This window comes from Capra hircus, chromosome 7, assembly GCF_001704415.2.
Source record: "Capra hircus breed San Clemente chromosome 7, ASM170441v1, whole genome shotgun sequence".
Lineage (NCBI taxonomy): Eukaryota > Metazoa > Chordata > Mammalia > Artiodactyla > Bovidae > Capra > Capra hircus.
The window spans coordinates 96,889,420-97,146,947 of NC_030814.1; the positions used below are offsets into that span (position 1 = coordinate 96,889,420).

Genomic DNA, 257,528 nt, shown 5'->3' on the forward strand with positions numbered 1-257,528 from the left:
AAGATCCTGCGTGACACAGTGAAGGTCCTGTGACCCACAGCTGAGACCTGAGGCAGCTAAATAAATTAAAAAAAAAAAAAAAAAACAAAACAGAGCAAAACCAAACCAGAAAACCTATGGAAATTTGTTGTCTCACAGTTCTGGAGGTCAGAAATTCATAAGCAGTATCATCAGGCCAAAGTCAAGGTAGCCCTTGGGGAGAGTCCATTCTTGGCCTCGCCCAGCGTCTGGTGTTTCCAGGTGCGCCTTGCTGTGTGACTGCATCACTCCCAACTTCTGCCTCCATCTTCATGTGGCCTTTTCCACTGTCCTGTCCTCTTCTCTTCTAAGGATGCTGGTCAGGAATTCCCTGGTGTTCTGGTGGTTAATGCTCCATGTTTCTGATGCAGGGGACATGGGTTCAGGGAAGTTCTGCATGCTGTGAGGTGTGGTCAAAAAAGGAAACAAACAAACAAAATGTAGGGACTCTGGTCAATAATTTAGAGCTCATTCTAATCCAGTTTGATCTCATCTCAAGATTCTTTTTTTTCCCCCAATATGGTCGGTCCTTGTTGGTTACCTATTTTAAATATAGCAGTGTGTACATGTCAATCCCAGACTCCCAATCTATTCCCTCTCTCCATGCCCTCTTCTCCTCTGATAACCATAGTTTGTTCTCTAAGTCTGTGAGTCTGTTTTGTAAATAAATTCATTTGTATAATTTTTTGACTCTGCATATAAGTGATATCATATGATATTTGTCTTTCTCTTCACTTAGGCTTCCCTGGTGGCTCAGATAGCAGAGAATCCACCTGCAATGCAGGAGACCCGGGTCCGATCCCTGGGTTGGCGAGATCCCCTGGAGAAGCCAAGATTCTTAATTTAGTGATATCCGCTATGACTCTCTTTCCAATTAAGGTCACATCTACAGGTTCTGGCAGTAGGGATGCGGACATATCTTTAGGAGAGGGGCCACCATTCAACCCACTACGGGGAGGAAAGGAACAGAGTTGGGGATGGGGAAGATGAGGCAGTGACCTTGACAATCCACATGGCCTCTGAGAGCTGCTCTTTCCAAATAGGCAAAACAAGGACTGGTCTTGGGACTAAAGGTTGAGTATGCACAAGACTGGCATGGCTCCATCTCATGGAGAAACCCTCTCTACCCAGAAACAGGGAGAAAGTCCCCAAGTCTCTGTCCACTGATACACACCACTCCTCATCACCCACTTAGCCCTTGCCTACACTGGACCCATGACTTTTCTCCTGGATCTGAGCCTGCACCATATTCTTTCAAGCTTTAAGATGCTTGCCCAGGAAGTCTCCCCCTACCTGGATGGCATTCCCTCTTGCAACTCTATCCTCCAAGTTTCAGCTTAAGGGTCTCTTCTTTCATGGATAGGGTTGTAGTGATGCCCAAAGTCCCTATAGTGGATGCTATCCACTCCATCACACCACAAACTCTCTCTCCTGAAGAGCTTCCATGATTGTAATTACATAGTTTCACACAGTTATTATTTTTTATTTATTTTTGGCTGTGCTGGGTCTTCATTGCTATGCTCGGGCTTTTCCTAGTTGTGCCAAGCCAGGGCTACCCTCCAGTTGCGGTGCACAGGCTTCTCACTGCGGTGGCTTCTCTTGTTGCAGAGCATGAGCTCTAGGGTGTGCCAACGTCAGTGGTTGCCGCTCCCGGGCTCTAGTAGGTGTGTGCGCGTTAGTCACTCAGTCATTTCCGACTCTTTGCAACACCATAGACTGTAGCCCACCAGGTTCCTCTGTCCATGGGATTCTCCAGGCAAGAATACTGGAGTGGCTTACCATTCCCTTCTCCAGGGAATCGTCCCACCCAGGGATCGAACCTGGGTCTCCTGCATTGCAGGTGGATTCTTTAGTCTCTGAGCCACCAGGGAAGCACAGGCTTAACAGCTGCTGTGATTGGGCTTAGTTGCTTTGCATGTGGGATCTTCCTGGACCAGGGATCAAACCCAATCCCCTGCATTGGCAGGAGGATTCTTATCCACTGTGCCACCAGGGAAGTCCAATTACTTTAAAATTATTACAATTTTTTACAATAATTTACAATTATTTTAAAATGTCAATCTCCCCCCTTCCAGAATGCTGGCCTAGGGAGGCCAAGCCTGACAGACCACTGTGACCCTTGCATCTAGCTCAGGTATAGCTCACACACAGCAGGTGATCAGTAAACATGCCCAGGTTTCTGAAGGAATTCCTTTGTCCAGGTGAGGGGGATGTGCTGGGAATCAACCACTTAGACAGGTGACTTGGTGTCTCAGTGATATTCTGGAATCTTCTTTGAGATAAGGGGACGCTAGGCACAAGTGTGTGCATGTGCACACACACATACAGACACAATGAGCCCCCAGCTCCCAAATTCTCCACGGAATATTTTTCCCCCGGGGCAGAAAATGAACCATTATTAAAACAACACAGCAACTGGCTGGGAAAACCCATTTTCAGCGATTTATATCATATCACGTGGCTGCCGAGAGGAAATGGGAGAAGCGCGGGGTTTTAAGCACTGGGTGAAGAATCGCGTTCCATCAGAGGAGAACAGATGGGTGTTTTTTCTCCCCTCTCTCCCCCTGCTCGGGCTCCAAGTCAGGAATCCACGTCAGCCCTGGGTTTGTTCTCAGGTGTGACGGGGGCAACTCTGGGAGGAGGCGGCCAGGCTGCTGGGCCCCAGGGGACCCACCCAGGATGCCCTGTCTCCCTGCCCACTGTCTGCCCTGCCACCTGGGCTGGTGGGCTGCCTTCCCTGATCACCTTCTGCTGTTTTACATTTTCTTATCACCACCTGAAATTTTCCTTTCCCTTTATTTCCTCCCTCATCCACCGCCTCTTTCTTCGAAGGCAGTACCACATCCTGTCCCTTCATCGCCGGCGCGGAACACACAGCAGTTGATCAAATATCCACAGACATGGGCTAACTCATTACCCCCGCGCATCATGTTCTGAGGTTATCATTTATGCATCTGCCCTCCTCGCCAGGCTGTAAGCGCACTCAAAGGAGGGGGCTCTTTCATTTCTTTCACTCATCTGTGGAGCCACGGTCCTTCCACCCCCAAAGAAAGCCTGATCCACAGCCAGCCTCAGGGTGGAGAGACTCAAGGCTGAGTGAGTCATCAGGCTGTTTAAAAACCATCCGCCGCTTCTCGTCTTCAAAGCTGAAACCTGTTAGTGTGACTCCAATGGCCCCTCCCAATCTAGACCCCCAAAACACCTATTCAGTTTCATCCTAACATCCTGCACCTGCGCACCTGCCCTGGGCTCCAGGCCCTTTCTAGTCAAACCAGCTGGCTGATCCGCGGTCCCCATCTCACCCATGGCGCTTTGGGCGGCTGCCTCTCTGAAGCTCCCAGTTTCCACAGCTGGGTGTGCTGCGCGGTCCGCTTCCACCTTCTGACACCCAGAGCCCAATCCAGCCCACATCTGCGATTTGTTTTGCCCATGCAGGGTTTGTAAAATGGTAATAAGGTACCAGCTCTTAAATACCTGGTGACTGTTGCATAAAAATCTGTATTCCTGGCTTTCCGTCAAAAGACATAGCCTCTGCGAATCTCAGAGGCAGTGCTCAGTAAGGCCGGCCCCCACCCCCAGGACCCACGCCCAGGAGACAGTGCAGGTCTGCCAGTTCTCACATGGTGAGTAGTTTACGGGAACTCTGGACCCAGGCAGAGTCACTCTTAGGGAATCTTCCGCTTTCCTCTCAGAACAAATCTCCTGGCTTCTCCACCTAGCTTAGTGTCTCGGGAGTCTGGGCTGTGTGGACCACACTGACGGGCTCCTGGGTCCTCTGGGTCAGGTTGGATTCAGCCAGTGAGGGGAGGGGGAGTGAGGGAGATATTTGTTCCCCAGTTCAGCCCCTGTGGCTTCTGAGGGCCGCTCGCGTCCCTGTTGGAGGTCACAGGTCTCCCCCATCCACACGGCCTGTAGTGTTTCCAGGTCATAGCAACGGCCCACTCCCCTCGCCCCTGAGACCTAGGGGTGCTAATAGCTCCCACTTGTCCTAGCCCAAGGCGTGGCGTTATTCCTTGTGGTTCCTGTGGTACATCTGTCCATGCTCTGTAATGTTGTCCCATCATTTAGCTCTGCTCAGATTACCCAGTTTGAATGTACCATTGGTTTTCAGCCCTACGGCCTCTCTGCCTCAATTAAGCCCTCTGGTAAATGGGGATAACACCTGACTGTAGAGTTGATGAGAAAATAAATGAGTTAATACTGTGTAAGGAAAGAACGTAGCAAGTGCTAATAAACGTTAGCAGTTATTATTATTCTGTGGCACAGTCCTCACCACTCCTTATTGCCCCTTGATGCTGAAGGTCACCTGTGCCATTGCTCATGCAGATGCTCACGCAGATCAGTGTGTTTGTATTACCTGCTGTCCCCGATAGGTAGTGGCGTGTGTTGTCACCAGCTGTGTGATGTCACCCCTGCTATAGAGTTCCTAGGCAGTCCTCCACCCCACGGGATATCCATCCCTCTACCCTGACCCCAGGAATTCGCTGGCAGTCCAGTGGTTAGGATTTAGCACGCTCACTGCCATAGCCCAAGTTCAATCCTTGGTCCAGGGAAGTAAGATCCCGAAAGCCTCATGGCATGGCCTGTATCTGTATCTATCTATGCACGTGTGCCCAGTCATGTCCAACTCTTTGTGACTCCGTGGACTAGAGCCCACCAGGCTCCTCTTATCCACTGAATTTTCTAGGTAAGAATACTGGACTGAGTTGCCATTTCCTTGGGGATAGAACCTGGGGATAGAGCCAGCACCTCCTGCGTTGGCACACAGATCCTTTACCACCGCGCCATCTGGGAAGCCCTGTTGTCGTTGTTCAGTCACTCAGTCGTGTCCGACTCTTTGCGACCCTATGGACTGCAGCACGCCAGGCTTCCCTGTCCTTTACCGTCTCCTGGAGTTTGCTCAAACTTATGTCCATTGAGTTGGGGAAACTCTTATATATACAGGAGTGATCCATTCATGTGTTTGCTTTCTCCACTGTACCATGATCCTTTCCAGGGACTTTGTAAATGTTCAGAGAATTGACTGTCAGGGCCTCTATTCTTATAGTTCCCTGAAGAGGAACTAAAAAGCCTCTTGATGAAAGTGAAAGAGGAGAGTGAAAAAGTTGGCCTAAAGCTCAACATTCAGAAAACGAAGATCATGGCATCCGGTCCCATCACTTCATGGGAAATAGATGGGGAAACAGTGGAAACAGTGGCTGACTTTATTTTGGGGGGCTCCAAAATCACTGCAGATGGTGACTGCAGCCAGGAAATTAAAAGACGCTTACTCCTTGGAAGAAAATTTATGACCAACCTAGATAGTATATTCAAAAGCAGAGACATTACTTTGCCGACTAAGGTCCATCTAGTCAAGGCTATGGTTTTTCCTGTGGTCATGTATGGATGTGAGAGTTGGACTGTGAAGAAGGCTGAGCGCTGAAGAATTGATGCGTTTGAACTGTGGTGTTGGAGAAGACTCTTGAGAGTCCCTTGGACTACAAGGAGATCCAACCAGTCCATTCTGAAGGAGATCAGCCCTGGGATTTCTTTGGAAGGAATGATGCTAAAGCTGAAACGCCAGTACTTTGGCCACCTCATGTGAAGAGTTGACTCATTGGAAAAGACTCTGATGCTGGGAGGGATTGGGGGCAGGAGGAGAAGGGGACGACAGAGGATGAGATGGCTGGATGGCATCACTGACTCGATGGACGTTGAGTCTGAGTGAACTCTGGGAGTTGGTGATGGACAGGGAGGCCTGGTGTGCTGCGATTCATGGGGCCGCAAAGAGTCAGGCTGAGCGACTGAACTGAACTGACTGAGGGCTGCTATTGGAGAAGGCAATGGCACCCCACTCCAGTACTCCTGCCTGGACAATCCCATGGATGGGGGAGCCTGGTGGGCTGCCATCTGTGGGGTTGCACAGAGTCAGACACGACTGAAGCGACTTAGCAGCAGGGCTGGTATAACAAAGGACCATAAACTGGGTGACTTAAAACAAGGGATTTATTCCCTCACTGTTCTGAAGTCCAAAGTTGACATCAAGGTGTCAGCTGGGTGGTGCTCCCTCTAAAGGTTCTAAGGGGGGATCCTTCCTGGCCTCTTCCAGCTTCTGGGGGCTCTGGGCTTGTGGCCACATCACTCCAACCTCTGCCTCTGTTTTCACATGGCATGTTTTCTCCTCTGTCTTCATCCCTTCTCTTCTCTTCTAAGGACACTTGTCATTGGATTTAGGACTCACCCTAATCCAGGATGACCTCATCCATTGAAAGAGTCTTAATTACATCTGCAAGGGCACTGTTTCCAAATAAGGTGACAATCCCAGGTTCCAGGTGTTCATATTTTGTGGGAGTCACCATTGGCCCCTACCAGCCAGGACCCCCAGCTTCCTGGAGCCCTTAGCTTGCTTTCTCTCTTCACTCATTCAAATTTTTAAATATATTTTTATTTATTTATTTGGCTGCTTTGGGTCTTAGTTGAGGCATATGAACTCTTTTTAGCTGTGGCATGTGGGATCTAGTTCCCTGAGCAGGGTGTGAACCCGGGCCCCCTGCACTGGAAGCATGGAGTCTTAGCCACTGGACCACCAGGGAAGTCCCTCGTTCAATTTTTTGAAGCCAGTATAGACTCAAGATCCTGGAACCCCATCCCCTGGTCCCTGGTCTCTGGCTGCTCACAGTGGGTGGTTCTCCCCTTCCCATCCCCCCACATGGCAGGGGGTGGGGTGGGAGGGAATCATATAGGTCCAAATGTCCCCCATGGTTTTCTGTTTCCAGTGCAGGCCAAGCTCTCAGGAAGCCTGCTCCTCTGTGAGCCCCCATTGCCCCCTTTCAGCTCTCAGAGAACATCCCCACAACCCCCCTGCAAGCACTGTGGGGGTGTTGATCATCCCTTGGTGGCGTCAGGCTGGGCAGAGCGGTTGTCATTTCTCTTCTACCCGTCAGAACTCTGTATTCCCTTCAACAGCTCGCAGGCTGGCCTCTGACCTGCCTGCGATTTCTTTCTAGGGCTGACAGGTTGGGTTAAGAGAGAGCACTCCCCTGAGCCAAGACATACTTTTTGCTTCAGCCCTCCCTTTTCCAAGAAGGCCCACAGTTCCCGCTTTGCTTCTCACTTTCTCTGGACTTTCTCTGGACAGAGCTGTCTATCACCTCACTTTCCCACCATCCCCTCCCTCCATTGCAAAGTGGCCAAGCTGGCCCAGGCACCGGTCCTGTTCAGCTTATTTGGGTTGACTCTATTTAAAAAAAAAAAAAAAATTCTGGGACTTCTTTGGCAGTCCAGTGGTTAAGACTTCACCTTCCAATGCAGGGGGTGTGGGTTCGATCCCTGGTTGGGGAGTTAAGGTCCCACATGCCTTGGGGCCAAAAAACCAAAACGTAAAACAGAAACAATGTTGTAACCGATTCAATAGAGACTTTAAAAATGGTTCACATCAAAACCTTTTTTTAAAAAATAATTTGCTTTTAAGGTAAAATTCACACAAGATAAACCATTTTCAAGTGAACAACTAAGTGTATTTTTTTATAGTGTTGTGCGACTAATTCCAGAACATTCCCATCACCCCAAAGGAAACCCCAGACCCATTAGCAGCCACTCTTCCTTACCCACTCCCTTCACCCCTGCCCCCAGCAACCACTCATCTGCCTTCTGTCTCTCTGGATTTGCTTCTTCTGGACTTTTTGTATAAATGGAGTCACGTAACCTGTGGCCTTTTGTGTCTGGCTTTTCTCACTCAGCATCATGTTTTGGAGGGTCATCCATGTCGTAGGGTTCACTCTTTTATCGTGAAGCACATGCTTCCTAAAATACAGCACTGTGTCTTTTAAAAATATACTCCACCTTGATCATCACCATAGCTCAAGATAGAGAATATTCCAGTCCCTTGGGAGCTTTCCAATGCCAATTTCTAATCATTGTCTTACCTCAAAAGATCACTTTCCCAGGCTTCCCTGGTGGTCCAGTGCTTAAGAATCTGCCTCGCAATGCAAAGGACAGTGGTTAAGAATCTGCCTCGCAATGCAAAGGACACTGGTTCGATCTCTGGGCTGGGAAGATCCCACATGCCGAGGAGCCACCAAGCCTGTGCGCCACAACTACTGAGACCACTCGCTGTGGCTACTGAAGCCTGCATGCCTAGAGCTCACGCTCCGCCACAGGAGAAGCCACTGCAATGAGAAGCCCGCACACGGCAACGAAGAGTAGCTGCTCCTCCCGCCGCAACTAGAAAAAGCTCATGAGCAGCAGCAAAGAGCCACCACAGCCAAAAAAATAAATAAATAAAAATAAATCTTTACAAAATATATCACTTTCCCAGTGATCCTCACCTGAAACCGACTGTGCCCCCCCCCCCACAACAAGGGAGGGCACAACTAGGCAAATGCTATTGGCATCTGGTAGGGGAGAGGACGGGGATACTTTTCAACATCCTCCAATGCACAGGATAGACCCCATGCAGCAAAGAATCAGCCAGCCTCAAATGTCAGTGGTCCATGGTAAGGAAGCTCTGGGCTCCCCAGCTCCACAGATTACTTCTCTCTGTCCTTGAGTGATAGGAATGTCGTCATGCATTGCATCCTGTTTGTGTCCTGTAGGCAACACGCACAGGGCTGTGTATGTGTTCATACATTGTTCTTTTTCATCACTGTATTGTATTCCATTGAATTTACTCCCAATATATATTCCAAACAAATTTACTCCAATTAATTTCCCATTTGCCAGTCGACGGTCACATGGCCAGTGGCCAGTATCTGGTGATGGTGAATGAAGCTGCTGTGAACATCCATATATGTATGTATGTATGTCTTTTGGTGGCAGAAGCTCCCATTCCCATTGGGAATAAACCCAGGAAAGGAATTGCTGGGTCACAGCTATTGATAGCAATTAGTAGATCGGTCTGAGAGAATTAAAGCTCAGGGAATTTTACACAAAACACCTGACTTCTAGCTTCTCTTGAATCCGTACCAGCAATTCCAAGAGCCTGGCTTCCCACGTGGTAGATCTCAGCTGAAGTTGAGGAGCAGCAAGTGGCTGCTGGCTTAAAAGGGGGTGCATCTCCAGCTCCCCACAGCTGTCACCCTCCCTCCTCACTGCCTCACACCTGCCCCGTTTCTGTTTTTTCATCCCGTGTCAGCATCTGGCATTGAGGGCCCTGTCCCTGGCACGTGCAAGGTCAGGCATCACTTTTTCCCCCTTTCTATGGCTCTACTGCGGAGAAGGCAATGGCACCCCACTCCAGTACTCTTGCCTGGAAAATCCCATGGACGGAGGGGCCTGGTAGGCTACAGCCCATGGGGTCGCGAAGAGTCAGACATGACTGAGCGACTTCACTTTCACTTTTCACTTTCATGCATTGGAGAAGGAAATGGCAACCCACTCCAGTGTTCTTGCCTGGAGAACCCCAGGGATGGTGGAGCCTGGTGGGTTGCCGTCTATGGGGTCGCACAGAGTTGGACACAACTGAAGCGACTTGGCAGCAGCAGCAGCAGCAGCATGGCTTTACTGCAGCCTAGTCTCTCCTGGCATTTTTCTTGGCAACATTCTCAGAATCTCCTCTCTGCCCAGACCATCAGGGTCTTCTATGTTCAGCTGATGGATTCTTGCTGTCTGCTTACAAGTCACTTCCCCAGGGCAACCTTCTCTGAGCCCCCTGGCTGGGGAGGGCCTCTGGCCTGAACTCTCCCACAGACCCCGTCTTCCAACCCATACATCCGTGGACATCGTGCTGGTTTCCAATCAACTGGGACTGCCTCTGTCTCATTCATCTGCTTACCACCCAGGCTCAATGAACCGTGAACCCCAGCCATGGGGGTACAGGGTATGAAGGAGGGCCCTAGTGCCAGATTGCAGAAGCAAACTGGGCTCCTGCGTGGAGCCTGGCCTGCACACCTCCTCCTCAGAAGCTTTTCCCCCATCTCTGACCCATGGGGTCAAGATCTGAGAAACTATCCTCCTCCCCCCTCCCCCACAGTCTGTACCAGCCACGACTGGCAAAGTGCCAGGCACCTTCTCTGGGGTCCCTCATTTCCCACAGACCAGGCCCACCCCTCAACCATCCCAGCGGTCCCGACGCACTGTCCAAATGTTCCCCAGTCACGTCCACCTCACCTCCAGGACCATCCCTGACTCCTCACCTGCTGACCTATCTTCCCTCCCTCAACTTTGCTCTATGCCCTCAGTTTCCCCCCTCCCCAACTCCTCTCTCCTCCAGACACCTCAACTCCCCCTCCTCGCCCCTCCTTTCTCCCAAGCACTCAGTCAGCCAGCTCCGGCTCCTTACCTGATTCCTCCAACCTCGCCGTGGCATTTTTTCCCTCCCCTCTTTCAGCATCCTCCACGAGGGACTCGCTCAGCTCTCCCCCTTCACCCCCATTTCGTCCCCCCAACTCCTCCCCCAGTCCTGCGCTCTTTACCCCGGTCCCCTGCCCTCTCGACCAACCAGAGCACCTGCTGGGGAAGAGGCGGGGCCTCCTCCTCACCTGGCGGCCGCAGAGCAGCGGGGCAGCGGCCCCTAGCGGTCGGGGTGGGAAGTGCAACCCAACTGGCCTCCCCTCCCAGTTGGTGCCTTACTGGGAATGGACCACCATTGCTGCCCGCCAGCTGTTGCTCAGACTGGACCTGGGTGGCTTCCTGGACTCTTGCTTCTTGGGCGTGAGGAAGGTGAAGCGTCCGCAGTGTGACCCAGAGGTGACATTTGAGAAGTTCTGCTGGGGGAGGGGGATGCAAAGACTAAGGTGTCCGGCTGTATCCCTAGGCTGTGCCTCAAATCTGACCCTTTCTCCCCAGCACCCTGTTCAGGCCTCCATCACCTCTCCCCTGGATTGACTGTGAAATCCATCTCCCCAGTCTCCTGGCTCCCTCTCAAATCTTACCACAGCCAGAGGGTTCCTGTGAACATATAAGTCGGGGAGAACCCTCCTCTGCCTAGAACCTTCCATTGCTCCCAGGTGACTCCAATTAAAAACCAAATCTCCCCGAAGCACATCAGGCCAGCACGATCCAGGATCTGGCCCATTACCTCCCTACCCTCACCTCCCTCTCTTTTTGCCCTCACCCCCTCCCTCCAGCCACACAGGCCACCTCATTGATCCTTTAACAACCAGCATGTTTCCACCTCAGGAACCCCCTCTGCCTGGAACCCTTTCTGCCTGGAACCCCCTTCCCCCCAACCCCCGATCTCCTCAGGACTCCTTTTAAGTCTTTATCCAAATACCACCTTCTTAGTGAGCTCTTCCCTGACCTCCTCTATCTAAAACTGCAGTCATCACCATGTTCTGTGTCTTCCTTAATTTTCTTGCATAGCACTGATCATCCTCTAACATCCTGTACCTTTTAATTGTCTGATTTCTCGTCTGTCCTTCTGATTGGAATGTCAGCCCCAAGAACAGAGAAGCTTGTCTGCCTTATTCACTGCTGTGTTCCCAGAAGCTAGCACAATGCCGGGTGCACAGTAGGTGCTCAACACATGCTTGTTGACTGAATGCATTGCCTTGCCCCCACCAATGACAGCAGTTGGAATTAATCCCCACCCACACAATATCCTCCCAGCTCAATTCTGAGACCTGTTTACCTGCCCTTTTCACTTGAGCCAAGGCGCACAGGACAGGATGGGGCTCCGGCAGTGCCCAAGGTGGGGGTACAGGAAGCCTCCAGGAGAGCCAGGGGCACACAGAACTCCACCCCACCCACTCCTCAAGGCTTGGACAGTTCACCACCCACTCCCCTAGCATCCTGCTCATTTTCCCGGGCCATTTCCATCATGCTTTCTGTGCCTGCCTTACCCACTGAACAGGGATGCCCCTGAGAGGAACTCCAGTCTTACTGGCAAGACACTAGGGCATTCTCAACATCTAGCCCCCAGCCACTAAAGGCTGTAAGGGGTCCTCTGTGTTTGAGGAATAAATGGAAGGGATGAATACACTGACTGAATGAGAAGCCCCTCAGGGTCACACATGCTGGCCGAGTGGGCTCTAGGTGTATCTGGGCTGGGGGTGCCTGGTGGGCAGTGGAAGGCTGAGCATTTTTCTTGAGACCAGAAATGTGTTTCATTACCAACCCCAACCCCTGCACCGCCCTCGCATGGGTTCCTGCACCTCCGGCACAGGGACCTATGGAATACGAAGAAACAGGACACCCACGACTGAGGGCGCCAGCCCTGAGGTGGAGGACTCAGAAGATCGGGGACAGAGGAAGGTGGAGGAACGCAGCACCCAGGTCGGTCAGCACTGGAGCTCTACACACGTGGACACAGGAGGAGGGCAGAGGGCACAGGTGAGTAGAGCTATCCACGTCTGAGGTCAGGGTGCGCCAAGTGCTAGATGAGCAGAGTGTAGGGTCTCCACGACGCCGGGGGATCCGTACGTGGGGTGTCGTAGGCGCGGGCCACCTGGGTGTGAGGGTTTTCTGGCGCAGGGTAAAGAGAAAAGTGAATGTCCAGTTGCCGGATGGACAGGACGTTGGGTATCCAAGACGCGGGTCACGCTGAGCGTGAGAATCCCGAGGTACAGGTAGGATGCGCAGAGAGAAGCGCCTTGGGAGTAGGGCGTCCGGGCCGCGGGTACGGACACGCGCGGTGCTGGGCGCCGGGAGCTGGGGCGAGACTGCGCGCGCGCGGGGACGCGTTAGTTTTAGGAGCCCGGCTGCTGGCGCGGCCTCCACTGCGGCTGCGCAGCCGGGCGTCTTCGGGGAGAAGCGCTGGGGCTCTTTCGTGCCCCCAGCCTCTACTCATCCTTCGCCTTTTGAGCCCCTCGCCCGCGAGACCTAAAAACTGCAATAGAATGGAGGCTACTGAAACCGATCCCGGCCACAACACGGGGTGCTCTGCTGACCACAGGCTTTGGGGAAAAAGAGGAGGGTTTGGGGGAAGGAAGTCCTAGCCAGGATTTTTCCAAACTGAGTCGGGGGTTCCTTAAAGCATGGCACGCCTTTCCCTCGTATAAATTAAAGACACCGCTTCTCGCAGCCCCTGAAGAACGCAAGTTAGTACCGTCCCCCAGGCACATTCATTGGTTCCGAGGGTCTCTCCATAGAGCAGGTGGGTGGGCTACTCAGGGCTGGACAGCGGGATGGTGGGAGGACTAGGAGCCAGGGGGCTCTGGTGATGCTCAGCCTTCCTTGAGCTGCACGTTCTTCCCCCTTTCAATCCCGCCAGGTTTATAGAAAGCTGGCTGTGTGGATGTGGGGGGAGGGTTCCTGGTTGCCCCCTGCGGTACCGCCAAAGCCTTTCATGGATCCTACCAGGTGCTGCGGAGATATTTCAAAGAGGGAAACTGACGCGTGGAGAAGCCAAACCTCCCCCATTCTCCCATCCTGGTACTGCACCAACCATAGATGGATAGGACACCCTCCGCAGCCACCAACCTCCACTTCATACATATTTGGCCCCTTAGATCCAGCCGATGGGCCTGGCCATCCATATTTAAGGCCCAAGGTCTACAGACACGGAACCCTGGGTGTGAAGGAGGAATGAAGTTAACTGCCTACTGTCTCCACCCTTGAAGTCTGCGGGCTCTATTTGGCCCCAGTTCCAGGCTATAAGAATCCCTGCCCAGTCCTGAAATGATGGTTGCCCACAGAAGCAGGTGGAGGGTGGTGGGTGCCATAGAGGTAGCCCCTGGTTACCAGGTCAGCCTGGAAGTCTGGAGTCTCTGAGCATGCTCAGTCCTGTTCGAGTCTTTGCAACCCCATGGACTGTAGACTGTGTCCGTGGAATTTTCCAGGCAAGAATACTGGAGTGGGTTGTCATTCCCTTCTTCAGGGTATCTTCCCGAGCCAGGGATCCAACTCACATCTCTAGCATCTCCTGCACTGGCAGGTGGATTCTTTACCACTGTACCACCAGGGGAGTCTCTGCTTTTCCCTAAATTCAGGCTTCTGGGAAGGGATTTTTAGAGGATGGGTTCATTCACTTGCAGATGTTCCTCTTAGGGTTTCTTAGATTTTTATAGTGCCCCTCTAAGCCTGCCCCAAGTTTTATCTATTTATTACCCCAACCCTTTCCATTGCTACTTCCATGCTGTTTCCCAATTCCTCACCCACTCTGCAGAGCCAAGTTGGAATGGCAATGCATTCTCTTCCCTGGAGATAGAGAACAGGGTTTGCCATCTTCCTCATCCTCAGCACATCCCCTTCCTCTATAATCCAGGTCAGACTTGGCTGCCCCACTCTCCCCACTATTGCCTGCTCTGTGTCTACCTGAGATTCGGCCTGGACTTTGTATGCTCTGGCCGTGTGCTAATTAGCCTGCCACTGGATGGTTCCCTTCCCTGAGGATCCAAACCAGGGATTTGCTCCTTCCCATCCATCAGTCTTCCCCTTGCACCCATCCTTCATAAAACGCCAGGCTTCCAGGGCCAGGCTTCCACGTCCACTCTCCCGAGATCCTCACCGGATCTTACCTCTCAGGACCTTCTAGTACCTGCCCCCCTCTAGTTTTACCTCAGCCCCCACCCTGCACTGAGCTGTCTATTCTGCCAAAGTGCCTATTTTTGGCCTGGGGCCCGGTTTTATAGCCCCCACTGTGGGTCTTGGCAGTCACAGCTCTGGCTCTGGGAATCCACGCCAAGTCGGACTGCCTTCCCCAACCAGGGAGATGGGGTGCGGGGCTCCCTTCTGCAGCTTCAGCATGAAGCCGGCCCCAGGCCTCACTCGGCCAGATGCCTAGGAACCCGCTGGTTCCTCGTCCTACTTCAAGTCCACCAGCTGCAGTATAGTTGCTCGGCTGCGGAAATCCATACCGAGTTTTTGCTCTTGCCGAAAACCTAAAATGCAATTTTTTCTCTCGCCCCCCACCCCCCAACCCAAAGCAAGACCTTTGAGGCGTTTATAGATACTAACCTCCCCCGAACACCCACCCTCTCCGCTCCTGCAACCCGGTCAGTTCCCAGTCCTTGACCAGTTGCCACAGATCTTTAGCTAGGGTCTTGTCCCATCCCGCACACTCCAGTCCTGGCTTTGCGGTCTTCCCTTGCCTTATATTGTAGGTCTGGTCTCCCAGGGTAGCAGCCTCCTCATTGCATTCCCTTCGCATCGCCCTGGATCCTGAAACCGCTTTTACCTGCCTGCTTCGGTGCAGCCGGCGCTCCAGATCCTTTCGTGCCCGAGTCCAGCCCTCCTCTTGCCCCTCCTTCTTGCACGTCGCTGCCAGGAAGACGAGGGCAGCCCACGCCGCCTCAGCCACTAAATAGCCCCCTCCCGGAGCCCCCTGCGAGCCCAGGTCTGGAAACTCTAGGCCAGGTCTTGCTTGTTTCCACTGCATTAGGCATGACGCATTACTCCGTCTCCCGAGGAAGAATCCGGCCCGAAATTTGCGTGCCCGGGGTGCATTTGGCCCTGTCGCAGCTGCCTTCGTTCCTCCCATCTCTGTCTAATCCAACCCGGGTTTTGCAGACCCCTTCCAGATCGCTCCCATTTCTCCCCTCACCGGGCAAAGCGCCTTTTACTCCACTACCTGCAAAATCCGCTCCGGGTCTTCCTCGAGCCTGTCTCCCCTCCCCCACTTCCCGTTCCAACGCTGGGATCCAGCACATCTCCTTCCCTCTCCTGGTTTTTCCATAGGGACTAGAGGGGGGGCGAAGGGGAGGAAAGTCCATCTCGGGTTTTCGGGCCGGCCTCCGGTGCGCTTGGGCAGGTTGCGGCGGCCGGTCCCGGGCGGCGGTTCCGGGCCGGGTTTTGTGCGTGCCCGCCGTCCCCCTCCCGGAGCGGGTGCGCCGGGGAGAGGGGCGAGCAGGCGGCTTGTCATTGCTGGTGCCCGGCGCCCGCTCGGTCCGCGCGTCCTGCGGTGCCCACGGGCCCGGCCCGGCGCCCCCCCATCTGGCCACCCCGGGGGCGCGACGCCGCCGCGCCCGCCTACAACTGCGCCCCCCCGCAACAAGCTCCGCGCCGCCCGCCCCCTACCCGAGCCCCCCGTGGCCACTGCGGGGAGCCCGAGCCGTCGGCGCGGGAGTTGTCGGCGCTGCGGCGCCCCCGCCCCGCCGTCTGCCGAGGAGGCCCCGGCGAATGGGGCCGCGTGGGCCCCGGAGCGGCGCCGCCGGGCGGCGGGGGGCTACAGGGGCTCCCTAGCTGCTCCGTTAACCCCTCGGCTGCCGCCGTCGGAGGGGGCTGGGAAGTCGCCTGGGCGCACACGTGCCGCCTCCGTCGGGGCCGCGGAGCTGCGGGGAAGATGCGGGCAGCTGTTGGCGCCGCCTCGGGGGGCTCCGCCTCGCCCCAGCCCCCGGAGCTCTGACACCGCCCCCGCCCCGCCGCCTCCCTCCCCGGGAGGGGCGCGGACGCTCGCCCCCAGCCCCGAGTCTCTGCCGCCGCGAGGGGGCCGCCTTTGGAGCTGTGTAATCCGCTTCTTCTTCTTTTTTTTTTTTTTAATTTTTGGTTGGTGACAGCGGTTCTGGGCCCCGCTACCCCTCGCCCGATTTCCCCCCTGTCCCGGTTCCGGGAGATGTGCCGGGCAGGGGTCGTGGGTTCGCGGAGCCGCAGGAGAGACGCGCAAGGCCGACCCCGGAGCAGCGCTGGACAGGTGAGTGTCTAAGGACCCCGGGCGAGGGAGACGCCGTACCTGGGCCAGGTGTGGGGGCCGAGGTAGGGAGGATGGGAGCCCGGGCCAGGAAGGGGGAGGGGATGCTGGAACCGCGGGTCACAGCACCTGAGCGCGAGGGGGATGGAGGGCGGCCTGCACCTCACCCCACCGGTGAGGGGGCCGGGAGGGGCAGCCCCCGTGGACTGTCGGGGGTGTGCGGATGCGCGGCCGCGGGGTGCCCGTGGGGGGAGGGAGCCGCGAGTGTGCCCGCGCGTGGCTGCGTGTGCCCGCGCGCGCGCCAGCCTTTGTGGGGAAGCGGCGCGGCAGTGCCTGCGTGTCCCCGGTGCGTGTGCGCGCGGGTGCTTGGCGCCCTGTTTGTGTAGGTGTCTGGGTGTGAGCGGAGAGGGTGCGTGTGCGCGCCGCGCGCCGGCCCCAGCCCCCGGAGGAGCCGTGTCGGGGGCTGGCACCCCACGAAGCCGGGCTGGGGGTTGTTTTTCTCTGGGAGGCAGAGGCGCGGGGGATGGGGAGGGGTCTGACTGGGTGTCTGGCCGGCCGTAGCCGTCGACAGCATCTTCCCTCCGCGGTACCGGGTTAAGCCTGGGAAGCTGTTGGGGTTCGTCCACCCGGATTCGGGCTTTGAGGGCCAGCCCTCCCACTCTCCCAGGTGTTCGCCGAGGAGAGCTTGGGGTTTCAATTGTCATCTTTCCATCTGTCTGGGACGGGAGTCCGTGCCAGAAGAGCCTGGGCAGCGCTGTGTGTGTGCTCCCGCCGTGGCCAAAAAGTGGCCCCACAGGCGCACCGCCCCCGCCCGCACACAGCCCTCACACGCATCCCTGGCCCTAACCTTCCAGTCTCGGTCAGCGCCCAGCCCCATCCCTGCCCGGCCCCTCGCTGGACCTTCCTCGCGGTCCGCTCCTCCCTCCCCCTCCCCCGCCCCCCGCGCGCGCACAGTCATGGCAGCCGAGTGGGTGTCCCTCCGTCGCAGCCTTGAGACAGGGCCCCCTTTCCTCCTGGTTCCTGCAGGACCCGGGGCCTGGGTTCCTCTGCCCACATCCACACATGTGGTGAGCTGGGGGAGCAGGGGGAGGGGTTCAAGATGGCTGCCAAGATGGCTGGTTGCCTTTCCGCCTCTCTTTCTCTGCCTCTCTCTCCCTCTCTCGGCTTGCCCTGTTCTCTTCGCTGCTGCAGGAGTCACCGATGAGAGGGGTTTGCACAGTCTGGGAGACAGATACGGAGGACACCTGAGAGCAGATGTCTGCTCAGGGCTGGTGGATCTCAGTTCTGCTTGGGGAGAGGCGGGTGATCCCTGCTCCCGTCTCCAAGCACCCAAGGGCCGGGGCGGGAACCTGTAACCTGACCCCAGACCCCAACTCCCCCTCCCCAAGGCCTAACGGCCTGGGAGCTGCCCCCAGGCCCGCCCCTCCACCTGGTCTCCTAGGCCTGGCACCCTGAATGGGTCATCAGGGTGTCCCACGCAGGGTCCCCGTCTCTCATTCTCTCCATCTGCCTGATGGCCAGGGGCTGAGCACTCCCCGCCGGTGGGTCAGGCCCTGGCTGTGGGGGCAGGTGGCGTCTCCTTCCTCCCCATTCCCCCACCCCCAAATTCTAATGCCGGTTTTATTACTTAAAAGTAGGATGAAAACAGGGAGAATGAGAGAAGGAATACAACCTTCATTATCATATCGAGAAAATTATCCGTGATTTTCCTAACTAGTAATTTGCCTGCCATGCTGTTCAGAACTGACTTGCCCATTAATTACAGAGATGAAAAATCATCTGGAAAGCGGAAAAGGGAACTAATTCGATCCCTGGCTGGCAGCAAGGGCCCCCGTGCACCAAGCCACATACGTGTGTGCTCACATGTGAGTGCCCGGCCTTCCAATGGCATTGCCACCTTCTTCCTCCTCTCTCTCAGGGAACTCCCTCGGGGCCTCAGCTCACCCCATGCTTGTCACTCCTGCTCTCCATGGGATGCCCACCCCAACCCCCTCTCCTGGGGAGCTGGCCGATCCATGCTGATTGCTGCCCTTGGGCGTGGAGAGGATGCCCAGGGTTGAGGGAGGGCAGGGAACTGGGGACCAGCCGCACCTGGGCGCCGTGGGGCCTGCAGGGAGGAGGTGGAAGGCAGGAGACTCGAAGCCTGGTTTCTATTCCCAGCCTGCCCTTCTCCTGGGAGGTGGGCCATAGGGGAGGAGCCGGGGGGCCCCTGGCCCCTCTGGAGTCTGTTTGCATCAAGCAGTCTGGTCCTGGCTCGGGCACCACCGCATGTGGGGGGCTGACAGGAGAGAGCATGGTGCTTCAGCCCCAGCCTGGGCATCAGGGGGTAGGGGTGCCAAGCCCAGGAGGCTGTGCTGCCTGGCCCCAGAGGGGGTGCCCCTGATGGAGAACAGGAGGAGCAGTCTCCCCCCGCTGTCCCCGTCCCAGCCCCTGTTGGCCACAGGGAGCTGAAGTTGTCAGTCACTGCCCTCTCCTATCTCTCCAGCCAGACCCAGACGTGTGACCAAGGACACACAGAAGGCTCTGATTTCTGTGTGGGCTCCTCTCAAGGATTCAATTTCCAGACGCCAGACAGTTCCCCTCCTCCAGACCCTCCAGGGAGGTGAGGAGGGGGGTGATGCTCCTGAGATGGGGGTTCCCTGGGTCTGGAACTGTACCTGACTGCACCAGCACCCCTCCCAGCCCTGGGCTCAGCCACCCTGATGAAAGAGGGAGCGGGGTCCCAGATGGCAGGGGAGCTGCAGAACAGAGGCCTGGGAGCGGGTCCCACCGTCCTGAGAGTCCAGGCTGCTGTGACCTGTGGGTACCTGTGCTGTGATTAGGATGGTAACCTGGATGAGCCTGTGTGTGGCCACGTGTCCAACAGGCTGGTCCTGTGTTCATAAGGGTCTCCTGGGTGCTGGTATTGTTAGTTTTGCGGAGGGGATGTGTGTGTGTTTCCACGTGTCAGGAGCTGTCTGCGTCTTGTGTGCACCTGCTGTGTGCGCATGTGTGGCTCCTGGGAGCAAGGCTGAGCAGACCTTCATGAAACCTGTGGATGTTTGCCAAGTGTCTTTTCCACTCGGCACTGTGCTGGGGGCGCCAGGGGGACAGTACCCCAGTCCTGTCCTCAGGGAGCTCACAGTCTAAGTGACACGAGCAATTTCAGTCAAGGGGCTCCTATCATAGGAGTTGGGAAGAAGGCATATATCTCCCCATCCAGAGCCGCCGGAGCCCCAGCTGGGGTGGGGCAGCCCATTCATCTTGGCACGCCAAGCATGGGGTGTCCCAGGGTCCAGACCTTCATGATCTTCCCAGTCACCCCTTCCACCTCGCCCCCTCTCTCCTCACTGCTCCTAAGCACGCAGTTTGACCACAGGCCCTTTGCACTGGCGGCTCCTTCGCCCGGGCCCCTCCCCCTGACTCGTACAAAGCTTTTGCTCCCTCACCCAGTGATGAGGGATGTCCCCTCCTCAGTAACCTTTATTTACCCCATGCAACCTGTTTAAAATTTCAGCCTCCCACCCGCCTCCTGACTTTCCCTAGCAAGGATGACTTTTCGCACATTCTGTAATTTACTCATTTATTGTGCCTGTTTGTTTATTGTATGTCTTCCCCGACCAGGACATGAGCTCTTGGGGAGTTTGTTCCCTGGTTTGCTTTTGGATGCCAGGTGCCTAGACTCAGGCCGGGCCCATAGTAGGCGCTTGAGAACTCTTAGCTAAGTGAATGGAGGCGGGGAGCCTCTCAAAGGACGGAGACCCCAAGGGACTCTCCCTCCCCAGCTTTGCACATTGAGGGGTCCCTATGAACCCTGGTCCTCTTAGGGGAGCCGGGGCTACCCACCAGGGGCCAGACCAGGCCAGCTCGGCAGCTGTCCTATGCACACACTTGTAAGGCAGCTCCCTGAGAGGGCCTCATGGGTACCCCAGTGGGTGAAGGTGTCCCTCTGGGCAGGCGTGGGGCAGTGTGCATATAGGGTTTAGAGCCCAGAGGGTTACGTGGGGGCCTCCACCCTTGCTGGGGGTAGGAATGTCACGGTCAAGGCCTGAGCAGCTTTGATCCAGGGAGACACTGACTCAGACTCTCATAGGATGATGGGAACCGCCCCCCCACCCTTGTTTCAGATCCGAGGAAATCAGCCAAGCAAAAGCCCCCCGCCCCACCTCAGCTCAGCTCAGCACTCAGTCATGTCTGACTCTTCACAACCATGGACTGTAGCCTGCCAGGCTCCTCTGTCCATGGGATTTTGCAGGCAGGGATACTGGAGGGGGTTGTCAGGCCCTCCTCCAGGGGATCTTCCTGACCCAGGAATCGAACCGCGTCTCTTGCATCTCCTGCACAGGCAGCCTGGTTCTTTACTACTGCGCCACCCCCTCCCACACCATCCTCCCCCAAATCCAAAATTTGGGGAAGATAAAAATTGCAATAATTAGATGCTCAGGCTAAAAATACCCTTGATCCCCCTCTCCCCAAAACTATAAATAGCCAGGGCTTTGCCCTCTGAGGCTAAAAATACCAGGCAGACCGGGAAGCCAGGTGGGTGCTCCTATCTGGTGTCAGGGAGGTGAGGCAGACAGGCGAGGGGCCCAGGGCAGGGTCTCCCAGCCGTGGCGTTCCTGACATTGGGGCTGTGTCATTCATTCTTTGGGAGGAGGCCTGGACTTTTCAGCATCCTTTGCCTCTACCCTCTAGATACCAGGAGCAATCCCCCCACCCCTGAGTTATGACACCTAAATAGGCCTCCAGATTTTGCCGAACAGCCTGGGGCAGGTAGGGCAAAATCATGGGCCCTCCCAGGTGAGTACCACTGCTCTAGATCAAGGGTCTGGAGACTCCCTCTGTGAAGACCCAGACAGCAAGTGTTGGAGACATTGGCGGGCTTACCAGCCCTGTTGCATAAACTTCCTCCGCCTCTTCTTCTTAATCCTTTGAAAGCGGCCAAGCTCATTGGCTGAGGGCAGTGCCCAGTCCATAGGTGGTCAACTCCCACCCTGGCAGACCCACCCACCCTTTTTTGCCCCTGGTGATGGAGGTCAGGGTGCCCTTGCATGCACCCTCATCAACAGAGGGGCGAGTCTGGTGGTGTTTGTCCCTTTCACCTCCCTGCCCACAGCCCCTGCCATTCCCCTGTGCCCACTCTCTGACTTTTTTTAGTGTTCTTTATGTCTGGCTCATTCACAGCTGTCTCTCCACACCTCGATCAGTGCCTCACACATAGTAGGTGCCCTAAAAGAGACGTGTAGGGACTTCCCTTGTGGTCCAGTGGTTAAGATTCAGGCTTTCACTGCCTTGTTCCCAGATTCGATCCCTGGTCAGGGAAACTACGGTCTCACAGGCTGTGCAAGTGTGGCAAATAAATAAGATAAAAGAGTCATGTAGAATTGCTAAATATTATTTCTAAGCCCCACAACCACCATTGTGAGACTTTCGTCCCATTTCCCCAGGGAAGAGACAGAAGGCAGAGGAGGGACTGTGGTGGGGGCAGGGGGAGTTGCATCATCACACAGCCTAAAGTGGGCACAGCTGGGATTTAAACCTAGGACCCTGAGACCTGGGGCCTCTTCCCTGTTGCCCCGCTGAGCACCATCTCCCCCGCCCTCTGGTCTCTGCCCCTTCACTGCCAGCTTGGTGGTAGCAGAGGGCCCCAGAGCCGTCTTCCATGTCTTCTGCCACAGGCCCTGGCTCCCGTGACCATTTTCAGCACTGCTCTGCAGTACCTGGGGGTTTCCCAGGTGGCTCAGCAGTAAAGAATCCGCCTGCATTGCAGGAGACCAGGGTTCGATCCCCGGGTTGGGAAGATGCCTTGGAGGAGGGCATGGCAACCCACTCCAGGATTCTGACCTGGAGAATTCCAGGAACAGAGGAGCCTGGTGGGCTACAGTCCATGGGGTCACAAAGACTTAGGCACAGCTGAGTGACTAGATAGCAGCTACGGGACCTGGAATATATGTGAGGCTTGTGACTGGTCAGGGAGCACCTGGGGGTGGAAATGGGTCTCGGACCGCTGTGGTTCCAACCCGCTGTGGAGAGGAGCATCGGAGAGGTGGCCAGATGGCCTGTAAGGGAGAGCTTCCTGGCGGAGGGGGCTTCCCAGCCGAGGCCTGGAAGGGAAGGAGGGATAAAGTGGAGGGGAGTCAGGAAGAGTTGGTGAAAGGAAGGGACCCGCCCTGAGGTCAGAAAGAAGTGGGCAGCTCAGACAGGAAAAGGAAAGACATTCCCTGGGAGACAGGACGCAAGTCCTGGGGGCTGAAGGACTGTTTGGATTTGTGTTTCTACTTGTGCACAGGGCTGAGGAGGCCTGGGAAGGGGTCAAGGCCCACGAAACAGGGTTAGAATGTTTAGTATGGGCTCCTTCTGGCCGCTTTGTAGGTGGGAACTGTGGAGGGCCAGGCAGAAAGGGAGCCCAGGCCAGGGGGGAGGTGGAGGCGAGGCCAGTGTGGGTCAGAGGGCACCACAGCTGTCAACATGAAGGCTTGGGTGGGGGCTTTGAGATCTTAGAGAGGGACCCGTGCCGGGCTTTCAAGACAGAGTTGACGTGATTCAGTGGGTGACCAATTGGAAGGCAGAAGGAAAGGAGAGGGGCGGGGAAACTGCAGGCTTCTGGTTCAGACAGCAGGGTGGACCTAGAGAAACGAAGAGGGTGGGGGCGGGGAGCACCTTCTGCTCTCATCATCACCCCCCCCCACACACAGAGTCTCATCTCCGCTCGCCCGCCCGAGTCAGGGCACGTCTTGTCCCCACTCCGTCTCAGGGTGGGCCTTCCCTGGTGGTCCAGTGGCTAGGACTCCACACTCCCAATGCTGGAGGCCTGGGTTCGATCCCTGGTCAGGGAACTAGACCTCATATGCCACAACTCAACGTTCATATCCTCAACTAGAGATCCCACGTGTCGCGACTAAGACCTGGCCTAGCCAAATAAATAAATATTTTAAAAATGAAGCTCCACCGCTCCCAGCTCACTGCCACAGGCCTGCTCGCTCTGCCCGCTGCATCTGCCCTCACCCCTTCCCACTCTTCCCTATCTCTGGACCAGAGCCATGCTCTAGCACACTCCTGCCTCAGAGCTTTTGCGTGCACTCTTCCCATGGCCTGGATGCTCTTTCTCCAGTGCCTCGGCAGCTCACCTCCTGTGACCTTTGCTAAATTGTTACCTACTTAGCCAGGTGTTCCCTCACCCCATCATGTTTGCATTGACACATAATCCCCACCCCACCCCCATTCTTTCTCTGCTACGAGCCTGTTTTCCTCCAAAGCACTTGTGACCAGGTGGGAACTAGGTAACTACCCCCTGACTGGACGACCTCTTCCAAGGGTCTGTTTCATCTTTGTTCATTAAACGAATTAATGAGAACGCTCTCCTCACCAGAACTGGGCATGCAACAGAGAGCCAGGCCAACCCATGATGGAATGTTCCCTGATGGGATAGATAGACGTTCAGCCGCAGAGCCCAAGTCCAATTAGGGGAGCAAAGTGTGGAGGCCCAGTCTACCGCTAGTGTGGGTTCCAGTGCAGTCCTAGGGGCAGAGCCTTTTGGAGGAAGAGAGCACAGAGGGCAGGAGTCCTCTGGGTATGTGGGTGAGAGATGTGGGGGGTGAGGAAAGAATAGGCCAGAGCAGAGAAGGTGATGAAAATACCAGGAAATCCAGGCCTGAAATGCCAAGTCGCAGCCTCTGAGGCAATAGGGAGCCATGGAGTGTTGTAGGCAGGCAGTGATGTGGAGTTTTCATTTTGCCAAGAGCACTCTGGGTGCAGGATGGAGATCAGAAGGGGTGGAAATGACAGATAGATGTGGAGGAGACCAGGGAGGAGGCATCCATGGAGAAGGGGAGGCTTTGAATGGTCCCACCCCTGCCACTCGGCTGCCAGAGTGACCTTTTAAAATTTATAGGCAGACAGACCCCACCCTGTGGCGCCGACATCTAGTGGCAGAGAGATAATAAGCAAATAAGTAAAACGCATGGAGAAGGCGATGGCTCCCCACTCCAGCACTCCTGCCTGGAGAATCTCATGGACGGAGGAGCCTGGTGCACTGCAGTCCATGGGGTCACTAAGAGTTGGACACGACTGAGCGACTTCACTTTCACTTTTCACTTTCATGTATTGGAGAAGGAAATGGCAACCTACTCCAGTGTTCTTGCCTGGAGAATCCAGGGACGGCGGAGCCTGGTGGGCTGCTTAGTCCAGTCTATGGGGTTGCACAGAGTCGGACACGACTGAAGCGACTTAGCAGCAGCAGCAGCATGGCAGGCATGATAGGGATGAGTGCCGGGGAGAGCAGGATGCAGGAGTGTTGGGGCGAGCAGGACCTCCCAGAGCTGGCAGCGTCTGGGTAAAGGCCTGAAGAAGGCAAGGGAGGAGCTTTGCAGGTCTCTGGGGAGGGGAGCCTGTGCAAAGGCCCTGGGAGGGTACTGTGCCTGGTGTTAGTGAGTGAGGAGGAAAAGGTGGAAGGAGGTGAGGGTAGGGACGGGATGGGGCCGAGTGCACAGGGCCTTGTGGGCCGAAAAAGGACTTTGACCTTTGCTCCAAGTGTGGTGGGAGCCACGGAGGGTTCTGAGCTGGAGAGGGACAGTGTGGCGACTCAGGTGCTCACCGGCGCCCTCTGGCAGCTGTAGGGGGAATAGGCTGGGCCGTGAGGGTAGAGAGCAGGAGAGAACGGAGGAGGCGGCAGGGCTGGACCAGGAAGGGGACCAAGGCCCGAGGAGAGAGTGAGCAGATGCTGAAGGAGGAGACGCAGGAGCCGCTGCGGGGATGGGAGGAGGAGAGGTTCTTGAGCACCTCGGAGGACTCAGGGTGCTCTCTGCTGAGATGTTGGAAGATGAGGGGGTGGAGCTAAGGGTTTAGTGGGGACCCTGGCCTGACCCCACCCCCAGAGCCCACAGCCCCCTTCCTGAAGGAGGTTATGTGCCAGACACACTCTGGCACTTGCTCCACCTCTCTGACGGCAGTCTGTCAGTCCCAGAGTTGGGATGGGGAGATGCGCTCAGAGAGGCCAGGAGTCTGGCCTGAGAGCCAAGTCCCTGGCCTTAGCCCAGGGCCTGCCGCGTACCCACTCGGCCATGCCTGAGGGTTCCCTGGAGGAGGCGGGCTGGTGGAGCTGGGCTTTCTGGCTACTGGGATTGGGGAGGACTCAAGGCTGCTGAGGAGGGAGCAAGAGCACCTTGTTCTTGCTCAAGACTTTTTCTTAGGGGCCCAGAATCCTGCTGGTGGTATCCCAACCCCCCCCACCCCAGGCATTCAGACTCCCACCCACTTGAGCACAGAGGGTTGCCATGGCAACCACACTCTAGGGCAAGCTCATGGCACCCCCTCTCCACTAGCAGCCGGTTCTCCTCCTGTTGCCCTCCCCTGCCCCATCCCAGGGCACCTGAGGACAGAGCCTGGGCCGTATCACCTGCCCCCAGGACGCCCCTGCTTTTGCCCCTTGACTTGAGACTGACGTGGGGCTCAGGCAAAAACAGAGGCAGGTATGGGGTCAGTGGGCAGCCTGTACGACCTAGGGGTCTAACACACCTGGGGCCCAGTCTCCCTTCTCAACGTGAGGGTGGCGAGCCCTGTTTCCCATGGGTTAAATTGGGAAACTCAAGTTTCCCAAACACTCAAGTTCCCTGAGGCTCGAAGTGGGGACAGACACAGGTGTGGGCTCACCTGACCCCTGTGGGCATGTCCACTTCGGAGGCTGCTCAGGCCTACAGAAGCAGTGGGGGCCCAGACGAGGGGCCTCTTGAGGGCCCCCAGGTCTCCCCAGCTCACTGTGATCAGCCTGGGGTTCCAAGCCCCCTTGCCACTCGGGTGTCCTTGGGATCTCACTTTCCTCTCCTATAAAATGTGGGTATGTACCCCCCCATCCTTACTAAGTCCTTATGAGGATTATATGAAATACAGGCATACAGTGCTCAGAATGGGGCACGGCGCTGTCAGCCGCTGCCCCTGGCCATCGTGGGTGGTTCTGGCAAATGGGAGGTCCCAGCCGACCCCCCACACCCCCGTAGCAGAAAGGTTTTCCAGAAGTCGTGAGGCTCAAGGCCCATCTCCCATCTCTGCCTACATACCACTACCCCTCCTGCCCTGTCTGCCCTGACCCCCTGTGTGAGTTCACTGGGGCTGCTGTTAAAGCCAGGCTGGGCAGCTTAAACAGAAATGTATTGTCTCCCAGTTATAGATACCAGAAGCCCAAGATGGAAGCATTGGGTTGATTGCTTCCAGGGGCACAGAGAAAGAACCTCTGCCCCAGCTTCTGGAGGTTGGCCAGCAACCCTTAGCTAGAAGGCGCGTCACACCAATCTCTGCCTCGTCTTCACGTGGTGTTCTCCTTGGGTGTGTGTGGGTCTGTGTCCATCTCCTTTTTATAAGGACAGCAGTCTGATTGGATCAGGGTCCACCCTACTGGGGCTTCCTAGGTGGCTCAGTGGTAAACAATCCACCTGCCAAAGCAGGAAAAGCAAGAGATGAGGGTTTAGCCCTGGTCTGGGAAATGGCAACCCGCTCTAGCATTCTTGCCTGGGAAATTCCATGGACAGAGGAATCTGGCATGCTGCAGCCCATGGGGTCGCAAAGAGTCAGACATGGCTGAGCACACACACACACACACACACACACACACACACACACACCCCACCCTAATGATCTCACTCATTTTAACTTGATTACATCTTTATCTCCAAATAAGGTTCCATTCTGAGGTGCCGGGGGATAGGGCGCCAGCGTATCTTTTCTTGGAGGAATACAGTTCCATCCAGCCCAAGGCCTCAGGGCTGGTCAGGCCTGGATCTCCCAGGCAGTTCCCACCTCACCACTTCTGACCTCACTTCCTCACTTCAGTGAGCACCAGGTGCCAGGAGAAACTCCCCAGGGCCGAGTGCGTGTGCAGTCAGGCCAGGAAGAGAGGGGACAGAACTGCCGTGTCCAGCTCCCCCAGCTCCAACCCCGAGCTGGGGACAGCTCTGGGGATGCCTGGGGCTTTGTGGGGGAACTGCTCCAGGAATGGGGGTTCCAGGAGCAGCAGCAGCCCATGGGGAACACTTTCTGTGCCCCTGAGGCAATGGTACCCAGCCCGTGTGGGTCAGGCTTGGCGCCTAGGTCACAGGGCAGATGCCCCATCCAGCCGTCCCTACCACCATTCCTGTGTTCATTTGGTAAATATTTGTTTGTGGACCTGTTATACATCTGAGCTTCCTTGATAGCTCAGTGGTAAAGAGTCCACCTACCAATGCAGGAGATGTGGGTTCGATCCCTGGTCCAGGAAGATCCCCTGGAGAAGGAAATGGCAACCCGCTCCAGAATTCTTGCCTGGAGAATCCCATGGACAGAGAAGCCTGGCAGGCTGCAGTCCATGGGGTCACAAAGAGTCGTAGACAACTGAGCAACTGAACAACAGCTAGTACTGCACATCTGAGTGCCAGGGGACGGCCTCGGCAGCCTCCCTTCTTGGGGGCAGGGGAGGAGTACGAAGGGCATCCACCAGTGGACCAGTCAAGTCACGTGGCGGTGGCATGACCGTGGGGCGGGGGCGACAGCGCAGCAAGGGACACCGTGTGCTCACCGCACACCAGGCAGGGCCCTGCGTGCTCCCCGGGTGTGAATTCCCTGGCCGTGGGAGGTTACGGGGCGGTGTGGGTGGGCCAGGCGGGCACTGGCTGCCAGCGGCTGTGGTGCAGGGTGGTGGAGGCCCCCTCGCATCTCTGAGGCGGGGCATGAGCTGAGATCTAAGGGCGCAGGCCAGGACTGCATGGCCAGAGCAGCGGGGAAGGGGCAGGAGCCGGGCGTGTGTGGTCTCACAGGATGTGAAGTGGGAGCCCTGGCAAGGATTTAAGCAGGGGCACAGTGTGTTGAGATTCTTTTTTTTCTTTTGGCTGCGCCACATAACTTGTGAGATCCTGGTTCCCCAACCAGGGATTGAACTCGGGCCACGGCAGTGAAAGCACCAAGTCCTAACCACTGGACCACCAGGGAGGTCCCAAGATTGTCTTTAAGAAGTCCCCTCTGTGGAAGAGACTTATGGACGTGGGGGCGGGAGGGGTGGAAGGAGAGGGTGGAGGGTGGGATGAATGAAGACAGGAGCATAGAAACGTATACACTGCTGTATGTAAACTGGACAGCCAGTGGGGATTCGCTGTATGACTCAGGGGGCTCAGGTCAGCGCTCCATGACAACCTAGAGGGGTGGGACGGCGCGGGAGGTGGGAGGGAAGCTGAAGAGGGAGGGGATGTATGTGTACCTATGGCTGATCCGTGTTGATGTCTGGCAGAAACCAACACAGTATTATAAAGCAATTATCTTTCAATTAAAAATAAATAAATTGAAAGAAAAGGTTCTCTCTGTGGAAACAGCCCAAGTATCCATCAGTGATGAATGGATAGGAAATTCCCTGGTCATCCAGTGGTTAGGACTTCACACTTTCACTGCTTAGGTGTTATTAGCTGCTCAGTCTTGTCCAACTGTTCGCCATCCTATGGACTGTAACCCACCAGGCTCCTCTGTCCATGGGATTTTCCAGGCAAGAGTACTGGAGTGGGGTGCCATTGCCTTCTCTGATATACAGACTACTCTGTTAAAATAGATAACCAATAAGGACCTGACTCAGACGGTAAAGCGTCTGCCTACAATGTGGGAGACCCAGGTTTGATCCCTGGGTCAGGAAGATCCTCTGGAGAAGGAAATGGCAACCCACCCCAGTACTCTTGCCTGGAAAATCCCATGGACGGAGGAGCCTGGTAGGCTACAGTCCATGGGGTCACACAGAGTCAGACACAACTGAGCGACTTCACTCTCTTCACTCAATAAGGACCTACTATATAGCACAGGAAACTCTATCAGTACTCTGTAGCGGTGTATACACGAAAAGAATCTTTTTAAAAAGTGGATATATGTATATGTTAATGGATTCACTTTGCTGTATACCCAAAACTAACATAACCTTGTAAATCAACTATATTCCAATTAAAAAAAATTTTCATCCAAATGGATGAAGAAATGTGGTCCATTCATACAGTGGAATATTACTCAGCCAGAAAGAGGAACTCAACTGGCACACTTTTCCACATGGGTGAACCTCAGAAACATCTTGCTGAGTGAAAGAAACCACACACAAAAGGCCACTGATTATCTGATTCCACGTGTGTGCAATGCTCAAAACAGGCAGATCCATAGACACAGAAAGCAGATGAGTGGTTGCCAGGACCTGAGGGGAGCGGGGAGACAGAGTTCTTGATTAGCAGGTACCAAGTTTCTGGTGGCTCAGATGGGAAAGAATCGGCCTGCAGTGCAGGAGACCCAGTTTCCATCCCTGAGTCAGAAAGATCCCCTGGAGAAGGGAATGGCAGCCCACTCCAGTATTCTTGCCTGGAGAATCCCACGGACAGAGGAGCCTGGTGGGCTACAGTCTGTGAGGTCACAAAGAGAGTCGGAAACAACTGAGCGACTAACACACACACGTTTCTCTTCGGGGCGATAGACAAGTTTTGGAAATAGATAGAGACGCTGGTGGCACAGCATTGAGAATGTAATTAATGCCACTGAATTATATACTTGAACATGGTTAAAATCCCAAGTTTTACATCATATATATATATATATATATATATATATATATATATATATATATATATATATATATGGGGCTTCCCTAGTAAAGAACCTGCTTGCCAAGGCAGGAGATGTGAGTTCGATTCCTGGGTGGGGAAGATCCCCTGGAGAAGGCAATGGCAGCCCACTCCAGTATTCTTGCCTGGAGAATCCCATGGACAGAGGAGCCTGGTGGGCTACAGTCCGTGTAGTCGCAAAGAGTCGGACACAACTTAGCAACTAAACAACGGTGTGTGTGTGTGTGTGTGTGTGAGATACCACAATCTTTTAAAAAGCCCCTCTGGCTGCCAGGGGAGCCTGGGATGTGGGAGTGGAGGTGCTGGGGGGCAGCGGGGAAGGGATCAGGGCTCTTTGGTGACGATGGGGATGCCCAGGTCTGGAGGACAGATGCTGGGCTGCTCTGGAGGTGCAGACCCTGGGCTTACTCCTGCTGGCTGTGGGGGTGAGGGAAGGGGGAAGTCCCAGATTTTGACTGCTAGGATTCCAACCCAAGGCTCTGGGAGGATGGTGCCAGGGGGGACCATGCCCTGAAACGGGGAATTTGGTCGGGTCTGGTGAGGCTCAAGGTGCGTTGGAGATCCAGACAGAAGTGTAGCTGTGAGGAGAGAAACGAGGCTGGGACTCAGAGGCTGCAGTTGTCCCAGGTACACATGGTGTCTAAAGCCATGAGGCCGGTGGAATCCCTGAGCAGGGTGTGAACAGGGAAGAGGGCTGGGGTCCTGGGGTTCTGGGGAGCAGGGCCAGCCTGGAGAAAGAGAAGAGCCAGCTCCTTCATGGATGTTTCCTGGGTCCTGACCCTCCTTACTCTGGGACAGCATCCTCTGACGGGCCTTGCTGGCTTACTGTGTATGTAGGCTGTGGTCCTTACGAGAACCCTGCAGAAACAAGGTGTCAGGGAACTAGGGGTGGTGGGTGGTGGGGGGTCCCACTCAGGGCCTTGAGGCATGAAATGACAGAGTTGAACCCCAGACCCATGTTGGCCGGCTGCACCGAGAGCCTGGCATCCGGCGGCCTCTTCGGCATTAACCAGACGTTAACCGGTTTAACTCCCTAAGGGAGCCAGAGGGAGAATGCTAACCAGTTACACTCCCTAGGGGAGAGTCAGGGAGGGGAGCATCCAGCAGCCTAGCGCCAGTTCCCCGCTCCACCCCAAGTCTGGAAGGTAGAAGATGCGGGTGGGAATGAGGTGATGCCCCTCCCCCACCCCAGCCCCAGACCACGCAAAATTGTAGAATGCTGCAAAATGCAAGGAAACCATCCAAGGCCACATCTGGACAGGGTTGGGGGATGAGAGAGATGTTTGTGGGCTGAGGAAGTAGAGGGGAGAGTTTGCTGCAGGCTGGGAGCTGGGGAGGGTCCTGGGGGTCGGGGTGGGGAGCTGCGCCGGGAAATTACTTTCCATTTCTCATGAGAGGAGACAGGCCTGGAGGGACGTCCTGCCCCATGAGTGAGCAACCCAAATCTTTATTCCCTGAGAAGCTGTGCTGAGTCCCTGCCCTCAACTGGCTCATGGTCTAGTGGGGAAGGCTGACAATAGACCTGCTTATACAAGAAGGTGATTTCAGGGCCTTCCCTGGTAGTCCAGTGGTTAAGACTCTGGGCTCCCAATGCAGGGGGCCCAGGTTCTATCCCTGGTCAGGGAACTAGAGCCCACATGCTGAAACTAAGTTAGTGCAGCCAGATAAATAATTTCTTTAAAAAAGCAAAATGCTTAAAAGAAAAAAGAAGGTGATTTCAGGTGCTGTGAATTAAACATGGGGCTAGGGACTCCCCTGGCGGTTCAGGGGTTAAGACTGCGCTTCCACTGCAGGAGTCAAGGGTTCGGTCCCTGGTCAGGGAACTAAGATCTCACAAGCTGCACAGTGTGACCAAAATAAATTAAAATAAAAACAGGGCTAAAGGATGGCAAGCGAGGGTACAGGTGTGGTGGGGGCGGTCAGGGTAGGTTGCTCTGCTGGGGTGACCTTGAGGTTGAACCCTGAATGATGAGAAGCTGCAGCACGCGATGGGGCTGCTGGGAGAGTGTTCCAGGCAGAGGGGCAGCCCAGGCAAGGGCTCAGGCCGGAAGGAAGCTGGAGCTTCTAGGACTGGGAGGAGGGTTGCACTGGAGAACGTGGTGACACCAGGTCACCAGCAGCCTCTGGGTCCTGGTGAGGAACGGAGACCCCAGGGGAGAGCAGAGGGGGAGGTTGATGCTCAAATTTACATAATTGAATGATGGCCTTAGCACTGAGTGGAGGCAGCGAGGCTGGGAAGAGGAGGAGGCCAGGACAAGCCTCTGGGGGCTGCAGGGTGGTGGCTTGGGCCTGGTGGTGTCCCTGGGGAGTGGGCAGATTGACAGGGTACTTTGGAGGGAGGCACAGCCCGTGGGACTTGCTGGTGGAGCTTATGAAGGGGAGGGGAGCAGAGGAGTTGGTAATTGAGGAGGATTCCTAGGTTCGGGTTCTGAGACTGATTCAGCGTGGAGAAGGGAATGGCAACCTACTCCAGTATTCTTGCCTGGGAAATCCCATGGACAGAGGAGCCTGGCAGGCTGTAGTCCATGGGGTCGCAAAAGAGTTGGACATGACCGAGCAACTGAACAACAGCTGTTCAACAAACACTCAGGCCTGTTGTGGAAGCAGGACCAAAACAATGCAATGATCCCTGCCTGTGGAGGGGCACATCCATTAGAGAAGAGAAACAGATACATTTGAACCAAGGTCTGAAGGAGGCCAGGGAGCAGAGGAAGAGGCCATGTGAATAACTGGCAGGCAGAAGATTCACCCAGAGGAAGGGACAAGTGCCGAGGCCCTGGGGCAGGGTCTGGGCTGCTTGAAGAAGAGCAGGAGGCACGAGTGGGGTCAGGGAGCTTACTGGGCTGGTCGATAGGCTTTCAATTGTAGGGGGAAAAGGACCAGTCGTCAGGGCTCTTTTGTGATATTCCAAACTGTAAATAAGAGGCTTGGAAAGTATGAGCTTGTCCCTGGTGGTGAGACCATAGGACAGACGGCGGGGAGGGGGGGAGGGGTTGCAAGTAGAGGACAGACCAAGGGTTTGCACACTAGAAGTGAAGCGAAAGTCACTCAGTCATGTCCCACTCTTTGCGATCCCGTGGACTCTGCAGTCCGTGGAATTCTCCAGGCCAGAATACTGGAGTGGGTAGCCTTTCCCTTCTCCAGCGGATCTTCCCAAGCCAGGGATCAAATGCAGGTCTCCCGCATTGCAGGCGGATTCTTTACCAACTGAGCTATCAGGGAATGAGAGCCGGTTAAAACATGGGGTGCTGGAACTTGCCTGGTGGCCTAGTGATTAATAATCAGCCTTGCAATGCAGGGGGTGCAGATTCGATCCCTGGCCGGGGAACTAAGATCCCATATGCCACAAAGCAACTATACCCACGCTGCACAACTACTGAGCTGGTGAACCACAACCAAGAATGCAACCAAATAAATAAAAGAGAAGCTGTTTTTAAAAAAAGAAACATGGGTGCTGACCCTCCTCAGAGAAGGTACATGTCTAGCAAGTTCCTGTCCAGGCTGGTGCCCCTGGGCCAGAGTCATACTTGAAGAACCGGCTTGTAGATGAAGCAAAGGACCAAGCATGGAGATCTGGGTGTCCCATCTTGGGAGTATCCCAGGGGAGACAGAAGCAGTGAGAAGAGGAGAGGCTGGGAGGGAGAAAATGTGGTCAGAACCCGGCTCTGTGCCCTCGAAGCCGCTGTGCCCGGGAAGGACAGACTGGGGAAGGGGAGGGCTAGCCTGGAAGGACACACAACTCCCACCCCTCCTCCAGCTTCCCCAGCCCCCCTAAGGGGCTGCACCCACCCCCACCCCGCCTGCCTGTCTCCAGCTCACCCTGAGGGTCCCCCCGAGAGGAAAGAGGGGACTTAGTTGTCCCTGGTCCCTGATCTGTGGCGCCAGCCAGCTGGATTCTAATTAGCTTCCAGAGCCAGAGAGACAGGAAGCCAAGGGGCTGGGGGTGGGGCCCTGGACTCCTGCCCAAGCCCGGGAGGCTGCAGGCCGGGGCCAAGACGCCTGGGTCCCCCACCCTGGACGCCGTGCTGGATGACAAAGCTGGGGTAGGGGAGACGAACTGGAAGGGTCTCGATTTTAAGAGGCTTCCAGAGGGTCTGGGACCTGCCCTGGTGCAGGTGGGCCCTTCTTAGCTGGTACTGCCTGAAGAATTACCCCAGCCACCTGGGGAAGGGGGTGCTGGCAGACCCCAGGAGGTGCTTCTGGGAGATCCAAGGCGCCCAAATGGGTGGGTCCACCTGTTGGGGTGGGGTGGGGGTGCAGCGTGAGCCAGAGGCCTTGGAGGGGTCAGCCTCTGGCCCAGGGGTGCTGCTTCTGTCAGATACGGCCAGCTTGGTCCGCCCCTCTCGGGGCAGCAGGCTAGAGGCCCTCGGGCACCTGCAGAAAGAGAGGAGACCTGCCCTCCTCCTCGGCCCGCCCTGCCCCCCACCTCACTCTCCCTGTCCTCCACAGGCTGGTGGACCAGGCCGTGGTGCCCACCTGGTGATGCGGGCCAAGGCCCCCTGCACAGCCCACTGAGCCGAGAACGCACCGCTGGCCGCCGCCATGGCCCGCCTGGCCGCCGCGCTCTGGAGTCTCTGCGTCACAGCCATCCTTGTCACCTCAGCCACCCAAGGTAGGTGTTGAGGGGGCCGAGGCAGGGGAGGGGCATGAAACCCCGAAATACCCCCGACCAGGGCTCCCCTGGTGGCTCAGCAGCAAAGAACCTGCCTGCCAATGCAGGAGACCTGGGTTCAATCCCTGGGTTGCGAAGATTCCCCTGGAGGAGGGCATGGGAACCCACTTTTTGCCTGGAGAATCCCATAGACAGGGGAGCCTGGTAGGCTACGCTCCGGAGGGTTGCAGAAGAGTCAACCACCACAACCTCCTGATCCCTTGTTAAGAGAATCAGGCCCCCACCCAGCCTCAGTCTGGCAGACCCAGAGCAGAGAAATACTTGGTGATCACACACCCTGATTCAAGGGGTCCCCGAATCAGCCCCTCACCCCAAACCCAGAGCTCCAGGGCTCATCCCACCAGGGGTCCTAGGGCCTGGGATTTGGGCTGTGGCTTCCAGGACCGGGACAGGCCTTCCTGGTGAGGCTCTTCATCTCCTGTGTGTGTGTCTCTCTCTGTGATTACATCTCCGAGGCTCTCGCTGGGAAGAAGGCTTAATTAAAGCATGCCCGCTGACGTTTATTTAAAAACAACTAATTATCCGGCTCGGCCCTATGCCGGCCCCGGGATCCTGCACACGCCACAATTAGTGCCCGGAGCCTGCCCGCCCACCCTCACCCGATTACTCAATTACTGTCCCCATGGTGGGCCCAGGCAGGGGCAAGGGCAGCGCGGGATGAGAGGCAGAGAGAGGAGGCCCGCCAGCCTCACCCTCGCCCTAGGGGTGCACCCTGCCCCGCCCTTCCCAGCCCCGTCTGGAGGCCGCTGGTGGTAGGCCCTGCTCCCCAGTGCTCCCTCTCACAGAGAGCCTCAAAGGTGGAGGGGCCGTCGTTCAGCCGTGCCACCAGGCCTTGGCACTGCTCCGGCCAGCTGGCAACCTCCGCTCCCGCAGCACCTGTGTTCTCTGCCCATCCAGGTCCTGCCCCACAGCCCCAGCGGGGCCGGGCGGGGCTGCTGCCACCCCCAGACCCATCTGAGCCAGCTCTCCACCCCCAGCCTCCTTCCCAGACCCAGGAAGGACTAAAATTAGACGTGGGAGCAGATGGCGCTGGAGAAACACATGGAAAACTTTTCCCCAAGTGGGACTCAACTCACCCCAAAAAACCCCGAGGGCCTGGCTGCCAACCCCATTGGGCCCGCAGCTGGCATCAGAGGGACTGGATCGCACCGCGGGGCCCGTCTGTCTCTGCTGTCAGTGTGCACTGGGACTTTCTATCCGCCAGTGACAGCCCACTGGCGACTCAGGACCCCTGGGTGCATCCCTGCTTTCCTTGGACCCCCGGCACAGGCCTGGCTGGGACTAGTGTGCAAAAAGGTGGCTGCCCTGGCGGGCGTGGATGATGCTGAGCCTGCTCTGTCCCACAGAGACGAGCTGCCTTCATCATCCTCCTGACAGTAGTAATCAGGGGCCTGCCTGCTCACCGCGGACCAGTTCGGCTGCACCCCTCAGCAGAGGCCCGTGAGGTAGGCGTTGTCGGCTCCCTAGAGAAGGAAGTAAGGGCACAGGGGTGGTCAGTGACTACATCAAGCCACCAGCCAGGGAGTGGCTGCACTGGGATTTAAACCCTGACTACTGGGCTCCTGAGTCCCAGCTTGCAGTCCCTGAAAGGCACAGGAAGGGAGCTGACATGTGACAATGTAACCCCTCCAAGAGCCAGGCCCATGGCAAGTTCTTGCACTGTCATGGCAACCCTAGGAAGTTTGCCAAGTGAAAGCCAGGGGCCCTCTCCCTGGGATGCCCTCGCTGTCCGCAGCACCTCCTTCCAGAACATCTAGCGCAGAAGCCTCCCAGTACAGCCCTGGGCTGTGGTTTGCTCATTTTACAGATCCGGAAACTGAGGCCTGGTGAGGCGCCAGCAGCAGCTGTCCAGACGAGAGTGTGCATGAGAACCATGGGGTGGGGTGTACCCATTTAGGGGTTCCTGGCTTCACCCCCGAGATTTGGGATCAGCAGGCCTGGGTCTGGGGGCACTCAGAATCTGCATTCCGAACATAATGCGGATATGCCCAGGGCCACACTGGGAGAAACTCTGGCCCAAAGGACCCACTTGGCCTGTCAGCTGGGAAGTAGCAAAGCCAGGCTCTGTGGTTTCTTCCAGAATGTGAGGACATTCCCTTCTATACCCTCCCTGCTCTGCGCATGGGGGTGGTGTGAAGTTAGAGAAGTGCCCCAGGCCACTCTCAGCTCTGATGATTTGCCTGAAGGATTCATGAAATTCACAAACAACATTATTGTTGTTTACTCGCCCAGTTGTGTCTGGCTCTTGGGGACCCCATGGACTGTAGCCCGCCAGACTTTGCCACTGAGCCACAAGGGAAGACCGTCCCTTGCGGTTGATTACTGGTGGCTCAGGTGGTAAAGATTCCTCCTGCCAATGCAGGAGACCCAGGTTCAATTCCTTGGTTGGGAAGATCCCCTGCAGAAGAAAATGGCAGCCCACTCCAGGATTCTTGCCTGGGAAATCCCACAGACAGAGGCGTTTGGCAGGCTACAGTCCATGGGGGTCAGAAAAGATTCAGACCTGACGTAGTGACTAAACAACATCGTTGACTACAGTGAACTGACACAGATGAAAACCAGCCAGGAGAAGAGGGGCCTGGGGCAACATCGGGAAGGTTCTGTGCACGGTGGCTTCTGGGGGTTCTCTCCCAGTGCAGTCGCAGACAGCGGGAACTCTAGGCAACGATGAGCCACACCACGCATGTTATATGCTAACTGGGGAAGCTCTTCTGAGCCTTGGTGTCCAGAGTCTTTACTGAGGCTCAGTCCCATAGACATGGCTGGCCTCAATCTCCAGCCCCTCTAGAGGTCAACTGCTACATGACCCAAAACCCCTGCCTGAAACCGCATTGTTAGTGAGCTATTCATAGTTTGCTAGGCCCGCCGTGACCAAGTGCCACAGACTAGGGGCTTAAGCAACAGAAAGGTATTCCCTCCCACTTGTAGAGGCCAGACGTCCAAGATCAAGGTGTCGGCAAGACCGGTTCCTTCTGAAGGCCGCCGGGGAAGGGTCTATTCCAGGCCCTCCTCCTTGGCTCACAGAGGGCCATCATCTTCCTCCCTGCGTCTCCACGTCATCTTCCTGCTTTGTGCGCCTCTGGGTGCAAACTTCCTCTTTATATAAGAACACCATTCATATTGGATTTGCTGTTGTTCAGTCGTTCAGTCACATCCGACTCTTCACAACCCTATGGCTTGAAGCACACCAAGCTCCCCTGTCCTTTACCATCTCCCGGAGTTTGCTCAGACTCATGTCCGTCGAGTCGGTGATGCCGTCCAACCGTGGCACCCTCTGTCAACCCCTTGTCCTCCTGCCTTCAGTCTTTCCCAACGTCAGGGTCTTTTCCAGTGAGTCAGTTCTTCGCATCAGGTGGCCAAAGTATTGGAGCTGCAGCTTCAGCATCAGTCCTTCCAATGATCATTCAGGGTTGATTTCCTTTAGGATTGACTGGTTTGATCTCCTTGCTGTCCAAGGGACTCGCGAGAGTCTTCTCCAACACCAGTTTGAAAGCTTCAATTCTTCGGCACTCATATTGGATTAGGACCCACCTTAGTGGCCTCGTTTTAACTTGAGTACCTCTGTAAAGATGCTGTCTCTAAATGTGCTTGTATTCTAAGGCAGGGGTCCCTAGCTCCTGGGCCACAGACCAGTAGTGGTCCATGGTCTATTTGGAATCAGGCTGCAGAGCAGGAGATGAGTGGCGGGCCAGCAAGTGAAGCTTTATCTGTATTTACAGCTGCTTTTCATCATTTGCATTACCGCCTGAGCTCCGCCTCCTGTCAGATCAGCGGTGGCATTAATATTCTCATAGGAGCGTGAACCCTACTGTGAACTGTGCATTCAAGGGGTCTAGATTGCACGCTGCTTATGAGAAACATCCCAAAACAATCGTCGCCATACCCCTGTCCATGGAAAAAAATTGTCTTCCATGAAACCAGTCCCTGGTACCAAAAAGGTTGGGGACCGCTGTTCTAAGATACTGGGGGTTAGAGCTTGATTTCAGCTTATGAATTGGTGGAGGGGGGAAGACCTGATTTAACCCATTAACAGTTCACACAGGCTACCCTGGCATGGCTCTGGGCCCCCAAGTAAAGACAGTCATCTCAAAAAGGACACTACAAGGGCTCACAAGGCACCTCCCAGGATCCAGACTCTTCTTGGGCCGGGCTAATGGCCTTACTACACAAGTGGGCACACCGAGAAGCCCATTTCACAGATGAGTAAACTGAGGTTCACACAGCCCACAGGCCGATACAGTCAAGCTGGAGGTGGAGCCTCTTCAGTGGGGTTCTGTCCCACCCCTCCTGGGCCTGGTGGTGACCAACTCCCTCCCCCTTCTCCCTGCAGGCCTGAGCCGGGCTGGGCTCCCATTTGGGCTGATGCGCCGGGAGCTGGCATGTGAAGGCTACCCCATCGAGCTGCGGTGCCCGGGCAGTGACGTCATCATGGTGGAGAACGCCAACTATGGGCGTACAGACGACAAGATCTGCGACGCCGACCCTTTCCAGATGGAGAACGTGCAGTGCTACCTGCCGGACGCCTTCAAGATCATGTCCCAGAGGTGAGGGGCTCCAGGAGGAAGGGGCGGCAGCAGTCCCGAGGGGCCCCAAATAAGGTGCCTGTCCTCTGCGTGCCCCACGGCCAGCGCACCCTGTTCCCCTTCACCCTTCCTTGTGGGCATTCGACATATGTTTCCCAAGCAGCTACTAGGGGCCAGGTGCCACGCAAACAGCCAGTAAGACCCAGCCCACCCCCCGCCAGCCTGTCACCTCCCCAGTCCATACCCTTCGCCAAAAGCCTGCTGCCTCCAGACGCTCATCCCAAGATTAGCAGGGGCTTGCGGGGTAAGAGCCATGGCACTGGGGGCCGTGTCAGAGGAGCTGAGGGGCAGCCCAGAGGGCTTCCCTGAGGAGGTGACACCTGAACACAGACGGCAGAAGGCTATGTGCTTGTGTCGGAGGGAGGTGTGTGAGAATGTGAGGAAGTGAGTGAGTGTGAAGACTCTTCCTTTCTGTAAGTGTGTGTGAGTGGGGGTGGGAGGTGTACAAAGCTACACACGCAAGCCAGACCACCTAGAGCTAGTCAGCTCTTCTGTCAGATTTTACCCAGATTTAGGACTTCCCTGCTAGTCCAGTGGTTAAGAGTCCGCCTGCCAATGCAGGGGATACAGGTTCGATCCCTGGTCCGGGAAGATCCCACATGCCACAGGGCAACTAATGCCGTGTGCCACAACTGCTGAAGCCTGTGGGCCTAGAGACTGTGCTCTGGAACAAGAGAAGCCACCGCAATGAGAAGCCCGAGCCCCACAGCTAGAGAGTGGCACCCGTCGCCGCAACGAGGGAAAGCTGGCACACAGCAATGAAGACCCAGTGCAGCCAAATTAAAAAAAAAAAAATTTTTTTTAACCCAGAACTGATTGCTGTTTCCATGCCAAACCCGCCACGGCTGCTTACAGCATCCTCTGCCCCCTCTCCTTGCCTTCTCTTGCTTGTCTGCTATCGTCTGTTCCTGCCATAGCAGCCAGAGAGCGCTTGTGAGCACTTCAGTCAGGTTCTGCCCGCCTCCTATCAGATCCCTCCTTGGTGCCCACCTCACTCAGAGCAGAAGCCTAAGTCCTGCTCAGGTCCACAAGGCCCTGGACCCTCTGCAGCATCCTCTCTAGTCCTCACCTTCTCCATGCCCGTCCTCACTGGGTTTCAGTTACCTGGCCACTCCTTAGACTCATCACCCATCTTCTGCTAGGGGCTCCCTCAGGACCTTTGTGCTGGCTGTTCCCCCTGTCTGGAATCCTCTTCCCCAAAACCCACGTGACTCCTCCCTCCCCTTACTCAGGTTCTTTCATTTGAGTTATGTTTTTCTGCTGCACCCTGCTACCAGCACATGGGATCTTATTTCCTCGACCAGGAATTGAACACATGCCCCACCCCCACCCCCCCACTGCACTAAAAGCACAGAGTCTTAACCGCTGGACCGCCAGAGAAGTCCCCCATTCAGGGATTTTTTTTTTTTTTTTTGCCTGACTAGCCTCTTAATGAGGTCTACCTGACCACACTCTAAAATCACAGTGCCCCCGCCCCACTTCCCAGCCCCTTCTCCATCTCTCTCTCCTAGTCCTGACTTCTGCCCACAGTTCATTGGCTGTATTGCCTCTTTATCGTGTCTCTTTCACGTCTTCCCTCCCTGGGCTGTCAGCCACAGGGAAAAGGAGTGCTGTCTGTCTCCACCATGTCCGCAGCCAGCTCCACCACAAGCGCTCACTGAATTTTTGCCAAATGCCTGAGAGAGAGCAGGGTTCACTCCAGGACCCTGAGCAGAAAACTAGAAAAGCGAAGGAGGCCTGGGGCCAGCTCCACCGCTCCTCGGGGATCCTAGAATCCCTCACTGGATGGGGTCACCAGAAGCCTTCTGAGAGCTTGGGGCAGGGAGTGGGCATGGTCGAGTGGCTCAGGTAGGTGGGCCGGGCGGGAACCACGCCACCCTCTCCCTTCCACCATTGCTTTCTCACACATCTACCCTCGGGACTTTCCTGGTGGTCCAGTGGTTAAGGCTCTGAGCATCCACCGCAGGGGGCATGGGTTTGATCCCTGGTCAGGGGCTTCCCACGTGGTGCTAGTGGTAAAGAACCCACCAGTCAGTGCAGGAGACATGAGACACGGGTTCAATCCCTGGGTTGGGAAGATCCCCTGGAGGAGGGCACGGCAACTCACTCCAGTATTCTTTGGGGACTTCCCTGGTAGCTCAGACGGTAAAGAATCTGCCTGCAATGCAGGAGACCTGGGTTCAATCTCTGGGTCGGGAAGATCCCTGGAGAGGGGAATGGCAACCCACTCCAGTATTCTTGCCTGGAGAATCCTCATGGACAGAGGAGCCCGATGGGCTATAGTACATAGGGTCACATAGAGTAAGACACAACTGAAGCAACTTAGCACAGAGAAATAAGGTCCACGTGCTGTGACGTGTGGCAAAAAAAAACACATAAAACAATAAATTGTTCTCCTGCAGCAATCTTCTCCCTCTTCCCTAATTTCCATCTGCCAACACCCCTGCGTGGAGCATCCCAGTCCAGCCCCCCTTTTCTCCTACCCACTGCCTCTCCAGATCCTCCCTGCCCACTTCACTCAGACCAGCCTCAGGGTCTGTGGTGCTGATGGTTTTTCGCTGTCTCACCAAGTTGCTTGCGCAGAAACTCGCCTAGTTTCCGATGCTCATGGGGTCTCAGTTCTGGGGCAGAGGGGTGGGGGACAGAGTAGTGCGGTCACTGGGGCTGAGCGAACATGATGAGGCCGCTGCCCCCGCTGTCTTCGCACGTGGAGACGCTACGTTAGTTCAGGGTCCAGCTCTGTGACTCTGACAGAGACACCTCGGAGTAAGTACAGTGACCTAAACAGGATCGGCTTCCCAGGTGAGGCTAGTGGTAACGAACTTGCCTGCCAGTGCAACAGATGTAAGAGACGCAGGTTCTGTCCCTGGGTTGGGAAAATCCCCTGGAGGAGGGCATGGCTACCCACTCCAGTATTCTTGCCTGGAGAGGCCCATGGACAGGGGAGCCTGCTGGGTTACAGTCCATAGCATTGTAAGGAGTCGAACACGACTAAAGCGACTTAGCTCACAAACAGGATCAGAATTGAAAAGACCCTCAGCACCTGCCTCTATCTTAGTACTGAAACCCCGCCCCCCACTTCCACCCTGGGGCCACTCCCTTAAAGGCTACATCATACCCACTCTCACCTCCTGGGTTAGAACTCAAGTCACAGGCACTTCCCAGCAGGGGAGGCTCCAGGAAGGCCACCATTTCTGTGTTTTTCTTTTTGTTTTCATAGAGGCGAAATCCACATAACAAAAGATTCACCATTTTAAAGTGAACAGTTCAGCGGCGTTAATTACATTCATGATACTGTGCAATCTCTGTCGAGTTCCAGAACATTTTCATCACCTCGAAAGGAGACTCCGTCACCCTGAGCAGTCACTCCTCACCCCTCTCTGAGTCCCTGGCAACCAGTGATCTACTTTCTGTCTCTGGGTGTGCCTGTTTTGGACATTGCATATAAACAGAACTGTGAAACACGTGGCCTCTGGGGCTGGCTTCTCTCACTGAGCCTGATGCTTTCAGGGCTCACGCATGGTGTAGTATTAGCGCTTCTTTCCTTTTTTATGGCTGAAGAGTGCTCCGCTGTGTGCGTAAGCTGTGTTCCATTCATCCACTCTTTCGCCAGTGGGTTGTCTCTACCGCTTGGTGATTGTGTGAGTGCTGCTGCTGTGAGCATTCATGTACAAGCAGTTGTACACAAATACGCCTTCAGCGTTGCAGGAGATGAGTGCACCTGCTTTCAGTTCTTTGGGGAATGGAACTAGCTCTTTGGGTCACAGGTGACGAAGTCTCTGTTTAACCATCTGAGCTCAGTGTTATATATATATATATATATATATATTGTTTATTTCTAACTGAAGGATAATTGCTTTACAATATTGTGTTAGTTTCTGCCATACATCAACATGCATCAGCCACACGTATACATATGTCCTCTCCCTCTTGAACCTGCCTCCTACCTCCCATCAGTGTTATATTTTTGAAAAGGGGAATTGAGGGGTGTGGGTATGAGCAGATGCTCATGAGTTAAGCAGTCATTGGTTAAGAGCAGGATTGAAATGAAGATGCAGGAGCCCCCTCTGCCTCATACCTGTCAGGAAGCCCCCCCCGCCCCACCAAACCACTTCTTACACGGCCACAGTCAAGGTGCTGTCCTGCCCAGCCAAGACTCGGACTGTCCAGGAAATAGAGACCTTGACCGTGGGTATAGACAGCAGAGAAGAAACATCTTTTTGTTGTCACTAATTAGACTTCGCATTACACGGTAACCAGACTCCTGAGAAGTTGACAGGGACTTGGGGGAGCTCCGCATGGGGAACCGAGGATGGTTTCAGCCTGAAGGGATGACTCTGCCCATCTCTGGCTACAGCTCTGTCCAAAAGGTGGGACGTGTCAAGACGTGCTTTGAGGTGGCAAACGGAGCATTTCATCAATGTTCACAAGGATACCACCTTATATGTATGGCTTCACATCTTATTGAACAAAGGACAGGTTTTATGGTCAATTTATGGGGGCAGAAAGACATAATGGCACAGGTGACACTCAGGACGAAAGTGATGAAGGGTGACTGGAAAACCAGTTTATGGAGTGACCCCTCTGGCATAGCCCTGAGCTGCCTGCTGTGCCAGGCCTGAGAACAGAAGACTCCTGTCTGGAAGGAGAGAGCAGACAGGAAGCAGAGAACAACACTCACATGCGCCCCGGCCATGGTCGCCACCGTTCCTTCCTGGAGTGGAGATGTCCCTTCCGCTCCTGAGCCTGGGCCTCCGCCACCCAGTTCCAGGCTCGTCTTTTCCCAGCCCCCCATCTCTCCTCCACAGGTGTAACAACCGCACCCAGTGTGTGGTGGTCGCTGGCTCGGACGCCTTTCCGGACCCCTGCCCTGGGACCTACAAGTACCTGGAGGTGCAGTACGACTGTGTCCCCTACAGTGAGTCATCTTGTTCCTCATGCGACACGGGCCCTTCCCCCTCCCAGAAGCAAGTGAGGAGGAGACACCTTGAACACACACACACACAAGGCCCCGCTGGGCCAGGGACACAGGGATGGCTGGACCCGCTCCCCCTCACAGGTTCTCTTTGCTCTGACTCCCTTGTCCACTGTCCCACGCCCACCCCCACCCTTGACTCTGTCCCCATCCACTGGGCACCTTCAGCTCTTGTTACTCTGGCCTGCTCACCCTGCTTCTTCACCTGCCCTTGGCTTATTTATACACTTCAAGGCCACACCCACGTGCTCCACTTGGGACACTTATTATCTCTCTTCTCCCCAGACCTTGCCGTCTAATTCCTCTTCCCCCGCTCTTCCCACGGCCCTTCCCTTCCTGACCACCTCTTACACACATGCTCTTCCCTCTAACCCCACTTCCTCTCAGCTCCCTCCCCTTTCTCTTATCCTCACTCCTCACAGGCCCCCACTCCTGCCCCTTCCCAATCCTGGAAGCTGAACATTATACCCATAGAGAAGCAGGTCCCCCTCTGAGGCCTGGCAGCAGATCTCATGTGAAGGGCTAGGGGCAGCTTCCACAGATGCCTAACTCTTGGTTGGTTTGCCTATTAGCATACTAGTACTTCCTGTCTGCACAGGAAGTGCTGCCATGTTGGACTGAGGGTGGCACCCAGGCATCCTGAGGAAGGTGATCTGGGGAGCCAGGGGCCTGCCATTCTTGAACCCGACCAAAGGAAGCAAACTATTGACAGGGTCTCTCCTCCTCAGTACCCTACCCTTAACATGACCCTCTTTCCAGCCCTCATGCTTCCCCACCCTTCACCGTCATCCGTTCCCTCCTCTCCACCCCCAGCTTCACATAGCCAACCTGGAGGTAGGGCCCTCTGGGCAGAGGCGGGAGGAGGCAGGGCCACCAGGGTGTCTTGAGTGTGGGGGCAGGGGCGGGGGAGCAGGAGACCCTGTGACTCTCCCTCCTCTCCCCTCCCACGCCAGCCTTCCCCCCAACCCCCAACCTTTGATTTCTCCTCGCAGGTGGCTGCAGACGTGCTGGGGGAGATAGGAGCCTCATGTGCTTCCATAGCTCTCTTCTTTTACTCCTTGCCCTTTCCTTTCAGCGACCGAGGCCTCCAGTCACCGCCTGAGGGGGACGCCCGTCTGATCCTTGAAGCCTCCCCACAGCACTGGGGACACTGCCCACCCCCTGTGGGCTGGGGCAGCAGGGGAAGGGGGACAGGAGTTGGGGAGCACAGCACAGTGGGGAAATCTAGACAGGGTTCGAGGTTCAGCCCTGGCCCTTGGGTTTTCTGGCTCGGAAACTGGAGCAAATGACTTAAATTTCTCTGGGCTGCTGCAGGAGGCAAGAGTCCGGGAGGTCATGTGTGCAAGGCACTCAGCCCAGGGCCCGCCACAGAGCCCACTCGTGGTGGCAAAGCGCTGGGTGTAAACTCCGCCCACAGGGCAGAGACCTCATCTTCAACCCCCTCCCCAGCGCCCAGACCCAAGCCTGGTTCCGGATGTGCTCAGTAATGGTTTGGGTGTCCTTTCAATCCAGCTGAGCCTACACCTTCCTCTGTGATGCTGGGAGGGGATCAAACACCTCTGAGATGCTGCCAGGACTCCGGAGAACGCGGGTGAAAGCTCTGTGTGCACCCCCAGCGGGAGATGCGAAGGAAACTGCTCCCGTTCTGTTGTGTTGCTTCACTTCATTGAACCTGTTTCCTCATTTATAGACAGGATTCTCGAAACGCGGCCAGAGGGGTGCTTAGCTCGGGTCCTGGCGCCTAATAAGCGCTGAGCAGTTAGTAGTCGTTGCGTTTCTTCTGACCACTCACCATGACTTTTACCGATTATTATTGCTATTGGTAATCAAAAATAAAACTAACACCAGATGACAAACCCAGTTTCTCCTGAGACCAGGAAGATAAAAGGCAACGGGGAAAAATATCTCCTGGTCTAAGTGGCGTCCAAAAGCAAGTGGGGGAAAAAAAAAAAAAGAGTGGATACCATGCAGGTAAAGAAGCAGGGAAGAGGTGTAGAGACTTCCTAGAGCTGAACCTCTGAGTGTGGGCGGGAGGGCATGACCCACGCAGACCAGGAGGGCTCAGGGAATGGGCAGCCCCCAGTCTGATGGGAGAGAGCTACCTTGAGCCCTGGGAGAGGCAGCAGCACATGTGCTTGGGTGTGCACGCACACACACACACACACTCTCACACTCACAGTCACTCACATGGAGGATGTATCTGGGGGGCTGGGCTAACTCCTGGTCCCAGAAGAAGAGGGCTGGCATTCCAAGGGTGATGGAAGCCAGGCCACCCAACAGGGAGGCCTGGCACTCACTTAGCCCCAGACCTTTCTTTCTCTGAGCACCTCCTGTGTACCAGGCTCTGGGAGAGGCGCTGGGAAGGGAGTCAGACACTGCCCCTCCCAACAGACAGGTGACAGGAGAGCGAGGCCCAGGTCAGAGGTTCCTAAGGGGCCGGGGGGCCCAGACCCTGGAGGGAGCACAGCCTGGGCAGCCCCACTTGCCATGGGCTTCAGGGGCTGGGGTGACCCCAGTGCTGGTCGGGGGTGGGTGTGGGGCTACTGTGGGAAGGGGGCAGTGGGTGTGTGGGGCACCCCCCCCTCCCCTGGCACACATACCTGACAGGCCCAACTAACGCTGGATTTGCCTTGCAGCTGAGCACAGTCTAACCCGTGCCCCCTTCCTCCCCAGGTGCTGCCCGCCTGCCCATCCAGCTGCGGGCTGGGGAGCTCCCAGCTCCTGGGCCCCCAGGGGGGAGCTGGGCAGAGAGACTAAGCCTCGGGCTTGCCCCCGGGGGAGCGGGGGAGCGTGTCTGTGCCCCCTTCTGCTGTCCTGCCCCATCTGTGATGTTGCCCCCAGCCCAGCCTCTTCCCTCTCTGCCTCCTCTCCCCCGCGGGGCTCTTGGAGGCCCCAGGCTCCGCCTGTCTGCCTCTCCATCATTCTGTGTCCGACGCCACCCTCTCTCTGTGTTGGCTTCCGGGTGGGGGTGGGGTTCCGAGGGTTTGGGGAAACGCAGCTGGACTCTTTTTAAGGCCAGCACAGAAGGGGAGGGCGTTCTGCGTGTTTTTTCTGTGGTGCTCCCAGGCTGAGGGAGGTACTGAATCCCCTCCTGGGCCCCCGGTTCTAGCACGAGGGCAGCAGGCAGGGCTGGAGGGGACCAAGGGGTTCCTCCACCCCCACCATCCCTTCCTGGTGCCCCCTGAGCGGAGCTGCCTCCCGGCTGGGGCTCGCCCTCCCCAGCCTTGCTGCACTGAGGGTGCCCCCTCCGGGCTGAGGGCTCTGTCCGTCTGCCTACCTGTATCTCTCCCCACCCCGACCCATGTCTCTCTCAGTCTCTGTCCTCCCGTGTGTCTCCCTCCTCCCTGTGACTGTCTCCCCGACATCCTCCCTAGGAGGAAAGGACGTGGGGGCGGGGGCTGACGCTACCTTCGGGGTTGGGGAACCAGGAGTGAGGAAAAGAAAGGAAAAGGGGGCGTGTTGCCAGAAAAGAAACGAAAGCAATTTAATCTTTTTTTTTTCTCTTTTTTTCTTGCACATTTTTTTTTCAATTTGTTTTCTCTCTCTCTTCCGATGCTTAAAGTAGAAGTGGAGCAGAAAGGTAAACGCACTGTTACCAATGCTAACCCCTAACTCAGACTTTGTTTTACCTGTGCCACACTTATGTGACCTGCCCTCCCCTCCGGCCCCTTCTTCTACCCCCCACCCCCAACTTGGTCCAGTCGCTCCCCACCCCACCCCGGTGTCCCCCCCTGGTGGGGCCAGCCCTGGTGCGACCAGGCAACTCCACCCTCCAGACACCCAAGGGCGCTTCTCTGAGCTCGGGCAGGACCTTCTGCTGTCTGCCTCTGTCTCTCTCTCTCTCCTCTCACTCTCTCTCTCTCCCTGGCCCTCCTTTCTAGTCCCTGGCCCTTGCAGGGGTTGGGGGGGAACCTGACCTTCTCTCATACTTCTTTTGCCTCCTTCAGGAGAAGTCTATAAGCATCCAGGGTGGGTGGGGAGGGAGGGACCCTCTTCCCTGGCTCCCGACTCGGGGCAGAGGGCACCGGGGGAGCCGTCTGTCTTCTCTTTTCTTCCTGCCCCAACTTTTGTGTCTGGTTCAGGGGAGGCGGGAGGGAAGGGCACCTTTGTTTTCCTTTTGGGGAGCAGATTACCTCCTTCTCCTCCTCCTCCTCTCTCTCTCTCTTTCTCTCTCTCTGTCTCTCTCTCTCTCTGGCTCCTGGTGGTTTAAGTTCCTTCTGGTTTGGCGTTTCCAAGGCCCAGAGCTGTTTCGGAGCACGGAGCACCAGTTTTCCCCACCCCCACCCCATCCTCCACCAGCGGGGGGTGGTGGGGGGCAGCCCCTGGGGAGAGGGGTGTGAGTTGCCCCCAGCCCGGGGAGGGTGCCTACCAGATCACTGGGGGGCCGAGGGGGCGGGGGTGGGCCTCATGGTTGGGGGAGTGAGGGGCGGGGGAGTGTTTGGTTTTTTTTCTTTGGTTCTGAAATACTTGCGAAGCTGCAGTCAGGGTTTCTTCTGGGCTGTTGTGGTTAGAGGACCAGAGAGAGGGGGGCGGGGGAGGCACAGGCTGGGTCTGGGGGCTTCCGTGAGCACCGTAATTTCCACGGCGGGTAGGGAGGGTGGCCCGGCTGGGCTTGGCTGTCGCGGAGGGCCGCTGCCTCCCCTGGAAGTCGTGGGAAATGGACAGTGCTGAGGTGGGGATGGGAGAGATGACCTTTTGGGATCACGTTGGCCTTGAAATTACGGTGGTCAGTGGAGGGTCCCCTTTGAGGGAGGCAGGGCGGGGTCCCTCCGAGCTGCTCCCCTCCCCATTGTCCCTCCCCCATCTCATAGAGGCCTGGGCCACCAGCCCACCGCCCTGCCCCTCACTGCACCCCACCACTCTCTCCCTCTCTCTTTCCTGGAGTCTCTCCGCCCAGCACCAGACACTCTTCTTGCAGGCCCGGTGGTGGTCGGATACGCAGCCTGGGATCTTTTCTCTTCAAAGGACGGGTGGGAGGAGGCTGGAGGGCAGAGAAGGCTTTGGGAGCTTGGCGCTGGGGCAGGGTCCTTGCTGGCAAAGGCCCTGAACAGGCCCTTCCTCATCTTCTCCCCATTCCCCCATAACCTCTAACCACGTTTTCCTTCTCCATGCCCTGCCCACCAAGCCGGGCTCTGAGACCTCCCACTGCCCACCCCCACCCCCCACACACACAAACACATCTGTCAGGCGTCACAATGCTGGCTGGGGGGCCCGGCTTGGGGAGAGGGAAGACCCAGGCACAGGAGAAAAGGGCAGAGGCCAGTGGGCTGGACAGAAGGTGCAGGCTAACCCCTCGGCACGGGGAACACAGCCCTGGGGCCCCAGGCTTCCCTCCCCCTCCTAAAGCAGGGCATGCACCTGGCTGCTTTGTGACCCAAGACCCCTGGATCAGAAAGTCCCTGATGCTGTGGAGGGCGGGCTGGAATCCCCAGCCACCCACCTAAGCCTGCTGAAGAATGGGGCTGGAATTAGGGGAATGAGGAATGGTTCCTGGCCAAGCCCCTCTGGCCACTGGGGCCACGCCCCGCCCCAAGCCAGCACCAAGTCCCAGCCCTCTCTTGTCCCCTCGGGCCGGCTGCTTTGGTGACAGGCCAAGCAGGAGCAGAGAATTCACTACAAACTCTCACCCTGGCTGGTCCTCGGGTTCTGCTAGTTGGGCGCTGAGAGGGAGGCCCCCAGCCATCCTGGTTGGAGGGGCCTTGCCACTATGGGAGGAGAAGGAGGGGAGGCCACACTGTTTGTGCAAGCCCAGACTCCCACCGGGTCAGTAAGGGGAGTCCAGGAGTCGGTGGCACTGGGTCGTGACTGGGCAAGGGTGGGCAGGCCGTTGGTGGCCAATGAGATGCAGTTGAGGTTTTCCTCCTTTTCAGGGAATGGGGGGGTGGGGCGGGGCCCCCCACCTTTCTGACATCAGCGCTGCCTTGGTCCCTCCTCCCGAGCCGGGGATGGTTGCAGGTAAATCGGGTCGGGGAAGGGGAGGTGGGGGGCCTGTCGGGGGCGGGCTGGGTCTTTATCCTAGCACCTGGTTCCCTCCCTGGCCCCCTCTGAGCTGGACCTGGGACTGCCCCCCCAAGGGACCCTCAGTCGGGCCTGGGCCTTGGAGTGAATTCTCTGCTCACCCCCCTCTCTCCTCGCCAGCACTAACTCTTTCTTCCCAGGTGCTCTCCGGCGTGCCTCCCTTGGAGCCAGGACCTCGCCGAGCGCCCCCACACCACCACTTGTCTCTCTTCCCTCCACACAGCTCTCCTCCCCGCTACCCAACTCTCCCCGGAGTCCCCTCCCTCTCTGCCCTCGCCCCACCACCCCTGTGCACCAGTATCAGTGTCTGCTGCTCAATAAACCCTATGAGACCCTGCCGGCTGGGGGCAGGGCTGGGCACCCCTCAGGAGGGGCTGGACTTTTCCGAAAACCCTTCCTCAGCTCCTGATTTCCTGGGTGCTGGGTGGGGGGTTGTCACAGGCTGCATCAGGAACCTTGGGTGCCTCTTTCACCCTGGAATAGGAGTGCGCTCCTGACACCCACCCACAGTGGGTATGGAAACATCACTCTACCTTGCAGTTTTTGCAGGAGGAAGAAAATGGAGTTAAAAAAAAAACAAACATATATATATTATCTGTGTCCTGGTGTGGTTGGTGAAAGAAGGGACCCTTGACCCTAGCTCTTCCATAGGGGCGCAAATGATGGCAAAGGGACAGGGCGCAAAGTCCCTGGAACGTCAAAGCCACCAGTGGCTGCAATGAGAAAATCTCTCCATCCCCCACTAAAGGCACTCGAGACTGACTATGGGATGGTTCTTGCCAAACCCCTTATCCCCAGCCTGTGGGGTCTCTAGCAGCCAGGGAAGGAAAGAGGGGCACCTCCTCCCTCCCCCCCACCACTAACCCTGCTCTTAATGGCCTCCAGGGTTGACATCTCCAGGGAGAGGGGCAGCTGGGCGGGGCAGGGGTCCCAGCCCAGAAACCCCCTTCCCATCACCAGCCCTACCAAGCAACCGTGACTGCAGCAGCAGGAGGGGACAGCCTGGTTCCCCCCGCTGGCCACGTGACCAACTCGCCTCTCTTTCTCCCTCCCTCGCCACCCCCGTACCCCCCCCACCCCGCTCCTCCTCTCCCTGTGTCCTCCCTGCACCTCCCCGCCCGACCCAGTCTTCGTGTGCCCAGGGACCCTGCAGAAGGTGCTGGAGCCCACCTCAACCCACGAGTCGGAGCACCAGTCTGGTGCGTGGTGCAAGGACCCACTGCAGGCGGGTGACCGCATCTACGTCATGCCGTGGATCCCCTACCGCACGGACACGCTGACCGAGTACGCCTCGTGGGAAGACTACGTGGCAGCGCGCCACACCACCACCTATCGCCTGCCCAACCGCGTAGACGGCACGGGCTTCGTGGTCTACGACGGCGCCGTCTTCTACAACAAGGAGCGCACGCGCAACATCGTCAAGTACGACCTGCGCACGCGCATTAAGAGCGGGGAGACTGTCATCAACACGGCCAATTACCACGACACCTCGCCCTACCGCTGGGGGGGCAAGACCGACATCGACCTGGCAGTGGACGAGAACGGGCTGTGGGTCATCTACGCCACCGAGGGCAACAACGGGCGGCTGGTGGTGAGCCAGCTCAACCCCTACACGCTGCGCTTCGAGGGCACGTGGGAGACCGGCTACGACAAGCGCTCCGCGTCCAACGCCTTCATGGTGTGCGGCGTCCTGTATGTGCTGCGCTCGGTGTACGTGGATGACGACAGCGAGGCGGCCGGCAACCGCGTGGACTACGCCTTCAACACCAACGCCAACCGTGAGGAGCCCGTGAGCCTGGCCTTTCCCAACCCCTATCAGTTCGTCTCCTCTGTCGACTATAACCCTCGCGACAACCAGCTCTATGTCTGGAACAACTACTTTGTGGTGCGCTATAGCCTGGAGTTTGGGCCGCCCGACCCTAGTGCGGGTGAGGACAGCTCGAGTTCACTCCCCAACAGCCCCTGACCCTGGGTCTCCAGCGGAGGGGGGTGCACTCTGAGCTCCTAGAGGACCTGGAGGTGCTCGGAGGAACCCTGGAGGTCACAGACGTAGCAACGGGACAGGCTGTTTTCAGCACTTTCCAATTAACTCCTCTGATCCTTGCACTCTGAGAGCCAGGGCTTACTGTTGCCTCACTTACAGATGAGGAAACCCAAGCACTGGGTGGGCTTCCTTGCTGGTTCAGATGGTAGAGAATCTGCCTGCAATGTGGGAGACCTGGGTTTGATCCCTGGGTCAGGAAGGTCCCCTGGAGAAGGGAATGGCTACCCGCTCCAATATCCTGGCCTGGAGAATTCCATGGACAGAGGAGCCTGGCAGGCTACAGTCCATGGGGGTCTCAAAGAGTTGGACACAATTGAGCGACTTTCATTTACACAAGCACTGGGTGGACGTGAGATTAGCTAACTTGCTTATTTGAGAAGCTAGACCAAGGACTCTGGGCTTTTAGCCAAGCTGCACTGAGTCTCCTAAGAGCGTTTTGAGCCCTGGAGCCCCTTCAACCCTAGTCTTGGGTGGGAGTACCAGTAAAACAGCAAAGCTGAACTGCTGATATTGACTAGGATTGGGAACCCCTCAGCAGTCTCATTCTAACCCCTCAGCCACCCTGAACCAGCTCTCCACAGCCCCACAGCTCCAGAAGAGTCCCCTTGAATCAAAAAGGGGGAACTGAGGTCCCCAGAGGGAAGGGATGTGGCCAGGCCAGAGAGCCCAGAGTAAGAGGAGCATGAGGGTGGGAGCCTTCAACACCACCTTCCTGGCTTGTCCTCTGCAGTTGCTCTCAGACCTCAGAGTACAAATGAGTGGATTTCTGCCACCTTCTGACACTGTATAGTCCCAGGGGTGCATGGGGCCTCTGGGCAGAGAGGGGCTAGGGGAGATCGCCCAGACCTAGTGGGAGACCAACCCTGGGGGTAACCGCATCTCGTATCCCCTCTCCCTTCCAGGCCCAGCCACTTCCCCACCCCTCAGCACAACCACCACAGCCCGGCCCACACCCCTGACCAGCACGGCCTCGCCCGCAGCCACTACTCCGCTCCGCCGGGCACCCCTCACCACGCACCCCGTGGGTGCCATCAACCAGCTTGGACCTGACCTACCTCCAGCCACTGCCCCGGCCCCCAGCACCCGGCGGCCCCCTGCCCCCAATCTGCACGTGTCCCCAGAACTCTTTTGTGAACCTCGAGAGGTGCGGCGGGTCCAATGGCCAGCCACCCAGCAGGGCATGCTGGTGGAGAGGCCCTGCCCCAAGGGGACTCGAGGTGAGTGCCAAGCCCAGGTGACCTCTGCTGCAGCTGGCTTGGGGAATGACCACTGCTGGCCTGTCCAGGGAAGGGACAGGGGACATGCCCCTAACTCAGCTTGGATGCACTTACCTGTCCACCTTCCCTGCCAGAGTGGGCTGTATGCAAGGGTCATGCTTCATGTCTGCAGCTGTGTCCCCAGGGCACAGTCACAGCTCAGTTAGTGCCCCCTGCTCCACCCCTGTCCCCTCCTGCAATTCTAAGCACCTGCCAAGCAAAGCCCTGGATGGACCCTGCAGGGAGCCCCTGGGAGGTAACCTGAGTCCTGGCCTCAGACCGAAATGGACACAGGCTCAGGAGCAGCTGGGGGCCAGCACACAGCAGCTGACGCACCAGAGAAGGCAGGGCTGGGACCACAGGCTCTGGGGATCCGAGGGAAGGGCCAGAGAGGCTCTGTGAGAGGCGTGGTGGGGACCGGAAGCCTCTGACTGTGGCAGGCCAAGCTGGAAGAGGAGCCGAGAGGGAGGGTTTAGGGGAAGTGGGTGGCTCATGTCATTTCAGAGTGACACCTCTCTTTGACTGTCTGGCCTGTTTCATGTCCGGTCTTCCGTGCCCCCTCACCTCTCCCCTCACCTGCTCGTCCCCCTCTCTCTGCCATCTCCTTTCTCCCTGCTCTGGCCCATCCTCCTCTCCCTCCCCGTGGCTCCCTTCTCTGTTCCTGTGTGTCTGTCCCTACAGGAATTGCCTCCTTCCAGTGTCTACCAGCCCTGGGGCTCTGGAATCCCCGGGGCCCTGACCTCAGCAACTGCACCTCCCCCTGGGTCAACCAGGTGGCCCAGAAGGTACCAGCAGCCACCCTGCCCCCAGACAGGCACACGTGCTTACCCTGCTGGCCCTGGGTGCCCAGGCACAGGGCACAGCAGGGGTGGTGGAACTCCTGGGGAGACAGGCCAGGGTCCACCCCTAGTCTCCAGAGGGAACAGACAGATGGGGAGGGCCAGGGCAGGCAGGGAGAAGGGGCCACAGAGAGGGATGAGAGGGGCTGAGCCAAGGCCGGGTGTGTGGAGAGAGAAGCAGGATGGTCCCTGATGAGACCGGGGGCTCCCCCTCCTGCCTCCTGCAGATCAAGAGTGGGGAGAATGCGGCCAACATTGCAAGCGAACTGGCCCGCCACACCCGGGGCTCCATCTACGCGGGTGACGTGTCCTCCTCTGTGAAGCTGATGGAGCAACTGCTGGACATTCTGGATGCCCAGCTGCAGGCGCTGCGGCCCATTGAGCGCGAGTCGGCTGGCAAGAACTACAACAAGGTGGGCCCGGCAGCAGGGGCCGTGTGGCAGGGGCACCGCCCTGGGAACCTGGGAGATACCCAGCCTGGCACTGCGGAGCTGGGCGGCCACCCATGGCCAGGAGAGAAGGCGGGACAGAGCCCAGGCCGGCCAGGACTCCCTCCTGGATGGTCCTGGGGATGCGGGGGCTTCCTTAGGAATAACTCTTGCTCATGGGCTAGCCCCAGGTCACTGGCAGAGACAGAAGAAGAAGCTCTCTGGTGCCCAGATGTGAGTGTCAGGGTTCGAGGAGAGAGGGGCTGGGAGACCAGGCCTCACCCCACCTCCTTCTTTCCCCAGATGCACAAGCGGGAGAGAACTTGCAAGGACTACATCAAGGTGAGGCCCAGGGGCTCCTGTCTGCGGAGTGAGTGGGGCGGGCCCCAGGTGGCACTGGGGATAGAGGCTCGGAGAAGGGGGTGCGGAGCCCAGCTGGAGGGACTGAGGGACACGGGGAGTCGCAGCATTGCCCCGCCACACTTGCAGGCTGTGGTGGAGACAGTGGACAACCTGCTGCGGCCGGAGGCCCTCGAGTCCTGGAAGGACATGAACGCCACTGAGCAGGCGCACACGGCCACCATGCTGCTGGATGTCCTGGAAGAGGGCGCCTTCCTGCTGGCGGACAACGTCAGGGAGCCGGCCCGCTTCCTGGCCGCCAAGCAGAACGTGGGTGAGTGCTGCTGTCGGGGGGGGCAAGTCGGGGGTGGGGGGGGGTCCCTGCTCCTCCTGGACACCCAGGGCTACCCTGGCCCTCAACCTTGCCTGGGCCTCTGGACTGTGGACAGGCCTCAACCCTGTGTGCCCTGCCACCCCCTGTCCCCACAGTCCTCGAGGTCACAGTCCTGAACACTGAGGGCCAAGTGCAGGAGCTGGTGTTCCCCCAGGAGTACCCGAGTGAGAACTCAATCCAGCTGTCTGCCAACACCATCAAGCAGAACAGCCGCAACGGTCAGTGTCCGAACCCTGAGCCGGCACCCCAGCTCCTCTCGTGGGGAAGTCCTTAACTCTGATCAGGCTGACGACTCTGATGAGGTCAGAGCCCATAAGCCTACACACAGAGGTGTCCTTCATCCAAGCGAGTGTAACATTTCAGGGGATTCAGGGGGACCCCACAAAGCCCCACAGAACCTCAGACAGTTTGGAGGGGTCACTCCTGTGCGACAGCAGCCTGATCCTCAGAGTTTAGGGCAGGTTGTACCATTTGAGATTAAGGCCCGGAGAAGTTAGGGATTTGCTCAAGGTCACACAGAAAGTGCGAGGTGGGTGAGGTGTGTCATGGATCGCTACCCTGCCATTGGGAACTGCCTGCAACTGAGCAGCGGTCCCACGGAAGGGCTCCCAGAGCCCCGCTTGCCTGGGCGGCAGCCTGACTTCAAAGGTCCCAGCGGCCAGTGTAACTGGAGGGCGGCGCCAGCCAGGGGCTGACAACACGCCTGCTGGGCCTGTCCTACCTAGGAGTGGTCAAGGTTGTCTTCATTCTCTACAACAACCTGGGCCTCTTCCTGTCCACCGAGAACGCCACGGTGAAGCTGGCGGGTGAAGCAGGCTCGGGGGGCCCAGGGGGCGCCTCCCTGGTGGTGAACTCACAGGTCATCGCAGCGTCCATCAACAAGGAGTCCAGCCGAGTCTTCCTGATGGACCCTGTCATCTTCACCGTGGCCCACCTGGAGGTGAGCTGAGATGTCCACTCCTTCCGTGAGTGTCCCAGTACCCTCCACTTGCCCAGGCTGCAGATCCATACTCCCCGCCGTGTTCACCCACCCTGAGAGCAAGTTACAGCCCTCCCTGGAGAAGCAGCCCCCCAGCTCCCACTTTAGCAGCTCAGGCCACCTGTCCCAGAGATCTCAGGCTGTGACCTGGAGCCGGAAGCCCCAGGCGTGTTTCTCCTGCTTGTCCCCATGGTGGGGTGTTGGGGCTGGGGCTGGACTCCCAGCTCTGACCCCCCGGCCCCAACCCCGCAACAGGCCAAGAACCACTTCAACGCTAACTGCTCCTTCTGGAACTACTCAGAGCGCTCCATGCTGGGCTACTGGTCAACCCAGGGCTGCCGCCTGGTGGAGTCCAACAAGACCCATACCACATGTGCCTGCAGCCACCTCACCAACTTTGCTGTGCTCATGGCGCACCGCGAGATCGTAAGCTGGCCGGAGCCCCGCTCCTCCTGGCGGGCCTGCTTGCTGGCTCAGCCTTGCATGGCCTCTTAGCACTGCTTGGGTGGTGCCAGGGAAGGCCACCTTCATGGGCGTAGGGGGGCCTGAGTCTTGCCCAGGGCAGGAGGCCACATGTCTGGCTCTCCCTAGTCTGAGTTCCACCTTCTCCCAAGGCCCACTGGAGAATCAAGTTGGTGTCCACCTTTGCCATCTCTCCACAAGCCTGCCAGAGCATGGGAAGTGAGCGTGCCACTTGTAGAGGGGTGGGGGCCTGGCTAGTTGACCAAGGTGGGACGGAAGGCCAGGTAGGTGGCAGAAGGCCCAGTGGGCTGCAGCTCGTGGCCCCCGGCCTAGCCCTTGTGTGTGTGCAAGGCCAGAGGTGCTCAGCATGCCCCCTGCTCCTTCCCCAGTACCAGGGCCGCATCAATGAGCTGCTGCTGTCAGTCATCACGTGGGTGGGCATCGTCATCTCCCTGGTCTGCCTGGCCATCTGTATCTCCACCTTCTGCTTCCTGCGGGGCCTGCAGACCGACCGCAACACCATCCACAAGAACCTCTGCATCAACCTCTTCCTGGCGGAGCTGCTCTTCCTTGTCGGGATAGACAAGACTCAGTATGAGGTGGGCGGGACTCTGGGGCAGGAGCGGAAGGGACGGGGAGGAGAGGTGTGGCGCCCACGGGCCGGTCGGCGGCCAGGGCAGCACCTCACCGGCGTTGCTCCCCGACCCCTGCCCCCAGATCGCCTGCCCCATCTTTGCGGGCTTGCTGCACTACTTCTTCCTGGCCGCCTTCTCCTGGCTGTGCCTGGAGGGCGTGCATCTCTACCTGCTGCTGGTGGAGGTGTTTGAGAGCGAGTACTCCCGCACCAAGTACTACTACCTGGGCGGGTACTGCTTCCCTGCGCTGGTGGTGGGCATTGCGGCCGCCATCGACTACCGCAGCTATGGCACCGAGAAGGCGTGAGTGTCCCCCCCGCCCCACCCCGTTTCTCTTCCTCCTGGTTCCCTGCTCAGCAGCCTCCCTTGGGCCAGGAGCCTCAGGGCACTGGTCTCCCTTCTCCTGAGCTCTGGGGGCCCAGCCATTAGAGTCCCTGGGCCCTGGGAGTCAGAGGGAGGGAAGGGGGCACCCCTTCTCCCCTGCCCGCCTCACTTCTCCCCCCCTCTCCCGGGCCCTGGTTCCTTCACAGTTGTTGGCTCCGCGTGGACAATTACTTCATCTGGAGCTTCATTGGGCCCGTCTCCTTTGTTATTGTGGTGAGTTGGAAGGCAGTATCCCCAGCATTGAGTCTGTCTTTCATCCAGACCAGCTCTGACCCCTAGACCCCCATCCTCTCCAAGCCCTTGAAAACTGAGCAGCCAACTGAGGCAAAAAGAGCAGCTTGCGTCTGTAAAGCTCCAGCACTGAGGTCTGTCTGTCTAGGAGCTGTGGTGTGAGCTCCTGCTCTGTGTCAGGCCCCGGGCTCTGTCCCCCCAGCCCCGAGAGCCACATTAACAGGCACCTAGGGGCAGGAAATGGCAACCGACTGCAGTATTCTTTCTTGGGAAATCCCACGAACAGAGGAGCCTGGGGGGTATAGTCCATGGGGTCGCAAAAAAGTTGGACATGGCTGAGCACACACACCAGCAGAGGGGACCCTGAAGCAGGGGGTGGTGGCTGGGATTCGGTCAGGAGCCGCTGCGCAGAGGCAGAGGGGCCGCGAGCCAGCCCTCCCCTTGCCCACCCGCAGGTGAACCTGGTGTTCCTCATGGTGACTCTGCACAAGATGGTCCGGAGCTCGTCCGTGCTCAAGCCTGACTCCAGTCGCCTCGACAACATTAAGTGAGCACCCCTCCCCACACCCCTGCCCTGGCACCTCTGAGCTGGGCCCAGCCTCTCCCAGGCTTTTCTGAAAGGTGGTGTTCTCATCTCTGGGTTGCTTTTTAAGGACGAAGGTGGTGTTTTACTATGTTCTTTCTGTGTCTGTTTAACGAGTATTAGAAAACATGGTGTTAGCACATCCAATGAAGGTTTCAGGCACATCGCCGCTTCGGGTGAGACTGAGTTCACAGAGCAAGCACAGGGAGTGCCCTGGAGGTCCGGTGGTCAGGATTCGGTGCTTTCACTGCCAAGGGTGTGGGTTCAGTCCCCGATTGGGGAACTAAAGATCCCTCAAGCTGTGCAAGGTGGCTGAAAAAAATATGTGAGTCCATTTCAGGGTACTTAAAGACACATAGGCAGCAGAAGATAGATTAAAGGGTTGGAAGTGTGGCCAAGAGGATGAAGGATGCTGGAGAATGACCAGCTATTCCGAGAACCCTGAGCCCCCGACCTCCACGTGCCCCCCAGGCCTAGCTGGGCTGAAGAGTGTCGCTGGGCAGGCCTGCTCATGCCAGGGCACCGTCCAGACTTGCTGAAATAGGGATGCGCAGCAGGGCCCTGGGGGTGGTGTCCCCGACGGTGGGGACTCTGACGTCCTGTCTTCTCCCCATCCCACCCCCAGATCCTGGGCCCTGGGGGCCATTGCGCTGCTCTTCCTGCTGGGCCTCACGTGGGCTTTCGGCCTCCTCTTCATCAACAAGGAGTCAGTGGTCATGGCGTATCTCTTCACCACCTTCAACGCCTTCCAGGGGGTCTTCATCTTCGTCTTTCACTGCGCCTTACAGAAGAAGGTGAGTTCCGGGGAAGGGGGCCAGGGGCCTGCCGTCTGCAGCGGGGCCTGTGTCTGTCTGGAGGGAAGCTCAGGCTCAGGCAGGTTCTAGCCCGTGGTGAGGAGGGTTCTGGAAGAGAGCTAGACACAGGAGCCCAGAGGAATGGGAAAGCAAGACAGATGTGGGGAGTCAGGAGAGCTCAGGGCAGGGACACAGCTTAGGGTGTAGATCAAGCCTGTGGAGGAATACGGCTCTGGGTGCCACCCAGACAGAACATTTCCTACTTTAATAGTTGCAGGGTAAACCATGAGTTTTGTGGTGACAGGAAGTTTCCTTTTTAAATAAAGGGTGTTAAAGTCTGAATCTTAAAAATAAAATAAAGAGAACAGAAGCAGAGGAATGTGGAGAAGAGCGTACAGGCTGTAGACTCAAGACGGAAGCCAGGGAAACGGAGCCAAGGAGTGTTAGACTTCATCTGGAAGGCAGTGGGGAGCCCCAGTCAGGCCGTTGTTGGTCTCAGAGGACAGTGCGGTGGGTGACGGCTGCACAGGGAATGAAGCAGGCAGGGGTCACTGATCTTGGCTGCAAGGTCAGCTGTGTTCCTGTTCTGATGACAGGTCCTCACTGGACGCACAGCGACAGTGGCATCCTTACAGGGCTCCCCCGCCGGCCCGCGGGGTCCGCCCTGGGCTCCCCCATTTCTCTCTGTTCCTCCAGCCACGCTCTGTCTTCTGTCTGCAGACACTCAGGCGTGGGCCTCCCTCGGGGCTTGTCCCCTGCCCCTCCCCAGATATCTGCGGGGCCCGCTGCCTTGTTTCTTTCAGGTCTTTGCCAAAATGTCTCCTTAGTGAATGCCCCCGCTCCCCCATCTGTTGGAAATCACCACCCACCACCCCTGCTGCCAGCCCTGCCTAACCCCCAGCCATGCCTCTCTGGGCAAACAGCCCACACTGAACCTGTAGATGTGTTCAGTCTCTATCTGCTGGAAGATGCCAGCTCTGAGAAGGAGGGCTTTGTTTCTGATTTGCATCTGTCCTTGGGGCCTAAACCACACTTGGCGCATAGAAGATGCTCCCTGAAGGCCTGCTGAGTGAATGAACAGATGAGAACGTAATGGGGAAGGTGGAGAGAGGAAGATGGGCCTGAGTGAGAAGAGAGCGGCAGGCGGGGATGGCGGGGTTTCTGCTGCCCACGAGCAGCCTGGCCCCGGGCCTGCTGAGGCGGGGCTCCTGCTGCCAGCTGCCCGCCCCCCGCCCGCAGGTGCACAAGGAGTACAGCAAGTGCCTGCGGCACTCCTACTGCTGCGTCCGCTCGCCGCCCGGGGGCGCGCACGGCTCACTCAAGACCTCGGCCATGCGGAGCAACGCCCGCTACTACACAGGGACCCAGGTACAGGCAGGGCCCTGCCCCGGGCTGAGGGCCGGACCGAGCGCCCCAGGCGCAGGGCAGCTCTCTGCCCGGGTCCCTGGTGGTGCCCGTCGGGCACGGGGAGGATGGGCGGCCCGAGGGCCCCTCATGTCTGGGTTACGTCCCCAGAGCCGAATCCGGAGGATGTGGAACGACACCGTGAGGAAGCAGACGGAATCCTCCTTCATGGCTGGAGACATCAACAGCACTCCTACCCTGAACCGAGGTGAGGGGGCACTCCTGAGCCTCACCTGCGCTCCCTTTGAGGTTCTCCCAGCTGCCTTGTGACTGCTTCCCTCCTGGGCAGGTACCATGGGAAACCACCTGCTGACCAACCCTGTGCTGCAGCCCCGTGGGGGCACCAGCCCCTACAACACCCTCATTGCTGAGTCAGTGGGCTTCAACCCCTCCTCACCCCCAGTCTTCAACTCCCCAGGTGAGAGCACGCTGGTGCCGGCAGAGGGTGCCAGGTCTGGGGGTGGGGAGGGTCTCTACGGGGGGCACCCTCTCGCCTCCCAATCTGGACGGAGCCTAGACCTGGCATTCTGAGCCTGCTCTCACCTTCTCTCTCTTCCCTCCTGGCTGGCACCTGCAGGGAGCTACCGGGAACCCAGTAAGTGTGACTTTTCCTGGTGACATTTCAAAGGGTGGGACAAGAGGGGAATGCGACAGCGGCCCCCTCAGGTGACCACACCTTAGAGAGAAGAACTGGGGTGCCCCCCACACACAGACAGGAGTCTCTGGCTTGGCAGCCGGCTGGATGACATTGCATTAGGTGGGGAGTCACGGTGATGGAGATCACGGGAAAGGGACCTGGCCACCCAGGCTCCTCATACTGCTGAGTCTCCAAGTCCCCAGGTGGGAGGGGACCCTGGGGAAATCGGTCCCCACCCCCACTAACCATCTGCTGAGCTGGTTCCCCACTGCCAGTGAGGAAGAGAGGGAATAGAAGACCCCAGACCCCAGGGACGGGGTGAACCCAGGGAAAGCCAGGTGAAGGCAGACACCCACCTCCCACGTGGCCCACATCCCTTCCACTGCCCAGCTCTCCTCCTGAGCCGCTCCCTTCTGCCTGCAGAGCACCCCTTGGGAGGCCGGGAAGCCTGCGGCATGGACACGCTACCCCTCAACGGCAACTTCAACAACAGCTACTCCTTGCGAAGCGGGGATTTCCCTCCCGGGGACGGGGCCCCTGAGCCCCCTCGAGGCCGGAATCTGGCCGACGCCGCTGCCTTCGAGAAGATGATCATCTCGGAGCTGGTGCACAATAACCTGCGGGGGGGCAGCAGCGGAGCCAAGGGCCCTCCACCGCCAGAGCCCCCTGTGCCACCAGTGCCAGGGGGCAGCGGGGAGGAAGAGGCCGGCGGGCCCGGGGGCGCTGACCGGGCAGAGATCGAACTTCTCTACAAGGCCCTGGAGGAGCCACTGCTGCTGCCCCGGGCCCAGTCGGTGCTGTACCAGAGCGATCTGGACGAGTCGGAGAGCTGCACGGCGGAGGATGGAGCCACCAGCCGGCCCCTCTCCTCGCCTCCAGGCCGGGACTCCCTCTACGCCAGTGGGGCCAACCTGCGGGACTCGCCCTCCTACCCGGACAGCAGCCCCGAGGGGCCCAGTGAGGCCCTGCCCCCACCCCCACCCGCACCCCCTGGTCCCCCGGAAATCTACTACACCTCGCGCCCGCCGGCCCTGGTGGCCCGGAACCCCCTGCAGGGCTACTACCAGGTCCGGCGGCCCAGCCACGAGGGCTACCTGGCGGCCCCGGGCCTTGAGGGGCCAGGCCCCGACGGGGACGGGCAGATGCAACTGGTTACCAGTCTCTGAGGGACCTCATGGACCGGGGGCTGGTGGCCCGGGCCAGGGAGGGGCCCCTGGGTGGGGCTCGTGGGAGAGGGAGACGGATGGAGACAGTGGCCGATGGGCCACTCTCTCCAGGCGCCCCTTGGCCGTGGGCCCTCCAGGCCCCTTGGGGGCTGCGCTGTGGGGGCCCGAGGTGCAGGGTTCACAGACAGGGTTTCCCACCAGCCATGTGCACCAGCTCAATTCGGGGGAAGTGCAGTGAGGAGCCAGGAGGCCCCCAGGGGAGTGAGGAAGGAGACATTGGAAGGGTGCAGCCCACCCTTGACTTCCCCCCCCCCCACTTCCTGTTCCCTGGAGGGAAATGAGGATTCTGCTTGCCCTGGGCCAAAGGCCCTGCTGGATGAAGCCTGTCAGCTGCTCCTCTCTTTGCAGCCGAAAGTGCTGCCGGCTGCACCCAGATGGAGCAGCGGGCGCAGGACAGATGGACAGGTTCCTCTGCACTCCAGTTCCCTGCTCCTCGGAGACTGGGGCCGCTGGCCTGGGAGAGCGCCCTCAGGGGGAGAAAGCCCCAGGGCGAGAGGAACGGGTGGTTGTGGCTGGTGGTTTACAGGTGGAACTTTCTTTGAAGCTCCTTCTCTCTGCTCTTCGTCCCTGCTTTCCCCGGCAAGCCTGCCCCCTCAGCCCTCCCTGAGTGCACCCAATGACCCCCTCCCTTGGGGCGACTCCTGATGAAGCACAACTCCCCGCAGGGCCCCCAGCCCACAGGGGTGGCCGGACTTGAGCAGTTCCCAGTCCTGTGGGCTCGGCTATCGGGGGAGCAGATTTTGGGTCTGGAGCTCCCTGGGGAGTGGGTCCTGGGCTTGGATCTTTCCCTAGGGGGCCCTCTTACCCCCCCTCCTCTCTCTTCCTCCTCCTCCTCTTCCCCCATTGCTGTAAATATTTCAATGAAATGGAAAAGAAAAAAAAAAAGACAAAAAAGAAAGAAAGAAAATCTCATCACTTGAAGCCACCAGGAGCCTGCGGCCCGGCCAGCCCGGGGTTTGTCCGGAGCAGAGCTGCGCTGCTGGGCCCTGGCAGCCAGGACTTCTCCATGTACGTGTGCATCCCCCAGCCGGGGTGGGCGGGCCACCAGAGCAGCTTTTTACAATCCAGAGACAACAAAATCTAGAAGCAACATCGAAACAAAGAACCTGGTTCTGTCGCCCCCCCCAATCCTCCCAGTTCCGCGCCTCTCCCTGGCATCAGTCAGCCCTCCTGGGGCGTGTACCTCACTGCCTGCCCCAGGGCTCGGCCCGTCTCCCCTGCCCCTCCCCGTGGCCCGGGGAGGCACCCTCACGCCCAAAGATGCTTCTGCCGAGATGGCTGCGCTGTCCCTTTGAGTTCCTGCTTCTTGTATATTGCTTCTGGGACTGAGGGCCTGGGAAGAAGGGGCTGATTTCCTGCCTAGAGAAGTTGATGGGAAGGAAAATGAGGGCAGCGGTGTTTGCTGGGGGCAGGTAGGACTGGGAAGGAAGGAATGGGAGTGGTGAGGTGGTCTTTCACCAGGTGGGGAGGCTGAAACTGAGAGGTCGCCTTGGCTCCCCTCCACCCTCCCGCAGGAGAGGCAAAGCCAGGTACTAGGGCCTGGCTGGGGTGTCTCCTGAGGACCTCCCCGCCCCCTCTCCAGTCTGCCTCCCTGGCCTTCCCAGCAACCCTCCCCCCCCCTCTTTGGAGGTAGCATAGTCCCACTGCCATAGCCCAGCCTGTCATTGCCATTTCCCCAGGGGTAGCCCTCCACCTTTGCTCTGACCCCTCATCTCTTTTGTCCCTCTTTTCTCACAAGTGCCATGAGTTTTCAAACATCTTCGGGTCTCAGCCTGCTGCTGCCATGAACTTCTTTGGGTTCAGGGGGAGGGACTCTAGGGAGGAACTGGGGAAAGGGGTGGAGGGGTGGCTGGAGGGACCCTTTTTGCTGCTAGAAAGCCCCTCCCTTCTCCTGAGGAGCTGGGGCTGGCTGGTCCCCATCAGTTAGGGGAGAAGGGGCCAGACCAAAGAAGCTGGTTTGTCCCATGCCGGGGGACAGGAGTGGGGAGAAGGTAAGGCTGGGTTCCATCTGTTTTCTGGAAGGGAGGGTTAACCCCTTTGACCAGACCATGGGCAGGTCTGAGCGGAGGGGAAGGAAGGATGGGAACGGTCTCGCCCAGGTGGCTCCGTGAGGAAGGTATGGGGCAGCTCCACCGCTTCCCTTGACTTCATTAGGCCAGAACTCCTCTGTGGGGACTAGAGAGCTGCTGGGAGACGAGGGTAGGTGGAAGGGTGGGCCTGGCCCAGGCATCAGCCAGGCTATAGAGTCAGGCCTTCTCTGGCACCAGCAGAGAGGTCTGGAAGAGCTGGGGGCGGCGGGGGTAGAGGTCCCGGGGACTGGAGGCAAGCAAGGCACCCCGCTTCCTCTTCCCTGCCCAGTCCTTTTCTCTCTCCAGACTCTGACAAGGGGAGAGAGAGGGTGCAGCGGGTCCCGGGGCTCCCACTCCAGGCAGAATCCCCAAGGTGGGCTCCCAGGCCTCAGAGCTATGTGGCAGGGCCCCCTGGTCGGTAGGCCTGGACATGCCGCAGTCCAGCACGAGGCTACCCTGAGCGCCCAGGTGTCCCCCCACCCCCGCCAGACCTGGTGCCTTGATGCCCCCACCCCAGCTGGGACAGTGTAGAGAAGGAAGGGTCTTGGTTTCCTCTCCTACTCCCTTCCTTGGGCTCCTGAATTCATTTGCTTTGAAATCTTGTTAATTATTTTTCTTTGGGTTTGGTGTGTTTTTTTTTTGGGGGGGGGGGTTGATTTTCCTTGCCTTCCTTTCTCTCAGTGTCTCCACCTCTTCCCCTGTGTCTTTCTCACTGTCTCTGTGTTCCTCTTCTCTCACCCTCAGTTTCTCTCTGTCCATTCGGGCCTCCTCCCCTCTTCTCCCATGACCCCAGTCCCTCCTTGGTCTCCTTTTCGATATGCCAAACCAATTTTGGGTCGAGTGCATTTAACGAGAACAAAACAAAAGGCTCATAACAACAAGAACGTTTCAGAAAAAAACAAAAAGTTTAAAAAAAATTGTTGAGTCAAAAATCAATAAAGAAATTAAGATTTCTTGGAATGACAAGAGTGGCATGACTCATTGAGGTGGGGGGCGGCTGGGGGTGTGGTGAGTGAGCGGCTCTTTACAGAGCATCCCTGTGAGGCTGTGACACAGTGAGGAGCCTGCACGGCTGTTCAGAACCCACGGCAGAGGCCTGGTGCGCCAGCCAGCCATGTTCACAGCACTTGGTGGGCTCAAGGGCCTAGCTGGGCAATTCAGGTGCAATTTCTCTCTCAAGCCTCATAAATGCTTTGGGTGGAGGGTGCTTGTGCTCCATGTGACAGGTGGGGAAACAGGCCTACAGCACCTGGATGCACGTCCCAGTCTCTGGGCTAGGCCACCGCGCCACATGGCGTCTCAGCCAAGCCCTTCTCGGCCCGGACATCTGTCCACAGGCTGTTAAGAGCCAAACCCAGGAACCATACGCTGCGCCTTGTGTGATTCCAACTGCCATTCCTGGACTCCCACGTGTTATTGGAGTGGTGCATTTTTGATCGTGACAGCACAGTGGAATGGCACCATGTCTATCTCACTTTCTCAAATACAGCAGCCAGTATTCAGAGAGAGAGGAAAGACCAAACAGTCCTAGAACCTCTCTCTCTGTCCGTCTGCCCTCAACACAGGCATCTGGGGTACCACCCTCTGCCATTCCTCTCCCCAGCTACTCCTCCCCAGTCTCCATGCTGGTTCCCTCTCATCTCCTGACCTCTTAATGTTGACAGGCCCAAGGGTTCGCCTTGGACCTTTACCTACACTCACTCCCTGGAAGATCTCATCCCATTTCATGGTTTTAAATAAAGTTGACCCTTCAGCAACATATCACCACACAGGTCCACTCAGATGAAGATTTTTTTTTTTTTAATAATTATATTGGAAACATTTTTGGAGATTTGCAACAATTGGTAAAAACTCAGGTATAGCCTAGAAATATAAAAAAAATTAAGAAAGGTATATCATGAATGCATAAAATATATATAGATACTATTTTATCATTTATTACTATAAAATGTGGGCTTTCCAGGTGGCTCAGTAGTAAAGAAACCATCTGCCAATGCAGGAGACCCTGGGTCGATCCTTGGGTGGGGAAGATCCCCTGGAGAAGAAAATGGTAACCCACTCCAGTACTCTTGCCTGGGAAACTGCCTGGACAGAGGAGCATGGCGGGCTATAGTCCATGGGGTCACAAAAGAGCTGGACATGATTTAGTGACTAAACAACAATCATAAAATAGATACACATCGATTATAAAAAGTTGAAGTTAAAACTTATCAAAACTTTCGGACTTACAGACCCTACATGGCGCCACTGACCACACAAGGCTCCCATAAAGCAATCGTTGCTGCTGCTTCATTACCAATGAGTGAAGCATTATACCTGTAAATAAAAATGAATTTCTTTTTCACAGTTATCTAATTTCATTTCTGATGTCCACTGTTAGGAATATGTGTAACATCTACAGTGTTTTTTTCTTTTTTATCATATAAGAAAACACTGATGTAGGTACTGAGAGACAATTCATCTTGTAGACAGATAAGGTAAACTTATGGTATTGATAACTATAGTACTGTAAATGTATTTTCTCTTCCTTATTATTTTCTTAATAGTTTCTTTTCTATAGCTTATTTTACTTTAAGAATACAGGATATAATACATATAACATACAAAATATGTATTAATTTACTTTATGTTATTGGTAAGGCTTCCAGTCAACAGTAGGCTATTAGTAGTTAAGTTCTGGGGGAGACAAAAGTTATACATGGAGGGACTTCTTTGGCAGTCCAGTGGTTAAGACTCTGTGTTTCCACTGCAGGGGACTCAGGTTCAACCCCTGGTTGGGGAACATGCTGTGTAGTGCAGTCAGAAAAAAGAAAAGTTACATATGGATTTTTGATTGCACCAGGGTCAGCACCCCAAACTCCTGCATTGCTCAAGGTCAGCTGTACCATCTATTCTACTGATGACTTCCAAATGTAGAGCTCCAGCCTGAACTTCCATCTCGAGCTCTAGATTCATTTACATCTAATGAACCACTCCACATCTTCCCCCGGGTGTCCGGTAAGATCTCAAATGTAATGTGGCCTGAAGCCAGCTACACACACAGACACACAGACCTGCTCCAGTTCCTCCTAATGTAACGTGGCCTGAAGCCAGCTATACACACACACACACACACACACACACACACACACACACACCTGCTCCAGTCCCTCCTACCAGCCAGCTTCACACACACACACACACACCTGCTCCAGTCCCTACCAGCCAGCTACACACACACACACACACACACACACACACACACACACACACCTGCTCCAGTCCCTCCTACCAGCCAGCTACACACACACACACACACACACACACACACACCCTGCTCCAGTCCCTCCTACCAGCTTCACCTTGGGTAACAGCAAGTCTACCCTGAGATTCAAGATAAGACCCTTGGAGCCTCCCTTGAACTCACTAGCTGTCTCATACCCCACGTCTAATCTGAAGCAGATGCAGTGGTGGCTCTAACTTTAAAATACCCAATTAACTAGTTCTTACTACCTTGGTTCAAGCCCCCACTGTCTCTCATCAGGACCATGGTTAACAGTCCACAAACTAGCTCCCTTGTCCCTCTTCAGGCTTTTCTCAACACAGAAACCAAAGTGATCTCAATAAGCATACTTTTGTCCCTCCTCAGCTTAAAGCCCGGAAGGCCTCCTCCTGGCCCAGACAAAAGAGCCAGGACAACAAAATGGCCCACAGGCTCTCCAGCATCAGATCTCATCCCCATGGCTCTCCTCCTTCCCTCCACTCCAGTCACACTGGGGTCCTCACCATCCACGAACACACAGGCACTCTCCTGTCTGCCTCAGGACCTTTGCACCGGCTGTTCCTACGGTTCACATATTCTCCTGGCAGGGCATATGAAAATCAGAGCTTCCCACCAGGCCTTACCAGGCTACTCCATTTAAATGGCAATTGCTGCTCCAGAATTTCCCAACCCCTGTCTTGCTTTGTCTCCCATCTCACAAACTAACTTTTTTGCTTGTTTATTGTCTGCCTCCCAAACTAGAATATAATGCACAAGTCACGTCCAATTCTTTGCGACCCCAAGGACTATACAGTCCATGGAATTCTCCAGGCCAGAATACTGGAGTTGGTAGTCTTTCTCTTCTCCAGGGATCTTCCCAAACCAGGGAAGATTGCAGGCGGATTCTTTACCAGCTGAGCCACAAGATAAGCCCAAGAATATAATGCATAAGGGTCTTTTTCTTTCCACTGCTGTTTCCTACTGTCTAGCACAGTGTCTGACACACTGTAGGTGATCAATGAATATTTGTTAAAAGACATAAAGCTGAACTGAGCATCAGACACAGAGTAGGCCTGAGATGAGTTAAAACCCTTCCCTCAGCAGCTCTCAGCTCCCACACACTGTTCTGTGTGATGCTGATGTTAGTTCAGCAAGGTCCTGAAACCTAAGTTCAACAGTTTAGCTAATGCCCAACGATATCCTACGCTGATGAGGAACTAGTTCTACTGGACTTACTGAAAGATGCTCTGTGAGCAAATTCGGGAGATTTAAGCATAGTTAAACTTAACTGTATATGATTCTGACCTCACGCTCTTTGAGATTTAATCCTGGCATGAGATGAGATTCTACAACAAGGCCAGTTCTTCCTCCTTGCTGCCCTTTACTCTCCCAGCACTGCACACACGACTCCTTCCTCCGCACACACAGCGAGGCCTGCTGTGCCTGACAACCTGTGAGCCTCAGGGCTTGTCAGGCATCCGTCCACACTGGGGGCAACCATATGCACATGCCCAGGAACAATAACACTTATGTTGAGACTCCTTTCAAAGCTCTTTGCTACATTTCATCTTAATTATCATAACATGTTATTATCCCCACATATCAGATGAGGAAACTGAAGTTAAGAAAGATTAAATGACTTACTCAAGTAAGATTACTAAGCAATTCAAAGTGCCCACACCCTGTAGATACCTTACGTATACTGTCCAATTTAATCCTTCCAACCACCCAACGAGACAGGTTTTACTTAGTTCCATTTTACACCTACAGAAGCTGAAACACACTGACATTCACCTGGCTGAGAGAAAGTTGGACCAGGCCTCCATCTTGGTCTTCTGACCTCAGGGGCTGCATCTAGGGTTGTCTGCACTCAGCTGCAGTTTCCCAGCACCGCCCCCCACTTTCTGCCAAGCCTACTAGGCACACACTAAGGGGGGCTGACTATATGGGCTCCCCACATCAGAGGAATGCCCACAAACTGTGCCACACCCTCATGGTCCCTACATAGCTAGTATGTTAGAGGACTATCCAGAGTGGACTCATGTGAGTTAAGCTAGAGGGAAGGCCCTGATGCAGAGCAATGGAGGATTCTCTCAGATACCCAAAGGACTGAAAGCACTGGAGCCTCTGCTGTTGAGAAAACCTATCTCCCACGAACTCTTGGGAAGATCTAGAGGTGCTAGGCTGAGGCTACCCCTTTATCCCCACAATATCCTCAAGCTTATTCTTTTTTTAAAATTTATTTCGTAATTGAAGGATAAATGCTTTACAGAATTTTGTTTTCTGTCAAACCTCAACATGAATCAGCCATGTGTGTGTGTTAGTCGCTCAGTCATGTCTGACTCTTTGCAACCCCATAGACTGTAGCCTGCAGGCTTCTCTGTCCATGGGATTCTCTAGGCAAGAATACTGCAGTGGATTGCCGTTCCCTTCTCCAGAGGATCTTCCCGACCCAGAGATCGAACCCTGGTCTCCTGCATTGCAGGCACTCTTTACTATTTGAGCTATAGGCAATCAGCCATAGGTATACATACGTCCCCTCCCTCTTGAACCTCCCTCCCATGCTCCCCCTCTAGGTTGATATAGAGCCCCTGTTTGAGTTCCCTGAGATACATTATTCTTTTTTCTTATTTTTGGCTGCACTGGGTCTTCGTTACTGCACATGGGCCTTCTCTAGTTGTGGTGAGCGGGGGCTGCGCTCGAGCTGCGATACACAGGATTTCTCGTGGCTTCTATTGCGGAGCATGGGCTCTAGAGCACATGGGCTTCAGCAGTTGCAGTGCCTGGGCTTAGCTGCCCTGTGGCATGTGGAATCTTCCTGGACCAGATACTAAACCTGTGTCCTGTGCATTGGCAGATGGGTTCCTAACACCAGGGTCACCAGAGAAGTCCCTCCTCAGGCTTATTCTGCTCCTCTCTCACCTTTTCAAACATCTCAGTCATGGCAACAAGCTGCGATGACAGGACCCGCTCCACCTGTATCCCTTCCTAGGTCACTGGACCGCTCCTTGATGAAAACCCTTGTAACCACGTCTCTTCCATCTGTCCTGCCCCACTGTTTTCCACCACCCAGCTTCTCACAACTGAAGCCCTCATTTTAAGCCAACCAGTCCTCTCCTGGGAATTGATCCTAAGGAAACACCCATGTGCATGAAGACTGCAACAAGAAGGTTCACTGCAACAAGGCTTCTAAGAGTGAAACGCTAGATAATCTAAAATTTCAGCACAGAGAACTGTTATGTGAATAATGCACATCCATTTGCGGCCACTCAAAATGATAATGTGGAAGAACACTAAATGACGTGAAAATATATTCATAACAATCCTAAGGATAAAAACCTATATATAAAAACAAGGTAAAGTATGACTTTACTTTTGTTGTGATGGCATGTAGATACAAACAGTGTGTATATACAAACATGAAACTGTATGTGTGTGTATAAATATAAAATATATGCAGAATATAAAGCTAAACATCAGAATATTAACAGGGGTAACTATAACTTTCTTGAAACTCTGCATTTTAAAAATTGTTTGCATTACACATATATTACTTTTGCAACAGGAAAAAGTATTTGTGTGTCCTACTTTCTATGGAGGAACAAAGGCCAAGGATAACCAACACAGATGGAAGAAGAAAGAACAAGGTGGGGAATTAGCCTTGCCAAGACTGGTTATAGTGTGTTAATATTTCACACAATGGGGTGTTGGCAGGGGAAGAGACAAAAAGTCTGAGGGAAGAGACCTGTAGCTAGATGGAAACTTGCTCTAGGCAGAGATTACAAATCACTAGGAGAAAGGATGGGAGAAGGCGATGGCAGCCCATTCCAGTACTCTTGCCTGGAAAATCCTGTGGAAGGAGGAGCCTTGGTGGGCTGCAGTCCATGGGGCTGCGACTAGTCGGACACAACTGAGGGACTTCACTTTCACTTTTCACTTTCATGCATTGGAGAAGGAAATGACAACCCACTCCAGTATTCTTGCCTGGAGAATCTCAGGGACGGCGGAGCCTGGTGGCCTGCCGTCTATGGGGTCGCACAGAGTTGGACACGACTGAAGCGACTCAGCAGCAGCAGCAGCAGGAAAAGGATGGATTAATCCAGAGGATCTGACATTTTCTGGTCTTGAGCTCCCTTCACTCTTTTAAAAACTTATCTTAAAAATAATGGTAGGGAGGGGGTTGTCTGGGAGGAGCACAGAGGATTTTATAATGAATATGTCACACATTTGTTGAAGTCCACAGAATGTACACCAAGGGTGAACCTTTCTGTAAGTTGTGGATTTTAGGTGATAATGATGTGTCGGTATAGGTTCATCAATTGTAACAAATTCACCACTTCAGTGGTGGATGTTAACAGTAGGGGATACTATGCATGCGCGAGGCAGAAGCGGATGTGAGAACTCTGTCATGAACCTAAAACTGCTCTAAAAAATTAATTTTAAAAAAATTAACGAGGACCCTAATGAGCTGTTCTTTATAGGACTAGAGGTTATATCTATTTATATTTACTAAATTGGAAATTAAAACTGAGAAAAATTTAAAATATTTAAATTAGGTAATAAATCTTTTAAATGTTAAAATAACCTATTTTATTAAAAATAACTGTATATTTTTAAAAAACAGGTAGTGAAAAGAATGGCATTGTTTTACATTTTTGTAAAGCTCCTACCTTCTAGCATAATGAAAGAGCTGGATTCTCACATAGGTTTCTGCAATCAACCTGTTGCACTATGCTGTCTTGGTTGAAGTATATGAAGAAAAGCCAGCCTAACAAAGACATATAGTTGGAAAAGGGAGGAGTGTTATAGACTTTTCAACTAATTTGGGATATTTTACTTGGTTACTATACCAAAACTCAACAAGTGGTGGTGTATTTAGTTACAATGTAGAGTATGAAACTGTATCAATAAACTTTTCTTACTGTTACACTGGAACTCATTGGTCTATTTTACAAATTTTGACCTTATATGACTGATTTTATAACATCATGCATTGGTCTTTAGGAAAACATTAATATGCTGAGTTATTATATTTCACTATATAGTATTTTTTTTAATGTATGTTAATTGTATCACCACTGATCTCATCAGGAAACCCTTCAAATATTGAAAAGTTGGGGACTTCCCTGGTGCTCCAAATAGAGAGCCTGGGTTCAATCTCTGGTCAGGGAACTAGATCCCACATGCCGCAACTAAAGATCCTATATGCCACAATGAAGACTGAATATCCCACGTGCCCCAACTAAGACCCAGAGCAGCCATATATATATATGTTATCAGGCTCGCGGTGATGAATAAAAGCTTCCCAAATGTCTGTTTTGCTTCAAAGCTCAAATATTATCACTGACAACACACTGTCAATGTTCCTCCTAGAGACAACTCACTTCATTCATTTCTGAGAAAATACATGGCCAATATCCTAATCTGAATAGTTAATAATTAGTGATTATTCAGTAAAAATGGTGTTCATGAAAAAGGTAGGCTGTTCCACCTCCACTGACACTGGGCAAGTGCATTACCTCCTTACCGTCATTCTCCAGCATGCAACAGAAGTGCGCTCCGCAAATGTCCCATTTCCCCACCCAGAATATTAGGAAGACCTGCTGTAGGGCTAAGCTTTAACACAATTACTACTTTCACTGCTCCTTCAAGGACATTCTTCAGTGAAATTGTTTCAGCACTGAGCGTGTGTGAGGTGGTGAGGAATACAATGACGACCACGACATGATGCATAATACAGTGACCCTGCACGGATTCCGCAAGTGGCCAGCAGGTTTACTGTCGCTCTTGTACCAACAGTACACAAACAACACAGCACAAATGAAAAAGGCAAATAATGCTTTAGAATATTATGAAAAGTTTATCTCATGGACTCCCTAAAAGGTTCTTAGGGACCCCCAAGGGGCTGTATTTTGAGAACCACTGGTCTGCTCAATAAATGGAGCTGAAGCTGGAACAACTGGTTATCCATTTGAAAAAAATTAAACCTACCTCACATCATAAACAAAAATAAATTCCAGTTTGATTTTTTTAACCTAAATATGAAAAATATAACTTTCAGAAGAAATACAGTAAGATATTTTATTGACCTCAGTGTAAGATTTCTTAAGCAAGACACAAAAAACACCAACTGTAAGTAGATTTATAATTCTGATGACATTAAAATAATGATGATGGTGACAGTAATAATAATAAATTCTGAACATCAGTAGACACTACAGTGCAACTTCTCTGGCAGTCCAGGGGTTAATAATCTGCCTTGCAATGCAGGGGATTTGGGTTTGATCCCCAGTTGGGGAACTAATTGGAAAAGGAAATGGCAACGCACTCCAGTACTCTTGCCTGGAAAATTCCATGGACTGAGGAGCCTGGTAGGCTACAGTCCATGGGGTCGCAGAGAGTCAGACACGACTGAGAGACTTCACTCACTGCTGGGGAACTAATATTCCACATGCCTCAGAGCAACTAAGCCTACACACCACAACTAGAGAGAACTAAGACCCAGTGCAGCCAAATAAACATTTTAAAAAGAAATGAAAAAGACACCATACAAACAAAAACACACACCTCACTTATAAGAAGTCCTGCACTCAGTAAAATGAAGACAATCCAGCAGGAAAATGGACAAAGATATGAATAGGCAATTCACGAAAGCAAATAGTCAAACAAACATGAAAAAAGTTCAGTTTCCTTTGTTAATCAGGGTAATGCAAACTGAAACCAGTAATTCACACCCATCATAAGGACAAGTATGTAAAAGTCTGACAACAGCAAGTGTAATAAGGACAGAGCAAGAGCAACTTTGTTGGCAGGAGTGATAACTGGCTCCATCATTTTGAAGAACACACTAGCAATATCTAGTCAAGGTGAATATTCCCAAACCTCAGCAAACCATCACCTAAGTATGCATCCCAGGGAGACCGCTGCAAGTGTACACCAAGAGCCATGCACAACAATGAACACTACAGTGCTGTTTGGAAGACAGAAGACTGGAAACTGGGCTTCCCCGGCGGCTCTGTGGTAAAGAATCCACCTGCCAATGGAGGAGACATGGGTTAGATCCCTGGTCCGGGAAGGTCCCACATGAAGAGGAGCAACTAAGTCTGTGTGCCACAAATATTGAGCCTGTGCTTCAGAGCCCAGGAGCCAAAACTACTGAAGCCTGTGAACCCTAGAGCCTGTGCTCTGCAATAAGAGAAGCCACTGAGGAAAGAAGCCCATGCATCGCAACCAGAGGGTAGCCCCTGCTTGTCACAGCTACAGAAAAGCCAGCACAGCAATGTGACCCAGCACAGCCAAACCTAAGTAAATTTTTTAAATTTAAGGAAAAAACAGAAGAGTAGAAACAACTTAAATAACAAGCAAGAGGTGGATGGATAAGCAAATTCTGTCCAACAAAACTTTCAGTGATCACGCAAGCATTCTTTATTGGAGTTGTCTAATGTGGCAGCCACAAGCCATGGTGTCTATTAAACATATGAAGTGTGGCTAAGTAACCAGGGAGTTAAGTTTTCATTTAATTTGGATTAACTGCAAAAATATATATATATATAGCCACCCACGGCTAATGGCTACCGCATCACACAGCACAGCTATGCAGGAGGGAAAACAAACGGCTGGAGCTACACATGTGTCACAAACACATCTTTAAAGTATTATGTGTGACCAAAAAAAGGCAAGTTTCAGAAGGCGGGGCTGGCACCAGAGGCAAGCTAGGTGTCTCGACAAAATTGTAGGAGGTACTTGCCTTCAGAGTTATGCAAGTACAGGTTGGCACTTGTGTGACTTGGAGGGTATGTGTCTCCTTAAATGTTGTGCCCTTGCTTTTCCTCCCCTTAATGCCAGCCCTGATGGGGTATGTCTGGTATGACACTGCATTGGGAATCTCAGATAACCCCTAGCTTCTATGATTCATGAAGAGGATTCATAGAATTTAGCATCTAGCCTACTCAAGGTATGATTTTGTTTGGGTTTTTGTTTTTGGTTCCCTGACCAGGAACTGAAACCATGCCCTCTGCCATGGAACCACGGAGTCCTAATGACTGGACTGCCAGGGAATTTCCCATGGTATGATTTCTTACTGTGAAAGGACACAAAGCAAAATCAGCCAAGAGAAAAGGAGCATGGGGCAAAGTCTGGAGAAAACCAGGCACAAGCTTCCACAAGTTCTTTCCTGGTGAAGTCACATGGGACTTCCTGAGTTCCGAGTGTTGACATACAATACTATATATAGTTTGAAGACACCTATTAAAGATGTACAAGCATGTACAGAAAGATAAACACTAAATCCAAGATTGTAGTTACATCTGAAAAAAGGGGAGGAATAGGTTTGAGGCAGGGATATATACGGCCTTTCAATTGCATCACTAATGTTTTACTTCTTAAGCTGGGTAAGGAGTAAAAATGTACTTTGTTATAGCATTTCTTCTTCTGAGTACACCTGAAATACTACGTAAGAAAAATGATGACTATGCACTGCTAATGTTTCTTGTTTATGAAGTAGTTTTCACATTCCAGGTACCATGTAAGCCCTTTATAAGGATTTATTCTTTTTTAAAAACAATCTACTGAAAACTTTCTGCATGTGAGGTCCTAACTGAGAGGTCTGTATGAGACAGGTGGGATCACTGTCCTCAACCAGCTTTCAGTCTATTGAGGGACGACAAGAGTTCCCTGGTGTTCTAGCGGTTAGCATTTGAGGCTTTCACTGCTGTGGCCCAGGTTCAATCCCCAGTCAGGGAACTGAGATTCCGCAAGCCATGCAGCGGAGCCAAAAAAAAACAAACATATCTACAGATTCTAATAAGTGCTCCTAATAAGCAGGCTTTTGTGATAAATGAAGGTCTACTTTAACTAGGGTGGTCCAAGAAGGCTTCTTCTGGAGAGACATCTGGGGTGAACCATAAATGATGAGAATGAGACAGACAAGCAATTAGCTAAAGGAAGCACGTTCCAGGCAGAGGGAAGAGCAACTGCAAAGCCAGGCAGCAGGAATCAAGTTTGGTGTGTTGAAAGACAGGAAATAAAGCCAGCAGGGCTTGGGAGTGGTGACAAGAGGGAGACTGGCAGATGAGGTCAGTTGAGGCCACTGTGCAGGGCCTCCTAAGCCACAGTGAAGATCTTAAGTTTCATCCTAAGTATGATAAGCCTTTGAAGGTTTTAAGCAGAGTAATGACATGATCTAGTTTACAACTGAAGATTATTCAGCCAGCTGTAGGGAGAAGGCATTATAGACAGAGACATAATAATTGTGACTGATGAACTTTTCAGGGGCTATGAAAAGGTTGGGGCTGAGAATAAAGGAAAAAAAAGTTCCACAATGCAGAAAGAAAACTACAAAGTTGTAATGAATAAAATGTTTAATATCTAGAAAACAAAATATAACAACTTCATCAAAGTTCATATGCATAAGCAATTGAATTACATTTGGAAATAATTTGAAAATTTGACCTTCTCAACTCACAAAAATTCCTAAGGATGCCCAATGACTGCCAAGAACCCAGAGCCAATCATAATGGGAATTTTCTTGCAGCCAAATCGTTTCAATGAGGGGAAGAAACCTTTCAATCCTACTTGAGATGGAGATACAAAAAAAAAAAAGAGAATATTCTGAGCATCACGAGGCCACAGAGGAGGATGGATAAGAAATACTAGTGGCTTGAAATGTACCGTTCAGGCTTATGTTCCACGAATTTGAATGTTGTTCAGGGGGCTCTTGGATTCTCCGAAGAAATTTGAGCAGAGACTTGAATAACAAGGAGGCACCAGAAAAGAGGTGGGGGGTGTCATATCAGATTTTATGAAACAAAAAGGTCAGTTTGGCTGAAGTTGGTTTTGGCTATCCAATATCGGAAGCCACGGGATGACAAGCACCTCAGTGTGGCTAGTGCCACTGTGAAACAGAACATTCCACGTCGCTTAACTTTCATTAATTAATATTTCAATTTATCACCGACTTGAGATTGAGTTCATGGGAAATTTTAACGTATGTTGGGAAACACTTGGGCATGTGAATCTCCATTTCAACTGTAAATTTTATGAAACCTCAACTATTTCCGGTGAAAACCTAGCGTCCGGATCACAGATGTGGTGTAACGTGTAAAACATACAGGTTTTCAAACCGTTAGTACTAGGTAACAAAATAAAAGATACCTCAGGTTCGTGTTTTTTTTTAATACCGATCACATGTTGAAATGATATTGTGGCTATACTACATTAAATTTAATATATTTATATATATATATTTAACGTGGTTACTATAGAAAAGTTTAAGATTAGGTTTGTTGCCGCCCGTGGAAGCGGACTAAAGGAATGCGGCGGCCCCTCGAGTCTTCCAGACAGGGGGTGACGGTGGTCCCGCCTACGCCTGGGAGTGGAAAGAAGTTTCTAGATGTATTATGTAGTCATAAGTCAGGCCAGTAAATCTTCATCACCCCGCTCAATGAGCAGGGAAATGAGGCCTCGGGTGGTGCGTGGCAGAGGCCGGATTCGAAATCCTATTCAGCGCCGTCCACCTGAAACCTCCCCAGAGGCTCTCAAGTCCTAAGAACCTGATTCGAACCAGGCCCGACTACCGGGTCCCGGGCCCCAGAGCGCCGCGTTAGCGCGGCACCGTCTGCGCTCAAGGGTGAGTTAAACGTTCACAACGTTCACAACGGACGCCCAGCCTGCGGGGTCTGCGGGGCCAGGAGCCCCTTAGAGAAACTTCCGGCAACGCTCACCTGCTGACAGACGCCGATGCCGCAAACGCTGCTCCTTTCTCTTCACACTCTGCTCAACCGCGTCAGCTGCCGACTTCCGCTCCACTTCCACGAATCCCCGGCCGCGTCTTCTCTTCTCCCGCCCCCGCAGCCAACTCAGCCAATCACCTCTCAGAAAACCTGCTTTATCTCCGCCCCATTTCTGCCTGCCAATCACTGCAAGTCCAGCACCTCCCTTCCTTCCCGCTTAAGCGAGCGCTGTGCGCCACCACTCGGCGGTTGACTGCGCTCCCCCCAGCTGGAAGAGTCTCCCGGAAAGGCGGGGCTAATCGCGGACCACGCTGGTGCGGGGACCCTAGGGATTGGCCAAGAAGAGCCAGGCGCTCTGACCCCGCCCACCCCCCCCTGGACATCCGAGTCGGAGACTCTGGGGATTGGTTCCCCGCGGACACCAAAGAAGCCTAGAGACGGTCCCGCCTCCCTCGCTCATCCCTGAGATGGAGCTCCACGGATTGGTCTCGGGAGTCTCGGCGCGCGCCGACCGGCGCTCCAGGATTGGCTGAGGAAGCACTCGCGCAGTCGTGGAGCGTTGACGGTGATTGGCCGTAGGGTGAGAGCCGGCTATTTGAAGGAGGCGCGCGGACTAGATACGCATTTCAGATCGCGGTCAGAGGAGGCGGGAGCGGGTTTGGGCAGAGCTTCGCCGCTGACCCGACAGGACCCAGCCGCGGGCTCGGCCCCAGCTCTGGCCTCAGCCGTGACCCGACGAGGCGATGGCTAAAGTGTCAGTATTGAACGTGGCGGTGCTGGAGAATCCGAGCCCTTTCCACAGCCCTTTCCGGTTCGAGATCAGCTTTGAGTGCAATGAGGCCCTGGCAGACGGTGAGATTGGGCCCTTGTGGAGACCCCACTCCCCTGAGCTAACCCCGACCTCCCTTTGCAGACAACCCCGAGGCCAACCCTGCCAAACACACTCCCTCTCCCTCTCCCCCTCCCCCAACCGCGATCTCCCTTGAACCAAAGCCCGCCCACCAGCCCCAACCCCGCCCCTTGGAGACGACCCATCGCACCCCACCCCCATGGTTACTCCTCTTCTCTGATGGAGACCACTTCATCCTCCTCTTTCTCCTGGGCGTTCCTCCTGAGCACCTGTTTTCTGTGTAGAGACCTCAGCCTCAGTTCTTTAACCTGCAGAGACCCTCAGCCTTCCCATCTTCCTTGTAGCAAGAAACCCCCCATCTTCTATTTCTGTATGGACAGACTACCATTCCAGCCACCCAGCCTCCCCCACCAATCCCCTCTCCCCTGTGGTGAGACACTTCCACCTCACTCTTTTCCTGTGGAGATGTAAGCTCTAGCCCCCTCCCATGTCCCATATGAAAACCGCAGCCTCCTCCCTCATTTTTCCTGTGAAGATCCTCCCCCTCTGGCAAGACCTCACACATCCTTATCTCCCCATTTGTCTCCCCATAATATCCCCTACCTGCTGATACTTAACCCCACCCCACCCCCCTTCTGCTTGTTTCCTACCTCAAAGCACATACCCTAGAACCTGGCTTCCCTCTTTAGTCTGGCCCCAACCCTCTACTTCCTCAAGAGAGGCATGACCTGGCTTCCTGCTCCAGTGTTTGAGGATGATCTGGTCTCCCCAACTCCTCTTCCTTCCTCTTCCCTGACTGTGGGCTTCAATGAACACACTCAGATCTAAGGAGTGGCATGGCCACACGTTAGCTGGTTCCTGCTGTTGGCCTGCTGGATTCCTGCTGACCCGCTGCAGCAAAGCTCGCAACACTTTTGATGGCCTGACCTCGACTTGCGCGGTGTGGGGTGGGTGTGCCAGGCCGAGCCATGGTGATGTTTGGCTTCAATCTGGGAGGTCACAGCCTTTTGTGCACCTTTTCCAAGGTGCTTTCACAGATGTGCTTATTCATCCCTGTGACAAAAGGCGGACATGGCTCTCATCTCACAGATGAGAAGGCGGGAGACAGAGTAAAAGACCTTTCAAGTAAAAGTCTATAAAAACCAGAGAAGCTAAGGTTGTTCAGCGAGTCTTGGCACCACTTTCAGGAGGAAAGATATCTTCTCTACTTGGTGGTTAAAAGAGAAGAGGCAGCCTCTAAGGAGGTAGAGATCTGGAAGGCAAGGGTGTGCTAAACTAGTAATTCTCAGTGGTTGGTGGGTGGTTTGCCTACAAATGGGCTTCTCCAACTAACATGGGGTTGAAGAGTTTTGATGTGTGCTTGGGTGGGGCCATTGGATCACTCCCTGCTTTCTCTCGTTTTTAAATCAAGGAGTCATTCTACTTATGACTAACTATAGAATATGCCCAGTTAAATCCTTTCTGGAACAAGGCGGGGTGTAAATAAATAAATAAAGTGTAGAATGACCCTGTGGAATAAGATTTAATTTTAAAGCCAAGAGATGTAAGGAGCTAATAGTTCAAGGGATTCATAGTTCCCAGATGGCAGGAGATCGGGTTTCAATCAGCCTGTTTGAGCTCCTGGCATTTAAAAATGGTTGCATGGTCATTATCTAGTACTTTCATTCCTGCAAAGCTACTGCCCTGTTACTTTACTAATCTGTTTATAGAATCAGGAGAGTCTAAAGTCAACCTGCTGGTCATTGTTTTTTATTTGTGTTATATTTTGTTTAAGATTTATTTATTTTTGGCTGAGCTAGATCTTCGGTGCTTTGCTCAGGCTTTCTCTAGTTGAGGTGAGCAGTGACTACTCTTCGTTGTGGTGCATTGGACTTCTTGCTGCGGTGGCTTCTCTTGTTGAGGGGCACAGGCTCTAGGTGAGCAGGCTTCAGTAATTGTAGCGCTCGGGAGTAGTTGCTCCACAGCATGTAAGGTCTTCCCGGACCAGGGATCAAACCCATATCCCCTGCTTTGGCAGGTGGATTCTTAACCACTGGACCACCAGGGAAATCCCTAAAGACAGTTCTTTCTTTCCCCAAGGTCATTTTTTTTTTTTAATGGAAACAAAATGATTTTTCCAAGGTCACACAGCTGGTGTGTAGAATTATTCACACTAGGTCTTGTCTCTGAGTTCTGAGTCCAGGGTTCTTTATCTTTGCTATAAACTGGAAAAGAATGCACCCACTATTTTAGAAGTGAGACATAAACAGGACAGAAGAGGGCAACAGGGTCTTATTATTAATTATACCTGGACAATAAAGCTTTTGCTCAGAAGAATTCCAGTTGGAAAACCAACTCTGGCCTGGAAGTCTAGACTCCTTGGTTGTACCTGTAGGGCCGCGCTTCACTCTGACCTGTCAACATGCTTTCTGCCTCTTCCCACAGAGCAGAAAGGATTTGTCTCCTGCCTCCCAAACAAATGGAGTAGGCCTGGCTTTAGAAGTCTCTTAGATTCTGGAGAAATTCTCAGTCAGCCTTATTACCTGGCAACTGAAGATCTGAACACCCAGCCCCAACTCTGAGCCATTTCTCAAGGGCTCTGAACTGCTTTTACTCTCTCTCTCTCTCTCCCCTCAGCAGCATGTGGAAATAGATGCGTCCAAGGCCTGGGTCTGTATTCAATACATTGGGTGTGTTTCCCCCCAGTTTAGTTGAGAGATTCATGAGATACTGCCTGAACAAGTCTTAGAGCCAGATTTTCTGACCTACACCGAACGCACTGTGGTCAGGCCAAGGTTCAACTGTATTATGAACAAAGGGAAAGTGATAAACAGAAAAAGGCATACTAGATAAGTTGTTGGGGTTGGGGTTGTTTTGTTGTGTTTTGATTGTTTGGGATTTGTGTGTGTGTGGCTATGATGGGTCTTCATTGCTGCACTTGGGCTTTCTCTAGTTGGGAGCAGGAGCTACTCTTCGTCATGGTGCTTGGGTGTCTCATTGCAGGAGGCTTCTCTTGTTGTGGAGCCTGGGCCCTAGGATGAGCAGACTTCAGTAGCTGTGGCACACGGGCTCAGTGGTTGCGGCGCATGGAGTTGGTTACCCTGAGACCTGTTGGGATCATCCTGGACCAGGGATGGAGCCTGTGTCTCCTGCATTGCAGGTGGAGTCTTATCTACTGTGCCACCAGGGTAGTCCTGTTTGTGTTTTGGGGGGGAAAGGAAACAGGTTCTCCAGCTAGTTCAACTACCATAATTTTTTTTATGTTTTTCATCATACTGTTGGTCTGGATTTTGTTTTCATACATAGTGGAGGAGCATTTTGTGCAGTGGTTAGATGATAAAGTTAAGGCATAAAGTCAAAACAATGGAATCCATTTACCCTTGGAATTACTTAGAAGGCTAGGCATATGTTACACATGTGCGACCTTAATTCATATTCAGCAGGAATGAATTTGTGCTGTTTGTGATTGACGTCCTCACAGCTCATTCAAAAAAGTGGAGTCATTTCAGGATGCCTCTGCTTAAGAGTCCTTGTTTCAGTCATCTTCTGTCTTCCATAGATGATTTTATAAACTCTTCAACTTATTGTTTTTTAATATTTATTTACTTATTTGACTGCCCCGAGTCTTAGTCACAGCATGCGGAGTCTGTTTAGTTGTGACATGCGAACTCTTATTAGCAGCATGTGGGGTCTAGTTCCCCAACCAGGGATTGAACCTGGGCCCGCTGCATTGGGAGCTCGGAATCTTAGCCACTGGACCACCAGGGAAGTCCCTCAGCTCCTTAATTCCTGAGTGAGTATTGTCGGCCTTGGTTAATTCTCTGGTTTCTTTCTGACCTGAGTACTGGGAACCACTTCAACCCATTCGCCTGACCACCTGGATTTCTCTCTTCCAGTCTGCACCCACACAGGCTTGTTTAGGTTTTGCCAACAGGTGTTTTTGGGTTTGGGCCATTCTGTGCCAAATTTGGGATCTCAGTTCCCTGGCAACCAGGCCACAGCAGTGGAAGACGGAAATCCTAACCACTAGGCAACCAGGGAACTCCGTTGCCAACAGCATTGAAAGCTGAGTGCCAGTCGCAGACACTAGGCCCTATTCTATTAAAATTTCCCTTTTGTATCCACCCTCAGCACGTTAGTCATGCTTCCCAAGTGGCTCAGTGGTAAAGGAATCTGCCTGCCAATGCAGGAGACTCGGGTTTGATCCTGGGTTGGGAAAATCCCCTGGAGGAGGAAATGGCAACCCACTCCAGTATTCTTGCCTGGAGAATTCCACAGACAGAGGAGCCTGGAGGGCTACAGTCCATGGGGTCACAAGAGTCGGACACAGCTTAGCCACTGAGCACATATGCAACACGTTAGTTAAGTGCACACGTATGTGACTCCACTGATGATGGGGAAGGCGGCCAGAAGGAAAGACACCAGATGATAGAACTGTGTCAGAAAGGTGAGAACAGGGCTAGCTTGTTTTCTGTTCATCCAAAAACATGTTATTTCCGGTTGTGTCACTACTTGTAGCAAAAATAAATCAGTAAGCTTAACTCCTTCCTGCAAGTAAGAGAATGGGCTTTGACTGAAGCCCAGTTCAGTCCAGTGGCCACCCACATCCTGTAGACCTGATATGGTCCCTGAGTAGAAGGCCGGGTGTCAGCTGTGAAAGGGCAGGAAACCAGCGTATCGAGGAAGGGCGTGGAGCTCAGGTGACAGGCCCCCATAGTTGTGGCCCGGCATTGCTGTGCTTCCGAAGTTGGGTGCTCTGGGGCTTCCCCGGCGGTCCAGTGGCTGAGATGCCGAGCTTCCAATGTGGGGGGCTCAGGGTTCAATCCTCGGTTGGGGAACTAAGATCCCACGTGCTGTATGGCAAAGCCAAAAATAAAAGTTAAAAAAGAGACTGCCACGGTTTAGGACATGATAAGATTAATAAGGAACAGGGGTCTAAGGATTATGAGAGGCCATTCCCTGCCTCCACAAACACCTCAGGGAAAATTGAAATAACAGTCGGGGGGAGATTTCTCAGGCCCTTGTAGACAAGTGCTCAGTTGCTCATGTCTGACTCTTTGCAGCCCTCCAGGCTTCTCTGCCCATGGAATTTTCAGGCAAGAATCCTGGAGTGGAGTGTCATTTCCTTCTCCAGGGGATATTCCTGACCCAGGTCTCTTTCGTCTCCTGCCCTGGCAGACAGATTCTTTACCAGTAGCACCACTTATAGACATGGGGGTGACCTTATCCACTCTCAGCCCTACCCTCATTCACTGCCCTCTCCCTCAGAGTAAACAGTCAATTCAAACGACAGGTGTTTCTAATTCACCTGTGCGTTTTAAAAGCAGAAACAATAACATTTCAGTCAGGAACTGTCTCAGGAAGACGTGTTCCTTTGGCAAAATGCACTCCAATTCATTTCCTAGAATGAGCCCTCTTAGACGCATGTGATGTCCATACTGCCTGAAGGGCCAAGTGATTTTAGAAGGACTTCCCTGGTGGTCCAGTGGCTAAGACTCCGAGCTCCCAATGCAGGGGGCCCAGGTTCAATCCCTGGTCAGGGAACTAGATTCCACATGCCACAACAAAGAGTTCGCAGGCCTCAACTAAGACCCGGTGCAGCCAAATAAATATTTTCTTAAAAAGGCACCAAAGTTGGGTGCTCTCGTGGGACACTAGACCAAGGAACAGGGCAACGTATAAGACAGTGTGCTTCCTGCGAAAATCACAGCTTGTGAAACTTCTCCCCGGGCTGCTGGAGCCCGTAGGTTGTGTAATTTCAAAGAACCTAAAATAAGTGTCAGGTCTCCGGCCAGATTTCCCTGTACTAGCGTGACCTTGCCCCTGATACACTTGGCCCCCCTGCCAGAGCCCTCAGTGACTGGGAATTTCCTTTGTTTGACGGGCGGGGTCTCACGGAGTGCTTTTCCTTTTATCTGGCCAGAAGAGAGCCAGAAATGGGGGTCCCCCAACTGGAGGGGATGCCAGAGAGTTGGGGTTCAGGATGGCCTTAGGGTGCCACGGTTGTGGACTGAGTCGCTGTCGCCCAAAGGTCCGAGAGCAGGTGTGACTTGGTGTTGGATCTGGAGGACCCAGGGAATGGCCAGCTCCCCCAGCGACCTCATGTCCCCCTCCTGCCGGCTGGCTCTCCAACCAGATTGCTACCCGCTGCCCTGCCCCAGTTGTCGAGGGATCTACTCAGTTAGGTGGCACCAGTCCCTGTATGTGAAAGAGGATGCTGCCTCCTGTCCCAGCTCCCTGCTCTTCCCTCAGCATGTCTCCGAGCCTCTGTCACGTGGCCCTTAATTCAGCCTCTGCCATACGGTTCACCCTCAGGCTCTGAGAGGCCTGAGTTGCCGTGGAGGTGCAGAGTCAAGGTCACCTGGCCAAGCTAGGCCCACAGGAGAAATTTCCCCACTGGAAATAGAGCTTCGCGCCTGCCCTGGTGCCCAGCGACGCAGTGCCTGGCACTGGGTACCCAGTGGATGTCAGGTTTCTTTATTAAAATTAAAAAAAAAATTTTTTTAATAGACTTTATTATTCACAGCAACCCTCCCAGGTTTTCCCCATTTTACAGATGCAGAAACTGAGGTATGGCGAGGTTAAAGAATTTCTCAAGGTCACAGGACAAAATGGGAATTCAGACCTTGGCAGGTTACCTCCAGTGGATGTCAGGTGTCCTTGAGAATTAAAATCTACCAATGTATTAAGGTGGAAAAAGCAATGGCACCCCACTCCAGTACTCATGGAAAATTCCATGGACAGAGGAGCCTGGTAGGCTGCAGTCCATGGGGTCGCTGAGAGTTGGACACGACTCAATGACTTTACTTTCACTTTTCACTTTCATGCATTGGAGAAGGAAATGGCAACCCACTCCAGTGTTCTTGCCTGGAGAATCCCAGGGACAGGGGAGCCTGATGGGCTGCTGTCTATGGGGTCGCACAGAGTCGGACGCGACTGAAGTGCCTTAGCCGCAGCAATGTATTAAGGACCGATGCAAAACCACCACGAGAAGGCCCTTTCCCAGCTTTCTTGCTGTTGAATTATTTCCATTCCTAACACCTCGTATCCTTGCAGACCTGGAGTGGAAGATCATTTACGTTGGCTCAGCTGAGAGCGAGGAGTTTGATCAAATCCTAGACTCAGTGCTGGTTGGCCCTGTCCCGGCAGGGAGACACATGTTCGTCTTTCAGGTAAGAAAGACTCGGCCTTGGACCCTGACACCTAGAAACGTCCTCTCTGACACAAAAGCACACAGATGGTTCACTGGTCCAAGTTCAGGTTCAGATCCTCTCAAGCACTGTCTGACCTCTCAAAGGCAGTTCAGACATCTCCCATCTCTATTACGTCATAGCTGTTACCGAGAGCCACCAATTTATAGCTGATTCTTGTTACTCACGGGAGTTCTGCAAAGTTGCTGTGGACACTGAATTTAATGAATCCCAAACCATTGCCCGTAGAGCAGCTGTCGCCAACCTTTTTGGCACCAGGCACTGATTTCCGGGAAGACAATTTTCCCATGGACCCAAGCACGTTACATTTATTGTGCCCTTTATTTCTATTATCAGCTCCACCTCAGATATCATCAGGCATTAGATCCGGGAGGTTGGGAATCCCTGCCCTAGAGGAAATACAGTGTTAGGTTTCTGCAAGTCAACATTTTTGTCAGCCAGTCAATACATAATCTTGTTTTATGTGTTTTTCTGTTTAAAGACACCTTATTTTGGATTTATTCACAGTGAACACATGGCCCACAGGACTATAACTCATGCCTGAGCAGAGCTTACCTAACATATGTGTTTTCTCTATAAGGTACATCCCTCCTTGCTCTTAGGAACACGGCAGCCCTCACTCGGCACCACGTTTAGGGCCCTTTTAAAGAGCAAAATTAACAACAAAAACGAAGAAACTGTGGCTTAGAGACGGCAAAAAAAAAAAAACACGTTTAGTCTGAGATTGCCTGGTTCTGCCTCAAGTAGGAGCATGCACACTGAACTACTCAGATCCCATCTGTGCTCTGTCCTTAGCAACACCCCCCGAAATCTGTCCACTTCTGTCCTTCTCTAAGGCCTGGTCTAAGCCACTGCCCTCTCTCCAGGATGACTTCTGTAGCCCCCTGCCTGGTCTCCCACCTCCCACTTAGCTCTTTTCCTATTGCAGCTGCACTGACCTCCAGAGTCGAATTTTCAGATGGAATGAGCAATGCCACACCTATCTCCTGCTAAACATCCTCAACCTTTCCCAAGCCTTTATTTAATTCACTGATACCTACCTGCTCACCTCTTCAGCCTCATTTTATCCCGCTCTCCACCTTGCTTCTCAGGTGGCTCAGTGGTAAAGAACCCCTCTACCAATGCAAGAGATGCGAGTTTGATCCCTGGGTTGGGAAGATCCCCTGGAAAAGGAAACAGCATCCCACTCCAGCATTCTTGCCTGGGAAATCCCATGGACAGAGGAGCCAGGCGGGCTAACAGTCCAGGGGGTTGCAGAAGAGTCGGACACAACTAAGCACCTAAGCAACAACAACCCTCTTGCTTATTGCAACCTCCTCGGTGCCATGTACGTCTCCTTGGTGGCATCTGCCCCATTCGGCACTTTGTGGGCATGGGCGTGATGGATTCTGTCTTCCTCCCTCAACTGAAACCTCAGAGCAGGGACCACCCTTTTGAATCTGTAAATACACATTGCTTGAGAATCATATTACCAGGGAAGATGGTCCTGTCAGTACTCAAGCCCAGCATGTGTTTCCCCAGGCGGATGCCCCCAACCCATCCCTCATCCCGGAGACCGATGCCGTGGGAGTGACCGTGGTCCTCATCACCTGCACATACCATGGACAGGAGTTCATCCGAGTCGGCTACTATGTCAACAATGAGTACCTCAGCCCCGAGCTGCGCGAGAACCCGCCCCTGAAACCAGACTTCTCTCAGGTAGGGCTCTTCTCCACACTTCCTGCTTCAGACAGGCTGGCTCCTTTGCACCTGGGGGTAGCTGAGTCCCTGGAATTGGGAGCCAAGGTCACTTATTAAGGTTTTCAAGTGGTGCTCAGCTCTCACAGCACCTGGAACAAGAGAGAGAAAGGTCTTCGTTTCTCAGAACTTTGCCTCAGAGTCAAGATTAGATAGGCCCCAGGACTTCCCTGACGGTCCAGTGGTTAAGACTCTGCACTTCCAATGCAGGGGCCATGGGTTTGATCCCTAGTTGGGGAACTAAGACCCTGCATGCCATGCGGTATAGCCAAATAAAAACAATAATATATTCTTTCTCAAGCCTTTATCAAATGTAGTAGAAAAGCTTTTGTGTATATATACACACACAAAAGCTTTTTTTGTATATAATACATGTATATATTTTAGAAAACTTATGAATTTTTGCTTAACTAAAAAATTTATGACATTTTGATTCCACTTGTTTGACTTAGTATGAATAGAATACTAGATTTCCAACTTAAAAAAAATAGATATGCTACAAACAACAAAGGTTTATATAGCACAGGGAACTATAGTCAATATCTTGCAATCACCTATAATGGAAAATAATCTGAAAAATAATATAACAATCACCTTGCTGTGCACCTGAAACATTGTAAGTCAACTATACTTCAATAAAATATATATATTAAGAAAAAAAAATGATAAAATTAAGATTAGATAGGCCCCAGCCCTAAGTCATGGCACACAGGCCTTCCCTGGAGTTGCACGCATATTGTTGATGGTAATGGAATAAGCAAAGTCCGTTCTTCCTGGGCTTCGGGAGGGGGTCTGAGAGTGCACTGTTTTGTGGGAGAACACGAGGGCATGCTAACGAGGGTTGGTGTTCCTTTTCCTACCCCAGCTCCAGCGGAACATCTTGGCCTCAAACCCCCGGGTGACCCGCTTCCACATCAACTGGGACAACAACATGGACAGGCTGGAGGCCATAGAGAACCAGGACTCTGCCCTGGGCTGCGGTCTCCCCCTCAGCTGCACCCCCATCAAGGGCTTGGGTCTCCCTGGCTGCATCCCGGGCCTCCTCCCTGAGAACTCCATGGACTGCATTTAACTGTGGGACTCCAGGCCCTACTTGGGCCCAGCTGGGACCACGGCCAGTCTCTCCTGGCACATCTGGAAGGGGCAGCCAGGCCTCCCGGAGAGCATTGGGAAGGCCACATGGAGGACTTTGGGGCCATCAGCTATATCCAGGCCAGACTCGGCCCCCAGGAAGGAAGGGGCTTCTGGTCTTTCCTAGCCCTGGCCCAGAGGGTCATCTCCCCTCTACTGCCCAGGCCTGAAAGAACCTGGTACTTCAGTTCTTAATTCTTTCTGTCTTGTGTCCTTTCTCTCTTCACACACTATATATTCCACCTGCAGGCCATTGTGCCACCGTCGTCCCAGGAGTGCCACTGACCCAAAACTTTTCCCACAGACCTCCCTGGCCTGCCTTGAGGCTTTCTTGGTCAATGCCTGGCAAGGCTCCAACCCTGCTGGGCCAAAGGCTCTGCCATTCATTTCCCTTCCCAACCATCTGAGCAGAGCCACCCAGCTGCCTGGAGTCCCAGGCCAGGAGTCTTGGTAGAAGATAGACTCGGACACAATTTCTGTCCTTTTGCCAGGATGATTTTTTAAGACTTTTCAATTCAACAGCCCTCTGGAAAACTCTGTTCCCAAAAAGGTGATCAGCAGGATGCTGAGGTAAGATGGCTGACTCTCCTTTGGGTCACAGCCACCTTCCTCTTGCCTCCCAACTGGATCTGGCTTTCCCTGGAGGCTGCCCCTTGGAGACAATGGTGCGTTGGAGGGGCCTGCTGTTCCGTCTGTCTCAATATTGGTGTCAGGACTCCTCTGCTTCTGGCTGCCTTGGTCTGCACTCTGCCAAGACCTCATGTTCTCAGGCCACAGTGCAGACCAGGGAAGCAGTAGGGACCCTGAAAGCCCTCCTTCCCCTGCCATGCTCCTCACCCTCACCCCTGTTCCCGCGCTGCTACGTGGATGCTGTTTGTGATTGCAGTTTGTGTATTAAAGGGTTTTTATATTAAATGTTTGGTTGATCTGAAAATAAAAAGCACTTCATCTAGATTCTTTCTGCTTTTGTCTCCAGTAGGCTGAGGCGGTTTTGTCTCTCTCTCCTCATGATGGGGGCAGTGGGGGGGCCCTCTTGCCTCAACCAGTAGGTTGACTGCCCCTTTCTCCCTTACTCACTTCTTTTTATTGTCTTGTCATAGTTTTATTCCAGACTGAGGTCCAGGAAGATTCTTTTGTCAAAACTTAAGCAACCCAGCTGTTCTGTAGATAGAGCATAACCAGTGATTGTTCAGACGTCATGACCTTGACCCACCAGAAGAAATTAGCATTGCTCTCTGAGGACCCACATATCAATACTTATATTAAATTTTACTTAAACTTACTTTGTAACTCCACATCCCCAGGTGAAGTGGTGAGCCATTTCCCCATAATTCACAGGAAAACCCAGACTTCTCTCCTTGAAACGAAGGTGGACTTAGGAACATGGGTCTAGATGGCTCCTGGGTGGGGTGTACAGGTCATACCAGTCCAGGCTCAGAGCAGCCAGCTGGCTTGTAGAACTGAGACCAGTCAGCCTCCCCAAGCTGAGGGAGGCTAGCTCATCCAGTTCCCTGCCCCTGGCATCACTTCCTGTTTGGGCTTTCCTCTACCTCAGTGGTTTCAACTGGGCAGCAGTTTTGCACCCAGCCAGGGCACATTTAACAATGTCTAGAGATGGTTTTGGTGGCAGGTGGCACTAGTGGTAAAAGAACCCGCCTGCCAATGCAGGAGACTTAAGAGATGAGGGTTCAATCTCTCCCTTAGGAAGATCCCCTGGAGAAGGAAATGGCAACACACTCCAATATTCTTGCCTGGAGGATCCCATGGACAGAGGAGCCTGAAGGGCTCCAGTCGATGAGGTTGCACAGAGATGGACACGACTGAAGTGGCTCAGCATGGCAGAGATGGTTTTAGCTGTCACAAGTAGCAGAAGAAAAGGAGGCTCTACTGGCATGGTGAGGGGGGTGGGGGGCGGCGGGATACTGCTGAACACTACAATGTACAAGGCAGCACCCCACCCCCAGCCCAGCATAGACTGAGCCAGACCCGAATGTCACAAACGTGGCGGTGGGAAACTGACCGTCCTCACGCTGTCTGTATTTAAAGAGGACCCTGAAGGAAGAGGGGCTTTCCAGGTGGTAAAGGATCTGCCTGCCTTTGGAGGACACATAAAAGACGCAGGTTCAGTCCCTGGGTTGGGAAGATTCCCCTGGCAGAGGAAATGGCAACCCACTCCAGTATTCTTACCTGGATAATCGCATGAACAGAGGAGCCTGATGGGCTACATTCCATGGGGTCACAAAGTCGGACACGACTAATTATGCACGCACGCACGCTGAAGGAAGAGGCATCTTGCTACTCTGTTTCAGGAGATAAGGTTCCTTTTGCACTGCCCAGAGGGAATCCTCAACCTGGCTGTGCCCCAGATTCCTCATCTGTAAAATGGGAATGATGATAATAATACCTACGTGAAAGGAGTGTGGTGCGAAGTAATGTATTTAACAAGTGCCAGCTCTTACTGGCATGAGGCCAGGGTAGGCACCCAGAAAAGAGGTGTCTACTGAGCGCCCCACTCCCAGAGCCCAGCATCCTCCTGAAGCTCCTCCAGCAGGGTCCCATCCTGGACCCGACCCTGCTGCTGCTATCCTGCGCCAGGCCTTATGAATGACGACGGCCGGCAGCCCGGCGACCTATGACCCGCGGCGCCTGCCGCGCCCCTCCCCCGCTTGGCAGGTGGACAGCGGCTGCGCCGGGGCTGGGGTTGGGGGGGCCGAGGCGCCAACCTTGGCTGGCCCGCAGCCGCTGCCGCACTGAACGGGGGCGGGGGACTGCGGCGCGCACGGGGCCGGGCGAACGCCTGCCTGGACCGCCTCCTGGGCCTCGGAGCGCTGCGCGGCCGCCGGCCAGCGGCCGCCGGCGCGCCGGGGCAGCAGACTGCGCCTCCGCCCCGCCCTCTCACCCAGGGATTGACACTGAACGTTCTGCCGGGGCTTGCCGGACAGCGCGCCTCCACCAATTGGTATCCTCACTGGGCGGACCCCGGACCCTGTCGGAAGCCTCCGCCAATCAGACGTGTTGGCCCGCCCGGTTGGGGTCTCGCAAGCGCTCGAGTGGCCAAGCGTCCTAGGAGCGCGTCATGAGGCCGAGAGCCTATGGCAGCGCGGGAGGGTCGCGAAGAGCCAATGAATGGCGGCGCAGCGCCGTCAGTCAGGGCGGCCTAGGCCAATGAGCTGCGGGCTGCGGGGGCGTCACGGACAGCAGCAGCGGACTTGGGCTGAGGTTCCCGGGCGGGCGGGCGCGGAGAGACGCGGGAAGCAGGGGCTGGGCGGGGGTCGCGGCGCCTCAGCCAGCGCAGCCAACCCGAGGGGCCGCCGCCGCCGCCGCCCAGCGTGCTCCGGGGCCGCGGGCCGCCTCCAGCACCCGCCGCGCCGCAGCTCCGGGACCGGCCCCGGCCGCCGCCGCCGCCGCGATGGGCAACGCCGCCGCCGCCAAGAAGGGCAGTGAGCAAGAGAGCGGTGAGTGCCCGGGCCGTGACCCCGATCCCGGCCTCGCGCTGCCAGCCTCCTCCCTGTCCATCACTGCTTGGCCCCTCCCCCCACGCGCCCCCCCCCATTTCTCTCTGCTTACCCCCAGGCGCCCCTTCCCCCTGCCTGTCCAAGGTTGGGGCCCGGGGCCCGCAGAAGACCTCGTAGGAACCCCGTTGCCAAAAACCGCCCCTCCACTGCAAAGACTGTGCTCCCCCCTCAGCTGTCACTGCCAACCATGGCACGTATGACCGCTGGGCCCCCACATGGGGCCCTATCACCACCCCACTCCCTACTTTCCTGGCCCCTCTCCTTAGGTTCTAATCCCCCCACTTCCTCACTCACCTCTTCCACAGATGAGACTCACTGCCAAACCCCGACCCAGGCTTCTGCCAGCCTGGGAGTGCTATGGGGTCTGCCTCCGCCCAACAGGGACCTTGGCCACTTGGTGACCACACCCCTACCCCCTCCAGCCCCCGCCATCTTTCTCCTGCCCTTCCCCTCTTCACCTTATCACAGCCCCTCTTCAAACCCACCCTTGAGCATTTCCCAGAGCCACTTCCAGCATTGTTTTTCCCTTCTGTGTCACTTGGCATGGGGGACAGGATCTTTCTGGGTCCCTCTGCCCCTCTCTCATCCTATCACTGTCACTGCTTCTCTGCTTGTGCTTCCTTCTCCAAGCAAGCGTCTGTCCCTGGCTGGGGTCGCACACTGTTTGTGAACCTAGAGAACTGCTTCTGTGCTTGCGAAGCCAGGTTTGAGCCAATCGTGCTGGAACTCCATGCGTCCTCTTCCTTGGCTTTGGGGGTGAGGGGTTTCAGCAGAGAGCCCCTTCCCATCTCCTGCTGTGCAGTGAGCTCTAGGCTCTTTGGAGGGCCCCTCAATAAATGGTTGTGTCACAACTGAGGCTCGATCATTCACCCAGTCCCTCAGGCTTCTTTACCTGCTCCTGGCTTGGGATGAAAAGTAGGGGATTAAGAGTGAGTTTACCAGGGCTCATTCAGCTAGAGCTGGGATGGTGAGAAAGAGGACTCAAGGGATGACAGTTAGGAAGAGTAGTGGGTGACATCTAATGACTCGCTTTGCCAAGAGACAGATTCTGATCATCCCCAGGGTTCACCCAGAGGTGGCCCTGTTTCCACCTTCAGCCCCCAAATCATATAGGCCTTTTCCAGCCAGCCAGGGAAAGAGATTCTGTACCTGGAAATGCCTTCAGAAATGGTCTTGAGCTCCTTCCTCAAGTCATCCAGCTCTCAAATTGTCATCACTCCAGCCCTAGAGTTGGGCCTCAACAAGGATCCCCTTCCAGTTACCCAGAAATAGAGTTGAAAAGGAATGGCCACATCCAAATATGCCTTTCCCAGTTATTTGTCTCAGATCCCAGCGTCTGAGTTCCCTGAATGCTCCCTCCCAGAAAGACCCAAGAGTGGAAGCCAGGGAACTTTATTTCCACCCAGATTCAAATAGCAGAACTTATAGCTGCTGAGCAGCCATGGAGAAGCCTGACATGTCACTGATGGGCGGGGGAAAGGGAGGCAAGTGCCTGTAGCTGAGCACTTGATGACAGAGGAGCAGGTGGGTAGTGACCAAAAATGGTCTGGGCATGAGCTTGGAGGGGACTAGACAGAAGGGGAGGGGCTGGGCCCCCAGCAGGTGAGGCCGGCCCAGAGGTGGAAGGTAGAGGCAGGCAGTTGTATATTTCAGTGACTCAGTTGAAAGTTGGGGAGATGACATAGTCCTGGAAAACTTTCAAGGCGTATCAAACACATGCAGTGGAGAGAGGTGGGGTGGCAAAGCCACACAGGGAAAAGGATTCCCAAGAAAAAGATCAGAAGCTCCAGAAGGAACCGCTAATTCAGAATACAGGCTGGACACCCAGGAAGGGACTATCAGGATAAAATAGAGCCACTATTTACTGGGCAGCTAGGATGTGCCAGGCTAAATGGTCTCCATAGATCTTTCTGCTCAAGTGATTTTTCATAACAGGCTGTTACCTGAATTTTACAAATGAGCTCTCTGAGTTTGACATAGATGATGCCACAGAAGCAGGATTCACATCCATTTCCATCTACCAGCCAAATTCCTGGACCCCAGAATTTCCCAACTCAAAGCTGCCCCCCTGATTTTTCACTATATTCACTTCTATTTTGTTAACGGAAATAAAAATTTTAACTCACTTTTGTTCAGATGTAAGTTTTGATCCGTCCTGAGAAATAATATAAATGAAATCATGGGATTGCTATACCAGTTATATTCTCTCTGGTACACCTTAAGATACAGTGTAACTAGAAAGGCAAAATATCCTTAACATCAGTTCGTCCCCAGCCAGTGGGACCTGGTTACACTTTGGGAAACACCCTAAGCTGTACTTCCTTCCAGAGATTTGCAGGGGCTCTTGGAGAAGGAGACAGGATGAGGAAAGAAGCCCCTCTTTGCTTCAAAGCTCCTATTCTAAAGGATGGAGTTAGGCAAAATTTGCCCTCTCCCGCAACTAGGATGGGGTGGGGGTGGGGATAGTAGCCAGGCCAGCCTTCAGGGGGCACCTGAATTTCATCTGCCAGACATCAGCCCAACTAGAGTAAGGAAAGTGCCAAACCTTAGTAGGCACCATTTGGCATCCTGGAGCCCCCTGTGCTGCCGTCTCCATGCTGGGGCAGGACAGCCTTGGCCTCCTCTCAAGAGGGCAGGGATTTAGAACCAGCCCGGGGATGGGGTGGGGGAAAGTGTTAGTCACTTATGTCAGACTCTTTGCCGTCCCATCGACTGTAGCCCGCCAGGTTCCTCTGTCCATGGGATTCTCCAGGCAAGAATATGGGAGTGGGTAGCCATTCCCTTCTCCAGGAGATCTTCCCGACCCAGGGATCGAACCCGGGTCTCCTGCATTGCATGCAGATTCTTTATCATCTGTGCCACTAAGGAAGGGGGAAATCTGTACTCAAAGATGCCAGAGCCACTGGCAGTAGCCTGGGTATGATGCTAAGAGGGCAGAGGAAAAACAAGATCAAGCCCAGGGCTCTAAACAAGCTAGAGGAATTGAGAGAGGGCAGTGGCCCCAAGAGGCCCTGGGGACGGGTGTCAACTGGGGGTCCAGCCTTGGCTGCCCTGGCCAAAAAGGTACTCCTAAGAGCTGGTCCATGGAAGAAGGTACAGGACTGGTAAGAGGAAGCCCTCCAGACCTCCCCCAACCCCTACCCCAGGTCCCAGAGACCAGAAGATTCATGCCCTGAGAATGAGAATTGCCCCCAAGAGGTCCATGCTGCTGCTGCTAAGTCGCTGCAGTGCGACCCCATAGACGGCAGCCCACGAGGCTCCCCCCATTCCTGGGATTCTCCAGGCAAGAACACGGGAGTGGGTTGCCATTTCCTTCAATGTATGAAAGTGAAAAGTGAAAGTGAAGTCACTCAGTCGTATCCGACTCTTAGCAACCCCATGGACTGCGGCCCACTAGGCTCCTCCGTCCATGGGATTTTCCAGGCAAGAGTGCTGGAGTGGGGTGCCATTGCCTTCTCCGCAAGAGGTCCATAGATGGGAAGAATTGTGGCCTTCATGACATACTACAGAAGCCTGAGAGGGCCAAACACCGTCTGTGCGTTGGCAGTTGTACAGGTGCCCAAGAGGGTCCTGCCAAGACAGTTTTTCCTTTAAGTCCACCTGGGCTTAAAGAAGCTTGAGGGTTCTCTCTGCCCCTCCCCTGCACCTACTGGCCCCCAGGTTGGGTTTCTCTTCCTGCCACCACCCCAATACTCCCTGGCTCCCCCTATAGGCAGGGCTCTGGTGATGAGCAGCTAAGCTGGTGCAGCAGGTCTCATGAACCTTCCCAGCCACCGTAGTCCGGGTGCTTTGAGGGGAAGACTGAGTGATGGCTTCCAACCCCAACGATGGTGAGGCTGAGCCCTGTTGCTATAGCAACTTCCCAGGCACACTCTGACCCTCAAGTCAAGGAGGGATTACAGTAGAGTTTAGGGAGCAAGTGGAGAGGAAAAGGCTGTGGACCCCTGACTGGCCCTGGAAACCCTTCCTAACCACCCTGAGTGGAGATGGGTGGTTTAGTTCAGACAAGGGGGTGGGGGGTGGGGTGGATGATCCACCCAGAGTTGGGATCTGACCCAGACCCAGGCAATGGGGTAGACCAGCTCAGTGATGGCGTTCAGCTCAGAGTGGGGGTTGGTCCAGCTCAGTGATGGAGTCCAGGTGGTACTAGGCAGTGGTCCAGTCCACTGTTGAGGTGCAACTCAGACTAGGGGGTGGCTCAGCCTAGGGCTTGGCCTTCCTGTCGCAGACTTTCCAGGAGGAGCCGGTTTCAGGGAACAGGGGGTCCTGAGATTTTTTTTGGGGGGGAGGAGGTCTGAGCCTGGGATCCTGCCTCCTGCTGGGGCCCTGGGGGCTGTTTTCCCTGTGAGCCCAAATGGAATCTAGACCAGGGTGGAAGCTGGTACCCCTCCTGTGGGAAACAGGAGCAGGCCAGGCCTACCGTCTCCAAAGACAGCAACTAGCTGGGTTTCCCTTCTCTGCCACTTCCTGTTGTCAGCAGGGGCCGAGGTTGCCGGGCACTCCCGGGAATAAGTAGCTGCCACTGACCCTGCACTTACTTTTGGGGATCTGGAAAGAAGGAGGAAGATGGTCAAAGCTGCCTCCCCCTCCCCCACCCCTGGGTTTAGCGTTTCGTTTCCGGTTTGGACTTTCAGGGCTGAGAGCAGAGCCAAGCACAGGGCAAGGTTTGACAGAGGCCAAGGACATCCCGGGATGCCATGCCCCTCTCCGCCCCTGCACAGGAGCAGGGCTGAGTTAGTGTTACCCATTCCTCTCTCAAAGTAGCCAAATTTGAGGGCTCTAGCTTCAAAGAGCACTTGGGGGAGGAGATAGGGTGTTTCTCACTGCCCCCCCTCCTCCGCCTTTCTCTCCAGCTGCTCTTTCAGCTAATTAATGGAGTTCTGGGGCCTCCTTGACCCCCAGGGAGGCCCCGGCTGCTGCCTGGGCCTGAGCCTTAACTCCTTCCCCTCCCCAGTGGGCACTGCCCTGGGCACATTGGATGCCATCCTCTGGGCAGTCTAGCACCCACTGAGAAAGGCAGGGCCTGGCAGTGGGGAGCAGTGAAGTCCCTGGAACGGGAAGTTAGCTTTAGCACCCCGCCCCCAGGGCAGGCAGGCCAGCCAGGAGGGACACCCTCAGGAGACTCTTCCCACCACCTGTTGCCAAGGAGGGCCTTTACCAACCTTGGCCAGCCGGGAGCAGGTACCTTTAAATGCTTCCCTAGCAACCAGCTCCTCCTCCCCTGTCCACCCCCACCCCGAGGCCCTCCCAAGGAAGTCAGCTCAGAGACTCTGCTGTATTCCTGGTTTCCCTGCAAAGGGAACGTTCCTGGGAGAGTCAGGGCGGCCTGAGATGGATCCGGGGTCAGGCAGAGGCTGGGATGGGGACTCAGAGACCACCTTCCAGCTGTGGCTGCAGCTGCTTCTCTGGGGCCATCTGATTGTCCGCTTCCTGGGTTACCTGCGCCATACCCTCTGGGCACCTAAGCCGCAACCAGCACCTTGAGCCTCCCTGGCCACGGGCAGATGGGCCCCTGAGCACCCCATCCCACTCCACTCCCCGCCCTTGTACCCTCTGCTGGAAGAGGCAGGAAGCAGAGGTGAGTATGGGGACTCCTGGCTGGGTTTTCCCCCCATCATTATTCCTCTTTATCTGCCCTCTCTTCCTGCCACTGCCACACCCTGTCCCTCACCCCCAAATCTGGCAAGCTGATGAGAGCGCGCACAGCCTGGTCCCTCCCGCACTTTGGAAAGGCCGGAGCAGGGCTGTGTCAGGATCAAGGCATCCTTGTGGAGCCTCTTAGGGGGGTAACAACAGACAGAGACGCCGACCCACCACGTTGGGAAAAAAACAGGATGTGGCATTTCTCAGGGACAACTGAGAGGAAAAGAAGAAGCAGGACCTGCTTTTCTCCTGGATTCCTCTCAAATGCACTCCTCTCTGCCTTCTTGGGTGGGTGACGGTAGAGTCCCAAGAGGGTACTTCACCCCCCTGCCCCCCTGCCCACCTTCATCCAGAATTCAGCGTGTACGTTTGGAGGTTTCCAAGGAAGGTGTCGTATGTCAAGAAAGATTCCGCTAGTGAAATCCTTGCAAGTGGTGCAGCCCCCAGGCTCAGAGAGTTCTCAGACAAGTTGGTGGCTCAGCCAGGCATACCAAGCGAGGACCCTCGGCCATTCCTGACTGCCCCCTCTCTGCCCGGTGATTCTTCATAGGGCTTTCCTGGCCAACTGTTTCTCCTCCATCTGCCACTCTTGTGGCCCCCCCACAGAAGGCTCTTCTCTTGGAACACGGAGGGAGAGTCTTAGGATTGATGGGGGGAGGGGTGTGGCTACCCACAAGGCTGTGGGCATTCCTGGCACTGCCTACAGGTGAGATAGGCAAATGACAGGCAAAGCCAAAGTGCAAGTGTGCAGGACCCTCTCAGGGTGGCGCCCGTCCCAGGGACATCAGGGTTGAGGATAGCTCTGTCCATGGGCCACCCTGGTGCCCTGTGACCCGTCAGAAACAAAGCACTTAATCTCGTGGGTGTGAGAGACTGTCTGGAAAGTGATCAGAAGCCAGTCTTCTCATCTGTCCAATGAGAGTAATAGCAGCTCTGAGCCATCAGTGTAGGAATTAAGCGTGGAAAGCATTGAGTGTGTCACAGAGCTGACACACAGAGAGGGTCCCTGAACAGCAGCACGGCTGGCCCCAGGTGGGCCATTGCAAGGACAGGTCCATACCGCAAGAGTCCGTCAGGCCGTGCATTCAAGATCTGAGCATTCAGTGCTCTACCTGTATTTTATACCTCTGTTTTAAAATATACTTGAACCTCCCTGAAGACTCCACACTTCCACTGCAGGTAGGGGGCGCAGGTCCCATCCTTCATCAGGGAAGTTCTGCCTGCCATGCCGTGAGGCCCCAAAAACTTAAAAAATACTTCACAGCAAAATTAATAGCTGACATTTACATAGCTCTAACACCCTGTGCCAGCCACCATCCAAACCCCCTTTGCCAAGATTAACTCCTTCAGTCCCCACAACTACCCTACTGGGTCATTACTATTATTAGCCCCAGTTTACAGATGAAGAAAGCTGAGGCCCAGAGGTCAGTTGCCTAAGGTCACACAGCTCTTTAGGGACCAGGCCAGGAGCTAAACTTGATCGGATCCCAGAGTCCTGGCCCCTACCTACTTTGTTGGGGTGGTGCTCCACACTGGTGGGAATGCGTTTTCAGGCTTCAGTTGCGGGAGGGGGGGAGGGGGAAGGGGGGGGAGGTGGTGAATAGGGAAAACAGATAAAAGGAATCTGGGGGGGGTGGCGGGGGCGGGCAAGTGAAACAAAGGAGGGAGTGGACACAAAGTAACAAGCCCAGGGTCTGCAGGGAAATCTTCAGTGCTAGCTGGACGGTGGTATTCACCTGGGGCTGCTGAGGGGCCTGCAGGGGGCAGGCATCAGGCGAGGCTTTCTTTGAAGCGGCTCAGGAGCCAGGGGCCCTCCATTGGCAAAGGCAGGAATGGAGCCAGCTGGGGGCCAAGGCAACAGCTGAACCCCCCAAGGGCGCCTGCTACCCGAGCCCCAGAGGCCTCCACCCGGGCCAGCCTCCCCAGAGAAGGGACCAGAGGAGCCGCCAAATCCAGAGGCTATAAATACCTCGGCTGGCGTCGTCCCTGGCCCTGGAATGTCGGTCAGAACTGGGGCGAGTGGGGGTGGGCTGGCCCAGGCACTGTTCTCTGTCCCCCAACGAGTGACCCCCCAAGTCGCCCTGTCCCCCATTGTGGACAGAGTTGAGACTGGACCCCACCTCTCTGTAGTAAAGGGGACCCACGCCCCAGCCCAGATCAGGTGCCCCCACCCACCCAGGGTTACCGTCAGACTCAGCCGGGAGACCCGAAGGCAGAGAGAGAAGGTCAGGCTCTAGGTTAAGGTGACTGCACCCCACTTTCCACAAATTGGCATCTCCCCAGGAATAGCCTGGGCCCACGCCAGCAACATGGGGTCTTCACCTCACTGTCTTCCTGTCTTTCTTTCAGTGAAAGAGTTCTTAGCCAAAGCCAAAGAAGATTTTCTTAAAAAATGGGAAAATCCTGCTCAGGTAAGCCCCCTGGGTACAGAGTCCCGGGAGGGGTGACTGACGGCCCCCTCACCCCCAACCACATCCAAGTGACATGGCTAGAATTTGGGGGCCCTGTAGAGCCGCCTCACCTGCCCTCATTCGACCCATCGATGCTCATGGGGGCGCCTGATCACACATTGCCAGGCTCCTCCACCCCACTACCCCCTTCCAACGGGTGGCCCCTGCCCCTCCAGGCAGCTGCCAGAAGCTCCTGGGCCCCTGGCCAGGGCTGGATCCAGACCCTGCCACCAGCCTTGAGGAATGCGCCCCCTGCCATCTTGTTTTTCCGCCGCCGTCCCCACCGGCTTCGTTCCACCCGGTGCCCACGGCCCCCTCTGCTGGTGGCAGAAGGGATGCCCCAAACTCGGGCTGCGCAGGCTGCAGGGGTTGGGGTGGTCCCTGACCCTCCAGAGCCCTTTGCCCACAGAACACAGCCCACTTGGATCAGTTTGAACGAATTAAGACCCTGGGCACGGGCTCCTTCGGGCGGGTGATGCTGGTGAAGCACACGGAGACCGGGAACCACTACGCCATGAAGATCCTCGACAAACAGAAGGTGAGTCTGGCCCTGCGACACGGCCCAGGTCCCGGCTACCAGGGCTCTGCCCGGGCAGTGGTCACCGCCTGGAGCACCTCCATAACGTGCCAGACCCAGGGGCAAGAAGGATACCATGCTGCCTTCAGAAAGCTTCCTCTCCCGGAGAGCCACCAGTGCCAATCCCAGTATGAATGCGGCATCAGACACCTAGCCTGTCTCGAGAAAGCCAAGCATTTTCCAGCGTGAGAGGAGTGATGTCTACGCAGACCTCCTTTCTGTAAATATTTTTGCCAGGCAAAATGCTCTAGAGCAGCACTGTCCAGGAAAAATATCACATATGGTTTTACATTTTCTAGACTCCTCGTTTTATTTTTATTTATTTGGCCAAATGGCTTGTGGGATTTTAGTTCCCTGACTAGGGATGGAACCCGGACCCTCAGCCATAAGAGCATGGAGTCCTAACCACTGGACCACTAGGGAATTCCCTAGAACCCTCATTTTAAGAGCTTTAAAAAAAATACAAGTGGAATTCATTTTAACAATGTGTTGTAATTAAGTCAGTATATCTCCAATATTATCATTTCAACACATGCATCCAGTGTAGAAATATCATTAATGAGACACTTTACATTCTTTTTTTTTCCGTACTAAGTCTTAGAAATCCAGAATGTACTTTACACTTAGAACACATCTTCGTCTGGATGTTCATTTTCACTGGAAAGAAAAGAAAAAGACAAGTTGAAAAGGCAGATTCACACAGCCCAAGTTGTTCCAAACAGGCTTGAAAGTTGCATTGAGTATCAGTTTTTAAATTTTCATTGTAAATACGCTGAGTTTTATTGTTTAAAGCATCTTTTGGGGGCTGTGCTGAGTCTTTGTTGCTGCTCAGGCTTTTCTCTAGTTGTCGCAAGCAGGGGCTGCTCTCCAGTTGGGGTGCACAGGCTTCTCATCGCAGGGGCTTCTCTTGTTGTGGAGCACAGGCTCAGTAGTTGTGGCACGTGAGCTTAGTTGCTCTGAGGCGGGTGAGATCTTCCCGGATCAGGGATCAAACCCACATCTCCTACACTGGCAGGCATATTCTTTACCACTGAGCCACCAAGGAAGCCCCAAGATACTTTCCATTCTAAACTCGATCCGTCAGTCAACCAGCCATGTTTCAAGTCCTCAGCAGCCATACGTGGCTAGTGTGGACTGCCCTGGACAGTGCAGGTGTAGACCCAGAGGATGTCGTTGTGAACAAAGCAGAGGAAGCCCCATTGCAGTGGGGCTCAGAGCTGACCGAGGGGCCAGACTGCGTATGTGTGACAAGCTGGTCTGAGGTTGACTAGCTGCATGTGACCTTGGGCACCACACTTCCCTTCTCGGCATCTGGGCTTCCAGACATGCATGTTCCCAGTGCATCCTCCTCAGGACTCCCGTCAGTATGTGAGGCGGCTGCTGGGGATGGCTGAGGGCCGAGGAGGGATTAGCCCCGGGTTCAGCTGGATTGTGGGGAGGGGCACGCTCTAGTTGCAAGGAAGGTATTTCTAAACCCCCCGCCCTTTGAGTGCCCCTTCTGCCTGTATGTTCTGTTTCAGCTCAGCTGCCCCTTCCTCCAGGAAGCCTTCTCTGACTCCTCAGACTTACCCGGGTGCCTTATGTGGGCGTCCACAGGCCCCCAGCATCCCCCACCACGACTCTGACCCCTGTGGCCTGGTGACTCATGTGTTCTTGCCCTGAATTGCATGCCTGCATGCCATGTGGGGACAGGCACCTGGCCCAGGGCTTGACAGTCCCCAGCCACTCAAACAGTGTGTGTTGTTTTTTTTTTTTAGGTCAGAGCTTATTTATTTATTTATGACTGCATTGGTCTTTGTTGTGCAGTGCGCACAGGCTTTCTCCAGTTGCGGCGAGTGGGGGCTACTCTATAGTTGCTATGTGGTGTACGGGCTTCTCATTGCCATGGCTTCTCTTGTTGCGGAGCATGGGCTCTAGGGCATGCGAGCTTCAGTAGTTGGGACTCGCAGGCTCGCTGGTTGTGACGCGTGGGTAGCTGCCCCATGGCATGTGGCATTGTCCCAGACCAGGGATCGAACCCGAGTCCCCTGCATTGGCAGGTGGATTCTTCACCACTGGACCACCAGGGCAGTCCCCACTCGTACAATTGTAGATGAAGGACCTGGCCCGGCCCTGGCACCTCTCCTATTTTTTTTGGGTGGTCAGGAGGAAAAGGACTCGCTCACACCCCATCCTCTCCACTCTCCCGTCCCACTCCTGCAGGTGGTGAAGCTGAAACAGATTGAGCACACCCTGAACGAGAAGCGCATCCTGCAGGCGGTCAACTTTCCGTTCCTTGTCAAACTCGAGTTCTCCTTCAAGGTGGGGTTCCAGTGGCGGCAGACCGGGGCCGCTGCCAGGCAGTGCAGCCTCTGGGTTCCCAGAGCTGGGGCCGGGCCGATCACCACCAGTGGGTGTCCACTGTTGGGGCGGGGGCGTGCAGATCAGCCTGGGGCTCTGATAGCCCCAAGTTCAACTGGGCCTGCCAGCCTCTAGCTTGATAACCTGGGGTTAGTCCCTCAATCTGGATAATGTCCCTCAAAATCCTCATTCTGTTTATAGCAAGAACCTGACACACGGCCACAAGCCATGCCACTCAGCCTGGGTTCCAATGCCGGCCCTATACTTCCTGGCCGTGTGACTCTGGCCCGGGACTTTATTCCCCTGAGCCTTGGTTTCTTCATCTGTAAAATGGGTATCATGGCAGTCCCACCTGGGGCTGCCATAACAGTTCAAAGCGCAGCATGAGCGCCCTGTGTGAGCGGTTTTGGGCATCATCCTAAGCCTTGACTGCGAGAGCTGGGAAAGGCCACTCAGGGTCTGTGAACCCTGCAGTCACAAGGGCCCTGCACTTAGTTTAAGCTTCTGCTGCCACCTTCTTGAAATTGATAATCATGTTTTTTAGCAAGGGGCCTCACACTTTTATTTGGGGGGGCCCCACAAATTCTGTAGCCCATCCTGGTCCCAGTTGACATGATAAAACCGTGGCCCCAAGAGCCTTGCTCAAGACAGTCACAGACATGAGCCACCACAGAGTTCTGACTGCAGCCCAAACACGCTGGCCAGTTCCCTCATGTACCCCTATCCAGCCCTCACTTTGGGCCCCCGTGAGCAGGATGACGGCTTCCCCTAGTTTCTTGCAGGCAGAAGGAAATGAGACAGGTAATTGGTGAGCACAGCACCTGGCACTTGGAACGTGCTCTGCTTGGGAGCCAAGATGGTTGTTGTCACTTTCTGAACACCTGCCGGGTCAGGGCGCTAGGCCTGCAGATGGGGCCCAGGGCTTGGGGAGCAGAGCCCTGATCACTTGCTGCTTCCCACAGGACAACTCAAATTTATACATGGTCATGGAGTACGTGCCCGGTGGGGAGATGTTCTCACACCTGCGACGGATCGGGAGGTTCAGGTGAGCCCGACATCCCACCCCGCCACCTTGGGGCTGTCCATGGGCATCATCCGTGGAAGTGGTCTCTCAGGGTCCCAGTGGGTTCTTGTTCCCCCTGAGCTGAGGAATCTGAATCTACAATGTCTCAACTACCACGAAACAAAACAAACACAGTGACTTAGGTGTCACCCCGTGAGTGGGTGATTTTATGTCCTTTAAATTTATGCTCTCGTTTTATTTTACTTATTTATATAGCGATACATTTTATGTACAATAAAGTGCACAGGTTTTCAATACCCGGTCCCATGAGTTCTGACAGATGCATACATGTGTGTAGCCATCATCCTGGAAAATTACCTCCAGTGCCTTTCTTGGCAAATCACCGGCCCAACAAAGGCAAACATCCTTTCTGGCTTTCAAACACCATAAGTGCATTTGGTCTGGGTCTGGATTTGATATAAATGGACTCACACAGTTCATATCCTTTTGTCCCTTTCTTTTCTTGCTTCACATAATCATTTTGAGACCCAGCCACATTGTTGGGTATATTCCTCATATGTCCTGGTGGTGGTGTTGGGTCCGATCCCATTGTATGAATCTGTTGCAACCTGTGATTCCATTCCTCTGCTGATGGACACATGGGCTGTCTCCAGCCTGGGGCTGTAGATGAAGAAGGTTGTTCTGTGGGTGCTTTTTTTTTTTTCTTCTTTAATCACAAAATAAGGCTTTTCATTATTTAGCTTCTTACAGTACTCACACAAGAGAAACTGGCAAATCCACCTCCTTGTTGTTTGGTCGCTTCAGTCGTGTCTGACTCTTTGCAACCCCCTGGGCTGCAGCCCTGCCAGGAATCCCCTGTCCATGGGATTTCCCAGGCAAGAATATTGGAGTGTGTTGTCGTTCCCCTCCTCCATCTCCTGATGCATCATGATCACCTAGGCTGGAGACAGCTCCTCAGGCCCACCTGCTGGACTGCTCCGGGGCGGGCGGGCGCTGCGGGTATGGCCGCTCCCACTCACCCATCCCCTCCTCTATTGTCTCCATCAGTGAGCCCCACGCGCGCTTCTACGCCGCCCAGATTGTCCTGACCTTTGAGTACCTGCACTCGCTTGATCTCATCTACCGGGACCTGAAGCCGGAGAACCTCCTCATCGACCAGCAGGGCTACATTCAGGTGCCCACTGGGCCGGGCGAGGGGGCAGCCCCAGGCGGCTCCGGCCTGAACCCTCCCGCCCTCCCAGCCAACCGCCCATCCTGTGCCCGCAGGTGACAGACTTCGGTTTTGCCAAGCGTGTGAAAGGCCGCACCTGGACCTTGTGTGGGACCCCCGAGTACCTGGCCCCCGAGATCATCCTGAGTAAAGTAGGCGCCTCTCGACCCCTCCCACCGCCCGGAGGCCTGTTCCGCCTGCGCCCCCTCCTCACCCTTCTCCCCACACCTGCACCTCACCCTTCTCCCTCCAGGGCTACAACAAAGCTGTGGACTGGTGGGCCCTGGGGGTCCTCATCTATGAAATGGCCGCAGGCTACCCCCCCTTCTTCGCCGACCAGCCCATCCAGATCTACGAGAAGATTGTCTCTGGGAAGGTGAGGCCCGGATGTAGGGGGCTCAGCCCTAAGACCGTCCTGCCCACTTCCCCGTCCACCCTGCCCACCGTGGAGCCCCGCTCATCACTGTCAGAACAATCTCGGGAATTCCCTGATGGCCCAGCAGTTAGGACTCCGTGCTTGTTTCCACTGCAGGGGGCTTGGGTTTGATCCCTGGGTCGGGGAACTAAGTCCCACATGCCTCAAGGGACAGCCAAAGAAAAACCAAAAGAACAATCTAGAAGTTCATGAAGTCAGGCCAGGTGGTGATACCAGACAGACCCACCACACTGAGGCCACCACTTCACACAGCCTCACTCATCTCTGGACCTTCAGTGCCGAAACCCCACGGGTTTCCAAAAACCCCAGGCTTCGCTCAAACTCCTGCCCTGCCTGACATGAGCCTCATCTCACTTCTACATGACCCCCTTAGCCTAAGTTTCCATAAGTTTGGCAGCAGAAAAACAAGTGTGTTCAGTTCCCAGGCGCTACCCTAGGGCCCTACAGGGAGTCACCCAGGACACATAGCCCCACCTCCTTTCCCAAATGCAGACTTTCTAGCTTGGTGTGGGTAAGGGGTGGGTGGACTGTTAGAGCCCTGGAGTGCATTAAGTGCCTACTCCCCATGCACCCCCTGGGTCGTACAGCACTGTGAGGGAGGAGGAAGCTGAGGCTCAGAGACTGGACATGTCTGGTTCAAGATCACACAGCACCGCTGTCCCGAAAGAGGCTGGGGGCCCCAAGTCTGCCTTCGGTTATCCCCCCTCCCCTGGAGGACCAGCCATCCCTCCACCTGGCTCAGAAAGTGGTGGAAGTGGCTCCCAGCTCAGCCTTGGTGGGCTGACCTGGTTCTAAGTCCCAGCTCTGCCATCCATCAACTTTGAAACCTCAAGCCAATATCTTTGCTTCTCTGAGTCTCATCCATCTCAGAACTGGGGAACAAGCCACTTGCCTCTCAGGGAGGTTTAAGAGAGTCACCAACTACAAAGTGGAGTTGTTAAAAAAGGGAAAGATGAGGTATCTGCCACAAGGCAGAATAGAGGTTGCCAAGAAAATGGCCCAGAGTGGGGAGAAAAAGTCATAGAAGTTTCTGAGGGGGAGAGGAGAAGATGAGCTTGACTCCCTTCTTTGTAGCATTTTACAGTTCCCTCAGCGGGATTATCTCCCTCATGCAGCCTTGGGATATCTGCCCCGTGCCAGAGAGGCAGGCACAGGTCCAGAGAGGTTAAGGCGGTGGCCAAGGTTACACAGCATGTAAGAAGCAGAGCGGTGCTGGAAGTCAGTTCTTGTAGCTGTAAATCCACTGGCTACTTATATACAAGGCTATGGCCTCAAAGCATTTGGGGGAAGTTGCTGCAAGAGTTATACTGAGCCTTAAAAAAATGGAAGAGCCTTAGCTATGCCGAGAGAGAGAAATAGAAACACAATTATTTCTCTCTGAAACATGAATATTTCTGAAGTCCCCCAACCCCAGCAGAGCTGCCTTAAGACGCAGTGGCTAAGGATGCAAGTTTTGGAGTCCCATCAGACCCCACATATGGAACCAACCTGTCCTGCTCCTCAGTGTGACCTTGGGCAAGCTGTTTAACCCTGCCAAGCCTCAGTTTCCTCTTCTGTAAAATGGGAACCTCGGGAATTCCCTAGCAGTCCAGTAGGTAGGAGTCTCTGCTTTCACTACCAAGGACCCAGGTTCAGTCCCTGGTCGGGGAACTAAGATCCCACAAGCCTCATGGTGAGGCCAGAAAAATAAAAAATCAAATGGGAACATCATAGCTCTTACCTTGCTGCAGCGGTTCTCAAAGTGGTCCCCTCTCCAGCAGCATCAGCCTAGCCCAGGCACTGGCTAGAAATATAAGCTCTCAGGCCCTACCCAGATCTCCTAAATCAGAAACTCCAGTGGGCCCAACAAGCTGTTTTAAATGGGATTCCAACACACCATCCAGTTTGGGGTCCTCCACCCAGTAAGACTGTTGGGTGAGGAAGGCAGTGTTTTGGGCTCCCCAAGCTCCAGAGGGGTTTCCCAGTCTTTCTGTGTTATCTGCTCTCCAGGTGCGGTTTCCATCCCACTTCAGCTCTGACTTGAAGGATCTGCTGCGCAACCTCCTACAAGTGGATCTCACCAAGCGCTTTGGGAACCTCAAGAATGGGGTCAATGATATAAAGAACCACAAGTGGTTTGCCACAACTGACTGGATTGCCATCTACCAGAGAAAGGTAGGGCACCCCCTTCCTTCCTCAGGTGCTCTGGGGGGTTGGGGAGAAGTATTACCAATGGAGAGATGAAAAGGGAAGGGGAATCTTAAAATAGCCTTCAGGCTCTGGGTGAATCTAGATGTGGCAACTTAGAGCCGGGGGGTCTAGAAACAGAATTGCAGAATCATTTGGCCACTCTGACCTTGGGCAGGAGACTACTGTCTCTGGAAAGTATTAATAATTTGCCCATCAATGTGTTGGCTATAAAATTCTTTTTAAAAAAAAATGTATTCCTATGCACTGGGTCTTAGTTGCAGCATGTGAGCTGTTAGTTGCAGCATGTAGGCTCTAGTTCCTCCACTAGGGATCAAACCTGGACCCCTTGCCTTGGGAGCACAGGGTCATAGCCACTGGACCACTAGGGAAGTCTCTATAAGATTCTTAAGATGAGTCCACACTCTAATGCTAAGCTCAGGCCTGGGTCAGAGTAAGTTATCTTATGTATGTTAGCCCATTCACATTTATTGTTGTAATGATGATTATGTTGACTGCTGAGGTCTGAGTGGTTCTTGACCCCTCTCCAGGTGGAAGCTCCCTTCATACCAAAGTTTAAAGGCCCTGGGGACACAAGTAACTTTGACGACTATGAGGAGGAAGAGATCCGAGTCTCCATCAATGAGAAGTGTGGCAAGGAGTTTTCTGAGTTCTAGGGGTGTGACTGTGCCCCCATGGGTTTTCTTTCTTTCCTTATTTTTTCTTTTTTGGTGGGGGGGTGGGAGGGTTGGATTGAACAGCCAGAGGGCCCCAGAGTTCCTTGCATCTAATTTAACCTGCCCAGCCCCACCCTCCAGGGTAGGGGGAGCAGGAAGTCCAGGTATTTGGGGCAAAACACCAGCTGCTCCCCCTCACCCCCTTTGCCCTCCTGCCCACCCCTACCCACTGCTTTTGCCTTCCTTCCACAGCCCCCAACCCCAGCCCACTTCTGCCTGTTTTAAACGAATTTCTTGGTTCTTCCCTTCTTCAGGTCAGACCAGGTCTCCCTGGTTTCAGGGACAGGGTGTGGCAAGAGGGGCCCAAACTTAACTACAGCCACCCCTCCCCCCCCCCAAAAAAAAAAAAAACCCGACAGGCACCACTCTCTAACGGTGAATGAATGAAAAGCCAACCTTGCCTTCAGAATAATCCTGCCAGGGAAGGAGAGATTTTAGTGACACGTTCAGTGGGCCACTTGCTGTAATTTTTTAAAAAAATACAATTTACAATCTTATTTAAGTTCCACCAATGCCTCCCTCCCTCCTTCTTCTCCCACCCTTTCCCATGCCCCTCTCTTCAAATCGTTTTTTTTTTTTTTTAACAAAAACTGGGAAGCAGACTGACTATAAAGGAAGGAGCTGGGGTTCGAACCTCTCCCCCAAGCTGCTAATCTCTCCTGCTTCCTCCCCCCACCCCTTCCCCCAGGATCCCCTGTCAAGCCTGAAAGGGTCTCAGCCCCTTTAGGAAGCCCCTACTCTGTTCTGCCCCCCACAGACCTTTCTTCACCCTTGGGCCCAGACAAAGCAGCTGCCCCTCTCCCTGCCAAAGAGGAGCCGTCCCCTGAAAAGACAAGAGGGGGAGCCCCGAGCTCAGGGTCGTCCCTCCCAGTAACACTCTCCCCAAACTCCTTGATTTTATTCTCAGCTAGATTTTAATGTCCAGCCTCCTGTCAGTTGGGAAGGCAATCACCGCAAAAGGAGGTAGAGCGCCCCCACCCCCGGGTTCAAGGCCAGGGTTGCTGGCGAGGGGCTGCTTGTTTTATTCACCCAGCAGCCTCCGCCCTCCACGCCCCATCTTGGGCTCTCCTCCTCTGCTTAGCTGTCAGCTGTCAATCACCGGTTCTCCCCCCACCGCCGCCACCCATTTGTGGTTTTTTCTCTCTTAATAGAAAAGTCTGGAGTCACCCCATTCATCCCCACGTTTGTTCCTCTCATCATTTCTCCCCATCCCAGGAGGAGCTCTCAGGCCTGGGGTGGGACCCCGGGTGGGCGCGGGGGTGATTCAACCTGTGTGCTGCGAAGGACGCAACTTCCTCTTGGACAGTGTGCTGTTGTAAACATATTTGAAAACTATTATCAATAAAGTTTTGTTTAAAAAAAAGTGTCGCTAGTGTTCCTGACTTCGGTCACCCACCCACGCACCCCCAGGGGGTTGGAAAGAGAATTTCAGACCCCAGCGTCCAAGCTGATCACCTGGCCTGGAGTCCTTGTAAAGCTGGGTTTAGCTGGAATTCCGCCACTCCCCTCCGCCCTGCCGGAGAAGGGGGCGCCAAACTGCCCTCTGACCCAAGATTAGGGGTCCCGACATTCTGAGGCGCAACCCCTCTGCGTCCAACGAGGCCGAAAGGGCGGGAGCTCTAGGGAGACGCTGGGGCCGGCGCGCCTGGAAGCCGAGCGGCGGCGGGGGCGGCCCTGGCAGGGGGGGTATGGGGTGGTGGAGACCGTGTGCGCCCCCCTCCCCGCGCAGGCCAAGCACGCCCAAGGGGCGCGGAGGCGGCGGTGGTCCGAAGGTCCCTGCGGCGCCGGGCGAGCGCAGTCGCCCGGCCCGCGGGCGGCGAGTTCCCGGTAAGTGCGGTCCCGAGAGCGGAGCGCGCCGGGGAGGCGTGGAGAGGGGGGCTGGGCGCCGGGGACGTCTGGGTCCCGCGCCCAATGGCTGGAGGGCGGCCGAGCACCGCCCGCCCGCCCCGCCCGCCCCGCCCGCCCCCTCTCCCCTCCCCCCGGCGCTCCCCTCCCCCTCCCCCGCCCGCCGCTTTCCCCCGCCCCCGCCCCGGCGCCAACTCCGCGGCGCCTCCTTAAAAAGCGCGCGGGAGTTGTAAGGGGGGGCCGGGGCGAGCCGGAGTGAGCGAGAGCGCAGGGTAAAGGGGGCGGGCGGGGGGCCCGGGCTCCACCTTAAAAGCGGGCGCGTGGGGGTGGGAGGGAAGAAGGCGGGCGGCGGGGAGGAGGGAGGGAGGGAAGGAAGGGGGGCCGGAGTGTCCCGGGCGCAGGGCGCGCGTGCGGCGGCGGCGGCGGCGGGGAGGGGCCGGCCGCGCCGCGCTCCCCTCCTCCCTCCTCGCATCCCCGGCCCCGCGCGCGCCCAGCAGAAGCGGGTCTGTGTGTGCGTGCGTGCGAGTGAGTGAGTGTGTGCATATTTTTTTCTCTCTTTTCTTTCTCTCTCACTGTTTTTTTTCTCTCTCTCTCGCTCCCTCTCTCTCGTTCTTTTTTTTTTTTTTTGCAAAGAAACAGCAGCGCCGCCGCCGCTCCGCCGAGGCGCTGCGCCCCCCGGGGGGGGAGGCGGAGGAGGCGGGCAGCGGCGGAGGGAGGGGTGCCGGGGAGGGGGGCGCCGCGCTGGGAGGGAGGCAGCGCGCACGGTGCAGCCGGGCCGGGCGGGAGGCATGGCGGGGCCCCCGGCCCTACCCCCGCCGGAGACGGCGGCGGCCGCCACCACGGCGGCCGCTGCCTCGTCGTCCGCCGCTTCCCCGCACTACCAAGAGTGGATCCTGGACACCATCGACTCGCTGCGCTCGCGCAAGGCGCGGCCGGACCTGGAGCGCATCTGCCGGATGGTGCGGCGGCGGCACGGCCCGGAGCCGGAGCGCACGCGCGCCGAGCTAGAGAAACTGATCCAGCAACGCGCCGTGCTCCGGGTCAGCTACAAGGGGAGCATCTCGTACCGCAACGCGGCGCGCGTCCAGCCGCCCCGGCGCGGAGCCACCCCGCCGGCCCCGCCGCGCGCCCCCCGCGGGGGCCCCGCTGCCGCCGCCGCGCCGCCGCCCACGCCCGCCCCGCCGCCACCGCCCGCGCCCGTCGCCGCCGCCGCCGCCCCGGCCCGGGCGCCCCGCGCGGCCGCCGCTGCTGCCGCCACAGCGCCCCCCTCGCCCGGCCCCGCGCAACCGGGCCCCCGCGCGCAGCGGGCCGCGCCCCTGGCCGCGCCGCCGCCCGCGCCCGCCGCTCCTCCGGCAGTGGCGCCCCCGGCCGGCCCGCGCCGCGCCCCCCCGCCCGCCGTCGCCGCCCGGGAGCCGCCGCTGCCGCCGGCGCCACAGCCACAGCAGCAGCCGCCGCCGCCGCCGCCGCAGCCACAGCAGCCGCCGGAGGGGGGCGCGGCGCGGGCCGGCGGCCCGGCTCGGCCCGTGAGCCTGCGGGAAGTCGTGCGCTACCTCGGGGGTAGCGGCGGCGCCGGCGGCCGCCTGACCCGCGGCCGCGTGCAGGGTTTGCTAGAGGAGGAGGCGGCGGCTCGGGGCCGCCTGGAGCGCACTCGTCTCGGAGCGCTCGCGCTGCCCCGCGGGGACAGGCCCGGGCGGGCGCCCCCGGCCGCCAGCGCCCGCGCGTCGCGGAGCAAGGTGAGCGCGCCGCGGAGGGGGGCGCCGTGCGGTGGGCAGGTGCTGGCGAAGTTGGTGGCGGGCGAGAGTCCCAGGAGGAAGCGGGCCGCGGGCGGCCGGGGCTTTGCGCTTCTTCCCTGCGGGCTCGGGGGGTGGTGACCTTGGCAAGTGACTTGATCTTCGCCAGCCTCAGTTTCCTCCGCTGTAAAACGCGACTTAATAGCAGTAGCGACCTCTTGGGGTTGTTGAGCGAGTTTAGTGAGATTTGGCTACTGAGAGCTGTATTAACACAGAGCCTGGCACGGAGTGGATGTGTAAAAGTTAGTCCGTGTTGGTATTAAAGGTGGTGGTGAGGCAGTCCGCTTGGTCCTGGATCCCCGGGTCGGGCCCAGGGCTAGAACAGCTAATGCCCTTACGGGCCTCCTTCTCTTGCACCAGAGGGGTGGAGAAGAGCGAGTGCTTGAGAAGGAAGAGGAGGATGAAGACGACGAAGATGAAGATGATGAAGATGAAGTGTCTGAGGGCTCCGAAGTGCCCGAGGGAGACCGTCCTGCAGGTGCCCAACACCACCAACTTAATGGCGAGCGCGGCCCTCAGAGTGCCAAGGAGAGAGTCAAGGAGTGGACGCCCTGTGGACCCCACCAGGGCCAGGATGAAGGACGCGGGCCAGCGCCAGGCAGTGGCACCCGTCAAGTGTTCTCGATGGCCGCCATGAATAAGGAAGGGGGATCAGGTAAGGATCCCTCTGGGTGGGGGAGGGTGGCAGGTGGGAACGAACTGAGCCCCAAGACAAAACCACAGGCATCTGTTTTTTATTTCCCAGCCTCTGCTGCCACTGGGCCAGACTCCCCATCCCCCGTGCCTTTGCCCCCAGGAAAACCAGCCCTACCTGGGGCTGATGGGACCCCTTTTGGCTGTCCGTAAGTTGCAGTGTTTGAGACGCGGGGTGGGGGGTGGTGGTGCTGCCCAGGTGTGTGTGACAGAACCACAGGAGCGTCACTGCTCACTGGTTTCCTCTGTTCCAACGCAGTTCGGGGCGCAAGGAGAAGCCGGCTGATCCTGTGGAGTGGACAGTGACGGATGTGGTAGAGTACTTCACCGAGGCTGGCTTCCCGGAGCAGGCCACAGCTTTCCAAGAACAGGTGGGTTCCGCCCCCTCAACTTAGCCCCAGGGTTTCAGGGTCTCAGTGGGGATGTATTCTGACCCTGCTCTCTCTTCGTTTCTCCTCTGTCCCACCCAGGAAATCGATGGCAAGTCTTTGCTGCTCATGCAACGCACAGACGTGCTGACAGGCCTGTCCATCCGCCTCGGCCCAGCCCTGAAAATCTACGAGCACCACATCAAGGTGCTGCAACAAGGCCACTTTGAGGAGGACGACCCTGACGGCTTTCTAGGCTGAGCGCCCAGCCTCACACCCCTGCCCCGACCCACTCCAGTCTCCATCTTACCCAAGAACCCCAAGAGTCTGGGAGCTGGACGGGGAACACCCTCAGCCCTCGTAACAGATTCTAGTGAGGGGGCATTCCTACTCACCTCTCCCCCAATATACATGCCTCTGGCCCCCCTGGCACATCTGGTACTCCCTGACAAAGGAGTATGGGGTGGAACAGGGCCTATTCCTTTCACCCCAGGAAGCCAACCCTTCCCCACCCCCAACCCAGTCTAGGACATTTTGGGGAAAGAAAATGGGGGCTTCCCATCTTCCCTAGATCCTCTTCAGTTCAGCCAGATATTTCCTATATCAGTGTTTTATTCTGCCTGTTCATTTTGGTGGGTGGCCTTTCCTCTCTCCCCCACCACCCAGGCCCCTCCCCAGTCTGGCCCTGGCCTCCAGCCCCTGGGAGCAGCTGGGGAAGGGGTCCCTGGATCTTCCCTATCCGTCCTCCCCTTTTCTTTCTGTTCGTTGTCGCTCCAGCTGGCCGTATTGCTTTTTAATATTGCACCGAAGGTTTTTTAAATAAAATTTTAAAAAAAGAGAGAAGAAGAAAACGCAGTGGAGTCCATTTCATGAAAGTAGTCCGGGGAGGAGAAGAGCCACCCCGGCCCCCTGGAAGTCTTGGGTTTAGGACAAAGCTGTGTGAGGAGGGAGACTGGGTAGTGAGTGGTGCTGCCTCAGAGTTGGCTGTAATTTTGACAGTAACTGTTCAGAAGAACAGGATTCTTTGTTTCTTCTGCCATCTCTCCTTTCCCAGAATAGTCCCTGGGCACACAGTAGGTGCTCAAATATTTGTTAAGTGACTAGCAGTTAACTCTAGGTTTTATGAGCATTCTCTGGGTTCTCACCAGAGCCCCATGAGGCGAAGCTCATTAAAAAAAAAAAAAAAAAAAGCTTTATAGACCTGGCAACTGGCTCATCACTGCAAAGATGCTGGCTCAGTGTCACACAGGGTGGAGTTGGACACCTGTCATTCTTTACCCAGCGTCTTTAAGTATAATTAATGTATTTGGCTTCAGACTTCTGTATCTGACAACCTTTGCATGCATGTTAACAAAGAATCCAGCCTACAACTTGGGGGGGGCAGAAGTCTTCTGGGCCCATGGTAGGGTCCCCAATCCTCAAGGTCTTTTTCATAAAAGGGACAGGAGGGACTGGGCCATCAGATGAGATCATGAGATGGGAAAATCTTTTCCAAGTGAAGATTTTTATTGTTAGTAATAGTGACAACTACTACATCACAAGAGCCTAGTAAGTTCCAATGCAGTTTCTCAATTCCATTAGGTTTTTTGTTGTTAATACAGATTCCAAGGCCTGGGGGTCAGAGTCAGCGAGCGGGGCGGGGCCTTCCTTGATTTCTATACTTGCAACCCCGCGGGTTTGACGAGCGGTGAAGATCCCTCCTCCCTAGGAAACCACCTCCGAGAGTTAGATGCGCTGGCCCCAGGCTGCGCCCCCAGGACACCGCCGCGCCAGCAGCAGCCCAGGTCACCTCCCCCGGAGGCGCACCCCACTGTCAGGTTCCGGGAGCGCGCGTGTGCGCGGGGCGCTGCTGCCGCGCAGCGCGGGCAGGAGCGGCGCGCCCCTCCGGCGTGTTGAAATTCAAATGAGGCGAACTCCCTCCACGCGGCGCCGGCAGGGAGGTCGAGGCTGGGGTGAAGTGGAGGAGGGACGCGCTCCCAGGCCAAGCAGGTCCGAGGTACCCTGGGCGGGGTCGAACCCGCGGCCAATGTGAGCAGTGGAGGCTTAAAGAGCTCCGGTGGTCCCCGCCTCTTGCCGCACGATGGCCACCGAACAGTGGTTTGTGGGGCCGCTCCCCGCGGGCTCTGGGGAAACGCCGCCCCTGGACGACTTGGAATCTGGGGCACAGCCCTGCGAAGACCCCTCGTGGTCGCCTCCTCCTGGCGGACCTGGGAACCCACCCGAGGCGGAGCCCGAGAACGGTGTTCAGGGACAGCTGCCCCAGGCCTCCACCTCTACGCCTTCCCCGGAGCGTCTGGCCCCAGGCCCCCGGCCCACCCCTCCTCGCCTGCCATTGGACACCATGTTCAGCCCCATCACCGAGCAGCTCTGCTACCTGCTTAAGAAGGCAGATGATTTCCAGAGCTACTTGCTCTACAGGTGATGCTCGACGGGGTCCTAGATTCTACCATGGATAAGGAGACAGAGGAAGGTTTAACAAAATGGGCAAAATACGCTAGGTTAGCTAGACGAAGTAAATGGCACTAGCTGATTAGCAACCCAATTTCAGAGTTATGAGAACTGTGTAGAAATTTGGGGTTAGGGAGGGCGGACTGCTATGTGGGCTCTTGAGGCTGCCAAACTGCTAGAACTTTTCTCCCACTTTTTAACTGTTGGCTTAAGTTTCGAACCTTGGACAGGCTAAACAAAACCTATCTGGGCCAGATTTGGCCTGCTGGCTACCAGTTTGAGACCTCAGAGGATAATATGATTCCCAGATGGAGGGAAGGGGGACTGTGATGCTCACAGATCAATGTTCATTGGAGTCCCCTCGGAGGTTGTTTAAATCCTAGATTTCTGAGCTTCACCCAGGGAATAGTAGTAGGTCAAAGTCAGACGTGGGACTCAGGTGTCTGCATTTTAACAAGTGTTTCACATGTCTTTGATGATGGTGGTCCTGAAAGGTCCTCTGAGAAAGGCCTGACACTGCAGGAGTTTGTTTGTACTGGGAATCCAGGCCAGGGATACAGGTGGGAGGGGTGAAGAGAATGGGAGAAATTGGTGGGGGAGCCAAGGACTCAAGCAAAGGCCTGCTTCTCCCTTCAGCAGGGACCGAGTGCAGAAGGAACAGTTGGCAAAGGCCATGCCCACCTTCTTGCGGATGTGTGAGCCCTACTTCCTGTACCTGGAGGCAGCTGCTCGGAGCGTGCCCCCTGTCTATGGAGCCCTGCAGGAGCTGATCCGAAAGGGGGTGTGTGTGTGGAGCAGGTTTCCTAGACCCTGATGCCCCTTTCTGCATCCCTCAGGCCTGGGGGATGGGGAGGATGCTCCTGGAAGGCCAACTAATCTCGTTATGCCCTATCTTCCTTACAGCTACTGGAGATCTCCCAACAACTCACTCTTCGCCTGGAACAGCTGGTCCTAATGTATGCCTCATTTGGGTTCGTGAACTTGGAGGAGACTGACCCCCTAAGGTAAAAGCATAAGAGATTTGGCTTGGGGTCAGGGGTGGAGGAGCCCAGGGCACAGCCTCATTCCTTACTCTTTAATCTCCTGCCAGCATCTCCTGTTTCTTCTGTGGGAGGTTCTCCATCAGTCCTTCCCATGAAGTGTCCATCTTCAGATACTGTGCCCCTGCCGCCTACACCGCCAGCCACTTCCCCCGATACCTCTATAAGAAGATGCGCTGGAACCTGGAAACCACCCCAGAGCCCAGCAGCCGGGAGCAAGATTCCCATGTGGATTAGTGAGTCCCCTTATCAGAATCCAAGTCCTCCCCCTCGCTATGGGAGAATGCCAGTTTGGGCCACTGAACCGCCACCAAAGTGGAAAGCCAAGCAAGAATTCAAGAACCTTTGCAAGGTCATCCTCACCTTAAATATACATACATACATAGATGCCCCCATCAAAATAGAAGTACTTATCTTAAACAACTAGGCTGATAGGGAGAAAAGGCCTCAGTATTGTCACATGACTACCTGAGAACCTGAAGGCAACTTTTGATGAGTTTCCACTTTACCTCCAAAATTAGAACCCTCAAACAGAAGAACTGAGAAACTACTCACTGCTCACTTTAAATTGCTGCCCCTTCCCCTCCCAGCTACTTCCTATGCTATAGAGATACATGGGAAGACACAGGCAAGAGTCCGGCCAATTCCTGCCCCCAGATTCAGAAGCTGTGGTCCATCGGCCGATGGGTGCCCCTAGGACCAGCCGAGGATGACCTTTATTCATGGTAGGAGCCAGGGCAATGGTAAGGTGGGTGGGATCTGGAGGGAGGGACAGAAACCAACCAGAGACCATCTGCCTCCCTCTACACTGTTACCATTGATGATAATGAATTTTATTGTGCCCTGAAAAGCGTTTATGCAGACTCATGTAACAACCCTCTGAGGTCTACACGACAAGCCCCATTTTACAAAGGAAACAGGTGTTCAGAGAGGTTAAGTTACCTGCCGAAGGACACACAGCTCGTTGAGCCATCAGCCAGGTCAGGGATAAAATTGCTCAGCCTCCCAGAGCCTTACCCTCTAGGTTTCTCATCAACAAGGAAACCACTTTCCCACCCCCAGCTGAAACAAAGCCTCTTTCAGCCGCAGCCTTTCGCTCAAGGGGAGGGGCTCCCGAGTAGCAGGGGACGCTCACATCCTGGCCTGTCTGTCCCTGGCCCCCAGGATTTTGTGCCCGCAGCCGCCTGGGGACTACCAGCAGCTGCTGACCATCGGCTTCGAGGAGCCGTCGCACATGCTGGCCACCGACCTGCTGGTGCAGATCCTCACGGGCCAGGCAGGCATGGCTCGGCCCCCGAGCGCCGCCGGGCCCGCGGCGTGGGCCGCGCAGGAGTCTTGAACCTGGAGAGAGGGTGGGAGCTGGAGCTTGACAGTTCCAAACTCCAGAAGATGGGGTAGGGGAGGGGCTCACTTGTTATCCTAGTGCGGCTCGGCCTGCCTTCCAAGGGGCCAGGTCGAGCTGGCCCGTCCGCACTGGAACCGGCCCGGCCGCGGAGCCCTGCTTGTGAACACACCAGTTTTGTGTTAAATAAAAGAAAGAAAGAGGTCACAGGCTCAGCGTCCGCTCCGTGCGCCGCTCCCCTCCCTCCCGGGGAGAGGAGGCCCCGCCCACTCGCTGTGGCTTCTGGGTAATGTAGTCTTATGGAAACAAAACTGTGGTCCACTGACTGGCCGACGGGAGCTCAGAGCATGCGTAGGGGCTGGTACAAAGCAAAAAGGGAAGTAGCGGCTCCTGTCAACAACCGGAACCCAGATAACCGCAAGTTTCGGGTAGCGAGGAAATTCAACGCCCACTGTGAGAAGGAACGCAGGGCTACGCCCACTCTCATGTTTTGACCCGGAAATTATTTCCCTGTACCAAAAAAGACTCTATTTCCCGACGTGCCGCCAGGAAAGGGCCAGCGATCAGTTTCCTAAGCGCCGATCAGTTTCCTAATCTTTCTCTTCCAGCTTTTGGGTCATGGCTTGGGCAGGTCGCTGTACCCTCCTGAGGTGTCCGGGGCGCAGGCTGGTGGGAGAGCGGTGAGGCACTCCAACTTGGAAACGCTCCCAGCCTTGGACTGAAAAGGAGACCGGGTTGAGAGGTGAGCCCGCCTACCTAGAGCTTCAGAGGCCAAGTGGTGGAGCCTGGACCTGACAGCAACTGGTCACTTGCCAGGGGAGGAGTGTCCTCATTCGGCTGTCACTCAGCTGCGAGTTACCCACCCCTCTCCCCTTAAACTAACGGATACCTTTTGATTCCCTCTAGCATTTTCAGAGTTGGAGGAGAGATTTGGAGCCCTGCTTACCTAATAGTCCCTGACACATAGTATTATCATGTGTTATGATTATCCCAGTTTACGAATTATAAAAATAGAAACGTGAAGTGAATCATGATTAACCAAAACCCTTGTCTTTTTAGAGTGGGAGTAGAGGCTTTCGGTAACAATTTCTGACTGCACCAAGGATTTTTTAGTCCACAACCCAGGAGTTTGAATGAGTCCAAACGGGTTCTGAAGTTCCCTTATACTGAGTCAAGGCCCCTCTGAGTTCACCACCACCACTGTTTAGACTCAGTTCAGTTCAGTCGCTCAGTCATGTCCGACTCTTTGCAACCCCATGAATTGCAGCACATCCGGCTTCCCTGTCCATCACCAACTCACTTAGCCTACCCAAACTCATGTCCGTTGAGTCACTGATGCCATCCAACCATCTCATCCTCTGTCATCCCCTTCTCCTCCTGCCCTCAATCTTTCCCAGCATCAAGGTCTTTTCAAATAAGTCAGCTCTTCACATCAGGTGGCCAAAGTATTGGAGTTTCAGCTTCAACATCAGTCCTTCCAATGAACACCCAGCATTGATTTCCTTTAGGATGGACTGGTTGGATCTTCTTGCAGTCCAAGGGACTCTCAAGAATCTTCTCCAACACCACAGTTCAAAAGCATTAATTCTTCGGAGCTCAGCTTTCTTTATGGTCCAACTCACATCCATAACATGACTACTGGAAAACTGTTTAGTCCAGTCCAATAGGAATTTGAGCCACAAATGCGAGTCACCTACGTAATTGCAAATTTTTAAGAGCTATATTAAAAGAATAAAGAGGTCAGACTTTTATTGATATTTTTATTTAACCCCAGATGTCCAAAATATTTTTGCAACATATAGTCAGTGTAAGAAATTGAGGTATCCCCCTTTTTTTGCACTAGGTTTTTTAAATCTGTGTATTGCACTTACAGCACATCTCAATTTGGACTAGCCACATGCAGCTTTAATTTATCTTCCCTTAAGACAAATCCACAGGCCACTTAAAACTATATTTCTGGTGGGTGGTGGCAGTAGTGGGAGAAGGAAACAGGTTTGATTTCCTGGGTCCTGTTGGTCAGGAGGGAAGCCCTGGTGGCTCAGTGATAAAGAACCTGCCTGCCAATGCAGGAGATGCGGGGGGGGGGGGGTTCCATCCCTGAGTGGGGAAGATCTCCTGGAGAAGGAAATGGCAACCCACTCCAGTATTCTTGCCTGGGAAAATCCCATGGACAGATGAGCCTGGTGGGATGTATAGTCCATATGGTTGTAAAAGAGTCGGGCACAACTTAGCGACTAAGCAACCAGTAGTTGCTCAGAAACTGTCTACACCCATGATTCTCTAACTTTAGAATCACTGGAGGGTTTGATCACTAAGTCTGGGCTGGAACTTTTTTCTTGCAAGATCCCAAGTGATGCTGATGTTTCTCGTCCAGACGCCACACTTTGAGCCTGTATCAACCTATATTGAGCCTACATCGACCTCGTGGCTCTCAAACTTGGCTCCATGTTAGAAACACCTGAGGAACTTTATTGATGCCAAAGCCTCTATCAGAATCTGATTTATTTGACATAAGCATGCCTCAGGTAACTTCAAGAAAGTTCATGAACCCAGGTCTACACTTAAGTTCTGTCAACTCAACATCCTTAGCTCTTAGCTCCTCTGCAGGGGATTAAGAACAGGTTCTTGGTGTTTCCATTTTCCACCTTGGCAGTGCTGGCTCTGAACTGCAGTGTTGAAGGCTTGAGAGTTCCTCGAACTGACAGATCAAACCAGTCAATCCTAAAGGAAACCAATCCTGAATATTCATTGGAAGGACTGATGCTCCAATCCTTAGGCCCCCTGATGCAAAAAGCTGACTCATTAGAAAAGATCCCGATGCTGGGAAAGATTGAAGGCAGGAGAAGGGGACAACAGAGGATGAGATGATTGGATGGCATCACCAACTCAATGGACATGAGTTTGAGCAAGCTCAAGGCGATGGTGAAGGACAGGGAAGCCTGGAGTGCTGCAGTCCATGGGGTTGCAAAGAGTCAGAGATGATTGAGCAACTGAACAATAAATGCTGGCTCTTTCTTGCCTTTCTCTCTGTTCCTCCCAGACTCACAGTCAAGATGTGGTCAGTGTGCTGATGATGGGGTCGGGGGTGGGTCCTTGGGCTGAGCTACTTTTGGGGTGCAATGCTGTGTGAGCTAGACCCAGGCATAAATCCAAGAGTTTAAACAATGATTCTAAAACAGTCTTTTCTGGGTCTCGGCACACCTCTAAGAATTTGATACATTAAAACTTCAGAATATACTGCACTGATGCAGCTTTACAGCTTATCTTGAACCCCACTGGGGGGCCTTTGACCCATTGTCTTGGGACTAAGAGAAGTTAAGAAGGTCTTGCCAACTGAGCCACAAGCCCTATTGCAACAGGTATTGTTTGCTGTCTGCTCCTACCTCCCACCAATTAAAGTTTTCTAAATAGCCACAATTATTTAAAGTTCAGTAGATTTCTCTCTTAAAGATGATTTCCAATTACTTTGGGGCTTTTTGATTTTGTTTTATTGTAGATTTTTTGGCTGCACCACAGGGGTTGTGGGATCTTAGTTCCCAAACCTGGGATTGAACAGGGGCCTACCTTTGGCAATGAAATCATGAAGTCCTAACCACTGGACTGCCAGGGCATTCCCTCCAGTTGCTTTTGGAAAACAAGAGACTTGACACCATTGAGCTCACTCACTCAAAGCACTGGTGATATGGAGGAACCCCTACCTCCTTCCTGTTGAAACAAGGTCTTTGTTTTACAGCACACCCTCTCTCTCTTTTAATATCTGTCTGGGGTCTATAAGAGCTTCCCTGGTGGCTAAGACGGTAAAGAATCTGCATGCAATTTTGGAGACCCGGCTTCCATTCCTGGGTTGGGAGGCAACTGACTCAGTATTCTCGCCTGGAGAATTCCATGGACTGAGGAGCCTGGCGAGCTACAGTTCATGGGATCTCAAAGAGTCAGAAACGACTGAGCAGCTAACACACACACACTGGGGTCTGTAAGCATGTGAGGTTTACAGTTGCTGCTGCTAAGTCGCTTCAGTCGTGTCCGACTCTGGGCGACCCCATAGACGGCAGCCCACCAGGCTCCCCCGTCCCTGGGATTCTCCAGGCAAGAACACTGGAGTGGGTTGCCATTTCCCTCTCCAATGCATGACAGTGAAAAGTGAAAGTGAGGTCGCTCAGTCGTATCCGACTCTTCGAGACCCCATGGACTGTAGCCTACCCGGCTTTTCCGTCCATGGGATTTTCCAGGCAAGAGTACTGGAGTGGGATGCAGATTATAAATGGCCTTACATGCCCTGCTAAGGAGCTTGAACTACCAACATTTTTTTCCTTGGTAGCTATTGTTTACATCCCCAGGGCGGGAACAACCTCTTATTACTTCTGTCTAGCCAGCACCATGCGCGGGGCAAGTCGTTTGGCACCAATAAAGGGAGGGCATGAGTTCGTTTGTCCCAAAGCCGCAGTCCGCAGTTCGTGCCCGCATCGCCAGGGGGCACTAGGACCCCGGGAGACCAGCGGCCACGGAACCCGGCGACAAGGGGACATTCTGCATTCCGGCTGGTGCCTCCCGTGTGTCTCAGGCCTTCCTCGTCTCACCGCGCTCCTGCCCCACCCCAGGAGAAGAGAACCCAGAAGAAAATAGCCTGCACTGTCCAGAAAGAAAGGGCTTTATTGGGGAGCAGGGACAGCCGAGGACCCCTGTCCTCTAACAGACAAGGCCAGGAGAGGCTAAGTGCCGTTTGCAGTTAGGCGGAGAAAGGCTGGGCAGTTTTACTGGTGGGGTTGTGACGACGGTGTTTCCCAATGGGAACTAACAGTTTTATAGAAGATTCCGGTCAGTTTCACAAAGTCAGGTTCAAGGATGCTGATCGACTGCGTCTTCCCCAGCACAAACCTGTGGCCCTTCTTCAGGCCTTCCGCGGATCCAGAGGGCACTCCTGAGCGCCCGGGCCTGAGCGTCTGCGGAGCGTGTTACTTTCCTCGGGGGACCCCAGAGGGCCGGAACCTCAAGGCTCCTCCTGCCAGGGGGAGGGGCCAGACCAAAGGCAAATCTTAGCGGCTCGCGCACCGCGAATGGGGACACCCAGGCGCCGGATGGGGCAGTATGGGCCCCACGACCACTGCCTCCTTCTCACTCGCGGGCCACGCCCGGGACTTGGGGTCCTAGCCCGGTGACTTCCCAGGGAGCCCTTTCGCTAGCCCAGTTTTCTCCCACGCAGAGGGTTGGGGTAGGGGCAGGAGGGGAAAAGGGTTCCCACCTGTTCCAGACCGTTCTCCGAAGCCTTTCTGCGAGGAGGCCAGATCACCGCCAGCTTTCCGTCGCCCCTGCTCACTGAGGAGGAAGGGGCGCTCAGCTGGGATTGCACATCCCCCCCCCCCCACGCCTTACCAGCAGGAGGCAGCCAGGACGAAGGAGAGCGGCCGCACCCCTTAAACACACACAGGCGTTCACCCCCCTCCTCCCCGCTGAGGCCTCCGTCCCGAGGGAGGAGGGAGGAACCCCAGGGAGGGGGAAGGCGAACAAACCAGAGTGAGGAGGTAGGAACCAGAAAATTCAGAGGGGGAGGTCCAGGTGTGCCAGAACCCAGGGAGGGTCCCTGGGAACCCGACAAACACATCTGGGATCCTCCTCCCTTCCCCCACCACAAGCCTAGGTGGGGTGTGTCTGGGATTCCGACGGGGTTGGGGGTGGAGCATAGGGACGGTCAGTCCAGAAAGGGTGGGCAGAGAGAGGAGAGTCTGGGGAGTTTGGGAGCCAGGAAGGAAGACCCTGAGGATTAGAGGGCCACTGGAGTAGGGGAGTCGGTGAAAGCGGCTGGAGCCCTGGGAATCCCCAGCGTTGGGACGCCGGTGGCTTACCCGTTAGGCTGGGCGCGGGCTCCTTGAACTCGGCGGTGCCGTAGAGGCTCAGCCGCTGGCGCTGCAGCTCCCGCTCGCGCTCATTCACCTCGCGCACCTCCTGCTCCAGCAGCGACGGCGCGATGGGCGGCGGGGCGCGAGACAGCACCGGACACCGGCCCTGTACGACTGAATGCAGCCGGCCTCCGGGCTCGGGCAGCCGCTGCGTGTCTGCGCTGCCCTCCGCCGCGGGTGAGGAGGAGCACCCGCCAACAGCCTCGAAAAAGCGCTTGAGCTCGCCCAGGGGCTGCGGCGGCGGCCGGGCGCTCTGCTTCGGGACTTCGGGGCGCGCCAGCGCCGCCTGCCGATAGGCCTCCCGCTCGATGTCTCGCTGCATCTGCGCGCCCGCCCGAGCGCGCTCCAACGCGCGCGGGAGCGCGGGGCTGGGGCCCGGCAGACTGAGCACCGGCCGCACGCGCAGTTCAACGAGTTCACTGCCCGCGCGACCTGGGCTCAGGCCCCGGCTCCGGCGCAAGCTTTCCTCGCGTTCGCAGCTACGGCGAATTTCGCGCTCGATGGGCGTCTCCATGAGTGGCTCCTCTAGGGGATGTTGTGGGGTCTCCGAACGCAACTGGAGGGCTTCCGAGTTCGACTCAGAGGAGGTTTCCGGACCTTGAGAGAGACACTGCTCCAGGAGCCCCGTGCCTAGCGCTTCAGACGGTTCAGGGTCGTCGCTTCCTTGCCCAGGACTCTCAAAGCCCCCAGCTGCGGTCCGGCCCAGGACGCTCTGCGTCCTGCCTCGCTGATGGTTCGAGGACTTCCCTCTCTTGCTCGGGCGTCTCCGCGCCCTGGTCTGGGGAGGGCACGGGGACGTCGGTATTCAGCTCTGCAGCAGGCTTGGGAATTTCGCTATCTAAGCTGGGGGGTTCAGGCCCACGCGCTTCGGACGACCCCAGGGCTCCGTTCTGCCGCCCAGGGGCCTTGGTAGGTGTCCGGGGTTGGGAGAAGCTCGGAAGCCTTAGCTCCCAGCGCTGGAGTTTTGACGCCTAGAGCTGGGACACCCTGCCCTGCGCAGCACCTGTGGTTGCAATTGCCGTCCGCGGGTTCCAAGGCGTCGCCCGCACGGGCCACTTCTCTGACCCGCCCCTGGCCTCCAAGAACTGCCCTCCGGGGCAGGGCCGGGCACCGCCCCCTGCACCTGCAGGCCGGACTCGGGGCCCCGCCCTGGCCCCGCCCCCAAGGGGGGGTGCCTTAGCTGGGCACTGGGTTTGGTCCACTGACGCGCCTGTCAGCTCGGGGCACTGGATGTTTTAGAAGAGAGCTTCCCTAGACCTAGCCTGCTACCTGGGGGCGCCAGTCTAGATGCAGTGTTCACTCAATGGGCGCCACCTTGGCACCTTTTCGGGCTCACGATCCCGGCGTTACCAGGGGGCTTGGTCCCACCCAGCTGCATGCCTGGCTGAACCTCTGAACCACTGTCTTCTGGTGGGGTGTCCTCTAAAATCATCTTTCCGGGCCCTGGCCTGGCCCGCCAATCCTGTGTCAGCCGCCTGGCAGCGACAGCAACGGGCTCCGGGCTGTCCTTTCAATTTCCACCCCTGCAGTGCATAGTTCGGGCTGGAGGGGGCGCCAGGAACCGCCTCTCCGCCCGCCCAAGTCTCTCTTCCAGTGCCTGGGCTCACACTTCCAAGCCGAGCGCCAGCGCCCGCGCCAGGCCCATAGGGCACTTCCCCTCACCCCACCCGGAAAAGTTCGCGAGCCGGCCGCTGCCAAGCGCACTCCCAGACCGAGGGACCAGGCAGGCATGCACACACAGCGCGCCCAGGACCCAGAAGAGCGGCTAAGGTTGGAAAGGCGGTCACCTTGGGCCCAGGCGACTGGGAGACCCAGGGAAGTATCCAGGCTTGTGGGGGAAGTAGCTCTCTGCAGCTGGGGCCAGATTGTGGTGTTCTTGGCCAGGATTGATGCCAGGAACAGGCGACCTACTCCCAGGGACATTTTCCACTCTCTTCCACTGGGCTTTCGCCAAAACCTGCCTCCCCCCATCCCCCCCTCCATTTTGGGATGACCAGTGGAAAAGATAGTTACCTAAAGAAAGGGTGGGGGGCGGCTACACAGTCTCAGGAGTGCCAACAATCCCCCAACTCTCTGCCTACCCTGGTGACTCTCTTTTCCATCCGCCCTCTTGCTCCACTCTCTCCTGGATCCCAATCTCAAGCTGCTACCCTCCTCCCTCTGACTCTATTGGCCCAATTGGAATTGGGCCCACCTGGGTTCCATCCCACTGAGAACCTGAGCTAAGTGTCAGCCTTCTCCAAGACTCAGTTTCTTTATCTGTAAAATGGGGATGGTAGTACTTACCCCTTTGGGAGGTGATGACGATGAAAACTCTGCTTCTGGAATGAGTTGTCTCTACAGTGGACTCTCCACTTTATCACCTCCTGTTCCTCTTCTTCCCCGATGGCTCAGTGGTAAAGAATCCGTCTGCAATGCAGGAGACACAGGTTCAACCCCTGGGTCAGGAAGCTTTCCTGGAGGAGCAAATAGCAACCCACTCCAGTATTCTTGCCTGAAAAATCCCCATGGACAGAGGAGCCTGGCGGGATACTGTCCAAAGGGTCACAGAGTCAAAAACGACTTCACATGAGTATGTGCATCTCTCTTCTAGCCAGGCACACTGTGCTCTTGGTTCCACCACACCACTGACCCTTCTCTGTCCAAGGACCTCCGTGACCTCCATTTACCAGACCTGGTCACTGGCTTTGCCCGGAGTTCCTTTCCACCAGCTCCTTAGTCTTGGAGAATGCTACCCACTTATGGTTTTCCTCTGACCTCCCAAGTGCCCGTTTTCAGACTTCTGGTTCACCTGCATCAATGGGGTTCTTTCCCCTCTGGCTTCCATTGGGTTTGGCTGATGGGAGAGAGGAGAATGAGAGATCAGGATGTTTATCTCACGTGTTCTTCTTCCAAGCTTTGTTGGCTGTGTCTCTCCACTGCCGGCAGCAGTTCCAAACAGCTCTCTCTCTCCAGGGCTATGGGGTGGTAAGAGCTCCCAGCTGATGCTAACCCAGCGAGTGCACTATGCCTTGTTTATTTCCTTCTATTGAGTTCTGATCAATTACTCAGTTTAAGTATACAGTCTCTTTCCTGCCAACACTCAGACCTTGACAAACTCCAGTTTCACACTTTAAACACTATCTCTATGCAGATGTCTCCCAAATTTATATCTCTAGCTCTAATTTCTCCTCTGAGTTTTAACTCATATCCAACAGTCCCCAGTCTAATAGATAGGTCAAACTGAACACTTTCAAAACTGAATTCTTGGTCTCCCCCCAACTCTACTTCTCTTTACTACATATAGCAACTCACTCATTCTGTTTTTCATGTCCCAAAATGTAGAACTCAGCCTCAATTTCTTTTTTTCCCTACCCACCCCCAGTCCATTCATATATTGGATTGCTGTTTGCTCTACCTCCAACACATATGATGAAGTCGTCCACTTCTCTCCACCCTTTTCCCAGCCATTCATTGCCCTCCGATGTCTCTCCACCAAACTTAGGAGAAAAATCCAAATTTCCTACCCTGGCTCAAAACCCCTTCCCACTTCTCAGATCTCATCTCCTGACACCCTCTCCCTTGATCCCTCCTCCATCTGAACTTTTATGCTTTCCTCAAACTCTGCGATTGCATTCCCACCCCAGGGCCTTTGTACTGGCCTTTCTCTCTGCTTGGAATGACTCAGCATATTGCTGGCTTCTGCTATTCAGATGTCACTTGATTCAGATGTCACTGCTTCAGAGAAGTGGTCTCTGATCACCTAGCCTACCTCAAACACAGCTCTTCTCCGTAACTCTATCCCTGCCTTTTTTATTTTTTGTAATTAACCCAGTACTACAGTTGGACTTTCCTTGTGGCTCAGACGGTAAAGAATCTGCCTACAATGCAGGAGAACCAGGTTTGATCCCTGAGTTGGGAAGATCCCCAGGAGAAGGGAATGGCTACCTACTCCAGTATTCTTGCTTGGAGAATGCCATGGACAGAGGAGCCTGGTGTGCTACAGTCTATGGGATCACAAAGAGTTGGACACGACTGAGCGACTAACACTTTCACAATACTCTAGTTATCACCAATTACCTTTGTTTCTTTATTTGTATATTATCTATCTCTGCCCGCCCCCCACCTCAGCTGGAGAGTGAGTGGTATTACAGCATTTTCTGTTTGTCATCTTCACCCAGCTCTCTCACGCCTAGAACAGTGCCTAACACATAACACTTACTAAAGAATGTTCCCAAATTTGGGAACAAAGAAATAGACTTGGAAGTTGCCATTGAGTTTAAGAGACAGACACAATTATAAACAGAACAATCTTGCCTCAAGGTGGAACCCAGGACAAGAGTTCCCTTTAGGGAAGCCTATATAAGTGTTGATCTAAATAGCTAACAGTTATAAAATCAAGCTACAAGCAAGGAAGGAAAATATACACTCTCCTCCAAAAGGTGGGAACAACCCAAATGTCCATCAACAAATGAATGGATAAGCAAAATGTGATCCATTCATACAATGGAATATTATTCAGCCATGAAAAAGGAATGAAGCGCTGATTCAGGCTAAAATATGGGTGAACCTTGACAACATTATGGAGAAGGGAATGGCAACCCACTCCAGTATTCTTGCCTGGGAAACCCCACGGACAGAGGAGCCTAGTGGGCTACAGTTCATAGGGTCTGGAAGAGTCAGACACTACTCAGCAACTAACACTTTCTCTTTTGAAAAACTTATGCTCAGTGAAAGAAGCCAAACAGAACAGGCCACATATTGTATGATTCCACTGATTTAAAAAAATGTCCAGAATAGGTAAATCTACAGAGACAGATGCAGATCAGTGGTTGCCAGGGTCTTGGGGAAGGAGTGTCTGTTTAATGGGTACAGAATTTCCTCCAGGGGTAATGAAAAGGTTCTGGACCTAGATAGTGGCAAGTTGCACAACCTTGTGAATGTATTAAATGCTACCAATGGTAAATTTTGTGTATTTTACCACAACTAAAAACTAATTTTTAAAAATGTGTTCTCTATTTCTATCATGGCAAATAAGCTTTTATTAAAAAAAGAAAAACTTGGCTGACTTGAGTCTTAGTTGTGGCACAAGAGATCTTCGTGCCTCATGTTGGATCTTTCACTGTGGCGTGTGGGCTTAGTTGCCCCACAGCATGTGAAATCTTAGTTTCCAGGCCAGGAAGCAAACTCATATCCCCATCATGGCAAGGCGAGGGTTTCTTATCCACTGAACAACCATGGAAGCCCCCCAAATATGCTTTTAGGAGGATCTATTTGGTTCGCCAGAAAGTTCACTTGGGTTTTGCCATACCATCTTCGGGTTGTTGTTACGAAAAAAAAAAGTCCCAAAGGAACATTTTGACCAGCCCAATAGAAGACCAGGTTCAACTGAAACTATTTTGAATCCCCAGGAGTTTTGTACTTGGCATAGGAAAACCCCAGGCCTCAGTCCGGCCCCATTTGTTTCACACCCCCAAGTCTGTCCTACACAATGAGGGGCCTTGTACATGTACCTAGGGATCCCGCCCCATGTACCCAAGCTCTTTCCTCACTCCTCTGCCACTTTTTGGCCATCCTGAGTAGGATCTAGAGCAGGGAGGAAGGATTTAGTTGGGCACATTCCCTTTGTTCTGTTCAGAGGGAGCAGACCCTCTGAAACAAGGAAGGGGCCTAGGGGACTTTCCTGGTGGTCCAGTGGTTAAGACTGCAGGGGCCATGGGTGCAACCCCAGGTTGGGTGGGGTGAACTAACACCCTGCATGCTGTACAGCTTGACCACAAGAGTGCTGGGGGCTGCAGCAGACCAGCCTGGAGAGTAGGAGATGATTTCCCCAAGAGGATGGTTGGATAAAACATGATCAGCTGAGAAAAGGGGCGCTGCTCCTTTAAGAAAGGGATGGTGGGAGGACTGAATAGGGACCTTCAAGACTTGGGTAAGAAGTTCTCTAGACATTTCTTATCACCACACTCCCCGGGTAGTTATCACATCTAAGGGGCGTCCAGGGTCCTGGAGGCTATTTGATCGAATTCTCTCATTTTCCGAAAGGGGAAACTGAGGTCCAGAAAGTGGAAACTGAGGTCCAGAAAGGGAAGTTGCCCTGAGTTGTCCAGAGCTCAAGCCTTCTGGTGCTCTTGAGGCACAGGCTCTGGTATCCAGAATCTTCTGGTGGGATCAGCCCTTCCTCCTCACCCCAGAGATCAGGGTCCAAGAAGGGAGGGCAGTAGTATGTAAAAGCAACAGTATTCGAAGGCAGGTTACCTTTGGTGGGCAACCGGACTTGAAATGTCTAGGGTGCCAAGTAAAGGTGCCCTTGTCTGAGGGAGTTGGGGAGAACCAGCCCTAGTCCACAGGCTTGACCAGGCATGTGAGAATGTGTTTGCCGGGAGGCAGCCGAGTGCAGCAAGGAGGCCAGTGGCTGGTAAATAATTGATCAGGACAGCTGATAGTACCTCCCCAGAACTGCCCGCCAGCCCCCAGCCCCCCTCAGCCCGGCCCAGGCGTCTCCCGCCTCCTGGCCCAAACCAGCTGGACCAGCTTTCCCAGTGCCCGCCTGCTGCCGCCCCCCCCCCCCCACCAACTCCGACAGCCAAGTCACAGCCTCCGGGGCACTTTCGGCAAGCACCCGGGGTGGTAGGTCTGGAATTTGGAAATCAGAACGTGGGCTTCTGGGCAGAGATGGCCCTGCAGAGCCATGTGTGGTCTCTGGCCACACCCACGTAAGTGTCTGGGGTCAGGGGGCCAGTGGGCAGGGCCTGGGAGGGGCTCATGGAAGACGCTGGCCTTCCTATGGAGGGACGGCAGGGTGGGGGTTGTTGCTGCTCCAGCAAGCCTCTCCTAAGGGGGCCAGGAAGAGTGAAGGGCGGCTGGCAGTCAACCCTGCAACCTCTTCAATGGCCCCCTCCCCAGAAAGTCGGCTGGGAGATGTGAATTCTCACCCCCTTGTGTTTTTGGTATTTTCCACTGGCAGGCTTCAAGCCCAAAGTCCAGCCAGAGCGGGGTGGGGCTATTAGTTGAATGGGGGATGGGGAATGTCAGGGTCTCTCACTCTCATATTTTGCCTCTAAATTCATCCTTTGGTGTCTGGGGTGGGAAGAAATGCTTGAGATCCAAAAAGGAAAAAAGTTAACAGTTCCCAAACTGAAAAAGAGGATTTAAACAGGGAAATGATTACCTACTTAATGAAATGACCACCAACTGTCCCTGGCAGGGCAAAAAGCTGAAGATTTAGAGACAAGCAACATTGAACAAAGTGTGCAGATTGTTTTAATATTTGAGATGTGAAGGCCTTTGAAAGTCAGAGGATGGAGGGGGTTCCAGAGGTTTGTAGAGACTTCTGGAAAAGGGGCTCCCTCCAGGGACCCCAATTGGTCCCTCACTCTTTTGGGTTCCCCGTTGCATTATTCACCAACTACAAACCTGGTTGCCTAGCAATGGGAATCTGATCTCCCCCCACCCCCCCAGCAAGGAAGAGGCAGGGTGATTACATCTTGGGCGTGGGAGAACAGAGAGGGTACTTTAGCCTCCCCCAGGGCAAACCTATTAGCAGGGATCTGAGCTTCCTTTGGGACACCCTTTAAAGCATGAACTTCAGCATCCTGCCCTAACTGGAATCGAAGACCCACCTCCCCAAGCTGATCTCTGGTCCCCTGGCTGTCAAGATGAAGATGCCTGAACTTCCATTTCTCCACAGTGTTCCCAGTATTTGGGCTCTAAGAGCCTTGAGTTCCAATCCTGACTCAATGACCTTAGACAAGTCTTCTGCCACTTCTCAGAGCCTCAGTTTCTTTTTCTGTAAAATGGGGACAGTAGTACTATTTACCTTTTAGGATGGTCGAGAGGGTTAAATGAGTTACTAAAGCTTTTTGAAAGTGAAAGGTGCTCAGTCATGTCTGACTCTTTGCGACCCCATGGACTATAGCCTGCCAGGCTCCTCTCTCTATGGAATTTTCCAGGCAAGAATCCTGGAGTGGGTAGCTGTTGCCTTCTCCAGCGGATCTTCCCAACCCAGGTATTGAACTCAGATCTCCCGCACTGCAGGTGGATTCTTTACCATCTGAGCCATCAGGGAAGCCCCAAATGAGTTACTAGGAGTAAAGCATTTAACGGTGCTCAGCACATGGTGTGCACTGGCTAATGGCTGGCTGATTTTCTTCTCAGTTGGAACGTCAACTCAGCAAAAAGTTGACTACAGTGTCTCAAGATCAGGGCAGGGAGGAGGAGGCGGAGATGGCTGCGGGAGCCTAGCGGAAGCCCCGTAGAGCACTTAGAGAGCTATATATAGTAAGTGCTAAATGCCAGCTCACTTTTATGCCTTCATGGTGAAGCCAGAGCAGATCCGGGAGGCCCCACCAGAGTCTGGGCAATGAGGTTTAAGCTCATCCAATAGGATAGTGCTCAAATTAATAAATGTTTGAGGGCTTGCTCTGTGCCCACCCTGGGCTACATGTCAGGACCAACAGGCAGATAGATATATCCTTCTAGATACTGGAAGCACCTCCATGTGGCTGGCACTCAGTGCATCTCTAAGCTGTCGTGACGATGACTGTCCCCGACGTGCACTGCAGTACCAACCAGTCTCCAGCTTCCAGGGGGAGCCCAAATGGACTAGAGGTGCCCCGGAGGCTGAGAATTGGGGATCCTGGGGTGCTCTGAGGAGGACAATGATGGGGGAATTGCAGGTTAAACCTTAAACGGCAAGTCCCCCTCCCCCCAGTTCGGAGTCCAGCACTAGGCAGTGTGACCTGGTGATCCTTGCCCCTTGGGAGGGTGATTTGCAAGTGGAAGAGGCAGCTCTGGAGTTACCATGGCAATGACGTGTGTCCACAGCGAGATGGACACTTCTCTCCCAGATTCTCACCCCCTCCCTCAACCTGCACGTAAGGGATGCTGGGTAACAGCCAAGGTCCAGAGAGGGTGTGGGTTTGGGAAAAAATACAGAGCATGTTTCGGCCTGGTGGGATCCGAGCTTCTGGGAATGGTTATTATAATTAATTAGAAACATTATTAGTCATGGGAATTATTTGAATTATCATCATTTTTCTTTTTTACTTGTGGGATCTTAGTTTCCCTATCAGGGATTGAATCCCTGCCCTCAGCAGTAAGAGCCCAGTCCTAACCACTGGACCGTCAGAGAATTCCCTAAAATTATTATTAATATAAACCATGCTACTGTTTTTGGGGTACAATGTCCTAAGATTTTCCTGCATGGATAGATACTTCCCTGCAAGGGAATCTTTCTCTGCAAGGTGAGGAAGGGTCAAGCTATTCTGGTCCATTTTACAGATAGGGGAAACTGAGGCTCAGAGGGGTGATGTCAAGCCTTAGAAAGGATTTAACTCAGCCTGTCACGGCCTGGGCTCTCTCCCCCTCACAGGACCCCTGCCCTCTGCCCTGACTCCTCCCAGGTGCAAAGGGGAAATAGAGGAAAGTACTGGGTTTGGTTGATTTCCAAGCAGCTCAGGGATCTTGGCTCAAAGATGGGTGTTCAAGAGATGGGTCTGCCGAGTGTTGGGCCCCGGGGAGGCTCCTTTCGCAGCCCAAGGCGGCCTCCCCTCAACCCTGCTCCCCCTCAATCCCCGCCGCCTCCCTGCAGGCCCATGGCGGAGAGCTCCCTCTATCGGCAGCGCCTAGAGGTCATCGCGGTAAGTGACGCCCTACCAGTGCGCGGCGCCCTGAGCCCTGGGCACCCCTCGCCATACCCAGGCCTCTTCCTCACCTCTTTCCTATCACAGGGAGCAGGCCTAGCGCTCTGAACGTGCGGGAAGCACCCTCAGCTCCAGGTGTGCCTGGGGCGCCCCACCAAAATCCTCAGGCTCCTCTGCTCCTCAGTTCTTCTGTATGATCATCGACATCCCCAGAATGGAGCTCTGAGGACTCCGCACTCTCAAATCTGCAGCGTCTGTTCCATTCTTGAACCCCGTCTCCCAAATACACCATGGCTGAAGCCCCCTTTCTCAGACCCCCACATCTGGATCTCGTCTCTCCGAAGCTCCATCTCTGAATCCCCATCTCACTAACTCTCATCTCTCTGCTCCTACACTGCTGCACTCGAATGTCTCTGGACCATCTCTACATCCTAGCCTCGCTGGATCCTCACTACTGCACCTCCATTTCCGACTCCCCCCCTCACTAGCCGTCTCCACTGGATCCTCATATCTGGACCCCATCTCTCTGAATCGCATCCGTCTTAATCAATCACATACCTCAGATCCCTCCCCCTCTGGATTCCCATTCCGGGGCCCTCCCCATCCACAGACCCCGCCCCCCTTCCGCCGGGGCGAGACCTCCGCAGCATCTGGGGCGCGGCCAGCCCCGCCCCCGCCGGCCCCGCCCCTACCGCTGCTGACTCAGCGCCTCCGCCCCCCGAACCTCTTCCCCGCCCGGGGCCCCGACGTGTGTTCCGCTAGCCGGTGCGGCTTGCAGCCCCGGGAGTCCCGGGAGCCCCGGCTAACCCGGCGGAGGAGGGAGGGTGGAAGGGGAGGCGGCGGCCCCGCCCGGCCCCACCCGGCCAGCGGGCAGCTCAGGGTCCTCTGTGCGCAGGAGAAGCGGCGGCTACAAGAGGAGATACGCGCGGCGCGCCGAGAGCTAGAGGAAGAGAAACTCCGCGTGGAGCGGCTCAAGGTTGGGGGCGGCCGGGGGAGCCTGCTTAGCCCGGGCAATGAAGTCGGGGTGTCTATGAGAGTCAGTTCTGGGAACCAAAGGAGCCTCTCTATAGACATGGGGTTGGGGGAGTTGGTTCCAGCTTCAGGGATGGGCATCTTCCCCAGCTCGGAAAGAGTGGTTGGTAGTGATGGGGGACGTTTGTTCCACCTTTGGGAAGATCTTGGGAACGTGTTTGTTCCGCTCTGGGGTAGAGAGGGGCTAAGAGGGACGTTGATTTCCCCTTTGGGGGTGTCTGTCCCATTCTGGAAAAGTTGGGGAGATTGATGGGTGTTTCTTCCAGCGTGGGAAAGTTGTCTGCTGGGAACGGGGTGGCTTCCCACTTGGCATTATTAGGGCACGTATCCCAGCCTCTCCGTCCACATGCCCCTTCCCATGGCCAGAGGAAGTCTCTCCGGGAACGCTGGCTAATGGACGGGGCAGCTGAGGAGCCAGAGCGGCCCCAGGACCCCACCTCACAGGACCCCCAATCACCTGAAGACCAAGCTCAGGCCCGCATCCGGAACCTGGAAGACAGCTTGTTCACGTGAGTAGGGCCCCCTTCCTGGTGGCTTTGCCCGGCTGACTAGGCCAGGCCCATCCGCCCACTCCGCTGAGATTTCCGGTGGGGGGGGCCCACTAAGCCTGGGGTCCAGGCTCCCAGCAGCCCCTTGTCTTCCCCAGACTCCAGTCCCAGCTGCAGCTGCTGCAGAGTGCGTCCACAGGTGCCCAGCACAAGCCCTCAGGCAGGCCCACCTGGCGACGACAGGTGAGGAACTAGGGGATGTGGCCAGCAGAGCTCAAGGCAGTACCTCTCCAAGCACAGTTGTGTTTTTTTGGGACCCTGCCATGTGGCTGTCTTAACTCCCTGCCCAGGGATCGAACCTGTGCTCCCTGCAATGGAACTGCAGGTACTTAACCACTGGACCGCCAGGGAAGTACCCAAGCAGTTTAGATGCTGGGTCCTCTTGTGGTCTTGGGCAAGTTGCTTTCCATGCCTAAGCCTCAGTTTCCTCATCCTTAAAATGGGGATATATAACAATAACACACCGCTGGAAGAGGCGTGAGAGAAGGCCAATGAGATCATAGCTTGGTACCGGAAGCAGGCACAAGGGAATGTTTTGAAATGTTGTCGTGTTGTGTTAATCACTTAGTCGTGTCTCTTTGCGACCCCATGGACTGTAGCCCGCCAGGCTCCTCTGTTCGTGGAATTCTCCAGGCAAGAATACTAGAGTTGCTATTTCCTTCTCCAGGGGATCTTCCTGATCCAGGGATTGAACTGGGGTTTCCTGCATTGCAGGCAGATTTTTTATCATCTGAGCCACCAGGGAAGCCCTATTTTGATATTTGATTGCCAATATGACCTAAATAAGGAAAGTAGTCAGAAAATGTTGTGGGGCAGGGTTGGGGCTGGGGGGCTGGGGCTGGGAGTTCCCTGGCAGTTAGGACTTGGTGCTTTCACTATAGTGTTCTGGGTTCAATCCCTGGTTGGGACTACTAAAATGATCCCACAAGCTGCACAGTTTGGCCAAAACAAGGGAAAAGAAAATGTGGGGATGTGTTCTCAGAATTCAGCCCCCCAAATGGGAAAAGGGTCCCCATGAGATAGTCGAATGATTTGAGGCATCTCCATGATTTGAGGGGTTTTGGTTTGGTAATGCCTCTGTTAAGATATAATCCACATTGAAAACCAAGACGATATGACTGCACTTAAAATTTGGCTCTCTGGGTTGTCCTTGAAGTTCATATCAGATCCAGTAACTCATGCACCTGGCCACAGTAAGCTGTGGGTTGCTTTGGCTCCCAGGTGCCTGTCTCAGGACAGAGGGGGAGAGGAGAACTTTGGACAGAGGAGGGTAGGATTGAGACCAGTGAGATCTGTGGGGTTTGGTTAAGGTGGCTTGCATGGCCAGGTCCCCAGTTCCCCTCCCTGAGCTCATCTTTCCCTCCATCCCTTCCTCACTCCACTCCAGCCACCCTGACCCTTTCCTATCCCTTGAACTTGCCTAATTCATTCTAGGCCCAGGGCTTTGCTCTTGCCTTTCCCCTCTTCCTGGAATGCCCTTCCCACCTCTTGACTCAAGGCTGGCTCTTCTCACCTTTCAGGCCTTTGTTCAATGTCACCACCTCCGAGAGGCCCTCCTGCATCTTTTTTTTTTTAAATATATTTATTTGGCTGCATCAGATCTTAATTGCAGCATGTAGGATCTAGTTCCCTGACCAGGGGTCGAACCCGTGCCCCTGAGTTGGGAGCATGGAGTCCTAGCCGCTGGACCACCAGGGAAGTCCCCCTCCTGCATTTTATACCTACAGGAGGCACCCCATCACCTCCCAGGTATTTCTTAGCCCCTGTTCCCCCTGTTACAGCCCTTCTCACTTCCTGAATTATAGATTTGTATTTTATGTTTATTACCTGCTTCCTCCCACTGGAATTTAAGTTCTAATAGCAAAAGTCTTAAATATCCCTTAAGTGGGATTTCCTAGGTGACTCAGTTGTAAAGAATCCGCCTGCTGGTGCAGGAGATGTGAGTTTGATCCCTGGGTCGGGAAGATCCCTTGGAGTAGGAAATGGCAACGCGATCTCATATTCTTGCCTGGAAAATTCCGTGGGCAGAGGAGCCTGGCGGGCTACAGTTCACGGGGTCGCAAAGAGTCAGACACGACTGAGCACGCATGCATGTCCCTTAAGTAACCTCAGTAGCTGGCAGAGTAGATCCCCAGTAGAGGGAGTGGCTGCATGGACACAGGACTGACTGGGTACATGTGATGTGCACGGCAGTGCAGCAGAGGGAGATGAGACAGGTGAGGAAGCCTCATGCTTTGGTCCTGAAGGAATGGGGAGCCATCAGGGGAGTTTGAGCAGGGTAGGGGTGCTGGCATGCTGGAGGCTGGAAGTGAGATGGGGGCTGCCCTGACCTTGTTTCTGCCATCCCTGCAGGGTCACCGTCCTCTCTCCCAGCCCAACGTGGAGTCAGGTCCTGCAGGTGGGTGTTTTGAGGTCTGGGGGTCGCAAGAGGAAGGGCCTGAATCTCACTCTATTGCCCCATCTCTCCTCTTCCCTGACTCCCCCAGGCCAGACCGATCTAAACAAGAGAGCCTCCTTACCAGCCGGACCGGTGGGCGCATACCCGGAGTCCCCCTCCGAGCCCAGAACTGAGGCTGCCGGGGTTCCAGCAGCCCCGAGGCGGGTCCCTGGGGCAGCAGGGACCTCCTCAGAAGCCAATGGCCCCTGCCCTGGATCCAGCCCCCCTCTGGAGCAGGAGCCGAGTCAGGGGGTGGTAGCTCCTGAGGGGACAGTGAATGAGGCCAGAGGGGGAGGCATGGTGAAAGTGGTGTGGGAGGGGTTGAGGCCCATGGAGGACTGTGCCATCGGGGCCACAGGCCTGGAGCTGGAGGCTAAGGTGGAGGAGATGGTGCTGGAGGCCATCGGGGACAGACAGGAAGCCAGCCGTCCAGAGCTCCCCTCGTGGGTCAAGGAGGACAGGGCCATCGTGGAGGTGGTCTGGGAGGGGGTGGGGGGCACAGAGGGCAGTGACTTGGAGCCCATGGTGGAGGCAGGCAGGGCCCCAGAGGCCGTGCAGACCAGATCCCTGGGGCTCCGGGAGGAATCGGGGGGAGCAGCTCCTGGAGAAGGTGCCCCCAGGAGCAGCCCTGATGGTGATGGGCAGGGGGTCTTTGGAGAGGAGGGGTCCTTCATCTGGGTGGAGAAAGTGACCCTCAGTGAGGAATGGGAGGAGCTGGAGGTGGAGGGGTTGGAAGGGCCAAAGTCACTGGGAAGGGAGGAAAAGGATGAGAGTCCATTGCAGGTGGAGGGCAGAGGTGAGGAGGAAACACGGGAGGCAGAGAGGAGGCGGGTGGAGGGACCTGAAGGCGCAGAGAAGAGAGGCAGTGAGGGGAAGGCAGGCACAGAGTCAGAAGGAGCAGAGACGTCACTGGCGCTAGAGAGGAAAGGAAGCCCGGACTCCATGGAGCCAGAGAGATGTGAGGTACGCGTGGAAACAGAGATCGGAGGAGGTGACGAACCATTGTCGGCCGAAAGAAGAGAAGTTGAGGGACCTCTGGGGGCAGAGAGGGGAAGAGATGAGAAGCCACTGGGAGTAGAGCAGAAAGGAGGTGAGGAAAAGCTAGAGGCAGTCCAAGAAACATTGGCAGCAGAGAGAAAAGAAGGGGAGGAGTCACTGGTGGCAGAAAGAATAGGAGGTGAGAAGCCATTGGAGGAAAAGGAAAAAGGAGATGAGCAATCACAGAGGGTAGAGAGAATGGGAAATGAGGAGCCCTCGGAGGCAGAGAAAACAGGAGATGAGAAACCACAGAAGGTAGAGGGAACGGGAGGTGAAGAGCCACTGGAAGCAGAGAAGACAAGAGATGAGAAATCACAGAAGGTAGAGAGAACCGGAGGTGAGGAGCCATCGGAGATAGAGAAAAATGAAGACGAGGACTCACTGAAGGCAGAGAGGATGGGAGGTGAAGAGCCGTTGCAGACAGAGAAGACTCTTAGGGTCAAGGAAGAGCAGAGAGAGTCAGAAGAAAAAAAGGAATGCCAGGCAGAGGACGTGAGTGAGGCAGGGGCTCCCCCAGAAGCCAAGGAGGCGCCAAGGCCGGAGGATGAAGGACAGCAGCCCCAGGAGAAGGAGGAAGGCTCCCCAGAAGCAGAAGTGGAAGCAGTGAAGCCCCAAGCTCCTGCTGAGGGCCAGCACCCCACTGGAGACGCCACCGCACTCCTGGCAGAGACGTCAGCTCAGGATCAGCCCGCTGAGTGCCAGCCACTGCTGCAGATGGAGGGGCCCAGGGCCAACCCCAGGGCCCGCCCTGTGCCCACCTACGCGCCTGCCCGGCAGCCAGAGCCATCTGCCCCTCCAGAAGGTGAAGAGGCAAGCGGCCCTAAGCAGAAGACGTGCCAGTGTTGTGTGGTCATGTGAGCCCATCCATGCCCTCCACCGACTCCCAGCTCCTCTCACAGCTACCTCGGCCTCTTGGCATCCAGCAGGCAGTCCCAGGCGCAGACGGGGCACCAAGGGACTGACTGTGGCACCTGGGAGCCAGTTGGTCTACACGTCCACCTCCACGTGGGCTTCCGGACCCCTCACCCGCTGCCTGTGACCCTGGCCCTCTTCTGTGACAAAGCCTTTTATACTTGAAAATAAAATGTTAAGCATTCGGACAGCGTGAGTGTGTGTGTGGTTGGCCCACGACCACCTGACCGTCTGCTGGTGGGAAGTGGAGGGCTTGACTCTGCTAGAAGCAAAGATTCAGTCAGAGTTAAATAGATGTGGCTGCTCTAACAAAAAGATCTCAAGCTAGAGAAGCTATCAAAAGTGAAAAAAATTTATTTCTTTGGACACTTCTATGGGATCACTTGGAAACTCTCGTTTTGTTTCTTGCTCTACCTTCATCTTGGGTGTGGTCAAAGCTGTATCACAGGGTGTATCAATGCTCCAGCTCATGGGAAAGGGAAGGCAATGTGGAAGAGCCCCCACCCAGACCCAGCGTTGGCACATCACCTCTGCTTATGTTTCACCAGTGAGAACTCAGTCCGGCATTACACCTAGCTGCAAGGGAGGCTGGGAGTGCATCCGACTACAGTTCTGTTATAGGAGCAGGACAGATCTGGGGAGTAGCTGCCACTCTGGATATCACATATTTTTCCTTTGCTCCCCCATCCATCCACATTTTCCCTATAGGGCCAGGCCCTTCTCTGTAGGGGTCCTTTAGTCTCAGCTCTTCCTTGGCTGGGTGTCCTCAGGCAAGTGACTCAGCTCTGAGCCTCTATGTCTTCATCTGTCAAAGGAGCTCCCCTCTCCTCTCCTGAGGTCGGTTCAGGCCGTAGCCTGGAGCCTGCAGTGGGGCCCAGAAGGCCCAGCTCCTCAGGTGTGGGCAGGAAGTGTTTCTCATACCCAGAGTCCAGTGGTGCCAAGGGCTGGGAGGGCTCCTTAACTGGAACCTGCTCTATTTCCTCCACTTCCAGGATGGGTGAGTCACTAGGGGGCTGGGCCTGGGGCACCTCCTGGGGAGAGAAGAGGCCGAGATTGTTCCCCTTGTACCTGTGAGTGTGTGTGCTAAGTTGCTTCAGTCATGACTCACTCTGTGACCCTATGGACTGCCAGGCTCCTCTGTCCATGGGATTCTCCAGGCAAGAATACTGGAGTGGGTTGCCATGCCCTCCTCCAGGGATCTTCCCGACCCAGGGATCAAACCCACGTCTCCTTCATTGGCAGGTGGATTCTTTACCACTAAATCCTGGGAATCCCCTTCCCCTCATACCCTCCACCCTAGTTCTCAACTATCCCCCACTGTCCAGCTTTCCTCAACCCCCTAGAGGGCCCCAAGAAGCTAGGCTTTTCACTCACCTTCACGTGCGGCAGGCTGAAGTTGCTATTGGCAGGGTCAGGAATCTTCTCCCAGACCCAGTGGGGCAGTACCTTGTGCCGCAGGTGGACACACCTGGCAAGCAGGTTAGGAGTCAGGGCAGGGAAGCCGGGTGGCTAGATACCCATGCCCAGATGGCAAGGTCCAGGAATGTCCCAGAGCTCTGCAGCAGCATCCCCTTATCCCCGAAGCCCCCGCCCCCGCTCCCCACCTCCCCCCTGCCAAGCCAAGCTCAGTGATGCCCAGCTGCCCTCCCCACCTGGGCAGAGACCCGTGTGTCTGACAGCCTCACCTGCCACAGGTGGCCAGGCTCACACCACAGCCGGTCAGGAGCAAACCCCACAGCAGACAGACAACTGACAGAACCTTCCAATTCAGGGTGTTATCTGGAGGGCAAGCGGGAGGGGCAGAAGAACACTTGGACACCAAGAAGGCTGGGAGGGCCCAGGGAAGGCTCATGGGTGGGCCAGGGAACGGGTAAGGAAGTGGATAAATGGGCAGGACTCATGAAGGGGTGAGGGCTTCTCAGGTGGCCCAGTGGTAAAGAATCTGCCTGCCAATGCAGGAGAGGCAGAAGACTCGGTTTCGATCCCTGGATTGAGAAGATCCCCTGGAGAAGGAAATGACAACCCACTCCAGTTTTCATGCTAGAGAATCCCATGGACAGAGGAGCCTGGTGGGCTACAGTCCACGGGGTCACTAAGAGTCAGACATGACTCAGCGAGTGAGCATGCACACATGAATTGGTAGGGGGAGGCTCAGAGTGAGAGTGGGACTTGGGAGAAGGTCAAGGTCAGAGATGGGTGAAAGGGTCAAAGACACACATTGCCTGTTAACCCACAGCAGTGTTCAGCAGCATCAAAATGCATCATCAACATCCCCAAGTCAAAAAGTTGTCTACCCAATGAAGTTCAGTAAGGATTATGTAACCCCCCTCCAGGGGAACAAGGCCCCCTCCCATAGTAGTCCCACCCCAGACCCCTACCTGGTAGGTGAAACTGGAGGCTTGGACCAGGTGGGCCCTGTCCTGCGATGGTGGAGGCAGTCATCCACAGCTTGCAGGGACCCCAGTGAAGGTCAGGCAGGGTGATGGTTCGGGTGCTGCCAGTCACTGGAGGACATACCCAGAGAGGTGATGGAGGCAGTCAAGTCCTGCCTTAGGACCTTTGCACGTGCCATGCCATCTGCAACACTCTCCCAGATAGCCACATGGTTCCCTCTTCCCCTCCTTCAGCTCTTTGCTCACAGGTCACCTATTTAGTGAGAACTTTCCTGACTGCTTCCCCCTACCCCAACCAATTAAAACAGCACTTGCTTCTCCATTCATCTTCCTAACGTTATTCCTCTGCCCAGCACTTACCATCATCTGACACACTGCATAGATAGTATTTACTTTATCCATGCCTGCATGCCCCTCATGAGAAAGTTAGGGCCACGAGGGCCATATTCCTAGAGTCGTGTCCAACTCTAGTCAGTGCCTGGCACATAGAAAGCACTAAAAAATGATCTACAATTGACCTCTGAACAAGGCAGGGGTTAGGGGTGTCAACTCTTAACTCTGTTAAAAATCCGAATACAGTATAATTTATAGTCTGTACCTCCTTGTCTGTGCTGCTGCTGCTGCTGCTGAGTCAAGTCTGAATCTTTGCGACCCCATGGACTGTAGCCCACCTGGTTCCTCTGTCCATGGAATTCTCCAGGCAAGAATACCGGAGTGGGTAACCATTTCCTCCTCCAGGGGATCTTCCCAACCCATGGACTGAACTCGAACCTCCTGCATCCCTTGCCCTGGCAGGCAGGTTCTTTACCACTGAGTCACCAGGGATGCCCTCCTTATCTGTGTTCCTCAATAGGGGTTCCCTGGTGGCTCAGATGGCAAAGAATCTGCCTGCAATGCAGGAGACCTGGTTTGGTCTCTGGGTGGGGAAGATCCCCTGGAGAAAGAAATAGCTACCTGCTCCAGTATTCTTCCCTGGAGAATTCCATGGACAGAGAAGCCTGTGGGCTACAGTCCATGGGGCCGCAGAGAGTCAGACACAACTGAGCAGCTGACACACACTCTGTAATTCCTAGTTCCACATCAGCAGATCCAACCAACCACAGATAGCACTGTTAAAATTTACTATGCACAAAAGTCACGTATAACTAGACCCGCAGAGTTCAAACCTGTGTTGTTCAAGGGTCAAGCGTATATTGGAACAAATAAAAGAATGCCATGAATATCATATCCCTCCGAATGCACAGGACCCAGTGAACGGAAATTTGCTTCAGACCAGGGGGAGACGTCTGCACCTCCCAGAACTGTTGTGGTTACTTCTTTGACCATGCCTTACAGGTATGGGATTTTCATTCCCCTGCCAGGGATTGAACCTAGACCTTCAGCTGTAAGAGTCCTAACCACCTGTCCATCAACTATTATCAGTCATTGATAAAGGGCTGCAACTGAAGGGCCTTGAATCCCCAGCACTTCCAGCTGTTGAGGCAGGCAAAATGTTTCAGACCAGAAAAAGCCCTCAGGCCAGGAACGCAGCTGCCAGAGACTGGGAGATAAACTCTGGGCTCTGAGTGGGGCCCTGATGCCACCCATCACAGTAAATAAGGCTCCTGAAATCCTTTCTCAAAATCTGTGGTGCCATATAGCCTTCCCCAACTGCGAATTTTCCAGAACTGGGGCTCCTATTCTTATGGTCTTGGAACTCCATCCTTAATCTCTCATTCGACGCCCTTCTCAGGCTGTCTCAAGTTCTTTACACCAAGGACAGACTGCAGTGTTAAATCTCAGCCTAGAACTTATTGCTAGATCTGAAACTTGAGTATCTGACCATCTCATGGACAATCCCACTTGGATGAGCATGTCACGTGCAACAAATCCAAATGGGTCCCCCAAATTCTTCTCTCAAGACCTTAGCACTGGACCGCCAGGGAATTCCCTGTTTTGCGTGCTTTTTAACTGAATATGCCATATAAAGATATCCAAGCTAAAACATCGAGGAGAAAAAGAGAGCTGCAAAACATCAGGCATAAGCTTTAGGGGCCTATAACATGGTTCTCCGTTAATAATAATAATAGGTACATGTACTCATAAAAGGAGAAAGGGGAGCAGAGGATGAGGCGGTTAGATGGCATCACCCAAACAGACATGAATCTGTGCCAACTCCGGGAGATATGAAGGACAGGGGAGCCTGGCATGCTGCAGTCCATGGGGTCGCAAAGAATCAGACATAATTTAGCAACTGAACAACACATAAATATATATGATTTTTAACCCAGTGATATCTATGTACTCATGCAAAGTACAGTTAGGGCAAAGCAACTATGTTTTAAAAACAAAAGGCTTTATCAGTTAGAGACAAAGGCAGAAATACCAAATTATTTAAGGGTAAAATGACACCAAAGACACACTAGGTAAAAAGTGTGGGGGATACACTCAAAGAGGAATGATTAAATGCGGTTCACTATTGAGACCGGATGGTGGGTGCACAAGGGTTTGCTACACTGCTTTTCCTACTTTCACTTGAAATTTTCTTTAGTAAAGAAGTTTAAAACTTTCAGACAACACAACTCAAAAACAACACACAAAAAAACACAACTCCCATCTTTGTGTTAACGTACACAGGGCAAAATATGGAAGCTGCGTGATCAGTATCACTGAAGTGATGAGAACGCTGATACATTTGAGTATACATACTCCTTTGTTAAGTTTTAAAATACTTTTATTTCTTTATTTTTGGCTGTGCTGGGTCTTTGTTGCTGAACGGGTTTTCTCTAGCCATGGCGAGCAGGGGCTACTCTCTAGTCGTGGAGCACAGACTTCTCATTGCGGAGGCTTCTCTTGTTGCGGAGCGTGGGCTCTAGGTAATCGGGCTTCAGTAGCTGCAGCACGTGGGCTCAGAGGTTGAGGCTCTCTGGTTCTAGAGGACAGGCTCAGAGCTGTGACACACAGACCGAGTTGCTCCGAGGCATGTGGGATCTTCCCGGATCAGGGATCGAACCCTTGCCTCCTCCACTGGCAGGTGGATTCTCCACCACTGAGCCACTAGGGAAGCCCCAGTGTGTCAGTTTTTAAAACAAGAACAGATAACTTTTGTAATCAGAAGAAAAGAATATTTTGAATTTTTATTACTTTTTTTTATGGTATGTATGTATGAGATGATGGATGTTAACAAAATTTATATTGGGAATTATTTCACAATATTTATAAGTCAAACAATTATAATGTACACCTTAAACATACACAGTGTGTTTGTCAATTATATCTCAATGGGACTGTGGGGGAAAGGGTAATAAAGATAATTTAGGGACTTCCCTGGTGGTGCAGCAGTTAAGAATCTGCCTGCCAAAGCAGGGGACACAGGTTTGATCCCTGGTCCACGAAGATCCCCCATGCTGCAGAGTGACTAAGTCCATGCTCCACGACTGAAGCCTGAGCACCTCAGAGCCTGTGCTCCACACCAAAAGGAGCCGCTGTGATGAGCAGCCCGTGAACTGCCGCAACTAGAGAAAGCCAGCAAGCAGCAACGAAGACCCAGAGTAGCCAAAAATAAGAAGGGTACTTTTAAAAGGAATCTGCTCAGAGGAAAAATTTAGCCTACATTCAAAGGCATAAAAAAGAAATAAAAATCATATGTAATCCTAAATCCCTATTGATGCTGGGGAGGTCTCTGCTTTGCTCAGTGCTGGGTTTATTGTATAAAAGTGGAACCAGCCCACAGAGTTTTATAGTCCTTTTATCTTTTCACTTAATAAAATATGACAGGCATCTTTCAATGTCAATAAATATAGATCGGACTCTTCATTTTAAATTGCCACATGACAGTCTATTACACCGACAGCCACCAGGGTTATTACCCACTAGGGAACCCAGGATATCAGGTTTTCTCGTAGGGGCTGAGAAGGAGCCAAAAGGTCCCGTCTAGGGGCAAGGGGAGGGGTAGACTGATGGGTGGGTCTGATGGGGGCTGGGGCAGAGGCAGTGGAGCTCACCGTTCTTGCAGACAGAAGGCCTGGTTCCACTCTGTGTGCACAGGGTGTAGTGGGTGAGATGGCCCCGAAGTTGCTGCCTTGGGACCTCTTCCCACGCTACAGCAGGGATCCCTGAGGGGGAATCCTGGATTCGCCAAACCACTGGCCCCGATAACGGTACTGGAGAGAGAAAGTTCAGTGGGTCAAGTTCTGCCAGGATTTCAGAACCCTCTGTCCTCCAAGCCTACCACTTACCTAGCTCCTCTCTGAACTTCCAGACGGAGGGGGCCGGGGCCAAGCCCCAAGGAGAGATCGCCGTCACTGTGATTCGGTAAGGGACCCCTTCCTTGAAATCCACTGAGTAGGGCAGAAGCAAAGACGAGTTAGAGCTGGCTCCCCTCCCCAACGCGTTTCTTATTTTGTAAGGAATCTTCATTTGTGTCTCCAGAGGGACACTCTGCTACAAGGGTTTGAGGAAAAGTAATTTATCTGGGAGGTAACCATAGAGAACACCAATAGGGCAGTGGGGAAATGAAGCAGGGAAGGAAAGACTCCCAGGCAATTGCGTTAGAGAACAAGATCCCAACATGACCAGCCAAGGCTCAGTCCCACTGGTGCCCTCTGGGTGGCAGAAGAGCTGACGATCCTGAACTCCATCCCACCCAAGGAGGGAGGGAGCTGGGGTATTTATCCATCGACCATTATCAGTCATTGGTGAAGGGCTGCATCTGAGGGGCCTTGATTCCCAGGCACTTCAGCTCTCTAGGCAGGCAAGATGCTTCAGGCCAGAAAAAGCCCTCAGGCCAGGAACGCAGCTGCCAGAGACTGGGAGATAAACTCTGGGCTCCGAGTGGGGCCCTGACATCATCCATCACAGTAAATAAGGCTCCTGAAATCCCTTCTCAAAACCTGTGGTGCCCTATAGCCTTCCTCAACTGGGGATTTTCCAAAACTGGGGCTCCTCTTCTTCTGTCCATATATACTTAATAGTCTTAGGACTCTATCCTAAGTCTCTCCCTTGACACCTTCTTAGGCTATCCCAAATTCTTTACACCAAGGATGGACTCCCTAGTGTTAAATCTCAGCCTAGAACTTATTGCTAGATTCGAGACTTGAGTATCTGACAGTCCCATGGACAATCCCACTTGGAGGAGCATGTCTGGTGCAACAAATCCAAATAGGTCCCCAAAATTCTGCTGTAAGACTCCCCAACAAGAACCTGCCTGCTTCTCTCCCTTCCTCTGTTCCCTCCCAGAAGGAGCAAATACAGTTCTTTCTGAAAGGAAAAGTGTTACTCCCTCAGTCGTCTCCGACTCTTTGCAACCCCATGGACTGTAACCCGCCAGGCTTCTCTGTCCACGGAATTCTCCAGGGTAGAATCCTGGAGTGGGTCAGCATTCCCTTCTCCAGGGAATCTTCCAGACCCAGAGACTAAACCCAGGTCTCCTGCAGTGCAGGCAGATTCTTCACTGTTTAAGCCACCCAGGAAGCCCACAGTCTCTTCTGGGTTCCTCAATTCCAGCCCTCACCCTCCCAGTCTGTTCCTCCCACAGCAGCCAGGGGGCACCTGTGAGCAACCGAGTCAGGACACACCCTTCCTCTGCTTAGAACCCTGTGTGGCTCCCGCCTCACCAGCAGAAAAAATCAAAGTCTTCTCCGTGAGCCACAAGGCTTTGCACATTCTGCCCTGTCCCCTCCCTGCCCTCACCTCCTCCCACTTTCCCCTTTGCTCATTCTACGCCAGCCACACTGGCCTCCCCACTGTCGCTCCAACACATAAGGCACATTTCTGCCTCAGAGCCTTTGGACTGTTTGTCCCCTCTTGTTTTCCCCTTAGACATCCTCATGGATCCTTCAGGTCTTAGTTTAAACGCCACTTTCCCAGAGAGACGTTTTTCTTTTTTTTCCCTAAAATAAATTCTTCCCTCCTCCCCCTTACCCTGATTTACTTTGCCCCAATTACATTACAGGGGTTTCCCTGGTGGCTCAGCGATAAAGAACCCTCCTGCAATGCAGGAGACGCAAGTTCGATCCCTGCGTCAGGAAGATCCCCTAGAGAAGGAAATGGCAACCCACGCCAGTATTCTGGCCTGGAAAATCCCGTGGACAGAGGAGCCTGGCAGAGTCGGACACAACTTAGCAACTCAACAACAAACTGCATCACAGAGGCATTTGGGTTTTGTTCCAATGGTTCCCGGCCCTACAAGATGAGGATGGAGATGTTGGTGGGGATGAGGGTAGGGATGCTGTTGAGAGGAGAGTACAGTGTTACAGTTCAGGGTTTGGCTTTAGGAACCTGACTACGTGGTTCAAATCTTGGTTCCACCACATACTTGCTGTATGGCCTCAGGGGAGTTGCTTAACCTCTCTGAGCCTTTTTCTTTATCTTCATGATAATAGCAGAAACCTGCTTTATAAGGAAGACTGAATGATTTCATGCTGACGGAAAGGCCAATACACATCAGCTGCCATCACTGTGTTTGTTGTCGTTTAGTTGCTAAGTCGTGTCCAACTCTTGTGACCCCACGGACTGTAGCTCTCCAGGCTCCTCTGCCCAGGGGATTTCCCAGGCAAGAATATTGGAGTGGGTACCACTTCCTTCTCCAGAAGATCATCCCAACCTGGGGACTGAGCCTCCATCTCCTGCACTGCAGGCAATTCTTTACTGCTGAGCCACCGGGGAAGCCCATCGTTGTGTACCAGTGTCTAGAACAGGGCTTGGCACACAGTGGGTAGTCAATGAATAGTTCTTGCATGAATTAATAATACTTGTGGCCTTCCTCTGCAAATCTGGCCTCTCCTGTTCTCCAGAAGCTTAAATGGGAATCCAGGTGCCCTTCGGCCTCACCTGGCAACACTGCACTGCGGTTCCCAGGAGGAAGCCGGACCCAATTGAGGTCCTCCGAGGGGTCGCCGTCTCGGATCCAGTCCACCACGTGCTCCTGCAGCTCCCCAGGCTCCTGTTGCCAAGTCACCAGGAGCTCTGTGTTTCCAGAGATGCTCTTGACCACCACGCCATGGGGGGCAAAGTCTGGACCTGGAGGATGGGGAGGAGAAATCTCACCTGTCTGCTTGGGCAGTCTCCACTTGCGCCTCCAGGGCATCTCACAAAGGAAGTTTCTTACCCAAGCAGGTCAAAGAGAGGTTGGTAGGAGACTCCCAGCTTGTGGCATTCACGGCAGACACCCCTACCCACTCCGCTTGGGTGGGGACGGAGAAGTTGCAGTAGGGGGTCTCCTCCTGGATCACCTCCTGATCTTTAACCTGGATCCAGACTCTGTAGGTCACCTGCATGCAGAGCCCTGAAGCCTGAAGGATGCGGGGAAGGAGGGGTGAATCTCTCTCCTTATCAGGCACATACTGTGCATCTCAGTGAGGTCACTGGATAAACCCATCGGTGAAACATTTTTGTTGGTTTCACCATTGTTTAGTCCTGAAGCCATGTCCGATTCTTTTGTGACCCCATAGAGTGTAGCCAGCCAGGTTCCTCTGTCCATGGGGTTTTTCCAGGCAAGAATACTGGAGTGGGTTGCCATTTCCTTCTCCAGGCCAATCCTCCTGACCCAGGGATCGAACCTGCATCTTCTGCACTGGCAGGTGGGTTCTTTTTTTCACGGTGCAAGTGAGGAAACCAAGTCTCAGAGGGGCTCAACAGCAGAAGTGAGATTAGAATACAGCTCGTGAGCCAGAACTAGGGTGCAAAACAAGAAAGGATCCCAAAAATCCAATCAAGATAAATTATAGTTTAATGCAATGTTTTTAAATTTTATTTTTACTGAAGTATAGTTGATTTACGAAGCTGTGTTAATTGCTGCTGTAAGCAAAGTGACCCCCCCCCACACCCACATATATATATACACACATTCTTTTTCATACTCTTTTCCATAATGGTTTATCACGGGATATTGAATATAGTTCTCTGTTCTACAGTACAACTTTGTTGTAACATAGTATTTTAATCAATCAAAATTAATGCAAAAAAAAAGCAAACCGTGACAAACAAATTATCAAGATTTTAAGTAAGGGACTTCCCTGGGGGTGCAGTGAGTAAGAATCCGCCTGCCAATATGGGGAACATGGATTTGATTCCTAGTCCAGGGTAATTCCACATGCTGCGAAGCAACTAAACTCATGGGCCAAAACTACTGAAGCCTGCTCTCTCTAGAGCCAGCAAGCTGCCAGCTGCTGAGCTCACGAGCTGCAGCCACTCAAGCTGTCTGTAGCCTGTGCGCCACCAGAAGAGAAGCCACTGCAGGGAGAAGCTCCTGCACGGCAACTAGAGAGCAGCCCCTGCTCTCTGCAACTAGACAAAGCCCACATGCAGCAACAAAGACCCAGTGCAGCCAAAAGTAAATTTTCAAAAACAAGAGGAAATAAAGTGATTTCTAAAAGAATATTTTAAGTAAAGATAAAATCTGGCCACGCACTTATATAACCCTGCCTCACTCACCTTACCCCATTCTGTCCTGTGTGGTTCTTAGGGACTGCAAATTTCCCACTGTTGTACAGAGGATCAGTTATGTGTAGCAAAGAGGATGGTACCTTCCAGAGTCCTTTGGGGAAACTTGTGAGAATATCTGGTTGCCTCAATGATTGGTATTTGATGCTCAAGAGCCAGGAACGCTACCCTCTCCTAGAAACAAAAAGTTGTCCTACTTCACTGTGACTTTAGAATGTCATCCCAACTGGAAACTTCTGTAGATAAAATAATCTAGCAATTTTAGCTGATCCTAAGACCAAACACCACTTGATGTATAAATACAAAATCTTTGGGGACCTGGTTTTAATATTCACTGAATGTTAAAATATTCTGAACATATAGGGACTCTCCAGGCAGTTGTGATTATCAATTTCCAGCATGATCTGTGTTCTGATCAGAGAGTTTCTCAACGTGTCTTGCCTTGTCTCATCCCTTTGAAGTCCTGGGAAAGTGGCTCAATAGCCTGGCATGTGGACGGCTCTGGTAAATGTCCTGTTTGGAATGGAAAGAATGCATGTTCGAATGCTTCCTATGTGAGTCCACTCGGCTGTCTGCTGGTCACATGCTCAGATCCGCTAGATCTTGACTTGTTTTCCATCTGCTTGTTATGGAATGCCTTGAGGAGTATATGAAAAATCTCCCACAATGGTTGTGAATTCATAGAGTTCTCCTTGTAGTTCTGTCGACTTTTACTTTATGTCTTTTAAAGCTATGTTATAAGGTACATGGAGCTTCCCTGGTGGCTCAGACGGTAAAGAATCTGCCTGCAACGCAGGAGACCCGGGTTTGATCCTTGGGTGAGGAGAGTCCCCAGAGGAGGGCATGGCAACCCGTTTCAGTATTCTTGCCTGGAGAATACCATGGACAGAGATGCCTGGCGGACTACAGTCCGTGGGCCCACAAAGAGTCGGACACCACTAAGAGACTAACGTAACCCTTTCAGGTAGGTACAGATTTAGTACGCATGTCACTGGTGAACTGAGCACTTTTGCCATTATGTAGTAGCCTTGTTTCCCCTTTATTTGCTACTGAATGCTACAATACACTGTATACTGTATGTTATAACACAATACACTGTATCCATTTTCAAATGCATAGATATATATGGGTTACAAGAACTCTATTTCTTTTTATAATTTTATTTGCGTGTCATTTGTCTGGGGCTGTAACGGCGCTTCGCTGCCTCACGGGCTTTTCTCTAGCTGCAGACAGTGGGGCCTACTAGTTGCGGCACTCGGGCGCCTCACTGCGGTGGCTGCCCTCGTGGAGCACAGGCTCTAGGCACACAGGCTTCAGCAGCTGCGGCACATGGGCTCAGCTGTGGCTCCCGGGCTCTAGAGTAAGGCTGAACGGTTGCAGCACACAGGCTTAGTTGCTCAGTTGCACGTGGGATCTTCCCAGATCGGGGACTGAATCCCTTTCTCCTGCGCTGGCAGGCAGTCTTTCCCACTGAGCCCCCAGGGAAGCCCTGAGCTCTGTACTTCAGTTCAGCACAGGAAAGGGGCATTGCAAGGCATGTGTCATAAAACAGGGACACTGAGGGGCCTCGCTGGTGGTCCAGTGATTAAGATTTCATGTTCACAATGCAAGGAGCACAGGTTTGATCCTTCGTCAGGGCACTAAGACCCCACAGGCCCTGGAGCATGGCCAAAGTGAAAAAAAAAATTTCAATACATGAAATAAAGGTAGTGAAACTGTGAATTATGCTTTGAAAACCAATAAACATCAGCTCTGCCATGTACCAGTTATGGTTTGGGGCAACCTCTCTCTATCTCATTTTCTCATCTGTGAAGTTTGTCAATATAAGTAAGTGTATAGGCTAGGACCTGGCACACAGTAAGAGCTCTGGAAATATTATGCATGGTTAAAGTTAGTGCTATTATCAGATCGTGTGGCCCAAGAAAGTGAGAGCCCTGTGATTTGGTTTCTCGCCACGTTTACTGTGAGTCAGGGCCTTGCAATGCATGGAACCGACTAGGGGCTTAACAGACTTGGGTCAGTGAGAACTGTTTCATTCCCGTCTGTCATCTCACAAACCCTGTTTTTGTTTTTGTTTTTTAAAAATATTTATTTATTTATTTGGCTGCACCAGGTCTTAGTTGAGGCACGCAAAATCTTCAATTTTCATTGCAATAAGTGGGGTCTTTTAGCATACAGCATCTAGTTCCCTGACCAGGGATCAAACCCAGGTGTCTTGCATTGGGAGCTCAGAGTCTTAGCCACTGGACCACCAGGAAATCCCTACAACGCCCCCTCCTCCCACCTTTTAAAATTATTTATCTATTTTGGGGCTTCCCTGGTGGCTCAGAGGTTAAAGCGTCTGCTTCCAATGCGGGAGACCCGGGTTCGATCCCTGGGTCGGGAAGACCCCCTGGAGAAGGAAATGGCAATCCACTCCAGTATTCTTGCCTGGAGAATCCCATGGACGGAGAAGCCTAGTAGGTTACAGTCCACAGGGTCGCAAAGAGTCGGACACGACTGAGCGACTTCACCTTACCTTCACCTTATCTATTTTGTTTTTGGCTGTTCTGGACCTTTGTTCCTGGACTCTGGCTTTTCCTAGTTGCTGCGAGCGGGGACTACTCTAGCTGCGGTGCTCGGGTTCCTCACTGTGGTGGCTTCTTTTATTGCAGAGCACGGGATCAAGGGCAGGAAGGCTTCAGTAGTTGTGACACCTGGGCTTAGTTGCCCCAGGGTATGTGGGACCTTCAGCCCAGGGACTGAACTCGTGTCCTGCATTGATAGGCAGATTCTTAGCTACTGGACCATGAGACAAGTCCCTACAATGCCCTTTCGATACTAACATCAAAGCCCTTAGCATACCCGGCTATACTTTGTGGAGCTAAGCCTGTATTGCTTCTAAATCTTTGCACCCAGCGTCCCCCCCGCCTGGAACACTCGTAGCCATCTTCAAGTCTCAGTTCAGATCCCCTACTTTCAGTCACCATTGGTGGAGTCTTGCTCTGAGCCCAGCACCATGCCAGGACCTCCCTTATGATCCCCCTCCTTGAAGCCCTAAAGCAGCCTCCGTTTTGTCTACATCATTGTTTTTTGGTTTTGGGGTGTTTTTGATTTTGCAGCAGTGGGCAGCTTGTGGGATCTTAGTTCCCCGATCAGGGATTGAATCCACGACCTTGGGGTTGAAATCTTGGAGTCCTAACTGCTGGACCACCAAGTAAGTCACCGCAGCATTGTTATCCAGGGTTTCCTGACATGGGCAGAGAAACGGGTCTTCACAACTCACCTTCCACAGAAGCAGGGGTTCCTGTCTACCCGGTGCCCCACAGATGTTCCCCATGATCCACACGTCTTTTGGAGCTGGTGAGGATGGAAAAAGAAGAGACAAATGGGAATGGCATGATGGCCAGAATTCCAGGAGAGGAAAAGATGGGAAGCCCAGAGATCCTCACCAGAGGGTGGTGTCTGGAAGGGTAGAATGGGGCTCCACTCGCTCCAAAGGTCCTCCTCTTTGTCCACGTGGCAGCGGCCAAACATCTCGTAGCCAATGGCCAGTTCCAGGTCCTGGATCTCAATGGGCATCAGAGGTATAGACTTCACTTCCGGTTCCAGCTGCGGGAGTGACATGTGAGCCATGAGGCTGAAGGCTGAATTGAAAGTTGACCTTTTATATGTCAATGTGTGTGCTCAGTCACTTCAGTCCTGTCCGACTCTTTGGGATTTCCTGGACTGCAGCCCACCAGGTTCCTCTGTCCATGTGATTTTTCTGGCAAGAAGACTGGAGTGGGTTGCCATGCCCTTCTCCAGGGAATCTTCCTGACCCAGGGATAGAACCCATGTCTCCTGCAACTCCTGCGTTCTTTACCACTGAGCCAGCTGGGAAGCCCTTAGCTGCCAATCGGATGACCAGTACTGTCTTGCTTTGCCTGGGAGACAGAGTGGGTTCTCAGGACACAGGGCTTTCAGTTTTAAAATTGGATAATCCCTGGCAAAAAGAGACGATTTGATTATCCTTTGTGCCAGCTATAGCAGTAGGTGGGAAATTCTATTATTGTCCTCATTTTACAGAGGTCAAGTGAGGGAAAGTGACATACCCAAGGTCACAGAGCTGGGGAGTACTACAGCTGAGATTCACTCCCAGGCAGTAGGATTTCAACGTCTGTATCTTAGCACCGTTCTGAACTGCATGAATATTCCCAGTGAAAACAAGTCTACCCTACCTTGTGGTGTTTTGCACCCCAAGCTGTGACTGAGATAGTTGGTTATCCCCAATACCCATTCTCGGCTGCTTCTTTTGGAAACCTTGAGTATCTGTCAGGACCGTGTATCAAGAATAAAGACCACATTTCCCAGTCTCCCTTGCAATCAGGTAAGACAATGTGACTACGTTTTGACCAATGAGATATGAGATGAAAGATACATGCAACTTTGGGGTTGTGCTCTTAACGTGTTTGGGCAGGCTCCCCAACTCCTGGGGTCCCATTGCTCTGGAGCTTTCGTCTTTTTTTTTTTTTTTTTTTTTGCTGTGTGTGAGCTTGGGAAAGTTGCTTAACCTCTCTGAGATTCAGTTTCCCCAACTATGAAACAGAGATCATAAAATAATCTATATATAGGGAAGTCGGGAGTCCTCATTAAGATCATCCATGCAGATTCCTTAGCTTGGTACCTGATGCGTGGCTGGGGCTTGGAAATATGAGCTTCTTTTATTATTAACACTTTCAAGTGTTTATTGAAAACCAGGCTCTGTTCCTCATCTGTAAAATGGGTAGGCACAAAACACATCTACCTCAAAGAGTTCTTATAAGGATTTGATAAAGAGTCTCCAACACTGTGTGGCACAGAGTAAGTGCTAAGTAGTCTCTGCTATAAACCTTTTTTTTTTTTTTTAGTGTTCATTTATTTATTTGGCTGCACTGTGTCTTAGTTGCAATATGTAGGATCTAATTCCCTGCCCAGAGATTAAACACTGTATAAGGAGCATGGAATCTTAGCCATTGGACCACCAGGGAAGTCCCCTGCTGTTAACCTCTTACTTTAAGGTTCATGTAAGTTATCTGAGGAGACAGCAAGGAGATCAAACCAGTCCATTCTAAAGGAAATCAACCATGAACACCCATTGGAAGGACTGATGCTGAAGCTGAAGCTCCAATACTTGGGCCACCTGATGTGAAGAGCTAACTCATTGGAAAAGACCCTGATGCTGGGAAAGATTGAAGGCAGGAGGAGAAGGGAATGACAGAGGATGAGATTGTTGGATGGCATCATCAAGTCAATGGACATGAGTTTGAGCAAACTCTGGGAGATGGTGAAGGACAGGGAAACCCGGGGTGCTGCAGTCCATGGAGTCGAAAAGAGCTGGATACAACTTAGTGACTGAACAACAACAATTCATTAAATCAAAGTGTTTGAGGAAGTTCACTGAGTTTCTCAAGAATTCCAAGTGAAGGGAATTAATTCCCCGGCTGTCCAATGGTTAGGACTCCATGCCTTCACTGCTGACAGCCGGGGTTCAATCCCTGTTCAGGGAACTTAAGATCCTGCAACATGCATGGCATGGCCAAAAAAACCAAATTCCAAGTGGGACTGCATGGAATTTATAGATTATCTTGTGGGGGTACATTTTTTAGCTGAACAAGATGCACGTACAGACCTCTTGTGAGCGATGTGGACAGACTCCAGGGGCAGGTGAGGAACAAGATCTGGGCTAGATCTCTGATTTGGGAATGATGTCCCAGGCCCCACCAAAGTAGGGTGGGGGGAAAGGTTCCCTGACACTCACCAGCACCCAGGACTCCTGGCACCTTCGGTAGTAAAACTGGCAGACCAAGACCTTATGGGGTGGCCATGTAGGAGGGGCCCACTGGATAATGGCCTCCAGGGGGTCATCTTCTGAGAAGTCCACGTCAGGGTATAGGTGGGGGGCATCTGGCTTCACTGAAGAAGGGGAAATGCATTGAGCAGGGGCCTCCAGGAGCACCCACCCCACACACAGCGCATCCCCAACACTCCCGCCCATTACTTCGGGTTTCAAGGTTCACAAAGACTGGGGGCCAGAGAAGCTGGCTGGCCTTGGCCACCCAGACAAGGAGTTCGTCAGACGTGGTGAGCTGTTCCCGTGGGATGGTCACCCAGTTCTGGCCGGTGGGCACCGCCACGGTCCAGGTTTTGTTGGAATGGCTGTGAAGAGAGATGGGGAAATAGAGGTGATAGACAACAGGCTGGGCCCCGAGTCTTTAATGATAACATCTGCTCTGCCTGGGTTCAAGTCCTAGTTCTGCTAAGAACTGTGTGACCTTGAGCAAGCAACTTCTCCGTGCCTCAGTTTCTTGAACTACAAATTGAGAGTGATAAAAGTGCCTGCGCAAAGGGCTGAATAGGGGAGGGGAATCAATGAGATGAGATATGAAATGCATTTAGAACAGCCAGCAGGACTTCCCTGATGGTCCATGCACGCGTGTTCAGTTCCGTCCTGTCTGATTCTTTGCGCCCCCGTGGACTGCAGCCCGCCAGGCTGCTCTGTCCATGGGATTTTCCAAGCAAGAAGACAGGAGTGGGTTGCCATTTCCTCCTCCAGGGGAACTTCCCGATCCAGGGTCAAATCTGAGTCTGCTGTGTCTTCTGCATGGGCAGGTGGATTCTTTACCACTGAGCCACCTGGGAAGCCCTTCCTCTGGTCAAATGATTTAAAATCCACCTTGCAATGCAAGGGAGGCAGGTTCCATCCCTGGATGGGGAACTAAGATCCCAAGTGCTGTGGAGCAACTCAGCCCGAGCGCAGCAACTACTGAGCTCTCATGCCACAACTAGAGAGTCCATGCACTGCAATGAAGGTCCCTCATGCCACAACTAAGATCCCATGCAACCAAATTAAAACATTAAAGAAAATAATAGCAAGCATCAGGGGCACATACATGTTATATAAGCATTGGTTATTTTATTTATTGAGCACCTATTATATATACCCACATTTACTTCTGTATTTTCTTGGGCTCCAAAATCACTGCAGTGATTCAGCTATGAAATTAAAAGATGCTTGCTAGACAGTGTTTAAAAAGCAGACATCACTTTGCTGACAAAGGTCCCTACAGTCAAAGCCATGGTTTTTCCAGTACTAACATATGCGGCTGTGAGGGTTGGACCATAAAGAAGACGGAGTGCCAAAGAATTGACCCTTTCAAGTGCGGTGGTGAAGAAGACTCTTCAGAGTCCTCTGGACTGCAAGGAGATCAAACCAGTCAATCCTAAAGGAAATCAACCCTGAATACCCATTGGAAGGACTGGTGCTGAAGCTGAAGCCACAATATTTTGACCACCTGATGCAAAGAGCCAACTCATTGGAAAAGACCCTGATGCTGGAAAAAACTGAGGGCAAGAGAAGAAGAGGGCAGCAGAGGATGAGATGGTTCGATAGCATCACCTACTCAATGGACATGAATCTGAGCAAACTCCAGGAGGTAGAGGAAGACAGAGGAGCCTGGCGTCCACGGGGTCAACAAGATTCGAACCCATCTTAGGAACTGAACAACAACAAAAACAACTATGCAGTCAGCTAATACATATTGTGTGCCAGCCCCTGCTGTAGAAGCTGAGAATAGGACTATGACCAAAGCAGGCAAGCATCCACTCTCCAGAGCTGGTATTTCAGTGGAGGCGGCAGATGAAACACATATAAATATATAACTGATGGTGGTAAAAGCAATATAAAGAACAATCAAGGGAGTTCTCTGGCTGTCCAGAGGTTAGGACTCCACATTTCTATTGCAGGGGGCACGGGGTTCAATCCCTGATAGGGGAACTAAGATCCCACAAGCCTCCCAGTGAGGCCAAAAATAGGGAAATAATTAACTTTTTTTAAAAAAAAACAGATCAAGCGGGATGAGGAAGATGAGGCGTGCTGAGATGAACAGTGACAGTGCTGTTTTAGTAAACGTGGTCAGGAGAGCTCTCTGGTGAGACACGTGAATAAAGGCCTGAAGGAGGTGGGTGCACAGTTCGTGAAGGATCTTCCTAAACGAAGAGCATTTTACGAAGGAACAGCAGCCAAGGCAAGGGTCCCGAGGCCAAACTGCGCCCGGTGCTTTTTCTTTTTTTCTTTTATAATTTTATTTATTTATTTTTGGCTGTGCTGGGTCTTTGTTGCTGCACACGGGCTCTTTTCTAGTTGCAGCAAGTGGGGGCTACTCTCGAGTTGCGGTGTGCGGGCTTCTCATTGTCGTGGCTCCTCTTGCTGTGGAGCACGGGCTCTAGGGGCGCCGGCTTCAGTAGCTGTGGTGTGTGGGCTCAGCAGTTGCTCCAGAGCACAGGCTCCGTGGGGCTTCCCAGGTGGCGCTAGTGGTAAAGAACCTGCCTGCTAATGCAGGAGACATAAGAGATGCAGGTTTCATCCCTGGGTTGAGCAGATCTTCTGAAGGAGGGCATGGCACCCCCCTCCAGTATTCTTGCCTGGAGAATCCCAAGGATAGAGGAGCCTGGCAGGCTACCATCCATGGGGTCGCAAAGAGTCGGACACGACTGAAGCAACTTAGCACACGCAAGCACAGGCTCAATAGCTGCGGCACACAGGCCTGGTAGCTTTGTGGCACGTGGGATGCTTCCCAGACCAGGGCTCAAACCCGAGTCTCCTGCATTGGCAGGTAGATTCTTTAGCACTAAGGCACCAGGGAAGAGATGGTTAGATAACATCACCCACTCCTGACTCAATGGACATGCAAACTCTGGGAGATAGCGAAGGACAGGGAAGCCTGGCGTGCTGCAGTCCGTGGGGTCGCAAAGAGTTGGACATGACCTAGTGACTGAACAACAACGACCGAGAGAGGAGTTGAGGATGTCCCAAAGGACTGGATTTCAAAGGTTCAAATCAAGGCCTTCATTAAAGACAAAAACACATGCTGGCAAAGATGTGGAGAAACTGGGGCCCTCTTACATCGTTGGTAGGAGCATAAAACGGTGCAGCTGTTGCAGAAAACAGTTGGTTCCTCAAAAACTTAAACGGAATTGCCACATGACCCAGCAGTTTTACTCCTAGGCATATACCCCCAGAGAACTGGAAAGAAGGACTCAAAAACGGGCACACACACATTCTCAGTAGCGCTGGTCACAACCACCCGCTGCAATTGCTCAACGGTGGAAACAGATGAGTCCATCAACAGGTGAGTAGATGAACACAGTATATCCGTTTCAGTAGAATATTGCTCAGCTGCGAAAAAAGGAATGACGTTCTGGTTCATGCTACAACATAACGAACCTGAAAACCATGCTAAGTGAATGTATCTAGATATCAAAGACCACATAAGGCATGACTCCACTTATGAGAAAGGTCCAGGACAGGCAAATCAAAGGGATGGAAAGTAGATGAGCAGTTGTCAGGGGACAGGGATTGACTGCTGTTAGGGACGAAACTTCCTTTCGGGGGTAATGGACAAGTTCTGGAATGAAACAGAGGCACTGGTTGCCTAACAGGGTGAAGTACTAACAGCTACTGAACTGTTCACTTGCAAATGGTTAATTTCACCTTCTGCGAATTTCACCTCATTCAAAAAACAAAAAAGCTTTCCCTGGAGGCTGCCGAAGATGGAGGGGCAGGTCCTGGTGCTTGACAGCCAAGGCCATCTCCTGGGCCGCCTGGCGGCCATCGTGGCCAAGCAGGTGATTCTAGGCCGGAAGGGTGTGGTCGTGCGCTGTGAGGGCATTAACATTTCTGGCAATTTCTACAGAAATAAGTTGAAGTACCTGGCCTTTTTCTGCAAGTGGATGAATACCAACCCCTCCCGTGACCCCTACCACTTCCGAGCCCCCAGCCGCATCTTCTGGCGGACAGAGTGAGATGTCTTGCCCCACAAGACCAAGCGAGGTCAGGCTGCTCTGGAGCGCCTTGAGGTGTTTGATGGGATCCCACCAACCTATAACAAGAGGAAGCGAATGGTGGTCCCTGCTGCCCTCAAAGTTGAGCGTCTGAAGCCTACTCGGAAGTTTGCCTGCCTAGGGCACCTGGCTCATGAGGTTGGCTGGAAGGACCAGGCAGTAATGGACACCCTGGACGAGAAGAGAAAGGAGAAAGCCAAGATCCACGATCGGTCGGAGAGAGCAGCTGCTCATGAGGCTACCAAAGCAGGCAGGAAAGAACATCGAGAAGAAAACTGAGAGATTCAGAGGTCCTCAAGACTCACGGGGTCCTAGTCTGACCCCAATAAACCTGACTGTTTATTCTTCAGAAACAAACAAACAAAAAGTGACTTTCTCTTATTCCCTCGTGCAAGCATGCATGCTAAGTTGATTTGCAGCCCTATGTACTGCAGCCCGCCAGGCTCTTCTGTTCCTGGGACCCTCCAGGCAAGAATACGGGAGTGAAAGAATACTGGAGTGGGTTGCTATGCCCTCCTCCACGGGATTGCCCCAACCCAGGGATGGAACCCATGTTGCTTACATCTCCTGCATTGGCACGTGGGTTCTTTACCATCAGCGCCACCTGGAAAGCCCTCTTACTTTCTCATTCTCTACAAATTAAAACCCTTCTGGACATGGATCGTGGTGCTGGCTGCACAACAGTGTGACTGTACTTAATGCCACTGAACTGGACACTTTTGAAAAGATTGAGGGGACTTCCCTGGTGGTCCATTGGTTAAGAATCTGCCTGTCAGAGCAGGGGATGCGGGATGGATTCCTGGTCAAGAAACTGGGATCCTACATGCCCTAAGGCAACTAAGCCCATGCACCGTAACTAGTGAGAATCCTTCAAGCCGCAACTAGAGAGTCGGAGCTGCGAAGAAAATCCAGCACAGCCAAAAGAAAGCGATTGAGAAAAAAGGGGGTAAATTTTATGTGTACTTTACCACCATTAAAAAAAAAACAAAACCAACCTCCCATGCCAGTTCCCATCTTCAAATGCTCCTTTTCGTCTCCTCTCACAGCCAAATTTGAAATGAATTTGAGTTTCCAAGTGTGATTCATCACGAAGCAATATCAGTTACCCCCTCAGACTGTGGGCTCCATGAGGCTTTCTGTGTCTCTTTCACTGTTGCATCCCCAGCACCAGATCAAATGATCTTTCCATGTTCTCAGAGAGGTTAAGCTACTTGCCTAAGGTCACACAGCAATAAAAAACAACTTCTAATCATTAAGCATTTTCTCTTTCCCAAGTGCCTAAACTCATTGAATTCTCAGAACCAACGCTGGGAACCAGCTTCCATTATTATCAGCGTTTGGTAGAGGAAGAAACAGAGGCTCAGAGAGGGAAAGTGACTGGTTCATGGTAACCAGCAAGGAAATGAGGGAATCTGGAACTGAAGGGCTAGAGAGTAGGGTCAGGCTGGGAGGTGAGGGTGGGCAGGACGAATGGGTCCTCTGAGAAGGCTAGAACCTGAGTGGCTTCAGTGTCCCCGTTACCCTACGGGACTCACTACTTCTGGCTCTGGACATACAGCACGGAGGGGGCTCCCAGGTCCCCATGCGGCTCCCAGGAGCAGTTCAGGTCCCCCAAGGGTCCAAATCCATAGCACTGCAGTGGCCCCGGGCTGCCTGGAGAGGGAGGCAGGAGGGTTCCAAGGAAAGGGGTCAGTTCCCCCAGCCTCGGGCCCACCCCAGAACTTCTGACAACTGTGGAGGGCGATTCAGGATCCCTTACTAAAGCGAGCAGCAGGAAGGGGGCGCTGGCCACCGCTCCCCAGGCTTTCGGCATAACTCCTCCCCTCCCACCAGCCACATCCTGTTAACTACCCCCCCACTCCCGGACAAAAGCCCTTACCCTACCCCGCGCCTCCAACCCCGGCCTCGCTACCCACCTCGCTACCGCCCATTCCCCAACCCCTCGCATCGCCCGGCCCCTACTCCCGGGCCTGGGAGAGCAAAGTGACTTCTGGACCTCTGCCATTCATTCCGCAAACTTGAGGGTCACGCTGGAGGGTGATGGGCGCGTTCGCGAGCGTGAGACACGAGCTCGCTCCAGAACTCACCCTGGGGCCGAGTCCGGCTGAACAGCAACAATAGCAGCAGCAGCAGCAGCAGCAGCACCGGCTTCGGCCACGGTGGGAAGGGGGCGGCCGGGCCCCCCCGCATGGCACTCCCGCGCCCCCCCAGTCCGGCCCGGCCTTTCCCGGCCCAGCGCGGCCGCGCCGCCCGCCGCGCTCTCGGGGACCAACGCCTGAGCGGCGACGGGAAGCAGAGCCGCCCCTCCCGGCCGCCTCCGCACCTTGCGCTGCGGGTCCCCGCCCCTTATCTGCTCCGGAAAGTTCCCGTCAGAACTCGCAGGGGCTGGGGAGGGGGTGGGGGCTGCGCTGAGGGCGTGGCCGAAGCTCCCTTGATACCTGCCCCTTCCCTCCCCAAACATCACTGCCAAGTCTTTTGCAACTTTTTATTTTGAGGGGCTAGAGAAGGTTCTGGTCCGTTCCCACCACAAACACAGTGCGCTTCCCACCCCAGGATATGAAAAAAACCCAGGAGTCCTTCCACCAACCCTGGGGTCTACAGCTTTAGAACCCCTCCCAGCGGGCTGGGTTGGAGGGAGAGGGGCAGGCAGGCAGGAAGGCTGGAATGGGGTGGGGGCATAATTTGGGCTGGTGAAAGGCCACAGGTGGGACAGGAGAGAGTCGCAGCTTGGACAAGGGTCTGAGTGTGGCCAGCTTGGGTAAGTAGGGACAATAGGAGACAGAACAGGCCAGGAAAGGAATCGTATGGGCTGCTCAGACGTGAGGGTCCCCATCTGGCCAGGTTGCGGCATAGCTTGCTCAGGGGTGGGATGGACTGCTCAGAGATCGGGGTTGGGTTGGGGGGACTCTGAGCCCACAGTGCCGGACCTCTGTGAACTGCTGATGAATGAATGCGTGAGGGACCAGAAACAAGTGCCCAGCGGGACGCCGGTCAGGTGGATGGCAGGGCTGGGGCATTCACCCTGGTGGCCCCCTGCCACCCAGTTCTGCCTCTAGCAGAGTCTGCCGATTTCGCTCTTGCTGCACCCCCGCTTGCAGCAGTTGCTTGATAGGCCAGTCAGGACGTCGCGTCTGCCCCGCAGAGACCCTGGGGTTCCCTGCCAGCCCTGTCCAGCCCCGTAGAAGGCCTGAGGGGACTTGGTCAGGGCCAGCCACTCGCTGGAGGCCACTGCCTCATCCAGCTCACTCTCTGAGTCAGTGTCCACCTCTGGGAAGGCATCTTCTGCAAAAGATGAGAAGAGTTAGTGCCCGGGACTGTGTCACACCCAGAGTCCCAGCTCCGGGCTGGCCCAGCTACTTCTCTGTTCTTGAGTGTGAATAAGCCTCGTGAGTATAGACTTTGATTCTGCTCAGACGTGGGTTCCTTCTTTGATGAGCAGCTTAACCCCACTGAGCTTGACTTTCCTCTTCCATCATAGGTTTTGCCCTGCGTGCTAAGTCATTTCAGTTGTGTCCGACTCTTTTCAACCTTATAGACCATAGCCCACCAGGCTCCTCAGTCCATGGAATTCCCCAGGCAAGAATACTGGAGTGGGTTACCATGCCCTCCTCCAGAGGACATTCATGACCCAGGGATGGAACCCGCATTTTGTCAGGCAGGTTTGGGTACCACTAGCGCCACCTGGGAAGCCCAGCTTTCCCCTCCTACTTAGTTATTGAGGACCTGATGGTGGAAAACACGTGTCTGGGAGCTGAACTGACTGAGCCCTAGTCCAGTTACCATCCTTGAGCTGCAGTTTCCTTGCCTGCAAAGTGGGGGTAATAATAACTCCTGGGACTTCCCTGGCAGTCCAGTGGTTAAGACTTTGCCTTCCAATGCAGGGAATGCAGGTTTGATCCCTGGTCGGAAAGCTAAGATCCCACATGCTTTTTGAAACAGAAGCCGTATTGTAACAAATTCAATAAAGACTTTAAAAATGGTCTACATCAAAAATTTTTTAAAAGCTTCTACCTTGTAGAGTTTTATACAGAGTAGATGACTTAACTAATATGCATTTAAAAAAAAAACTTAAAATAGCATCTGATATACGGTAAGCACTCAGTTTTGTCCTAATCAGTTTAGACTCAATTTTGCCACCTAACAAATGTGCAAGATACAGGAGCTGTGCCTCCTATTTGTAGATAAAGCTGATCAGAGAAGAAAAGCAACTTGGTAGAGGGTCACCTGCTGCTGCTGCTGCTAAGTCGCTTCAGTCGTGTCCGACTGTGCAACCTCATAGACAGAGGGTCACCTATTAGGTGGTAAATCTAGTCTTGTCCTCACCACACTCCTTTAACTCCCTTCCCTGAGGCTTGGAAAGCACTTTAGTTTTTGCTTCTGAATGGTACTGACCAGGGCTGGGCAAACAACAGCCTTGCGTAACACAGGGCTCACATGTAGTAAGTGTCCCAGACTTCTAGCTGGTTCAAATGGCTTGCCACCCACCCCACCCCATCTCACCTCTGCAGCTCTGCCAACCAGCTCCCTCAGCCTTGGCACAGCTTCAAGGGCCTGGCCCATCTCCCCAGCTGCATGTGGTGAAGGGGGGACCTTCCGGTCTCAGCCCCTCATCTCACCTCCGTCTCTGGTTTCTGGGACCCACCTCATGTCCCATCAATCCCGTGGCCACACACACTACCTCCCCAGCCTTACCCACAGCATCGCGGGCACGTCTCCACCGGGAGCCCCCACAGGTGAAGATGACCGCTCGGATGAATTCACGGCCACAAAGTTTCACTCCGTAGGGTGTTGCCTGGGCCTCGGTCCTCGGCAACAGCTCCCCAGCCAGCACCCCCAGGGCCAGCAGCAGCAGGACCAGGTGTCTGACCATGCTGGACTGGGCTGCCGGAGAGGCGAGAGTGGGCATGCCAAGGCAGCTTCCTGGTGATTGGTACTTCTACCACCTCCTGGCCCTTCATTTATACATCTTAGCTTCCTCCTCCTGTCCTGTAGGACCTGAGTGACCTCCTTTATCTCCATCAGCAGAGGGAAGGCGGGCATTCCCCCCGCCAACCCTGACATTTCCTGTTTTCTGGACCAAGCGATAACCTTTAGAAGGAATAGGGTGACGTGGCCCAGCTGTCATCATCGGCTGTCATCTGCAACAGAGAGAGGTGAGAAGGCCTCCGCTTAGCAGAGACCAGTGAGGGAATCAATTCTTAGGTAGGTTGATAAGAAGTCCGGGGTCCCCAAGGAGGAGAAAGGGGTCTTGAGTTTTTAAAGGTGAGATAGGGGTCTGGAGTTCTCAAGGAGGAGAAAAAGACAAACGTTTTTTTCTTTAAGCCCTGAGCTGCTGCTGCTGCTGCTGCTGCTAAGTTGTGAACTGAACTGCCGCTTCAGTCGTGTCTGACTCTGTGCGACCCCATAGAAGGCAGCCCACCAGGCTCCTCTGTCCCTGGGATTCTCCAGGCAAGGATACTGGAGTGGGTTGCCATTTCCTTCTCCAATGCATGCATGCATGCATGCTAAGTCGCTTCAGTCATGTTTGACTCTGTGCGATGCCATGGACAGCAGCCCACCAGGCTCCTCTGTCCACAGGATTCTCCAGGCAAGAACACTGGAGTGGGTTGCCATTTCCTGAGCGGATGATTGCACAACAAAACAACTCATCTTGCTCAGGGATATGTTTTTCCTCTAATTCTGTACCAATGACTATATAACAACAATGTATCCTGCTTGAGGACATGTTTCTCCTTCTTGAGAACCTTCTGACTAATCCTATCATTTTATAAAATGTATATTGTGGGAGTGGGTCTGGTAAGACCTTTACAACCTTGAGACATTCTTTTGATTTATTGTTAATAACCAACTGAAAAGCATATAGCTCCCTTGCTAAGACTAGCGAGTGGGGCAGTCTCTGTCCCCCTTCTGATGTCTATGTCAGAAGCTTTCTCTGTCTCTTTTTCACTTTAATAAAACTCTGCTATGCAACAGCTCCCAGTGACAAAGCTGGTACCTGGTCCCGAAACTAAATCTTCGGAGATCATGTATCCGAGACCGTTCACCGTTAAGCTATCAGCAGGAACCAGACCCCCACCAGACCAGGAGGGAGGGCACGACCAGCCCCTCATTACCCCCCTACTGCTAGGGTCCTGGGCCTCTTCTGTAATAACAATAGTGAGCGCTTACACTGTGTGGGTATGGGGCCAGGCACTGCTCTAAATATTTCAGATATTGTTTAATTAATTTAATCCTCTCCATAACCTATGATAATGGTTCTCAAAATCTGAGCCAGCCTCAGAATCTGGAGGGCTTGGTAAAATACAGATCGCTGGGCACCATTTGCAGAGCATCTGAGGATCTGTGTGTGTGCGTGCTCACTTGCGTCTGACCCTTTTGTGACCCCATGGACTGCAGCCGGCCAGGTTTCTCTGTCCGTGGGATTCTCCAGGCAAGAATACTGGAGCGTGTAAGGAAAGGGAGTTAGAGAAGACGAGATTCGAGAAAAAATAAAACAAACAAGACCGGCACTCTACAGGAACAGATTACCTTATTGAGGCGAGAAGGGGCAGCAGTCAGATTAGTGGGCTGCTGTACTTAGTGGAGAAGAGAGTAGGTATATATAAAAAACATATATATGCGGAGATGCATCGTTCTGAGGGGGTCTGTTTTTCCTCATGATTATTTTTGATTAGTTAGCTTTCAGCAACTGGGGTAAGGAATTGCTGAGACGGGCCAGAGACTGGGATCAGCTGGGAGCTGAACGTAATCAATATTAATGTCCATTCCTTTCTTTGGGGGGAGAATGCTCTTTATTCTGTATAGAATGGTGGCGAGGACCTGGAGGGAAGTTTTAACTCCAGGCTATTTTGAGCCGTGTAGCTTTCCTTCAGAGTGGGTTGCCATCTCCTCCTCCAGGGGATCTTCCCAAACCAAGGAATCGAACTCACATGTCCTGCCTGTCCTGCGTTGGCAGGTGGGTTATTCACCACTGAGCCACTGGGGAAACCCTGTTGAGAATCTGCATTGGCAACACATTTCTGGGCCGTGCAGATGCTGCTGGTCCAGAAAGCACACTTTTTAAAAAAGTTTATTTATTTGGCTGCCCTGGGTCTTAGCTGCAGCATGCAGGATTTTTTTTACTAATAGTTGTGACCTCTGAACTCTTAGTTGTGAATATGGGGTCTAGTTCCCTGACCAGGGATTCAACCTGGGACCCCTGCCTTGCGCGTGTGGAGTTTTATCCCCTGGACCACCAGGGAAGTCTCCAGAAACCACACTTTAGAGAACCACTGGACTATGAGATCAGGACTGAGATTGTCTCTACGTTACGGAAACAACAGTGACGTAAGGTGTCCAAGGTTAGCTAGTAGGTGAAAGTGGAGATTGAAGTTTAAACAGAGCCTCTGGCTCCAGAGCCCATGCTCTCCAAAAGGGGAAAAAAAGTTTTTAAAAAGTCTTTATTGGAGTATAGCTGATTTACAGTGCTGCGTTAGTTTCAGGTGTACAGCAAAGTGAATCCGATATACACATATATATATCCACTGCTTTTTTTGGATTCTTTCCTCGTATAGGTCACTACAGAGCATTGAGCAGAGTTCCATGTGCTATGCAGCAGGTTCTTACCAGTTATCTCTTTTATTTAGGGTAGTGTGTTTATGTCAGTCCCAACCTCCTAGTTTCTCTCTCCCTCCAGGGAAAATTTGTAAAGAATTTTTTAAAAATATTGGGGACAGAGTTTCAGTTTCACAGGATGAAGAGTTCTGAAGATAGATGGCTGTGATGGTTACACCACCATGTGAATGAACTGTTCATTGAACTGGACACTTAAAATGGTTACTATGATACATGTCATGTTATGTGTAAGTTACCATAATTTAAAAAATAATTTTTATCTGTTTAACTAATATCATACATGGGCTTCCCTGGTAGCTCAGATGGTAAAGAATCTGCCTGCAACGCAGGAGACCCAGATTTGAACCATGGGTCAGGAAGATGCCCTGGAGAAAGGCTACCCACTCCATTCAGAGACGAACTGTCCTGTGCGGGGCAATGCTTAGCAGTGGGCTCTCCAGATACAAAGGAACTTACTTACAAAATGGAAATAGACACACAGAAATAGAAGACAAACTTATGGTCTCCAAAAGGGAAAAAAGAGTTTTTAAAAAGTCTTTATTGGAGTATAGTTGATTTACAATGTTGTGTTAGTTTCAGGTGTGCAGCAAAGTGCATCAGATATACATATATATATATATATATCCACTGCTTTTTTTGGATTCTTTCCTCATATAGGTCAGAGAGTAGGGGAGTAGGGGAGAGAGAAATTGGGAGGTTGGGGTTAATATATACAGCTTGAATGCATGCGTGCTAAGTCACTTCAGTCATGTCCGACTCTTTGCGACCCCATGGACTGTGGCCCGCCAGGCTCCTTGGTCCATGGGATTCTCTAGGCAGGAATACTGGAGAGGGTTGCCATGCCCTCCTCCAGGGGAACATATATACACTACTGTACGTAAAATAGATAACCAACAAGGACCTACTACATATAGGGAACAATGCTCAATATTTTGTAATAACCTACAAGGGAAAAGAATCTGAAAAAGAATGTATATTATATATGGGCTTCCCTGGTGGCTTAGATGGTAAAGAATCCACTTCCAGTGCCAGAGATCTGGGTTCGATCCTGGGTCAGGAAGATTCCCTGGAGGAGAGCATGGCAACCCACTCCAGTGTTCTTGCCTGGAGAATCCCCATGGACAGAGGAGCCTGGCGGGCTACAGTCCAAGGGGTCGCAGAGGGTCGGACATGCCTGAGCGACTAAGCACAGCACACATATGTATATGCACATGTGTATATATGTATGTACCCCTGAAACTAACACAACGCTGTACATCAACTATTGTTCAATTTTTAAAAATATGAAAAAACAACAAGGCAAAAAAAAGAAGGAAAAAACAACTCAAGGGCCTCTCCCGAAATAAAAAGATCCTGATTTGTAGCAGTTACAGGTTTCTGGCCAATTTCAAGCTACCAACATGATGTGAGTGTGATATAGCCAATTTCCTGAAAAGTTATTAATCAGTTCTCACGAGTCAGTATAAACCGGCTCTAGGACACCACCAAAATATGAAAAAAAAATCTCAATTTGTGCAATTAAAAAAATAATAATGATTCAAAGACTTTCCTGGTGGTCCAGTGGCTAGAACTCCAGCCTCCGGATGCAGAGGGCCTGGGTTCGATCCCTGGTCAGGGAAAGAGATCCCAGCTGTTGCAACTAAGAAGTCGCATGCTGAAACTGAAAGGTTCCGCATGCTGTGACTAAGACCTTGCACAACCAAATAAGTGGATATATTAAGTCATGATTTTTTAACACTCGTGTCATCATTACCCAGATTAGGAGGACAGTGCCGGCTCCACTGATGCCCCCCCATCCCCCCATCACAAGTCCTTCTTCCAAGGCCAGGTAACCATCATCTTGACTTCAGCTGTCATCATTTCTCTGCCTTTCATTTGTTTGGTTTTCCCCTGGCTGCTGGCTTGTGGACTCTTCAATGCCCAACCAGGGACTGAACCCAGACCCTTGGCAGTGAGTACTAACCACTGGCCTGCCAGGGAATTCCCTGCTTTTCATTAGTTTATTTTTTATTTTATTTTTGGCTGTGCTGAGTCTTCGTTGCTGCTCTTGGGCTTTCTCTAGTTGCAGCAAGTCGGGGCTACTCTCTACTTGCGGTGCGTGGCTTCTCATCGTGGTAGCTTTTCTTGTTGCGGAACAACAGCTCAGTAGTTGTAGCCCAGGGGGTTAGTTGCCCCTCAGCATGTAGAATCTTCCAGGACAAGGGATCTAACCTGTGTCCCCTACATTGGCAGGAGGATTTTTAACTGCTGGACCACAGGGAAGTCCTGGTTTTCATTAGTTTTTACACCAACAGGGCATCTCTGAAAAAGATAACTGAATCTCTGAATCAAAACTGAATCTGTTTCTTTTTTTTTTCCTTTTTTCCCCCTCCATTCCACCAAGTTACACTTTCTATCAAAGCGTGATATGCATGCAGAAAAGTGCCCAGACCATCAGTGGATATCAGAAGGATTTTCACAAACAGAACACAATTCTGCATCCATTACTTAGGTCCAGAAGCAGAACATTCCCAGTCTTCACGCAGAGTGAGGGAGTTAAGCTTCACTGTCTGGAGGAGGAGTATGGTAGAATTTGTGGACATATGTTAAACAGAGGATGAGGTGGTTAGACAGCATCACGGACTCAGTGGACATGAATTCGAGCAAACTTTGGGAGGTGATGGACAGCAGAGCCTGGCGTGCTGCAGTCCGTGGGGTGACAAGGAGTTGGACACTACTTAGTGACTGAACATCTACAATGTCGAAAGCATACTAGCCACGAAATACTTTGAGTGAGACGCTTTGAGGCGATGCATAGATCCTGCTTCCCATTCCATCCACTGAGTTCAGCCTTCGTTGGTGGATTGTGTGTGCAGAAATTATTACTGTGCTATCTGTTTACTAGTAAGTTTCCATTTCCTTCTGCATTTGTTATTATTTATTCTTTGGAATTCTTCTGCAAGGAAGAGCTGATTCATTTCCATTTATTTACTTGCGCCATCATTTATTTATACCAATACGGACTCATGAAGAGTTTTTTTATTCTTTGGGTGAAAATCAAATACTACTATTGTTTATTTCTCCACCCAAATTGTTCCAGCTTTGGCCATGGGGAGCTCTTTCAGTTGGCCCCTGCTCTGAGCATTTTCTCTCAGGCCCTGCTCTTTTGACATGATTCCATATTTCTTTTTGAGTACTTCCTTACTTTCTGGCATCACACGATGTTCCAGGCTCATCTTACATTTTCCCTGCCGCAGTCCTAGAATCAGCCGTTTTCCCAAAGATTTGGGAATTCCTTTCCTGGGTTTCCTTTACTGGAGAGTGGTGGCAAGATTGAGCAGTCAAGATCGGGATGTTGAGTCTGCTTGTGGTTACTGGGAGTAGAGGTTGACGTTGCTGCTTCTGGGCCCTGTCAGCTGATATCATTACTTAAAAACAAGAGAAATATTGGACTTCCTAGGTGGTCTAGTGGTTAAGAATTCACCTGCCAGTGCAGGGGCCACAGATATAAACTCTGGTCCTGGAAGATTGCACATGCCGTGGGACAGCTAAATCCGTGGGCCACAGCTACTGAGCCTGTGCCCTAGAGCGCGGGAGCTGAACTACCGAAGCCCACACGCCCTAGAGCCCGCAGTGAGAGAAGCCCACCCACAGAACCTAGAAAGTAGCCCCCACTCGTCACAGCGGGACAAAGCCCGCACAGCAGTGAGGACCCAGCAGAGCCAAAAATAAATAAGCACTGAGGCACAATGCCTATGACATAAAATGGACCACCTTTCACAAAAAGTACTTATTTGGCTGCACCGAGTCTTAGTTGGAGCATTCGAGATCTTTGATCTTTGTCGCGGCATCTGGGATCTTTAGTTGCCACATGTGGTGTCTAGTTCCCCGACCAGGGATTGAACCCGGGCCCCCTGAAGTGGGAGCATGGAGTCTTAGCCACCGGACCACTAGGGAAGTCCCCACATTGACCATTTTAATGTTACATGTACACACATGTTCAGAGTCTCACTGGTCACAACGGCCAGAGTGAAAACAACCCAGATTCCAATCAAGAGATGAATGGATAAACAAACTGTGGTCCATCCCAAACAATGGAATATCACACAGTCATAAAAAGGAAGGAAGCAATGACCCACACCACGGTATGGATGAACCTTGAGAACGTAACGCTGAGCGAAAGAAGACAGATATCAGAGGTCGCATCATGCATGACCCCGTGGATAGAAAATGCCCAGAAGAGGCACGCCCACAGAGGCAGAAGGCAGACTGTGGTTGCCAAGGGTTGGGAGGAGGCAGGAATCGAGAGTGATTGTTACCAGGTATATCTTGGGATGATGAAACCATTTTGGAACTAGACAGAGGTGATTGTTTCACAACATTAGGATCCTACTAAATACCACTGAATTGTTCCCTTTAACACTATTAATTTTATATTATGGCAGTTTCACCTCAATTGATTTATTTTTAAGTTCACCTCTATTTTAAAAAAAATCATCCATAGGGGCTCTGGTGACGGGCAGAGCTGAGTTTGAATCCCATCTCTGCCTAGGTCCTGCTGTGTGACAAGTCACTCAGCCTTTCTGGGCCTCAGTTTCCTCATCGGCAAAACGAGGAAGATTCAATGAGTGCATCAAATTCTTGTAAAACTCTGTGGCACGCATTAAGTGCTGCTTAATTAAATGTTATTTCTACTTGACACATCCCCTTTGGATTCTAACTTTGTTCCTTTGTCCTTTTTTCATGACAAACTCCTGGCCTCAGTTGCCCCCAAAGTCAAGGGCAACACTCCAGAAGGCAGGAGTCAGAGCTGACTGTACTGTTTCCAAAGGCCTGATGAATAATCCTCATCCCTCCTCTGCCCCTTCTGTTCCCGGCTACTCTCCAGGGCCACACCCTTCTGCCCTTTTCTACATATCCGTGATCTTGGCCCAGGGGTTGCTGATGAACAAACACACCAAAAAATATTTGCTCTCTGACTGTTTGCCTTTAATGGACTGTCCCAAGACCAGAAGCCTCTTTCTGTGCCTCACACAGAATCAGAGTTTTGAGCCCAACAGAGCTAGGTTCAGATCCCACTTCCCAAAAGCAAGGTAGGGCGCCTCTCTGAGTTCACTGGGAAGATGGAGATAATTAGCATGTGTTACTTTATGAGGCCGTGGTGAAGTGATGTAAACGCTTACCACTGGGCATAGCAACCAGTAAGGGAAGCAGGTTGAATGCTGAACTGCAGAAAGATATATCCACGTCCTAACCCCCAGGACTTGTAACGTGATCTTATTTGGGAAAAAAGGGGTTTTTTAAAAAGTGTTATTTATTTGGCTGTGCCAGGTTGCTGTACGTGCGTGCATGCTAAGTCAGTCGTAGCATGCCAGGCTTCTCTGTCCATAGAATTCTCCAGGCAAGAACACTGGAATGGGTTGCCATGCCCTCCTCCAGGGGATCTTCCTGACCCAGGGATCGAACCCTCGCCTCTTTGTTGTTGTTGTTCAATCGGTCTAACTTTGTTGTTGTTGTCTAACTCTGTGACACCATGACTTGCAGCACACCAGGCTTCCCAGTCCTTCACTATCTCCCAGAATTTGCTCAAACTCCTGTCCATTGAGTCGGTGATGCCATCCAACCAACTCGTCCTTTGCTGCCCCCTTCTCTTCTTGCCTTCGATCTTCCCAAGCACCAGGGTCTTTACCCATGAGTCAGCTCCTTCCATCAGGTAGCCAAAGTACTGGAGCTTCAGTTTCAGCATCAGTTCTTCCAGTGAATATTTAGGACTGATTTCCTTTAGGATTGACTGGTTTGATCTCTTCAACACCACAGTTTGAAAGCATCAGTTCTTTGGCACTCAGCCTTCTTTACGGTCCAACTCTCACATCCATACATGACTACTGGAAAAATCATAGCTTTGACTACACCGACCTTTGTTGGCAAAGTGATGTCTCTGCTTTTTAACACGCTGTCTAGGTTTGTGACAGTTTTATGTCTCCTGAATTGGCAGGCGGGTTCTTTACCACTATCGCCACCTGGGAAGCCCAGCTGCATTACACAAGACCTTCAGTCTTCTTGCAGCACTCAGGATCTTCAGCTGCAGCATCTGAACTCTTAGCTGTGGCTTGTGGAATCTGGTTTCCTGATCAGGGATGGAACGGGTGCTCCCTGCATTGGGAACTCGGAGTCTTAGCCCCCGGGGGAAGTCCCAGAAAAAAAGGGTCTTTACCTTGTAAAGGACTTTGAAATGACATCATCCTGGATCATCTGGGTGGGCCCTAAATCTGACACAGACAGAAGAGATTAGGCCAAGTGGAGCTGGAGGCAGAGATTGGAGTGATGCAGTCAGCAGAGGCCCAAGTCATGCCAGGAGGCACAGAAGCTGGAAGAGACAAGGAAAGATCCTCCCTAGGCCCTTTGGGCCCCCCGGTAGCTTATCGGTAAAGAACTCACCTGCCAGTGCAGGAAACCCAGGTTCGACCCGTGAGTTGGGAAGATCCCCTGGAGAAGGACATGGCAACCCACTCCAGTATTCCTGCCTGCGAAATCCCTGAAAGAGTCAGACACAACTCAGTGACTAAAACGGCAAACAAAAGAGGCTGTGGAGAGAGCCACGGCTCTGCCGACACCTTGCTGATTTTGAACTTCTGGCCTCCAGAGCTGTGAGGGAATAAATCTGCATTGTTGGAGGGATCCGGTTATGATGAACGGTTACAGCAGCCACAGGAAACTACAGAAGAGTTTCAAAAGGTAATCTGCTCAAATCTCACTGTAGGCTTCCTTGGTGGCTCACCAGGCAAGAATCTGCCTGCCATGTGGGAGACCCAGGAGATGCGGGTTTGATCCCTGGGTTGGGAAGATCCCCTGGAGGAGGAAAGGGCAACCCGCTCTAGGATTCTTGCCTGGGAAATCCCAAGGACAGAGGAGGCTGGTGGGCTATGGTGGGTGGCGTAGCAAGAGAGTCGGACACAACTGAGGGACTGGGCAGGCACACACCAATATCATTATTGTTATCGTCATCATCATTATCACGGTCAGCATAAAGATGCACTCAAATCCTCTCCAATCCTAGTGGTCTGGTGGCTAAGACTCCACACCTCCACACACGCAGGGGTCAAGGGTTCAATTCCTGGTCAGAATACTAAGATCTCACATGCCATGAGGATGTGAAGTAAAAAATAAATTAATAAAGTAAAACAGGGAGTTCCCTGGCGGTCCAGTGGATAAGATTTAGCCTTCCAAAGCAGTGGATACCTGATCGGGGAGATAGTGAAGGACAGGGAAGCCTGCTCTGCTGCTGTCCAGGCGTCGCAGAGTCAGACACGACTGAGTCACTGAACAACAACAGGGAGCTAAGACCCCAAGTGCGTCGTGGCCAAAAAAATTAAAAAAAAAAAAACAACACAACATTGTAACAAATTCAATAAAGACTTTTAAAAAATAAATAAAATAAAATCTTACCAATCCTAAATAGATCCATTCTCCAGATTTGTAAACTAATTTTATTTTTGAACAGTTAACACATTCTCATGCTTCAACAAACAAAGAGTGTACGGTTATGTTGCAGGATCTTCCTCTCAAGTCTTAGTTACCCTCCCTTCCCCGACAGGTAACTACTGCTCTTGATTTCCTGAGTATCTTTCCAGAATTTCTGGGCACATATAAAAAGAAATCCAAATGTGAGTCCTTATCCCCCCACCCACTCACACACACCTGCTTTTATTTATTTATTTGGTTGCTCCAGGTCTTAGTAGATGCATTCAGAATCTTTGATCTTTGTTGCAAAGTGGGGTCTTTAGTTGCAGCAGGCATGTGGAATCCAGTTCCTCAGGCCCTTTGCATTGGAAACACAGAGTCTTAGCCACAGGATCACCAGGGAAGTCCCTCCTCCCACACACCTGCTTTTATGTTAAAGGTAGCATTAAAAGGTTTCTTTTTATTGTGGTTTTATATATATATATATATATAAAACATAAAAATTTACCATGTTAGCCATTTTAAAGTATACAGTTCAGCAACATTAAGCACATTTACATTGTGGTGTAACTTTCACCATCATCCAGCTCCAGGACTTCTCACTTTCCCCAGCCGACACTCTACCGATTAAACAGCGATTCCCTGCCCAACTCCCGGCTTCTGGTCACCACCATTCTACCTTTTGTCTCTGTGAATCTGCTTATTCTAGGTACTTTACAAATTAAAACCAAGCAACATTTGCCCTTTTGTGTGTAGCTTCCTGCATTTAGCATAATAGTTCAAGGTTCATCCATGTGGTACAATGTGTCAGAATTTCAGTTGAAGGTAGCAGGCTTTACATATTCTTCGACACCTTCTTCCTCCCCCACCTCCCCACACACTTAACAACAAATGCTGGCCATCTCTCCTTTCCAAAGCTGTCTTTATGCACTCGTCATTTTCTGTAACCACAAAGTGTTCTGCCACTTCCTTGCCCCATAGTTAGTTTCACAGCTGGAGACAAACATATTTTCATCATTTGTTCTTAGGTTAACACTGCAGTGAAGACTCTTATACAAACATCATTTCACACACATGCGAGTGTAGCTGTAGATAAATTCCACAAAGTGAGATTTCTGGCTCGAAGACTATGTGCATTTGTAATTTTCACAGATATTACCAAATTTCCCCCTTTGAGGGTTAGGTTAACTCATACTCCCTCCAGACACAGGTAAGAGTCCTGTTTCCCTTCAGCTTTACCAAAAGAGTATCATCAAACCTTGGATGTTTGCCAATAGGACCAGCAAAGAATGTTATCTCAGAACAGAGAAAATTTGCATTTCCCTTACCACAAGTGAGGCAGAACATATTTTCATAGTCCCATGTAGTTAAGAGCTATTTATAGTTTTCTTTTTCCATTCTGGCCACCCTCCTTGCCCATTATTCTTTGCTGATCTTTTCCTTCCTGATTTATAGGAGGGCTTTTTGTTTTTTTAAAATTGTTGTTGTTGTGCTATTCATTTAAAAATGTCTTTTTGGCTGCTCCACATGGCTTGCAGGATCTGAGTCCCTTCTCAGGGACTGAACCTGAGCCGTGACAGTGAAGGCGCAGAATCCCAACTGTCGAGGCAGTCCGAGCGCGGGTTGGGAAAGAATTTCCAGACACAGAGCATTTCAGAAGGGAGTGAGCTTTTATTAAGCACAAAGAGCAGAGAAAACGTGGGCACTGCGAGCACAGGGGGCCAACCTCCTGACAGACCAGGGAGAGCTGACAGCTTTCATGAGTTAATAGACTCAAGGCAAAGAGAATTCCTGCTGGAAGGGTGGTGTTAGATGACTGGGCAGGGTGCTATAGGGTGTTAACTGCAGTGGGCATCTTTGCTTAACTGATATCAGCTTGTTCGTGATATCGGGGGGCTTTTGGCAATGGTTACAAAGGGGCTCAATCAGCTTCAAAGGTGACCTCCGTTCTGGGCTCCGTTTTTACAGCCTTGGTGCAAGGCCTTGTACCTGTGGCCTTGGGGACAGAACTGGACACTAACTACTAGACCACCTGAAAACTCCCCTGCTGCTGCTGCTGCTAAGTCGCTTCAGTCGTGTCCGACTCTGTGCGACCCCATAGACGGCAGCCCACGAGGCTCCCCCGTCCCTGGGATTCTCCAGGCAAGAACACTGGAGTGGGTTGCCATTTCCTTCTCCAGGGAACTCCCCTAGGAGCTCTTTACATACTAGGGAAGCTTACCATATGGTTACGAAATGTGTACCAAATATTTTTTCCCAATTTGTCCTTCCTCCAAACTTTTAAGTTACTGACCACTAACAATTATTGAGGATTTGCTGTTCAGTCTGGTTTTGTCTTACATACTTTAAAGACACTATCTCCCTTTTTTCTTTCCTTTTTAAAAAATATTTATTTATTTGGCTGCATCAGGTCTTATTCATGGCATGTGGGAGCTAGTTCCCTGACCAGAGTTTGAACCCAGGCCCCCTGCACTGGGAATGTAAAGTCCTAGCCACTGGACCACCACGTGAGTCCCCACATCATCTCTTTTCAATCTTACTACCACTGTTTTTCATCTCTAAATACTACAACACAAAGTTCTGAAAAATAAGGATGTTTTCCTATATAAGGACATTTTCACACCTAACAAAATATTCGATCATTTGTCAGTATCATCTAACACCAGAGCAAATATCAACATTCCCCCAAATCTCTGAAATGTCTTTTTAGAGATACTTTAGAGCAATGATGGCCAATTGAACTTTCTCTGATAATAATGTGTTTTCCAACACAGTAGCCACTAGTTATTAATACATTTGGCTGTTGAGTGCTTTAAATGTGTCCAGTGAGGGCTTCTCTGGTGGTCCAGTGGTGAAGAATCTGCCTTGCAAGGCAGGGGACGCTGATTCAGCCCTGGGTCTGGGAAGATCCCACATGCTGCGGGCAACTAAGCCCCTGAGCCTTCATGTGAAGCCCCTGAGCTTCACAACTACCGAAGCCCACATGCCATACAGCACACTCTACAAGAGAAGCCACTGCAATAAGAAGCCTTGCACAGCTACAGAGTAGCCCCTGCTCTCTGCAACCAGTGAACGCCCATGCACAGCAACGAAGACCCAGCACAGCAACGAAGACCCAGCACAGCAACGAAGACCCAGCACAGCCAAAAAAAAATGTGTCCAGTGAGACTGAGGAACAGAATTTTTCATTGTATTTTATTTTAGTTCTTTAAGTTTTAATAGCTACTTGGAAAATTACATCCGAGATGAAGTTAAATGTGAAGTGTAAACAAAATATTAGCAAATCAGGGACTTTGTGGTTAGGACTCTGCTGCAGGCGGCTTGGGTTTGATCCCTGCTTGGGGAACTAAGATCCCACATGCACTGTGGCACAGTTAAAAAAAAAAATTAGCAGATCAAACTCAACAATACATTAAAAGGATCACACAGCATGATCAAGTGGGATTTAGTCTAAGGATGCAAGCAAGTTCAACATCTGCAAATTAATCAATTTGATATACCACATTAATAAAATGATGGGCAAAAATCATATCAAAAATCACATCAAAACAATCTTCCAATCATGATGAAAAATTAAGAACCTTGTAACCTTGATGGTCTACAGAAAATGCTGACTTTGTTTTTGTAACCCCAGCCCCACCCAAAACCTTGCTAACTTTGATTAAAACACTGAAACCCGGAATAAGAGATCAATAGACGCAAAAAAAAGTCTGACAAATTTCAACATCCTTTCATGATGAAAAAAAAAAAAACTCTCAACAAACTGCTACTTAGAGGAAACGCACTTAATGTAACAAAGGCCATATGTGACAAACCCACAGCTAATATTTTCAACGCTGAAAACTTTTCCTCTAAGATTAGGAGCAAGACAAGGGGGCCCACTCTTGCTGCTTTTATTCAATATAGCACTGAAAGCCCTAGCCAGAGCAATTAAGCAGGAAAAAAGAAATAAAAGGCATTCCGCCCGCCCCCCCCCCCCCGTAAAAATAGCCACCCAGGACTAGCAACTACCATGTGAGACAGTGCAGGTTTAGAATCTGACTTCCTCACCCAAATATATCTCAACTGTAGGCACTGTCTCCATTTCTCCCCTCCCACTTGGCCCAGTGTGACAACTGTGCCCCTGCCTCTACAAATGTCACTGAACCCAGGTCTCAGCCATCTCTGCCTCTTCCTAAACTCTGTCATGCCTTCATCACGCAAAGCTCTCACTCGTTTTATTTCTGCCTCCTCCATCCCAGAGGGCTTCCCCTGTGGCTCAGCTGGTAAAGAATCTGTCTGCAACGAGGGAGACCTGGGTTCGATCGCTGGGTTGGGAAGATCACCTAGAGATGGGAAAGGCTACCCACTCCAGTATTCTGGCCTGGAGAATTCCATGGTTGCAAAGAGTCTGACATCACCGAGCGACTTTCACTTCCATCCCAGATGCCCCGTTCCTTGCCCTTTCCAAACCACCGCCAGCATCTGTAAGGCACTTGCTACATGTTCTTGAACTGGTGAAGTGAAGTGAAGTTGCTCAGTCATGTCCGTCTCTTTGCGACCCCGTGGACTGTAACCTACCAGGCTTCTCCATCCACGGGATTCTCCAGGCAAGAATACTGGAGTGGGTTGCCATTTCCTTCTCCAGGGGATCTCCCCGACCCAGGGATGGAACCCGGGTCTCCTGCATTGGAGGCAGACGCTTTAACCTCTGAGCCACCAGGGAAGCACTGATAAATATTCTTAAATAGGATGGATCAGTTTGTATGTTTCTACAGTTTATTTTGCATGTTTATACAGGTGTGTTGTGATTTGCGCAGTGATGCTGTATACTAGATCTCCACCTGTGTCTTTTTCAGTGATACATTGTGGGATTTTTTTGTTTATTTTGTTTTGTCTTTTTAAAAAAAAAAAAAGCACATAGAAAGCATTTTTTACTGACTTCTTTCCTTCAGCTTCCTCCCCACAAAAAGATGTAATTCTGCTGGGAGGGGTGGGCGATAGGTTGACACTGGTTCATGTAGATTTAGAGCATGTTTTTATTCTCAAAGCTCAGTCCATTTCACAGGTCTCCCTTCCTTTCAGAGTCACAAGCTTGTCTTCGTGTATCAAAATCCTGCTTCCAATATGTTTCCCCAAACCTGATTAAGTGTGTGTTCCTGACACTGGGCTTCCCTGGTGACTCAGTAAAGAATCTGCCTGCAATGCAGGAGACCTGGTTTTGATCCCAGGTTGGGAAGATCCCCTGGAGAAGGAAACAGCAACCTACTCCAGTATTCTTGCTTGGAGAATTCCATGGATTGAAGAGCCTGACAGGCTAATAGTCCATGGGGTCGAAAAGAGTCGGACACAACTGAGCAACTTTCACTGTTCACTGTTCCTGACATTAGACTCCATTGTATTCATGCATATATCTGCACAGTGTCTATATATCAAATATATATATATATTCATATATACCTATTGTTTATATATCAAGTATATATATATATTCATACATACCTATTGTGTGCATAGTTTGGAAAGTTAGAAGAACCAGCTTGCTAATCATTCACTACACCTCATGTTTAACAAGCAGAAATGCTCATGCGTTTGAGATGAATTTCCAGTGTAACAGAAGGACACCTTGTTTGTATTTCAATGTACCAAGTGGCAGATTCTTATTTCATTATTGCTGGCACTTTAGTGGATGGCTCTTAATTTTGTTTTTTCTCTCTCTCTTTTTTAGCAAAATTTGATGGAGACTTCTCATTCTTGCCACTTGGGTCAGATGTTGCTTTATTTTAAAATGCTGTAGTGTCTGAGTTTCAGCACCACGATTTTAGAGAGCTACTTCATTGCTTTCAGTGTTGGCTTAGTATTCTGTATCATGCAGTTCTTATTTCATCTTTCTGGTCCCCTAGGGACGGACACCTTCATTGCTTCCAACTTCCTATTTCAGTGTGCATTCTTATCTGGCTCAAAACTCAGTTAACATAAACACTTGGGACAGTTTCTTTACCACTGAGCTTTCCTGATGGCTCCGTGGTATAGAACCCGCCTGCCAATGCAGGAGACATGGGTTCAACCCCTGGTCCAGGAAGATCCCACATGCGGGAAAGCAGCTAAGCCTGTGCACCACAACCATTGAGCCTGTCCTCTAGAGCCCGGGAGGCACAACTGCTAAGCCCATGCGCAGCAACTTCTGAAACCCAGGTGCCCTAGAGCGTGTGCTCCGCAGCGAGAGAAGCCACCTTAGTGAGAAGCCTGTGCGCTGCACTGAGACTAGCCCCTGCTCACCGCAACTAGAGAAAAGCCTCAGAAGCAACAAAAACCTGCAGAGCCAAAAATAAAGTAAAATAAAACTTGGAACAGAACTAGCACAGTTGTAGTTCTCTCAGGTTAAGAGCTCTCAATACAACGGCTAGTTTAAACGAGAGACTATCTCTGCTGGCAGACAGTCTAGCGATCCTGGGTCCTTTGGTCAGTTGCTCCACCGTCCTCTAGGGCTGTCTCTTCAAGGACACTTGCCTGTGTCTGGAGACATCTTTGGGGCTTCCCAGGTGGTGCTAGTGTTAAAGAACCTGTCTGCCAGTGCAGGAGATGTAAGAGACACGGGTTCGATCCCTGGATCGGGAGGATCCCCAGGAGGAGGAAATGGCAACCGATTTCAGTATTCTTGCCTGGAGAATCCTATGGACAGAGGCACCTAGTGGGCTATGGTCCGAAGGGCCGAAAAGAGTTGGACACAGCTGAAGCGACTTAGCACGCATGCACGCACACACACCCGGAATCTTTGGTTGTCACACCTGGCGAATGGAGAAGGGTCGTGTACTACTGGCAGTAGTGAGTGGTGGCCAGGAATGCAGCTCAGTTCTCCACGGTGCACAGAACATACCCGGGGGGACAAAGAACAATTTGGCTTCAAATGTAAATGACGTCACCTGCCCTAGAATAGTCCCCACTCCGTTTTGTCATGACTGACATGTGGAAGAGACCGGGACAGTTGTCCTGCAGCACACGCCACTCTCAGCTGTTTCCTAATGTCATTTAGCTTGTTCCTCTATGCTTCCTATTTCCTGCAAACTGGATGTTGGGTGGAGAGATTTGATCAGAGTCAAGTTTAATGTTTTGACAAGGGGTGTCCTGGGAGAAGCTATAAACTTCCTTTGGTAGCGAATCAGGAGGCCTAGGAGGCCGGAGGGTCCCTCTCCTGTGAGCTTCACTGCAGCTAATGCTGGTGACAGTCTGGCCTCCGTGATGAAGTCTACACCCACACACCTAGTGAAGCCCCTGAAACCCTGTGCTTATCTCTCGCTCCATCATCTTCTCACCTGAGGCTTTTTAAAAGTCATTATTTTTTCTTTTGCCTGTGCTGGGTCTTCACAGCTTGTGTGTGTTGAGGTGGGGGGCGAGGGGGTGCTTTCTCCACTTTCTACTCTTCCTTGCAGTGAGCGGGCTTCTCATTGCAGTGACTTCTCTTGGTGCGGAGCACAGGCTCTAAGGTTCACGGGCTCCAGTAGCTGCAGCATGTGGGCTCAGTAGTTGCGGCTCGTAGGTCTCTAGAGCGTGGGCTCAGTAGTTTTGGTGCACAGTCTCAGCTGCTCCAAAGGCATGTGGACCTTCCTGGACCAAGGATCAAACCCTTGTTCCCTGCACCAAGTAGGCAGATTGTAATCCACTGCGCCACCAGGAAAGTCCTCACCTGATATTTGGTAACACCCATTGATGATTACCCTCTAAATTAATTACTGCACTGGCTTTTGAAAAATGGTGATTTTTTTTTTTTTCTCTAATTCTCTCCTTCCTTCCACATTTTTTAGCTGGCATTCTTGGGCTCTTTGGTGATCAAGGAAAGCTACTACTGGGAAGGCCAGATCATGCTAATTCCTTACTTTTCATAAGTAACGTTTCCAGGAAGGAGTTAGTTAAAAGCTACTTCCAATGGGTTAATGTGTGTGTGTTTTAACTTCCAAAGTGAGGTATAATGTATATGAAGTGCTCAGACCTTTTTCTTTTTTTGGCTCAGCAGCAGGGTCTTAGTTCCCTGACCGGGGACTGAACTCAGCCTGGCGGTGAAAGTGTTGAGTCCTAGCCACTGGACTGCCAGGGAATTCCCAAAGTGCACAGATCTTAAATAGAGAGCTCAGGGAATTTTGACATCTATATACCTGAGCAACTGCCACCAGATAAAAATATAGAGCATTTCTAATCCCACTGCCTTCCTTGTCAGCTTTTTTTTTTTTAATTGAAGGATATTTGTCTTTTCTTTTCTTGTTGTGCTGGGTCTTCGTTGCTATGAGCAGCCTTTCGTTGCAGCAAGTAGGGGCTGCTCTAGTTGCAGCGTGCATGCTTCTTTTGTGTGTGTGTGTGTGTGCATGCTTCTTGTGGTGGTGGCTTCACTAGCTGTGGAGCACAGGCTCTAGGTGCACGGGCTTCAGTAGTTGCAGCACTTGGGCTCAGTAGTTGTGACGCGCAGGCCTAGTTGCTCCCTCGCATGTGAGATCTTCCGGGATCAAGGACTGAACCCATGTCTCCTGCACCGGGAGGTGGATTCTTTACCACTGAACCACCAGGGAAGCCCCCCGACCCCAACCCCTGCCCACTCCCATTAAGTTATATAATGAGTAGTTTTGATTGAAGAAATGATTTCCAGGTTTGGTTGGACCCAACTTGGGGTTCAGGACTTCAGGAAGGTGGGGAAATGGGTGGGAAGTAAAAATAGGGCTTCTTGCACCCCACCACTCAACATGGCTGGCTCTGACACCCAAAACTGTCTCACAGAATTAGCTGAATGGGTTGAGTGACTTGCTTTGCCAACCAGGACTTGTTCTGGGCACTCCTTCCTGGAAGTCTCATTAATTCTTGGGGCTCAGGGAACATTTCCAAGCAGACTGCTGCTTCTTGTCTTCCATCTAGGGTCACACCCAGGAGCAGCAAAGCACACTGGGAAGTCCCAGAAAAGAAGACAGCCTGTCTGCCTGCTGCTGCCTTCGGTTACATGATCCCAGAGGATTCTCCTTTCCCTCCTGAGCCTTTGTTTGCTCACCTGGCAAGTGGGGGGAATATTCCACTTTGCTGGGTTCTTGGGGAGGATTTCCACAGAATCTGACTAGCTTTACATTTCTGAACTCACCTCCTGGCGCTTTCCTCTCTGCTCATCCCACTCCAGCCAGATGTGTGGTCCTGTCCTCAGATGTCTGCTCTTGCAGTTCCCTTCATCTCTGTTTTTCAGGGGCTTGCATGCTTCTTCTCACCACTCAGGCTCGGTTCAAACGTAACCCATGTAACTCCTCAGGTTACATGGGTTCCAGCATCACTCTTATCACACAGTCTGATGTTGCTCTCACAGCTTTTCATTTTTTCTTGAGTCTCTGTTGCTGTTTTTTAAAGTATAGTTGATTGACAATGTTGTATTTGTCTTAGGTGTACGACAGTGATTCAGATATATCTCTATATATTCTAGATCTCTCTCTCTCTCTCTCTCTCTCTATATATATATATATATATATAAAATTTATGTGTGTGTGTGCATGCCCAGTTGTTCAATCATGTCTGACTCTTTGCGATCCCATGGACTGGGATCGCCTGCCAGGCTTCTCTGTCCGTGGGATTTTTCCAGGCAAGAATTCCAGAGTAGGTTGCCAGTTCCTCATTCAGGAGATCTTCCTGACCAAGGGATTGAACTTGTGTCTCCTGCATTAGCAGGCAGATTCACTACTACTCAGCCACCTACATATTCTTTCTCAGATTATTTCCCCTCATAGTTTATTACAAAATGTTGACTACAGTTTCCTGTGTTACATAATCAATCCTTGCTGATTATCTATTTTATAGTTAGTAGCTCTTATGAACCTTTTTTAAAGGTTTTTTTTTTTTTAATGCAGACCATTTTTCAAGTCTTTGAATTTCAGTGAATTTGTTACAATAGTCTCTATCTTATGTTTTGGGTTTTTTGCCAGAGGCATGTGGGATCTTGACCAGGGATGGAGTCTGCATCCCCTGCATTGGAAGGCGAAGTCCCATCCTAGACTCTTAAGTGTTAATGTCTCTGCTTACTGTGTCATTTAGTGGGGAATGGGGACTACATTCCACACCCTGCAGGAAGTTATTTTAATACCCTTTACAGAGATAGAACTTAGGCCCCAGGCAGTGGGAGCTCAGAGTCCCAACCACTGGACCACCAGGTAACTCTCTTATTATGTCTCTTATTTGTAGTAGACCACAGAATCTAGGGATTTGTCTTCTCTTTTCACTTTTTCTACCAGGGCCTAGCAGAAGAAAGTGTAATGTTGGCCGAACTAGGAAACAGCAGCTCAGAGAGGTGGAGCCACTTTCTCAGTGTCACACAGCAGAATCTGAATTAGAACGTCAAGTTCTGAGTCTATGCTTTCTTTTTCCTTTTTCCTTGGTCTCTGGTGGGAGTTGGAGCACAAAATTTAAAGTGTTAAAAAACTGTCATCAAGATATTTTTAAAGGTCAAAACTCATGCCAAAAAAAAGTAAAAGGTAAGATTCTACTTTATACTTGCATGATTTCACTTCTCCCGAATCCCAGTCCTGACGGATTCTGTGTTTATTTAAAATTTTGCTATTTTGTTCACTATGGATTTATTTTTTCCCCATTAAATTTGATATTTAAAACATAACTGCAATATTGCATTAGAATATTATTCATCCTGATGGTCGAATTTTTGTACCAAAGACACTCAACCTAATACAGACCCCGCTTCTGTCTCTTCTCCTTCCCTAGAGAAACTGAGGCACGTAGGAGGGCGGGAGTGGGGCAGGAACGGGGGAGGGATAGGAGAGCGTGTGGAGCTTGGTTGAGCAATCCGAGCTGCCCCGGGAAGGGCTGGACGCTGACCTTTGCTTATCGCTCACGGTGGAAGCAGCTAATTAAGTCCCCCGCCTGTGGGAGACCTTTCGCAGGGCGGCCCGCACCTCCTGCGGGGCCGAGATAGCCGCGGTCGCCCCGGCAGCCGTAACCTTTCCCGGCCCGAGGCGGCGGGGAGGCGGGAGACAGCCGGACGAGCCTAAGCGGAAGCGGTGGCGGGGGTCGCTCTGTGACTGGGGCCCGGGATCGAACCCTGGTCTCGTGTCCCCACCTTCATCCCACCGCCATAGGGCAACGGCGTGGGGGGCGGAAGAGAGCACCCGGTGACGTCATCGAACCCGGAGCCCGGCCTCCGCCACCAACGTCACAGACAAGCAGCGCTGCGTCACCGTATTCCTCCCCTGACGTCAGCGCGCGAGACCAAGAACTGGCCCACCGGGAAAGGTAGAAGTCTGAAGGAAGAGATCTTTCCTTTCTCGCTCTTTACATTTGGTAAGGCGTTTAAAGTACGCAAGAACGGACTACCACTCCCAGGGGGCTTTGCGTGGCGCGCATGCGTATAGGTGCCAGCTAGAGAGCGCGGCAAACCTTTGGGTTAGATTGACATCCCTTTAGTCTAACCAGAAGACAGGCTTTAAGGCAGCAAACCAATCCCGACCTCACAGACCCCACCCCTTTATTCTTAGCCCGATGCTTCCTTGGGGGAGTGACGGGCTCCACTGCCTTTGAAGGCTCAGTTTCCTTTGATGGACATTAACACTGGTGAATCAGAGCGCCGGGAAGTCGAGAGGGTGTTGAAAAGCGTGCCTTGGGGCCAATAGGTTAGCGGCAGGGCCTGGCGCCGTCCAATCACTTTTCCCGGTGTCGCCAATCACCCTGGACCCCGCCCCCCGAGCGTGACGTAAGTAGGGTGGGTAGCAACAGTTGCCCCGGTGAGGGAAACGGAGGCGCCATAGCCACGGTAGTCGTGGCGACCAAGCAACCCGGCAACGCGAGTCAACAACAACAACCGCCCGGCCGACCCCCACCCCCACCCCCCCGGCCCGGCCCGGGGACCCCGGCACGTTCTGTCCCCCTCCCAACATCGCCTCCGAGACCTCTGGAAAGCCCTTCCGCAGAAAGAAGTGGGAAGAAGCCGAGGTAACCGGGCGGCCCCAGGGTGGCAGGCCGGGCCGGGGAGGGCGGCGGGGCCCGGGCGGCGGGTGTCGCTGTGGTCAGAGTCTTGGGGGAAGGGGCGGGCGGTCAAAATGGCGGCGGCGACCGTCGGGGCCGTGGGGGAGGGGGGCTGGGGCCCGGCTGGGGCGACACCACCCGCCCCCGGGCCCCGCGGCCCGGCCCCCGCGAGGGGCGGGCGTTCGCAAGCCGGCGGCGAGTGGAGGTCGGCCGGCCCGGGCGGGGGGCTTTTATATGTCGGGAGGTACAAGGGGGCGGGACTTGGAGGGTTGGGCCAATGGGAGTGAGGGAGGGGCGAGGCGGGATCTAGGTGGATGGGCGGGGCCAGGCCGTAAGGTGTGGTTGGGGGCCGGCCGGTGTCCCGGGAACGGGGTGGGGCAGCTGAGCTTAGGCCTTCCTGCTCCCTGAAGCTATGGAGGCCACCTGTTCCTCGTCACTTTAGAACCTGCCAGTACTCAGTGCCTGCCATACCTAGGCTTCAGTTTTCCATCCTGTAAAGTGGGTTCAGTCATTGCCGTCTCTCCTCTTTTTTTGCATTTCAGGCCTCCTCATTCCTTTCAGAAATTTCTCTAGTTTCATCCTTGAAGTTTTTACTCCTATCTACTGTTTCTGAAAGTGTTTTATAGATTAACTGTTGGTCTTGATGTCAACGTTGCTGTTCCCTCCTAAATCTACCTTTTCTTTGAGAGGAGGTGAGGGTGGAGAGTTTTTGAAGCTGTGGGCTAGGGATATGACTTTAGTCTGGATGATTTGGTTAGCAGAGAGCGAAGGCTTTGGCTGAGACATGATCTTGGGTGGCTGAGTTAGAGGAACCGAAACTTGATTGCTTCTCTGTGGGCAGCTCTAAGATCTCCTTCCTGTTATCCCTGGACAGGGGGCTTATTCCTGGAGATTGGGCCATTCCTAGTTTTTCTGCCTATCCTGGGCTTCCTCTCTGGGCATGGGGAGTAAATGGCTCCTGAGGAAGTTTCTGAAGCAGCTTCTCTTGGTCAGACACATGTTTTTGTGTCAATCAAGTTGGTGTCAGCTGGATCACATGTCATTGAAGAGGTACCAGCCTCCAGAGCCACGTGGGGAGGGAGCGGGGACACTGAGGTCAGAGACAAGGGGAAGTGCTCTACTTTGTTAGAGGAGAATCTGAGTGACTGTTTTGCTGGGCAACAAGATCTGCCAGCTTGAGGAAGATTTTTTAAAATAGCCAGCCAAGCCAAGTCCACTGTGCTTATTCTCCATTTTGCTTTGGAGCTTGGCATCAGCAGGGCTGACAGCAGACTGCAGCCGTTTTCTTTTAAAATCAATCAAACTTCAAGAAGAAATGTTCCAGGTTCTCCTAAAGCTTTCCCCCAGAAGTTTGAGATAAGGCTGGGAGAAGGGATGTCACTTCTCCAGGGACTTTTCCCAGGTCAGAACCTCTTGAAATTTAAGAAAGGGAGAGATTTAATTTTTCAGTAAAGATCTAGAAATAACCACGTTGTCAGATCATCAGCACCTGTTAGAAAGGCAAATTCTGAGGCAGAAAGTGGTGTTACTGATGATCTAGTCTCATTGACTGCTTCTTCCACTCTCTGTGACCCCCCTTTCCCTACCCCATCCCCCATATCTTTGGCATTTGAAAGGCCCAAGCCCAGAGCAGTTATCAGACTCCAGAAGGGAATACTGGCTTTGGTTGCTTGTTTGAAACAATCAACTGCTCTCTAGCTGTGTGCTCCTGGGCAAGTAAGTTAACATCTCTGGGCCTTAGTTTCCTCCCATCTAAACTAGGGGCAGTGATCATCGGTCACGACTTTAATCTCATGTTACGGTACTGTGGATCCCATAAAAGAATACATGTTGAGCATCAGATACATAGTAATTGCTCAGACTTTGTTGAGTGCTACTGTTATTATGACGATTGTCACTTCCTGCTCAGCCCTTGGAATTATACCACACGCATTTATTTTTATCATCTCAAATCGGGTGACAGCCTAGTGGGTTTAAAGCTTGACTCACTTGCTGGTCCGTGTGGGCCGATGACAGGGATCCTGGGAAGCCAGGTCCTAGGACTCCAGGTTCTAGTGGGAAGGTGTCACTCTCCTAAGACCCTTCTCCAGCCTTAGGAGAAGACCCAGAGAGAAAGTTTGTCCCTGGGCCCAGGCTCAGACTCAGCAGCTGGATAAGCTGGGGCACTGGGTGTCATGGAAAAGTGGGGACCTGGGAAAGGTGTCCCTGGAGTTAAGTGGCTCACCCTCCCCTCCTGCCACACGCTCCAGCATCTTGGGTCTGAAGACAAGGGTTGGGCCAGACAGGACTCTTCCCCACTCCTCCACCTGCCAGGGACACCGCCTCCAGAGAGCAACTGCTTGGTACACAGTCTTCCTGGCCTAAGGGGCCTGTTCTGGATTCGGAGGCATCACCTGCCCCTGTAGCACAGCTGCAGGAGGCAGTAACTTTTCCTCAAGCCTCTCTCACCAGTCGGTAGATTTCAACCGTCTTTGACATCACTAGCAGGGTGTTGTTCCCAGCATTGTGGACACTTATTTGGCAGTGAAAGTGGAGCGGAGTCCCAGCTGTGTGCTTGTCAGTGTTCTCGTAGCTGGGAATAGAGTGATGGGCACCCTTACCTTTCTGGTTGTGGAGGGAAGAAGAAAATAACCAAACAGGATACAGGGCCAAGAAAAAAATGAAACAGGAGTATGTGCTCCAGAGGGCTTGTAAAGGGGGTGCTTGAGACCTGACAAGGTGACCTATGAGCTGAGACATGAGTGATAAGGAGCCAGTAGGCGGAGATGAGGAGAGCATGCCAGTAGATGGGAGAGCTGGGGCAAAAGTCCTGAGGCAGGGGAAGGCCTGGAGCGTTTGGGAAGGAGTGATATTGTGGCTAGAACATTCAGAGCGAGAAAGGGGCCTGGAAGGGGCCAGATCCCATGAGGCCCTGTAGGTCATGGAAGGGGCTCTGGTTTTTATTTATTCTCTGTTATGGAGAACATTGGAACCTTTTCAACAGAGGAGTGACACAGTAGGGTTTGTGTTTCAAAGACTCTTATAAAGGCAAGAGTGAAGCCAGGAGCCAGTGATGAGTGGGTCCAGGCAAGAGATGATGGTAACCATCAATACTAGCATGGTATTGATAAAGATGGAGGGAAAAGCCCAGCCTTAGGATCTGTTCTGGAGGAGTTATTGATAAGTCTTAAAAACTAACCGGTGGGACTTCTTTGCTGGTCCAGTGGCCGAGACTGTGCTCCCAATGCAGGGGGCCCAGATTTGATCTCTGGTCAGGGAATTAGGTCCCACATGCTGTCAATCCTGTGTGCTGCAACTAAGACCTGCACAGCTAAATAAATAAATACATGTCTAGTGGTTAGGACTCTGTGCTTTCGCGGCTGGGGCCCAGGTTCAACCCCTGGCTAGGGAACTAAGATCCCGCAAGCCACATGGTGTGGCAAACGAACAAATAAAAACACCCCCCCCCCCCCAACACACACACACCACCAAAAAAAAAAACCACCACCAAACTGGATACAGAGGATGAGGGAAACTCACACTGTTATATTTAATTTTCCCATTCCCCCAAAAGTTCGTTTTTGAAGCCAGTCTACAGGTGAGGAAAGTGAGGTTTTCTTTCATTTCCTTGGGAGGGCCTTGTCCAAGACGTACAGCTAAACCTTTACCTGTTTTTTACGGCCTGTGATCTGAGAATGGTTTTACATTTTTAAGGACATTTTGTGACATGAATAATATATCGTGATATGTGAAAATTATGTAAAATTCAAATCTCAGGGTCTAGCAATAAACTTTTATTGGCACACAGCCACGCAACTGCTTGTTTACATGTTGACTACGGCCCATTTCACACTCCAGTGGCAGAGCTGAGTCACTGGAATAGACTTGTCTGTCCTTGGAGTCAAAAATCTTGACTTCTGGCTGGCCCTTCACAGAAATATGCCGGCCCATGTCCTAAAGAATGGATTCAAACATTCTCCAAAAACAGGTCTTGGCTTTGAAGATAGGTGCAGCCATTGGTGCATTTTTTGGCAGTTTCATTGCTAAGGAACAGATTTGCTGAGTCATGCTCAAATAGATGGGGAACACATCTCATCCTGTATAGATATTTGTGACTTATTCCTCTCCAGGGAACACCCTCCCGAACTCTGCTTAACCTAGCCTTCCACAATTGGAAAAAAAAAAAAAAGGGAGGTTCCCTGGTGAAATGATTATGGGAAATTTGGCATTCGGTATCGTTCTTCCTGGAGACTACAATGACAGTGCTGAGAAGGTCTCCAGTAGAGAAGCTGGCTTAGCTGTTTTATCCCTCTCCCCTTCCCCGTTTTGAGCTCAGTTGTGTCGGTGCCACCTCCCCCTGTCCTTGAGCGGAAACAAGGGGGCCTGCAGGGTTTGCACCTTGAGGGGGAGAAAGCACCAGCAAGTGCAGAGGTTTTAAAGCCCTTTTGTGGTGGGAGGGGGCCACAAGGGGCCACTCTCCTAAGGCTAGGAAACTCCCGGCCAGGGCTTCTCAGTGCCCACAGGACAACCTGCCCCAGAATTATCCAGGCGACTAGCTCAAACAGCAGACTCCAGGGTCATCCCAGACTCTGTCAGTGGGCCTAGGAACCTGCATTTAGCTGACTCCCCAGGTGAGGCTGATGAACACCAGAGTCAGAATCTCCGCTTGGTGCCTGTTTCCAAGAGCTTGAGGATTGTGTCTCTCTCCTTTCCCCTCCAACCCCATGGATGCTTGTTGAGTGACTGCTGATAATAGCAACTTCCACTTCTCAGTGCTTATTTGGTGCTCTGCTGATCACATTGGATTTTTGCAACAGCCCTGTGAATCAGGTGTTATCATCCCCACGCGAAAGATGGGGAAACTGAGGCCCAGAGGAAAATCAGTTACATGTTCATGAATTAAGAGACAGGCCAGGGTTCAAGTGGAAGTGGGTCTGATACTGGTAGACAGGTGCTGATCAGCAGCAGTGACTTGAGCATCCAATCTGGACCAGGGTTTGGACCCAGTAATGCAAGGAGGTCTGAGGAGGTGGGCCGCTCTAATGCTGGCAGGAAAGAGTTTGGGGAGGGCAGGGGCTGGTGCAAGATGTTTTCCCTGTGTGCTTGGCAGGCAGTAGCCTCTCCCTCTCCAGGTGAGCAAGTTCTCCCTGCTACCTGAGTCCCTGGCAGGCCACCTTTCCATCCTGCCCAGTGGGCAAGCCCAGAACCACTCCCTCAGACCTGGACCAGGGCCCTTGTTGCCGTCCCTATCTCTGTAATGACCAGGCTTGGCAGGGAGGGTGGCCTCAGGGCTCTGCCAGCTCTGTTCACACCGGCCACCGGAGCCTGGCATACCCCAAGCCCAGCAAGCCCACCTGAGTGCAGACAGCAACCCTTGTTTCCTTTGTACTTAGCAGCCCAAAGCAGGGAGGCAGGGCCTGGAGGCTTATAGTCTTGCTTAGAGCCTTGTTCAAGGGCCCTGGGCAATGAGGGGAACCAGAGCCATTCCTTAAGTGCTCAGGCTGCACCAGGAGCTTGGCCAAACACTGCCCGCACCATCAGACGGAGCTCTGCAGCAGCCTTGCACTGTAGGCCTGCTACCCTCCCATTGCACAGATGGGGCAGTGGAGGCCCAGGGAGGGGCACCCTCCCCACAAGTCACACAGCGGGGAGGTAGTCAACTTCAAGTTGTGCACAGGCCCATCCAGGGTTTGTGACTCACCTGCCTTGCCCCCTGCTGACCTGGATTCTTCTTGGGTTTGGCATCCAGGGGCAGAGTCCAGATCCCCAGAGAGCGAGATACAGGGAGGTGTGAAGGACACAGGCACCACAGTGCTGCCTGGCCTGTGGTCTCGCTCGGGCTGCTCTGGTGGGCTCCCCGCCCGAGTTCTGCTGCTCCAACCAGAGCCTTGGGTAGGTGGCATTGCCTCTGTGGGTGGGCCTTAGGTGTCTCCATCTGAAAAACAGGAAAGATAGCCATCTACTGACTGTGAGCCCTGGGCCTGGCTCCCTGAGTAGGGCTGTGGGCTAACAGCACATATCTGGGGGTCAGAGAGACCTGGCTTCAAATCCCTTTCCTTGCTGGTTGCTGCCGCAGGCCTGTGCGCGGGTCACTCCTGAGCCTTGTTTTGTTCATGGGTGAAATGGGCACAGTGGCTCCTCCCTTGCCAGCCTGCCGTGAGGAGGTAATCACAGTGATTACCTGGGGTTTCTGATCACCAAGTAGCGGTTGTTTTTCTCTTCCCCTTGAAAAATCTCTTTTAGTCGCCCTGCAGCTGGCTGGCCGTGGCACACAGGTGCTCGAGGATTAACGCAGAAGAGCCTCTGGCTCAGCCCTGCGGTGCCATGCTGCTGAAGGCCACAGGTCACCGCGACCCCACAGGCAAAGCTCTTACACTGAGAGTCGTCTAGGGCCACCAGGGGCCACGTAACTGTGAGGGGTGGAGCTTCTCCTAACCACTGGTCCTGTTCCACTGTCCCTAGAAGCTCCTTAGTGAAGGAGCCGGGAAACCGGGAAACCGGCGGCCCACTCCCTGCAGGGGCAGGGCTTAGCGAGGGGCGGGCCTTAGCCAGGACGGTGTGCCTCTTCCACAGTCCTTGCCTCACACCCAGCGCCTGAGAGAGGCACCGCAGACGGTTAGCAGCCAGAAAAGCTGCCTCTGCATGGTCAGGTGGGCCCCGTTCTGAAGTCAGCGGGGCCTTCCAGGCCTGCTCTGTGGCCAGGGCCTGCTCCCAGCCCAGTCGCCCCAGGCCCTAGAAGGCCACTGTTCAGGGAGGAGCTCACATCTGGCGTCGCCACCTACAAATGCCCTCGTTTCTATGGCCACAAGCAGCTCAGGGGGCTTTTTGGACTCAAAACACCTTACCCGTGTCTGGCATTCCGCCACCCACCCCCCCTCGGGGAATGACACTCAGCCAAGAATCCAAGCCCAGATGGCAGGCAAGGAGGGGACTGGAAGAGGCTGGCTGGGAGACAGCTTTCCCCATGGCCTTCCTTCCCAGCAGTTAGCCCACTAGTCCAGTGCTCAGAGAGCCCAGGGTTCAGACTCAGTCCCACCTCTTCCTTGCTTTGTGGGCTGGGGCAAGCTCCTTAACCTTTCTGAGTCTCAAGCACGGATGCGATTGTTGCAGAGTTTTAAATTAAGTAATGTAGAGACTAGATTCTATGTGCTTCCACTGCCTGGAGTAGGGGTTTGATCCCTGGCTGGGGATCTAAGATCCCACATGTCATCCAGCCATGCCCCCAAAATTAAAAAATTAAAGTAAATTGTAAAGAAAGTATGCAGGACAGTGCCTGCAGGCACCCTCGGGAGAACTGTATTATTTGTTTCTGGGCAAAAGTCGGAGGTCTCCCAGCCCAGGGGTCCCCCAGGCACTGGAGCCTGCGAAGGAAGAAGGCAGGAATCCTGGGTCGGGGTGAGTGGAAGAGGCGCAGACCAGCCCTGGTCCATCCTCAGTTGCCATGCAGCGACGGGTTGGTTAGATCTTGCCACCAGCCTTGGGATGTAATTAAGTTGCTGATGAACCCAAACGTGTCTCTGGGGAGCCAGGAGCTGTCCCTGGTTTCCTCTGCCTGTAGATTAATTCTTGTTTTTCCTTCTTTTTCTCCCTCCTCTTCTCTCTCCCCCCTCCCTCCTTCTTCCCAAGCAAGCAAAAAAAAAAAAAGCCTTATTTATTATCATTTTCCCCACTGTTGGCATGGCAACACAGGCGTACGTTACTGAGTTACAGGCGGCCCCGCAACCATCCCAGCCACCACAGGCTCCGCCACAAGCCCAGCCGCCACCGCCGCCCTCTGCGGCACCCCAGCCCCCCCAGCCCCCCGCCACCGCCGCCGCCCCCCAGCCCCAGTATGTCACCGAGCTGCAGAATCCGCAGCCCCAGGCACAGCCACCGGGCAGCCAGAAGCCGTATGTGACAGAGCTCCCGGCTGCCCCCACGCCCTCGCAACCGGCCGGCGCACCCACCCCGTCCCCGGCGTCCCAGCAGTACATCGTGGTCACCGTCTCCGGTAAGTGGACGCGTGCTCGGAGCCAGGGCACCCTGTGAACAACTCCAGCAGGAGTTTGGGGGAGCCCAGCCTTCTGGATGTGGGGGCATCCCGGAGCCCTCCCGTCATCACTTATTGTGCCGATCACCTGGAGGGCAGTTTTTAACTGTCTCAGGTTCACAGGTGGGATCTGCGGGACATCTCTGGGGAAGGCTTCCCTGGTGGCTCAAGACAGTAAACGATCTATCTGCAGTGTGGGAGACCCGGGTTTGATCCCTGGGTCGGAAGACCTGAGGAGAGCATGGCCACCCACTCCAGTCTTCTTGCCTAGAGAACCCCATGGACAGAGGAGCCTGGCGGGCTACAGTCCATGGGGTCGCAAAAGAGTCAGACACGACTGAGCGACTAACACTTTGACTTTTTTCACTTTCTGGGGAAGAAGTAGTCAGACCAAGCAGGGAGGACTCTGTACCCCCCAAAATCCTCCCTGCCAGGGTAGCTCTTTGAGCTGGTTCTGTCTCTGTCCTCAAGTAAGATGTCACTCAATGAAAGACTTGGGCAGTGGAGTTAGTTTGCAAACGCCTGCTGGAACTGGAGGGGGAGCATTCAGCCGTCATCCATAAAGGGACTGTAACAACTTTGAGTGACTTCCCTGGTGGTCCAGTGGTTAAGAATCCACCTTACAACACAGAGGACCCGGGTTCGAGCCCTGGTCGGGGAACTAAAATCCCACAGGTAGCAGGGCAGCTAAGCCTGAGTGCTCTGGAGCCTGCACAGCCGATACAACCAAGAACCAACACAGTCAAAAGTTTAAAGAACAAAAAGTAACAGTTTTGAGCTCAGGGGCTGCCTGTGAGGTGGTCCCAGCTGCAGTTCAGGGAGGTCCACTGGCAGGTCTGGAGGGATTGCTCCCCCTCCCTTCCGTTTCATTTTTGCCAAGCAGGGCTCTTGGTTGGGTGAGTTCGTGAGTGTGTGATGTGGCCAGGGGATCCTGTGTGTCACTGCAGCCGCCCCCCTGAGGCTGTGGAGCAAATGACCAGGAAGCTTGGGCCATAGCACCCATGGTTCCTGCCTCAGAGCATCTTCCCTGTGCCTGCCTCCTCTAGAATGGGGGTGGGCTGAGCAGAGGGAAGTAGAAGCAGAGTCAGGACAGGTGGTCACTCCCCTGAGGAGTGGGTCGGAAGGTGGAGCTCACACGAACTTCCCTGGCGGCCCAGTGGTTAGGACTGCGCTTCTACTACAGGGAACACAGCTTCCATCCTTAGTTGAGGAACTAAGATCCTAACATCCCACACGCTGCATGGTGCGGCCAAAAAAAACCAACAGGCGGCTCTCAGGACAGGACTGGGCGTCTTCAGTGGTTTCTGATGTTCCCTGTGTAGAGGGGAGGCTAGCCCCGGTCTTTCCGCAGTGGAAAAGGAAGTGGTGGGGATCCTAAGGGCATTCTGGAAGGCTGTGGAAGGTGCAGGTCAATTAACTTCACCCTAGGACAATGAAGAGTCAAAACTGGTGGCAACTGACACGGCCCCGAGGGACCATGATGGAAGCAGCTGGGCCCTGGCAGTGTCCTGGAGGCTCCCGGCAGTGTCAGGGTCCCCAGGGAGGGTGGGGGGCATGGGGCGGGGGGGGCTCGGGACAGTGACTCTTTGCAACACAGACTGGTGTGGAGGAGGGCTGGCATGTGAGAGTCAGCTGAGTACAGAGCGAGGCCAGGCCCAGGATGTGGCCAGGGTCGCCGGGCCACATCTCCAGGGGGTTCTCAGCGCTGCCCAGTATCCTCACCAGCATCCTGCCCACTCTCTGAAAAACCCAGGCCCCCGGCTGCGCCCTCACCTCTAGCACCTCCCTCTCATTCCGTGTTCTTAACCCCCAACCCTGCTCCTGACCTCCCTGCGGACAAGGCCTCATCATGTGACGAGAAGGACCCCATCTCCCACCCACCCAGCCTCCCAGCCCCCAGGGTCCATCTGCACCCACCAACTCTGCTTTCCTGCTGCCGGAAGGGTGAAGTGGCCCCATGGCAGTTCCAGGCTGCCCCCTCCAGGACTTCTGCCGTCCCAGCCTCATCACTTAGTCCCTCTCTGGTAGATCTTTTCTACCTGCTTGTAAAAATACAGCAACTCCCATTTTAACCAGGGCCCCCAGGCCCTGCACCTCCCACCGCTGTTGTCCCATTTTCTTCCCCTAGTTGTCGTTTAGTTACTAACTCATGTCTGACTCTTTACGACCCCGTGGACTTATAGCCCACCAGGCTCCTCTGTCCATGGCATTCTCCAGGGAAGAATACGGAAATGGGTTGCCCTTTCCTTCTCCAAGGGATCTTCCCAACCCAGCGATCGAACTCGTGTCTTCTGCATCTCCCGCATTGGCAGGCGGATTCTTTACCACTGAGCCACCTGGGAAGCCCTCCCTTTAAGTCAGAATTCCTCAAAGAATTCATCCTCCCTTCCTTAGTTTCTGCCCCTTCACTCAGAGCTCTGTCTCCTTAAGAGTTCCAGGCAGGATCACCCATGGCCCATCTTGTCAGTCCAATGGTCACCCTCTATTCTCCTCTTCCTTGGCCTCTGGGCAGCACGTGACAGTTTCTCCCCCTCCCCCCCGCCCCCCCAGAGATGCCCTCCGCTCTGGTCTCTGCCCACCTCTCCACCTCCCTATCTCAGATCCCCCTTGCTCCTTCCTCCTCATGTCCCTGACCTTGTGCACCACGACCTCATCAGCTGAGGCCTCCTCTCTGCTCCAGGGCCTTGTCCTGTCCCTCAGCCTCTGATGCCACCTCTGTACGACAATGCCCACGTTGAGGTCAGGACCCAGGGACTCGGCCCTGAGTCCTCGCCACCTGTGACCCATCCACGCGGTTCCACAGACCTCTCAAACCAGCATGGCCTGATGGCAGTCTGGAATTTCTTTCCTCCTTCAAATCTGGCCTCCTTAGAGACTTCCTTGTCCTAGCAAATATCACCCTCTCTCTCCCCCCACCCCAGGCCTGGGTCAGCCTTGACTCCTGTCTTACCCATACTTTTTTTTTTCCTGGCCACATGGCGTGGCATGCAGGATCCTAGTTCCCCAACCAGGGATCAAAACCATGCCGCCCCTGTAGTGGGAGTGCAGAGTCGTAACCACTGGACCACCAGGGAGGTCCTCTGTCTTACCCATCCTTGAGCAAGCAAGCTGTCTCGGCTCCACATCCTAAGTCCAACCAGAACCCACCACCTCTCCCACCTCCCTGGCTCTAGCCTCTGTTCAGACCCTTCACAGTCCTCCCCAACAGCAACCAGAGAGAGCCTCTTGATAACTGTTGATTCGATTCCATCATGTCCCAGCTCAACCTGGATTATTCTAAAGCAGGTGGCCCTGGGGGCACTCTCTGAGAAAGCCTGGCCTGGCCTTTCTTGCCCCTAGCAGATCTGGATCCCTGTGATAAGGACCAGCTCCACATTCCCTGCGCCGCTACTGACAAGTGTCCAACTTCCTGACTCTGGCCATCCAGGCCTGCTGGCCACCCAGCCCCACCTGGTATCAACCTTCCTCCCCAAATTCCTGCTTCAGCCCCACTGGCCTTCCTGTGGCTCTGCAAACCTTCCAGGCTCAATTCATCTCTGGGCCTTGGCACTCTTGTTGCCCTCTGCCTGGAGCTCTCCCACCCCAGACCCTCTGGTGGCTCATCCCTCATGAATGCTGACCTGACCCAGCTCAGCACTCCCATCCCATCTCGGGGCCTCTGCGCAGCCGAGAGCAGGCAGGAGGGGTTGCCTGTCGCCGCTAGAGGACTTTCCATAGCCTCCATGGCATCTTATTGGCCTTGGACCTCCTGAGTGCTGGCTTTTGCTGCTTGCTGTGTCTGGGATCCCCAGAACAAGGGTCTGGAATGGACGCACGACTGCAGACCCCAGCATCCCCCAAGTCCCAGCCCGTCTCCTCTCTTCCCTTGTCTTTTCCAGCTCCTCCCAGCACCCCCCTCTTCCACCCTTAGGGAGGCCCTGGTACCTACTGGTCAAAGCCTTCGTTACCCCCCTCCTGGCCCCCACTGTGCTGTGGGGCACTCAGTGTGGATGGGTTGCGGTGTTGACGTGACCGGTTGTGGGTGTGAATCTCTTCTTTGCTCAGGCAGTGGCCTCATTATCTTTCACAGTGGTCCTGGGGAACTGCCTGTCCCTTCTGCTCCTGGTTCTGCCAGCAGCAGGCCTGTCCCCGGAATGGTTACCGGGCATTGCTTTCTCGATTTGTTCTATGAGGACTCCTGCGGCTTCGCTGACCCCTCCCCCACCCCTGGCAGTGATTTCTGAGGGTTCCTTTGTAAGCCTTAGAGTCCCTTTTATCTAAGGGTGGCCTCTGGGCCACGTGAGCCGGTCCTGGGGGTGGAGGTGGGAGTGTAACTAACACCAGCAAAGGCTGCAGCAAGGTGTCTGGGGCTCCTCCCGAGCCAGAAGCAATGTGAGCTGAGCAGGGACCCAGGGAGTTGCAGGCAGGAGGCAGGGCGGGGCCCCGGAGCCAGACCTGGAGCTCAGACTGGAAGCCAGCCAGGAGCGCCGCCGCCCTAGAAGCAGCTCCTCTCGCCCAGTCCTCGGGAGCTCTGCCCTAAGGTGACTTTGGAGGTGATGGGAAGGAAGCTCAGATTTCCAGCTTAGGAACAATCCTCTAGATCCGTAAGTCCCCGTCCTCAGAGGCCACCAGGCTATCACCCGAAACCCAAGTGGAAGGAAGACCTTGTGAGTCCTGCCGGCTGTCCCTAGAAAGATGAGACCAAGCCGGTGGAAGGGGGTAGGGCTGGACTGAAGAAGGGATCATGTCCAGTCTCTCTTCCCTGCCTCTGTCTCACTTGGAGCCCCTGGAAGTCCAAGACTTGCATCAAGAAGAAGGACCCGGAAGGTGTTTATCAGTGTCCCCAAGCATAGATGGGGAAACTGAGGTTGGGACAGACAAGGGACCCAGGGCCCTGGGGGCATCAGGAATCCACAGGCTCCCCTCCCAGTGAGCCTTTGACTGAAATCATTGGCAGAACCGGGAGCAAAGGATCAGGAGGAAGAGGAACAGACGGCCCCATCTGTGGTCCGTGGTGACCTGGGTCCCGTCTTGGAGTCCAGCCTCTCAGGCTTCCCTCCGTCCTCTCCCAAGCAGCTCAAAGTGGCCTGTGAGGCCAGAGTAGGTCTCAGTGAGGAAGTAAGTGCAGGGGCCAGGGAGGAAGAGATGCTCATCAGATCGAAGCACAGGAAATCAGCTGCCGCTTCCTGGCTAGAGATTTGAGATGGCAGGGCCCTCTCTGGCCTGTGCGCATGTGCAAAGTGGAACTTGCAGACAGATGCTGATGCTCGTGGACTCAGGGTCCCCCAGGCACACACGTGCACACACAGAGCCAGGGCGAGACACTGGCAGGGGTCCCACCTTGGCCACAGGAAGCCCCTCGTCTAAAGAGTAGACTGTAGAATCTCACCTGCTCATCCTTGTGCTGCAGCCTGGCCAGGATGGGGGTTCCAGCCTTGAGGGCCACCCCTGAGGCAGGAGATGGGCAAGACTGCCTCCCGGAGCTTCCTTGTCCCAGGTGATGCTGGATCCCAGCAAGCCCCCAGGCCCCCAGCTGCTCCAGGTCCCCACTCAAGGACCAACCTTGCCCTTTTCATCAGAGTACCAGGGCGTTGGAGGGGGCGGGAGAAGCCCCCAGCTCGCTGCCCACCCTGAGCCAGGCTGAGCCTGCCACAGGCCTCCTGGGTCAGGCACTGCCCCTGAGGCCATAGACACCCAGGCGTGCGGGGGCCCCCACTGGACTGGGTGCTTTCTCGGGTTTCTCCCCATGGGCCAGCTCAGTGAGGGCCTCCTCTTTGATGATGACAGGGAAGCCTGAGTTGTTGCGAGGGATGATTCCAGCAAAACAGAGGAATCAGTGTCTCCTGGAATGAGCTGCAGAGTTGTCCCAGGGCCTACCCCACATCTGGCCCACACCTAGCGTACACACAGCCATGTGTTCTGCTTCAGACTTCGCCCCTGAGGTCTTTGCTTCTACTTGCGTGCCACCTTTCTGTTCTAGCCAGTGCCTTCTCCATATCTCCCTGCAACAGCCGAAGCCTAGCTCCCCACTTTAGAGGCTGAGACCCAAAAGGATGCTCCGAGCCTTTTGTGTCCCCCATAAGCCCCTGGCTCAGACACATGCCTCTTTACCCACATGCCTGAGTCCGCATTCCCCTGCCTTTGGGGCCTCAGCCTAGGCCTGGCCTGTGACTCTGGTCCCAGCCCCACCCCACCTCTGAAACTGCTGGGAGTAACCAGGCGACAAAGAGGGTGGGGTGGCTGGTGTCCCAGCTGGGATGAGGGTCTCCCAACCAGTGCCTCTGGGGACACTCGCCCCATGCCCCTCCCCCTCAGCTCCCCTGCTAATCACTTAGCAAGATGTGCATGAAACCCGACCTGCACCTTCCTGATAGCATCTCTGGGTACCAGCCTCCCTCTTGACCCCAGAGCATAGCCCCAGCCCCTCAAAGGCCCCACTCAGGCTGGGAGGGAAGTATGTTTATCCCAAGAGGACTGCCAGGAGCGCTGGGGGGATTAGCTCCCCAAGGTTGCAGGTATAAAGCCACCCGCGCACCCTGCTGTTCCTGGAGAGGTGGGCAAGGATCAAGGAGTGCCGGGCAGCTCCTGGGGACAGACGGGCAGGGGCTGGGGGCGGGAGGGGGGCACCATGTTCTATGACTGCCTCTTCTCGGCTGCCTGTCAGCGTGAGTACCTGCCCGCCCAGCCCCTCTCCCGCCCCCCTCCCGCGCCCCACCCCCACCAAGGACAGGGAGGCTCTGACAGTGGCAAGGGAGGAGGGGGTGTTTGACAGCAGGCCGGTGAAGCTTTCTGGGGTCACTCCTGACCTGCTTCCGTTCCTGGGAAGCCAGGGGTCACCTCAAGGCAGGTGGTCCTGATGCTTTCCAGGGCTGTGGAACCCCTGGGAGGTGGGGTTGATGGGGTCGGTGATGGTCCACAGTCCTGCCTGCTGGGCAAAGGAGTTCAGCTCCCCAAGCCTCCACTGCATCTTGGCTTGTCAGTCAACCCTTCTGGACACTGACTTCAGGACAATTAAGGGAGGGGGTGCGGCTGCTAATGGGTGTTAAGGATTATAGGTCCTTGTGGCCCACAGCCCACTCCAATGGGCAGTCTTGGGGCTGGCCAGGGGCCAGGCAGGATTCCTGGAGAGGCCTAGCCTCATCTGGAGCTGGCTTCAGGCAGCAGCATCCATCTCGACGGCCTCAGGCTCAGGGTGGGGTTGGAGGCAGCAGGCAGAGCTGACCTGGTGACCTTTCCCTACAGAGGGTGCCATGCGGGCCAGCGAGACTGTGTCAGAGGCCAGCCCGGGCTCCACGGCTAGCCAGACCGGAGTCCCCACTCAGGTGGTTCAGCAGGTGCAGGGCACCCAGCAGGTAGGACACGCCCTGCCCCCCGGGGTGGACAGAGAGCACACCATGCGGGCAGTGAGGCTATGGCCGTAGTGACCTTGCTTCCCCCCACCCCGCAGTCCTGCTGCTGGAACCATCTGCTCACCTGTTCTTATCAAGATGCTCACTGCTAAAAAAAAATCATTACCCCTCCACCCTGCCTTTCCCCCACCCCAGCCAGGCCTCCCTGGAGAAACCAGCCCGGTTCAGGTCTTTCCTCCTTTCCCCACAGCGGCTACTGGTCCAGACAAGTGTGCAGGCCAAGCCGGGCCACGTGTCACCCCTCCAGCTCACCAACATCCCGGTGCCCCAGCAGGTAAGCTCCCCACCTCTGGCCCCCACGCCCCGCTCTCAGAGCCTCCCCAGGGTGTAGAACCAACCCCCGTAGCCTGCTCGGATCTGCCCGCACCAGCCTCGAGGATTTGGGGCCTACCCTGGGGTGGCCGGTGAGGCCGTGTCAGTCAGGGCCCATGGGGCAAGAAGGAGGTGCAGGAGTCATCTTAACAGAGAGACCTGAGGATTGACAGGAACGCGGCTGGTGGGTCCAACCCTGATGTTCCAGAGCAGAGAACCCAAAGCCAGTTAGGAACCAAGAGCCCAGCACCGGGAGCAAGTGCACAGTGATCTGTGGGCTGCAAGGCCGCACAGCCGCTGCTGGGGTCCGGCACGGACTGGGACAAAGTCCTGCCCAGTCTCCAGGGTGGGAGCGCATTTTGAGGCCCATGGAGCCAGGCTCCCTGGGAAAAACCTTCAGCTCTGCTGAGTATGGGCTCCAGGACCTTGGGCAAGTGCTTCTGCTGTCCTAAGCCTCGCTGTCACCCTCTGGGAAATGCGGGAGCCACCACGCGTCGGGACTGTCTGGGCGATTCCGGGAGCCGGCAGGCAGGCAGCACTAAGACAGCACTGGCTCAGCACGTTGTTGAGTCGCTCAGTCGTGTCCCACTCTTTTGTGACCCCGTGGACTGTAGCCCACTAGGCTCCTCTGTCCATGGGATTTCGCAGGCAAGAATAGTGAATTGCCATTTCCTTCTCCAGGGGATCTTCCCGACCCAGGGATTGAACGAACCCACATCTCCTGCATTGGCGGGTGGGTTCTTTGCCACTGAGCCACCAGGGAAGCCCCTGGCACAGCACAGGTGTACATTAAAAACACACAGGCCAGGGGATTTCCTTGGTGGTCCAGTGGTTAAGACTCTGCACATCTAATGCAGGGAACTCGATCCCTGGTCCGGGAACTCAGATCCCACATGCCTCGAGGAGGGCAAAAAAAAAAAAAAAACAAAACTACATGCACTCAGATCAGTGTCAGTGAACTATGGTCCTTCTCCCTTCTCGTTCCAGGCTCTCCCCACGCAGCGTCTGGTAGTGCAGAGCACAGCCCCGGGCGGCAAGGGTGGCCAGGTCTCCCTGACGGTGCACGGCACCCAGCAAGTGCACTCACCCCCTGAGGTAGGTGATGGCCCCTTCAGCCATCCTCCCCGCCCCGTCCCCAAAGGAGTGAGGGCTCCCTCCTCTGAAGTCCCCGTTGAGCCTGGGTGAGGGGGGCTCGGGCGCTGGACTCCGCTCTGCTGGCTCTGAGCTGAGTTTGGCCCCAGGAGAAGGCACCTTCTCTCCTGGGCCAGAATGGATCTCAAAGTTCCAGCTCTGGGCCCTGCATCCCAGGAAGCAAAGTGGCCCTCTTCCAACCATAGCATGAATACTTAGGACCCCTAATTTCCACGTGGGTGTGGAGGCAGGTGAGCCATGGATGGCTGGGAGGATGGGTGTCAGCAGTCAGACTTTGAGGTCCCAGGCTCAGCCATTCAGTCCTAAGGACTCTGGGCAGGCCCTCAGAGCCTTCTGAGTCCACAGTTTTCTAGGCATGAAACAAGTAATAATACCCACCCCTCATCTACTTCCCATGACACAGAGCTGATGGGGGCTCTGCAGCCGGCCCACCCAGGGTCAGCACGTGGAGCCACCACTCACAGCTGTGTGGCCCTGCACACGTCCCTTCCCATCTGCGCCTTCACAACTCATCTGGAAAGTGGGGACCCCCAGACCTAGCCTTTCTCACCTCAGGGCTGCAGTCCAGCTGCTGATGGAGGCAGCTGGGGGCCGCTGAGCGGAAGCCAAAGTCCCCACCCTTCTCGCTGGGGAAGATGGGCTTCCCCAGCATCTCTGGGCTGAACTCTGAGCCTTGCCCTGGGATCCCAGGGGCCGCGGGAGGGACCAGGCGTCTGGACACCCAGGGCAGTTATCAGCCTAGGTGGCTGGGAGACGTCCCCCCAGCCGTTGTCCTTCCCGAATAGCTCTTGGGACAGGGTTTTTTCAGGGCCCGGCTGCCCCACACACTCTCTGTGCCTCCTTCCCTTGCAGCGGTCACCGGTGCAGGCCAACAGCTCCTCCAGCAAGACGGCCGGGGCCCCCACGGGCACAGTGCCACAGCAGCTGCAAGTCCATGGTGTCCAGCAGAGTGTCCCCGTCACCCAAGAGGTGCCAGGCCAAAGCGGGCGGTGGCAGGGGCAAGGGGTGCCAGCCCAGCGGCCGCTGCATCCTCCTACAGCTGTTTGTCGGGGTGGTGGTGGGGAAGCCGGTGGGGGTCCAGCCCTAGCCGGCCACCGGGGCCTGCGGCAAGCAGCTTTGCTCCTCTCCAGACTCTTCCTTCTCATCTAAATACTGGCTTCTGCCCTGAGGGCCAGGGAGCTAGGTGGTTGGGGCTGCTGCGGAAAGCACCTCAGACTGAATAGGCACTGGAAACAGCTTCAAGAAACAACCTTGGTATCTCCAGGCCCATTTGCCTGGAGGCAGTCCCAAGGCCAAGTACTGGCTCGCCCCCAAGGGGCTCAGGGAGAGGCCTCAACCTGTTAAGTCCATGCCCCATCTTCCAGAGGAGGCCTCACTCTGAGCTGCCAGCCACCATGGCCAGAGCAGGTTATAAGGCAAGGGTTGTCTGTCATCTGGTCATTACCAGTCGGTTAGGGGGTGGTCCCAGGCCCTCAGAAAACCAGATGAAAGCCATAGATCCTCTCCCTGGAGGAAAGCAGAAACTCCACCCTGAAGGACTCAACAGATATGCTCCAGCCAGGCACCACAGCCCCTCGGAATCCAGCCCTGGGTTCATCACTCGGCTGCTCCCCGCCTCCCAGCTTCTGTCCCTCACTCTGTCCTGAGGGTAATGCCGGCGTCCCACCATAGCATGGAAGTGAGGACCTGCGGGATGACCATGTAGGCAGTGGGGATGGAGAGTAGGGGCCCACCTCAGTCAGCTCCAAGTTCAGCTCTCAGTCCTACTTCCTGTCAGCCTCACCTGGTAGAGCCTGGGTTCTCCATGGCGCCCAGAGTCAACTTGGTAAGGAGTCTGGAAGCCACATGGTGTGGGGCCAGCAGTGAAAAGCTGGAGAAAGGCTGATGCCAGTGCTGGGTGCAGGGGGTGGCGCTCGAGGACAGGCGGGCAGCCAGCTGGCCGTGGTTGTCGCAGCCTGACTTGCCTTTCCCTCCCCGCAGAGGTCGGTGGTTCAGGCCACTCCACAGGTGCCCAAAGCTGGCCCCGTGCAGCAGCTCACGGTGCAAGGACTCCAGCCGGTCCATGTGGCTCAGGAGGTGTGTGTCTCCCCCACATGCCTCTGGGCAAACTGGGGCTCAGTGGCAGGGTGGGGTGGGGGGAAGGTGCAGGCCCCTCAGGCCACAGGGAGGGAATGGAGCCCCCCTGGGGGGGGGTCTGGGTGGGGGGAGGCAGCTGGAACCTTGAGAAACCCACCCCTACCCTGGACTCCCAATTCCAACCATGGGCCTCAAGCCTTCCTCTTTGCCAGCACCGGGCAGTTCAGGGCCCAGGCTTTGCTAAGAGAGAGCTCTGGATTGTCCCTTCCCTGACACCGGGTGGGGGTCTTCTGGTTGGGTTGCTGCCTAGTGTCAGCAGCCCGGTGGGCGGTGGAGGCCTGGAGACCCACCCGCTGCCGGCCCCGGTGACCCCGCAGTGTCTCTGTTTGTCCTCCAGTGCTCAGGCAGTCAGTTTCCCGCTAGGAAGGCAGAGCAGCAAGAGCCCTGGCCCACGCCGCCACCGGAGCCGCCGCCGCCCCGGCCGCCCACGCCTGGGCCCGGGCCGGGTGCGCTGGCCCCGGAACCGCCAGCTTGCCGCGGGGAGGCCCCGCAGCTAGGCAGCCCCGAGTCGCTGCCGCCCCATTACGAGCCGGGCGCCGAGCAGTGGGTGGAGCTGGTGGGCTTCCTGCCCCCGCACCTGCTCCTGCCGCAGCAGAAAGTGGTCCTCGAGCCACTACCCGGGCTGCCGGCCCGAGCCAGCCCCGACCAGAGGGTCAGGATCCAGAGAGTCCCCCAGGTGCTAGTGTTCGGCACGGCCGCCACGGCCCTCAAAGTAGGTGGCGGACGCACGGGCGGGGGTGCGAGGGGCGGGCGGGGGCGGGATCCGCCGGCCCCGGCCCGCGCCCGGCCCCGCAGGCCCTTTAGACCCCACCTCCACCCAAACAGCCTGGGGACCCATCTCTAATTAGCCCCCTCCGCCCCCTACCAAAGCGGGCCCCTGGTCCCAGGCTCTGCCCCTACAGACTGGGATGGGGGATGGGTGGGGAACTCAGGCCCCGCCCCTGCCCTGCTTTGTCAGTAGTTCCAGATTCTGGCCCACCAATGGGGGCCCCAGCCCTCGTCCCGGCTCCGCCCGTCGCATCCTGTGCACCTAGGCCCCGCCCCCATAGGCAGGGTCCCTCCCTGTTGCAGGCGCCTGCAGCCGTAGCTAGTTCCCTGCTCCGGCCTAAACAAACGTCAGGCTTGTACCAGAACTTGGCTCTGCCGCTGGGGTTCAGCTTTCATGCCCGCAGTAGGGCCCTGTCTGGGGTCCCTTCCACCCACCTCACCTCAACCCTACCCTTGCTGTCCCCAGTCCAAGCAGAGAGGCCTGGCTTTTCCTGACCGCTGTGCCTCATTCCCAGCCCTGGCCCTGTCCAGGGTGTTCAGAGAGCCCCTAAGTGCAGCCTCCCAGCCGGAGACCTGGGAGTCCCCGTGAGCTTGGCCAGCTGCCAGACTTTGAGAAGCAGGGAGGTGGGGAGCCAGCCCACCCCTGACCCTCTGCGTCCCCTTCCTCCCATGCCAGGTGCAGCAGCTCCAGCAGGTGCCCGTCCCACACGTGTACCCCAGCCAAGTGCAGTACGTGGAGGGTGGCGATGCCAGCTACACGGCGAGTGCCATGTGAGTGGGGCGGGGGTGGGGGAAGGGACAGGAGGAGGAGCATGGGTCTGCTCAGGATCCCTTCCCAGAACTTGAAGCCCCAGTCTCCGGCAGACCAGCTAGCCTTCAAGGTGGAAACAGGCGATAACAGTGAAGCAGAGGGGACCCTGGCATGTTGGGAAAGGCATTCCAGTATAGCATCAGGCTTTGGAGTCAGGGAGGGGGTTCTGGTTCTTTGCAAAAAACAAAAAAACATGGATTTCCCTGGCAGTCCAATGGTCGACACTCTGTGCTTCCAATGCCAGGGGCGCAGGTTCGATCCCTGATCAGGGAACTAAGATCTGACATGTCACAAGACATGGCCCGAAAAGAAATTACAAAAAAGGAAAAGAAGTTTAATTTTACAAGATAAAATTTTTAATGAGTAGGGACCGTTAAACAGTGAAAAAGAAATCTTTACTCCTGATCCCCAACCCTGCCCCAGAGGAGATGCTGCACCCCATTTCTGTGTTTCCTCCCTGAGATACTCTGAGAATAGAAATTACCTGCTTTGTGTGTTGAGAAATAGAGGCAGCGTGTTCTGTCCCCTGTTTCTTCCCCTGCCACATAGCTCCGAGCTCTTCATGTGGGTCTCGGTTACCCTCTTTAATCACCGTGTGTAACTCCACTGCTCAATTGCAGCATGAATGTCATATGGCCAGTCACCCCCAGCTAGCACGCAGACGACTTCCACTCTCTGGTGCTGTACACAGCTCAGTACCTGCCGTATCAGGCATATGTCAGCCCCAGGCCTGCCCTCACCTCGGCTCTGGCTCCCTGCTGGGGATCCTCCACACACCACCACCTTCTCTCTCCCCTTCTCCACAGTAATAATTCAGGACTTAGAGTTATTCTAGTTGTCCGTTCAGCTTCTCAGGGGGCACTAGTGCTAAAGAGCCTGCCTGCCAAGGCAGGAGATGCAGGAGACATGGGTTTGATCCCGGGTTGGGAAGGTCTGCTGGAGAAGGGCATGACAATCCACTCCAGTATGCTTGCCTGGAGAATCCCATGCATACCTGAGTTGTTTGCGTTTTGAGAAGTTTCATGACTTTCTTTGCATTTGCCTGGTGTCTTTCTCATGTCCCAACCACCTGTCCCTGTGGGCATGACGCTGGGGGTGGATTAGCTCATGGACTGACTTGGTCCCTGGGTCGTGATGCTGCGGGTGTGGGGCCCCGGCCCCTGAGTCATGGTCTACAGCATCCAGCGACCTCATGGTTCTGTTGATTTATTTCCTGCACTGCCTGGCTCTCATCTGTGCAGGTGACCAGTGCTGGCGGAGGCCACAGAGGACATTCCGGAGAGGCGCTTAGCTCCTGAGGGCCCCCGAGGGCTCTTCTGCCTCTCCCCGGTCTGTCTTTGGTTTCTGATTCAGTTCTTCCCTCTGTGACTATAGTGTGTGAGTGATCACAGCGTCTGCCGTTACCCTCAGATTCTTCCGCTGTATGACTTTCTTGAGGGCGTCCTATCTTCTATCTCTCCCTCACAGTGAGTCATTTCCACATTTCCAGCCGTTTGCTGGTCTGGATTCCTCCTCTGATTAAAGCCACACCCCTTGGGCTTCTGTCCTTGGCCCTGTTTAGCTTGTGTCCAGTTGTGGTCGTTCGGTCGCTAAGTCGTGTCTGACTCTTTGCAAACCCGTGAACTGCAGCCCATCAGGCTTCCCTGTCCTTCACTGTCTTCTGGAGTTTGCTCAAACTCATGTCCACTGAGTCAGTGATGCTATCTAAACATTTTAGTCTCTGCTGTCCCCTTATTCTCCTGCCCTCAATCTTCCCTAGCATCAGGGTTTTTTCCAGGGAGTTGGCTCTTCGTATCAGGTGGTCGAGGTAGATACAGACATTCATTCCTGTAGTCATTCAGCAAACAGTTGCCATAGCAACATTTTCTGAGCGCACAGTGTGCGGGTAGGGTGCTGGGCTGGTGTTGGTTCCTGCCGGGGGGGTGGCTGGGGCACTTAGCAGTACTGGCTCAGGCCCCACACTTCTGTAGTCGCTCATGCCGTGGATGTGGACTATACCGATGTATGAACCAGTACACAGGGAACAGGAGCTGCATCCTGGGGTCTGATGGGCGATGCTGTACACCAGGAGTGACCACGCCCCCCACCCCCACCTCAGTTGCTCTTCTTGCTGCCCTGGGAGGCCCATAGGACTCCCGTCCCCAGCGTCCTTCAGCACCTTCTGGATGCACTTCCCACCCTTTCTGGATTTTAACATTTTAGCTTATGTTTTTTATAATTACTTTTATTTCTTTATTTTTGGCTGTGCTGGGTCTTCATTGCTGCGTGGGCTTACTCTAGCTGTGCCAAGTGGGGGCTACTCTGGTTGCAATGCACGGGCTTCTCATTGCAGTAGCTTCTCTCGTTGTGGAGCACGGGCTCTAGAGCTCCTGAGCTCCTGAGCTCCAGAGCACAGGCTCAGTAGTTGTGGTGCAGGGCTTAGTTGCTCCACAGCGTGTGGGATCTTCCCAGACCAGGGATCAAACCCATGTCTCCTGTATTGGCAGGCAGATTCTTTACGCACTGAGCCACCAGGGAAGCCCAGCTTATGTTTTCAAATGACTAATACATTGTGCGTGCGAGCCAAGTTGCTTTGGTTGAATCTGTCTCATTGCGACCCCACAGACTGTAGCTCACCTGGCTCCTCTGTTTATGGGATTCTCCAGGCAAAAATACTGGAGTGGGTTGCCGTTTCCATCTCCAGGGGATTGAGAGGGCTCAAAAACAAAACCTGTATCCAACCATGTTTAGTGAGGTGGCTGGCCCCTGTCCACACACCCTCCACCCCGATGAATGGCAGATACAGATAATGAAATGCCATGCGATCTCTCCCTTCTTCCCAAAGTATCATCCATACCCCTCCCTGCCTCTTTTGTTCACCTAATGGAACATTCTGGACCTTGTTCTTTGATGGGACCTCAAGGCCTTCCTCCTCCTCTCTCACCCCCACGTAGGATTTCATCAGCTTTTAACTTGACATCCCAGTAAAGATAGACACCACCCCACTCCAACCCCCCCATCCATCCATGTTATTCTTGCTACAATTTGCAGCCTTGAGTTCATGTGACCGAATAGTTGGAGACCTCTCCAGGGCAGGATGGGTCGCTGGGTCAAAGCGAAACGCATGTGCGCCTTAATAGTCGTCGCTGACCAGCCCCTCATGGTGGCAGCCAGTGGATTTAGAAGTAGAGCTCTCACTTTTCCCCGCCCACTTCTGCGCCTCGTGTCCCTTGATATGTGCCACCTTCCACAGTGCCCTCAATCTACCTTTGCCCTTGGCTTCTCCTCTGGCTCCCTTGCCAGGACATTAACCTCCCCGGACTCCAGGGTGGGGCCTTTTCTCTCATGTCCGCTGTTGGGTCCAGCGTACCTAGAACAGTGCCCAAGCAGGCCTTCAATAGTTGTTGGTCTTTCTTTTTTTGGCTGCACCACCAGGCTTGATCAATTTCAGTTCCCCGACCAGGACCCCCCCAGCAGTGGGAGCAAGAAGTCCTAACCCCTGGACTGCCAGGGAATTCTCTCAATAGTTTGTTTTCTGAGCAACTGAAGTGTTTAGCCCTTTACAAGTTACTCAGCTCTTCCAGTCTCAGTTCCTCACGGCTGAAGCGGGGACTCCGAAGTCACGGGACTGCTTTGAGGATTCAGTGAAGAATTGCCCACCAGGCACTGGGGCGGTGTGCAGTGCATGGAGCGGTTGCTGCTCTGCTCCCCCTTCCCCCGCCACTGCAGGGCCTCCCTCATGATGCCCCTGGGCCACCCAGCTCTTATCCCCTGTCTCCCGCCCTCTACTTCTTTTGTAGCCGCTCCAGCACCTACTCCTACCCTGAGACGCCTCTGTACCCACAGACGGCAGGCACCAGCTACTATGAGGCCGCGGGCACGGCTGCCCAGGTCAGCACCCCCGCCACTTCACAGGCGGTGGCCAGCAGCGGCTCTGTGCCCATGTATGTGTCTGGCAGCCAGGTCGTTGCCAGCTCCACCAGCAGTGGAAGTGGAGCCAGCAGCAGCAGTGGTGGCAGCGGCGGCGGCAGCAGCGGCAGTGGCGGCGGCGGCGGCGGCGGCGGCGGGGGTGGCGGGGGTGGGGGCGGCAGCGGCGGAGGCGGTGGAGCAGGCACCTACGTGATCCAAGGCGGCTACATGCTGGGCGGTGCCAGTCAGTCCTACTCGCACACCACCCGTGCCTCACCAGCCACCGTAAGTGCCCACCCAGCCCCAGAGGAGGTAGGGGTGGGGGGGCCCCTGGGCAGGGGCGGCGGGCGATGGGTGCCGGCCACTGTCCCCAGGAGTCTGGGCAGTCTGGTGCCAGGGCGCTCAGGTGAAGAGGTCCTGGGGTTGACTCCTCACTGTGTGGCCTCAGGCAAGTTCCTCAGCCTCTGTGGGCCTCAGCTGATATGCCTGAAGCTCTTGGAGCTATTACCCAAGGAAGTGTCATCGAGTCTGATAGTAACTGGCGATGGCGGATAGATAGCATGGGGTGGGAGATGCAGGCACCACCATGCCAGGAGCTACCTGGAGCAAGGATCTGTGTCTGTCCGGAAGGCAATGAGATACCCTTCCTGTGCCCAGGGCGGCTCTGTGGAACAGCCCTAGGGCCTAATCCTGATGGGGCTTGTCATCAGCTCTGTGACTGTGGGTGGGATGTCCCGGGATGGTCCTTGTCCTCCAGGAGCTTGAGGTCTAAGTGGTCTCATGTTTAACTCCCGCCCTCTCCCTCGGCCACCCATTGTGGACATCATTACCAAGACCGAAGCTTTCTCAGAAGACAGGACCTCCCTCATGCACTCAGGCAGCCTGGCTTCTAGTCTGAGTTTTTTAATGCTTGTCATGACCCCCATAACTGACTTCACGACCCCTGAGTGGGTTCTGAAAATGTGCTCCCCTAGACCCGTGCTGTCTGGAACATCCTCCAGTGATGGATATGTTCTTTGCTTGCTGCCTAGTGTACAGGCCTCAGGACACATGAGGCTATTGAGTGCTGGAAATGTGAGTTTCACAGTCCCAGAAACAGAATTGTTGTTATTTTTTTTATTTTAGACTTTTTAAAAATTACTTATTTTTGGCTGTGCTGGGTCCTCGTTGCTGTGCTTGGACTTTTGCCTAGTCTGTGTTGCTGTGGGGCACAGACTTCTGAGCTCGCTGGCTTCTCCTGTGGAGCATGAACTCTAGAGCGTGCGGGCTTCGGTAGTTGTGGTGCACGGGCTTGGTTGCCTCACGGCACATGGGATCTTCCCAGAACAGGGATCAAACCCGTGTCCCCTGCATTGGCAGGTGGATCCTTAACCACTGGACCACCAGGAAGTTGCCAAGTTGTTTTTTTTTAAAAACGATCTTGAAAGAATTATGGTCACAGAAACTGCAGAGATCCCCGTGGACCCCTCACCTAAGTTACCCCACTCGTTACAATTTACGTAACTGTAGTACAGTATCTAACTCGAAAACTGGCAATTGGTCTTACATGGGGGTATCTACTTCTGTGTCTTTTTATCACATGGGTAGATTTGGGAAACCACCATCAAACTCAGAATGCAGAACTGTCCTGTCCCCACAAAGATCTCCCTGGTGCTAACCTTTTAAAGTCTCCCTTACCCTCTTCCCTTCCAGCATTCCTGACCCCCGGCCATCACGAATCTGTTCCCCATTTCTCTAACACTGTCATTTCGAGAATGTTCTGTGAATGGACTCATACTTGACGTGACCTTTTGACACTGGCTTTTTCCATTCCGCCTACATTCATTTAACAGCTCTCTGCAGCTAGTGGTGACGGCCTGGGACAGCGCAGTTCTAGGGAGTTCTGCTGGATTCAGTTCCCGTGGGGAAGGGTGACATGACACCCTCGCCAGCATGGTTGTCAAGACCACAATTAGAAATAAATAGAGCACTTAGCGACGAGCACTTGAGAAATGGAAGCCATTCTTAGCATTCTTCCGATTCTTCCATGCCCCTCGGGCCCCAGGTCCAGTGGCTCCTGGACAACTATGAGACGGCCGAGGGCGTGAGCCTGCCGCGGAGCACCCTGTACTGCCACTACCTGCTGCACTGCCAGGAACAGAAGCTGGAGCCCGTCAACGCCGCCTCCTTCGGCAAGCTCATCCGCTCCGTCTTCATGGGCTTGCGCACCCGCCGGCTGGGCACCAGGTGGGGCCACCTGCCCCTGACATCCCCCAGTGGCCGCAAGGCCCGCCCTCACCCTAAGTTTTCGAGGTCCTCCACTCCGCTTGTCCCTTCACTCCTCTCCAGCCCCACTGGCCTCTTCACAGTTCCTCTGACACTCCCATGCTCCTGCCCCAGGGCCTTTGCACTGTCTATCCCTTTCCCCGTCTCCTGACTCAAATATCCCCGGCCCTCTTAACTAAGACTTCAGCTTTCCTCTACCTCCGTGGCATCCATTTGACTTAGTTTTTCTCCTGAGCACCCATCCAGTATGCCTTTCATGTTACTTCTCATTTCTGATCTGTCTCTTGATGCTGAAATGCACACCCCTTGAGAGTGTGGGGGCTGCACACAGTCATTGCTTAATCATGGCCTGTGAGTCAGTGAATTCACAGAGGAAGGAGCAAGGAGCCCTCCTGTGAGCCCACCCTTCTCTGCCTCTCCTTTGCAATCCCCTACACCTTTCTGGGCTGAGCCCTGCTCTTCTCTTGGTTCCAGCTCCTAGTTCAGGCCTTGGTGTCACCTCATGCAGGCAGGCATGCACACAGAACCGTGGGCAGAGTACCTGGTCTTTCTGTGCCGCCGTTTCCTCAGCTGTCAGTCCAGGATGCTAGGAGTATCCTTCATTGGGCAGAGATGAGGAACACATGCTTTCACACGTGCTCAGTGCTCAGAACAGTGCCTGGCAAACTGTTACGACTAGCGGTCAGCAGAGACCTGCTAAGTGCCTGCCCCCGACTTTGATCCTGTCTTCATAGAGCTCAGGAGAGTGGGGGCCTCTCCTGCCCCCATAGTCCCCATGGCTTCCCCAGCCCAGCACCCCCAGCTCTGTGGAACATGGGTCTCAGCCCCTGGGCTCTGTTTGGCCCCCTAGCAGAGAGGAGGTGGGTGCGTTGTAAAGTTCCCAGTGGATGACCAGGGCCACCCCCAGCCCAGCCCTCACCCCCTGCCTCCCTCCCAGGGGCAACTCCAAGTACCACTACTATGGCCTGCGCATCAAGGCCAGCTCGCCCCTGCTGCGGCTGATGGAGGACCAGCAGCACATGGCCATGCGGGGCCAACCCTTCTCCCAAAAACAGAGGTAGGAAGGCGGGGCTGGCTGGGTGCTGGCAGGCAGGGAAGGACGTGGCGGCCTAACGCCCCATCCCATTGCCTACCCATCCCTTCTCCAGGCTGAAACCCATCCAGAAGATGGAGGGCATGACCAACGGTGTGGCCGTGGGGCCACAGCAGGCCACTGGACTCTCAGACATCAGCTCCCAGGTCCAGCAGTACCAGCAGTTTCTGGGTGAGGGCTCCCCGGACTCTGGGGTGGGGCCCAGAGCAGGCTGTGCAGCCCCCAGAGAGTCAGAAGATGGTTCAGTTGCCCTCCCTGAACCTCATCACCCCAACTGGTCATGGGGGAGCTTGGTAGCCAAGTGGTGCCAACTTAACAGGATCCCAGGATGAGGCTGAAAGGGGTGGGCAGGTGGGACTGGAAGGGGCTCATGGTTTCTTCTCTGCCCCCCAGATGCCTCAAGAAGCCTCCCTGACTTCTCAGAGCTTGATCTCCAGGGCAAAGTGCTTCCCGAGGGCATCGGACCTGGGGACATCAAGGCCTTCCAGGTCCTATACCGGGAACACTGTGAGGTAGGGCACCTGGGCAGCAGGCAGGGGTGAGGGGCACCATGCTGCCGCCCGACCCCCTCGAGCATCTGGCCTCCCCAACAGGCCATCGTCGATGTCATGGTGAACCTGCAGTTCCCACTGGTGGAAACGCTCTGGAAAACCTTCTGGAGGTACAACCTGAGCCAGCCCAGCGAGGCGCCGCCGCTGGCTGTGTGAGTGCCCCGGGGGGAGGAAGGGAGGAAGTTGGGCACCTGCGAGTCTGACCTCAAGGCTGGGGTGGCCAGACCATGCAGGGGTGGGGGCTCCTCTCTGACCCCCACAGTTTGTGGGGCCCCTGTGGCCTTCTGAACCCGCCTCCAGAGTGTGCCTGGGTACCAATCTGATGCTCTGTGTGTGGGATGGCGGGCCCCACCGAGCCATTTCCTCCCTACAGTGGCTAGGTGCCTGGGTCCCCATGTGCAGGATGTTGAGATCCCTCTCTGATCCTTGGGGGGCAGTGAGGCCTGGATCAGCCTGACCCCGGGGGTCTTCAGGAGGCAGAGGGTACCTGCCTGAGCCCAGGGTGGGGTGAGGGTGCTGTGCCTCTCTGACCCTGGGTGCAGGGCTGTGGAACAGCCTCATAATGCCCCGGGCCGGGTGGGTGCCCACAGGCACGATGAGGCTGAGAAGCGGCTGCCCAAGGCCAGCCTGGTGCTGCTCTCCAAGTTCGAGCCCGTGCTGCAGTGGGCCAAGCACTGTGACAACGTGCTGTACCAGGGCCTGGTGGAGATCCTCATCCCCGACGTGCTGCGGCCCATCCCCAGTGAGTGCCCGCCTCTGCCCCACCCTGCCCCTGCTCCCTGTGCCCCACCTCCCCCCGAGTCCCCACCAGCCCCGCTACCGCCCCCAGGTGCCTTGACCCAAGCGATCCGGAACTTTGCCAAGAGCCTGGAGAGCTGGCTCACCCACGCCATGGTGAACATCCCTGAGGAGATGCTGCGGGTGAAGGTGAGGGTGTGAGGTGGGGGACGGAGGGGCCAGCTTGGGCCCACAGCTTCAGGTCCTCCCTCCTGGTTAGGGGGGCTGGGGACCTCAGCCTCCTCTGCCTGACCAAGGCTATAAGATGCGTCCCCATGTTTGTCCCCTCAGAGTGAGCTCTGGGTGTTGTCTTCACAAGCCAGCTTCCTCAGGTGCCCACTTCTGACACAACCCATTTGTGGTATTTCTGTATGCAACCCATCATCTTAAAATAAAAACCAAATGCAAACTTGAGGTAGTTCTCTTCAGAGAGCTTCAGCAGAAAGTGCTTTAGATGTTCAGAAAGAGATAAAATGTTGAAAAAAAAACCACACCTATAAGGCAACAGAATGATGGCCGTCTCCGTCAGTGCTACACAGTCACTAACTACCAAGATGTTTGGAGATAGATGGGATGGGCTTGCTCTTGAGAAAAAGGAAAAAAGAAAGAAAAGCTTTTAAAGTCCTGAAAATGCAAACAAGACTGGGTGTCAGAAGAATGACACCCAGGGTCTGCTGGACAGAAGGCTGGGCTTGATCTGTGGAGAAACTGAAAGCTGGATCCAGGGGGAGTCCTTCGGAAGTAGCAAGACTTATGCATTCGTTGATTTATTACACACGCATTTATTGAGCGGCTGCTGTGTGCTCGGCCTGGTTCTAAGTGCTGGGAGCACAGCAGTGACCAAGATGGACAAAACTCCAGCCCTCCCGGAGCTGACATTCAAGGGAATAATAATCCAAACAGAATGAAGCAGAAGGTCATGCAAGCGGTGCCTTTTCTGGGCAGTGCCCTCCCAGATCTTCTTGTGTGCTTTGATGAAAAATAATAGTGTTCAGATACATTGATTTTTTTTTTTTGGACTCATTATTTGTGTGGCTGATGACCCAAAGTTTAAAAATCCTGACCCTTTTATCTCCCAACAAAAGCAACAAGGTTTTTTCTCCCTTTTTGGAGAAAGAAAGGCTCGGAGAGGTCACAGTGGGTGGGGGAAGGGACCTGAGTGGGCGGGGGCAAGGGTGAATTCCAAGAAAACCACAAGCCTGGGGCCCCACAGGTGGCAGCGGCCGGCGCTTTCGCGCAGACCCTGCGTCGCTACACGTCGCTCAACCACTTGGCACAGGCGGCGCGCGCTGTGCTGCAGAACACTGCGCAGATCAACCAGATGCTGAGCGATCTCAACCGCGTGGACTTCGCCAATGTGCAGGTGAGCGCCGGCAGGGAAGGCGACGAGCGTGGGGTGGCCCGGCGGGGCGGTCCCCGGGGGTGGCGGCTGAGTCGCGGGCACCCGCCTGCCTGCTCTGTCCCAGGAGCAGGCCTCGTGGGTGTGCCGCTGCGAGGACCGAGTGGTGCAGCGGCTGGAGCAGGACTTCAAAGTGACGCTGCAGCAGCAGAACTCACTGGAGCAGTGGGCGGCCTGGCTGGACGGCGTCGTGAGCCAGGTGCTCAAGCCCTACCAGGGCAGCACCGGCTTCCCCAAGGCCGCCAAGCTCTTCCTCCTCAAGTGGTCGTTCTACAGGTGCGCCCCGGCTGGGCGGGAAGCGCTCGCTTTGCAGGCAGGGCAAAGGAGGGCCAGAGAAGGCTCCGCCTCTTTGAGGAGGGTGGGGCTAGACGAGGACCATCCCCTTGGGGGTGGGGCCAGAGAAAGCCCCGCCTCCCTGAGGGGCTCATACCTTTGAAGAAGGCCAGGACGCTGTTGCAAGTGGGTGGGTCTAGGGCCGTGCCCCTCTCTGACGGACACCCCGGGGAAACTTGTTCGGGGCTGGGTGGTGGTAGCTTCGTTTGCTCAAGCTTGGTTCTTATGGCAGGGAAGTGGGGCGAGAGGTGGGTCTGGGCCTGAGGGTCTCCTGTCTGTCGCCGCGTCCAGCTCCATGGTGATCCGGGACCTGACTCTGCGCAGCGCCGCCAGCTTCGGCTCCTTCCATCTCATCAGGCTGCTCTACGATGAGTACATGTACTACCTGATCGAACATCGTGTGGCCCAGGCTAAGGGCGAGACCCCCATCGCCGTCATGGGCGAGGTGCGCACAGCGGGACGCTGAGGGCACGGGGCAGGGCTCCCCTGGGCGGGACCCTCACCCCTTTTCCTCTCCCCACTTTCCAGTTCGCCAATCTGGCCACCTCTCTGAACCCCCTGGACCCGGACAAAGGTAGGTAAAGCCAGGACCTGAGTCCGGAGGTCGGTACAGGGGGGCTGGGATGGAGGAGGCGCCAGTTGGGGCGCCGCGTAGGGGCCTGGTGGCGCGGCCACCCTGCGCTGAGCCAGGCCCGGTCCGTGTGCCCCAGACGAGGAGGAGGAGGAAGAAGAGGAGAGCGAGGATGAGCTGCCGCAGGACATCTCGCTCACGGCCGGCGGCGAGTCGCCCGCGCTGGGCCCTGAGGCTCTGGAGCCACCAGCCAAGCTGGCGCGGACGGACGCGCGCGGCCTCTTCGTGCAGGCACTGCCCTCCAGCTAAGCCCGCGGCCTTCCCCTCCCCGCCCACCCTCCCCCGCCGCCCCTCCTCGCCAGGGTCCCTCACAGCTTCTGTGGCTTCGCTGTCACCGCTCCAGCTTCGGCCAGGGCCAGGAGGGGGCCTCCAAGACAGGGAAGGCTAGGGGGTACCCCCCCCCATTGGGGCCCGCACAATCACAGGGCCGGGCGGAGCCGCAGCTGCAAACTCTGACACAAAAGACGTGCCTTAAGGAACCCGCCACCGTGCCCAGGTGCCCCCTGGGGCAGCCAGCTTGGCCCCAAAGGCTGCATCATCTCTCTCCCTCCCCCAGCCCCACCCCCCCACCCCAGGGGGCAGGCAGGCAGGCCCCCTACCTTGCAGAACTGTTAACTTATTCAGCTCGCTGGCTTTGCACAGCCTGTCCTGGGCCCAGCCCTGAGCCCCGGGTGGGCGCAGGTGGGCATCACCTGGGGACCCACCACTGTCGGCAGCAGCAGCCCCGGGACCCCTCCCTCAGTAACCCCACCGCTTCCCCCTCCTTGGTATAAGTGCAATTAAAGCTGTGGGTGTCGCATCTTGTCCAGCGCTGGACCCTCCTGTGCCCCACAGCCCCAGAAGGGGGCACTGCCCAGCCTGGACAGAGGGGGAGGGCAGAAGGGGCACCATCTCTGGCTTCCAAAGAGCAGCAGGCTGGGCTGGGCGATGAGCCCGGAGGGGCCTGCTGCAGGCAGCGGGCTCAGAGTGCCCACGCCTGCCCCAGCCGGGGCTGGGTGCTCCGCTTGCTCGTATCTAAGCCCCCAAGCCCCCTTGCCGCTGGTTTGTAATGGAATCTCCACGCTCCGACTCAACCCCCACCTCCGCTCCTGGAGACCATGCTTCTCCTCCGTGTGTGGGACCTTTGCCCCCTCCCCCCCCATGACTATTGTGCGATTTGTGAGCGGAGTCGGTAACTTGTTGGGTTTTTTTCCAACCATCATGGCCTTATCTGTTCCGGTTTTCTCAGTGTTTTCAACCTGTGAGATAGATGTTTATGGCAAAAAGCGAAAAAAGAAAAAAAAAAGAACCTGACCTATTGTATAAAAATCACTATTTTGTGTGCTCCGCGTGCTACAGCTTTTGGGAGTGGTTTGCCCACTCCCTCTCCCACTCCTCTGGGCCTCCCTTCTGGCGGTGAAAGTGTCCACACGTGTGGTAGTCTAGTGTGCCGAGCTGTTTTCTATCTTTTTGTAGTCTTTCTTAAAACACAATAAATTCCACTGTCATATTTGGCTACTGCTGACTTGCCGGGCTTTGGTGGGAGCCTGGGGGCTGGAGGGGGGCCAGCTGGGCCCCGAGCTCATGAGTAGCAGGCAATGAAGGGAACTGGTGAGGTTCAGAAATAAAACATTTATTATGTGAAGAACAACAGGGCCAGGAGGGGGAGGTGTGACAGCCACTAGGTTCTCCACCTCAGGTGGGGGAGACGGAGGGTGGTCGGGGCAGGGGTCTGGGATCCATCTGGCCTCCCTGGGCTGTGTGGGAGGCCATGTCCACACCTGTAACTGAGGAAAGGGGCGAACTCTCGAGGAACGAGCACCCGCACCCAGCTTAGAGTGAAGGCGGGCGCTCAAGGCAGGCGGGGCAGGGGGCTCTCTTCCCTCTGCCCCTTCCCCACTTAAATAGGCATAAATAAGAAGCGTCCAGACTCTCAGGCCACCAGGGGCTGCCCGGCCCAGCCCCCTTCCCGCAGCCTAACACTAGTGCCGGTCATCGCTTGGTCGGTTGGTTGGTTGGCCGGCCGGCCGGCGGCTACCAGGAAGGCGGCCAGCTCCCAGGCCGCGGAGGTAGTTGGAGTCAGTGTCCAGGGCGGCCGGGCCCTCACAGCACAATCCACGTGTATCGCTCGCTGTCTGCCAAAACTTTCAGTGAGCACCCTGCAGGGGAAGGTAGGGACAAGGCCTTGGAACCTCTAGCTGGCCCAGTCTGCAGGAGAGGCTTCTCTCTTTCCTTGACCTGAAGGCAGCCCAGAAGGCTCTAGCAAGGCAGGTGCAGGTTATCTCTGCCTCGGGCCTGCAGCCATTCAATTAATGTCTGCTGAATAAATGAATGAATGGCTGGGGGGTCTCCAGGTGCCACATCTGAGCTGGCGCCCTGGCCCTGGCCTGGGCTGCCCTCGCCTTCACCACCATGCCACTGCTCAGTCAACGCGCTCCTTCATTCAGCAACATTTGGCAATCAGGGCCCGCTCCAGGCCCTGCCCAGCCCCAGGACCAGGACCCCAGTCCCCAACTGTCATCAGGGCAGCGCCCCACCTTTGTGCAGAGCCTCGTTGGTCATCCTGTTGACATATCGGCCGCTGCTCTCAGGCACCAGCCACTTCATGACCATGTCCACACAGCTCTTGCGATATGAGCTCCAGACGCTGCCACTGAAGAAGAGGGTATGAGCGACTCTCCCAGCCCTGGGCCCAACCCAGCCCTGCCCCGCCTTGACCCTGCCTCACCTGGTCTGCCCTTTGACCTCAGTGAGGTCACCCACACTGACTGTCACGAAGATGCCTGTGTTGAGGTCCCATGCCACCTTGAGACTGGTGTGGTAGGTCTTTGGTCTACAGGAGGGAAAGCTGGTGAGCACAAGAGAAAGTGGGGGACTACAGGGTCCCTGAGCTTGAACCCAGGCTACCCTAAGGGGCTTTTACCTTTGGAACAATAATGGAACAGCCTATCCAAGCTTTGGGGAGTCAAGGGGAGTTTTATCATATGCCAGCTCCCCACACTGAGCTATTGTGAGAGCAGGCCCTGCTTGGCAAGGGTGAGGGCGGGTCCTTGCCCACTCACCGGAGCTGGCCTTCCTCGGTGGGGGATGGGAACGCCAGGAGCAGCAGGCCAATGTTGATGAGGACCTGGTTGGTTTCTGGGCAGACCTGGGGGGCGGGGGTTGGACGTGACAGCTACCGAGAGTGCCACCAAGACCAGGGGAGGCCCTGGACTGCCCTGCCCGACACCTGGACCCACCTCCAGGATGACAATGTCATAGTCGCTAAAGGAGCAGAACTGGTGACCCCAAGTGGCGTCATGGCGGATCACCTCGTTGATGACATACTCGAAGTCCAGTGTGAGCTGCTCGACTGTCAGGTACTGACCCTGTGGACAAGGGCAGGGGGAGAACTGCACCCACCGCCATCCCAGGAGGTGCCCCAGGAGCTACCCCTTGGCCTCCCCACGACCCACACCCACCTGGACAGCGGCCTGCTCCCGCATGGGCCGCAGGTTGCGACCACGGAGATCAGTCACCACGAAGGGCAGGGAGATCTTGTCATCCTCGAACTCTGAGTGGGCAGGACAAGAGGGTAGGGATGGCGGTGGGAGGCCTAGAGGCTCTCAAGGCCAGCCTCCCATGCTTGGGGCCCTGCCCACCAGAGGGGCTTCCCGCTCACCATCCTCTGGCTCCGTCCCCTCACCGGACCCCAGCACGTAATAGAGCTTGGTGTAGTTGATGTATCCAGGCTCCGGGGCAGGCGCCTCTGCTGCAGGGGGGCTATCCCGGGGCACTGCCTCCCCACCTGGGCCAAGGGGCTCAGAGGGCAGGCGGCAGCGGCTGCCTGAGGGCCCTGGGCAGGGGGGTGGCCGGACTTCCTCCGAGGTCCCACCCTTAGCCTCTTTGGCCCGGCGGAAGATGTCAGCCACAAACTCCTTGGCTTTGGCAATGGCGGGCGAGGGATCGGGGGTCCCAGAGGGCCAGGCTGGGGCCGCTTCAGGGCAGAGGCTGGGGAGAACAGGGAGCAACTCTGGGCTCTGGGGTCCAGGGGGGCTGGGAGGGGCTGGGGGGTAGGTGGTGTGGTCGTATAGGATCTGGCAGAAGCTGCTGTCTCCTGGAACATAAAAATAAAAAGTGAAGGAGGTAGAAGAAGTCAATAGATGAGTTTAGGTCAGAACGCTCTCCTGACCTCCCTCATTACCCTGCGGGGGTGGCGGGGGTTGGGGGGGCGGGTGGCGTGGATCTTAGAAATCCAAGAGGAGGCCCTTCTAGAAGACTTACATATGCTGACATCAGTCCGAACCAACCAAAACGGAAAAAGGACTCACACACACACATGTTCATTCAAACCTTCCTCTTAAGCACCTGCCATATGCCCCATACTGAGGACACAGGAGCGAATAAGGCAAAATTCCCTGCCCTTGGGAGCTGACATGTATGGATAAAAGCAGTCATGTACGGATGTGAGAGTTGGACCATAAAAAAGCTGAACGCCGAAAAACTGAAGATTTTGACCTGTGGTGCTAGAGAAGACTCCTGAGAGTCCCTTGGACTGCAAGGAGATCAAACCAGTCAATCCTAAAGGAAACCAGTCCTGAATATTCATTGGAAGGACTGATGCTGAAGCTGAAACTCCAATACTGTGGCCACCTGATTTGAAGAACTGACTCATTAGAAAAGACCCTGATGCTGGGAAAGATTGAAGGCAGAAAAAGAAGGGAATGACAGAGGATGAGATGGTTGGATGGCATCACCGACTCGACAGACATGAGTTTGAGCAAACTCTGGGAGTTGGTGATGGACAGGGAAGCCTGGCGTGCTGCAGTCCATGGGGTCACAAAGAGTTAGACACGACAGAGCGACTGAACCGAACTGGGGAGCTGAGAGTCTATGATGATGACAGAGGATAAAAGCTACATAAGGGCTTCCCTGGTGGCTCAGTGGTAAAGCATCCGCCTGCCAATGCAGGAGACACAGGTTCTAGCTCTGATCTGGGACGATCCCACATGCCCAGGAGCAACCAAGGCTGCGCGCCGCAACGGAACCTGTGCTCTCGAGCCATAGCTACTGAAGCCTACACACCTGGGGGCTCTGCTCTACAACAAGAGAAGCCGCCCCACGAGAGGCCCACGCACCACAACTGGAGAGCAGTCCCTGCTCTCCGCAACTAGCGAGAAGCCCGCACGGCAGTGAAGACCCAGCAGTCAAATACATAAGCCACAGAAGGGTGACAGGTTACCACACTGTCTTCTGTCCTTTTCAACTCCAGACAGACCAGCACAGGCACGGCCTGGCCGGATCCCAGGCCTCTCTGTGGCTCCACCTGACGGGGGCCAGATCTCCCTGTGGACAATCTCAGTGTGGAGAACCCAATGCATCCGCCAAGCAGCACCACCACCGGGCCCTGGGCTCTGCCTGCCCTGCTCCACTGGGCCCCCCTAGAAGCAGCCCTTGTAGAGGGGAGCTGTCCTTTCAGCTCAGAGACTCAGGGCCAAGGCTCAGAGGAACTTGTCCAAGGTCACACTGAGAAATAATACAAGTATGCCAACACACTGCTGTCTGCCAGGGTGGTGGCACTTCCGGAGAGGAGGCGGATGAGTGGAAACTGTTCGTGTCAAACTCCCCCTCTGTGTAAATACCCTCCTGGGGTGAGAGGAGTGTCAAATCTGCTGACAGTGCCCCTCACCTGGGCCGTGTGCACACGGCCACATCCTGTCCCGTGTGGTCCTTCCTAACAGGGTGGGGGCAGCTGACCCATCCAGGCCTAGCTTGTTGGGGGATCATGGTTTGGCGAGAAGCAGAGCCTTGCCCACGCTGGTACAGGTGGCCAGGGCAGGGGTGGGAGGCCCCTAGAAGAGCTCGAGGACAAGGCGCACTGCCCCTTGCTGGTCTGTGGGCTCAGTTATATATACATATATAACACACCCATGGCTTCCCAGTGACTCAGAGGCAAGGAATCCACCTGCCCATGCAGGAGACCCAGGTTCAATCCCTGGGCTGGGAAGATCCCCTAGAGGAGGAAACGGCAACCCACTCCAGTATTCTTGCCTGGAGAATCCCCATGGACAGAGGAGCCTGGCGGGCCACAGTCCATGGGGTCATAGGTGTACATGACTGAAGCAACTGGGCAGACACACACGAGCATATACACAGAACCCTCTTCTCAGGCCCACCCCCTCGCTCCCCAAGGGGCCATCATTTCAAATGCGGGCAGTTGGCGCCTTTTTTTGGCCATGCTACTCCGTGTGCAGGATCGTAGGTCCTCCCCAACCGGGGACTGAACCCGGGCCCTCGCAGTGAGAATTCCTAACCACTGGACCCCCGGGACCACTGAAGTCCCAGTGGTCATCCTTATTGGACTGGGTTCTGGCATAACGGGAACACATTTTAAACTCATATATAAACGGCATCAGTAACAGGTTACAAATCTCCTTGTGTTTCTTTTGCACATGAACATGTGTTTAAGGCACACTGTCCACAGACAGGCATGCTGGGGCACTCCCTGATGATCCGGGGGAGGTAACCACCCAGTCCTACCTTCCCAAATGCCAGGCGGGCCCCAGCTGCTGCCACTAAAGCCTGGGACATGCTTGGGCGCAGGGCTGCTGCTGGGCCACAGGCACCCTCTGTTGCCATAAGGCCCCGGGAGAGCAGGAGCCCCCCACCCCCAGCCCCATTGTCAGCAACAGCCAAAACCAAGAGATGGCCCTCTATCCGCTAACCACTCCCTTATGTTTTTAATCAGCCTTTCTCTTTTCGAATAGAAGGACGCACTGCACTGTCCGGCATGGTGGACATGTGACTATTTGAACTTGACATCACGAAAATTAAACAGCTCAGTTCCTTGGTCACATGAGCCACTGTCAAGTGGCTACTGGTGGCAGCTGTGGCAGATACCCCAGATATGGACCCTCTTAGCCCCATGGAAAGTTCCAGTAGGCAGTGCTGGGGCAGGGTGGGGGGGCAGGGTGGCTGCGTTTGGAGCCCACATTGCCACTTCCTGGACAAGGGACCTCACTTCTCTGGGGTCTCAGTCACCTCATCTGTGATGCGGGGTAGTGATGGCACCGACGTCAAGGCACTGCTTGGCCAAGTAATTGGGTCACAGGGCCCCGAGGCTGGGAGCGCGTACGCAGGGCCTGTGGGCAGACCGGGGAGCCTACCTGCCGAGTGCACCGAGACGGCGCAGGCCACCAGAGAGTAGCTGGTGTTGAGCAGCACCACCTGGTCCTTCTTGAGCTGGAAGGCGGGCTGGAAAGTGGGGAAGGGGTAGACCACCTGGTACTTGGTGTGCAGCATGAAGCCATGCCGCAGACACTGCGCGCTCGGGTCACCTGCAGCGACACAGGCCACGCAGGCTCAGCCGTGGCCGCGGGGCAGGGAAGCAGGCCGCCCGGCGCCCCAGGCCCCCAGCCCTCACCTGGGCGGGCGCGGCTGGCGTCCCGGCAGGCGGCGCAGCGGCCCGGAGGCGGCACGGCCACGGTGCTGATGTAGATGTCCCGGTGGTTCTCGTCGCTCATCACCATCATGTTCATGAGCATGCCGTTGGCTGAGCGGGTGCTGGGGGCCGGCGGAGCCTCAGAGCCTGGCCTGGGCACCCGCCCCCACCCACTTCCCACCACCCTATCCCCAAGTCTCACTTGAAGCCGAAGACAATGACCTTGGAGGCGTCACTGGGCCACTCGCACACGGTCAGGTATAGGTCACTGTAGATCTCCTCATCCTGGAAGAGCCGCACCTGGCGGACCTGAGCAGCAGGTTCTCGTGGGGGTGGGGTCCAAGTGGGCCAGGGCCAACCTGAGGCTGCACCAGCCGGCAGTCTCGGGCCAGGGAGCCCCAAGCAGCCTTCACCCCACACCCCGCTCTGCCATCCTGAGAACACGCTGAGGAGGCGCATAAGAATTTCCCCTCAGGTGGGGGACACAGGGAAGCCAGGCCTAGGACAGGACACAGCAGACCCGTCGGTTCCAAGCCTGACCCACCCTGAGACCGGTTCACCTCTCTGAACTCACGTGGAAACTGGGGTAACGGCACTCACCTCCTGGGGTGGGACATTCGAGGAGTCAAAGTCAGGGCTAAACCAGGCAGGGCAGCCTGCTTGGTTCTAACAGACCTAATGGGTCCCTCCTGCCCTGAGCCGCCAGACCATAGGAAATCCTGCCATTTACCCACTTTGGGCTCTGAAGATGGCAATTTCCTACAGTTCGACCTAACACTTGGAGTCGTGACAACGGCCCTGCGGGTACACTATCTTCAACTTGTGGCCGTGGAACCTGAGGCTCAGAGTGGGGTCATGTGGTCAGAAAGGGAGGTGGCCTGGCCCTACCAGCTTGAGCTTGCTGTGCACATTGAACTCCCACCAGTACAGGTGGTAGATGTAGAAAGAGAAGTCGTCATCCCCGCTGCTGCTCGTGTAGGAGAGAACGTAACGGCCGCACTTGGAAAAGCCCAGGAAGATGTGTCTGTGGGGATGGCAGGGAGGGGCCAATGGCCAGGTCAGGGCCGGCCGACCGTCCCACCCCGCCAACCCCTGCCTGGCCCCCGCCTCACCCTGCGTAGAGGAAGTCTTCATCCACAATGTTCTTGAGAGAGACGCAGACCCTGGGTGGCAGCTTCCGGAAGAGGCGAGGAGAGAGCTGCCCACTGATCTGGGGAAGGGGCAGCCAGGGCTCTTGAGACACCATGTGTAGAAGCGGCCTGCAGCGCCCCTCCCCGCATTCCCCTCACACAAGGCAGAGCAACACCTTTGGGGTCCAGCCCAGCCACACAGGCCTACTTCCTACCAACCATAACGGTTCAGGGTGGTCCAAGCTCTGGAAGGTGTGAATGGCTTGAGCCTGTCTCTCCACCAGGGCCTCATGCCACCCTCCCAACTCCACAGCCTAAGGGTTCCTCTTGCCTGCGGTTTCCCTGGTGGCTCAGATGGTAAAGAATCTGCCTGCAAATGCAGGAGACGTAAGAGACATGGTTCGATCCCTGGGTTGGAAAGATTCCCTGGAGAAGGGAATGGCAACCCATTCCAGTATTCTTGCCTGGAGAATTCCATGGACAGAGGAGGCTGGCAGGCTATAGTCCATGGAGTCACAAAGAGTTGGACATGACTGAGTAACTGACATTTTCACACGTTCCTCTTCCCAGGCTATGAGGACTATCACTGGCATTGCTTCCCCCAGTCACCCCTGGCCCACACTGGGCCACCTAGCTGTCTTCCTGAAGGCTACTTGAAGGCACAATGAGCTGTGGACATTGAGGATCACTAAGGAGGCTGAGATGGGGGCTTGACCAACTCCACTCACCTGTTCCCAACCCACCAGCCTATACACGGGGCGCTTAGGTCCCTGGGTTGGGTGGTAAGCCTGACCAGTGACTGTCCATCTCCTGCCTGACTTCCCCTTCTCAATTAACAGCTGCCCTCCAACTGACTCCCTCATCCCAAAACTTCAAGGAAGGTTTTGGGTGGGGAGCAGGCCCAAGTTGAGCATTGAGGAATCAGGACACCTCAGATCCTGCTACCCAGTCTAATGGGGGAGATGCAGCCCAGCCCTCGAGGAGATCCCAGAGTGGAATAACCCTGTCAGCGAGGCTCAGGCTGACCCGGAGACACAGTCCCCGGCCACGGAGCTTCCAAGCTAAGGGCGGAGCCACAGCCCAAGCCAGGGAGCAATCAGGCTGAGGGTGGGGACTGTCCCTGCTCCAGAAGTTCTAGTCAAAAGGAGAAGACACAGCCCTGCCCTCACAGAGTTCCCAGCCTGATGAAGAAGACAGCACGACTCCCTGACCCACGGAGACATAGACCTGCCCCACCTGCTGCTGACCTGACAGCAGATTTACACGCTTGCCCTCCCAGGGCTGGCAACCCGACGGGGAAAAAGATTCCAGCACGCTGAGAGTTTAGTCTCATGGGGAGACAGAGCCTTGCTCAGGTAGCTGAAGATCAGGCCCTCTCCAGGGAGCTCCCTCTCATTCAATGGGGGAGGCAGTTACAGGAACTCCCAGCTCTCCTGTGGTCAGAGCTGGACAGAGAGAGGAACCCCAGGCGGAGGAATCCCAAAGCCGGTAGCAGAGACTGTGCCAAGGGGGCGGTAAGGCTCCATAACGGAGTGGCCGGGGGAGCAGGGTTTTGAAAAACGAGTCTGACCCTGCGTCGCCCCCTTTCTCCTCACTCCTCCAGCGGCCTCTAAGGCCCCCTTCATCCAAGCCCGTCCTCGGGACCCCGCCCCCAGCCCCTCCATCCAAGCCCCCTCTCAGGGACCCCGCCCCCAACTCCCTCCATCCGAACTCCCGCCGCAGCCCCCCCAATCTAAGCTCTCTCCCTGGGGCCCCGCCCAACCCCCTTCCTCCAAGCCCCCTCCCACGGGGCTCCGCCCCCAACCCCTCACCCCGCGAACGCCCTCCCTCCCCGCCGCCTCCCTCGTCCCTCCTCCCTTCCCTCCGACGCGCTCCTCCGAGACTCCAGGCCTCACCTTGACCCGCTCCAGCTGCTTGAGGACGTGCTCCCGCCGCCGCCCCGCCGTCCGCTTTCCCCCGGCGCCCCCGGGGCCGCCGCCGCCGCTCCCGGCCCCGCTGTTCCGCTCCGATTTCGAGCTGGGCGCCATTTTCACCCCCTCCCTCCACTTCCGGAGCAACCGGCCTCTTCGCCCCACCCCCGCCGCCTCTTCATTGGCCGTTGCTCGACACTGCGGCCCGCCGGTTGGGTGAAAGCCCGCACTCTGGGCTTTTTCCCGCTACGCCTGTCCATCACTGCCACCTCGACCCTTGATTGGTAGAGACGGTACAGTCCCGGCGGCCCGTCGCCGTATTCCCGCCTTCCCTCAAGGACGCACCCGTCAGAGGCCCCGTTTGCGCCCCTCACTGAGATGACTTTGACCCAATAGGCAGAGGACCCTATCCGTCTCCAGGGCGTCACGCCCCCTTGTGGCTAGTGGGTTTCCATGGAGATCCAGGCGGTCCTGGCCTGTGGGCGGGGCGATGGGAGCCAGTGGTCCAGAAGGGTCATAATCCCCAGCCCAAGGATATCCCCGCCCAGTCTGGGTACAGCGGAACCTGGCAAACATCCTGGGGCCACCGGCCGGGCTGAGGAAAGGGTTACAAAATAAAAGGATAAAATTGATTAAAACATCTTTCAGGACTTCCCTGTCGGTCCAGTGGTTTCAGGACTTCCTCGTGACTTCAACTGCAGGAGGTATAGGTGCGGGTTCCATCCCTGGTCCAGGGACTAACTAAGATCCCACGGTGCAGAGGGGCGTGAGAAAAAAACAAATTCAGATGGACTGGCGGGCGGCCTAACCACATCATGATGATGGTAATAACAACAACATTAATCACTTATATAGTACTTTATACTTAACCAGAAACAGTTCTGCACTTAGAATCCTATGTAGTAGATCACTGTTATGCCCATTTTATAGATAATAGTAATAACAATTGTTTAATGTCAGATATGAGTATCATCTTCCTGTGCTTTAGCTTATTTAACTTTCAAAGCCGTTTTGCAGATGGACCATTTTATTATCTTCATTTTTAAACGTGGTGAAACTGAGGCTTACAGTGTACTGCTCCTGAACAGCTGGCACATATACACCTCAGATGCGTGAGTGTTGTGACCATAATTAGAGAAGAATAGAATGGATCTGGCTTTCATATTCTTCCAACCTCTGTCTTCGTTTGTTCAATAAATATTTACTGAGTACCTACGATGTTCAGTGAATAAGACAGGGCTTATTTATTTATGTGTGTATCAAGTCTTAGTTCCATCATGGGAGATCTTTTGTTGATTGCAGCACACAGACTCTCTAGTTGTGCTGCGTAGACTCCAGACTGCACGGGCTCAGTAGTTGCAGCTGGTGGACTTAGATGCTTCATGGCACGTGGGATCTTAGTTCCCCCACCAGAGATCAAACCAGTATCCCCTGCCTTTCAAGGCAGATTCTTAACCTCTGGACCACCAGGGAAGTCCCTAGGGACACATTTTTAGAAAAAAGAATGGAAAGGGAAAATGTAGTCTGGCAGTGAAGAAACTTGGCAGATAACACCTCAACCAAGTGATCAAGTTTATCATTATAGTGATAAGTCGTGTGCATGTCATGGGCACTTGATGTGACGTGAGGACACTTGCACTTGTCTGGTATTCTCTCCAAAACCCATAACCTCCATCTAATGAGGAAACATCAGGTGATTGTCCCAAATGGAGGGACAGGACTTTCTACAAAAGTCCTAACCAGTATATTTCAAAAGTGTCAAGGTCATGAGGAAGCGTGACCAAGAAACTGGCACAGTTTAAAGGAGTCTAAGAAGATGACCTTTATCGAGCCCATCTTTGCATGAAATGTTCCCTTGGTATCTCTAATTTTCTTGAAGAGATCACTAGTCTTTCTCATTCTTTTGTTTTCCTCTATTTCTTTGCATTGATCGCTGAGGAAGGCTTTCTTATCTCTTCTTGCTATTCTTTGGAACTCTGCATTCAGATACTTATATCTTTCCTTTTCTCCTTTGCTTTTCACTTCTCTTCTTTTCACAGCTATTTGTAAGGCCTCCCCAGACAGCCACTTTGATTTTTTGCATTTTTTTTCCATGGGGCTGGTCTTGATCCCTGTCTCCTATACAGTGTCACGAACCTCAGTCCATAGTTCATCAGGCACTCTATCTATCAGATCTAGTCCCTTAAATCTATTTCTCACTTCCACTGTATAATCATAAGGGATTTGATTTAGGTCATACCTGAATGGTCTAGTGGTTTTCCCTACTTTCTTCAATTTAAGTCTGAATTTGGCAATAAGGAGTTCATGATCTGAGCCACAGTCAGCTCCTGGTCTTGTTTTTGCTGACTGTATAGAGCTTCTCCATCTTTGGCTGCAAAGAATATAATCAATCTTATTTCGCTGTTGACCATTTGGTGATGTCCATGTGTAGAGTCTTCTCTTGTGTTGTTGGAAGAGGGTGTTTGCTATGACCAGTGCATTCTATTGGCAAAACTCTATTTAGTCTTTGCCCTGCTTCATTCCGTATTCCAAGGCCAAATTTCCCTGTTACCCCAGGTGTTTCTTGACTTCCTACTTCTGCATTCCAGTCCCCTATAATGAGAAGGACATCTTTTTTGGGTGTTAGTTCTAAAAGGTCTTGTAGGTCTTCATAGAACTGTTCAACTTCAGGTTCTTCAGCATTACTGGTTGGGGCATAGACTTGGATTATTGGGATATTGAATGGTTTGCCTTGGAAAGGAACACAGATCATTCTGTCATTTTTGAGATTGCATCCAAGTACTGCATTGCGGACTCTTGTTGACCATGATGGCTACTCCATTTCTTCTAAGGGATTCCTGCCTGCAGTATATTAGAGATACCAAGGGAACATTTCATGCAAAGATGGGCCCGATAGAGAACAGAAATGGTATGGACCTAACAGAAGCAGAAGATATTAAGAAGAGGTGGCAAGAATACACAGAAGAACTGTACAAAAAAGATCTTCACGATCCAGATAATCACGATGGTGTGATCAGTCACCTAGAGCCAGATATCCTGGAGTGTGAAGTCAAGTGGGCCTTAGAAAGCATCACTACAAACAAAGCTAGTGGAGGTGATGGAATTCCAGTTGAGCTATTTCAAATCCTGAAAGATGATGCTGTGAAAGTGCTGCACTCAATATGCCAGCAAATTTGGAAACTCAGCAGTGGACACAGGACTGGAAAAGGTCAGTTTTCATTCCAATTCCAAAGAAAGGCAATACAAAAGAATGCTCAAACTACCACACAACTGCACTCATCTCACATGCTAGTAAAGTAATGCTCAAAATTCTCCAAGCCAGCCTTCAGCAATATGTGAACCGTGAACTTCCTGATATTCAAGCTGGTTTTAGAAAAGGCAGAGGAACCAGAGATCAAATTGCCAACATCCGCTGGATCATGGAAAAAGCAAGAGAGTTCCAGAAAAACATCTATTTCTGCTTTCTTGACTATGCCAAAGCCTTTGACTGTGTGGATCACAATAAACTGTGGAAAATTCTGAAAGAGATGGGAATACAAGACTGCCTGACCTGCCTCTTGAGAAACCTGTATGCAGGTCAGGAAGCAGCACTTAGAACTGGACATGGAACAACAGACTGGTTCCAAATAGGAAAAGGAGTACGTCAAGGCTATATATTGTCACCCTGCTTATTTAATTTAAATGCAGAGTACATCATGAGAAACACTGGGCTGGAAGAAGCACAAGCTGGAATCAAGATTGCCAGGAGAAATATCAATCACCTCAGATATGCAGACGATACCACCCTTATGGCAGAAAGTGAAGAGGAACTAAAAAGCCTTTTGATGAAAGTGAAAAAGGAGAGTGAAAAAGTTGGCTTAAAGCTCAACATTCAGAAAACGAAGATCATGGCATCTGGTCCCATCACTTCATGGGAAATAGATGGGGAAACAGTGGAAACAGTGTCAGACTTTATTTTGGGGGGCTCCAAAACCACTGCAGATGGTGATTGCAGCCATGAAATTAAAAGACACTTACTCCTTGGAAGTAAAGTTATGACCAACCTAGATAGTATATCAAAAGCAGAGACGTTATTTTGCCAACAAAGGTCTGTCTAGTCAAGGCTATGGTTTTTTCAGTAGTCATGTATGGATGTGAGAGTTGGATTGTGAAAAAAGCCGAGCACCGAAGAATTGATGCTTTTGAACTGTGGTGTTGGAGAAGACTCTTGAGAGTCCCCTGGCTGCAGGGAGATCCAACCAGGCCATTCTAAAGGAGATCAGTCCTGGGTGTTCCTTGGAAGGAATGATGCTAAAGCTGAAACTCCAATACTTTAGCTACCTCATGCGAAGAGTTGACTCATTGGTAAAGACTCTGATGCTGGGAGGGATTGGGGGCAGGAGGAGAAAGGGACAACAGAGGATGAGATGGCTTGATGGCATCACCGACTCAATGGACGTGAGTTTGAGTGAACTCCGGGAGTTGGTGATGGACAGGGAGGCCTGGCGTGCTGCGATTCATGGGGTCGCAAAGAGTCGGACACGACTGAGCGATTGAACTGAACTGAACTGAAGAAGAAGTGATAACCAAATGAAATGTTAGGTGTGATCCTGAACCACAAAAGGACATCAGAGTAAAACCTGGGGAAACTGACATTATGTCTGTAGTTTAGTAAGTAGTGTTATATCAGTTATATCAGTTCAGTTCAGGTCAGCCCCATGAATCGCAGCACGCCAGGCCTCCCTGTCCATCACCAACTCCCGGAGTTCACTCAGACTCAGGTCCATCGAGTCAGTGATGCCATCAAGCCATCTCATCCTCGGTCGTCCCCTTCTCCTCCTGCCCCCAATCCCTCCCAGCATCACAGTCTTTTCCAGTGAGTCAACTCTTCGCATGAGGTGGCCAAAGTACTGGAGTTTCAGCTTTAGCATCATTCCTTCCAAAGAAATCCCAGGGTTGATCTCCTTCAGAGTGGACTGGTTGGATCTCCTTGCAGGCCAAGGGACTCTCAAGAGTCTTCTCCAACACCACAGTTCAAAAGCATCAATTCTTCGGCACTCAGCCTTCTTCACAGTCCAACTCTCACATCCATACATGACCACAGGAAAAACCATAACCTTGACTAGACGGACCTTAGTCGGCAAAGTAATGTCTCTGCTTTCGATATACTATCTAGGTTGGTCATAACTTTTCTTCCAAGGAGTAAGCATCTTTTAATTTCATGGCTGCAATCACCATCTGCAGTGGTTTTGGAGCCCCCCAAATTAAAGTCTGACACTGTTTCCACTGTTTCCCCATCTATTTCCCATAAAGTGATGGGACCAGATGCCATGATCTTCGTTTTCTGAATGTTGAGCTTTAGGCCAAATATTTCACTTTCCTCTTTCACTTTCATCAAGAGGCTTTTTAGTAGTTCCTCTTCACTTTCTGCCATAAGGGTGGTGTCATCTACATATTTAAGGTTATTGATATTTCTCCCAGCAATCTTGATTCCAGCTTGTGCTTCTTCCAGCCCAGTGTTTCTCATGATGTACTCTGCATATAAGTTAAATAAGCAGGGTGACAGTATACAGCCTTGACGTACTCCTTTTCCTATTTGGAACCAGTCTGTTGTTCCATGTCCAGTTCTAACTGCTGCTTCCTGACCTGCGTACAGGTTTCTCAAGAGGCAGGTCAGGCAGTCTTGTATTCCCATCTCTTTCAGAATTTTCCACAGTTTATTGTGATCCACACAGTCAAAGGCTTTGGCATAGTCAAGAAAGCAGAAATAGATGTTTTTCTGGAACTCTCTTGCTTTTTCCATGATCCAGCGGATGTTGGCAATTTGATCTCTGGTTCCTCTGCCTTTTCTAAAACCAGCTTGAATATCAGGAAGTTCACGGTTCACGTATTGCTGAAGGCTGGCTTGGAGAATTTTGAGCATTACTTTACTAGCATGTGAGATGAGTGCAGTTGTGTGGTAGTTTGAGCATTCTTTTGTATTGCCTTTCTTTGGAATTGGAATGAAAACTGACCTTTTCCAGTCTTGTGGCCACTGCTAAGTTTTCCAAATTTGTTCAACATTAGTTAATCTCTTAGCTGTGACAAATATGCCTGGTTAGGCAGTATGTTAACATTCGGGGCAGTTGGGCAGAAGGTAGACAAGAATTTTTTGTACCAACCACCTTTGCAAATTATAGTCTGGTCAAGCTGCTATAGCAAAAATACTACAGACTGGGTGGGTTTGCAACACTTATTTCTCACAGTCCTGGAGTCTGGGAAATCCAAGATCTAGGTTCTGGCAGATCTGGTATTTGGTGAGGGCCCACTTCCTTTATTGTGGATAGCATCTCCTTGCTGTACCCTCATATGGCAGAGAGAGAGACATAGAGATAGAAACAGAGATAGGAAGGAGGGAGGAAGAGAGAGAGGCAGAGAGCTCGGAAGTTCCCTTATAAGGGCACTATATGCTGTGTAGTACTAAGTAGCTTCACTTGTGTGCGACTCTTTGCTACCCTATGAACTCTAGTCCGCCAGGCCCCTCTGTCCATGGGATTCTCCAGGGTAGAATACTAGAGGTGGTTGCCATGCCCTCCTCCAGAAAATTTTCCTGAACCAGGGATCAAACTTACATCTCTTACGTCTCCTGTATTGTCAAGCAGGTTCTTTACCTATAAGGGCACTAATCCCATTCATAAAGGCTCCACCTGCCTGACCTAATTATTTCCCAAAGACCCCCATCTCCTAATACCATCAAACTGGGGTTTAGGGCTTCAACCTTTGAATTTCAGGGGGACCCAAGCACAGCCTATAGGACAAGTTGTCTGCAAATCAAAAAGTATTCCAAAATAAAATGTTTTTTAAGAGTTGGGGGGGCAAGTCATTGCTGTGTGGACGATAGTTTAGGGGATTAAGTGCAAAAATGGCCTCAGAGAGGCTAGAGAGGGAGGTGATAGTACCTGGAATTCAGATAAGAGCAGTAGAAAGTGAAGTGATCATATGCAAAGGTCATATTGGGATGGAGGCAAGAAAGGAAGACAGTGACCTCCTTCAGCAGGATGAAGGAAACCAGACAGGAGTCCCCCTCATCCCCTTTCCAGAGCCCCACTTACCCCAGTGGAAGAGATCTTGTATCAGTTATCCATTGTTGTATAATAAACACCACCAAACCCAGTGGTGTATAATTACAATAATTGTTTAACCATTTTTTAATATATTTATGTATTTATTTGACTGGGTCAGGTCTTGGTTGTGGCACGCAGCCTCTTCATTGCTACATCATGCAGGGTCTTTCTTTGCAGCACACGGACTGTCTAGCTGTGGCATGTGAGCTCCAGAGCACGTGGGCTTCAGTAGTTGTGGCACGCAGCCTTAGTCACTCCACAGCATGTGGGATCTTAGTTCCCTAACCAGGCATTGAACTCGCGTCCCTTGCATTGCAAGGTGGACTCATATATACATATCTCTGTTCATGTGCAGGCTGTTCTCTAGTTGTGGCAAGTGGGAGCTGCTCTCTAGTTGCAATGCACGGGCTTCTCATCACAGTGGCTTCTCTTGTTGTTGAGCACAGGTTCTAAGGGGAGAGGGCTTCAGTAGTTGCGGCACGAGAGCTTAGTAGTTGCAGTTCTTGGGATCGAGAGCACTGACTCAACAATAGTTGTGGTGCACAAGCTTGGTTGCTCCAAGGCCCATGGAATCCTCCCAGGCCAGGGATGGAAGCCGTGTCTCCTGCATTACATGGCAGGTTCTTAACTACTAGACCACCAGGGAAGTCCCAGTCATTTAGCATTACTATCTCTTACAATCCTAAGAGTTGGCCTGATTCAGCTGGGCAGTTCTTACTTGGATTCTTTCGTGCTTTCCATTCAGATGATGTGCTGAGGTTGGCGTCAACTTAGCACATACATATGCCCTGTACAAAAATAAAAATATTGTCAATATCACTGACAATCCCATTCTGTTTATTCCCTGTCAAGGTAACAACATCCTAGAATTTTGGCCTACCATTCTCATTATGTTTTATCCCTAAAGAACACAGTGTTTATTTTGCCTGCTTTGTACTTTTATACAAATGAATTCATAATGGTGGGCCTCTCTTTTGATTTGCTTTTTTCGCTCAGCGATACGCTCCTGTGATTCATCCATATGGTCTGTAGTTGGAGGTGTGTTTGTTTTCGCTGTGCTAAGTTGCTTCAGTCATGTCTAACTCTTTGCTACCCCATAGACTATAACCCACCAGGCTCTCTGTCTATGGGAGTATCCAGGCAAGAATACTGGAGTTGGGTGCCGTTTCCTTCTCCAGAGGATCTTCCCAACCCAGGGATTAAACCTGTGTCTCTTATGTGTCCTGTACTGGCAGGCGGGTTCTTCACCATTAGCACCAGCCACTTGAGAAGCCCTTGTTTTCACTACCATGTAGCGAATGCACCATAGTTCTCCATTGTCCTGTCAGCAGAAAGTGCGGCTGTTTCCAGTTTGAGGAAACACGATCAATGATCAATGCTTGATCATCAAAGCATGATCAGTGCTTCTCTGAGCCCTCTTGAACATATCTCCCAGAGAACCTGTGCAAGAGTTTATCTGAGGTCATACATTGGAGTGGAATTGCTGGTATGTGTCAAATTGTTATTCCAAAGTGTTTGTATCCATCTACACCCATAACAACAGTGTGTGAGCATTCCAGTTGCTCCACATCCTTACCAACACTTGACATTGTCAGACTGCTTCACATGTGTCCTTTACCAGGTAAGAAACACAGCAGTCTGGTGTCATTGATCCATGCTGGGAGCACCCCAGCCAAGAAAGGTATCCATATTCTAGTTGAAAAAAAAGATGTAACCTCCCCTGGGAAGCCTCCTGCCCAAAGCTTGGTACCCTCTCTGTGTCTCCTTCTCCCAACACGGCAGTGTTACAGCTTCCAGGGACTTGTGGTTGACACACGCTTAAGATATGCAGATTCTACTGTATATGTAGACCCACAGAAAGATGTGGTAGGTTCTGAGTAGGGGTCCATCTGTTGGGGCAGAGACAAGCATGGGATCGAAAGGATACAAGATGACCTTAAGAAGCCACTGTTGGGAATTCCCTGGAGGTCCAGTGGTTAAGAACCACCTTCTAATGCAGGGGACTCGGGTTCAACTCCTGATCAGGGAACTAAGAGTCCACATGCCTCTGAACAGCTAAGCCCGTGTGCTACAACTGCCGAGCGTGCTCGCTCTAGAGCCCGTGCTGCACAGCTAGAGAAGCCCCCTCACACTGCAACTAGAGAAAGCCTGTGTGCCACAATGAAGACCCAGTGCAGCCTCCCACCTTAAAAGACGTCACTATAATTTACTGTGACCAAACCTGTATATGAACTGTTTATTTTTAATAAATATGAACAATTCATATGCATATTGCATACAGTTCAGTTCAGTCACTCAGTTGTGTCCAGCTCTTTTGTGTGTGTGTGTCCAGCTCTTCACGACACCATGGACCACAGCACGCCAGGTCTCCCTGTCCATCACCAACTCCCGGAGATCACTCAAACTCAGTTCCATTGAGTCAGTGATCCCATCCAACCATCTCATCCTCTGTCGTCCCCTTCTCCTCCTGCCCTCAATCTTGCCCAGCATCAGGGTCTTTTCAAATGAGTCAGCTCTTCGCATCAGGTGGCCAAAGTACTGGAGTTTCAGCTTCAGCATCAGTCCTTCCAATGAACACTCAGGGTTGATCTCCTTTAGGATGGACTGGTTGGATCTCCTTGCAGTCCAAGGGACTCTCAAGAGTCTTCTCCAACACCACAGTTCAAAGTATCAGTTCTTCAGTGCTCATCTTTCTTTATGGTTCTACTCTCACATCCATACATGACCACTGGAAAAACCATAGCCTTGATGAGACAGACCTTTGCTGGCAAAGTAATGTCTCTGCTTTTTAATATTTTGTCCAGGTTGGTCATAACTTTCCTTCCAAGGAGTAAGCATCTTTTAATTTCATGGCTGCAATCACCATCTGCAGTGGTTTTGGAGCCCCCAAAAATAAAGTCTGACACTGTTTCCACTGTTTCCCCGTCTATTTGCCATGAAGTGATGGGACTGGATTCCATGATCTTAGTTTTTTGTATGTTGAGCTTGAAGCCAACTTTTTCACTCTCCTCTTTCACTTTCATCAAGAGGCTTTTTAGTTCCTCTTCACTTTCTGTCATAAGGGTGGTGTCATCTGCATATCTGAGGTTATCAATATTTCTCCCAGCAATCTTGATTCCAGCTTGTGCTTCTTCCAGCCCAGCATTTTTCATGATGTACTCTGCATATAAATTAAATAAGCAGGGTGATGATATACAGTCTTGACATACTCCTTTTCCTATTTGGAACCAGTCTGTTGTTCCATGTCCAGTTCTAAATGTTGCTTCCTGACCTGCATACAGATTTCTCAAGAGGCAGGTCAGGCGGTCTGGTATTCCGATCTCTTTCAGAATTTTCCACAGTTCATTGTGATCCACACAGTCAAAGGCTTTGGCATAGTCAAGAAAGCAGAAATATATGTTTTTCTGAAACTCTCTTGCTTTTTCCATGATCCAGCGGATGTTGGCAATTTGATCTCTGGTTCCTCTGCCTTTTCTAAAACCAGCTTGAACATCTGGAAGTTCATGGTTCATGTATTGCTGAAGCCTGGCTTGGAGAATTTTGAGCATTACTTTACTAGTGTGTGAGATGAGTGCAATTGTGCGGTAGTTTGAGCATTCTTTGGCATTGCCTTTCCTGGGGTTTGGAATGAAAACTGACCTTTTCCAGTCCTGTGTCCACCGCTGAGTTTCCAAATTTGCTGGCATATTGAGTGCAGCACTTTCACAGCATCATCTTTTAGGATTTGAAATAGCTTAACTGGAATTCCATCACCTCCACTAGCTTTGTTCGTAGTGATGCTTCCTAAAGCTTGCTTCTGTTAGGTCCATACATTTCCATCCTTTATTGTGCCCATCTTTGCATGAAGTGTTCCCTTGGTATTTCTGATTTTCTTGAAGAGATCTCTAGTGTTTTCCATTCTATTGTTTTCCTCTATTTCTTTGCACTGATCACTGAGGAAGGCTTTCTTATCTCTCCTTGCTATTCTTTGGAACTCTGCATTCAAATGTGTATATCTTTCCTTTTCTCCTTTGCCTTTAGCTTCTCTTCTTTCTCAGCTATTTGTAAGACATCCTCAGACAACCATTTTGCCTTTTGCATTTCTTTTTCTTGGGGATAATCTTGATCCCTGTCTCCTCTAGAGTGTCATGACCCTCCGTCTAGTTATTCAGGCACTCTCTCAGGTCTAACCTCTTGAATCTATTTGTCACTTCCGCTGTATAATCGTAAGGGATTTTATTTAGGTTACACCTGAATGATCTAGTGGTTTTCCCTACTTTCTTCAATTTAAGTCTGAATTTGGCAATAAGGAGTTCATGATCTGAGCCACAGTCAGCTCCTGGTCTTGTTTTTGCTGACTGTATAGAGCTTCTCCATCTTTGGCTGCAAAGATAATCAATCTGATTTCTGTATTGACCATCTGGTGATGTCCATGTGTAGAGTCTTGTGTGTTTGCTATGAGCAGGGTGTCCTATTGGCAAAACTCTGTTAGCCTTTGCCCTGCTTCATTTTGTACTCCAAGGCCAAATTTGTTACTCCAGGTGTCTCTTGACTTCCTACGTTTGCATTCCAGTCCCCTATCATGAGAAGGACATCTTTTTTGGGTGTTAGTTCTAGAAGGTCTTATAGGTCTTCATAGAACCGTTCACTTTAAGCTTTTCCAGTCTCTTCTCCAGCATTACTGATTGGGGGCATAGACTCGGATTACTGTGATATTGAATGGTCACATAGACCATTCTGTTTCATAGATAGGTTTATTTGCATCATATTTTAGACTCCACATTTAGGTGATATCATATGCTATTTGTCTTTCTCTTTCTGGCGTATTTCACTTAGTGTAATAATCTCCAGTTTCAGAAATGAGTTCTGAGTCATATATGTTTGCCATATTTTCATTTTTATTATATGCCATACATACCTCAATCAAACTTTTAAGATGCATTGACTTTATTTGGAGAAGAAAATACTCCAGTATTCTTGCCTGTAGAATCCTATGGTCAGAGCAGCCTGGCGGACTACAGTCCATGGGATCGCAAGGCGTCGGACACGACTGAAGCGACTCAGCATGACTTTATTATTTACTTTGGGCTGCGCTGGGTCTTGAGGCTGCATGGGCTTTTCTCCGGCTGTGGCAAGCAGAGCTACTCTCTCGGTGCCGTGCAGTGGCTTCTCACTGCTGTGGCTTCTCTTGCGGAGCACAGGCTCTAGGCGCGTGGGCTTCAACAGTTGCAGCTCCCGGGCTCCAGAGCACAGGCCCAGTAGCTGTGTCACAGGGCTTAGTTGCTCAGCAGCCTGCGGGATCTTCCTGGACCAGGGACTGAACCCATGTCTCCTGCACTGGAAGGCAGATTCTTTATCACCGAGCCACCAGGGAAGCCTTCAGTCACATTTTTTATTCAACAGATATACGAGTATGTAACGTGGCAAGGCCCAGCTCTCCTCTCAGCCCCAGCCACCCAGTTCTCCCCTCTGAGACAACCAGCTTATGAAAATATTTCGTTTATGAAAATGACTGTGATTGTGAGCCTCACTCTGCAACTTTTTTGTCTTTATGTTAGCACTCCTCACTCTAATCCATGTAGTGGTTTGAATGGTGATCCACAAACAGATGTGCTGACATCCTAACCCCAGAACATGTGACCATGACTTTATTGTGGAAAAAAAAAAGAGAGAGAGAGATGTAATTAAATTAAGGATCTTGAGGTTATCCTGGATTAGCCCTAAATCCAGTGACCAGTGTCCTTAAAAGAGACAGAAGAGACGCATAGACAGACACACACAAATAGAGAGGAAAAGGCCACGTGGAAACCAAGGCAGGGACTTGGGAGACAGAGCTAGAAACACTGGGAATGGCAAAGATTGCCAGAAACCACTGGAGACTGGAAGAGAGACAAACAAGTAGTTTCCAAAACGAACCAAGCCTGCCAACACCTTGACTTCGGACTTCTAGCCTCCCCAAGTCCAAATAAATAAATTGGACTTCTGAAATGAATCCATTGCTGCTGTTTAAAGCCATCCAGTTTGTGATCCTTGGTTACAACAGCCCCAGGGAGAAATGAATAGCGTATGTGTAGATAAAGCCCGCGGGGGATCGAAGATCTGTTTGCCTATTATTTCAGTAGGAGACTTCTTTTTTTGGTCTATGTATCTATTCCCCTCTCTTTTTCTATTTATGCGTTTATGGCTGTGCTGGGTCTCTGATGCTATGAGTGGGCTTTCTCTGAGTGTGGCAAGCAGGGGGACCTCTCTCTAGTTGCGGGCTCGGGCTTCACATGGTGCCGCGGTAAAGAATCTGCCTACTAGTACAGGAGTCACGGGAGACACAGGTTTGATTCCTGGGTCAGGAAGACCCCCTGGAGAAGGAAATGGCAACCCACTCCAGTATTCTTGCCTGGGAAATCTCAGGCAGAGAAGAGCCCGACAGGCTACAGTCCATGGGGTTGCAAAGAGCCGGACAAGACTGAGTGACTAAGCTCACACATACTCTTGTGGAGCGCAGGATCTCGAGCTGGGTCTCCGTATTTGTGGCTCACCGACTTAGCTGCCCCTAGGCGTGTGAAGTCCTCCGGAACTTATATACCCTGCATTGGCAGGCAGACTCTCAACTACTGGACCACAAGAAAGTCCTACTCTTCCCCTCTTCAGTTCAGTTCAGTTCAGTCGCTCAGTCGTGTCTGACTCTTTGCGACCCCATGAATCGCAGCACGCCAGGCCTCCCTGTCCATCACCATCTCCCGGAGTTCACTCAGACTCACGTCCATCGAGTCCGTGATGCCATCCAGCCATCTCATCCCCAGTCGTCCCCTTCTCCTCCTGCCCCCAATCCCTCCCAGCATTAGAGTCTTTTCCAATGAGTCAGCTCTTCTGCATGAAGTGGCCAAAGTACTGGAGTTTCAGCTTTAGCATCATTCCTTCCAAAGAAATCCCAGGGTTGATCTCCTTCAGAGTGGACTGGTTGGATCTCCTTGCAGGCCAAGGGACTCTCAAGAGTCTTCTCCAACACCACAGCTCAAATGCATCAATTCTTCAGCACTCAGCCTTCTTCACAGTCCAACTCTCACATCCATACATGACCACAGGAAAAACCATAGCCTTGACTAGACGGACCTTAGTCGGCAAAGTAATGTCTCTGCTTTTGAATATACTATCTAGGTTGGTCATAACTTTTCTTCCAAGGAGTAAGCGTCTTTTAATTTCATGGCTGCAATCACCATCTGCAGTGATTTTGGAGCCCCCCAAAATAAAGTCTGGCACTGTTTCTACTGTTTCCCCATCTATTTCCCTGAACTGATGGGACCGGATGCCATGATCTTTGTTTTCTGAATGTTGAGCTTTAAGCCAACTTTTTCACTCTCCTCTTTCACTTTCATCAAGAGGCTTTTTAGTTCCTCTTCACTTTCTGCCATAAGGGTGGTGTTATCTGCATATCTGAGGTTATTGATATTTCTCCTTTTTTCACTGACCACCTGATATGTAAGAGGCCCTGTTCTCGGTCTGGGGACACAGCAGTGACTCTGGCCAAGTGCCCACCTCTGTAGAGCTGATACTCAGGTGGGGGAGATGGACAGTGGGCAAATATATAAATCAGGATGTGAGAAATGCCAGGAAGAAGAAACAGTGGAAGGAAAAAAAAAAAAACCTGCTTCTGATCAGGGGATTTGGTGAGGGAGTTCTCTGAGGAAGTGATGTGAAATTGCTAGCTTTGTGGGATGGAGGGCAACAGAGAGTTTTTGCTCTGTTTAATGACTCTGCAGGGAACATTTTTTGCGTGGACATGTCGAGGGCTATGTAAGAAGAGATGGCTGGTCCTCATGTGTCACAGAGGGGATAATACTGCAAATATTCCACCTGTTCCTCTCCCTCCCCCCGATTACCCACCCACCCCCACCTCCTCACCCCATTCCTCCCTTCCTTGCATTCAGGCAGAACCAGGTGATGAATCCTCACCAGTGAGACAGGAGCGGGAGGGTAGGTGGTCCTTCTGAGTGGAGGCGCTGAAAAAGTGACAGGGAGTCTCTTCAACTGCTCCAGCCGTGCACAGATGCTGTTCGGGTCCGTGCAGCCTCTGTTGGACTGGATCCCAGAGTGACTCTGGCTCCGACACCCTGCTGCTGACCTGTTGAGACTGTGTGGTTTAGTCATCGATCTTTGCAGCCATTTGTGATGTAGCATGGTCTTGCCTGCCTCCACCTCTCTCTCTGTTTCTCTCTCTATATATATATGACCCTTGAATACTGTGGGGGTTGGAGGCCATACCTCTGCAGAGTCAAAAATCCGTGTGTAAGTTTACAGTTGACCCTTCAGATTTGAGGTTCTGGATCTGCAGATTTGGCCCATCGTGGTGTGACACTGTTGAAGAAATACAGTGGAAAAAAATCCATATAAGTGGACCCATGTAGTTCAAGGAAATACATATATATGTATATACACACACAATATTTTACATAAACACACATAATATATATAGCATGTGTGTGTGTGTGTGTGTGTGTGTGTGTGTGTGTGTATGTAAAGAAACCTGTATGCAGGTCAAGAAGCAACAGTTAGAGTCGGTTCCAAGTTGGGAAAGGAGTACATCAAGGCTGTATACCATCACCCAGTTTATTTAACTTATATGCAGAGTACATCATGCAAAATGCTAGACTGGAGGAAGCACAAGGTGGAATCAAGATTGCCTGGAGAAATATCCATAACTTCAGATATTCAGATGACACCACCCTTATGGCAGAAATCGAAGAGGAACTAAAGAGTCTCTTGATAAAAGTGAAAGAGGAGAGTGAAAAAAACTGGCTTAAAACTCAATATTAAAATAAACAAAGATCATGGCATCCAGTCCCATCACTTCATGGCAAATAGACGGGGAAACAATGGAAACAATGGAAACGATGACAGACTATTTTCTTGGGCTCCCAAACCACTACTGATGGGGACTGCAGCCATGAAATTAAGACGCTTGCCCTTTGGAAGAAAAGCTATGACAAACCTAGACAGTGTATTAAAAAGCAGAGACATTACTTTGCTGACAAAGGTCTGTAAAAGCTATGGTTTTTCCAGTAGTCATGTGGATGTGAGAGTCGGACCATAAAGAAGGCTGAGGGCCAAAGAACTGATGCTTTCAAACTGTGGTGTTGGAGAAGACTGAGAGTCTCTTGGACTGCAAGGAGATCAAACCAGTCAATACTAAAGGAAATCAGTCCTGAATATTCACTGGGTTTCCCTGATAGCTCAGTTGATAAAGAACCTGCCTGCAATGCAGGAGATTCTGGTTCAATTCCTGAGTTGGGAAGATCTGCTGGAGAAGGGATAGGCTACCCACTCCAGTATTCTGGCCTGGAGAATTCCATGGACTGTATAGTCCACGGGGTTGCAAAGAGTTGGACACGATTCATTGGAAGGACTGATGCTGAAGCTGAATCTCCAATACTTTGGCCACCTGATATGAACAGTGGACTCACTGGAAAAGACCCTGATGCTGGGAAAGATTGAAGGCAGAGGGAGAAGGGGTTGACAGAGGATGAGATGGTTGGATGGCATCACTGACTCAATGGACATGAGTTTGAGCAAGCTCCGGGAGATGGTGAAGGACAGGCGTGCTACAGTCCATGGGGTCACAAAGAGTCAGATATGCCTGAGGGACTAAGCACAGCAGGCACACACACACACACACACACACACACACACACACACACACACACACATATATGTATTGTGCATTGTGCTCAGTCGCTCAGTTGTGTCTGACCCTTTGTGACCTCCTAGACTGCAGCCCGCCAGGCTCCTTGGTCCATGGAGATTGTCCAGGCAAGAGTACTGGAGTGGGTTGCCATGCCCTTCTCCAGGGAATATTCCCAACCCAGGGATTGAATCCAGGTCTCCCGCACAGCAGATGGATTCTTTACCAACTGAGCTACCAGGGAAGCCCAAGAATACTGGAGTGGGTAGCCTATCCCTTCTCCAGGGGATCTTCCTAACCGAGGATCTGAACTGGGGTCTCCTGCATTGCAGGTAGATTCTTTACCAGCTGAGCTACCAGGGAAGCCCACATATATGTATGTTTGTGTATATATATATAATATATATAATGTGTATATATAATATTTTATGTATATAAAATATTGTATGTGTTCATATAATGTGTATATATAGTGCTTGTGTATATATAATAGTTACTATATATATATTTTCAAATATACAGATCATTTTATGCATGTAAAATCTATATGAATAAGAGGAGATTTAGCATGCTCCTGCTGCTGCTGCTGCTGCTAAGTTGCTTCAGTTGTGTCTGACTGTGTGACCCCAGAGATGGCAGCCCACCAGGCTCCCCCATCCCTGGGATTCTCCAGGCAAGAACACTGGAGTGGGTTGCCATTTCCTTGAAGAGTTGACTTATGTGATTATGGAGGATGAGAAGCCCCCAAGCTGTGGTCTGGAAGCTGAGGACCCAGGAAACCTGGTGGCGTTATTCCAGCTCCAGTCCTGAGGACTAGGGAAGCTGATGGCGCACCTCCCAGTCCTGGGGCAAGAGAAGACCAGTGTCCTAGCTCAAGCAGGCAGGATGAGAGAAAACCCATGGTTGTCTCCTTCCTCCATCTTTTGTTCTGCTCCGGGATGATGTAGAATGAATGATGCCCAGGCACAGTGGAGAGGGTCATCAGGTTTACTGAGTCCACTGATTCCAACACTAAGCTCCTCTGGAAACACCCTCACAGATGTGCACAGCAAGAATATTTAATCTGGGTGTCCCGTGACCCAATAAAATGTTATCATGTGATTCTATATTTGACACCTACAATGAACCATCACCAACCAGTACATGGCAGGCACATCTTCAGGTGTTTTTTTAAAATTAATTAATTACATTATTTATCTTTGTGCTGGGTCTTCATTGCTGCACTCAGGCTTTCTCTAGTTACATTTCATGGGCTCCTCACTGTGGGGGCTTCTCTTGTTGCAGAGCATGGGCTAGGGTGCACAGGCTTCAGTAGTTGCGGCACGTGGGTGCAATAATTGTGGCTCTCGGGCTCTAGAGCACAGGCTTAGCAGTCGTGGCGGGACAGGCTTAATTACCCCACAGCAAGTGGGATCTTCCTGGACCAGGGATCGAACCCATGTCCCCTGCATTGGCAGGCAGATTCTTTTATCACTGGACCATCAGGGAAGTCCAATATTTTCCATTTTACCAGATACTTTCAGGTTCCTTTCTGACCCTCCTTCTCCATGGCCGTCGAGGGCTTCTCTTTCACCCACACCTCAGACCTAAGCATCCTTCAAGGTCCTCCCTTTGACTCCCTTCTCTTCTCCTTCTACGTGTTTTTCTTGGTGAACAGCATCCATGCTATGTCTCCAATCCTCACCTCTGTGGATATCTCCTGTGTCCACTAGGATTCGGTTCAGTTATTAAAAGTGTGTGTGTGTGGGGACTTCCTTGGCAGTCCAGTGGTTAAGATGCTGTACTTCCAATGGAGGGGTGCAAGTTCAAGCCCCGGTCAGGAATTAAGGTTCCACATGCCATGCAGCCAAATAAATAATTTTTTTAAAAAAAGCATGGGTGGGTGGGTAGGGGACACAATTATAAGTCACCTGTGAAACCAAATATATATATATATATATATATACATACATACACATATATATGGAATTTCAAGAACACAAAACTAAATGATAATAAAAACATTACATATAAAAACTTGTGAAATGCAACCAACATAGAACCTTGGAGGAAATGTTAGACCCTGGTGGTCCAGTGTTTAGGACTCTGCCCTTCCACCCTAGGTAGTACAGACTCCATCCCTGGTCGGAGACCTAAGATGCCGCAAATCGCAGGCTGCGTCCCTTCCTCCCTGCCAAAAGGGGTGACGGGTTGAGAGGGAGGAAAAATAAAGATAAGAAATATAAAGAAAGTTTAAAATCCAAAATAAAAATGGCTAACCAAGAGAGAGATCTATTTTTCTCTCCTGGTCAAGGTAACTGGTGTTGCTTACGTGTAAAGGCCTGAAATTCCATGGGCGGTTTTGACCTTCTTGACCCTCACAGGGCCCCCTCTAAGACTCCAGTGTAAATTTCCCCACTTTTATCAGATATGCACCCCCCACCCCAACCACCTGACTCATTTCTCTATCAGCCAGAGCAGCCGTCCCCCATCTGGTCCTTGCCCTAATGCATTTTACCTCTCTGGCAGTCAAATTATTCAAACAAGCCAATCACATCCTCGGAAGGGAACCAGAGGTTAGCCCACTCTTTTGTCACTACCAAGGTCGTCTCCTTGCAGCCCCTGCTTCTTGACTCTGCTCCTGAGTGCACCCCTACCTGGTGGCTCAGTGTCTTCCTCCGCTTCCGGCCTGTGAGTATGTGTGACCAATTAACTGAGGATGATCTCATCTATCCTGTTGGGTACCATGTGTTGGGCTCTCATGTGTTTGCACCATTTAGGGCATGTGATCCCTCTTTCTCCAACAGGGCCAACAGGAGGGGATTAAAACATTGGTCAGTTCATGGACAGCACAGTCTTCCATGGTATGTGAGATCCAGTTTCCTTCTACGATATCTTGCTGCTCCACCATTCGAGGCTTCTAGTCCCAAGGCAGTGTCATGGCCCAAGAGAGCTGATGGCACATTTATGTTCCATCAGAAAATAAGAAGGCACCCTCCTTTCCTCAAAGTTGTACCTATCACTTCTGCTTACACAGCCATATGGCCATGTCTAGGCTTCCCAGGTGGTGGCAGTGGTAAATGATCCACCTGCCAATGCAGGAGATGCAAGAGACTCGGGTTCAGCCCCTGGGTGGGCAGATCCTGTGGAGGAGGAAATGGCAACCCCCTCCAGTATTCTTGCCTGGAAACTCCCATGGGCAGAGGAGCCTGGCTGACTGCAGTCCACGCGGTCGCAAAGTCAGACACGACTGAGCACAGTACAGCAGCAAGGCCTTGTCTACCTGCAAGGGAACCTGGGAAATGTAGTATTTTATTCCAGGCAGCCATAAGGCCTGGCTAAGTACCAGTTAGTTTTATGGATTGGGTGCAGATCCTGAGGGGCTTATCAATCAGATGAAGGCTGATTGAGGAGTTTGGCCTTAGCCTGTGAGTCAAGACTGGATGCCATTCGAAGATGAGGAGGGGCAGGCGCAAGGTATGCCTTGGGATCATTAACTGGTACTGAGTTAAGACCCCTCCTTTCCTCTTCTCATTGGGAAACTACATTTTCCATCAGTTTCTTGCTCTCTCCCACATCAACCCTGCTCCTTCTTCCCCCCAACCAAAAATGATACCAGATCAAGACTTTCCTGGTGGTCCAGTGCCTAAGATTCTATGCTCCCAGGGCAGGGGGGCCAGGGTTCAATCCCTTGCTGGGGAACTTGATCCCACATGCCACGACTAAAGGATCCTGTATGCTGCAACTAGAGATCTCTTGTACTGCCCCTGAGACCTGGCACAGCCAAATAATAAATAAATAATGTTTTACTTTTAAAAGTGTTGAAAAACAAAATGAGATTGGATTGCTGCCCTAACTCCCACGGTGTTCCTGCAACTATCTTTTGTCCCCCTGATCCCACAGTCCTTCTTACTCTGAGATCACAGCCCCAGGAAAACCAAGAGACACCAACACCCCCTCCTCATGCAAACATCCCCACACATACAGACACAATCCTACATGCATTTTGATTCTGCCAGGCTCCACATTGGTAGAGCATACTCCTTTATCACCCCTGTAGAACTCCCTCTTGGGCAGGGCAGAGCTGGGATGGGCTGAACCGGGCTGGGCACAGCACAGTACAGAGAAGGGGGTTTGTTGCAGGAAGATAAGGCCTGTGGGTCATTTACAAGAGTGGTGGTTATATTCCCCACCAATCATCACATTCCATCTGTCTAGCCACAGGGACTGATTCCAGATGGACATGTGACCAATGCTAGGCCAATGACGTGTAACCTTGGGGCTTTCAGCTGGACTAAAGCTGGGGATATCTTGGCACCACACAGAGGGGCCTGCTGGTAGAGCTGAGAGGTACAGAGAGTTTCCATACTGAAGATGTCATTTGAGCCCCTGTGTTGTAGGAAGGGGGAGGCCCCCCTACAGGGCCCCAAGAGCAGGCTCTTGTCTAACACTCGGAAAAGAATCGTCCGAGGAGACACGTGCTGACAAAGCAAGAGATTTTACTGGAAAGGGCACCTGGGTGGAGAGCAGTAGGGTAAGGGAACCCAGGAGAACAGCTTAGATCCTGGACAAATTGATAAGATCCATCTGGTTTTTTAACAGGCAAGATTGGAGTATTGCAGGGAGACTCACAGGTGATTAGAATTCCAGGATCTTGGTATTTGTTAACTAATGGTCTAAGACCCTCAAGAGCTTTTGGGTTTAAGGGATATTGTCTTTTCCAGGGGTAGGAGCATTTGGCCTCAGAAGAATCTTTACTGGTGGAACGTTTATGGCTAGACCAGGGCTGGAGACATCCCACACCTGGGGATTTACCTCATCTAAGAAAGGGACAGACTCCTCCTTTTCTACATCTGACTGTAAATATTCAGACACTACGCAAAGGAAATTATCGACTTCTAGCTTTCCCCAATCACTCTGGTCTGGAGGCGGCAAAGAAGTTCTCTCCCCAGTAGGGGAGCAGGGCAACTAGGGATGTATAAGAAGGGGTGGGTTCCTTGCCAATTGCCCACCTTACAATGGAGGGGCTTAGTAAAATTTTGGCCTTGGGGTTTTCTATCTACCCCATCACCATTTTAGTCTGGGAGTCTAAAGGTCCTAATCGGAAAGGAAGAACAGAGAAGGCAGCCCCCATGTCTAAAAGAAAGTTCACATCCTTACCTTCTGTTTGTAGTCACCCGGCGGGGCGGTCGAGAGGAGTGATCTGGACCTCACCATTTGCGGGAGTTTCTCAAGCCACCGGGCACCATCAGTCCAGTAGCCCAGGACGAACACGGAAAGTGAAAGTGAAGTCGCTCAGTCGTGTCCGACTCTCTGGGACCCCGTGGACTGTAGCCCACCAGGCTCCTCTGTCCACGAGATTCTCCGGGCAAGAGGACTAAGGGAGCAGCGAAAAGGGCACTCCCTTTCCCAACGCCCATCCTCTTTGCAACAGGCACACTAGGTGCGTCTCAGCCGCGGTGGATTGTTAAGATCATTTTTCCTTCTTTGCTTTCCCCGGGACTCTCGCATAGTGGCAGGATGAATCAAGGCCAGGATTTTAGCCTGTTGTTGGGCCAAGGCCTGGGTCTACCTCTCTATTCTCCTATCTTTTCGGGCTTCCGTTTGCTCCCTTTTTGCTTCCTCCTCCCGGTCCCTGTTCAAAAACACCCTATTTGCCTCCTCCACCAAACTGGAAATTGGGGTCTCTGGTCCTTTTCCTAATTTTTGTAATTTTCTCCTTATGTCTGCGGCTGCCTGGGTTATGAAGGAATGGGCCAACGAAACTCTTCCTTCCATATTCTTTAGATCTGTCTCGGTAACGTTTTTAAAGGCTTCTGTGAGTCTGCCCAAAAAAAGAGCTGGATTTTCATTTTCTTCCTGTGTAACCTCTTTTATTATAATTAACAACCTTTCGGACACCCTGGGTCATTTCCTGTGGTAGGCAAGTAATGAGGTGTCTTAAGGATTCCTTTCCTGCCCTTGTATTAGGATCCCAGTCTGGCTCTGGAATTGCCTCTTCGGCAGGGCCAGACTGACATCTACCCGCTGTCTCTCATCAGCCACTTTTCTAGCCTGATCTAGGTTTCGAGCTTTTTCCTCATCATTATAACACCAGGTGAGGGTGACCATTATATCCCTCCAGGTGAGGAAGAAGTTAAGGCTAAGACGCTCAAATTTATCCTTAAATTTTGGGGGGTTCTCAGAATATGAGCCCAGTTGTTCCTTGCACTGGGTAATGTCTTGCACAGAGAACAACATGGACGTGCGTAGATCCCCCCTCCCTGTCTGGTGCCTGTCTTAGGGGGCAGATTTTGTCTGAGGATGACCTTTCCTTCTGTGGAGGACAACGCTTACTTCCTGATGGTAACCCCATGGGGGAGGGGACATATGGAGGAGGAGCGGAGGCGATTGTGAGTGACTTCCCTTCTGATCTCATAACTTCCGGGCCCAGCCTCGTGACTTCTGGGCCTAGCCTCCTGACTTCCGGGTCCAGGCTCGTGACCTCCAGGCGTGTCTGACCCTCCTTTCCTCTGCTTCAGCAGAGGAGGTCAAGACAGTCAAGGGGATCTGTTTCAGACCTTGCTAAAAGGATTTTGGAAGAGCATTTATCAAAGTCCTCAAGCTTATATTTTCCCTTTTTTCGGAATCCTGGTAGAGGGCCATAAAGGCCTGGACATAGGGAACCTCCTTGTATTTACCCTCGCGATTGCAGTATAGACTGGGCTGTAAAATGGTGTTGTATCCAAGTGATCCCGACTGGGGCCATTTTTCCCCTCCTCCCAGGGAGTAAGTAGGCCAGTATTGAGTACAGTATTTGATAAGTTTTTTCTTTTTTAGCCCTTCCAGTTGGTATCCCTCCCAGTGGCCCAAAAGACAACCCAGCGGGGTGTCTAAAGGGAAGCTAGGCTTATTTCCCATTTTAGCGATGGTATAGTTTATATCTGGTTCCCAGGAGACCAGTATTGGGGTGGATGCCCCTATATCTGACTCTAGAGAGATTGTAAGCTCTTTCCTGGTCCCAAATTGCCTGATTGTATACGCGCCAAAGGAAATGTTCAGTAGTAAGCACAATCAATGGGGCTGTAGGGCTGGTCCCAAAAGGTGAATTAACCCCTAAGGATGTGTCCTAGGGTGTTGATTTTCACCCAAGACCAGGGGCAACTATACTGAGCCCCGTCAATTACTTCCACGTGGAAGCACTCAGCCAAATGCTCAATTAAACAGCTGAATTTATAGAAACAGGGCACCCGATGGAGGGCTTCTAATGCCCGATTGTCTCCCCAAGAACAAGAAGCACAGTTAATGGGAAGCAGAGAGCATAGCCTCTCAGAAAATCTCTTGCAAAGACCCAGCACTTCAGGTCTTGGATCTTCAAAGAGAGGAAAAGAGGCCAGGTTGAGAGAGAAGGAGTGGGAAGAGACAAAGGTCTAAGAGTGCGGGAGAGAAAAAAGAAAAAACGTCTCCTGCCACCTGCAGATACCCAGGCATTATGGGACTTTTCCCTTGGCCTCCAGAGAAGGGAGGAATGGAACTCAGCCCTACCAGAACCGAAATTCGAGTTCTCTGCCAAGAGGAGGTGATCAGTCTCCAATCCTCAGCTCAGGCTGAGGCCCAGATTCCTGCATCCAGGACGGGGAGACAGGAAAAATAGGATAGGCTAGGATAGGTTGAAAGGAGGGGTGAGATAAAAGGGGTCAACAAAATCTGTTGTTCCTTACCCATTTGGGGCACCCTGGCCAGTTGTCCGTGTCAAGAGACCAGGGACAAACGAGTCCAATTTGCGGCTGCTGGGTCAGATCCATTGGCAGGCGAGCTGGTCCTGGAGTACCCCGAGCGGTCTGGATGTCAGCTCCAGTAAAACCGGGGGTGTCCCTTCATAGTTGCCAGTTGTTGCAGGAAGGGGAAGGCCCCCCCTACAGGGCCCCAAGAGCGGGCTCTTGTCTAACACTCGGAAAAGAATTGTCCGAGGAGACACGTGCTGACAAAGCAAGAGATTCTATTGGGAAGGGCACCCGGGTGGAGAGCAGTAGGGTAAGGAAACCCAGGAGAACTGCTCTGCTGCGTGGCTCTCAGTCTCGGGTTTCATGGTGATGGGATTAGTTTCCGGGTGGTCTTTGGCCAATCATTCTAATTCAGGGTCTTTCCTGGTGGCGCACGCATCGCTCAGCCAAGATGGATGCTAGCGAGAGGGATTCTGGGAAGTGGACAGACACACGGTATCTCCTTTCGACCTTTCCCGAACTCTTCCAGTTGGTGGTGGCTTATTAGTTCCGTATTCCTTATCAGGATCTCCTGTTATAAAACAGCTCATGCAGGTGGTTACTATGGTGCCTGGCCAGGGTGGGCGGCTTCAATCAGCGTGCTTCCCCCTAACACCTGGACCCAGCTATGCCTGAAGGACGCCCCTTCAACATTTCTATTCATGAGTTAATAAAGACCTTGGTTTGTATTCGTTAGTTTGGCTTGATTCTCTATTCCTTTGCATCTTTAAGAGTTTCCTGCCAGAAGCTCACATATTAATGTTTGGTCCTCATTGTCACGTCCCTGTGGCTAGGATCAGTTCAGTAGTTCTGGCCAGTTGGGTTCAGTAGCGTTTTATTTACGCTATTACTCTCTAATTACTCTGTTACGGAGACTAAGAAGCTGCTACACAAGGTCCAAGCTAGTGCTTGTCAGTCCCACATGGAGAACTCGGAGCCCTGTTGTTCTCTTCTGGTTGAAGCTAAACCTTGTCTTCTAGCCCTGAGCGTCCCATTTCCGGAGGCCACGCAGTTCTAGGAAACATGGTAAACGACTACCTCTTTGGGTCCAAGTTTCTTCTGTAAAAGAGGGATTAATAATACAGACACCCTCTCTGTGTCCATCATTCTTCCACATCATGGTCCTTTCTTCCCACTGACCTGATGCACTTCACTTCCATCACCCCATGACCTGACGAAAATCCTCTGTAGCTGGTTCTGTCTGGGGCTTACCCTGCCCTCCTCGGGCCACACCAGCAAACATCTCATTTCTCTTTATTTAAAAAAATATTTATTTGTATTTGGCTGCTCTGGACCTTGAAACACAAGGGAGTTTCAGTGTCATGTGGGATCTCTCCTCATGGCCCTAGAGTGCTGGTGCTCAGTAGTTCTGGCTCATTGGCTTTGCTGCCCCATGGCATGTGGGATCTTAGTACCCTGACCAGGGATCGAACCTGTGTCCCCTGCATTGCAAGGTGGATTCTTAACCACCAGATCACCAGGGAAGTCCCTAATATCTCTTTAGGGGTGGAACCTGCTCTACCCAAACTACCAGGGAATTCAGGTCCCTTGGGGGTAGCCCTCAACCAGCGACCAATGGCGGGAGTTGGAGGATCAATACCTCAGCTCTCTCACCTCTGCTGTGGGGTGACTCTGATCTCCCAGGGCTCCCTTGCAAGACTGAGCTCCAGCTGCCTGCAGTGAAAATTTGATTATGAGAATGACCAACCATCCCAGTGTGTCCAGGACTGAATGTTCCTGGGATGCAGGATTTTGAGAGCTGAAGTTGACAAGTTCCAGGGCAAGTTGCTTATTCCAGTGAGATCTCATCAATTACTGACTGCTTCCTTCCTTCCCTCTGCCACACCCCTGCTCCCCTACAGCTGCTGTTTCTGAGGTGATGGCACTAAATCTTTACCTCCGTCTGTTTTGGAGAGACCCCAACCTCCATCAGGCCCTTTAAGCAGCCCATCAGCCACTCCCACCCAAGCTGAGCACTTTTGGGTCAGTTGCTTAGTTTTTTCCTTCCCACTATCTGGTTTTCGTCTTGTGACAGCCTCTTTTCTTAAAAATAAATAAATAAATAAATAAATTTTATTTATTTGGCTGCTCTAGGTCTTAGTTGTGGCATGTGAACTCTCAGTTGCGGCACATGGGACCCAGTTTCCCGATCAGAAAGCAAATGAGGGCCTGTCGCATTGGGAGCTCAGAGTCTCAGACACTGGACCGCTAGGGAAGTCCCTGTCTGGTGACAGTCTTTTGAAAAAGGATCTTCTGTCATCTTCATGTTATGTGTGGGAAAGCAGAGGTTTGGGCAGGGAGATGACTTGTCTGAAATCTTGCCGTTAAGTGGCACGTCTTGGAGGATGGGACCTGGGGCAGAGCTGGGCTTCCTCACCCCTCGGCACACGCTGCCACTCTGCTGTTGAGGGCCTGGTATGTGCTAGG

At 53.4% G+C, this 257,528-nt stretch overlaps 11 protein-coding genes, 1 long non-coding RNA gene, 2 other non-coding genes and 1 pseudogene across 27 annotated transcripts; 10 read left to right on the forward strand and 5 right to left on the reverse strand.

The window, feature by feature from the left end:
- ADGRL1 (adhesion G protein-coupled receptor L1) lies at positions 16,165 to 65,993 on the forward strand. 6 transcript variants are annotated; one of them, XM_018051187.1, is made up of 24 exons: positions 16,165 to 16,504; positions 34,531 to 34,693; positions 39,084 to 39,297; positions 44,145 to 44,254; positions 47,877 to 47,891; positions 51,457 to 52,257; positions 53,276 to 53,590; positions 54,311 to 54,414; positions 54,696 to 54,881; positions 55,200 to 55,238; positions 55,386 to 55,569; positions 55,725 to 55,847; positions 56,355 to 56,569; positions 56,864 to 57,034; positions 57,460 to 57,669; positions 57,788 to 58,008; positions 58,236 to 58,302; positions 58,776 to 58,867; positions 59,529 to 59,697; positions 60,937 to 61,065; positions 61,213 to 61,309; positions 61,391 to 61,519; positions 61,679 to 61,696; positions 62,162 to 65,993. In XM_018051187.1, exons 2-24 carry the CDS (start codon positions 34,624 to 34,626, stop codon positions 62,902 to 62,904), a joined length of 4,422 nt encoding a protein of 1,473 aa, XP_017906676.1. In that variant the 5' UTR covers positions 16,165 to 16,504; positions 34,531 to 34,623; the 3' UTR covers positions 62,905 to 65,993. The 6 variants fall into 6 exon arrangements, with proteins under 6 accessions (XP_017906676.1, XP_017906678.1, XP_017906679.1 ...); XM_018051188.1 differs by lacking the exon at positions 16,165 to 16,504 and adding an exon at positions 17,446 to 17,568; XM_013965080.2 differs by lacking the exon at positions 16,165 to 16,504 and adding an exon at positions 34,052 to 34,124.
- TRNAG-CCC lies at positions 23,244 to 23,316 on the forward strand. The gene has a single exon. It is a non-coding gene; the product is annotated as a tRNA-Gly (tRNA).
- TRNAG-CCC lies at positions 31,635 to 31,707 on the forward strand. The gene has a single exon. It is a non-coding gene; the product is annotated as a tRNA-Gly (tRNA).
- On the forward strand, positions 79,458 to 90,866 carry ASF1B (anti-silencing function 1B histone chaperone). Its single transcript, XM_013965082.2, has 4 exons — positions 79,458 to 79,856; positions 86,890 to 87,005; positions 88,566 to 88,742; positions 89,647 to 90,866. The coding sequence occupies exons 1-4, from the start codon at positions 79,748 to 79,750 to the stop codon at positions 89,851 to 89,853; spliced, it is 609 nt and encodes a 202-aa protein (XP_013820536.2). The 5' UTR covers positions 79,458 to 79,747; the 3' UTR covers positions 89,854 to 90,866.
- LOC106502285 lies at positions 86,933 to 92,762 on the reverse strand. Of its 4 annotated transcripts, XR_001918360.1 has the most exons (6): positions 92,636 to 92,762; positions 92,100 to 92,287; positions 88,644 to 88,873; positions 88,085 to 88,207; positions 87,600 to 87,684; positions 86,933 to 87,433 (listed from the first exon to the last, which is right to left on the reverse strand). It is a non-coding gene; the product is annotated as an uncharacterized LOC106502285 (long non-coding RNA). The 4 variants fall into 4 exon arrangements; XR_001918359.1 differs by having other exon boundaries at positions 86,933 to 87,684; XR_001918358.1 differs by having other exon boundaries at positions 87,600 to 88,207.
- PRKACA (protein kinase cAMP-activated catalytic subunit alpha) lies at positions 93,322 to 111,373 on the forward strand. Its single transcript, XM_018051193.1, has 10 exons — positions 93,322 to 93,367; positions 101,420 to 101,481; positions 101,930 to 102,058; positions 104,300 to 104,398; positions 105,400 to 105,482; positions 106,509 to 106,635; positions 106,728 to 106,823; positions 106,925 to 107,047; positions 109,097 to 109,261; positions 109,825 to 111,373. The coding sequence occupies exons 1-10, from the start codon at positions 93,322 to 93,324 to the stop codon at positions 109,948 to 109,950; spliced, it is 1,056 nt and encodes a 351-aa protein (XP_017906682.1). The 3' UTR covers positions 109,951 to 111,373.
- On the forward strand, positions 112,296 to 115,557 carry SAMD1 (sterile alpha motif domain containing 1). The gene is made up of 5 exons (XM_018051194.1): positions 112,296 to 113,588; positions 114,006 to 114,300; positions 114,391 to 114,487; positions 114,598 to 114,709; positions 114,809 to 115,557. Exons 1-5 carry the CDS (start codon positions 112,644 to 112,646, stop codon positions 114,965 to 114,967), a joined length of 1,608 nt encoding a protein of 535 aa, XP_017906683.1. The 5' UTR covers positions 112,296 to 112,643; the 3' UTR covers positions 114,968 to 115,557.
- C7H19orf67 (chromosome 7 C19orf67 homolog) lies at positions 116,215 to 119,685 on the forward strand. The gene is made up of 6 exons (XM_018051195.1): positions 116,215 to 117,124; positions 117,791 to 117,935; positions 118,058 to 118,158; positions 118,245 to 118,430; positions 118,785 to 118,919; positions 119,359 to 119,685. Exons 1-6 carry the CDS (start codon positions 116,787 to 116,789, stop codon positions 119,531 to 119,533), a joined length of 1,080 nt encoding a protein of 359 aa, XP_017906684.1. The 5' UTR covers positions 116,215 to 116,786; the 3' UTR covers positions 119,534 to 119,685.
- Positions 124,167 to 127,766, reverse strand: MISP3 (MISP family member 3). Its single transcript, XM_018051202.1, has 4 exons — positions 127,717 to 127,766; positions 125,377 to 126,208; positions 124,776 to 124,849; positions 124,167 to 124,535 (listed from the first exon to the last, which is right to left on the reverse strand). The coding sequence occupies exons 2-4, from the start codon at positions 125,942 to 125,944 to the stop codon at positions 124,524 to 124,526; spliced, it is 654 nt and encodes a 217-aa protein (XP_017906691.1). The 5' UTR covers positions 125,945 to 126,208; positions 127,717 to 127,766; the 3' UTR covers positions 124,167 to 124,523.
- On the reverse strand, positions 127,962 to 164,020 carry IL27RA (interleukin 27 receptor subunit alpha). Of its 2 annotated transcripts, none has more exons than XM_018051201.1 (14): positions 163,762 to 164,020; positions 163,210 to 163,327; positions 157,833 to 157,990; positions 157,593 to 157,747; positions 155,266 to 155,425; positions 155,100 to 155,173; positions 150,501 to 150,684; positions 150,224 to 150,412; positions 147,631 to 147,732; positions 147,397 to 147,555; positions 143,399 to 143,524; positions 142,706 to 142,799; positions 142,395 to 142,488; positions 127,962 to 128,266 (listed from the first exon to the last, which is right to left on the reverse strand). In XM_018051201.1, the coding sequence occupies exons 1-14, from the start codon at positions 163,862 to 163,864 to the stop codon at positions 128,162 to 128,164; spliced, it is 1,821 nt and encodes a 606-aa protein (XP_017906690.1). In that variant the 5' UTR covers positions 163,865 to 164,020; the 3' UTR covers positions 127,962 to 128,161. The 2 variants fall into 2 exon arrangements, with proteins under 2 accessions (XP_017906690.1, XP_017906689.1); XM_018051200.1 differs by lacking the exon at positions 127,962 to 128,266 and adding an exon at positions 141,353 to 142,051.
- On the forward strand, positions 131,962 to 141,207 carry PALM3 (paralemmin 3). Of its 3 annotated transcripts, none has more exons than XM_018051196.1 (7): positions 131,962 to 132,125; positions 135,002 to 135,050; positions 135,949 to 136,029; positions 136,452 to 136,594; positions 136,732 to 136,816; positions 138,986 to 139,031; positions 139,120 to 141,207. In XM_018051196.1, exons 1-7 carry the CDS (start codon positions 132,085 to 132,087, stop codon positions 140,964 to 140,966), a joined length of 2,292 nt encoding a protein of 763 aa, XP_017906685.1. In that variant the 5' UTR covers positions 131,962 to 132,084; the 3' UTR covers positions 140,967 to 141,207. The 3 variants fall into 3 exon arrangements, with proteins under 3 accessions (XP_017906685.1, XP_017906686.1, XP_017906688.1); XM_018051197.1 differs by lacking the exon at positions 131,962 to 132,125 and adding an exon at positions 135,141 to 135,188; XM_018051199.1 differs by lacking the exons at positions 131,962 to 132,125; positions 135,002 to 135,050 and adding an exon at positions 135,795 to 135,818.
- On the forward strand, positions 160,544 to 162,141 carry LOC102174107 (annotated as a pseudogene).
- On the reverse strand, positions 164,163 to 166,628 carry RLN3 (relaxin 3). Its single transcript, XM_005682259.3, has 2 exons — positions 166,367 to 166,628; positions 164,163 to 164,956 (listed from the first exon to the last, which is right to left on the reverse strand). The coding sequence occupies exons 1-2, from the start codon at positions 166,578 to 166,580 to the stop codon at positions 164,727 to 164,729; spliced, it is 444 nt and encodes a 147-aa protein (XP_005682316.2). The 5' UTR covers positions 166,581 to 166,628; the 3' UTR covers positions 164,163 to 164,726.
- On the forward strand, positions 188,465 to 221,704 carry RFX1 (regulatory factor X1). Of its 3 annotated transcripts, XM_018051203.1 has the most exons (22): positions 188,465 to 188,662; positions 196,301 to 196,664; positions 203,925 to 204,034; positions 204,282 to 204,365; positions 205,391 to 205,498; positions 206,408 to 206,524; positions 207,536 to 207,631; positions 208,029 to 208,403; positions 209,136 to 209,230; positions 213,050 to 213,443; positions 215,203 to 215,384; positions 216,361 to 216,480; positions 216,572 to 216,687; positions 216,910 to 217,028; positions 217,110 to 217,219; positions 217,658 to 217,809; positions 217,897 to 217,994; positions 219,058 to 219,207; positions 219,311 to 219,519; positions 219,868 to 220,021; positions 220,105 to 220,150; positions 220,287 to 221,704. In XM_018051203.1, exons 2-22 carry the CDS (start codon positions 196,352 to 196,354, stop codon positions 220,454 to 220,456), a joined length of 3,318 nt encoding a protein of 1,105 aa, XP_017906692.1. In that variant the 5' UTR covers positions 188,465 to 188,662; positions 196,301 to 196,351; the 3' UTR covers positions 220,457 to 221,704. The 3 variants fall into 3 exon arrangements, with proteins under 3 accessions (XP_017906692.1, XP_017906695.1, XP_017906694.1); XM_018051206.1 differs by lacking the exon at positions 208,029 to 208,403; XM_018051205.1 differs by lacking the exon at positions 196,301 to 196,664.
- On the reverse strand, positions 221,799 to 230,796 carry DCAF15 (DDB1 and CUL4 associated factor 15). The gene is made up of 13 exons (XM_018051207.1): positions 230,632 to 230,796; positions 228,719 to 228,816; positions 228,495 to 228,630; positions 227,809 to 227,915; positions 227,589 to 227,728; positions 227,332 to 227,502; positions 223,848 to 224,282; positions 223,648 to 223,739; positions 223,426 to 223,554; positions 223,249 to 223,334; positions 222,915 to 223,019; positions 222,724 to 222,839; positions 221,799 to 222,345 (listed from the first exon to the last, which is right to left on the reverse strand). Exons 1-13 carry the CDS (start codon positions 230,761 to 230,763, stop codon positions 222,290 to 222,292), a joined length of 1,803 nt encoding a protein of 600 aa, XP_017906696.1. The 5' UTR covers positions 230,764 to 230,796; the 3' UTR covers positions 221,799 to 222,289.

Coding starts and splice junctions, on each gene's coding strand:
- ADGRL1 (XM_018051187.1), top strand. CDS start 34,624: ATGGCCCGCCTGGCCGCCGCGCTCTGGAGTCTCTGCGTCACAGCCATC. Junction 56,570..56,863: donor TCACCGTGGCCCACCTGGAG/GTGAGCTGAGAT, acceptor ACCCCGCAACAG/GCCAAGAACCACTTCAACGC. Junction 61,066..61,212: donor GCTACTACACAGGGACCCAG/GTACAGGCAGGG, acceptor TTACGTCCCCAG/AGCCGAATCCGGAGGATGTG.
- ASF1B (XM_013965082.2), top strand. CDS start 79,748: ATGGCTAAAGTGTCAGTATTGAACGTGGCGGTGCTGGAGAATCCGAGC. Junction 79,857..86,889: donor CAATGAGGCCCTGGCAGACG/GTGAGATTGGGC, acceptor GTATCCTTGCAG/ACCTGGAGTGGAAGATCATT. Junction 87,006..88,565: donor GACACATGTTCGTCTTTCAG/GTAAGAAAGACT, acceptor GTGTTTCCCCAG/GCGGATGCCCCCAACCCATC.
- PRKACA (XM_018051193.1), top strand. CDS start 93,322: ATGGGCAACGCCGCCGCCGCCAAGAAGGGCAGTGAGCAAGAGAGCG. Junction 101,482..101,929: donor AATGGGAAAATCCTGCTCAG/GTAAGCCCCCTG, acceptor CTTTGCCCACAG/AACACAGCCCACTTGGATCA. Junction 109,262..109,824: donor TTGCCATCTACCAGAGAAAG/GTAGGGCACCCC, acceptor ACCCCTCTCCAG/GTGGAAGCTCCCTTCATACC.
- SAMD1 (XM_018051194.1), top strand. CDS start 112,644: ATGGCGGGGCCCCCGGCCCTACCCCCGCCGGAGACGGCGGCGGCCGCC. Junction 114,301..114,390: donor GAATAAGGAAGGGGGATCAG/GTAAGGATCCCT, acceptor TTTATTTCCCAG/CCTCTGCTGCCACTGGGCCA. Junction 114,710..114,808: donor CCACAGCTTTCCAAGAACAG/GTGGGTTCCGCC, acceptor TGTCCCACCCAG/GAAATCGATGGCAAGTCTTT.
- C7H19orf67 (XM_018051195.1), top strand. CDS start 116,787: ATGGCCACCGAACAGTGGTTTGTGGGGCCGCTCCCCGCGGGCTCTGGG. Junction 117,936..118,057: donor AGGAGCTGATCCGAAAGGGG/GTGTGTGTGTGG, acceptor TCTTCCTTACAG/CTACTGGAGATCTCCCAACA. Junction 118,920..119,358: donor GAGGATGACCTTTATTCATG/GTAGGAGCCAGG, acceptor CCTGGCCCCCAG/GATTTTGTGCCCGCAGCCGC.
- MISP3 (XM_018051202.1), bottom strand. CDS start 125,944: ATGGAGACGCCCATCGAGCGCGAAATTCGCCGTAGCTGCGAACGCGAG. Junction 124,850..125,376: donor GCCCGCGCCCAGCCTAACGG/GTAAGCCACCGG, acceptor CTTCCTCCTCAG/TGAGCAGGGGCGACGGAAAG.
- PALM3 (XM_018051196.1), top strand. CDS start 132,085: ATGGCCCTGCAGAGCCATGTGTGGTCTCTGGCCACACCCAC. Junction 136,817..138,985: donor GGCCCACCTGGCGACGACAG/GTGAGGAACTAG, acceptor CCATCCCTGCAG/GGTCACCGTCCTCTCTCCCA. Junction 139,032..139,119: donor CGTGGAGTCAGGTCCTGCAG/GTGGGTGTTTTG, acceptor TGACTCCCCCAG/GCCAGACCGATCTAAACAAG.
- IL27RA (XM_018051200.1), bottom strand. CDS start 163,864: ATGCGGGGGGGCCCGGCCGCCCCCTTCCCACCGTGGCCGAAGCCGGTG. Junction 142,800..143,398: donor CCTCCAGTTTCACCTACCAG/GTAGGGGTCTGG, acceptor CTTGCCCTCCAG/ATAACACCCTGAATTGGAAG. Junction 142,052..142,394: donor TCAGCCTGCCGCACGTGAAG/GTGAGTGAAAAG, acceptor TTCTCTCCCCAG/GAGGTGCCCCAGGCCCAGCC.
- RLN3 (XM_005682259.3), bottom strand. CDS start 166,580: ATGCCCACTCTCGCCTCTCCGGCAGCCCAGTCCAGCATGGTCAGACAC. Junction 164,957..166,366: donor ACGTGCCCGCGATGCTGTGG/GTAAGGCTGGGG, acceptor CATCTTTTGCAG/AAGATGCCTTCCCAGAGGTG.
- RFX1 (XM_018051203.1), top strand. CDS start 196,352: ATGGCAACACAGGCGTACGTTACTGAGTTACAGGCGGCCCCGCAACCA. Junction 207,632..208,028: donor CGGTCCATGTGGCTCAGGAG/GTGTGTGTCTCC, acceptor TTTGTCCTCCAG/TGCTCAGGCAGTCAGTTTCC. Junction 219,520..219,867: donor CTCAAGTGGTCGTTCTACAG/GTGCGCCCCGGC, acceptor CGCCGCGTCCAG/CTCCATGGTGATCCGGGACC.
- DCAF15 (XM_018051207.1), bottom strand. CDS start 230,763: ATGGCGCCCAGCTCGAAATCGGAGCGGAACAGCGGGGCCGGGAGCGGC. Junction 223,740..223,847: donor GGGGACGGAGCCAGAGGATG/GTGAGCGGGAAG, acceptor CTGCCCACTCAG/AGTTCGAGGATGACAAGATC. Junction 222,346..222,723: donor CAACGAGGCTCTGCACAAAG/GTGGGGCGCTGC, acceptor CTTCCCCTGCAG/GGTGCTCACTGAAAGTTTTG.